This window comes from Podarcis vaucheri (genome assembly GCF_965113315.1).
Source record: "Podarcis vaucheri genome assembly, chromosome: 11".
NCBI classification, from domain to species: Eukaryota; Metazoa; Chordata; class Lepidosauria; order Squamata; family Lacertidae; genus Podarcis; species Podarcis vaucheri.
Genome location: NC_138749.1, coordinates 63,351,712 through 63,640,069, shown reverse-complemented (window position 1 = coordinate 63,640,069; position 288,358 = coordinate 63,351,712). Strand labels below are relative to the sequence as shown.

Genomic DNA, 288,358 nt, shown 5'->3' with positions numbered 1-288,358 from the left:
ATGCAACAATACTCCATACAATGCAACTACACACTCCGTGCACTGCACACCCTCTGTTCAATGCGACAACAAACTCCGTGCAATGCAACTACACCCTCCGTGCAATGCACACACCCTCCGTGCAATGCAACTGCAAATCTCCTAGCAATGCAATGCAATTGCAGCCCGTGCAGCGCCGTGCTCTGCAACGCACGCAAAGGTGCTTTCTCCCAGTTGCATATTGCAAACATGGCGCCCGTTACATCCCTCGCAGTGAGGTAACCACCAAAAGGACTTAAGTGTCCAGGTAGAGCAATAGGGGAGCATGCAGCTGTCCCATACAGGGACCAATCCTGCAACCTAGGCATTACCGGCACTATCCGCTGACCCAGTGAAACCAATTCTTCATGGACCACATGGGGACACTATTGAGGCGGGAAACACTTCCAGGCCATCGAATTCTAGGGCAAAGCCCTAGGGTCACCTGCTAGGCCAGGCATAAATGTTTCCAGTGAAATAGCAGAGTTGAGGTAGCCCACAGCTTGTCCAGGTACCCCTGCTTGCCCTTTTAGAGGGAAGCACCCCTTCAAGAAACCCAAAGTTCTTTTATCACAAATGGGCCGAACTACCCAGCAACAGAATAGCCCATAAGGAGCAGTTTGTTTTGTTTTGTTATAACAATGGCTAAGAGGGGTATATGAACCCTGTCTCCCAGGTCCTAGTCCTACACTTTAGCCACTAATCCACAATGGCGCATCTCTAAAATGGCAGTCGCCACTATCAGGGCAAAACAAACTTAGAGAAAATAAACTTGTTCAGAAACAGCATAGTTCAAGAGCATATACAGAGTGCTCATAGTCCTTGGAGGCACAGGGAGCCATAAAGCCAACCTTTGGGGATACTATAAACGAAAGTGATACCAGCTAAGCTGGGAACAGCCCTGACTAGCCCCACAATTTCAACAAGAGAAATGGGGGAAACCTTTTTGCGAAAGAAAGCCCCTAACGGGGGCTCTCTCACTATTGGGAAAGGCAAGCCACAGATACAGGGAGAATCTTCCTACGGGGCAGGGTAAGGGGTGGGGTGGGAAATTGAACAGGAAAGGGGGGGAATAAAATTATTTAAGGGACTAGAGAGGATTAAGAAGAAGGGGAAAATAAAGAAATAAAGAAATGTAACCAGACAATGAGAAGATTGTCCAAGTGCTCCATGTGATCCGATGCAAAACGGCCAAGAGGCCGTGCCAACGTCTGGCCCCTGTATATATAGACTCTGACCCCTCCTCTGAATTGGCAACAATCAAAACACCCCAGCAACCCAGTTTAACCATTTAAATGGTCGGGATTCAACTAAATTTGCCTAGTCACTGGAGGGTGGCCTGTATCCAACCGCAACACGTGCTCTCTGCTAGGGAGAACACGCTTTAGAGTGATGGGTGAAATCTAAGTACCTAGGAATGGAACTTAAAAAAAAGAAAAGAAAATCTAACCCATAATCCTTCTAACAGATTTGCATGGGCTACTAAAATCCATGGGCCTTACTTAGGAATAAATCCACTCCAGGCCATAGACCTTGTTTCTATCTTCCTTCTCATTATCAAATTGCTTTTTAAAAAATTGTTGCCATTGTTGCTATTGGCAGCAATCAAGTTAGCATTTTGTATGAACCGCAACCCTCTTTACTTAAAATGGTTTTAATTTGTAAGTACATTTTCAGCAACCACAAAATATAAGCAAACGCAAGACGGTCTGAACCAAGAGCATTATGCCTATGCATGTTGAAACCTCTAACACAGAGGCACCAACATAAGTATTCAGCATGCAAGCGGGAAGAAACACCCTTGCATTTTAAAACTGACAAGTTTCAGGGAAAGGAGGGAGTTTTGATATTTTCACTTCAAAGAACAGCAGATTAGCCAGTGTCATTCTGATGTGGTCAATACTGACCATTGGAGTTTGCAAAATATGTACACGTGCAGGGGCATCATAAACACACTTAAATACAGGACAGCTGCATTAAATAATGTGACCTTGCTACCTTTTAATGGTAGCCTTAGAGTGCAAACTTGTTTTAATTAGCAGTCAGCAAGCAGACTGTAACTCCACTGAAGGAGCATTGAAGAATCACTGCCTATTAACAACCCAGCGGTAAGTAAGCCAGCACAAATACTTATAACCAAATAGTGTGCATTTCAGGAGTGGAGAGGATTAGCTATTGGGCACACAACACAGTGGAGGAAATTGCTTTATTCCCTGTACTGCTGGGTACCAGGAGGCAAACACTGTGCCTTCAGCCCATTAACAACATTCAGAGTGTTGCTTCCCATTGAAAGGGTTATTGGCTAACCACTGGGTGACCAATTAAATGCTATGAATAAGTCCCAAACCAAACAGCATGAGGCCTGTTTGTGGCACAGTGGTGTCATTACTAAAGTGAAAAACTTGATGAGAAAGGAACATATTTAATTATAGAACTATACAAATGGCTAATTAGGAACATAAAGTGAAATGAATGACTTTCCAGTGGATTTTTGAATGTTACTGATAACTGCTCAGCTTCTTCAGGGGCCATGAAAGTGATCTACAGCTCTAGCCTGCCTACCGTTGTAATGGGTGGATCTTCATTACCGGAAGCTCGTTTGACCTGATTGCTCAGGTAGCATTCCTTTCGCTGCAAGGGTTCCTCCACTTCAACCCCCTGGTCTGCCATGAGTTCTGCTTGCTTTCATAGTACTTCTTATTGGCTCACAGAGAGCCACCTTATTTTCTACAAGACTCCACCACTATCACTTGGAAGTGAAGTACAAGAGAGTTTTCATTCACTCCTTGGGAGGCTCCCTTTCATGCTCCCTTTCATAAACCCTGGTCTTTAAAATCCCCAATTCAGGAGAAAATTACAGAATTATAATTAAAAAGAAATTATCCTTGCTGTCTCCTCCTCCATTATCCAATATCATTTGCCTTGACTTTTGTGCAGACATCTATTAGGCTGAAGAACAGGTAACCAGACCTTCCAAAGCAGAAGGCAAGGACCCAAGTTCTCCTAGAGAGAGGTGACTGTAAAAAAAGCTTAGTAAAAAATCTAGATGCAGAAACAAATTAAGTAGCATTAAATTAAGCTTTTAAAGAACTAATTTATAGTCAAAGTGTATAGAATGGTCACATTCCTAAAATATATTAACACCTTGAGCGCAAGTATGTATATTTTAGAATCCGAAGTAATGATGTCTAGGATAAAAGCCTAAGGCTGAAATTATAAAGATACTTATTAGGGAACACGCCTCATAGAACATAGCAGGACTTATTTCTGAGTGATCATCCATGGGATTATTTAAATGGTGGGCTTTTGTGTGTTTTATTCTGTTTTGGATATTTCCTTCTGTTCTCTTTCACACACTGTATTACTATACTATTGCACCAATCTCAGTGGTCATATTTAAATATTAATGTTTTTGCTGTTAGTTCTTTGGAAATGCCCATCAACCATCTTCTACTATGCCAGGGAGAAGTCATAACCTCATTATGAGAGCCATTCTTCTCTGTGGAAAAAAGAAGAAGTGGTCACTGACAGCCAAATAATGTTCTACAAGCATGGTTTGTAGAAGCAAGTGATCTGGCTGTTTCCACGGACAGTGCTCTGTTATTCTGCAGGTTAGAGCCAGGGCACATGTTATCCTTCCACTCTCTTAGCAACTTCCCTGGATAAGAGTTGCAAACAGCCACATAAGGTGACAGCATTTTCACATGAGTTTGTTATCCCCAACCAATTCACCCTAACCTTCATTCAGATCCTGGTTTTGGCATGAGCCACAGAGTTCTGACCATTTAGCACTAAAATAAATCTTTGCTGCATCCTCCTTGTGTGTGTGGTTCCCTCCCTTTGGGGAAGATTGGGACCTCCATCCAAGGGAAGAATTTTCAGAGCAATATTTTTGCAACAAGTAGGCAAAGGTGGAAAGTAGAAAATACACTATGTGATGTGAAAATGGAGCACCACACAGCAGGACTCTGCCTCCCTCCAATTCACTTAAATGTCACAATTAGCTCCATGTGCAAAACGTGCTGTCCTGGGACACTAAAGTTGATAAGAAGCCTTTAAGTGTTTGCCTTGGATTTCCTCCTCATTGCAAGGCCTTTGTAGAAATGTTGCCAGGAACGAAGGATCATGATGAACTGGCTAGAGCATAAAGGGATGGGTGGGCGTGTTTGCATTTGATTCAGTTTGCAATTAATGGTGACTCTACCTAACACACACTTCCTGAAATGACAGATAAACCAAAACTCAGTCATTCTTTAAAATATGCACGTCTCTGAATGTTATGATCCAATTCGCCAGCCAAGTAATGTGTACAAAAATGCTTATACAAGGTAAAGAACTTTGCCTCTGTCCTCACCCAAAAGGAAAGTGATGCCCAACCCGGTGATAACAGAACAAATGGTATAAGGAGGGAGCTGCCGCCCAAGATAGGAAAAGAGGAGATAAGGGAACACCTAGATACTTTCAGTACCATTTTTCTAGAAAAAGAGGTGCCGGAAGTCACCATGAACCCTTGTTCTCTTATCATGGCAATGGCACCCACCTGAGAGGGGCCAGAACTCAGTTCTGGCGAGTTCCGGCTGAAAAAAAGCCCTGGCTACTTTAAATGACAAAGTTGCTGAGTTTAGGGGGTGTGCAGGTATACAGAGTGGTGATGAGACGTATTCTCTTTCTGCTGCATCCCTTCAATGGCTCTGCAATGATATCACGGCTCAGGTTTATTTCTATTCATTTCAGGTATTTTCATAAATAACTAAGAAGCTCGTGGCATGTTAAAACTAAAAAACTGGTTGTTTATCACTTTATTTAAATTTTATTTTAAACAACAACAACATCCTTTTGGACCATCTAGCTCCACAGGGCTCTCATTGCAGGAACATAAGAGGAAAGGGAAGTGGCAGCTGAGCCCACTCATAAAAATAGGAGTAGCTGGAATTAGGCTTCGTTTTTCAAGATCCCCTTAGTTAAGTTCAGTAGAATTTCCTTCCTTCCTGTCTTTCTTCCTTCCTGTCTTGTTTCCTTCCTTGCCTGCCTTGGAGTTGATTACTATTCAATTTATTCAAGTACAGTGATACCTCGGGTTACAGATGCTTCAGGTTACAGACTCCACTAACCCAGAAATATTACCTCGGGTTAAGAACTTTGCTTCAGGATGAGAACAGAAATCGTGCTCTGGTGGCGCGGCGGCAGCAGGAGGCCCTATTAGCTAAAGTGGTGCTTCAGGTTAAGAACAGTTTCGGGTTAAGAACGGACCTCCAGAACGAATTAAGTTCTTAACCCGAGGTACCACTGTATATGTATGAAGGAATAAACATACATAGCTATAAACCCCTGCACACATATGAGCTCCATTCTACTCTAGCTAATATGCAAATACTTCGGAGAATATGGCTGCCCTTCCTTGAATCTCAAACACAAGGAAAGAAAGACAAGTGGGTAGGAAGAAACAGTGCTTTTTCTGGGGGGATGCATACCCCTAAACATTTTGCAAATCTAAGTTTGGCATCATTGAGGGGCAGTATTTCAGCATGAGCAGGAAAATGAGAGTACCCCTAAACATTTTTTTAGAAACAAAAACACTGGGAAGAAGTAGCAGGCCCTTATGTGTTCCTGTTAAGAACAATAATAGCAAAAACTTCATGCAGGCAAGTAAAGAAGTTTGGTGTCTCTTCTACTGTAACCATCAAATATCTGGGTTTCTTTCTTTCTCTCTCTCTTTATAATCTGCATCCTGCAAGGTTGTTAAAGCTTGACGTCTGACTACACTTAAAGCTCTGCAATCTTGTTAACCGACTGGTGACAGGCATGAAGCTGCTGCATTCACAAGGTGTACTGCAAGCAGCTATCAACTAGGAAGCCTTGAATTAAATCTCTGCCCCTAGATTCCCACTGATCTCTCAGCCCTCTTGCTCAGGCAGTTTTGCCTACCTTATTCCACACTCGTCCCTTTTGGCACATGTCTTACGAGAGGCGAGGGAGAAATGATTCCCCCCTCCTCCACTCGCTGCCAGGTACTTTATCTCTCTTCAGCTATTGTTTTAATAAGCTCCTTGCCGTTATGTCATAGAGCCTTCATAAATATCAGAATTACAGTCATTTATTTGCAGTCAAATAGCTGACGAGGTGCTTCTCTGTGTTTTGCATGACACCTGGACCATCTTGAATATGATGAATGATAACAAAAGGAAGGTTTGCCTCGGTTTCTGCTGCTCAAAGGCACACCAAAGAATAGTGCCAGGAATACAGGTGGATCACAGTGGTGTGCATTATATTTTCCTTGCTGGTTGCAGCTTTAAAACACTAGTCAAAGGAAATGTTAAGTTTACTTACTTTGCAAAGCATTCATTAGATTTTCTATCTGCTTCTTATAATCACATTTTTATTAATTTGTCTTAAATTAATAAGCAGATTCCTAGCCCTTTTTATTTATTTTATTTATATCAGGGCTTGTCCACCTGGTCCCTATCGCCCGCCAGTGAGTGTTTCAGGATTCTGGGTGGGCAGGAGGGGGTTCTATGGCACAAGCGGAATCCTCCTTCCACCGAGCACTTTGCCTTCAAGAAAGATGCATGAGTGGGTGGCAGGTATAAAAAGATTGACTACCTCTGATTTAAAGAGTCACATTTGTTTTAAAAAATCACAAGGTTGTTTTCACAAGCAACACTGAGAATGCCTTTCAGCCTTCAATATATGCTTTTGGGTTCAGCTTAGCATGTCATGTAACATGTTAAGCAGCTGTTATTGTTTAATTTGGACGATAGCTGCTAGATAGGTGGCTTTCTCTAATTTGAATGCATTTTTCCCATTTCATGAAATGATATATTCACAGCAGTGGCGTAGCGTGGGTTGTCAGCACCCAGGGCAAGGCAAGTAATTTGCGCCCCCTAGCCCATGGATTTGCGCCCCCTAACCCATGGATTTGCACCCCCTAACCCTAACCCCCAGATGTTGCGCCCGGTGCGGCCGGCCCCCCCTGCACCCCCCACGCTACGCCACTGATTCACAGAGATGCACCTTTTCGAGGCTGTTGATTGACACTTTTCTAACACAGACACACACACACACACACACACACACACACACAGAGCACTACAAAATTGTTCTATTTCTAAGAGTTTGCAAACATGCTAAATGCCAGCTTGGTCATGCCATTGAACAGATGTGAATCTTGCAAGCCAGTGGTATTGTTGTATTGAGAACACAGCCTGAGTGAAGATTTCCCACTTGGGGAGACTAACGGCTCTTACTGTGTACTTGTTATATGTGAGGCACATTCATTTTGTTACCAAGGGTCTATGTGGGTCATGACCATGAGGTCAGATTCCACCTTTTCAAGGAATGAAGCCAGGGATTTGGAGTGGGAGAAGGAATTGCATTCAGGGCCAGCCCAAGGTTACAAACTGAAAGGGAGGAACTGGTACAAGAGGAAGACATTGTGTCACTTCCTAAGAACCCAAGAACTCTGGTGAAAGGTGGAATTAGCTACTGAGAGAGAGTTGCAATTCCTAATTAAGGCTCAGTCTGTGGACATATGAAATATCATATGAACTCTGCTCTTCTGGAGACTTGGGCCTGGGCTCAGCATGGAGTTGTCCAGGGTGTTGTGCCCTGCAGTCCTGCACGTCTGAGGTTGACATTCCAAACAGATCAATGAGATTTAGTAGCTAGCATAATGTGGTGGGGGAAAATACTTGTTGGGAATCCTTGTGCAGTCCTTTATTTATTTATTTATTTCTTGTGGCTATAGCCTACCTTCTGCCTGTCTTTCCTCCAAGGAGCTCAGCTTGATACAGGATAGCAACTGATCCAAGAAGTTTTCATTACTGAATGGGGATGTGAACCAGGTGTTCCCCTGCCCTAGTCAGCCACTCACCACAGGACACTCTGACCACACTGTCTTACCGGTGTGGGTTGCTATCTTTTAAGAATCACCTTGATTCTTCTTCTTCTTCTTTGGCAATCACTCGCAGCTGAGTAAGATTATCTTCCATGAACACTGTCCTAACAGTGAGTCCGTAAGTGACAATGGAGGCCAATTCTGGATCCACACGTCCTTCCACAGTGGGGTCATAGGTTTCCGGTTGGGAGTCGATCATGGTGAGGGTTTGCCAAACATGCCTTCCTCTTAGCACATTTCTCCCTTTCATGCTGAGTACGAGCATCTTTGAAGTCTATGATACCTTTGGTAAAGGCTGTTCTCCAATTGGAGTGCTCACAGGCCAGTGTTTCCCAGTTGTCGATGTTTAGATTTGCCTTGAAAGAGTTTTTAAACCTCTTTTGTTGACCACCAGCATTACGCTTTCCATTTTTAAGTCTGGAATAAAGTAGTTGCTTTGGAAGATGGTAATCAGGCATCTGAACAACATGACCAGTTCAATGAAATTCATAGAATCATAGAATCATAGAGTTGGAAGAGACCACAAGGGCCATCGAGTCCAACCCCCTGCCAAGCAGGAAACAAATTGATGTTGAAGAATCATTGCTTTGACACTGGTGATCTTTGCTTCTTCCAGTATATTGGAATTAGCTCACCTGTCTTCCTAAATTATGTGTAAACTTTTTGGAGCCCGGCTTCGGCTGGTGAGGGCGGGATATAAACTTATTATTATTATTATTATTATTATTATTATTATTATTATTATTTCAGCATCAATGTCTGCCCTTGTTGAAAGATGAAGTGATTGACACTTTCCAATGTTACACCATTGAGTTAGATTTGTGGCGCTGCAGAGGGGTTGTTTTGTGCTTGTTGGTACAGCAATTTGGGTTTCTGGATGTTGAATGACAGGCCAAGCTTTTTGTTAAGCTTCTGTGAAGATATTTAGGATGGTTTGGAGGTCATTCTGAGAGGACTTCCACAAATAGGCTTTGACTTTACAAACTCTATTGCCTTCTTTGGTAGCATGCGAGAATATACTGGTAATTTCTTATATTCCTTAGAGCTGGAAGCAGAATGAAGATATACGGTGGGAAAGAATCTTATTCAACCTCCATTTATTATAGGTGGAAGATGTTTAGCTTCTGGGTCCTTAATGAGGCATATTTTGGAAGGAGAGTTGCCAGCTTGACAGCACATCACCTGGCCTCATGAGGAACAGTGGAAACTCTGAAGTCCAGGAGTACATCTTGGCAGAATGCTCAAGACCCTCCTCCCTAAATGACAGAGGCAGGCATCATCAGGGGACAACAGCAACCACACTGCAAGCATTCATAAGATTAAAAACTGTACACAAAATTAGTTAATATGACAGAACACACACACACAAAAGACATTTAAGACAAACAATTTCTGCAATTGTTAGCTGGTGATCTGTTTCAATTTCATAGATATAATTGTTGTAAACTGATTTGATTTTTTAATGAAATTGCAATATGCAAGCAGTTTTATAAATAAAAATAAATAAGAATAAAACATACATACCAAAGCAAAGAATGTTACCTATAATGGTTGAAGAACAATAGACCCATATTATCACTTATAGTTCCTAGGCTGTTCTTTCTTGAAATACACTGTGAGATAGAGTTCTTACATTTCAAAGGACTTATCTTTTATGCTGAAGGATTGTTTATGACCCAGAGATAAGATGTAAGATGAAAATAATATGTTATTTCATGTTAAACACCAGATGGATGTTACTAGTATAGCTGACATGTTAGATTCGAAAGATTTTCTGTCAGATAAACCCAAGAGATGTTCATTAATCTTAAATTGAGCCTTCAAGCTCCTCAAAATTGTGAAGAAATTTTGAAGAAGGAAAAAATGAAGGAAAGGGTGAGGGGGACAAGCAAACCTTTTGGGAAGCATATTTTCAGTCACAAGCCTGAAAATAGTCTGAAGTAGTTGGAAAGGAATATCCTGAAATATAAAGCAAAGTCCCCCTCCCACTCTGCCCCTTTCCTCCCAGTATAAACCAAACCACTGAAAAGATGCACTCAGTAGCTAAACACTTTTTTTCATGAAGTGCAATCTGCTGTCAGACATCAATGAATGTGTTGTATGATTCATCACTGTGTTTGAAAGTCTTATTGTGACGCCCTTTCATAACTTTTGGTTTTGATATATCTGGCTTCCATTTTTGATTTATTATTATTATTAATAGTAATAATACCCCCCCCCCATCTGGCTGGGTTTCCCCAGCCACTCTGGGCGGCTCCCAATCGAATGTTAAAAACACAATACACAACAGAAATACTCATGGACATTGGTAATATGCCATGGTCTGATCACTACGCTCTGAAAGCCAAGATTGACTTCCTGCTCCTCCCCTGCTCGGGTGGCGAGCCTATTTGGGCTCGCCTGTGAAGGCTGATGGATCCTGATAGATTCTATCAGGACTTGCGGGACCCTGCTCCTCCTGGTAACTCATTAGATGACCTTGTCGAGGACTGGAATAACTGGCTTTTGGCAGCCTTCAATGAGATCGCGCCTAAGCACCCTCTGCGACCCCGTCGAAACCAGGCCCCTTGGTTTACTGAAGAGCTCCAGAAAATGAAGCGGGATCTCAGACGGCTAGAGCGAGTATGGTGATGGACTCGTGACGGAGCTTCAAGAACATCTTAAAGGTAAAGGTAAAGGTACCCCTGCCCGTACGGGCCAGTCTTGCCAGACTCTAGGGTTGTGCGCCCATCTCACTCAAGAGGCCGGGGGCCAGCGCTGTCCGAAGACACTTCCGGGTCACGTGGCCAGCGTGACATCGCTGCTCTGGCGAACCAGAGCCGCACACGGAAACGCCGTTTACCTTCCCGCTTGTAAGCGGTCCCTATTTATCTACTTGCACCCGGGGGTGCTTTCGAACTGCTAGGTTGGCAGGCGCTGGGACCGAACGATGGGAGCGCACCCCGCCGCAGGGATTCGAACCGCCGACCTTTCGATCGGCAAGCCCTAGGCGCTGAGGCTTTTACCCACAGCGCCACCTGCGTCCCCAAGAACATCTTATAGGACGCTTATGAAAGCCTATGAGATGGTTATGAAAACTGCTAAGAAATCTTACTTTGCAGCTTCCATTGCATCTGCTAGCTCTCGCCCGGCACAACTCCTTAGAATAATTAGGTCGATAATGTCCTTAGGAGGACAACCAAATTTAAGCTCAAATTCGACCCACAGCTGTGAGGCATTTGCGAGCTTTTTTGCGGAGAAAGTCCTGTTGCTCCGCTTTGACCTCCATGGCCAATTTAAATACAGTGACTGAACTGGAGGCCCCTTGACTGACTTCGGGTCCAGTGTTGGACCATTTCAATCAGATACTCCCTGCTGATGTGGATAGATTCCTCCAAGCTGGTAGGCCCACCACCTGCCTCCTCGATCCGTGCCCATCTTGGCTGATTAGGGGTGTCCAGATGTAACGCAGAACCCTCTGGTTGAAATTATCAATTTGTCCCTTGGCACGGGGACATTCCCAGGGGAACTGAAGGAAGCAGTGGTGTGTCCGCTCTTAAAGAAAACTTTACTAGATCCTTTAAGGTAAAGGTAAAGGTACCCCTGCCCATACGGGCCAGTCGTGTCCGACTCTAGGGTTGTGCGCCCATCTCACTTAAGAGGCCACGGGCTAGCGCTGTCCGCAGACACTTCCGGGTCACATGGCCAGCGTGACAAGCTGCATCTGGCGAGCCAGCGCAGCACACAGAAACGCCGTTTACCTTCCCGCTGGTAAGCGGTCCCTATTTATCTACTTGCACCCGGGGGTGCTTTCTAACTGCTAGGTTGGCAGGCGCTGGGACCGAGCAACGGGAGCGCACCCCGCCGCGGGGATTCGAACCGCCGACCCAATTACCGCCCAGTATCAAATCTTCCATATCTGGGTAAGGTAATTGACAGAGCGGTTGCTGAATAGCTTGGTAGGTTTCTGGAGGAAACATCGGCTTTAGATCCATTTCAGTCTGGGTTCCGTCCTGGTTTTGGAACCGAGACAGCTCTAGTTGCCCTAACAGATTATCTCCGTAGACATCTGGATCGAGGCGAGTCAGGACTGCTGATCCTTTTAGATTTATCAGCAGCCTTTGATATGGTCGATCATGATCTTCTGGACCACCGCCTCGCAGACGTGAGGATACAGGGCAAAGTCCGTAACTGGCTGTGCTCTTTTATCTCTGGTCGTGGACAGAGGGTGGCACTAGGGAGGGAGTTTTCATCGCGCCACCCCTTGGTGTGTGGAGTGCCGCAGGGCGCAATCCTCTCCCTGATGCTTTTTAACATCTTTATGCGCCCCCTTGCCCAGATTGTCCGGAGCTTTGGGCTGGACTGTCACCAATATGCTGATGACACTCAGCTCTATCTGCTGGTGGATGGCCACACCGACTCGGCCCCGGACACACTGACCAGATGCTTGGAAGCTGTGGCTGGATGGTTTCGTGGGAGCCGATTGAAACTAAATCCTTCCGAGACGGAGGTCCTCTGGGTGGGTCAGGATGGTATGGGGATGAGGGACCAACTCCCTTCTCTTGCGGGGGTCCAATAGTGCCATTGCCTTCCGTTAAGAGTTTGGGTGTAATCCTCGACGCCTCCCTTTCCATGGAGATGCAGGTTACAGCAACAGCCAAGGCAACATTTTTCCACCCGCTGCATCAAGCAGTTGGTCCCTTACCTTTCCCGCCCCGACCTGGCCACAGTGATCCATGTGACGGTCACCTCCAGGCTTGACTACTGTAATTCGCTCTACGCGGGGCTGCCCTTGAAGCTGTCCCAGAAACTCCAGCGGGTGCAGAATGCTGCAGCGAAGCTCCTCACAGGGTCTCTGCCATGGGAACATATTCACCCAGTGCTTTTCCAGCTGCACTGGCTCCCGGTGGAGTACAGGGTCAGATTTAAGCTGCTGGTTTTGACCTTTAAAGCCCCTCATGGCCTAGGACGCTTGTACCTACAAGACCGCCTCTCCCTGTATGCCCCACGGAGAGCCTCAAGGTCCATAAATAGCAACACCCTAGAGGTCCCGGGCCCTAAGGAAGTTAGATAATAATAATAATAATAATAAATTTTTATTTATATCCCGCCCTCCCCAGCCGAAGCCGGGCTCAGGGTGGCTAACAACACTAAAAAAGTGCAACAATATAAAAACATCATAAGAATTAATTAAAATCAAAATTAATGGCAACCATAAACTAAAGTATTGTAAAGATTGCTGAAGGAGGGAGTCAGGCTGTGCCCTAACCAAAGGCCTGGTGGAACAGCTCTGTCTTGCAGGCCCTGCGGAAAGATGTCAAGTCCTGCAGGGCCCTTGTCTCTTGTGACAGAGCGTTCCACCAGGTTGGAGCCGCAGCCGAAAAAGCCCTGGCTCTAGTTGAGGCCAGCCTAACCTCTCTGTGGCCTGGGACCTTCAAGATGTTTTTATTAGAGGACCGTAAGTTCCTCTGTGGGGCATACCAGGAGAGGCGGTCCCGTAGATACGAGGGTCCTAGGCCGTATAGGGCTTTAAAGGTTAAAACCAGCACCTTAAACCTGATCCTGTACTCCACTGGGAGCCAGTGCAGCTGGTATAGCACCGGATGAATGTGATCCCGCAGCGAAGACCCCGTAAGGAGTCTCGCTGCGGCATTCTGCACCCGCTGGAGTTTCTGGGTCAGTCTCAAGGGCAGCCCCACGTAGAGCGAGTTACAATAATCCAGTCTGGAGGTGACCGTCGCGTGGATCACAGTGGCTAGGTCAGGGCGAGAGAGGTAAGGGGCCAACTGCTTAGCTTGGCGGAGATGAAAAAATGCCGCCTTTGTTATAGCTGCAATCTGCGCCTCCATAGAGAGGGAGGTATCGAAGATTACACCCAAACTCTTAACGGACGGTGCTGGCACTAATTGCACCCCCGCAAGAGATGGGAGTTGCCCCCTCAATCCCATATCGTCCCGTCCCAGCCAGAGGACCTCTGTCTTCGAAGGATTTAACTTCAACCGGCTCCCACGTAACCATCCAGCCACAGCTTCCAAGCATCTGATCAGTGTGTCTGGGGCCGAGTCAGGATGGCCATCCATCAACAGATAGAGTTGGGTGTCATCGGCATACTGATGGCAGCCCAGCCCAAAACTCCGGACAAGCTGGGCGAGGGGGCGCATAAAGATGTTAAAAAGCATCGGGGAGAGAATCGCACCCTGAGGCACTCCACACACCAAGGAGTGGCGGGATGACAGTTCCCCCCCAAGCGCCACCCTCTGTCCCCGACCAGAGAGAAACGAGCGCAGCCATTGAAGGACTGCGCCCTGGATCCCCATGTCGGCGAGGCGGTGGTCCAAAAGTTCGTGATCGACCATGTCGAAAGCTGCTGACAGATCTAGAAGAATCAGCAGCCCCGACCCGCCTCGATCCAGCTGTCTACGGAGATCATCTGTTAGGGCGACCAGAGCCGTCTCGGTCCCATGACCAGCGCGGAAGCCGGACTGGAATGGATCCAGAGCCGATGTTTCATCCAGAAACCTACCAAGCTGTTCAGCAACCGCTCTCTCAATCACCTTGCCCAGGAATGGAAGATTCGAAACTGGGCGGTAATTGGATAGATCTAAGGGATCTAATGATGTTTTCTTTAAGAGCGGACGCACCACTGCCTCCTTCAGTTCCCCTGGGAATGTCCCGGTGTCAAGGGACAAATTGATGATATCCCCCAGGGGGGCCCGCACCTCGTCTGGACATGCTCTAATCAGCCAAGACGGGCACGGGTCAAGAGGACAGGTGGTGGGCTTTCCAGCTCGGAGGAGTCTGTCCACATCGGCTGGGGATATCCGGTCAAAGTGGTCCAATACTGGACCCGAGGACAGTCGAGGGGCCTCCAGTTCTTTTATTGTATCCAAATTGGCAGGGAGGTCATGGCGGAGCGACAGGACCTTCTCCGCAAAAAAGCTCGCAAATGCCTCACAGCTATGTGTCGAATTGTTATTTAAATTTGGCTGTCCTTCGAGGGACGTTAAAGACCGAATTATACTAAATAATTGTGCCGGGCGAGAGCTAGCGGATGCAATGGAGGCCGAGAAGTAGGACTTCTTGGCGGCCTTCACTGCCATCTCGTAGGTTTTCATAAAAACCCTATAAGATGTTCTTGAGGCTCCGTCACGGGCACCCCGCCATACTCGCTCTAGCCGTCTGAGGTCCCGCTTCATTTTCCGGAGCTCCTCAGTAAACCAGGGAGCCCGGTTTCTGCGGGGTCGCAGAGGGCGCTTAGGTGCGATCTCATTGATGGCTGCCAGGAGCTGGGTATTCCAGCCCTCAACAAGCTCAGTCAATGAGTCGCCAGGGGGAGAAAGGTCCCGCAAGGCTTGACGGAATCTATCAGGGTCCATCAGCCTCCGCGGGCGAGCCCAAATCGGCTCACCACCTAAGCAGGGTGGGGGTGGAACATCAATCCTGGCTTTCAGAGCATAGTGATCAGACCATGGCACCTTCATCGAAGGAGACAGGATCACATCTATACCGACGCCAAAGATCAGATCCAGCGTGTGGCCTGCTTGATGTGTGGGGCCCGAAACAAACTGGGAGAGCCCTAGTGTCGCCATGGAAGACACCAGGTCCAGAGCCTGTGAGGAGGGAGTGGCATCGGCATGGATGTTGAAGTCCCCCAATACCAATAGGTTAGGGAACTCCAAGGCCCAGCCGGCCACCGCCTCCAGCAGGCCTGACAGGGTGGCTGCTGGTGCGCTAGGTGGCCGGTACACCAGCCAGACAGCCAAGCTCACCTCGGAGCCCCACACTAGGCCAACACATTCAATGCCGGGGATCGATGGCGGTGGTAGAGCCCTGAAAGAACAGTCTTCCCGGATTAATAATGCCACCCCTCCCCCCCGGCCCACAGTCCGTGACTGGTGGAGGACGGAGAAACCCGGGGGCGCCATCTCTCGTAAGGTAACAGTTACCCCTTCGCGCACCCAGGTCTCCGTCACACAAGCCAGGTCAACCCCCTGCGAGGTGAAGAAATCTCGCAGGGTAGCAGTTTTGTTGCCTATAGACCTGGCATTGCACAACACCAGTGAAGGAGGTGAGTAATCCTTTCTCACCCTACCCTCGTCTCTCGGGATGGGGCGCAGATTGGAAGGGGTACGAGCATATCCGTATCTCGATCCCCTTCGCCTATGCCATCTGCCCCCACCGCCATACCTCCCTCGCCCCTCCACAGTAGGAATCCCAGGCCTCATACTCGCCTCCATTTACAAAATATAAAAGCAAACAAACAAACAAACAGGAAAACAAAAAACAAAAAAAACAATTACACCAAAGCAAAACCAATCCCCACCCCACTCAACAAACTGTCCCACCCCAACCCAAAATAAAACAAAACAAATAAGAATACATGGATAAAAAACCACCGTTTCTGGTGGTACAACAAAGTAAAAAATAAAAACACTTTTAAAACACTTTAAAATATATAACACGATTAAACATTTGCTGCCACAGCAGCAGTGTCCTTCGAGTTGTGATGGTGGTGAGTCTGGGGCCCACTCCCAGGCCCAAGGTGGAGAATGGGCTTGCAGGGGGAGCGGTCCTCCCCAAGACTCACCGGCAGAGCGGCAGCAGCGATGTCCCGAGGCCTCCTTGGGGCCTTATATGCTGAGGTGGAGTCTGGGGCCCGCCCCCAGGCCCAAGGTGGAGAATGGGCTTGCAGGGGGAGCGGTCCTCCCCAAGACTCACCGGCAGAGTGGCAGCTTCAACCAGAGCCAGGGCCTTTTCAACACTGGCTCCGGCCTGGTGGAACGCTCTGCCTCATGAGACCAGGACCCTGCAGGGTCTGATTTCTTTCCGCAGGGCCTGTAAGACAGAGTTGTTCCACCTGGCCTTTGGCTTGGAGCCAATTTGATTTCCTCCCACGCTTTCTTTTTCTTTTTCCTTTCTCCTCCCGTGATGAGGCTGCATTTTAATATTTTAATGTTTCAATATTTTAATGTTGTATTTAATATTATTTTTAAGTTGTATTCATTCAACTTGTTTTTATTATTGTTTGTTAGTCGCCCTGAGCCCAGCCTTGGCTGGGGAGGGCGGGGTATAAATAAAAATTATTATTATTATTATTATTATTATTATTACAAGAAGCTTTCAGAGAACAGGCCTCTGCTCAATGGAATGTTCAGGGCATTAAAACTGGATCAACCAATAGTCATAATGGAAGAGAAAGACATACGAAACAGACCTGTTTGCCTTTTCACTGTACCTGTTTCATTGGCCCTGTGTCATTCTGTATCATTCTATTATAGCCAAGACTTAACTCAAGATCCAGTCCCCCACCCCAGTTCTCCTCCACCACTTCTGTGTATGCCGTTTCCACATGTAGACTTCCCTCTCCCCTGCCAGCCTCTCTCCTCCATGTGAGAATGGACACATGGGACATGAACTGAACCACTGGTGTCTTCCAGTGACTGGGCACTTAAACAAAAAAAATCATAGGGCATTTAGTTCCTTGTCATCTAATTTAGACCTGTGCAAGGATCAGTGTAAATGTGTTTAGGCTAGAATCCTGAATGCTTAAATTTAGATGCTTAAATTTCATAAGTGCTGGGACAGGGCATTGCCAATATGATTGAATTACCTAAAAATGGATGACAAACTACAGTCCTCCAAGCATTTTCACCCACCCCAAATTTTGAAGTGCAAAGGATGGTGCTTAACATCTTTGCCCTGTCCTGGTCATCAGATGGATCATTTGATGAGCAGGTAGGGGTGATGACGCCTCTCCTCAGCTGATGTGCATGTATGTATTTGTTGTGTGTGTGCATGCGAGGGGGGGCACCCCACTTCTGGCACATCTGCTGGCATGGAACCCCTGAATATGTGTCTTGGTCCAAAGAAGGTTAGCCACCCAATGCCACTGACTGAAATTAATTTTAATAATAAGGATAGTAAAACAACAACAACTTATTATTTATACCCTGCCCATCTGGCTGGGTTTGCCCAGCCACTCTGGGTGGCTACCAACCGAATATTAAAAACACAATACAGCATTAAACATTAAAAACTTCCCAAAACAGGGCTGCCTTCAGATGTCTTTTAAAAGTAAGGCCAATATGTCAACAATTCAAGCTAATAATTGAAAATAAGGTGTATGTGCAGTCATCACATATAACTTTCTGCATATACATGAGATGCATAGTCAATGTTTGAGCTGGTACCATTCATCTTTTCTCACCCTTATATTTTCTTCTATATTCCGCAGAGGTTGGACTGCAAGGTGGAGATTGGATTCAATGGGGCTCCTCAGAAATACACATATGACCCACCTGCAACTAGCAACCTCTTCTCATGGAGAACATGTAAAGGGGTCTCCAGGAGGCACCTCATACCAAGTCAAACTGTTGGTCCACCTAGCTCAGTGTTGTCCAGACTGACTGGGAGCAGCTCTCCAGACAGGGGACATTCCAAGCCCTCCCTGGAGATGCCAGGATGGAAGATGGAACCTTCTCCATGCACGGCAGCTGCTCTGCCACTGAGGCCACAATAAGGGCACAGTTGGCCAGTTCCCCACACCTGCTCTTCCCCTTGTCAGAAAAACCCTTCAAGAGGCTTGGCTTTTAAAATTTTGTTTTTCACTGAAGCTCTATATAAATTTTTAAAAATTGACATGTGCCATGGTGCTGGGGGCTGCCCCAGTAGAATGACGCTCCCCCGTCTCCTCTAGCCTGGTGCCCTTTTCACGTGGATAATGAATGAAGGGGGCTTACCTCTCTCTCCCTTTCTTGTATCTCCCCTCTCTGGCTGCTTCCATGAATGTTGATATATTTTATGCTTGTGTGATGAGGTGTCACAGGAGCACTGGGTTCTGCCCAACATTGGGGCACCATGGGAGGAGGCCTGATGGGGCCTGAGGGGGCCTAGTCACAGCTGCAGGAGGGGCTGACAGGAGACTGCCAACTGTGGAATATTGAGGGGGCCTGCCCCCCTTCGTGAAATTGGGGGGGGCCTTGGCCGCATAGATGGAGCACCTGGGGTATCACAAGCAGAAGAGCTCTATTTCACAAAGCAGCAATAATGCCATAAAAACTTCCTACAATGAAATATATACACATGGGAAAGGAACTTAAGAATCACAGTGCCATCCTTAAAAACAAAGGTGGGAGGGAGCGAGAGAGAGAGAGAGCGCGCCACTTCATTATATAAGCAATATTTCTGTTTTGTGAAACAATATTAGCATTAAATTACACATACTCTTAAAAGTTCAAGTTAGTTCAAGTTATGTGTTACTTATCTGTTATACTAGTGATGATATATTACAGAACATTTCAGGAAAATAATTTTGGCAGATGGCAGTTGATGCTAACAGTAGTTCTCTAGCTACAGCCTTGCTCTAAGAGAATCCAGTTCTGTTGCAACCTTTACCTTCTCTTATGCAGAGAAACAAGCAGCAGATGGTGTGTGGCTATTTTTAAAGTTCATACTTGGGTGTTTCCTGCTGACAATTGTGCAAATGTTGCAAGAGGGCTTTGTTGTGCATTGAAACATTTGGGGATGCCTCTGGTGGTTTTGTTTTGTTTTTAAACCCTGAGTTAAATTTTAAAAATTACACAAACACACAGAAAAATGGAGAGAGAGAAACGGAGAGATTCAGCAATACATTCTCCTTTATTGAAAGCATATGATGCTGAAGTAACATTGCAGAGTTTTGCTATCAGTTTTCTGTGAACAGGACTACCTCCATTGTTTGAGAATATAGTGATCAGTTACCTATCAGTCACTGACAGAAAATAAAAAGTCTCTGAATGACATGCCTTTATATTCTTCACACAGGGTATCATCTAGCTTAAGGAAAGAAATCATTTCCTTTTTTAAAAATATTGGAATAGCAACGTTTTTTCCCTGTAACATGTAGGTAACTGCCCTCAGTCCTTTTTTTTAAATAATAATTCTCTACTTTTCAAATATGAATTCAGGGATTATATATTCACACGAGAATGGGTGTATGATTCTGATTCAATCCAGATTCCTTTATGCCACATGCATAATTGCATTTTTGTGGAATTTTACCTCTGCATTATTAGCTTTGATAAAGTAGACTGAGAGGAACTGAAAGTTGCAGCAAACTGCACACACACTGAAGCTCAGTACAAAATGCTGAAGTTAAAGTACAAAAGAGTGCTCACTTTTTAAAAATTCTTCTTAACTTTCTTTTTCATATTCTAAAAAGCAATGTAACAAACAACCCTCATATACCCACAAAAACATTCAATGCATATGCAATGTAAATAATACAGTAAAACACTAAGTCTGCAAATAGTTTAGCGCTGATGACATCAGTTTAGGTATCTTCTGCTCTCCATCTTGACGAATTGTTCCAGAGTGAGTGACGGGTTGCTGGTGGTGAGAGGACATCACTGCCCTTTCCAGTATACTGGATAAACATGCAGTGATTTGGGGGGGGTGCAGGGGTACACAGCAGTACCCCTAAACATTTTTTGAATCTTTGTACTTTTGTCCATTTACTGTATTTATTTCTCCCAATTTGAACTATAAAATAGTGATTTTCTTGAGTCAAAATGAAAGTATCCCTGAACATTTTTTTAATAGAAAAAAGCACTGTAAACATGTACTGTATGGTTTAAAAATCGTATTTGGTCTTTGAAAAAATCAGAATCGCTCATGCAGCAGTTCTATTTTATAAACAAGAGTGGAGAAGTGGGAGCTCCAAAATTTAGAGGGAGATTTCAGTGGTGGTTGCACTAGAATGGGCTTCACCAGTAATGAAAATGGCTGCTCTGAGTAGACCCTTGAAGTTATCTCACAGAATGCATGGGCTGCTCCAGTGTGATGCATCCAGAGCTACTCTGACAGAAGACCAGTGCAGAAGCAATGACAATGCTTAACACTCAGGCCCAGTTCCTCATTTTGGGTGTCCCTGGGCGAGCACCAACCAGACTGCCCCAGTACTTGCTAGTACTTCCCCACCCTGAAAGTGTTTGTCCTGCAACTGCCAGCTTCCCTCAGGTGAGCAAATTTACTTGACAGCAGGAATAGCTCTGTAATGGGCTAAGAAACATATTGTGGTGGTGGCCAGTTGCTGATTGGAACCTAGCAATCACTCTTCTCCCAGTCCATTGCTGCTCAGGGGTGTGACTGGCTAGCTGGCAGTTACTGTCTTTCCTGGCCCGTCAGCTTCCTCACCCCAGCAGAGACCCCAAGCGGTGACTGAAAGTGGAGCAAACAAAACTAATTATTAAATTTATTAAATTATTATTATTATTATTATTATTATTATTATTATTATTATTATTATTATGTACAGTGGTACCCCGGGTTAAGAACTTAATTCGTTCTGGAGGTCTGTTCTTAACCTGAAACTGTTCTTAACCTGAGGTACCACTTTAGCTAATGGGGCCTCCCACTGCCGCCGAGCGATTTCTGTTTTCATCCTGAAGCAAAGTTCTTAACCTGAGGTACTATTTCTGGGTTAGCAGAGTCTGTAACCTGAAGCATCTGTAACCCGAGGTCCCACTGTACTACTTGTACCCCAGCTACCTGATTGGGCTGCCTGGGTGAAGAGGTCGTGTGCAAGTGCAGGAGCTGGAGCTCTGCCTTCTTCGGTTCTCCTAGTTCTCTGGATGAGAACCAGAGGTTTGTTCACATTCCAGATGTCTTAGTCTTTTAAATATACTAGGAACTGTGAGACCAGGGTTTGAATCTCCACTTGGTCACGAAGCTCATACCAGGTGACCTTGGGCCAGTCACTCACTCTGTGCCCAACGTACCTCACAGGGTTGTCATGAGGGGGGGGGGAGAAGTATGTGCAGCTCCTTGAGCTCCTTGGCGGAAATGTGGGTCATACATACAGTACATACATACATACATACATACATGGAACAATTGGTATTAATTTTGAGAATGGTTCTAAATTTAACAGCTTTATTACACAAACATATTGCTCTGCTTTCCTTTGGACAACATCAGCAAGAGGAGTCTTGTCATCTGGGCAGACGGGGACCTCCACACACACTGCCCAGGTTTGTGCCCCAGGGAGGTCACTTTGGTGCTGCTAACACCTGGGAGGTCCACTCCATGATCTCTCGAGACAGATGGCTGTCAAGAGCAAACGCACATGCACATTTTCCAGGCAGAGTTTGTGTAGGTTTTATATGAACTAATGATGGGATAGGTTTGTATATGTGTGGGGCTTGATGCAATAAAAATCTCAAATAACCATGTTGCAAACTGATTACAGAAGGATGTCTTGGTTTTGGCTGATAAAGATTCATAATTGTGTGCCAGCCAGTTTTCCAGTTTAAATGGTAAACTAAAATGTTCTGTGTCCCTTGAGTATGCTATCTCTCTCTCTCTCTCTCTCTCTCTCTCTCTCTCTCTGTGTGTGTGTGTGTGTGAGAGAGAGAGAGAGAGAGACAGAGAGAGACAGAGAGAGACAGAGAGAGATGCACACACTTATTTTTATTATTAGAAACATTTTTAAACATATTTTTATTAAAGATTTCCTGGTTTACAAAAGTAAACAATGCCTTTTTTTCCAAGTTACATTTTCTACATATCACTTTCATTTGTTGAGACATTAGTGTTACAATAGGAAGAAAAGGGGGAAAGAGCTGGAGGGGGGGTTGGTGAGGGGGGTCGGGGGGCAATGTTTCTATTCTACTTAATGTATGTGTGGGGTTTTGTGTCAGCGTTGCTTGTGCATGAAAGCTGGGAAACCAGGGCTCATCACTGAATTCTTTCCGTCATGCCTGCCTATTGCCTGAATCAGGACCCCAGACAATTTGGATCATGCCTGGACTCTGTAATTGTTGAAACAGGTCTGGCTGGGAACCAGATTGACATCAGCTATTGTCACTTGCAAGGTAATATCAGTTTCCACCTGCTCTCTAAATTTGTATCCTAATTGTAACATAGCCCTTGCAAAGCCTATGTAGCCCCTACAAATTGCAGCCACACCATTAAAAACACTGCAACCATTGTTTTCTTTCAAAGGCAGGGTGTTTAAGGAATAATGTACCATTTCTAGAACCTTACATCAAGCTTACATTTCTTCACATTTCCCTTCAGTGCTTCCTGTCAACTGCTTTGAGAGGTCTCTTAGAGTGCTGTCCTGAAGATGTATTCTTTTTTATTAAAAAAAAGAAGAAGAAGACAAATGAAGGTGGGATATACCCAGTACTGAAGGTGAAAGGCTATGGTTTAATTTGGCAAAGAGGCTTTAAATTAGGCCGAAGAATAGGTTGGCTCCCCATTATTTTGTGCCATTAGCTTGGGCGTTGAGAACAATTTCAAACACCTCCATATCTCCCAGAGCCAGCTGATTGTCTCCTTACCAGAGAAATGAGGAACGCAAAATGTCAAGAAGATCAAGTATTATCTTAACCTTGTACTGCTCTGATCAGAACTCTGGGCCAAGTCACCAATTGCAAAACCCATTCAGAATAGCCTGAGACTGACTCAGTCTCCCCAAAGACTAATCTTCTGATGAAGCAGTGCAGGGAGAATTGATAGGATTAAAGCCACATACAGTCATTAAAGGCTGACCACAAATCCATTCACATGAGCAACCGTGCACATTTAATTACTTTGCTTTATAAATAATTTTAATGTCTAAAATTCAGAAACATTGCTGTCTCCCTTCTTTCCCCTTGCTGTTTAGCTAGGCTGCCCCCCCCCCCCCAAGTTCCATTTACTGTAATGGAACTCGCAATGGAACCGTATTCAATAGCAACAGGAGCAGATTGGCTACATAGGTTCGGATTAGTCATGTGATATCTGTCCTTTTTATTATAACAATAAAATGATCAAATCATCTAAAAACCAGCTTTTTCTATCTTATCACTTCCAACATGTACAAAGAATTACTATTATTTTAATTAAGAAACCACACACACACACACACACACACACACACACACACATATGCAAACCATCCACAGAATCTTATCCATAGAAATTTCATTTTGCATCAGATAGTCCCATGTAAAATTCTGGGTTTTTAAAATTATTTTCATTTTTGAGTTTTACAATCACACTCTTCCCTGCCCCCATTCTTATACAATAGTTCTGTTTGACTTCCTACCCAGCTTTTCATGACAGTTCTTTTTTACATCTTGCTTAGCTGCATATACATTAATTTCTTCACCCAATTTTCCGCACTCATATCTTTCATATTAACAACTGTTGGTCACAAAGTACCCCCTACTTGGAATTTATATTTGAGGTCCAATTTTTGTAAATATTCCCACTCCTTGTCACTTTATCATCTTGATTTCTTATTTTAGATGTCATACTGGCAAGGTCTGCATATTCAATTAGTTTGCATTGCCATTGTTCTTTCCCTGGGATTCCTCGTTGTTTCCAATATCTTGCATATACTATCCTTGCTGCTGTTGTTATGTATAAAAATAGGTTGTGGGCTTTCTTTGGTAATTCATTCCCAAGTACACCTAGAAGAAATAGTTCCTGTTTCTTGGGAAGGTGAATTTAAAGATTTTCTTTAACTCACTGTACACCATCTCCCAAAATTCTTTGACCATTTACATTTCCACCATAAATGAATAAAGGAACCCTATGTTTCCAGACATTTCCAACACATTTTTTAAAATTTCTTTTGTACATTTAAGTCAATTCAGCCAGTGTCAAATTGCATCTATACTACATTTTATGCATATTTTTCTCTTTAGTCTCCCACTCTAGCAGTAGTTTATATATGATTTTTTTATTAGGCTGCAAAATCACTTTTTCAAATTCTGATCCCCCTCTCTTTGTCTTTTTTAAACTTCTCCGTTATTTGGAAGTACTGAAACCAGTCAGATATTGAATTAGACCGTCCCATGTAAAATTTTGTATCTCTCTCTCCTCAGCTATGAGGTCAGTGTGCTCCATGGGCAAGTGGGGATTTTTACCCTGGTCTCCCAGGTCCTAGTCTGACACTCTCACCACTACACTATGCTGGTTACTAAAGCAATTGTTACATTGTAAGTGACCTTTGAGTACATACATTGAATGCATTTGAATAAGCAACATAGCCAAGTTAGGCATGCTTCGATGAGGGGTAGGTGCATCAACTACAGGGGGCCAAAAGCTCTTTGGCCCCCTCAATATCTGGGGCCAATGGGCCAGGCCCCCTGAATGTTGAGGGGGCAGAGGAGGGCAAGCTTGTAGCTGGGCTCTGCACTCGGCCTCCTCCCAGCGGGTGGCCTTCCCAACACATGCTGTGATCATCATCCGGGTTGCGCCAGAGGGCTAGATCCTCGCCAGTCTGGAACAACACTCTGAAAGCCCAGCATGCCAGTGCTGCAGTATGGCATCATGTGCGTGTGACGTCATGCACGTGTGATGTAACGTGATGCCTGATGTTGGGGGCAACTTGGTGCCTCTGATGAGGTGTGTGTGTGTGTATACCTAAGACCTGAGGTATACAAAGCAGCTGCTCTACCATTCAGTCACAATCTCCTTTGGTCACCCAGAATGTGGGTTTTCAAAATCCCCACGAAAAAGGAGCTCAGCATCAGCAAAAAGCCAAACAAACAGAGCAAGAGGGTGGGAAGCACACCCTGCTCCATATTAAGGAAGTTTTAATATGAGTTCTCAGTTTTGACAACAAAAGGGAAAACTAAAAGAGGATTCTGCTCTTTGGTATGCACCTATTTATCATATATATATATATATATATATATATATATATATATATATATATGCATGCAATCAAAGTAAGCATGTGTTGTACAGAATACACAAAGGGAAGAGAGACACTGTGGTGGCATCGAGTACACAGGACACAATCTCTCTCTCTCTCTCTGTATAATTAAGCAACAAGAGCATGAATTATTAATGCGCACTAAAGAATAAAGTCTGACACATAAAATTCACAAAGTCCTGAGTGGCTATAGAGTACTCTAGAAACTAAAATCTCAAGCAAGTTTGAATTTCAAAACAAATCACAAAACTTTTCCCATCAAGTTTGCAGGGGAATTCTTCTGTCAGCACAACAGGTTTCCGATTTGGTTTAATAAATTTTCCTGTGAAGGATCCAGCAAACCTGGCACCTCCTCATATGCTTAACTCCTCCCCCCTCAGGGACTGATCAAAAGCAATCGATAGGACACTCTGAGCACACCCTACATTGGCTGTTCATACCCTATAATTTAAAGCACATTCCAATCCCTCCTCAGAGAATCCTGGGAACTGGCTTGTTAAGGGTGTTGCAAACAGCCCCCTTGATTCTTTGGGGGAGGGAAATTTTGCAATAATGAATCCCCCCCCCCGCCATATGCATTGTTCACAGAGCTGGAAAGTCATTATAATTGGGGTGCAAAAGAAACCAAATTCTCCTTCCTTTCATAACAGTTATTTCTAAATATTACAAATCAAAACAATGAATTCAAATATGTTTGCTTTGTATAAACATGTTTGGCTCATGTGTTTCCTTCATCTTTTCTTTTAAATGTGATAACTGATTCTTTGCAGAATGGCTACAGGAAGTGAAAAGATAGGAAAGGATTGGGTCCATGAGGAGCACCATGTGGCTGTTATAGAAGGATGAAAGTACCTGAATGGTTTAATACTCTTTCTCCTATCAGTTTCCTAGAAACTTTTCTGGATTTAAAATGAACACAGAGTTCCTTAGGAATCAAAATTCTGTGCCAAAAATGAAACATGGGTTTTTGTTTTTGTTTTGTTTTGTTTTTTTGCTATTCTATGAGAGCACAACCATGAAAGCCCAAGGCGTCCCTGTTCATGAATGTGTATGACTTTAGCATACACTACTACAAAGCAGTTGCAATAGATAAGGTAGGGAATATGTTTTTGTTCCTTAGTATAAGAATAAAATATGATTATATACACAACACCTCCAACCACTAGGTTGTAGTGCTCAGATTCATTAGGGCTCAGCTAAAGTGTTGCATCTTTTCTTGTTTTGCTTTGGTGAAGTTGGAGGCCTCTGCTTTTGATTTTGCAAACCAGTTGTGTTCCTTTTTGTGTGTATCCCATAAATAGAGTTAGGAAATGACAAAAGAACTGGCAGGTGCCATACAGGAAATTTTTAGTATACAATTGACACTTGTTTTAAATCTGTGATAGTTTCCACAAGTCATTATTCTGAAGCCTCTGAATTCTGCCTCTGCAGCTCTGCATGTGTTTGTGTTGGAGTGCTGTATATCAACTTTCCCTTTGACTGAATTATTAGTTAAATGTGTAATTGTAACAGCTACTATTGAAGTAAAGTGTTGGCATTATTACCTTCATCAATTAACATTGTGGTAGGCATCTGGGCAAGCATCCAACAAATCCATGCGTGTGTTAATACATTAGCCCTATACATTAGATCTCCGTTTTGTCCTTTAACTGTCTTTGGGAAATGTGCTGTCAGATGAAGACGTGATTGCAAGTTTCGCATCTCTGGCTGTGCATTTATAAATATTTCAGAAGGAGACAGGAACAAGACAGGCACATCCCACTGCCTGATGGTTTGGCAAACTTTGGCATTTCTCCATCTCCAGAAACATTAAATGTGTTGCTTTTATTCTTTTCATAGTCCACACATCGTCCCTTGAGACTCCAATCTGTCATGGGAATGTCATATTTCTTCAGCACTTAAAACCATAATATTTTATTTAAGGATTCTTCCAAATTTCCCTTCCTCCAAATCTGCATTGCATCCTAAACTGGAGAAGAATTTGTGGGGAGGGAAGTGTCATAACTGGAGACCAACATTACAAGTCGCTGAGATCTGGATGCCAAACCAGAAATTGTACAGCTTAACAGCATCAGCTTTCACACATATGTTCATTACTACTACAACATGTTGAAATCTGGGAAAGTTTGTGGTAAGATGCAAAAATGAGTGATATTCAAAGGAGAAAAGTCTAAAGTGAAATGAGGCATTGGTGATGCATTTTGGATCCCCACAAGCCTCTGTTTACTAGCCTTGATTGAATATTGCTTATGACATCACTAATGGTGAATGCTCACCATTTTGAGGCCTTTGATAAAAGTCTCTCTTTCACTTCTGAAGTGGCCACAGCAAGGTCTTAATACAGTGGTACCTCAGGTTAAGTACTTAATTCATTCCGGAGGTCTGTACTTAACCTGAAACTGTTCTTAACCTGAAGCACCACTTTAGCTAATGGGGCCTCCTGCTGCCGCCGCGCCGCCAAATCATGATTTCTGTTCTCATCCTGAAGCAAAGTTCTTAACCTGAAGCACTATTTCTGGGTTAGTGGAGTCTGTAACCTGAAGCGTCTGTAACCTGAAGCGTATGTAACCTGAGGTACCACTGTACCTGGCATTAGAAATGAATGTGCAATTTCAGATCAAAGCACTGTATCAGGAACTATAAGAGCAATTGTTGGTCAGGTTATGTTTGTAACTTAGGTACCCAAGAAGTACATTAAAAGAATGGATTCTGGATCATAATTCCAAGGCTGAAACTTTAAATGTCCAAACTAATTTCTTACAATAGCAGCAGTCCCAAGCGTTGAACTAATGTATGTTGCATTAATGTGATATATAGGAAAAGACAGGAGGTCATACATTTATGATGAATGAAGGGAAATGAAGGCACACCAGGCATGCAACTGGTTACTCTTTCTACAATTTTTGGGGGGGTTGAAGCTCAGAATTCACAAAAGGGTCCATTCTCTCAGTTTATTAGGAGAAAGATGGTATGATGTTGAGAGAACTGAATGATTTTCAGAGAATAACAGTTGTTTAAAGTAGTAGGCGTTTTCCACTAGAATTACTGGAGTTGGCATTCTATATCTAAATAGGAAACTCTGTCCTGTGCATATGCTTAACTTTCCCTACATCTAGAGATGATACATAGATAGATAATCTACCTACCTACCTATCTCCAGTGCTTTTGTGCTTCCCAGAATGGGTGCAAACTGCAAGTCAATGCAGGAGTTAATAAGCACTGAGTCTTTTTACAGTACAATTCATACAACATTTATTTAATGCTCTTTATCCAACAAATATCCCAAAGGATTTGAGATGGCATCAGGAAAGCAGAAGCTAGCTTAGGAAATGCTAAATGAAATTAATGTCTGTTGAGCTTCTAACTCTAAACCATTGTCTCTCACTCCATGGATTCTAACATAAATGCCTTGGGGAAGGAACAGAACAAAAAGCCCCAGAGAAGCAAAATATTAAATTCAGCAATATACCGTAGGATGACAACATCTGGCCTCCTTATTAAAGGCTAGCAAAATACAGAGGGAAAAGGTTAATGAGATCTTTTTTGCAGGCATCAAATTACATCACAGTTAGATGTACTATTCTTTCATGATTATAGTACTACAAACACTTCCCCTTTGGCATACATTTTTAATACAGTGAGCCATAACTGTTTCTTCTGGAAACAGGAGTGGATGTAGGTATAGTTTTAAGTATCTGTGTGATGTGTACTAAATATACGTAGTATAGAAAATAATACAATACTATTAATACTTTAAGTTTCCTATTTTGCCATTATTCAACACTGCTGCCCTCAAATAGCAGATCTTAGGATCATAGGAAAACAATAGCTGTTTCTCCGTCCCTTGGTGTAGATTGTGAGCCCTTGGGCAGTGTCAGTCCTTTTAAAAACTATGTTTACCAGTGAGAGTGCATTTGCTTTGGAAGGGAGGGTTGGGGGCAGAGTGAGGGGGGAGGAAAGGAGGGAAGGTTCTGTATTATTAGCAGAAGTTGTTCTGCTCACAAATGTTGGATACAACCCAATGTGGTGTTTTTGCTGTTAACTAAGAAGTTCTAATATCCACCCATCTCTCTGGAATCACTTGGCACTGCCATGTCAAGGATCCCCCCACCCCCCCATCCCGTCCTTCTGAAGTACTTTGTAGCACAGGGCTAAGCTGAATTTACACATGCACAGCACCAAAAATATTGCCACAGACAGCATGTCTCATGCCACTAAGTTAAGAACTTAATTCATTCTGGAGGTCCGTACTTAACCTGAAACTGTTCTTAGCCTGAGGTACCACTTTGGCTAATGGGACCTCCTGCTGTCGCTGCGCCGCCAGAGCACAATTTCTCCTACTGAAGCAAAGTTCTTAACCCGAGGTACTATTTCTGGGTTAGCAGAGTCTGTAACCTGAAGTGTCTGTAACCTGAAGTGTCTGTAACCCGAGGTAACACTGTATCTGCAGGTGGGAATCAGTCTCTACACTGCTTGCTAGTGGTGACTTTCCTCCTTCCCCCTGATCTTAACTACGCCAGAAGCATTGCCCTCACTCTGTTCTGACTTCATAAAATCTTAACAAGAACAGCCCCCAGCCCATCTAGTCCAGCTTTCCATTCTCACAGTGGCCAGCCAGACATCCCAATGGGAAGCCCAGAGCACTCTTCCCTCCTGTCCGATCCAGCAGCTGGTATTCAGAGGCATGTTCCCTCTGGCCATGACAGGGAGCATAGCCACTGTGACTAGTAGCTCCTGAAGGCCTTGACTTCCACAAATGTATCTAATCCTCTTTCTAAAGCTACCCTGGTTGGTGGCCATCTCTGCCATCTGTGGGAACCAGTTCCATAGTGCTGTGGGAAGAAGGGCTTGCTGGATCAGGCCAATAGCCCATCTTGTGCATAAGAACACAGGAAGCTCCCTTAGACTGAACCAGACCATTGGCCCATCTAGTTCAGGACTTTCTCTATTGACTGATCCACAGCAGCCTTCCAGGGTTCCAGACCAGGATCTCTCCCAGTCCCGCCTGGAGATGCCAAAGACTGAACCAGGGACTTGCTGCATGCAGAGCAGATGCTGTATCCCTGAGCTACAGCCCTTCCCCCCAAACTGACTTTGTTTAGCTTGCATTTGAATTATTACATCAGAAAAATCCACAACAGGTCAAGAAAGCCTGTCCTTGATACACAGGGAGGGTCATCAGTGTAGAATGTGAGAGCAAATCTATTTAAATGCAAGGAAAGATGCAATTACACATCTGGTAATCAGTGTTTGTGCAGGTGTTGCTGGAATAAGATTCAAGCAGATTAATTATTTACACAGATTATGTTGACGATTTGCAATGGATTTAGGGGAGGTTTCCTGGCAAGGATTGGGAGGTGGGATTGTTTGTGATTAACTTAAAAGCAAGGATAAAGCAATGCCATTATTAAGTAAATACTACCGTCTACAGCAGCTTGGTCAGGTCCTGGGCAGTGACTGGCTTTGTCTGGAAAATGAAAGAGCAGTGCTTGATGTGTGTGCTAGAATACCACGTTCCTATTTCCACATGTCCTTCTCTCGCTGGCTTAGTGCGCTGGAGAAAGAGTGGAAATGAATTAGAATTTTCTAAATATTGAGATTCAGTTGCCATAATGTGCTTATGGGCATTATAGTGGAAATGAGTATCTGGAGGCAGATTGAGGGACTTGACCTAATGCCCTTATCTCTCAGCCTTCCAACTCCACACTAATGAACATATACTCATAATTATTTCTCAAATAGTTTCTATCTAATTTTAAAGTGGGTAATTTATAGCACTTGTACAAAAACGCCGCAAGTTTCATTAAAATATTCAGCACAAGGAGAACTTTGAGCAGAATATATTTCTTTACTGTTCCACAAAGTCATACATATTTATAATAAACCCTCTTCAGTTGCTTTAATAATAGCATTCTCTTCCACAGATCTGAATGCTAATGTTAATATTTCTGCCTTAGTAGGATGGTTACTAAAGACCATAGACTGAATGACTTACTATTGGGTGGGTGCATGTAGGCTGTTCATTAATGTTTCCTTTAATTAGGATTTGTTTTGAGACAGGGCGTACATTGTACACAAGGGGGAAATGCTGAGGAAGAGAAATAGTGTCTCATGCTCCTTAAGGTGGCAAATCAGCTTTGTAGGGTGGACACGAGTCTTGCTTAAGATTTGATTCAGTGACCCAGAGATGGACTTAGGGGAGTGTGACTGAACACGGGGTATCAGGAACTGGCTGGATGAGGAAGAATGGTGGAAGCCACCTGCCCAAGACCCCCCCAGGGATGGCACAGAAGAAGATGACTTGGGTCCTGGATCCTGGTTGTGGGACACTGAAGAGCAGTCAGCAAAAGGGATGAGCTTGGAGCTGCTAGAAGCATGGAGTTTGAGCAATCAAGGGGGGTCAGGAGAAGGAGGGTCTTGCAGGACAGGGTTAGAGGCTGAGAGTCACAGTGTGAGTGCAGACACTGGCGGAGGAAGAGGAGTGCGGGGGGAGCACACCGCCCGTGGCAGCTCGATCTTGGTGGGGTGCCATCGCGGCTGCCTCCCCGCCAACGCTGGGTGCCATGCCCCCTCAGGCAGCGCACCATGCCCCCGGGATGCACACCAGCCCTGCCCCCACCTGCTCTCTGCCCCCCCCCCCCTGGTGCCAGAGCATGAAGCTCCGCCACTGAGTGCAGACTCGGACAGAGAGGAACCAGAGTCTGGCCCTGCTGCACAGCAGCAGTGCAGTCCCAGTTCTGCTGGCTGGCCTCCCCCTCTGACACCGCGACTGCATGTTGCTGAGCAATGGGCCAGACAGGCCCAGAGGAGGAGCTTGTCCCTTGACGCAGCCTTCATCTGCTTGGGAGGGAGGATGAATCCCACTAACAGGTGGGAGGGTGAATGCCACCTCCGATAAGTGGGGTAAAAACTTTGCCACATTTTCATCCTTCATACTGATGAAAAGGTTGTTCCACATTACAGCCTGGGAATGGGTTGGTGAAATGGCATTTTGACTCGGATCTCGTTTAATTTAGTTACCTACTCACACTATTATTAGAATTATTTTTTTCACCAGCCTTTGTTGTATGAGAATATAATGTAAAGAAAGGCATTCTGCTGCCTTCAACATAATGTATTTTGTTTTTATGGTTGCTTGGCTCTTTTTTCTAAAGAAAATGAATGAGTGAAAAATGTGCCATTTGCTCCCAATAGAAGCCCTGGCACTGACTCCAGTATCACTTTCCTGAAGGTGGGTGTTCTCCAAGCAGGGGTGGACCTTGGTAATATGCCACCCTCTGCCAGGCCATTTGACGCTTGCTCTCCCCCCAGCCCTCAGGACACCTGGCTTAAGCCGGGCTTTGGGAAGGAGGCAGGAGGCAGGAGCGCTCGCTCTGGCAGGGTCCTAGAGCTCTCCTATCTCCTTCCCAAAGCCCAGCAGTGCAACTACGGCAGCCCAAATGGTATATGCTCAGAAATGGGAGGAAGGCACAGCTCCCACAAAGGAGGAATGGCAGGCGAAATTGGAGAGTGCAGTTAATTAAAACATTAGCAGGATTGGAGTAAATTCAGCAGTATAAAGTAAACTGAGATGATGATGATGATGATGATGATGATAATAATAATAATAATAATAATAATAATAATAATAATAATAATAAAATGATTTGTACCCTGCCCATCTGACTGGGTTGCCCCAGCCACTCTGGGAGGCTTCCAACATATATATAAACATAGTAAAATATCAAACCTTAAAAAGCTTCCCTATACAGGACTGCCTTCAGAGGTTTCCTAAATTACCGTATTTTTCGCCCTATAGGATGCACCGGCCCATAGGACGCACCTAGATTTTGGTGGGAAAATAAAGGGAAAAAATTTATTTCCCCCCCCCCCCCGGCACGGGGCTGGGGCAGGGGAAGCCCGAGTTTCCCCCTCCCCCAGCCCCCAGAACGGGACCCAGAGCCATGTCGAAGCTGCGTGCAGCTTTGGCATCGCTCTGGGAGCTTGCGGGGCTGGGGGAGGGGAAAGCCCTCCGCCAGCCTCCAAACCAGGTCGGGAGACAGCAGGATGGCGTGCTGCGCCTCCCCACTGTCCCCCGAGTTTGCGGGGCTGGCGACGGGGAGGAGCAGGCTTCTCCCTACCGCCAGCCTTCTAACAAAGTCAGGGGACAGCAGGATGGCGGCGTTCCACCTCCCCGCTGTCCCCTGAGCTTGTGGGGCTGGCGGTGGGGCTCTCCAGCCTTCAGCGAAAGCCTGCATTCGCCCCATAGGACGCACACACATTTCCCCTTCATTTTTTTTGGGGGGGAGTGCGTCCTATAGGGCGAAAAATACGGTACTCATCTCCTTAACATCTGATAGGAGGGCATTTCACAGGGTGGGGCCACTACCAAGAAAAAGACAGAAAACTGCAAAAGACAGAACATGGAATATTTAGAATATGCAGCAGTAAAGGGTTAATAAATTGAACCATGAAAGGGGGAAAGGGAAGCTGATGTTGAATGTATTGTTTGTATTTGGGTGAATGTGGAAAATTGGTATAATTGAAAATCATAAATAATAATTATTTTAAGTGCTTGCCCAGCTTTGGGAAGGAGGGCTCAAGGCCGGGCAAGTGCTTACTGGGCTTTGAGAAGGTGCCCTCCTCAGCTGTGCATCTGGTGCAACTGCACCGCTCACACTGCTCCAAGGAGTCAACTCCCTTCTGCCATCTCTTCCACAGACAGTGGCTGCTCTGTGCTTGGGGGGAAAAGAGACAGAAAGATACCAATGAGCGCTGCAGCCATTCCAGGACCAAATGGAACCTAAATAGGAATGCATGGATTGTTTCATTCATGTAAAGGGTAAAGGGACCCGTGACCATTAGGTCCAGTCGTGACCGACTCTGGAGTTGCGGCGCTCATCTCGTTCTATGGGCCGAGGGAGCCAGCGTTTGTCCGCAGACAGCTTCCGGGTCATGTGGCCAGCATGACTAAGCCACTTCTGGCGAACCAGAGCAGCGCACAGAAAGGCCGTGGTACCTATTTATCTACTTGCACTTTGACGGGCTTTCAAACTGCTAGGGTGGCAGGAGGTTTCATTCATGTAAAGGTAAAGGTAAAGGTACCCCTGCCCGAACGGGCCAGTCTTGACAGACTCTGGGGTTTGTGCGCCCATCTCACATCTAGAGGCCGGGGGCCAGCGCTGTCCGGAGACACTTCCGGGTCACGTGGCCAGCGTGACAACGCTGCTCTGGCGAGCCAGAGCCGCACACGGAACGCCGTTTACCTTCCCGCTGGTAAGCGGTCCCTATTTATCTACTTGCCCCCGGGGGTGCTTTCGAACTGCTAGGTTGGCAGGCGCTGGGACCGAGCAGCGGGAGTGCACCCCGCCGCGGGGATTCAAACCGCTGACCTTTCGATCGGCAAGCCCTAGGCGCTGAGGCTTTAGCCCACAGCGCCACCCGCGTCCCATTTCATTCATGTAGCAGTCACTAAACCTATCTTACTTGTTCAAATAATGTCAGATGTCCAAAGAAGTGGTTTATTTAGTTTTATTTGTTTATTTGTGAAAGTTTTAGAATAAATAAACAACAGGTACTAGACACTGCATCTTCCATGAATACAAGTTAGGTAAGTACATCACACCAGAATGAGACCTGGGAGGACAAAGGTTGCAGCACCTCATATTAGCAAATCTTAGAAACAGAAACCATATCTCAGTGAACTTATCCTTTCAGTTTTCTCTTTGCCCTTCTGCACTCCTGTATTCATTTTTCAGCTAGAAAGAACTGCCACACTGGTGTATCAGCTACATATGGACAACTTTTATTCACAAACCTAATGTCAGTGAACGGACTTCTGTGTAGCCATATGTGATGATTCAAATGTATCCACAACAACATGAGAAACAATGGGAAATCAAATCACTATTCTAGCACAGGTCTTCTGAAGATCTGTTTCTGAGGTCAAATTACAATTTGATTTGTCATCCTAGGACTGGGAATGATCTAACCGAGATTAAGCAATTTCGTGTGCATGCACACGAAAGCTCATACCAAGAACTAACTTAGTTGGTCTTTAAGGTGCTACTGGAAGGATTTTTTTTATTTTATTTTGACTATGGCAGACCAACACGGCTACCTATCTGTAACTTGTTTAATTGAGTTGAATAGGAAAAAAGCAAACAAGTGCCTTCATTCCCTCATTTGACTCAAGTCAAAATGTCTTAAGTTAATGTATGTTAACAATTATTAGTTTTGCCCAATTTTGTACCTAATTTGACATGCAGGAAATCACATTCAGATACCCAAGAACAGTAGGTCTTTCTTTGATTATAAAGAGATATCCTCTTTCTATATACTTATTATCTTGTGATTGTCTACAAATTATCCAAATATATTTTTTCTTCTGAAGAAGTCAAAACTAACTGTGAAATGAATTTGTAAATATTTTGATATGTGTGCAAGATGAGTTTTTAAAGTATCTGAAAATAAGGGACTAATTAAGGATTGCATGACTCTGGAGGCAAAGAAATGCTTTGTCACCAAGAAAGTGGCTGAGATAATAATTAACCGAGAGAGAGAGAGAGAGAGAGAGAGAGAGAGAGAAGATAATGGACTGATGAAAATAATGGGATTAGTGTATATCTTGTTCAGATGGAATTTCTTCATGCAAGGGGTTGCTGAATAATGGAACAAATTGTCAAAGGCACTGATAGGAGCAAGTGTGAATTATTCTGACAGATTTCTGGAGGAGAGAATTGGAGGGGATAGTTGCTAGCTAGATTTCCAGGATGATAACTGATGATGTATGAACTGATTTAATTTCAGCCTGTGGAAGTGTTGATGGGAATTGTGGACTAGAGTATTCGGTGAAATGTACAGCATTAAGAATAGTAAGGTTAGTCTGGAAGGTCTTAATGGATCTCTATGTTCTGATGTGAATGAAATTTCAAGTAATTGCAGGACAAATACTATTGCAGGCCATGACTTGTTCACAAATGATTAAAAGTTATCACCATTCAAACATTGTCTTAATTTGATCATTTTTAGGCAAAGGAAGGATCCATTTTTCAAAAATAATGAAACCAAACCTCATAAATGTTTTGTTTCCACAATGCCATGCGTCACATATTCAGCACAGTGAATCTTTTATGTTCTTATAGTTGGCTTTATAAGAGAATTTGACAAATTCATTGAAGAGAGGGCTGTTGAAGGCTCTGCTCTGCCTCCACAGTTAGCGGCAGTGGTGCTTCTGAAAACTAGTTGCTAGAAACCACAGGCGGGAGAGTGCTCCTGCGCTCTGGTTGGCCACTATGCGCACAGGATGCTGAGTAGATTGGCCACTGGCCTGCTCTTTATATGTTCTTAATTTTTAATCTTTTGTTTCTATGCTATTTTCTGACCGATTGTTTAAAAATTGTGTTCTTTTGGTAAAGTGTATGTATACTTTGTTTATAGTTGTCACATTGCCTATCAAAATTAGGTAGTTATTGCTCAGGGGACTGAGGGAACTGTCTCTCATTTACATACACTTTCTGGGATCACCTGTTGTCCAAAATGATGTTGCAGATGCTTCACATGGTGATTCAGATTGAGGGGAAACCTCTGCAGAGATGGGTCAGTGGGACTCCAGGATCCCAAAGATTTCAAGCTGACTTGGGGCAGCCAACTCTAAGCTACCCAGAGACAGAGGGGTTAATATCTGACTGTTCTTCTGAGGTTTGCAGTTCAGACTTTAAAAAAAAAGTAAAATTAGAACCTACCACTCCATCACATTTCCACTCCCCCAAGACTCCTCACTTCTCTGTAAAATCCCTGAGGCCATTCAGAGGTGTTGGCATGTGAGGTTCCAACCCAGGCACTTCCTTTTGGTATTCTTGCAAACTTAAAACTAGAGGCAGAGCTTGAATCCTGTACTACTACTTTGCTATTTGGGTGTTCAGTTAAGCTAAAATCCATGACACAAAAACTTCCATTGTTCCCAAGAGTTTGAGCTGGGAAGTGTCCCAGGCTCATGTCTGGCTAATTTAGCTGCAGGTACTGGAAACCTACTATCTGCTAATCTTCTGGGTTTTCAATCCTGGTAGCATTGCCATCCATTTTATTCTCTCTCTATAGTATTTCTTTGAGCTTGTGCACATCACAGACCCTCCAATTGTTCCTCTTTTCTAGGGACAGTCCCAGGTTTACAAAAGCCATCCTGGTTTCTGATTTCATCCCAGAATGTCCCGCTTTTCCTTGGGACGTCCCTATTTTCATTTGGGGGTGTGGAGTTATGCAACTCCTGAGATATCTTAAGAAGACATCTGATGACAGCCCTGTATAGGGAAGTTTTTAAATGCCCCAGAGTGGCTGGGGCAACCCAGTTAGATGGGCAGGATATAAATAATAAAATTTCAGTTCAGTTGGATTAATTGTGTTTAGCAAGCAGTCATTACACAGAAAATAATTGGAGAAATATTGGAGGGTATGACATCATGGTGAACATGGAAGTGTTTCTTCAATTCACTGCAAGTCTTTTTTAAGTGGTGAGGGTAAAGCAAGTGGAGTGGTATGTCATTCAGTCTGTATGATGAGGCACTGCATATTCATGCAATGACAAATAACATGATGAGATTAAAAATGGCCACTATGTGGTAGCTATACTGCATGCATCAGGTTAGGTCTAATAACCTGGAGGAAGGTGGGTGGTTTGGTAAGTGGTCCCCCAGTTTGGCCAGGAGAAGCAGACAGTGAGTGGTTCAGTCTGTACCTGAGTGACAATTTCCTTGGACTGAGGAGATAGGCCAGAATCAGCAGATTTATAAGGCCAAATGGCTTCTGGTATCAATTGATGCATAGTGGTCTGATAGCAACAATACCACCCACTGGCTATCTGCAGAACTTCAGAGATCAAGCCAGCAAGTCCCTTGGACAGGGAATAAGGTGCCTGAGATCCTCTACCAAATTTTAGATGTTAAGATGGACCCACCCACCTGTCAGAGTTGGCCCATGGGTCATGGGGAGTTTAAGAATTTGGCCCACCATCTGAATTCAATTCCCACAAACCCAGGCCACTACCATGGTCTTAAAAATTCTACATTGGATGCCTGGAGTCAACCAGTCTTTTGAACAGATCAGTACAAAAGGTCCTTTTAGACATCAGTTCCACTTTTTCACATTTGAGGCATATATATAAATTTATGTGTGTGTTTAGAACAATTTTCTAAATATCTGATTTTGATTTCAACAGCTATAGCCTTTCTTTTCCTTCCTTCCTTCCACTTAAATTAAATTAAAGGTTCTCCCACCTTTGAGGTTGATTGGGTTGAAAGTGACTGCCCCAAGGTCATCCAGTGAACTGAATAGGGATCTGAACCCTTGTTTCTTAAGTCCTAATCCAGTACTTTAACCCCTATACCACATTGACTCTCATTCCAGGGAACACTATGAAGAAATCATACTTATTTCTAGAACTCCAGTTTTCTATAGAATCCGTCATCCATCAATGCATCATTGTTTGCACAAGGAAAAGAAAACTTCAGTAAAACTTGGCACTATTCCCCCCTCCCTCAGCAAAGCCCCCTCATACAGGTCTTCACGTTGTGGAATTTATTTCCATATCCCATTGAAACCCATTATCTAGTCATTATTTATCATATCAAACATCCCTTTTTAATTTCTACTTCAATGGAATTTTTTGTTCTTGCTCCCCACCCTCCTCCTCTCCCCTCTCTGCTTTTATAAAGTTGCACAACCTTTGGGGAAAAGGGAACGTTGTTTACAATGTGTAATTATGATACTAAAAAAGAAATCAAATCACAAATTCATTGTGGAGTGTTTGATCCAGAATATTGTTAGAAACATAATTAATAACTGAAAATATTTGAAACAACACTTTTTAACTGAGGGCATATTTAAAAAGCCAGGGAAAAGAACACCTACCTTTTGAACGAACAACACTTTGAATAAGTTGGTGTTTGCTTTCCTTTTCCTAATACGAATAGGTATTTTTTGCTAGTATTCATCCATCATTATTCCATTGCTCTGCATGTGTATTTGGAACACATTTGTTTATAACTGTATAATTTCTCACAAACAAAAATGCAAAATGTAACACTCTTAGAGGCACATTACTAATTGGCCTGTATTCTTCAGCTTGACCCTATAATTGGCCTTCCCCAAAAAATTCAAATGGGACTAAGTTCGTATGGCTTCACGTGCCTTGCTATCAAGGCACATTTTATTCATAAAACTTGTGCAGTATGAACCACATAATGAATGGTTGTAAGCAAAATGAGAACATCTGCACCAACACTGCTGATTTGATCTTTAAAAAAACCATCTAGCCAATGTCAAGATTGGAATTCCCACCCAATTGTTATGGTTAAAGAAAGGAGAGCAACGTATTTCAATACTGGACTCTGGCGGGTTCATAGAACACCAGCCCAGTAAGTAACATGTGTACAACAATGCAGGAGGGTGTTTTTTTCAAAAAAAAAGCATCAATAAGAAGACTACCCTTTTATTTTAATTGAGGAAAGATTTCAACCTTCTTTTGCCAACATTTTTTCTCCTAGCATTTTTCTGTAGCCCTCCCAACAGATGATCTCCTCATCAACACGTCCAAAGAGCTGCACTATTAAATTTGATTTAATTAAATGTCACTTCTAATAAAGAGATAATAGGGCAAGTAGGGGTTTATGTGATATTAAAGTGGGGGGGGGGAGAGAATCTTATCTTTGTGTTTCAGAATAAAAGTTCCTGATAGATATAATTTGATCACTCAGATATCTGGCTCTTTTAAGAATTCTGTTCAAAGCTAAGTCAGAACAGAAGAAAATGCATTCTTGGCTAGTGGTCAAGACTAGAAGGAAAACCTGTTTGCACGCAGTTTGAAATGCTGAAATTTAAGGACCGAGAACAAAGTGCTGCTTTTCTAACTCTGCTGCCATCTTGCCCTTGTGGTAATTGAGACTTATTGAAGTCCAAACTTCTCCAGTGGATTTTGAAGTAGACGAGAGGACTGGAGAAGGTGCAATCATATCTACTAGTTCAGTCATCTTATCAGTGATTATGGGCCAAATATTTTGAACATGTGAGCTGCAAAAAAAAAAAAAAAAAAACCTACCAAATAGGGATGAAATTGCTTCCAGTACTCTGCACCTCGCTTGTACATCTTTTTCAATGCATAAGGTGTTAATCTACCAAATAACGAAACAAGTGCACATTACAGTAAATTGAGGCTGGAGATGTGAAGTCTTCTTTGAACATGAAAACTCAGGCTGTAGCTCATGAATCAATCCCAGACAGTTCAAGACAGAGAGTACCTCCTAGGCCACATGAGTACAAGAGGAATGGTGGAATCTAGGATTTCCCTTTGCTTCAACCTGTCAGATCTAGCTCCTGCCAACTCAAGGAAGTAAGGTACCATATTTTTCCATGTATAAGACTAGGTTTCCCCCCTAAAAATAATGTCGAAAATTAGGGGGTGTCTTATACTCTGGGCCATCTCCCCCCATTTTCTTAAATCTGAGTCCCCCAAAATAGGGGGCGTCTTATACATGGGGGCGTCTTATGGATGGAAAAATATGGTAGGTCCTGGAAATGAGACAAAGTTGACTGTAGTGAGATGATGGCAACACAGGAACAAATGATACCCAGGCAGGAGTGTAACAAGGCAAAGACTTGACCTGGAAGTACTTATAACTGAGGGGATTGATTGCATGCCCCAGCCAACAGTTGTACAAGAGGCAGGAAATCAGTGGCCCCTCAGATGTTGTTGGGGACTCCAACACCCAGCAGTTCCAGCCAGCCTGGCCAATGGTCAGAGATGATAGGGGTTGTTGTCTAGAAACTAGAAGGCCACAAGTTTTCCATCCCTCGCAGAAGTTAAATCTCTGGTTGGTAAAACGGTATCAAATATATGAGAATTATGTAAGTATGATAACTTTTGTTCACCTGCCAACTGTCCCAATTCAGCTGGGACAGCCATCATTTTTATAACTCTGCCCCAAGGAAAATCCCTCCCTCCAACCATTCAGATAACCAAGAAGAATGCATAGTGTTCTTTCTCACAGTACAGATGCCTCTGGTAGTTAATGCTGGTATCAAGGAAGCAGATATGGCAAAGCCTCTAGGTCTCTTGGGGCATTCTTCTTCAGTTTAATACAAGGGGAAGGCATGAGGCTGAGCATGCTAGCGATCCCCCACCCCAGGCCCCCAGCCACTGTTTCCATTACTCTTCACAAGTTGGAGGGCAAGGATCTGAAGCCAGAAGCCTTCTGAAACACAGGGGGCTCTCTCCATACACAGTCAGTGACTTCCCTCCTTCCCCTTCCATGGTTCATTTAGTTCATTCACCATTTCTGCATATTTTGCTATAACCATCTAATTCTGTTCCCCTGTCTTACATCACTCCAATATTTATTACACTGTTGAATTTACCTTAATACTGCCAGTGTTTTCTTTTCCCATTTCCTTTTCTTTAGTACCCTAATTTTCCAGTGTTCTAAAATGTGAGAAACTGAGGGAATCCACTCATTCTGACTCATAACAACTACACAATACCAACTCTGTAAATTGTATACTTAAGAATAATAATTGTAAGGTGTAATAGGAAAAAATAACTTGGTTCCATAAATGGGAAAGAAAGCACAAGGTTCTGGGCAGACATCACTCAAACTTTTATGAATTCACTCGTCCTGCACTTGGTTCACATATTGCATTGGTAATACCTGAAGTTCTATATCTCATAAATTCTCCCTGTGCCATTAGCCAATGAGACTATTGGTGAGATAAATACCATGCAATTTGGGTAACTGTGAAATTCCAGACATTGCCAAAGGGGAGTCCACCATTGAGAGCCTCCACCACATCTCTTTAATGTTTGAAGCAGACCTCAGAGAGGACAATTAATGGGGGCAGAAATGTCTTCCAGATATTAGATGTGTGAAAATTTGCATATATGTCTCTTTGTCTTAGGTTATTTTTTATTTCTTTTTAAACAGATTAATTATTCATTTGCATAGGTGCACACATATTTGTTAACTGCAAGAAGTAGTTGTTTCATATTCCAGCATCACTGAGTGATCAGGCATGAAGTGACAACTGCTCTGTTTCCCTGCAAAGAAGAGTATTTTGAGTAAACAACAAAACCTAAAGGTGATACCTGAAGGATATTACAAAACATGAATTTGGGAGCATGTATAATAAGATAAATACACTTACCAAACTCCACTATGGAGTGGCGCTGAATGACAAAGAGGAAGCAGTGCATTCTATGTCTCTCATTTTGATTTCAAAAACCAATTTGACTTGGTAATCAATAACTGAAGGCAGATGCTTAGTACAAGGCTTCGACAACAGACATCACCTTGTTAATTAAAGCCTTTGTGCTTGAAGTATCATCTTATTTAAACAGCAAGGAATGCAACACCTCATTTAGAAATGGCAATTTCAATCCACAAATGAGGAGCCAAGACACAAGTTCTGCAACAAAAATGGGCCATGGCTTTCATAACAATGGGATATTTGAATGCTCTATTTACAAATATCTAACTCCTATACCCCCACTGTGGGTAAAATACCTCTTGGGGTGATTTGATTCATCCTAGCAGCAATCCCAGTCTAGATCTGAGTCTGAAGCCATTTTAAGTAAAATACAGCCCACACAATTGAATTCCCAGGTCAGGATTCCCACAGCCAGGTGAAGAGCCAACCAGAAATAGGACAAAGGAGTTTGATATTGGGTTGAAATAGGCCATAACTTTATTGATTACAGATGTAAGCAGGTTTTGGCCAAGGCATTGGATATGTATCTGGTATCAAGCAACCTGCCTGATGGTTGATAAGTGGGGTTTGACTCTAACTAAGAGTCGCCCCCAACAAGCACCAAATGTTACCATCCTGCCAGGCCGCCACTGGGAAGGGTGTTATGGCCCACTGGCCCCCATGTGGACACCCAGAAAGAAACACCCATTCCTGGACCCCTTTAATGAGGTACCTGATCCTCTAAGGATCCAACCCAATGCCTTAGCCACCAAAAGGTGTGATGATTGCTATGAGGTAGGCAAAAACATACAGACCACCCAATTTATCTGCAGGAAAAAATTCTCCTCGGCCCCAAATATGGCAACTGAATATACCATAGCTAGGTATTCACACTGCCCTGCCCGCTTACATTTCAGGAACATACAGACTGGTGAATCCAACAGTGATCCAAGGGTGTGTGTGATTCAGATGCAGTCTTCATTTAGAGGGCCACAAGCCCTGCCCCCCGACCCCTGATTGGCCCATGTGAATAGGCCAGGGCTTGCATGGTCAGAGTCACCACCATGACAAGATGAGGAGGCACACTGCAAAGGGTTTCGGTACCATATCCTTCCTCCTGGGAGAAGTAAACCTGAGAGGCTGGCCTATGGATGTTTAAATCTGTCAGTTTCAGTTTCTCTCAGTTTCTAATTTTTCCAGTCATAAGTTTAGTTCTCCACACATTTTTGTAGGCAGTTTTTGCCTAATATACATATTTTTGAAAAGCAATTTCCGCTAATATAATGCATTTTTGTACATTGTTTTTCATGAAAGTATGCTTTCTACCTAATATATGCATTTTTGGACACCCTACATGACTGGAGAACTGAATTGCAACATTCAATGGAGTGAGGATTTTAAAGTATGACTTAGTTTCAGTTCGCAAAATAGTTTCAGGAAGGGTGAATGTATGTGAATTGAATCAAATTCCTCCCCCATCCCTAAGCAGAAGATACTTTAATCTTTTCTAGCCTATAATGCTCCCTACTGCAGAAGTTATCCCTCTCTCATGGAGCATGATGGGAACAGTGACAAGGAGGCAAAGTTAGTGTGCTCATCTTTGCTCTCCTCCTTACGTGTTTAGAAGTAGAATGCTTTAATAGGTTTTCAGTGGAAATCTGTGCAAGGGCCTCCCCAGATTTGCCTGAGAAAATAATTGTTGTGTCCTGCTTTGTTCATGATGGCAAGAAGCCCCAGAGTAATGGAGTCTGGTGATGTACAAATAATTTCCGTATTCACTTTTCCTTCTACAAACTTATAGAAGTTTGTGTCTCAGTAATCATTACCACAACAAATTAAGGTACACTAATGCTACAATTCTAACCCACTGAACTGAGAGTAAACTGCATTGAATTCAATAGGGTTTACTTTTGAGTAGACACAATTAGGCTAGTGCTGCAATTTTGTGGTTCCTGAGAGAATGTCCCAGGACCCATAGGATATTAAAAACTTTCTCTGGCATCAGAGACAGGGCTGTGACATTGGGCCAGGTGAGTCAGTGCCAGAGCCTCAGTTGCTGGAGGTTCTCCCAAAGTACTGGCCTAACTGACATTGGAGCCCTGGCATAAGACAAGTCCAAAGAAAGGTTATTCTAGGAGTTTGCCAGGAAGAAGCTGGGACACTAAGGATCCTGAGCCCTCCCAGTCTCCTGATATGCCCCTCAAATGTGAGAGAATTTAGACATGTTCTGGGGCATGTCTAAACCTTTTCCACCCATTGCTTCTAATAGGAGGGAATATGTGGGGAGGAATTATAAAAAGTCTATACCTTCAGGTCTACCAAGCTGATGAGAGCCTGGTGGGGAGTGGGATCAGGCAGTAGAACACATTCCAGTTTTGCTCGGGATTGAAGTGAAATAGTATTATTATCCCATTGAACACGGAGGTAGCGGTGCAGTACAGAATAATCTTAGCTCAGGGCAACCAATGAGTTTGTGGTGGAGATTCAAACTGAGGAACCTTCAGTCAAAACTTTTAACTGGAGTTGGCTAATGGTAACATCACTTGGTGCAAATGATACAGTCTTCAGGGACCTTTGCCCTCCGTCTCAACAGATGAATACTTCTGCCCATTGTGTACCCCTCTAAAAGTGGGGGCTTTTTATGCTGCCCAAATGCTTGCAATCAGCTCACCCTTTAGGCTCACTCCTCACTTTTCAGTGCAAATGTCTCTTCAACTTTTATCTCAAGCCTAGGAGACATATTAGGCTGAGGGAGTCCACAAGTCTGCAAAGCATCCTTAGGCAACCTATGAGCTTCTTGGCTGTTAAGAGAGTTAACCCCCCCCCCCCGCATATTCCTCCATGTCCAAACAATAGTCTGTTGTCTGGCCTTCATATGCTTTTAGAAAACCTTATGGGTGACAGAATCACCAGGAAAACCAAACTTGTCATTACAGCTTGATGGGTTTTGTGTTACATATTCAAATGAATTTATGCTTGGTTGACTTAGAAGTTCACTAGAGCACCATCAAATATCTGGTCTTTTTATTTTATTTATTTTTAGTAAGAAAGAAAACATGTCACTAAAATATATAGTGTATATATTTTTGTTCACAATTTTGGTGAGGATGGAACATTGTTTCAATTACAGCCAGTAAAAAAAAAAATTCCTCTGTGAAATAGCACAGGAAGCCCTTATTCGACATTTTGCTTTGGCTCTTTCCATTGCTTTGAGTAAATCTGATGCTATAAGCATAACTGACTCTCTGAGGACCTCTTAAATAATTTAAAGATGCTGAGCCTCATATTCTGCAGCCGAAAGATGCTGACATTATTTTAAATTAGGTTTTTAGACTTAAAATGTATTGAAGTGCATTTTGGGGAGATAAAGTTTTGCTACCTGTGCTTTTTTTTCCTCGAGAGTTCCAGTGTACAGTAGTAGTTAGAGAAGCGGCATGAGAATAAAAAAGAATAGCCACCTTTTTTACTTAAGGACATTATATTTTCTGTCAAAGACTAACCTTAAATATCCATTTTACATTCTAGAAATGTGTCAAACTTTCTCTTTTTGTTAGCCATCATTTTGTGCCTAAAAGTCAGAAGTGTTCACCTTTGTAGTTTTTTTGGTGTCTGATTTTTGATGTTTTGACAAAAAAGATGTTCTCTGTGTTTCCCCCCTCATAAAGTGGAAGCAGGATTCCTCCTCACAAACAGAATTAAAACAGTGCAGATGGTCTCCAGAATTTTTTCTTCTGAGATATAACTTGGCTAGCTGGCTTATCTCCTCTTGAGCGGTTTTATCTGCAGTCAGTGCCCTTTTTGGATCAGTCTACTAGGCTATTGACTTGAGCCGATGGCTGCATTTGAGGCAAGGAGTTTGTTTACTGCATTTATACATTGCCTTTCTGCCAAGGCAGTTTACAATTTTGACATACTAAGAGAAAGATGTGATATAAATGCAAAGCTGGGCCTGGGGTGGGGACAGGGAACCATCCACCTGGAGCAGGCTGTGGTGCTGTCTTTTCCTGCCTGCCCCAGTCTCTTTTTATTTCCCACAGGGCAGATGGTTGCCCTGGAACATATTGACTACATAAACGTCATCAAAATTAATGCAAGTATGATGTTCCTGGGGTTCCCTACAAGGACCTGTCCCTGGTTGGTCACAAGGATCTGCCCCTCAGTCACTCCACTGAATCCAGACACACCTGCTGCCACCACCTACTGACTTATGGGTAGAAGTAAGACACTCCCTTTGTATGTTAGCCATGCACATCTGCACCAGACTTCTGAGATATATTCATTGGTGGCCAGTGAGGCACCATGACACATATTCAACCGTTGATTGCTATAATAGTGGCTCCCAGTGTGTAATGAAGATAGTGACCATTTCATAGTGGCAGCCATTTTGAATTATCAAAAATTCAAAAAACATCTACAACATTGCTTTCTGGGGAAAACAAAATAATAAGTTTTTTGAAACTATGCAAACTTACTACTCAGTGTTATGGCAAACTGAGGCTGGCAGATAGTGGAGTTTGTCATCCTGCAGTATAAAGAATACATTTGCTCCTCTAACCTTCATTTTTCCAAGGAGAACCATGAGAACAAAAGCAGGGTGTTTTTTAAAACACACACACACACACACACACACACACACACACACACTTAAAAATGGTGAAATCCCCTGTTCAAGAGTATGAATTGCTGCTGTAAACGAAATCAGACCTTCTCTTTTTCCTTAAAAAAACATTTTCCTTTAAGCAGCTTCACCATAATCTTGAGCACTTTTGTCATGGTGGTTTCAGATGGCATAATTGCTGCCCTTGTGCCTTTTCAAGCCTTTCATTTTATAAAAGAGAAACTTCAATCGGGAGGTTACATTCCCTTGTTTTGATTTCAGAAGAAAAAGTTTGAAATGCTGCAATCTGAAGCAGAGCTGAGTTTTGAAGGCGCAATGGTGTTGACACTGGATCTTCAGATTCTATCTTTAAAGATTCAAGGAAATGAAATGCATTAAGAAGTGAAATCTTCCTCCTTTTTCCTTTTCTTCTCCATGGTTTTCTTTTTCTTTTTTTCAAGTTTGTGCTTTTGTTTTAAGGATTTAGTTTTCATTAATTGAATGTTTCATGCACTGATACCCTCTTTATGTTCTCTAACAGGAGAGAATTTAAATGACTGATACACCACAATCATGCAAATTTCCTGCTTTTCATATTCATAAACCCTACACCTAACATAGCTAACTTCACAGCCTCAATAACACACCTCAAGGGTGTACAGCTTAGAAAGAGGCAGAGTCAGCAACTACTTTACATGACTTTAAAAAAAAAAAACAGAAGAAGAAGAATACTTGGAGAAGTTTCAAAAAATGTAAGAGTGCAAATTATTTCTGCTAAGGGCAGAAACAAAGTTTATAGAAATCTTCACCGTCACTGACAGATACAACTCTGAGTACTTATTTTTCTCTTGCAAAGGGCGGGAAGAATGATTCGGTCTATCCTTTGAAATTTATGTCTGCTCTACAGAAGTAGCAGAATTTACTAACAGAATATACAGGCTTACCTTGGAGATATTGTGGGTTCTGCAATTAAGTGGGAATATTGTGGGAATATTGCAATTAAGTGGGAATATTGTGGGAATATTGCAATTAAGTGAGTCCCACAAACATTTCGGTTTCCCTGTGCTCCAAGCCTACCTGCCCCACCCTCTTCCTTACCACTAGCCCAGGAGGCAGCCCTGGCAGTCTGCTTCCTCCCCCCTAGTCTGATTGGTGGGAGACCCGGGACTAAGAAAAGGAAGGACTTCTTCACACTAACCAGAGTTACATGATGGAATTTGCTCCCACAAGGGATGTAGGGAATGACAAGCAATCAGGATGGCTTTAAAAGTAATTAGAAGGCATAATGAATTGAGACACCGTCCAAGAAATGTGGACCCCTTTCTTTAACTATGTTAATGACCAAAATAAAGACCTTGTTACACCACCCACTGAATATTCTCTTAATGTGGAGAGGGTACATTAAGTAATATATCTGAATGTGTAAGTTTGTGTCTGGAGTCAATGGATAAAACAAACTCCATTAGATGTACTGTTGGATAAGTGTTTAATGGTTTTTGTATTTGTATTTGTATTGCATTGTATTTTATTTTGTATTACCTTTTTTAAAAACAATTTTGTATTTGTTTTTAAGCAGTTGAAGTTGTTAAATTCAGCTAAAACAAGCATTCATAATATTTATAAGGTGTATGGTTGTACATTATCCTATATTTTGTGATTCCAAAACATAAGGAATACCATCCTATACAAACTTTCCTGGAAGTATACAATTGGACACAGAGGAATTTACCTAAATATAAATAGGAGCAAAAGAGGCAGGAGAAATTTTTCTTTATCAAATATTTGCATTTTTCTTGATTAAAGATTAAAGATAAAGGTAATTTTCACTAAGACTAATTTTGTAACAGAGAATGCCTTTTTCTTGTGCATTTTATGAGAAAAAATAAACCGGAACATGAACACTATGAACAATATAATCTGTAAAATATTTCATTTTTTTTCTCCCATGATTGTGGTGTTCTCTTTCTCTTGGCATAATACATACTTTGCACAGATATATAACATTAAGTGATGAGACTCTAATTTTTAATAAATCCATTAACTCCACACCAGAGCAGAACAGTGTCTTCAAAGGCATCCAGGGTACGTGTGTTTTTAATCAAAGGTATAGAGTGAGAAATTTGTTGGAGATCAAATGCATTCAGCTGTATAAAAAGGATTGTGGTAGGAATGTATTAAGAAATTACATTAAGTTAAGAACATGCACACACACAAATCAGAAAAAAATAGACACTGGTGCCGTTTTAACTGTCCAGTGGCAGAAAAATATGTCATGCAGCATGTGATGAAACATTGCCCTAAGAGAGAAAATCAATGTACAACAATGGTGGGGAACTTGTTGTCATCCTGATACTGGTAGACTACAACTCCCAACATCCTTGGCCATTGACCAAGTTGACTACAACTGATGGAATCCAACAGCATCTGAGTATGCATTCATAGGATTGCATTGTTGGAGAATTACAGCTATCCATTTGCAATATTGGGACGCAGGTGGCACTGTGGGTTAAACCACAGAGCCTAGGGCTTGCCAATCAGAAGGTCGGCAGTTTGAATCCCCGCGACAGGGTGAGCTCCCATTGCTCGGTCCCAGCTCCTGCCAACCTAGCAGTTTGAAAGCATGTCAAAGTGCAAGTAGATAAATAGGTACCGCTGTGGCGGGAAGGTAAACAGTGTTTCCGTGCGCTGCTCTGGTTCACCAGAAGTGGCTTAGTCATGCTGGCACATGACCCAGAAGCTGTACCCTTGGCCAATAAAGCGAGATGAGCACCGCAACCCCAGAGTCAGTCACAATTGGACCTAATGGTCAGGGGTCCCTTTACCTTTACCTTATTTGCAATATAGAAATGTTCATAATTCTAGAGATGGCTGTCATTGATAGACTTGAAGTTTTATCTGTGTAAATGCCAGCTGGTGAACGGTGCTTGATTGCAGCTGCAAAACAAAATAGGAAGTCAAGTAACAAGGTTGGGTTAACAACAGATCTTCAGTGGGGACAATGGTGCAGGATACTAGAAACATAGGAGGTTGCCTTATACTGAGTCAGATCATTGGTCCATTCTTCTCACTATTGTCTCCTCTAATTAGCAGGGGCTCTCCGGAGTTTCAGGCAGGCATCTCTCCCAGCCCTACCTAGAGACACCACAGACTTAACCCAGGTCCGTCTGCATGCAAAGCAGATTTTCTACCACTGAGCTACAGCCCTTCTCCATCTGAATATAACAAACTGTGGGTGAGTCAACCCTGCTAAGGGTGAAGGGTAGCATTTCACCAACCCCTTCCCCTAAACCCCATCTTTTAGGCGGGTAGGGAGGCCTTTCTTAGGGCCCCACTGAGATGTTGCAGGTCGGCCTCAAATGCACACCTAATAATTGAAAAAGAAGTGAAAGAGGAGAAAATACTTAAAATAAAGGAATGGATGGAGAAAATGAGAAGCAAAGAACAAATAAGAGAAGCTCTAACAGGAAGTAAAATAACTTAATTTAACTGTATACAACTGGAGGAATGGACAAAGAAGTGGCTAAGGGAGAACAAGAACTGCAAAGAATATACAACATTTGAAAAAAAAAATATAAAAAGGGGAGATAAAGAAGAAAATATAGTGAAATTTATAAAATATTAGTAGAAATGGAGGATCAACAAAATCAATTAAAAGAAGTGCAGGAAAGGGAGACAACCGGGCAGATAAATAGTCAAAGCTGGGGGAAAATATGGGAGAAACACATTTTGAAAATGTCTATAAGGATAAAAGTAAATTATTATAAGTTAGTTTGGAAATGGTATTTAACACCAGTCAGATTAAATCAAATAAACAAGGAATATTCGGTGTTATGTTGGAGGGGATGTGATGCCAGGAAACCAGGACTTATGTTCATATGTGGTGGGGGTGTAAATATGTACAATTTGGGGGGCAAAGGGTGCTTAAGGAGATAACAGAAATCACTGGGTTAAAGCTGACCGAAAGTCTAGAAGTAGCATTATTATCAATTTACAATGGGGTGGAAGTTTCACAGGTTATGAAGGACTTGCTCACAAATTTATTGATAGCTGCACCAGTTACAATATTATAGCTAGGAGGTAGAAGGGGCAAGGTGAATATAAAATGGAAGAATAATATACAGAGGTGTGGGATATAGCTATTAATGTTAAGTTAGCATGTGGGTAAGATGGGGAATATGCAGGAAAAATGATTTTGAGGAGATATGCAAGGTGTTTGTAGAATTTGTACTGTTAAAACAGAAAGAGGTCAAATCATTGCAAGAGGTGCTGAAATTTTGGGAGGTTGGATAGTTACAATTGAATGGTCTCGGGGGAGGGGTGCACATTTTTTCTTATTTGTTTATTATTATTACTTTGTCAAAATAAAATAAAATAAAATAATCTTTTTAAAAAAGGCACTACTAATCATGCCTGCAAGTCCACAGCCCCAAAGGTAAGTCTTAGGACTACACCGTTCATCCTGAAAGATGCAGAAGGCTGCCGCTCACCATTCCTTAACTATATGATAACTTCCCTGAGCTACTCACCATGAGCGTTGAGAAGCGTCAAGGAGGTCATGCTGCAGATCTGACAAAAAGAAATTGTTGCCCAACAATCTGAAAGATGCACACCATCAACCTAAAAAGTTCGCCCCAAGCGTGATGAATTTGAAGATGGGGAATGAATGATGCTGGGGACTTGATAGTCCTATCAGGTATATGAAGACAAGCAGCAAAGTCAGTCCTCAGGGAATGTGCAGGCGACCTTGGAACGGACAGCTCACGGAAGAACCCCTGTTTCGGAGTATTCATCCTGGAGAAGAGTGACTAGTGGGGTGCCACAGGGTTCTGTCTTGGGCCCGGTCTTATTCAACATCTTTATCAACGACTTGGATGATGGACTCAAGGGCATCCTGATCAAATTTGCAGATGACACCAAACTGGGAGGGGTGGCTAACACCCCAGAGGACAGGATCACACTTCAAAATGACCTTGACAGATTAGAGAACTGGGCCAAAACAAACAAGATGAATTTTAACAGGGAGAAATCTAAAGTATTGCACTTGGGGGGGGGGAATAAAAAATGAGAGGCACAAATACAAGATGGGGGACACCTGGCTTGAGAGCAGTACATGTGAAAAGGATCTAGGAGTCTTGGTTGACCACAAACTTGACATGAGCCAACAGTGTGACGCGGCAGCTAAAAAAGCCAATGCAATTGTGGGCTGCATCAATAGGAGTATAGCATCTAGATCAAGGGAAGTAATAGTGCCACTGTATTCTGCTCTGGTCAGACCTCACCTGGAGTACTGTGTCCAGTTCTGGGCACCACAGTTCAAGAAGGACACTGACAAACTGGAACTTGTCCAGAGGAGGGCAACCAAAATGGTCAAAGGCCTGGAAACGATGCCTTATGAGGAACGGCTAAGGGAGCTGGGCATGTTTAGCCTGGAGAAGAGGAGGTTAAGGGGTGATATGATAGCCATGTTCAAATATATAAAAGGATGTCATATAGAGGAGGGAGAAAGGTTGTTTTCTGCTGCTCCAGAGAAGCGGACAAGGAGCAATGGATCCAAACTACAAGAAAGAAGATTCCACCTAAACATTGGGAAGAACTTCCTGACAGTAAGAGCTGTTTGACAGTGGAATTTGCTGCCAAGGAGTGTGGTGGAGTCTCCTACTTTGGAGGTCTTTAAGCAGAGGCTTGACAACCATATGTCAGGAGTGCTCTGATGGTGTTTCCTGCTTGGCAGGGGGTTGGACTCAATGGCCCTTGTGGTCTCTTCCAACTCTATGATTCTATGATTCTATCAGGTCCCTGGATGAGCCCAAAGGGGGAGGGGGACCAAAGTCACAATTCAACCAAACAGATAAAAACAAGTGGCTCTTCACAACCTAAACAGCAGAAGTGATGAAGTTTGTTGAAGTTCAGCTGGTAATGTGTTTCAGAGATGTTGAGCCAATGAGGAAAAGTCTTGTGACAGCAGGTTTCCTGCACTGGCAGAGATTGTAGTAGGGAACCTGTGGCTCTCCCTCTGTCTTTGGATTCCACTTCAACAGGTCCAGATGGAACGGTCAATGAGGATAGGAGTTGTAGTCCAGCAATATACATTCCAATAAACCAATCAACATTCCAACCGCATGACACTTGTCATTGTTGTTCCTTGCCATGTAGGCATTATCAATTAAATACCTGGCTCATGGCCCTTTAAGAGTCACAGCTATGACCCAGGAGGCCAGCTTCTGGACAGCTGACTTAGAGGTGTGGCCTGGCGGTAAGAGCTAGTTACCACTCTGCCAGCAATCAGGCCTCATCAAGAGCAAAGTTTGATTTCCCTGCACCTCAGCTTCTAGCAGGTTCCTACATAAGAACAGAAGACAAGACACTCCTCTTCTTATTAAATGGTACATTTCTTCATCAATCTCATCAGTTTCTTCTGCAACCAAATTTTCTTCTTTCCGTCATCATATCTGGCTGTCATTCAGTGCTGCAAAATATAAAAGTATATTCAAAGTTTTTTTTTTTTAAAAAAACCCTCAAATGAAAACAAATCCTCCCACATCAATATTCAGCTATTAACCAATCTGAATAAAAAGGAAGTGACAGAGCATTTTACCTGGAGTAAGCCAACAGGGTCATTATTCAATTGCCATTGCTCAGTAGACAGTTGTCAATAAAATGACTGGTAAATCATGAATCTAAGCCCATGGGGCAGCATAAACATGCCGTGTAATTGAAGTCTGACCATTTACTGACATTTCTATCAAATCAAAGTGCCTCAACTGGATGTGCTTTAGAGATATATGCATTTGCTTTTAGTTTAGAATAGTGCTTTAATGTATGAACTTCCTAGTCACCTGCCTTGGGAGACCCAGATTCTTTTTCTTATTGAAAATTTCTAAAATGGGGATAGCAACAGGAACCAAAGCTGTGGTCCTGCTAATAAAATGGCTAACACTGAGGATATTTCCTCTTCTGAATCTGATATCTAATAAAACTATGCATTGCTGCTAAGCTAAAGTTAATCAGATCTCATCATCTTTATTCCAAAACTCCAGAAGCTTCAGCCACATACAGTGCTGCTTAATTGAGATGTTAAATTGGGTAGTGGTTATCTGTGTTGGCAAATTAATCCATTATGAACTGCACTTCTCTCCCCCACCCCTTTCTTCCATTGTTGTAATGGATTTTATTAACCCAGTCTTTGCTATGCATGAGACTGGGGTGCAGAGGGAAGATTTATTTTTTGTGGGAGGGGGAGGAAAATCAATGGGTATTGTAAAACATTAAGCTGCATAGAACCTGATGTGCTCAGAAGAACCTTTGCTTCTCAAAGGAAATGCACTAAACATTTTCAGAGGTCTTTATCTTAGCAAAACTGGCCTCTAGTATTCTGATTGAGGCAGGGGTCTTGCCCTTTGCAATCATCACCAGAACATTAATGAGCAAAGCATTAATCTTCTTAAAGAAATTTAGGGGCACTTTTTGAAGCAACTAATAATGTGATTCCAAAATTGCCTTCTATCATTTCACTTGGGTTATTAAATGACAGTTGAGCAACCAAGTTTTTGGGATAACTGTAACAAAAAAATTTGAATATAGGGGATATAACCAGGTTGGAATCTACATAGGAAACATATCAGAGAATGCTATACCATAGCAGAACACCACAATGCAATGGATTCAGCCAGGCTTCACCTTTTTAAACTTTCCATTGTGTACAGTCTGCAATTAATAAGGTAACAGAAGGTGCTTAAAAGCCCAGAAGAAAAAGTTGTGCATTCCCCTCCTAGAGCCCCTTTTTGAAAGGGATGTATCGCAGGTTCATTCCGAGTGTCTCCTTTAATCGAGTACAGCAGAGTTTGGCTAGTACTGGCAGTAGGGTTGCCATACATCCGGAATTTCCTGGACATATCTGGAATACTGCAGTTGGAAGAAGAGTCCGGGCAGAAATCGCCAAAATGGCCAGGAAAATCCGGAAGTTTGGTAACCAATGTCAGCAGTGTCATTTTTGCCGGTTTTCCTTAAAAACAACTCAAAAGCATCAGTTGCTTAAAGGGCAACAACTTTGGGCAAAACTTCCACAACTGGATTTCCACTGTTTGAAATCCTCTACTTGAAATCCTCTAACTGGTAGCAGCAGGACATGGGGGGGGGGGGCAGAGCAGAAGCCGTGACTTCTCACTGCTCGCCAAGGCATGGATTGGTCAGGGTGAGCTTACAGGAAGCTAGTGGTTAGCAGAGGCCAATCCACAGCACCCCGGCCTAACCACTACCTCACCCTGACCTATCCCACTCCCAGTGAGTGGTGGTACCGCGGTTGAGAGGGCACTGCCCCCATACTACCTATGTACCACAGGAGGCTAGTTGTTGCAAGAAGTGAGTGGTATTCAACTATGCTTTACTTAGTAGCTGCTGCGATGCACACCTTGCAAACCCCCACATCATCTCTACAGTTGTTTTTCTTTAGATTGTGAGTCTGTGAGTTGGAATCTCTGTATTCATGTTGTAGATGTTGAACAAATGATTAAATGTCTTTTGTCAGTTGTTGTTTTTCTAAATTTGTGGATGTGAATAGGTTTTGGGGTTTTTTTTAAAATGAAAGGCTCATGCAGCAGTACTGTAAACCTATACAGTAGTACCAAATCTTTAGTAAAACTTTGGAAGCCATATCTTACCATAAACATATTTAAGGGGAGTGGATTATTTTTTGAATGTTTACCACTATCCTGTTGTGCATTTCCTTTAACCCAACTGCTGTTATAACAAGATTCTCAGCAGCAGAATGGCACATTGCTTCAGTTTACCAAGGCTGTTTATGTGAGTAGGGATCAAATTCTTAAATAGCATTTATAACAGTGGTTTGGAAACACTTATCTCAGTTTAGCAGGTACAGAAATAACTTTGCTAGCATGTTCTCTACTTTCTTGTACTTCTGTATTTATGCTAAATGAAATATAGCCACTGCGACAAACTGGGAGTCAGATTTTACAACTGGAGTGTATGTTTGCCAAAAATGCTGCACTGTATTGCATAAAAGATGGTGGCAGATGGCAGTCTGCTGAGTCGGGATGGAGGCGTCATGTTATAATGTAAGGGGAAGGCTTATTATTCATCATGGCTTTATTTAACATATATATCAATGAGCTGGAAGAAGAGATTAATAGTAGGGGTGTGTAGAGACTCCAAGATTCACCTTGTATCTGTATCTGTGCATTTTAAAAAGTTCCAATCTGTTTTTGAGTCGCTCTGTACACTCTCCACTTTGATTTGTAATTCAACTCCTGAGTTGTTCTGTATGAATCAAAATTCTTTTTTCCTCCATTCAATATAACAGGGAATCTAAAAACAGCTACAGGCAGCTCCCTGTCTGCATGGGGCCCCCAATGTTCAAAATAATGTTGCACCAGGTCTGATGAGCCAGTGTAGCTTCAGGGACCCTGGAGGGGAACGAGGTGGGAGTCAGCCCCTGGCCAGTGGCAGAGACAGGAGGAGGAGGAGCCGCTGGCCATTGAAGCCACACTGCCGCCACATTCCTGGCTCCTTCAACCTGATGTTATCTCAAGACACCATGCACGTCACACACACCCCAATCTCCCTCACAAGTTGGTGCCCCTGGCACAGGAATTGTGTTTCAGGTCATTGTATATGTCAGTAATCACATGTAAGTCTGTTCTTCCCCTGCCCTGCCCCACCTGCCCCCTTCAGGGCCAAAAACCACTTTAAAAGGTAAAGGGAGCCCTGACCATTATGTCCAGTCGCGGACGACTCTGGGGTTGTGGCACTCATCTTGCTTTACTGGCTGAGGGAGCCGGCGTACAGCTTCCGGGTCATGTGACCAGCATGACTAAGACGCTTCTGGCAAACCAGAGCAGCACACGGAAACGCCGTTTACCTTCCCGCCAGAGTGGTACCTATTTATCTACTTGCACTTTGACGTGCTTTCAAACTGTCCAATTGTGACCATTTTAGATGTGTTCAATTGATGCATAGTCACAAACATGCAGGTGATTTTGGACACGGAAGAGGGCAGAACAGTGTGGAACAGGGGTGGGGCAGAACGAGCTTATGCATGCTCCACTGACGCACGTGAGGGCTGGGAATGAAACCCCAGCACAAAATGCTCACTGCCTGTATAGCTTTTCCCCTTCTGGACAAAGTAGATTAAATTTATAGTCATGAGAGCCCCTCCAGAATGGATTAAGCCTGCCAAATCTCAGACAAGTGGGCCATGGTTTGTTTGTTTTTGTGGGGGAAGTAAAATGGATTTGCTTTTCTCAATCCATTTTCAGGGGTGGGAAATAGGGGGCACTGTCTCTTGCTTTTTCCCCCCTTCTGGAAAAAGTGGGTTAAATTTATGGTCATGAGAGCCCCTCCACAGTGGATTAGGCCTGACAAATTTTAGACAAATAGGCCTAGGAGCTTTCTGTGGGAAAATTAACAATTAGGTTTTCCCCATAATTCCGTATTGCAGGGCAAGATTTGTTTTTTCCTTATCTTAAAATAATTAAGGGTGGTGTGTATTTTTATTTGTACATTAAAAAAATATATTGCAGCTTCACACAAGCCTTTATTTTCGGTGGTCATTTGTGTCCCCCGATAGGCTTTACAGACCTCCTGATGGGGCTTTACAGGTTTCCAATAGGCCTGGTTCTGCTGAAGCTTGATTCCAAGGCAAGGGAAGCAACATGACCCTTGTCACATTTGTGGGCTCAAACTGAAACCCCTGCAAACTTAACTGGATCTTCACAGTGATTTGGAGACCCCCAAAAATTAAACTTGTGGAACTCATGGTGCATGTACAGTGCTGCTGTTGTGGCAGCAGCAGTCTGAGATGAGCTTGGAACAAGATGCAATGGAGTAAACCAGTTAGTCAGAACCAACAAGGAGGCAGCATCAAGCAGCAAGCCAGAACGTAGATTAAGCCCCAAAGACAAACCACAGAGGCAGGAAGGAGGTTTAAACCAGAAGTTGGAACAGAAGGGCAACCAAAGGACAGAGGAATGTACCAGAACTCAAGAAGAATTTGCTGCTTACACAAGGAACAGGAAACTGGACTTCCAGCTTCCTGCTGTGGGAAATGGCTGCTTCCCACATGAACAGACCCCAGCTGTGCCAGTAATTCAGGGTTGATATGGGGGTAATTAGCCCTGGCAGACTCCCCAGGGTGGGGGAGGACTGTCTCACAGACCCGCAGATCATCTGTGATCTGTCGGCTTGCATCAAGGTGTGGCAGGGACACTGGGTCTAAGAGCACGGTGCGGCTGGCACTCTCCAGAGCCACTCCTATATGCAGGAGATACCTGTTTTACAAAATAATAAGATCTGGGGGGCGGGGACAACAGGCATGTTCCAGATGGAGGAGATAAAGGGGGGGGGACTGCCAAGCTGTACAGTCGTTGGATGCTGAATTTTGGACTTCAAACGGTCTCTCATCTTGAAATGTGGATTAAGGAGGTGAGCGACCGCTATCTTTCCGTACTTGTTATATTACATCACGATTTGGCGAAAAATGTAATTTAGAAAAAAATTAATTATTTAAATGAAACACAAGAGGTGAAAAATTTAATTGAATGTATGGTGCACAGCCCTTAACGGACTCTAATTGGAATCAGAGCTGGCAAAATAAGACCAGATATGGCAGCTCAGGCTGAAGATGGAAACAAAATGGTGATCATTATTGCACAGCTACAAAAAAGGAATTCTTATGGGAAAGAGCAACTTTGGACTTGGGGTGTACTTCGTTCTAAAATACATCTGCTTGGATGGATTATTTTTATGCATGATTGTGGACAGAAATTGTGGAAATTGTGGACAGAAAGACGGAGAGTCCTGAATCTCTGCCAGCTTTTTCAGGACCTGGAGTAGCTGGGGGGGGTTCCTTTTGCTCTTGGGGGAATTTAAATAATTTCCACATAATATAGAGCCGGGAAGCAGCATTATATACAGACGTATACGGACATCAGGTCATTAAGAGACATCAGAGAGAACTTGTTGACTTGCCATTTATAAACTCTGTTTTTGGAACAATGCCTGGTGCCTTTAATGAGAACTTGACGAACAAAGGAGAGATAAGAGGACTGAACACAAAAATAACGACAGAGAATAAGATGGGGACAAAAAATGCCTTCTCTGTGTTAACAATATTAAAACTTTGCTACAGAAGATGTGAGCCACAGAAACGACTGATCAGACTGAGAATAAGGATGGATAATATTACCGTAGTTTTATATTTGAAAAATAGGCAAAAATGCAGAGAAATGAATGAGGATGATTATCTCTAGACATCTGGAACATGGGAAGTCCCAAAGTTTTTATTATTTTTATAATTGGAATATATAATTGGTGGTATTATTATTATAATTTGGATTGATTTGATTTCATTTGTCATTAATTGGAAGATTGTTATTGAAAATGAATTTTAAAAAACCCAAAAAATGGAACAGGAAGTCCTTCTATACTCCTTTCTGTCCAGGAGAAGTCAATGATCAACCTAAGTGAATGGGTTCAGTCCAGGACCTGAGGACACTAAGTAGCCTAGGCAGATGCTACAACACAGCCCAGTGGCTCATCAGCCGCAAACAGATCCAAAAGGTCCTTAGTTTCAGTCATGGCAGCACCTTGCAGCTATTGAACTATGTCTTTGTAGAACCAAACTGGTTCTTTCTCCAATACCCATCTAATTTACTGTAGTATTTCAATCGCTGCAACACCACATGCAACACATGCAACACCAACATCTGAGTGAGGGCAAGTGAACTAAGCTCCTCCACCCTCTATTGTCATCTCCATTGCCCTCCATGAGTGGGTGGGTGAACTTCTGATCAGGCTTTGCTGCTTCTGAGGGCCCCCTGCACACTTTACAACTGGAAAGATAACAGTCCCAAAAATGTAGGGTGCCTCCTTCAAGTCCAGCTTTCGGCTTGTGGAGAATGATGGGAATGGTGACCCGGGTGGAGTTTAGCATGCTCATTCCCACTCTCCTCATTCATGTGTTGCTTTTACAACAGTGTAATTTCTGAAGACGGCATGATTGAATTTATGTATCTATTTCAACCAATCTTGTCTGATTTACAATTCAGTTTTATTTGTAGCTGTGTGCATGTATGTATGTTGTTGTTGTTGTTGTTGTTGTTGTTGTTGTTGTTGTTGCTGTTGTTGTGTGTTACACACAAAAGTTAAGGAGATTTTAAATATCATTTTTGTTTGCTGTTAATACACCCGGCTTTGCTTCTACAATATTTACTGGATCCATATTGATCCTCACTGCGTCAGACTGCAACCCTTACTTATGCTCATATATAGGCTTCAATTTTTGTACCTGCCATTTCATTTGCCTCTCTCTCTCTGACAAATGCAGGATGCACTAGCTGGCCACTTAATTGCCATAATCAATATGAGACCAGCATAGTGACTGTAATTAAAACTGTGTGGTCAATAAACAATGTGAGTCTGAAACACTACAGCTTGCATAATGGAGAGAAGATATGTAATTAAAATGAGCTATGTAGTCTTCATGGGAAATAGGCTAGCCTAATTATAATGAATGGCTGTTTAACTTTAGAAATAGATAAGTAATCTGTAATGAATATTTTCCCCACCCATTGATAAGATATATATTCTCCTCATAACACCTCTGGGTGAAGGGCAGGAAGGGGAGTTCACACTATTCAAAGGCGGAAGAAGCACGGCAAACAACCCACCAGATGGAAGAGAAGACTATGTCGGTGCTTTTTACAGGGCCATTTCTCTTCCAAGAACACTTATCATCCTCCATATTTTGGGTTAGTCATACTCAGATTAGACCCACTGGAATAAAGGAGCCAAAGTTGCTGGTCCATTAATTGCAACAGGTCTACTCTCAGTACGACTTAATTAGATCTCACCAGTTAATAGCAAGCTGGGCGCCTATCCTTACACAGCCAAAACAGTCCCAGCCCTGTACAAGAGGGAGAAGGGTACAATGCAGTGCTTTAAGAATCAGTCTTATATGATCCCATCTTGTTACCCCAAATAAAAAGCTAGCAGCAGCATTCTGCACCAGATGCAGTTTCTGGACTGTCTTTAAGCACTGAAGTATTCAGTCCAGCACAGTGAGTGCTAGTTAACCTGGCTGCTATTTTCCTGAACCAGTTTCAGTTTTCAAACACTCTTCAGAGGCAGCCCTAGGCAAAATGCATTGCAGTAATCCAGTCTGGAGCTTACCAAAGAATGAATGACTATGGCAAGATAATCATTTTTCAGGAGGTGACACAGCTGATACAGGAATAAGTGTTATTAGCCGCAGGATTAACTTAGGCTTTCATTTAGTGATCTCACTTCTGAACTACTCAGTCAGCCCAGAAACAGTGCTAGCAGAGAACCAACAAACACCACCTCTGTGGCCAATATGAATCATATGCTAACATCTGCATTTCCATTTTGCATGGAATAAATTTCAGTTTACCAGCTCTCATTCAGCCCATTGCTGGCTGTAGGAACCTTTCCACAATAATTACTGCTGTAGCTGAATTAGAGAAGGAGAAGAAATAGGACTACCTATCAGCAGCAACCTGATGGTGTTTCTCTCAAGTTATTCTGGAATGTCCACACCTACAGGTTTCAAATATATGGTTAAAAGAATGGAGGACATGGTGTAAATGCTGCAGAGTGCTACAGAAGTTCTCCTGAATTCTATCATATTCTATCTGCAATTTACTTTACTGGTAGAAATGTATCCAGCAGAGTATAGTGCCTCCAGTTCTTCAGGAGATCTAGAAGGTTATCAAAGCTGGAGATAACAGAAAGGTGCAGAGGATTCCGGAAAATAAGCAGGGGCCACCCTCCCCCAGTCTATCGTGCAGCATTACTTATCAACCAAGGCAGTTTCTGTCCCCAAATTAAGCAAAAAGCCAGATTGAAATAGGTTTCATTTAGGAATGATTGGAGATCAAGCCCATGTACAAGGGTAGATTTTGCAATGCAGTCAGATCAAGCATCAGCACCTGGCACACTGAGGCACTTTTTGGGGCCCAGGCATCTCAGCAGCCATGACTGCTTAAAATTAAATGTATAGCGCAGATAGAGCCTTAATTGTTTTAAGGTAAGAAAGACCAAGAGACAAACCTCTGTTCCTCCCAGAGGAATAGCCTCCCTTCCAACCCTCACAATGGATTGTGAAAAGTGAATCCCTTTTACATAACCCTGCAAAAGGCCCTGGTGGGCATAATCCACTCTGGAAGAGTTCTTGTGCCTGTAAATTCCACCCACTTTAGCAAAAAAAAATAGGTTTTCAGATTCCCCATTACAATGAATGGGGAAACAGAGCTTTGTTTTATACAGAGCAGTTCAGAACCTGAGACACAGGTCCAAGTTGAGCAGGCAAAGAGCAGTTGAGGTGCATGGGATCAATATTAACCCCTGGTTCTGAGAGGGCTGTTCAGGGTCATCATGATTAGCCGCCTCATTAGGTCACATCTGGCCTTAATTGAGTTTCTATCATATGTCAGAGTAGTCTTGACTGAAATATTTCCTGAGATTATCAGGCCCAAAGGGTGGTAGCTCTGTGGTTTGTACATGGTTTGCTTCTGGGAGATCTATGTGTTGTTGTTGTTGTTTAGTCATGTCCGACTCTTCGTGACCCCCTGGACCAGAGCATGCCAGGCACTCCTGTCTTCGGAGCTCTGTGTAGGCCTGGGAATCCAAGCCTGAAATCCTAGAGAGCTGCTGCCAGATAGTACAAGGCCAGATGGACCAATGGTCTGATTCCATATCAGGCAGCTGCCTCTGTTCCTATTAAGCATTGCCAGAATGCTGAAAAGATTTCTCCATGGTGCTTCCTCTTCAGAAATTAAAAACCTCTCAAAGAGTATGGATAGCTGTATAAACCTCTCTCTGTGTACATTTTTCTAAGCTTTTTGCTCAGTATTTTCCAGTGTTTCCTAGGAAATATTGCAAAAGGGAGATAATGTTTGACCAGATTTTTTCACCTGTCTACAACTTCACAATTCTGAATGCATCAAGCAGCATATAAGAGTCAAAATAAGGTTGCATTCCTTGCACATCCTCCTCAACTTTGTCACTTTTCTTTGACTTCAGGACTCTGTTTATTAGTAAATGGAGGTTTATCAGTTGCAGCTGTGATTGTTCTGCAATTCAGTGGTGTTCTTTTGGGTGCAATGTAACCAAGGAATGGATGCTTTGGACTGGAGGGAAGGAGTATGTAGACTGGTTACAGTTTGTTTGAATTTATCTACTTAATGTCTAATTCTGCTAGTTTGGGCAATAGGTTGCTGGCGCTGAAAAGGCTGTGGTACACAGGATCTACAGAACTTCATTCAAGCTGTGTCTTGATGAGATGAATTCTAATGACTGCCTCCCCAGTTCACTGAAGCTTAATCCCTATTCAAAGAGGATTAGTATTCAAATTTATCATCAAATCAAGAGTGATTAGTGGCCTAACACATACAGTATGTCACTGAAGAGTCTTTGAAATCCCAAATGGTCAACTCTTGTTTATAAGTGTAGGTTGGGCTCTTGTTATTTTTAAATTTCATAATATATTTGATCACTTAGTCATCTGACCCTTTCAGCATTCTTCTTCTTTTCTTCATAAGAAATGATATTACTGCAATTTTTATTTTTTGTGTGTAGAGGGAGACCAAAGTCTGACTGCATGTCGTCTGCACCACATAGCAGCTGTATGCTAATGACCTGGAAAAGTTCTACATATCCTTGAGAGCATGTGAGGCTTCAGTCCCGGATGTCTAAAGAAGTTGCTAATGGGACACTTCATAGAAAGGACTGGTTTTGAGGAAGGCCTGTGATCACATCATTTCACAGAAGGGGATCGGCTAGTAATTTATCTCTAGGATGAATCTGTCTTAAGAGATGCCCCGTATTGAACAGATTGAATGAGCTTTCCTTCAGAGAAGAAAGAAAGCGATGGCAGAACTGTAGAATTTAACATGCTCCTCAGGTTTGAAATGGGGCTAAAAAAATGTCTGACTTCTTTAAATACAGCAATATTTGAAAATGTACATGATATGAGCACTACTCATTTCCAATCTTTCCAAAGGCAAATGGTGAAAATGCCTTGAAAATGTCTTGGACGCCATCAAATTGTGAAAAATAACCTGAACAAAGGATTAGGAAAATATTGAAAGTTAACTCCTAAAGCCAGTACTTGGGAGCACAGGAATCTACATCTGCTCCTGTATTCTTATGGAGCAAAACCCCCAACACATTTATTTAAAAGTAACCAAACTCAGACATCACACCTCATGTAATTACCATTGTGCACATCCCAGTGTATTATTTTCTAGTCATGCAAATAGGTCTGAGATGAGAGTGGTGATGCCATATTAACATCAACAAGCAGCACACACCGGCAATGACATGGGGGTGGGTGTCTCAAAATAACATTCAAGGTCCAGGCCTACCCAAAGTGTCTTGAGAGAAGGAAGTGGGTGGATGGAATTTCAGGTGAGGGATATTACTTGTGAAGTTGTGTTCTGTACAACAAGCATGAATTTGTACATTTTAAAAATAGTTGCAACATGCATCTCAGTGAAAACTAAGGTTCCTTGAAGCACCACCACATAGTTCTAGGGACCAGCCTATGTTCAGCGTTGATATTTCCTTGAACATGCAACAGTATGTTGGGCAGTGTATCAGTGAGAGTTACCATATTTTTCGCCCCATAGGGCGCACTGGCACATAGGGCACACCTAGTTTTTTTGGGGGGAAATAAAGGGGGGAAAATTATTTTTCCCCAGGTGCAGGGCTGGGGTGGGGGAAGCCCGAGCTTCCCCCGACCCCAGCCCCGAGAACAGCCTGCTATCCGCAAGCCGTGGGAGAGCTGCGGGAAGTCGCGCCGGTCTCCCGAGGGTTGCGCAGAGCTTCCTGAAGCCTGGAACGTGAGAGGGGTCGGTGCGCACCGACCCTCCTAGCTCTCCAGGCTTCAGCAAAAGCCTGCATTTGCCCCATAGGACGCACACACATTTCTCCTTCACTTTTGGAGGGGGGAAAGTGCGTCCTATAGGGCGAAAAATACGGTAATTTGTTCAATAACAACAACAATGGTGTAATAGAAGTCGGAGGTTATTTTTAAAAAAACAATATTTATTAAACAATCAAAAGCTTCAAAATTTAAACATAGAATACAAAAACCAAAAAAAGCTACAAAAATGGGAAAATACAAAACAAAACACATAGAAGTACACAATAAAAAACAGTTAACAGAATAGAAAAAAGAAGAAAAAACATGAAAAAAGAAAACAGAAAAAAGATTAGTATTTTCATATCTTATACCTCATTCACTAGTTTCTTGACCTCCTCACACCTCCCTTTTTGTATTCCAGTTCAGATATTTAGTTCAGCAAGTCCTTACCCTTTATCATTTATCCTTACTCAACATCTTAACCTATAATAAATATATATTTCCCACCATTGTCATCCATATTTACATATTCTTATTAATCTTTTAACTAACACCACTTGTTTTCAATCCAACATCCCTTTAACATTCATTAATTTTACAGTATTTCTGTAGGTAGTCTTTAAATTTTTTCCATTCTTCTTCCACCGCCTCTTCTCCCTGGTCTTGGATTCTGCCAGTCATTTCTGCCAATTCCATGTACTCTATCACCTTCATCTGCCATTCTTCCAGAGTAGGTAAATCTTGTGTCTTCCAATACTTTGCAATAAGTATTCTTGCTGCTGTTGTGGCATACATAAAAAAAGTTCTGTCCTTCTTTGGCATCATTTGGCCGACCATGCCCAGGAGAAGTCGGAGGTTAACTGACACTGAGGGATGGAATGTTGATGGAGAGAGAGAGCGTGTCATTTCCGAAGTCAGAGGTCATCAACCCTGGGTTCCCAGGCCTTGTTGGACTACCACTTCCATGATCATGGGCCGTTGGCAAAGCTGCATGGGGCTGATGGATGGTGAGAGTCCAGCAACATTTGTGCACTGAAAATAGAAGAGACCTGGGTTAGAGTGAGGACAGAGGGACAGTGAGGCAAAGTATGCATTCATGTCACAGACAGCTTCCCTCAGATAATCTTGGGAACTGTAGTTTCCAGTATCAGTAGGTACTGGAAACTGTAACTTTGTGTGGGATACATTATTGGTCCCAAGATTCTCAGATGTCATATGCCTTTGTAGGTGGTGGCAGAGAATACCTCCAGGGGAAGTAAACACTCAGTGGAGTAGCTAATGGCAACATGGGGACAAACCCTTCTGGGAAGACTAGAAATAGGTTTACCCATCTAGGTCACACACATAGGAGACCCATTGCAATCAATTGACTTAAGTATATTGATTTCACCGAGCCTACTCTGACTTAGTTGTATACATCCCAAAAGTTTAAGGGGGGAAAGTTCTATATTACATTGGAAGAAAAGAGAGAGTGGGGGGAACACAACTCAGACGTACGCCACAAGTCGATCTCTGTCCTGCAATCCAGCTTTAAGGTGTCAATGCAGTAGCTATTTGGAGAGAATAGGTCATTTTCCATAGGAAGGAGAGTACACCCAGTTAGAAATTAGCAAAAGTCAAAATCCCTAATCCTCATCCAATCAATTTGGGAAGCTTTCCCCCCTTCCTTAATACTGTTTTCTAATTACAGCTCTGTCTTATGTTCTCAGCAAGTGTCTGCCTGTTTTAAACAGGATGCCAGCCCCTTGTTTAAGTAGTGCAGGCTTACCTTGCAGATGCCTCACATTTAGTCTGCATACATTACTTAAGCCTTGGTTATATTACCGCACCTTGGCTCCGCAGCTGGCTGTGCTATTGCAAGGGGTTGTTATGGATTATACTGCTGCTGTCTCCTGACCAGGTATTAATAGAGTTCTCCTCAGCAGCCCAGTAGTGATTAATGAGATGAGAAGATAAAATACTCCACCTGCTGCAGCAGCCATGAAAACTGAATTAATGAGTGCAAACAAAAAAAAACACAAAAAAATGGGGGAGAAAAGAAAGCAATCTCAAGGCCTTAGTGCATAGTACAAGGCATATCAGCTGCTTATTTACCGCAGCGCCTAATGATGCTATTTACGAATGAGTTAGTGCTTTCTAGATTAGTGTGGTAGGAGGCAGCCAATCCAGGGGAAAATTATACATTACTATAATAATTACTGTGTTCCATAAAAATGCTTATCTATCGTCAAGACTGTAATCTTAGGAGAAACACCTTCTTCTCATTACTCCATTATGGATCTTTTGTAAGTGCAGTAATTTGGCTATGGAAATACACACTGGAGTAAAGGCAGTGATGGGAGCTTTGCACACACCGAGCATAACGAGAGCACACAATTTTTCAGCTTTACTTTGCAACACAGAAAGGGAGAAGAATAGCTTTGCCTAGTGGAGGGTGCTTGCAGCAATGGCATAAGTCATGGGTCTCAGCAAGGATGACCATTCACTATATGAAAGCCGCTTTTAAAAACCAATACATTTGGGAGGTTTTCTGTGCTGTTTAGACTTGCTTTGCACTGCCCTTTCTTTCTGTCCCTCTCCTGCAGTTGGCTTTGTTTCCCCTCATTGTGGTCCTCACCTGACTGGCTGTTTAGTGAAGCAATGTCTTGTTTACATCATGTTCTCTGATTGGCTAGAAACACCCAGGTGACTGAGAACTGGTTTCAAGAACAGAACTGATAGATCAGTTGGGAGGCATATCAATACCATTTTAATATTAATATACTACTGCAACTACTATAATAATTTATTTTTCTCATTCTTCTACTAAAAGTACCCAGAGTGTTATACAACATAATCAGGAAAGGAATTGCAAGAACAACTAAAACAAAATTCTGAAAGCAATAATGAAAACCACTTAAGAACAAATCAAAAGTGTAGAAGCAACAAATGTAAAATATGTTACATTTTAATACAGAGAACAGTCAACTGGGTGTTACACATTAAAAGTCTGTTGAAATAAAAAGTGCCTACAATTTCTGGCAAAAGAGGAAGAAAGGAGGAGTGTGGTGGATCCTGGGGTGGCGAGAGCTCTGAATTCCACCGTCAAAGCGCCACCACTGGAAAGGTCCTGCTTTTCATTCTCACACACTGAACATCCCAAGATGGCATTGAGAGCAAAGCCTCTGATACGGATCTTCAGTTGCAAATTGCTGCAGCCAATCTTAATTTCAAATCTTAAATTGCTTTTTGGATCTATCATATTAAAAAGGGAGATATGAGTCATTTCATTAATTCTGTAGATGTTTACCAACCAGTAAGGGACTGAACATTTCAGAAAACATAAGTGCTGACAATATTATAACTACACAAAGTTTATTTCTGCTGCCTTCCTATGCATCCCAGAATCTTAATAGTCTATTGTTTAATAAGCAGTAAAAAAAACCCCACTTATTCTAAATGTAACCATTATTTAAATGCAGTTTAAAATGCTAAATTCAACTAATGTAAAGGAAATTCTCAACATGATTTTAGTCCATGATGGATAATAAATTCTATATGCCAAATAGTCAGCTATCTAATTTATTAGTAAATAAAAATCTCAAATAATTTATTCATTAAAAAGGCCAATGCTGAAAGGATAAATTATTCATAATGAACAACCCAGCCATCCAAACTCTGTATAGAAAATGCACTTGCTATTTGGCACTCATTTATAATATTTCTTTAAAACTTCCATCCCAGTGGCTTCAGGCAGTTTTCTGCAGTTCAAGTGCACTAGAATCTGGAATAAAATCTGCAATGGCAATGAACTACCCACTCAAAATAACTTAGACTAATTGTCAATCTAGTTTGCCACAAGGGGCTGCATTGAAGAAGTGTCGCTTGTGTGCTTGGACACTGCATGAGCTAGACCTCCTCCAACTGTCCTCCTGGATGCAGGCAACAGGACCCTAGCTCTAGGAAGGTGAAGCAGATACATATCATCTAAGAGACAGTGAGAGGAAAGGGCAAGAGACAGCCCTGCTTTGTGTCAAATGAGCTGGCTGTGCTTAGCAACTGAGCAAGTGTAAGGAGCTCTGATAGGATGTTGCTACACCTCCAGGCTTGCAGTGCATCTTCACTTCTTCTCCATAAGATGCTCTGTGCCTGCTTTCCTGTTAAATGCAGGTGCAATTTCCCTCCCACATAACAGTCCTGCTGGTTTAGACCAAAGGCCGATCTGGTCCAGCATCCTGTTTCCCATCGTGGCCAAGCAGAGGCTCATGGAAAGCCCACAGGTAGGACATGAATGCAGTAGCCCTCTCTCTTGCTGTTGTTTCCCAGGGGATGATATTCAGAGGTCTGCTGCCTCCATTCCTGCAATGGAGCCTTCAGAATGAGGATTAGAACAAAAAACTGCCAGGCAGCTTTTGCAAAAAGATCAGACTACCAGTAAGAAATCTAAACTGTGGAATCATAGTTAGGGAACCTGGATGGGAGTCAGTAGTGGTACTTTTCCTTGATCTGGTGATTAGGAAAGCAAATGATAAGAACTAGAATAATTCTTTATTTAGTGGCCATCACCAAATTCCTTAGAGTCCCGATAACATTTTTCCCCATATCCTGTCTCATCTTGTAGGTATGAAATAGGTTTTCTTGCTTGTTCTGTACAGGCCCATTGAATGAATAATTCTCTCTCTGGGGGAAAAATAAATAAGCTACAGGTGTTGATCAGACTCTGCCACACTTGACCAGCTTCCAGACTCCTACTCTGAACTGTGATCAGGAATTTAATATCAAACCCTTCAGTCCAATTGATGCATTAATTGCTCCAAAAATACCACAGGCATTGGCAAAATTATGTAAAAAGGAAGTAAATATTTTCATGCTGTGCAATAGCCCAAATTCATTAGTGGTCTATCATAAATCTAAACCAGGAGGTTGCTTGGATCTGGATAGAGACACAATGAACACCCTGCCATGATCTATGATTTTGTATATCAGGGGTGGGAAAACCATGGTCCTCCAGATGTTAAACTACTATTCCCATAATCCCTGACAATTGTCCATGCTGGCTGGAATTGATGGGATATGAGGTCCACAAAATCTGGAGGGCCAGTGGTTCACCACCACTGTTGTATATGAACCACAACAAAGAAATACCATCACCTGGTCAAGGATGCTGTCATTGCCCACAGCTATTCTTTTGCATAGAAACAGAAGGGGATGGTTCATGACAGGAAGAAAACATCAAACCATTGCTCTCTACACTACTTTAAAGGCTTTTAATCCATTAAGGATCAATTGTGCTGCAAACCGTAGTAGCTGTCTCACAGTTGAGATGGAAAGGAGATTCAGACCTTGTACAACACAGCAGAAGTGACTGTACAAGCAGGCATCTGAGGCCCAAACTGGAGGAGGCACTATTCCTGCATTAGCAAAGGTCTTTTAAAAAGTAAATAGCAGGCATGGGCATCTGTTCTAGAATGGAACCCTAGTGTGGGGGACATGGACACTTCAATGCTTTGCCCTTCTGCTGAGATCCTACTCTGAGTCCCTTCTTTGAAGTGAACTCATAGGATGAGGAGAAGGGAAAAATCCATTGCAGTTGATGCTTCCTGTCTGTGGAATACTTTCTCCAATGAGGTTCACCTTGCACCTTCCCGGGCATCTTTTCAGTGCCAGGTAAAAGCTTACCTTCCACCACCAACACCCGGCTTTGGATGTACTATGATAATGATGTTTTGCTGTCAGGGTGCTGCCAAAGCTCCCTGGGGCTGCTATGAGGCAGGAGGTGGATGGATGGATGGATGATAGATAATTGTATATGTTTTGTATGCATCTATTAATACTAATATATATATATATATATATATATATATATATATATATATATATATATATATATATGCAGGTTTTGGTGTCTTCGGGTGTCTTCCCGTGTAAGAGTCGGGGTGTCTGTGCGACGTTTCGACGAGGTCTCACTCGTCATCTTCAGGCTGGTGCTTTCGGCTTCTTGTTACTGGAACAGAGCAGAATCTGGTGTTTGAGTTGTTCCTATAAACACCAGATTCTGCTCTGTTCCAGTAACAAGAAGCCGAAAGCACCAGCCTGAAGATGACGAGTGAGACCTCGTCGAAACGTCACACAGACACCCCGACTCTTACACGGGAAGACACCCGAAGACACCAAAACCTGCATTCCTGTACCCGTGAAAATCTACGAAAGCATATATATATATATATATATATATATATATATATATATATATATGTTTTGGTGTCTTCGGGTGTCTTCCCGTGTAAGAGTCGGGGTGTCTGTGCGACGTTTCGACGAGGTCTCACTCGTCATCTTCAGGCTGGTGCTTTCGGCTTCTTGTTACTGGAACAGAGCAGAATCTGATGTTTGAGTTCCTATAAATACTGTTGAGGGGTGTGGTGTATAGCCTCCAACGTTCTGGGCAGAGAGGAAGTTCCTAGATTAGTGTGCCTTTTCTTCTTTTGTTCTTTAATTACTTGAGGGATATCTTGAGTGATTTCATGAGTGATATTCTAAATACCACTGGGTGGGTCATTAAGTGTAGATTAGTTGCTAAAGCTTTTGTGTCTTGACCTCTTGAGACACAAAAGCTTTAGCAACTAATCTACACTTAATGACCCACCCAGTGGTATTTAGAATATCACTCATGAAATCACTCAAGATATCCCTCAAGTAATTAAAGAACAAAAGAAGAAAAGGCACACTAATCTAGGAACTTCCTCTCTGCCCAGAACGTTGGAGGCTATACACCACACCCCTCAACAGTATTTATAGGAACTCAAACATCAGATTCTGCTCTGTTCCAGTAACAAGAAGCCGAAAGCACCAGCCTGAAGATGACGAGTGAGACCTCGTCGAAACGTCGCACAGACACCCCGACTCTTACACGGGAAGACACCCGAAGACACCAAAACCTGCATTCCTGTACCCGTGAAAATCTACGAAAGCAAATATATATATATATATATATATGTTGCAAGTCACTTTGCATGCCAAGCTGCTATGAACTCTGTATTGTTAATAATAGTAATGTCTAAGTCTGGATCAGGGCTTTGCACCTGCTATTTCCATTAAAAGAAAAACTTCCCATTTCACAGCAATTACTTCAAATGCAGAATCTTATACATGCTTACCCGGGAATAAGTTTCATTGATATCAATGGGGCTTACTTCAGAGTAGACCTGTATGGGATTGCATTGCACTTTTTAATAAGAGAGTGTGGCATCCTCAAGATCCACTTGCATAAAAAACAGCCTGAGGTTTTACTTCTACATGAAAGCAAAGGCAAGAACAAAAGTGCATAAATGCCTCTTTCCCCCTCCCCCTCCCCCCAAACCCATCTATTTTCACTCAATGCCAGTGATCGTTTCTCTAATTAGCAAGATCCCTCGTCTACTTTTTACCTTTATGGAGGCGTTAGCATTTCAATGGTAGCTTTACGGTTTTTATAAAATTTTATCAAGTAAGGAGCCGAACCATTTGCTCCGTTTCCCAGAAAAAGTATGCACAAATGCATAATTCCCCCTGTCAGATTGCCTTTTGATGTAAGTTTGTAAGTTTATTGTGGTAGCATTCAAAGGCTGCGCCTGAGAAGTTCTTTAACATATGCCATATATTTAACATGGCTTGTGAATTAAAAATAACAGCCTGCCATCTGCCTTTGTGAGCAGATTTTATCAAAGTCTAAATGAAAAAAAGGCTCAAAGATGTGAATATTGTCAATTAAAATATGAAATACTACAGTGTAAAAGAGGTCAGACTCACCTCACTTGAACTTGAGTCACTAACTAGCTAGCTAAGGTGTTCTGATTTGAATAGACCTTTTTATGCAGGAATACATTGTCGAGCAGATTAACTTTCAAGAATGTCCTTTGTTTTGTCAAATTTCCAACTTCAGACCTTTGCCTGCGCTTGCCATGAAGAACAGAGGGTTGCAGTGCAGCAAGGTGGTAAAAGGAATTAAGAGGGAAATCCTTCTGACTTCCGTGGAAATCAATGTGAACACGATCCTGACTTCATCAGGAACAGAATCTAATGCTAATGGCCAATCTTCAAAGTGCTCCACCCGTAATGAACCTGGACTTTGTACCCTCCACTGGCCTTTAGGGGGGCAATGAATGGGCTCAAATGGAGACGACTGTTTATGCTGTGCTGTAAACAGTGGCCCTTGGAGGAGTCAAGGCAAAGACCCTTAACTCCAGCAGCAGTCTGCAGAAACCTGAGGATTTGTTTACCAATACAGTGGTACCTTGGTTTATGAACTTAATCCATTCCGGCAGTCCATTCTTAAACCAAAGCATTCTTAAACCAAGGCGTGCTTTCCCATGGCAGCGGGGGACTCAATTTACAAATGGAACACACTCAACAGGAAGTGAAACATGTTCTTATTCCAAGGACAAACCAAAACACCTACTTCTGGGTTTGCAGCGTTCTTTATCCAAGTTCTTTATCTGAGAGCCAGTGTGGTGTAGTGGTTAAGAGCAGTAGACTCGGAATCTGGGGAACCGGGTTCGTGTCTCCGCTCCTCCACCTGCAGCTGCCGGGTGACCTTGGGCCAGTCACACTTCTCTGAAGTCTCTTAGCCCCACTCACCTCACAGAGTGTTTGTTGTGGGGGAGGAAGGGAAAGGAGACTGTCAGCCACTTTGAGACTCCTTCGGGTAGTGATAAAGGGGGATATCAAATCCAAACTCTTCTTCTTCTTCTTCAAGTTGTTCATAAACTAAGCTGTTCTTAAACCTAGGTGCCACTGTACTTTGTTCTAAATGTAAGGTGAGCAGCTTGCCTCCCTTCTCCAAAGCCAGGTTAAAAAACTATTCTCAGGCATCTTCTGCTTTCACCATGAGGCCAGAAAAAAATGTATTCATATGTATGGGTCAAAAAATCATTGACTGAGAATAAAGGCTCAGTATTTCTCCATATACGGTAATAACCATTTCAGTGGCCACACATAACACATTTTACATGAGTGTGTAAAATGGGGCCATAACAACTGGTCCCACCCCAACATCCATGCACAGACCATTTCTCCTTAGTGCACATCTTTGCATGCAGTTTTGCCTGATATGCACATTTTTGCAATGCAATGCATTTTTAAATATTTTCCCAGCTATATGCATTTTTAAGCACACCTTACCTCAGAATATGGGACGCGTGTGGCACTGTGGGTTAAACCACAGAGCCTAGGGCTTGCCGATCAGAAGGTCAGCGGTTTGAATCCCCATGACAGGGTGAGCTCCTGTTGCTCAGTCCCTGCTCCTGCCAACCTAGCAGTTCGAAAGCATGTCAAAGTGCAAGTAGATAAATAGGTACCGCTCTGGTGGGAAGGTAAACGGCGTTCCTGTGCGCTGCTCTGGTTCGCCAGAAGCGGCTTAGTCCTGCTGGCCACATGACCCGGAAGCTGTACGCAGGCTCCTTCGGCCAATAAAGCAAGATGAGCGCCGCAACCCCAGAGTCGGTCACAACTGGACCTAATAGTCAGGAGTCCCTTTACCTTTACCTCAGAATATGCCTTTGTATATACAATACTTGGCTGCATTACAAAATTCAGATTTCAAAGGATGGCGGTGTTCACATATCATTTCTGAAAGTGAGAATTCAGTAGTGCAGCTCTGAATGTGAAATGGATGAAATTTCTTTCCCATCCCTAGTTGTGCATGCTCCTTTCTGATGTTCCCCCAAATTCATGAATGTTGGCATGGTGCCAGCAGTTGTGGTTCTCTTTACTCTCCTACTCTTACTCACAGTGTTCACAGGGAGAGGTAAATTTGTGAGCAGATCCTTCATCAAACTATTATTAGTGTATGGGCAGGATTCAACTGACTCCTGACAGCTGAATGATTTTTGCTTGTGCAATGGGTCTTTCAGCTCTCTCTTCCTGCCACGTGCCCTTGTGCCCTCATAAACTGGCTCAAGGGGTGTCAGGAGAACATGTCAGGACATGTAGCTCTGTATATCAAAAGGGACTTGGTCTCTCACACCCCTCCCATGGTACATGGCAAACTGCTTTTGAAAACCATTTGTGGTGTCTGCCATTCACACACCCAAGTCCTTTGGTGCAACTAAAGTAGCTTTGACATTATTTTGACTGGATAGAGGTTTAAGTTAGGAATGGGAGAGACAGCATTTTGAAACAGAGGCAGGCAATGAGCCAGCTGTGGATCACGTTTCAGATTATTATTATCATTATTATTATCATTACAGTGGTACCTCGGGTTACAGATGCTTCAGGTTACACATTTTCAGGTTGCACACTGCGCCAAACCCAGAAGTACCAGAACTTGTTACTTCCAGGTTTCGGCACATGTGCAGAAGTGCCAAATCATGACCCGCACATGCGCAGGCACGGCGCTGCGGATTGTGAATGCTGCAGGTTTTCGAACATGCCTCCCACACAGATCACATTTGCAACCCAAGGTTCCATTGTATTAAAATTTGTATACTGCCCTTCATTCATTTCACGGCAGTTTACAACATAAAAATACAGTATATTAAAAAAAGATACATAATAAAAACAAGAGGAGAAGCAAACCAATAATCCACCTTTCCACAACACAATTGAAAGGGTATCAACCAAAGGCGTGGTTGAAGAGGAATGTTTTTGCCTGGGGCCTAAAGCTCTATAATGAAGGGGCAGCCAAACCGAGTGATTGTGTCAATGGAAAATCCTCCAGAGCCATCTGGAAACCCACTGGATCCATCAGCCTCTGAGGGTGGACCTCACCTCTACAGAGGGGGAAAGATGCTGAAAGCCTAATTCTCAGGAGGTAGTGATCTGGTGTAAATATCCCCCAGATCAACCTCTTCTTGCCCAGTTGAGAAAACAAGGTACAGAGTGTGGCCTGCCACATGCATTGAGCCAGTGACATGTTAGGATGGCCCCATGGCAGCCATGAAGTCCTGAGCCACCCCAGAGCCAGTCTCATCAGCATGGATGTTTAAGTCCCCCAGAACCACCATTCCTCAACACCACCTCTGAAACCATCTCTGGAAGCTCAGGCAGGGAGACTGCTTGGCAGTGAGTAGGGCAGCAAGCCAGCAGGTACCTAAGCTGTTCCAATTGCCCAACACACACTCTAGATTCTATGGAGCACAGCAACTCCCCCTCTGTGACCCTCAAGTCGGCCCTGATGTTGCACCAAGTACTCAGGTGAGCACAACTGGGTGAGACCAATTCTGCCCTGCTCACCCACCTCAGTGATACAGGCCAGATCCACCTCCTCATGCATAATCAGGTCAGGGATGAGGGAGATTGGAAGTGAATGAATCTGCCTCTTCCCTCCTTCAGATTAGGATTCTCATGCTATGTTTCAATTTACGGATACACGGATAGAACAGATTGTTGATCTTTATACAATATCCCCATTTTATTGGCCACAGATCCAGGGCTCTTTCAGAATTCCCATCCCATTCACTTGAATGGGATTGAGTTTGGAAGCAAGCAATACTGATGCTCATTCGGCTTGCCCTGCCATTTTTAACAGGGAAACCTGCTGTTTATTGCTGCATTGGAGCAAATACCAGTCAGGTTTTCTCCAGATTGATGCATGCTCTGATTTGGTGCTAAAAAGTAGGCTTTCTGAGGGAAAGTGGCAGGGCAAATGCAGAACTGTTTGGACCCATGCCTAGAATCCAGAGGCAAGCAGAAAACTGCTCAGACCCAAGTGGAAGTGTAGATGAACCCTAAGTCAGTAGGCCATTCTAAATAAAATTTGCCTCTTGTGTATCCATCTACTAAGTGATTTTTATGTTCTAGAACTCCTTTCTGTAGCGGAAATAAAAGGCAGGTAAGCAATGGTTCATTTGGAATACAAGGTTGTTACAGTCATTCTGAAATGAGTGGCTCATGATGAAGAGGTCAGTTGTTACCAACATTAGCAGATGTTGTTGCCGTTTGTCTGACAAAAGTAAACACTGTCTCCATTAAAAGAAAAATCCAAGTCTATCTTCCCCAGAGGATTAGACCACCATTTAATTTTTATTCTGGCATGTTGCCATTGTATCCTGGGATGCTGTAAGAATGTGCTAGGCAAACAAACAAACCTTCTTATGCAGCAAATGAAAAATGTTTGAGTTTGTCTCTCATATGGGGGGAAGTCTTCTCAGCAAATCTTCTCAACACTGCAAATCTTCTCAACACTGAATGCCTTTGGGTTGGCCAGGTTGTATTGCATTGCTATTTGATGTGTAAATGTCTCACTTGAAAATTTCTGGTTGCAATATAGAATTGGCACTTCCAAATGGGAACCTTAAAACATCGCTATACAGTGGTACCTCTTGTTATGAACTTAATTCGTTCCAGAGGTCCTCTCTTAAGCTGAAACCGTTCTTATCCTGAGGCACACTTTCGCTAATGGGGCCTCCTGCTGCGCATGCCCCTCTAGCGCACGATTTTCTTTTGCATCCTGGGGCAAAGTTCGCAACCAGGAGCAGCTACTTCCGGGTTAGTGGAGCTCGTAACATGAAGCATTGTAACCAGAAGCATTCATAACCAGAGGTAGCACTGTAGTTGCAGTTCAAGATAAAATATAAGACTGAATTGGTTTATCATTCCTCAGTCCAAAGAAAGAGTTACAGTGCAGCCCTGGGGGGGGGGAGGTTGGGGGCTTTGAAGTGGCAGATTGACCATCACATTCAAAGCCCTGCTGGCTCACGTTGGCTAGAGTGGAAGGGGGGGTATTGTCCCCTCCCCCAGCCTGCAATGATCTTCTTTTTCTTTAATTATTTTCCATTGGTCTCAATTGGAAGGGGATTAGACATGCAAGCACAGGCTGGCACAAATGGACAACTGGTTTTGGGGACTGCTGGATATGCGGAAGGAACTTGGTTCCAGGAGCAGGAAGGAAGCATAAATATCCAGGAAAGAAAGTGGAAATGTTGCCCCTCAGCAAAGCCCCTTTTAGTCCAAAGGTTGTTGATAAGTGTGGATTTCTGATGAGCACCCCTCTCAGACCTTGGGGGACACAAAGGCTTGCATAGAGAAAAGGCATAGATCCATGTGATCTGTTCATCTAAAGAAAATATCTTCAGTCATTCCTGTTTCAAGCTCTGGGCTTTTTACTCAGGCAGCTTTGTTTCATTACTCAGAAAAGAAAAGAAAACATCTGTGCATTTTTTGGACAGCCAAGGCCACAGAGCTATTCAGAGGCTTCAAACCTGGTTTGATTTGAGCTTGTTTTTGATTTTATTTTAATTTTAGTGTTCTGTAAACTATCTTTAATGTAAGTCTCAAGGCCATTTACAACCCCTGATATGCTGTGGAAACAGGATATCTAAAAGATCATTTCATCCCCTACATACCTTACCAAACACTCCAGTCTACCTTCATAGGTGAGGGCATCCTGCAGACATTCTACGCAATGTCAGAACCAGCCCTCACTTTGGGAACTCCTTCCCGCTATATCTCACTCAGCGCCTGCTTAAGACGTACTTCCTTAAACAAGCCTTCCAAGTGGAGATTTCTATCCTTGTTGTTATTTATTAAATTCATATACTGCCCTTCACCTGAAGGTCCCAGGGTGGTTCACAAGAGAAAAATACAAAATGAGGCTATAAAATACATAATAAAACAAACCAATGACTCCCCCTCCCACAAATACATTTAAAAAGGGCTGGGAACTCCTGGTTGAAGAGAAACATTTTCACCCGGCACCTAAATGCGCATGATGAAGGTGCCAGCTGAACCCCCCCCGGGGGGGGGCCTTCCAGAAATGGGGAGCCACTGCAGAAAAGGCCTGTTCTTGTGTTGCCATCCTCCAGACCCCATGAAGAAGAGCCTCAGATGAGGATCTCAGGGGCCGGGTAGGTTCTTATGGCAAGAGGCAGTCCTGTATTGGTGTGAGTATTGAATTTCAGTTGATTCTATATATCTGCTGTTCTGTTTTAACCTGTTTTCATATATGCATCATTCTTTTATATATATATATAAAGTTATATATGCAGTTACTTTAACATATATGTGTGTGTGTGTGTTTTATATATGTTTTATTATATTTAACTATTTTATATACGTTTGACTATATTGTAAATCACAACATGATTATTACTATGGGAAATAATAATAAATGTTTACAGACAATTCAAAAACAGTACAAATAAATAATCAATGCAGAGACCCAGTTTTTATTTCATTTGTTCATTTGTTCATCCAGTTGGAAAAGCATGTCAAAAGGGAAACATTTTCAATTATTTCAGGAAAGTACAACTAGTGAGCACCTGTCATATCTCAATGAGGATGCAGTTCCACAAAACAGGGGCAGCCGCCCTGAAAGCCCTAAGTTACTGTGGAGAAGGCTTTGATATTTTAGGAACTTCAGCAAGAGACTCTCCTACAGAACACAGTGATCTACTGGGTACATAAGGTGGTCTCTTGGGTAATTTGGTCCTTGTTAATCTGACAAGAGGGACGCGGGTGGCGCTGTGGGTTAAAGCCTCAGCGCCTAGGGCTTGCCGATCGAAAGGTCGGCGGTTCGAATCCCCGCGGCGGGGTGCGCTCCCGCTGCTCGGTCCCAGCGCCTGCCAACCTAGCAGTTCGAAAGCACCCCCGGGGGCAAGTAGATAAATAGGTACCGCTTACCAGCGGGAAGGTAAACGGCGTTCCGTGTGCGGCTCTGGCTCGCCAGAGCAGCGTTGTCACGCTGGCCACGTGACCCGGAAGTGTCTTCGGACAGCGCTGGCCCCCGGCCAATAGATGTGAGATGGGCGCACAAACCCCAGAGTCTGTCAAGACTGGCCCGTTCGGGCAGGGGTACCTTTACCTTTACCTTTAATCTGACAAGAACCTTCCCTGAATCATCCCATTTCACTCTGCAATTTGAGGTACGCACTCCTAGCAAAGATGCCTTATGAACAGGTTCAGATAGCTTTGTATTTGTATTATTTGTATCATGAGCCCCTACAGGATTAGGGTAGCCATTTTAATATATTTATATCTATATTTTTGAGCTGATGTTTAGTATTATTACTAGTAGTAGTAGTAGATCATCTGAAGATCTCAGAGTGGTTCGCGGCGTAAAATACATAATAAAGCAACTAAGCACATAATAGAAACAAGAACAAACCAAACCAATACCATCCCCCCCCAAAAAAAAATATTCTAGCTGCTTTTAGTAGGAATGCTATTCCATAGAACAGGGGCAGCCACACAAAAAGCCCTGCTCCAAGTAACTGTGATGACGAAGATCAAAATGATGACGAAGATCAAAATATTCCTGTACCACTTTTGTGGCAAGTTCTATGTTTGCAATAACAAAAATACAATTAAAACCAATGCTATGATAATATAGAAACAGGCAAAGAAAACAATAAGGAAAGCAAAAAGGAAATAAAAATTGACCTTACCCCAGAATTTAACTGTACAGCATCAGCTGATATTAATAGTTTGAGTTTTTTGATCTGCTCTGATAAGTTATTGTATTATTTTATTTGTATTGTACATCACCCAAACGACTTAGGTAATAAGAAACAAATTTAAATAATCAACAAACAAATGCAGTGTGCATGAGAGTTGGAATTTGCCTTTGTGTGCGTGTGTTTTGGTGTGTATGAAAGAGAGATCATACACTAATTCATTTTTACTAGTATTGGTGTGACTCATTGCTTTTGTCTTTTTAAATCTACAAATCATATATGTCTTTTAGGGGCAGTTCTCCTCTAACTTGGGTTTCCAAACAAAAATATTTGTTGTTATTAAGATTGGGAGTGGAATATGGAAAATACAAGAAATCCTTTTAAAATAGCCTTTTCTCTCTCTCTTTTTTCTTTTTCTTTTTGCCTTTACAATGCTATACATGTCTACTCAAAAGTAAGGCCCATTGAATTCAATAGGTCTTATTCCCCAGGAAGCCAGCTGTAAGATTGGCATCTTTGTTTTCTCTATAGCCAAGAGCAGGTCTTTGAAATGTGCTGTGAATGTGAATCTCCCAGCCCTCTGCTGAATTCCAGAACTAGACTGATTCCACACGATACGCCAATAAGACAACTCTCACTGGTGGCCTTTTGACTTGGGGAAGATGATTCTGCTCCCCATTTCATGCCTGCTCCCATCTCCTTATGGCTAAGTGTTTCAATTCACCCTTCTCGTGCAACCTGATTATGCCAAGGCATCCAAATAGATTATAACCAATTTATATGGTGTGAGGGGAAATGGGATAGACTCATTAAGATCCCCATATTTTGGCAAGGATTTCCAGTACATTTATTATCTCAATATTAAAGGAACATCATGAAACAGATTCAGCATGAAATGGAAAATTGCTTGCTGGAGCTACATATTTTCTCTAGGTTGCAAAAAGCCTTTCTACTCAAACTAATGAGAACTATTCCCATTGTGAGAAATCTAAGGCCAAATGTTAGGACACTCACAGTGAAGTTCTATACACACACTGGATATAAGAAGTGATAATAAGAATTAATTAATTAATTAATTAATTAATTAATTATCTCTATTTATTTATTTATTTATTTATATTTCTTTTCTTTCTTTGTTTTGTCAAGACTGAAATGTGTTTTTTTTAAATTTTGTATTAGTTAATTCAACAAAACATATTATCTTAAAACATATAATCCTTAATTTTTTCCCTCATTTTCCCTCTCCCCCCCCCCCGACTTCCCTCAGTTCCAATCTCTGGTTTCTCTATAAATGCTATTCTCTGCATGTTACAGAATTGTATAAGTCCTTAATTTATCTAACTAATTATTATCAATAAAAGATTTGTGAGTGTTTATTCAAAGCCTGCCAAGGAGTCATAGAATCATAGAATCATAGAATCATAGAGTTGGAAGAGACCACAAGGGCCATCGAGTCCAACCCCCTGCCAAGCAGGAAACACCATCAGAGCACTCCTGACATATGGTTGTCAAGCCTCTGCTTAAAGACCTCCAAAGTAGGAGACTCCACCACACTCCTTGGCAGCAAATTCCACTGTCGAACAGCTCTTACTGTCAGGAAGTTCTTCCTAATGTTTAGGTGGAATCTTCTTTCTTGTAGTTTGGATCCATTGCTCCGTGTCCGCTTCTCCGGAGCAGCAGAAAACAACCTTTCTCCCTCCTCTATGTGACATCCTTTTATATATTTGAACATGGCTATCATATCACCCCTTAACCTCCTCTTCTCCAGGCTAAACATGCCCAGCTCCCTTAGCCGTTCCTCATAAGGCATCGTTTCCAGGCCTTTGACCATTTTGGTTGCCCTCCTCTGGACACGTTCCAGTTTGTCAGTGTCCTTCTTGAATTGTGGTGCCCAGAACTGGACACAGTACTCCAGGTGTGGTCTGACCAGAGCAGAATACAGTGGCACTATTACTTCCCTTGATCTAGATGCTATACTCCTATTGATGCAGCCCAGAATTGCATTGGCTTTTTTAGCTGCCGCGTCACACTGTTGGCTCATGTCAAGTTTGTGGTCAACCAAGACTCCTAGATCCTTTTCACATGTACTGCTCTCAAGCCAGGTGTCACCCATCTTGTATTTGTGCCTCTCATTTTTTTTGCCCAAGTGCAATACTTTACATTTCTCCCTGTTAAAATTCATCTTGTTTATTTTTGCCCAGTTCTCTAATCTGTCAAGGTCGTTTTGAAGTGTGATCCTGTCCTCTGGGGTGTTAGCCACCCCTCCCAGTTTGGTGTCATCTGCAAATTTGATCAGGATGCCCTTGAGTCCATCATCCAAGTCCAATTCACTTTGTTGCATCTTTAGGTACTTTATAAAAGGTTCCCATTCCTCTTTAAAGTCACAGTTATCCTTGTGTCAATTTTTCCAGTTCTGCATAGTCCATCAGTTTCTCTTGCCTTAATTCTTTAGTTGGGATTTCCTCAGTCTTCCATCCTTGTGCTATTAAAACTCTTGCCACTATTGTCGCATACATGAAGATGTTTTTCAGCTTCTTTGGCGGGTCTTTTCGTACAATTCCTAACAAAAATGCTTCAGGTTTTTAAACAAATGTTAGATGGAACATATTCTTCAATTCATTGTATATCATTTCCCAAAATTTCTTAATTTCATTACAATCCCACCACATATGGTAAAATGTCCCCTCCTTTTTCTTACACTTCCAACATAAATTTGAACTGGTTTTGTACATTTTTTCCTAACTGCACTGGTGTCATATACCATCTATACATCATCTTCATATAATTTTCTTTCAACAAAGAACAATCTGTAAATTTTAAATCAATTTTCCATAACCTTTCCCAATCTTCCATCATAATGTTGTGACCTATATCTTGTGCCCATTTGATCATGACTGATTTTACCTCTTCATCTTTCGTCTCCCATTCTAGCAGTATGCTGTATGCGGCCTTCAATAGTTTCACTTTCCCTTCAATCACTTCTGTTTGAAACCTAGATCTTGTATAGCTGAACCCTTTCTTGCTATCTTCCTTATATGTTTCATATAGTTGTCGATAGTGCAACCAACTCTGAAAGTGATCTTTGATCTCATCATAATCTCTTAATTTCCATTTTCTATCATGGTCCTTTAATAAATCAATATATGTAAGTCATTTCCTTTCTTTCCAAGTGGTTTGAGCAGTAATGCTTCATGTGGTGAAAGCCACCAAGGAGACTTTTGTTCCAATAGATCTTTATATTTCTCCCATACTCTCATTAAAGATTTCCTAATTATATGGTTATAAAAGCTTCTGTGAACCTTTCCTTTCCCATACCAGAGGTATTTATTTATATTTCTATACCACCCATCTGACTGGGTTGCTCTAGCCACTCTGGGTGCCTTCCAGCAAATAAAACAATCAAACACAGTAAAATATCAAGCAATCAAAAACTCGCCTATACAGGGCTGCCTTCAGATAGTTATTTATTTCCTTGACATCTGATGAGAAAGTGTTCCACAGGGTGCCACTACCAAGAAGGCCATCTGCCATCAGAGCTGGATCTCAGTGTCCAGGCTGAATGATGGGGTGGACATGCTCCTTCTAGTTATACAGGGAAGAAGGCATCATTTTATGTTCTGCCCTGCGTTTGTCACATGCAGCACTGTTTCCATTCTGCTGCAATTCATCTGCTAAAATTATGTTATTCATCTCTCTATCCATGGTTGGAATGTTATGTAACTTAGCAATTTACGTAATTAATTTCATATAATATGTAAGTTCCATTGTCATTACATTGTTGTTGTTGTTGTTTAGTCGTTTAGTCGTGTCCGACTCTTCGTGACCCCATGGACCAGAGCACGCCAGGCACTTCTGTCCTCCACTGCCTCCCGCAGTTTGATCAAACTCATGCTAGTAGCTTCAAGAACACCATCCAACCATCTCATTCTCTGTCGTCCCCTTCTCCTTGTGCCCTCCATCTTTCCCAACATCAGGGTCTTTTCCAGGGAGTCCTCTCTTCTCATGAGGTGGCCAAAGTATTGGAGCCTCAGCTTCACGATCTGTCCTTCCAGTGAGCACTCAGGGCTGATTTCCTTCAGAATGGAGAGGTTTGATCTTCTTGCAGTCCATGGGACTGTCAAGAGTCTCCTCCAGCACCATAATTCAAAAGCATCAATTCTTCGGCGATCAGCCTTCTTTATGGTCCAGCTCTCACTTCCATACATCACTACTGGGAAAACCATGGCTTTTACTATACGGACCTTTGTTGGCAAGGTGATGTCTCTGCTTTTTAAGATGTTGTCTAGGTTTGCCATCGCCTTTCTCCCAAGGAGCAGGCGTCTTTTAATTTCGTGACTGCTGTCACCATCTGCACTGATCATGGAGCCCAAGAAAGTAAAATCTCCCACTGCCTCCATTTCTTCCCCATCTATTTGCCAGGAGGTGATGGGCCCAGTGGCCATGATCTTCGTTTTTTTGATGTTGAGCTTCAGACCATATTTTGCGCTCTCCTCTTTCACCCTCATTAAAAGGTTCTTTAATTCCTCTTCACTTTCTGCCATCAAGGTTGTGTCATCTGCATATCTGAGGTTGTTGATATTTCTTCCGGCAATCTTAATTCCGGCTTGGGATTCATCCAGCCCAGCCTTTCGCATGATGAATTCTGCATATAAGTTAAATAAGCAGGGAGACAATATACAGCCTTGCCGTACTCCTTTCCCAATTTGGAACCAATCAGTTGTTCCATATCCAGTTCTAACTGTAGCTTCTTGTCCCACATAGAGATTTCGCAGGAGACAGATGAGGTGATCAGGCACTCCCATTTCTTTAAGAACTTGCCATAGTTTGCTGTGGTCAACACAGTCAAAGGCTTTTGCATAGTCAATGAAGCAGAAGTAGATGTCTTTCTGGAACTCTCTGGCTTTCTCCATAATCCAGCGCATGTTTGCAATTTGGTCTCTGGTTCCTCTGCCTCTTCTAAATCCAGCTTGCACTTCTGGGAGTTCTCGGTCCACATACTGCTTGAGCCTTCCTTGTAGAATTTTAAGCATAACCTTGCTAGCATGTGAAATGAGTGAAATTGTGCGGTAGTTGGAGCATTCTTTGGCACTGCCTTTCTTTGGGATTGGAATGTAGACTGATCTTCTCCAATCCTCTGGCCACTGCTGAGTTTTCCAAACTTGCTGGCATATTGAGTGTAGCACCTTAACAGCATCATCTTTTAAAATTTTAAACAGTTCAGCTGGAATACCATCACTTCCACTGGCCTTGTTATTTGCAGTGCTTTCTAAGGCCCATTTGACTTCACTCTCCAGGATGTCTGGCTCAAGGTCAGCAACCACACTACCTGGGGTGTACGAGACATCCATATCTTTCTGGTATAATTCCTCTGTGTATTCTTGCCACCTCTTCTTGATGTCTTCTGCTTCAGTTAGATCTTTACCACTTTTGTCCTTTATTATGGTAATCTTTGTACGAAATGTTCCTTTCATATTTCCGATTTTCTTGAACAGATCTCTGGTTCTTCCCATTCTGTTGCTTTCCTCTATTTCTTTGCATTGCTCGTTTAAGAAGGCCTTCTTGTCTCTCCTTGCTGTTCTTTGGAAATCTGCATTCAATTTCCTGTATCTTTCACTATCTCCCTCGCATTTTGCTTGCCTTCTCTCCTCCGCTATTTGTAAGGCCTCGTTGGACAGCCACTTTGCTTTCTTGCATTTCTTTTTCATTGGGATGGTTTTAGTTGCTGCCTCCTGTATAATGTTGCGAGCCTCCATCCATAGTTCTTCAGGCACTCTGTCCAGCAAATCTAAATCCTTAAACCTGTTCCTCACTTCCACTGTGTATTCATAAGGGATTTGGTTTAGATTGTATCTTACCTGTCCAGTGGTTTTTCCTACTTTCTTCAGTTTAAGCTTGAATTTTGCTATAAGGAGCTGATGATCTGAGCCACAGTCAGCTCCAGGTCTTGTTTTTGCTGACTGTATAGAGCTTCTCCATCTTTGGCTGCAGAGAATATAATCAATCTGATTTCGATGTTGCCCATCTGGGGATGTCCATGTGTAGAGTCGTCTCTTGTGTTGTTGGAAAAGCGTGTTTGTGATGACCAGCTTGTTCTCTTGACAGAACTCTATTAGCCTTTGCCCTGCTTCGTTTTGATCTCCGAGGCCAAACTTGCCAGTTGTTCCTTTTATCTCTTGATTCCCTACTTTAGCATTCCAATCCCCTATAATGAGCAGAACATCCTTCTTTGGTGTCACTTCGATAAGGTTTTGTAAGTCTTCATAGAACTGGTCAATTTCAGTTTCTTCAGCACCAGTAGTTGGTGCATAAACTTGGATTACTGTGATGTTAAAAGGTCTGCCTTGGATTCGTATCGAGATCATTCTATCATTTTTGAGACTGCATCCTAGTACAGCTTTCGCCACTCTTTTGTTGACTATGAGGGCCACTCCATTTCTCTTACGGGTTTCTTGCCCACAGTAGTAGATATGGTAGTCATCCGAACTGAATTCGCCCATTCCCGTCCATTTTAGCTCACTGATGCCCAGGATGTCAATATTTATTCTTGCCATCTCATTTTTGACCACATCCAACTTACCCAGGTTCATGGTTCTTACATTCCAGGTTCCTATGCAATATTTTTCTTTACAGCATTGGACTTTCCTTTCGCTTCCATGCATATCCACAACTGAGCGTCCTTTCGGCTTTGGCCCAGCCGCTTCATCAGCTCTGGATCTACTTGTACTTGTCCTCCGCTCTTCCCCAGTAGCATGTTGGACACCTTCCGACCTGAGGGGCTCATCTTCCAGTGTCATAACTTTTATATGCCTGTTGTCTTTGTCCATGGAGTTTTCTTGGCAGGGATACTGGAGTGGCTTGCCGATTCCTACTCCAGGTGGATCACGTTTGGTCAAAACTCTCCACTATGACCTGTTCATCTTGTGTGCCCTGCTCGGCGTAGTTCATAGCTTCTCTGAGTTCTTCAAGCCCCTTCGCCACGGCAAGGCAGTGATCCATGAAGGGGTCATTACATTATTCCACCCCATTAATTTTTCAATGCAAAGGAAATGTATTTGTATATGCAGTGGTACCTCAGGTTACGGACGCTTCAGGTTACAAACACTTCAGGTTACAGACTCCGCTAACCCAGAAATAGTACCGCAGGTTAAGAACTTTGCTTCAGGATGAGAACAGAAATCTCGCAGTGGCGGCAGCAGGAGACCCCATTAGCTAAAGTGGTACCTCAGGTTAAGAACAGTGTCAGGTTAAGAACGGACTTCCAGAACAAATTAAGTTCTTAACTCAAGGTGCCACTGTATTTTACAATTTTATATATGGATGTTTTATGATGGCCTATATTTGTTATCCCTAATAAAGTTTTGGTGAAGTAAGTAAAAAGTAAGTAAGCAAAGGAAATGCAATGCAAATGGGGAATTTGTGTATCGTTTCTGGACTGAAAGCAACAACAACAGCAAATACAAATCATATTCACTGGACTGACTTCCATTCTTGACAAATGAGCCAACATGGGTAATGTTGACTCCCATTTCTGCCTTTGGCAGAATTCTCCAACATCCCTTCTCAGAAGTACCATATTTTTCCGTCTATAAGATGCCCCTTATTTTGGGGGCCTAAAAATTTAGAAAATAGGGGGGATTGAGCTTTTGGAGAGTATTATTTGGGGGGTATGCCAAAAATTGCTCACCCGCCGGAATGCAGTACACAACCGCTCATGTCGCAGTTGCCTGATCACCACCATTAGCCCTTGTGTTTGCCGCTGCGGCAGCCAATAGACACCTGCCCTGGTCGCAACAAGCGGGAGCGTGATTGGCGGCCGCTGGCAGCGATCAGGAAGCTGATAGGTGGTTTCTGAGCTGATAGGTGGTGCAAGCCCAAGTTTTTAAGTGGCAGTTGGCCGCTTGATTGTTGGAGGGGGGAGAGAGATGCCGAAAATTGCTCACCCATCAGAACAAAGTGCGAGCCCAAGATTGTAAGTGGCAATTGTAAGTGACGCGAGCAGTTGGGTGCTGCGTTCTGGCAGGCGAGCGATTTTCGGCATCCCTCCCCCCAACAATCAAGCAGCCAATCACCACTTACAATCTCGGGCTTGGGCCAAAAAACCATTCGTGAGTCCTCCCTCAGCACTACCCATGTATAAGACAAGCCTAAATTTTGAACCTCATTTTTAGGTCAAAAAAGCTCGTCTTATACACAGAAAAATACGGTAAGTCGCACGCCTGTGGAAGAGCATTGTGGGAGTACAGGACAAAGCAGATTCTGTATTCCTGTGGCTTTTAGTCCTCACAAATCTTCATGTTGTATGAAATAATAAACTGCTGGAATGGGATGGGATTGGAAAGGGGCCTGGTATGCTCCTATACTGATTGTGTGCACATCCGAATTTGGATTGCCTGCATCCCAATAAACATAATTATTTTGGCTTTCTGCTACTACAATTCCAAGGTCATATCCCTTCTGTGTTCCTCTCTTATGGAAGAAAAGAAGCAGCTGTGCATAGGTCTGTCTAGTGACAACACCTCTTGAGAAGCTCCCAGGTTGATTTCCTTTGATCCCCCCTTCGCCTGACAGAAAGAGCTAAAGGACCATGGCAGAGATTAAAATAGCCCCTCCCTGAAAACTTGGAGAGCCACTGCATGCTAGATTAATCAGTTTCATTCTAGAGTGAATCAGTGGTCTGATTCAAGATGTGGAAAGTCCTTATATACTAAAATAACTCCAGCCTGCTTGGAACTCATGTCCTGAATTCTTATTATATATATCAATGCGCCCTTCAAGGACTTCCTTTGAAAATAGTCTGGAAAGTGCAGCTAGTGCAGAATGCAAGTGTCAGAGCACTGTCTGGTGCTTCTGTGCAATTTCATATAATTCCTACTTTGCAGCATCTATTCTGGCCACCTATATGTTACCAGGCTGGTTTAAGGGGTTGTAACAACTTAGAACCTCAAAATTGTGGTGCTTAACCCCATACCCACCTTAGGTTGCAGGAGACAGGGTCTCATCGTCCCAACAGTAGAGGTAGCTTTTGTGTGGTGATATAGCATAGGACCTTCTCTCTAATGGCACTCCAACTGTGGAATTCCCTCCTCCTGGAGGAGCAGATGGCCACAACATTGCCAGAATATTGTTGCTTGGTTGAGACACATTTGTCACCACGCTCCAGGCTACAGCAGGTTTTTATTAGTGGCTCTGGTTTTGGGGCTTCTTTTGTTTCGTGGAGTTGCTTGTTCATATTACAATTTGAAGCGGGGTGTGGGTGATTGCTTTTCTGAATGTTATGCACTCCACTGCCCACTATGCTTCTCTGCTGTGTGGATGCAGGATCAAGGCTTGCTGGAGAAGAATGGCTAGGAGACAAGCCTGGAGTCAGAGAATACATGTCCTTTCTCCTCCTTGCACTGGGGCCTAATAAAACAGATAAGGAAAACTGGGGAGAGGCAAAGCTGTTGACAGTAAGACCACAACATGTTCTTCGTAACTGAGGGGGAAGGGAAGGAGTGGTGCAGTGAGTGCTTGACTGAGGTTCTAGTTAGACTGAAGCTCAGGGTGAAGGTGCTAGATGGAACTTACAGAGCTGGCAGGTTACAGAGTGGTGGATGAGGCCTCAAACTATACCCAACTGGTGCCCTACTAGGGAACTGCTAGAATGTATTGATAGTATGTGATATAACTCCAAACAATCCAGTGCTTGGGGCTATTTGTGCGCCAAACCTTTTGTTGTACGTATGTCTGTGTAGGCCCTGTACAAATACATAAATGAAATATTATCACTTACACCCCACCTTTCCATGCTAGAAGATGATTAACAACAATAAGCCCACAAAATTACCAATAAAACAAAAAAGTGAATATAAAAGCAGCAGCCAGCTCACACTAATAAGACTAGACTGCAACAGGGGAAAGCAACAATTGTCTCAATAGTCCAAAGTCCATTTGAAACAGGAATGTCTTCACATAGCAGTGAAACGTCATCAAAAAAAAGAGGCCAGGAATTGGGTCTGAATGGTGTACCGTGACTTTTAATTTTTTTGCCTCTAGTGGAGTGCAGTCAGACTACACTTCAGACAACAACATGTCTTGGTCCAGCACGGCCACCCCCTGTAATGTTTCTACATGATTCAGTTTTCCTGTCTTGTTGGGAACAGACACAAAGTTCTGACTCACACAGAGATGCAACTAGCAGTGTAGTTCTGTGTGCATCGGGAGCAAGTGGGTGACCCTCTCATACCCAGCCAAGAAATGTGCCAAAATCACCCCACCACAAGGGTTGCAGGCAATAGATCATGCAGAAATACAACCTGCAGCTTTCTCCATAGGGGAAGGTACTTTGTGCTCATTGGAGGCTTTCATGATTTAATCTGTTCATTTCCCATGTGGCACAGTTTGAGCATTTCTCACTTTAGTGCAAGCCAGGCAGAGATGTGGATGCAGGTCTCTTGTTGCATTGCCAACCAAATGGAACAGTCCTCTCCCAGAGTGGGGGATGCTGGTTAGGAAGGCAGCAGAGTTATTCAAACAATCATATGGCTGCCCAAAATGTGAAAGTCTGAGAAACAGCAAGCATCTCTTTAGCATTCAGCATCAGCTACTCTTGTGCTTCATCTGTGCTGAAAGCTCTAGATCAATGGAGTGTTGTTAGGGAAAACAAATGTCAGGGGTTTTGTTGATGCAGGTTCAAAGCAGCAGTTGCATAACCCCCTGCACTCTCCCCGATGCTTGACTTCAAGTGCCAAAAGAGATGCATAATTGACAAGACAGTTAAATGTAGCAGATTTTAGTCAAATCACAATGAAGAGCTTGATTATCTGAAGAGCAGGGAAGCAATTCCAACAGTACAATGAAACCTGCTCGGCACTTTTATGTATGCTGTTAACATCTGGCAAATAAATGGTCTTGCTGGCATGATGACAGCAGCACTCAAGCGCCTCGCATGGCTGTGGAAGACTCTGGCCTGAAAACAGTGACTTTTGCATTCATGGCCTGCTTGAGGATAGGCAAGAAATGGGAATGGCATCTTTGATAAGTGGGCACATTGATCCAGCTGTGGCGCTTTCTGCATATCTCATTGCCAACCACTTTACAGAAGCCATTGAGAAGCTGCAAGACCTATAGTCTTCTAATCTCCTATTAAATGCTGGGAAATACAGACCTGGAGCAGTTCCACATGATACTGCTAAGAATCTGTCTATATTATTTCTGGCAATAATTCTTTGGGATTTGGAAGGAGGGGCAAGGCGTCCGTGTGGCTCTTAGATCATTTGAGCAGAGCTCTGGGCATGTCCCCCCCCCTGGCCATCTGCTATTGCTACGACTGGCAAGAGTGAGCCCATGGATAGTCCTGTTCTGTGGAGATTTTATGGGCAGCTCCCAACAAAAAATAGGAAAAACAACAACACAACATCATACACTAAAAACTTCCCTGAACAGGGCTGCCTTCAGATGATTGTTTGGTTTTTTCAATTTTTTGTTGGGGGCTGCCCAAAATGGATGACATATAAACAATAAATTATTACGACTACGACGACGACTACTTCTACTACTACTACTACTATTGTTGATTTTAAAAGGCATGGCTCCTAAATATTTGGGTTGTTCCCCATTGTTCATGTAATTCACAAGGATAGTATTCTCCAAAAACAAATAACTATACTGTTGTCTAGCCCAAGTGCTTGGCTGCATCCTCTTGAGTAGACAGGTGGAAACTCTTGTGGTTTTTTTAATTTCTAAAACAGAAAGTGACAGCCAGTAAACTAGTACCTGCATATAATTGGCTATCTCTTTGTTTAGAATTCTCCAAACTCATTAATCCTTGTCTCACTTTCTAAAGTCTAGCAATCTTTAACTGCTGCTGTGGAATATGAAATGCATCCTTTAATTACAGGAAGCCACACATAATGGAATTGTAGACTTGCAAAATGTAGACTTGCTACACTTACCACTTATAGTGGTATAGTGGCAGTTTTTAAGGATTTTATGGCAGGCTACTATACAATGTTGTCAATATTCAACTAGTATTCTGGAATACAGTTTCACCTCTCCCCCCCCCCCCGGCTGTTCTTATACTGCAAAAAAATGCAACTTTTGTGAAAGACCCAGAATGCATCCTCTGTATTTTCATTTGTGTGGCATGTGCACACATATCAACCCAGTGGGCATGATTTGGGAGATATCTGTTTCGTGCCTCTTCCCACTGATTGGTGGGAGCAGTCAGCTTGCGAGCTCAGTTCGGAGGAGATGGCAGATAGTGAGGTTGGTACTGAGTCAAAGTCCTGCCCATGAGAGCAGTCATTCACTGCAGGTGACAATAGCCATCACAATAGCCAGGTTCACCAAATCAGGCAGCCATGTAATTTCTCTTCCAGTCTCTTATACTTCCACAATATTAGAATGCCAAATTCCTAAACTTTAAATACATCCTAAAAATCTACAAAGGGCTATATCCACAGGCAAGCTCCGAACGCTGACATTTCCTAATGGTGGAGCATGAGGGTGCATTTGTGTCCACAGCCACAGACCTTTTCCCAATTCAGGCACAACCCACCATTCGTGACTAAAGGGTCAGTCAGCTCCACCCTCACAGCCATGCCAGGGACCACCAGACCTACTTCACATCCATTCCCAAATTAGTTTGGTGAGAATGTTTAATTAGGGTTAGAAAACCCTAATGAAACACAAAGCCGAGCAGGGGAGGGGATTCATTTATGCAGGGTGCTCCTTCACAAGCAGCAGCTTTGCAGGGCAGCCACTTGCAAGCGAATTCTGTGCCCCATGTAGAATTGATACCTTAGTTTGACCGCTGTTGTGCAATCATGACCCTTGCAGGGTGCAAGTGGTGTTCTTGCAAAAAAGGCACTTGCAAAGCAGCACCCCTCAGGAGCAATGCCTCTGCTCAACAAAAAGGTCCTAAAAATGTTCCTGCTCAACAATGGAATTTCATGGTGGGTAATAACCAGAAGTAATAACAAATTAAAGAGGAGATATAGGTTTCAGGGGCTAAAACTGAGATCCCTGAAAGTTCAGCTGCATGCACCATGGTTAAGATTTTGTCTAGAGCTAGGCATACTTATCTGGAGGTAAATCACATTGAACATTGTTAGGGCTTCTGAGTAAAAACACATAAGATATTACTATAGGTTGTATAAATGAGGAAAGGACAGAGGGAGATCAGGCTGAGTTGCAGTAAATCAGTAAGGATTTCTGACTCCTAAATTGTTTAACAATTACAAGAACTAAAAAAGTTCCAAACCACTACATTAAGCTGCTGAAATGTTAATGCTTGAGGGAAATTAGGAGAGGGATATTGCATGAAAGGACTCTAAGTTCATTTCTGGTACCGAAGACAAATTCTTGGGCTAAATGTTCCTTAATTCTGAATGCATATCTGCCTTCCCTCCAATCAACTATTTTGCTCATGGCTGTAATTAGTGAACTTCAGGATTATAGTAGAAAACATTGCAGATCCCACCAGCCTGAAGTTTTTCCACCCTGGCCTAAATTTTCCCAAAGGACTTAAAAAATAGTGTTCTAATTAGTCTCAGTCAAAATATTAAAACAAGAATACGTGGAAAAAAGAAACTTTAATTGCACATGGATAAATCCAAACAACAGTGACAAGTGAGTGGCAGATTCTGCATGTTGAGAGAGGAACAACAGCAACAGCCCTACTTTCAGCAACTTTCAGTACAATCATACAATTGCACCATGTATTCTTCAGTTCTTCTGGGGCTGCTTTTATGGACTTTTCAACTTATACTTTTCTGTAAATGCTGTAAAGTATAAGAACATCCCCAGAAGAACTGAGGATCATAAACAGAAGCGACCAACCTCTTTTGACAACCTATGTCAAAACTTGTCAAATAAAACCTGAGAAGAAATGGTCCAGGAACATAAGATGATGGGCTGATTCCGCAAAACACTTGGTGATACCAGAGAGTATCCACACTAAATGTGCATCCACTGGCATCTTTTGGTTTCTCAATTTGCAAGGTGGCAAAGTGGTTCTTGGAGCTGCAGCCCTCAAAAATCAAAGCAGCAGTCTATGATTAATGTATTTTAAGCAGGATGCATTTAAAATCAAGTCCATGCCTGAGCACTTTGAAGAACACAAAGCAAAAAACTAACTTCTTGTATCTACATAAATATCCTTGTAGATGGCAAAGAAAGAGGTTAACACTGTTCTGGATTGAAACCAGGCTATCACTTTTATTAAACATTCAGAATAAGCCAGATTAACAGCTTGAGTCGAGAATATGGGGTGGAGGCACTGGAGAATGATCCATCAGGCTGAATGGGGCACTGCCCACCCAACCTCAGTCACTCCTCAACCATCCCCCATCAGGCTGCCTTGTTATTTACATCCAGTCCAGGGGTTGGCATTGACTGACAGCGTCACTTTCCTTAGTCTCTATGTTGCCCTTGTGCAACTCACCAGGGAGGGGGAGGAAGGCAAGTACTGCTGTGATCATGACTTGGCCAAAATGGCCTTGCAGGCCAAATGGTGATGCCCACGGGTTGCAGATTCCCCACCACTGATCTAAACAATGTCTGTTTTTTTGAGGTTGTCAGCTAGTTTGGAGATTTATGCAAGGGAATTGTTATATTGAGAATTGTTTCGTTAGTCTCAAAATAATTATCAGTGAGCTGGAAAAATCCAAGCCTGGAGATTTCAAATGGTAAATGGTTTTGTTCCACCTAACCTCTTCTGTCTTTTGTCACAGAGTTCAGTGTCAGCTTGCTTTATTTTATTCATATCCAGGAGGACTCCTGAACTGCTCCCCACCGTAGTGTAATGTTGTTCTGGGAGTCCATTATAAGAGAGCTCTGCTGGATCAGGCCACAAGCCCATCTTGTCCAGCACCCTGTTCTCACAGTGGCCAAGTAGCTGCCTCTGGGATGCTCTTGTGTACTTTCACTCAGTATGCATGCTAATTGTAGGTATGGCCTACTTATGTATGCATGTGCAGATTTTATGGATGAATCACATTTGAAAATGCAGTCGGCTATAAGTGACAGCATGACTGTGTACCAGAATTTTGCAAGCCAAAAACAGTCATGAAAAGCATAGCTCACTTATGGTTGGCTTGTTGTTTTCTAAAGGAAACGAATGGTCAAGTGTAGTTCCTGACTTAAGGATTGATATATATGAGATAACATGGGCATAATTTACATTTGCACTAGGTTCAAGGCTGGTGGGGCCCTAAGGACTAGAAAATAATGAATAAAATATCATCAACATTGATGAGTTATTCATGATGCTGTTTCTTGCCACAAACCTAAAGCATGCATTTTGCTTTAAAGATCTGAGATACTGGAAGTGGATACTTAGTTCCCTTTCTTTTTCTGCAGCTTTTATTTAAAAATCTATGCAGTTAACTTCCTATCATCCTAAAATATTCATTAAAATAAAAAATGTATCTTACACAACTTCAGGGGAAGGTGCAGAGTTCATCTAGGACACAACATGTGTGGCAGGAAAAAGTCGCTAGCTATAGTCTGGAAAATTGTCACTAAACAAACTGGGTAGGCATGCAAATTGTATATATTCATTTATTTATTCATTATTTATTTAAATTATGTCCCACCTTTTCTCCAAAAAGATCAAGGGGGCCTGCATAGTTCTCCCAGCCCCATATAATCCCCACAACAAGCCTGTGAGGTAGATTAGGCTGAGAGGCAGTCACTGGCCCCCAAGGTCACCCAGGGAGCATGGTCAAGGAGGTAGTCAAACTCTGGTCTCCCAGCTCCTGGCCCAGCGCTCTAACCGCTACACCACACTAGCTCTCATATTCTCAGTGCTTATTTATTTATTTATTTATTTATTTATTTATGGCTATTAGCCCATAAAATATGTACAAACATAAAAGCACAGAGGCATAAGGACCGATATATTCGACCCCAGAGGGTGGACACCACGATGCAAGGGTGGGTCAATGAGCAGAGCCAAATAACAGCTTGGGGCCCAGAGAGCTCCAAGGGACGGATCACAGAAAAAAGAAAAACTGAAGACGAGGTCCGACATGCACTCTCATCATAACTGTCCGATTAGTTTTGGTGTTGTTGTTGTTTTTTGGTTGTTTTTGTGTGTGAGATAACCGCGTTCAGGAATCTCGCCACCTGCAGAGTTACCGAAGGATCTGTATCCTGCAAAAGTAGTGCTGCGTGTGACTCAACAGGCCTGCCCACCAAGTGCAGTAAAGCAGGACCTAGGAATTTAGTCCTGGCTATGCTATGTAGGGGGCAGTTGAACATTATGTGTGGAAGAGATTCAACAGTTTTCCCGTCGCACACGCATAGCGGAGACACCAAACCCTTGGAAAATCTGTGGCTCAGCAGGTTCGATGGAAGGACATTGAACCTTGCACGAATAAATGCAAGTCAGTGTGGTACAGATGAAAGAGATGACATGTATGATGGAAGGCCAAGTGGTGGGGTTATTCCGTGATACCTGGGGGAGCAAACACCCCCACCCCAGGCAAGGTTGTGTTGATTTTCAATGTCTGCTAATATTTGCTCTATAAGGCTTTTGGCTGAGCATAAGTTCATCTTTAGGGAGTCCGCTGGGGAAATTCCGATGCTCAGGAGTTTGGCATGGATTTTTCCTACCCACGGATTGACAAAGTCGTCTCGCCAGAGGCACTGAAAAAGGTAATGGTCGGGAAGCCTATGCCAGCTGGACAGCCAGTAGCCAAAGACTCACTTCCAGATGACGGTCTCCAATGATGCAATCCTTAACTCCAGACGTATGGCTGCGTTGCTCACACACATGGGGGGTTTCAGGAGGCGACGGAGAAACTGATTCTGCAATGTCCCAAGCGATGTTAAATTGGACCCTGGGGCCCAGAGCAGGGCAGCATAACAGAGGGTGGAAACCACTTTTGCGTGGTATACCTTCAAAGCAGAAGGGATGTGGGAGGCTCCGTCGGCTGCAAAAAATTGGAGCAGAGAATAGAGTATTGTTTTCCCTTTGTTTAGTAGATACTGAATCTGTGGCTTCTAGCTTAGGTTGTAGTGAAAAAAGACTCCTAGGTATTTAAATTTGAAAACCTGTTCTAGTTGGACTCCATCTAACTTCCAGCTGTAAGTTTTCCGAGACCTGGTAAAGACCAGGACTTTAGATTTCCCATGAATAATAGTCAGATGGTTAAGTTTGCAGTAAGCCGCAAAAATCTTTAGAGCTCTGCATAGACCGATTCTAGAGTAGGAAAGGAGCGCTGCATCGTCGGCATATAGAAGAGGGCAGCGAAAATCAGCTAGGTGGGGGGCATGGAAGTTGGCTTGAGACTCATTCAGAAAGAGCCTCATATCGCTAATAAACAAGTTAAAGAGGAGTGGGGCCAAAATGCAGCCTTGGCGCACACCTCTATTTATTGGGACCTCGTTGGATAGGTTTCCCGCCAGTGTGAGTCTCACTCTAGCTGACGACCCGTGGTGTAATTGAGTTATAAGCCATAACAGCCTTCTATCTATGCCCCATCTCTCTAATTTCTTCCATAGACAGTTTCTTGGGATACTGTCGAAGGCGGCCTTTAGGTCTATGAAAGCGACACATAGGCGCCCCCGACTCGGGGCAGAATATTTTCTGGCAAGATGATACATAATTACCATATGGTCAGTGGTCGAATAATTGTTCCTAAAGCCCGCTTGCTCGTGGCCAATCAAATTTGAGTCGTTTGCCCAATGGGACAGCTTAGACAGCAAAAATTCAGCTTAGACAGCTTCAAATTTTCTTTGACAGCGCTACATTCATTTCTCCAGGTCCCCGCTCCCCCGCACATATTCAAACAGTTCTTTAAAGAACAGAGTGTTCAGAACAGGATGAATGCTCACCTAAATTGTCTGTTCTGTGAATGGAGGCAACTGTAACAGAAATGATATGCCTTCCACCATAAGCAGACACCCTGGATCTCTTCCTTCTCTCTCCTTCAGTAACATCAGACAAAACAAGATTTTGTTGGCTTCGGTACAAATGGCAGCCAATGAAATGGCACAAGGGATGAAAAAAGTCACCGTGAGATGACGCCGCATCAGATGTCTTGCATTACTAATGGTTACAGGGGAGCTGCAGAAGGGCGTCTCATTCGGAGACACAGCGAGTCATAACACATGGCTACAGCCTCTGTGTTTTTTTTTAAAAAGCATGCTTGCTCTACATTGATAAAGATAATCTTACACGGGTTGTTAGAAAATTGGCAGTTGTAAATGTTTCTCACAACTATTTGTTTACTCCTGCAGGGCACAGGGCAGTAGTACTTAAGCCATTTCAGGTTTCTTGTATAACACTGTGATTTGAATATAAGAAGAGCCCTACCAGATAAGACCAAAAATCCATCTAGGCCGGCGTCCTTTTTATAAAACACACACAAACCAATGATAGCTGATTAGTTAAATCTGGGAAGCCCACATGAGAGCAGTTGTCCTCACCAGCCACTTGGTCCCCAGTAACTGGTATTCAGCACTTTCCTTCCTTTGAAAATTCTATTCAGCAAACATGAGAAATAGCCATGAATTCAATGCCATCAAAGTCAGTAATCCCCACCACATCTTACAGAAGAATGTCATAAGTTAATTACGTATTATGTGAACTACTTTCTTTTGTCTGTCCAGTTATGGCCAAGTTCACAGTTCAGATGTATGAGAAGGCAATGAATGCAACATGTGATGGAGGACAAGCACACAAACTCTACCTTCCATCTCCATCTCTGTTGCTGCTCTGTGAGCTGAAGGCTGCCTGTCTGAAGGGTGGAACGTGCTTTAACTTAAGGAGGCTGGTTTTTCCAGGACTTTGCATTGCCTGGGGAGCCTCCATGAAGACTGGAAACAGAGAGCCAGTGTGGTGTAGTGGTTAAGAGCGGTAGTCACGTAATCTGGGTAACCGGGTTCGCGTCTCCGCTCCTCCACATGCAGCTGCTGGGTGACCTTGGGCCAGTCACACTTCTGTGAAGTCTCTCAGCCCCACTCACCTCACAGAGTGTTTGTTGTGGGGGAGGAAGGGAAAGGAGAATGTTAGCCGCTTTGAGACTCCTGAAGGGGAGTGAAAGGCGGGATATCAAATCCAAACTCTTCTTCTTCTTCTTCTTCAGTGCATGAGGTGGGGAACTGCTGCTGCCCCCACTCTTCTCTCTGCGGTGGGTGTGTAAGGATTGGGCTGGGCAAATAAGGACTGGAATGAGACAAATACACAAACAAGGAGCTTCCAACTAAGATCACCAGAGACAAAGCTAGCCAAAAGTTCAGAGGCACTAAAGAGTAAAGTCTTGGTGGCCCATTTCATCTCAAGGTGAGGAGTGAGGACATAGGCTAAACCTGACAGGGCAGCTTACTCTATGGTTTAAGCCCTTCATGCATTAATTAGATTCAAACATCCCAGAGTTTTGATGCTGGAACCCTACATGCTTTCCATGCAAAAAGTCCCAGATTCAATCCAGGGAAAACTCTTGCCTGAAACCCTGCCAGTGAGTGCTGACAGTACTAAGTTAGGTGGACCAACAGGCTGACTGTATCAGGCAGATTCCTATGTTCCTATGCTTTTAGCAGATATGTATCTTCAGTGGGATTTTCTTTTTTTAATGCATGTATCAACAGAGCACCATAAAGTTCTCTACTTCAGCTGAGAGGACTTCAGACACATCCTGTTGCTTTTTCTTCTATTTGCTGCTTCAAGTTATTGGTTTGGGGGAATTGGTATATAAATGTTGTTCATAAATAAATGTGTTTGATAATGTCCCATCATAATAATGATAGTAACGGACTGTTTCATAGGCACCGAGGGGGGGGGCTGAGGGGCCAACGCCCCCAATATTTCCATTGAAAGGACCAAGCACCCCCAAAGTTCCACAGCAGCTACACGCACACACCACGGGGCATGCTTGTGTCATGTGTGCAAGTCCACACGACACATCAGCATGCCCCAGGGCATGTGTGAGTGACATAGGCACACTGTAAGCAAGCCACGAGGTGTGCTGACATTGCACAACTCCAGAGCCCCTCAATCGCGGGGACAAGGCAACAGCCCTGGACTGTTTGGGTTTTATTTCTATTCCACATTTCCCAAGCTGCCAATTCCTTGCCCCAGAAGCCTTTTAAAGAGCTTAAATTTCAGTCACAATTTTCTCTTCATTCAATAAGTTTTGTGCTTTCCTATTCTGACCACTACACTCTCTCTGTAACACATGTATCCTCACAAGTAGGGATAAAGTGCATTATTTTATTTTATTTTAAGTTACCCACATGAACAATGTAAGAGAGCATCTCAGTCTTAATTGACTTAGGTGTGATATCATTAACCAAGCAGCTGAAAAAGAGTTCAGCAAAAAAAGGGAAAGTATTATTTAAAAAGAAATGGAGATGATATAACCTCTCACTTAAACAGAAGATCTGTGCTGCTGTTGTACGGGCATATTATTTTTTTCCCTCAATTTCTCCCCATAATAGTGAATCCTGGGATTAATTTATATAAGGGTAACTTCTAAGTTGTTGTTCATTTCGGTCTATAGAAGCAAATACAACTGCAGGATAACTCTCTCTCTCTCTCTCTCTCTCTCTCTCTCTGTGTGTGTGTGTGTGTGTGTGTGTGTATAGGCAATTGCCCATCTAGTCCGGAATGCTCTTCTCACAGTGGTGAACCAGATGCCTGTGAGCAGGACCCAAGCGCATGAGCACTCTGTGGTTTCCAGCATGTGGGGTGCAGAAGCCCTACCGCCCTGGACCACAGAGGCCGAGCACAGCTCTCAAGACAAGACTGGATGCAAAACAGTGCAGGCGATTCACCCACACAGGGCACCAAGCCAAGGAGATGCCAAATAATCATCCCCATTATCATCATCCTATGTTAATATGGGTAAATACATTTTTAAACTGTAGCAAAATGAATTATTGTGAAAATAAGAGGGGGGCAAACCCCGGCAGCGTGATCCCCAGGGTGCCATCGTGGATGCCCCCCCCGCCCCGCTGGGCACCCGACCCCTGTAGGCGGCACACCCCGCCCCCAGGACGGCACACCCCGCCCCCGCCTGCTCTCCGCCCCCAGTGCCAGGCATGACGCTCCGCCACTGCTCCCCTGCTCATGACTTGTATCTGGCCATCTAGGCTGGTGGCTCCCTGCCTCCAGTGGGAGTAAGTTCCATTGTTAAACCAAGTGCTGCATGAAGAACTGCTTCCTTTTATCTGTCCTAAATCATCCAACATTTAGCTTCATTCAATATCCATTTCTTCTCGTGTTATGAGAGAGGAGAAAACTTTTCTCGGCCCAATTTCTCAGAAGACCTTTTACAGGGGAAGGGGCTGAAATTCTTCTTTTTCACATCCCCTAAAAACGAAGGCCACTCTGAAAATGTTCTACAAATAGTCTCTATGCTAGGGCTGAAGCATTGTGAAGGATGCAAAATGGTGACCAGGCCACCAACTCAGCAGCAGAAGAAGAATAAAACCTTTTTAAAAAGAGGAAGAAGCTGTCCTATGGCAATCCCCAATGCCAGTAGTAAGGCCCCTCCATGAGAAACTGCTGAAGAATTTCACCTCCCCTAGAGGCATCTAATGAAATAATTTTCTCCCCACCTTCCAACTTCTCTTGCCACCAATATGGTGAAGAATTTTGAGTGCCCACATGCACACAACTCTAGTGTTAGTACATTTCATATTGCAGGGCAGAAAAGAAAACAAATATTGGAACAGCCTCACGTTCTTGCAGGGCTGCCAGACTGACCTGTGGAAACTACATCTGTAACTTTATGCATGCCATAGCAAGGGGAAAGTCTCAGCTTCAGAAACAATGATGGTAACTCACAGGCCCACATCACCAATCACACAAGCAAATCAAGGATCCAATCCTAATCTAAAAATTCAATGTGAACGCTAAACGCAAAATTAAACATACCCACAATGTATTATTATTAGGCAGGGGTGTGTTTGCTGCATTGTTTTGGGCACCTGCTAAAAAAGAAATTGTTTCATCAAGCCTACTAAGGTATGTGAAATTTTAACATGTAATTTGATTGTGTATCCTTTTTTATAAATTGCTGGTTTCATTTACATTTTAATGTTTGGCTTTTTGTAATGAATATTTTCGATTATTCTTTGTAAACTATTAGAGATCTTCTGTCAAGTAAGTGGTCTGTAAATTTTGTTAAATATATACATGAATAAGAATCTATTACTCATGTATAGAGGATAAACATGTGGAAAGTGGGCTTGGGGCTTCATCTTTGGCCCCACACATGTCCGAGTCCCACTCTGCCTCCTGTCTCCATCATGGTTGTTGTCATTTCCAGGCTAATGTCTGTCTGGAGGAGACTTCTCCATGTATGGAGGCTTCCTTCACAGTTTGGATCCCTGGGTGATCAGGTTTCTAAATGTGAGACAAAAGGAAAGGGAGAGCATACAAATTATAAATTAGCACAGCCTAGGATCTAAGAAAAATTATCACAGTAGTTGCTGAAGGAATTGGTTTGTGTCCATGATGCTAAAAAACTCTGCTCCACCAAGTTAATAAAATCCCTCCTGTACTCACACTGTTGTCCTAGTATTGCAACTCAGAAATTTGCTTGCAGAGAAAAAAAATCTCATCTTCAATAAAGCAAATACTATATTTGCCTCTGCCTTTTTGTCTCCCATTTCCACCCGCCCCCTTTTGCAGAGGTCAGGCCAGAGTGTCATGAGATTACAATAAACTCAGAAAGAGCAGAATTAACTCCTCCTCTCTGCCACAAATTGCTGTAATCATTGCTGCCGTAACTTATAGATGCCCTTCTTTGGCTTACAACAAGCACTTAGCTTAACCTTGGTTGCCCTTACATTCATAGGAGTTAAGAGGAGGCTCTTCAGATGCTGATACTAATATACAATCAGAAAAGCACGAGTGTGGGCAATCTTATCATAAAAGGCTGCATGCATTAAAAATTCCTGTTGCTTTCTTTCCAGGCTACTCCAATTGTGACCTGCTGAAATATGGAAGCAGCAAGTATTTGTTCCATGAGATACTATGCTTGCCAGAGCATAATTTTTGTAATTGATCTATTTTATAAACTTCAGTGGACCTATGGTGTGTTTATAATAAAGGAGGTGTGAAAGTAAATGGTGATCTTCCAGAATGAAATAATTTATACGGTATTTAACAGGCTATAGAGGATTGGTACTGAAAAATCTGATATCTAATGGGGAAAATTGTTACTTGCTGAGTGAAAACAAAACTAGAAAAAGAGGGCCATATATTGAGATTCTCTTGTTTAGATCTGTTTTATCTCAATATTTCTCCAGTTCTGAATTCACATTTTCTTCCTGAAAATATATTTATGATCTGGTATATGGATCCTGAAACAAAAGACTTGGGACTCATTTTGAAGAATTTAGGAGTCCTGATATAAACTGAGGGAAAGAGAAGAGGTTATATTTACAAATATGGTTAACCTCAGACCCATAAATAAAAATGACATTACAAATAAATTTTGGTTTTATATCAGGTGTTTGTTTGTTTGTTTGTTTGTTTGTTTACATCAGTTTAACTTTCATGACTTTGTTGACATCAGCACACAGTCCCTTCAAACAGAGCCCACTGCTACTCCAGTGCCTGCCTCAGGACGCCTGCATTGGCCAAATGGGTTGAGGAATCCGCCATTCTAATATCCCCCTTTGGAGTATTGTGGGAAATTCAGGTGGTGCCCTCAAGTTGCCCCACACGGATCACAGCACTGCACTTGGGGCCCACCATTGCCACTAGGGATGGGGGTGCAATGGATTTGAATTTGGTTTGCATTTTAAAACTACTCAATCCACACTTCTCAAAACAACATGTGAACCAAAACATAACTATCCTTTGAACTTTGCTCTGAATCTTACAATACTTTTCCAACCACAAAAATGTGATTATTAGAGGAATGAGTACATTAAAATGCATTTATTAATTTTTAAAACAGCCCATAAAAATGAATTATAGGAATTATGGAAACTGCTTGCAAAAATGTGTATATTAAGCAAAACTGCATTTCTTCTGATGTACAAAATTGTGTGTATCAAGAGAAATGCACACAAGAATGCTGACAAATTTTCATGAGAATTTATTTTGAAAATTCATAAACTGATGCAGAAATTTAGAGAACTGAACTCAAAAAACTGGGATGAAGCAAAATTGCCAGATTGGTCCATTTGTAAATGCCACCAGCACAAAGTATGTCCATCTGTGACTACCAAAGTATTAAGAGGACACACAAGAAAGTATTTTGCCAAGGCCTTTACTCAGTGCTGCCTCAAAGAATCCTGGTAAAGGCAGTTTGGGAAAGGCGTGGTAGTACTTTCAGAGAGCCCTGCAGTACCCAGGATTCCCTGGGAAGATGTTAAACCTGTTTAATGTGCAAGGTAGATGTGCCCTGAGAGAGAATTAAATATCTCAATAGCTGCTACAGACTCTCGATTGTCTCCTCAGATTTCATGTGTGCTGTTCAGCAAGAGGGGCAAATTTAGTTTGACAATCTCATCTGAAATGCTTCAGTTCTCACCTCTTTTTATATACCCAGAGCCTTATAACCCCCCCACCAAAAAAAGTCTTTTCATCTCCTACGTTATGAAGTTTGAAAAATGTAAATAGCTGGCCATATGCTTGCATGGTTTTCATGCCCCAAAGTATATACCAATATACTTCAAACCCTGACAACCTTTTTTTCCCTTTTTCTTTTTTTGCATAATCACAACCCTCCTACTTTCCATGGTTGATATATTTTCACACCAAAAAATCAGCCAGCATACAAGCTTTACAAAAGAACAGAATCTTTTAAAAGGATTCTGTTCTTTAAAGACAGAAAGGAGGAGCCCAGCCAAACCAAATTTCTGCATATAATACCCTGGGAGAAATACAGTAATAATAACCAAACACCTCAAAATTAAAGTGGAGAAAGAAACGCTTATGTGGACAAGACAAGAGTGTAGCCAAAGGACCTGCTGCTATTATAAATGATCTGCAACTTTGCAAAAGAAATTTGTGCTGAAGCATCAATAGCAAGTATATCTAGAAACTCTCAAACTTTTGACAGGCAAGCCTCTCCACAAAAGGAAGTGCAACCGGTTTCATGATCCTCACTATCATTACCTAAGGACCTAATATATAGCAGAGAGAGTGAGATGCAAAGCAGCGCTACTGAGTAGGCTCTGCTGAGAGATCAGCTTCTCCTTCCCTCAACAGTCACTGAGCCTGGAGCGGGAAAGTGTTTAGGGGGGCCATGACCCCTTTGTGGTGATGACACGGAAGAAGAGCTGTGTATCATCAGGATACACAAACATAAGATTGGGAGGGGGGCACCTGGCTTGCCAGTAGTGCATGTGAAAAGGATCTAGGGGTCTTAGTAGACCACAAGCTTAACATGAGTCACCAGTGTGATGCAGCAGCAAAAATATATAAAGACTAATGCGATTCTAGGCTGCCTAAATAGAAGTCTAGTGTCCAGATCAAAGTAATAGTACCACTCTACAGTGGTACCTTGGGTTACATACGCTTCAGGTTACATACGCTTCAGGTTACAGACTCTGTTAAACCAGAAATAGTGCTTCGGGTTAAGAACTTTGCTTCAGGTTGAGAACAGAAATCATGCTCCGGTGGCACGGCGACAGCAGGAGGCCCCATTAGCTAAAGTGGTGCTTCAGGTTAAGAACAGTTTCCGGTTAAGAACGGACCTCCGGAACAAATTAAGTACTTAACCTGAGGTACCACTGTATTCTACTTTGGTCAGACCACAACTGGAATACTGTGTCCAATTCTGGGCACTACAGTTTAAGGATGTTGACAAGCTGGGAGGTGTGCAGAGGAGGGCAACTAGGATGATCCAGGGTTTGGAAACCAAGCCTTGCAAGGAACGACTGAGGGAGCTGGGTATGTTTAGCCTGCAAAAGAGGAGACTGAGAGGAGATATCTAGCCATCTTCAAATTTCTCAAGGGCTGTCACATAAAAGATGGAGCAAACTTGTTTTCTCCAGCCCTAGAGGCTAGGACCCAAACCAATGGCTTCAAGTTACAAGAAAGGAGGCTCTGGCTAAAAATCAAGAAGAACTTTCTGACAGAAAGAGCCGTTTGAGAGTAGAACGGTCTTGCTTGGGAGTTGGTGGACTCTCCTTCCTTGGAGGTTTTTAGGCAGAGGTTGGATGGCCGTCTGTTATGTATGATCTAGTTGAGATTCTTGCACTGCAGGGGGTTGGACTAGATGACCCTTAGGGTCCCTTCCAACTCTGCAATTCTATGATGCTATGATTCTATACTCACCCTATATGGTTCTATGAAAAAGCCCTCGCGGGACTATGAGGTGTTTGAGAACCCCTGCCCGGGTGGCCTAGTGCTTTGCTCTTGCCTGCTTGTCACCACTCACTACTCCTGACATGCAGACACAGAGAGAATAATTTGATAATTAATAAGGCACACTGGGGCAAAGAAATTAAGAACATAATTTTAAAAATCACAGAGACAGAATATAGACTTGCACTACTAAAACAAGCAGAGGGAAAGAGAGAGAGATGAAATTAATAAAATATAATCACTTGAGACAGCCTAAAGAAGGCTACACACAGAATAGCCCCATAACTATTCGGGGGTGGGGGCTATTTATATCAAAATATCACAAACTGGAGCACTGTGGCTCAGTGATGTTTTTATCACAGAAATTATTATTATTTATTGAATTTATATACTGCCCTATAACCAGAGGTCTCAGGGCGGTTCACAGAACAAAATCAAAATATAAAACAACAAAATATATAATCAAAATAAAAACAACAACCCAATAACACCCCCCCCCCGAAGCCCCACATTTTAAAAGGGCATTGGATGTCAATCAAATCAACCAAAGGGAACATTTTTGCCTGACGCCTAAAGATGTGTAATGATGCCAGGCGAACTTCCCTGGAGAGAGCAATTTCACAGACAGGGAGCCACTACTGAGAAAGCCCATTCTCGTGTTGCCCCCCTCCAGACCTCTCAAGGGAGAGGCACACAAAAAAGGGCCTCAGAAGATGACCTCAGAGTCCAGGAAGGTGCATATGAAAAGAGGTGGTTCTAACAAACTCTTACAAAACCCAAAGGTGTTTCAGCTGTGGTCTTCCTCCATGGTCTCTGTGCTTGGCAGAAATGTAATGATAGCTCCACATGCAATAAGCCAAATGGAAATGTAGCACCACCTGCAAATGCAAAATGCAATAATTAAAAGTGGTATTATTCATTTGAAAATTAAGGTTGACATTTTTGTGCTTCTTGATGTTTCATGAGCTACGTTTGTTCAGTTGGGGTGTTTGTCAATATATACTGTTTGTATTCCTTTGCTTTAGGTAGAAATAAATATTTATTTCTACCTAAAGCAAATAAATAATTGAATTCATTAAATTATGTTTTATATATCATATGCATTTATATTAGTTTGTAACTGTTTTGGCTCCAGTCTTTTTATTATGCTTTCAGTTTGTTGGTGTTTAATTTCTTTCTTTCTTTTACCACTCAAACAAAAATGTAACCATAGCAAGATTAAATCCAAAGGATTTTTTTTTAAGGATTGTAATGATTTGGAAGGAAATGGGTTGATTATACATAGGAACCAGGTGGTTAGCAAAAGCTTTCAGCAGAACTCTTATATGTTGCTACTCCCTTGGCTTGTCCAAAGTCACTGCACAGCCTCCTAGTCACAACCTACCACTTGATGATCAATAGTATACAATATGAGATGTGCAGCCATAGAACAACACACAGCATCTTGTACTTGGCTCGCATCTATCTAGGAATTGTAAAGCCCTTCAACACACTGATAATAAAGATAAGCCGCCTTTTGTTCAAAAGAAATCAACATCACATATGAACTGTACTTGAGTCAACTTAGTGTGTTAAACAAGATGACGACGAGATGGTTGGACAGTGTTCTCGAAGCTACAAACATGAGTCTGACGAAACTGTGGGAGGCAGTGGAAGACAGGAGTGCCTGGCATGTTCTGGTCCATGGGGTCACGAAGAGTCGGACACGACTAAACGACTAAACAACAACAACAGTGTGTTAAACATTTTATTCCCAAATACAAAATGTAGGTACAAAATTCATGTACATAGTGTAGTTCATAAATGGGTGTGCGAGTTTCAAATTTCGCTAAAATATTTGAGAATAGCAAGCAGAAAGATGTGGCTTCTTCTCTGTGGTGATTTTTCTAAACAAAGACTGCATTGATAAATTGCATTTTACACATGGGTTTTGTGCTTGTCACTTATCAAGTGCAAAATATTTCATCAAACAACACTTAATTTTCCATGTGTGTTTAGCTTTCTCTTCTCTCTTTTTTTCTGTGTGTGCGTGTATAGAAGAAATGACTGTGGTGCTTCTTGAAAGTCTCCCACTTGCCTGTGCACAACAGTGCTGTCAGTTAAAATATCTTCTACTCTCCCTCCCTCCCCACCCTGCAGTTGGCCCCCCGAGAATTCACACAGAGATGGTTTTCTCCTGAAAGCAAGTACTTGCCTTCTTTAGTGGAAAAACTGGATGTTAGTTGCTGAGCTGTTTTTCTCTAAAAAAGACCAAATCTCCAACAGCATAACTCGCTGGTTGCTTATAACATTTTACTCACTGAGATGAGAACTACTCATCTCTTCTATGAGCTGAATTAAGCTTTTCATGGGTAAACAAACAGCTCATGAAAATTGTCTAGCTAGGGACAAGCAGACAGATCCAAACTGAGCTGTCACCTTATATTAGTTATACCCATGAACCCTTCTGTATAGCAGTGCCTTGATCCCAGGATCACAGAAAACTTGAGGGTTTCTTTTCTTTTTGTAGAATAATTTGTTTTGAGATTAATTGTTTGTATATGCACATATGACCAATTGATTGCATAGGTACAGAAATCTCCAAGATTAAACTTGCCACAGTTTTATCATAGTCATTTGGATAGGAATTCATTGTTATACAATTGAATCTACAGACTAAACAGTCACATTGTTTACCTATTTGCTTCTTTGCCCAGATGCAGCATCTCCCAGACATTCATACATACAGTCCTATATTTCCTATTTCATTCTTGAAATGAGAAAGCAAGAACATTTCAGTTTGCCATTTTGCCTTGCTTTTGTCTAAAATGCAGCTTTCATTCTCTTCAGTTCCTCTCAGAGCATTTTGCGAAATCATTAGGCAGCCATGCTCCTCAAGATACGAGAAGAGACCTTCCCCATGTCCCACCCCCCTTCATCTATTCCATTTTGTTTCATCACAAAGGATGGGGCAAGAAATAATACAGGTATACAGAGGATTGTGCTTTCATAACACCCTATACTCTCTAGCAGATTGAGTAACAAATATGAGGGATAGTTCCTCCCCATCGACTCACAGCCATGTGTGCGCACAGACACACACACACACATCCTTTACTAGCCAAACCAGTGAGTTTAGATTTCATATTTGCTTTGACAGCCTGACAACTGATATTACATGACCATAGCTAGGAGTGCTGCATTACTTTTTAGTGGGAGTTATTTCATTCTGTCTCAGAGCCCTAAGGGTGGGGTGAAGATTTAACTGAAAATTAAATTCCAGCAGGGAATCTTTTAATATAAGGGGAGGGGGGATGGTCAGAAAGAGAGGGGAGAAACGAGAGGGTTTAGGGGGCGGGGAGAGAAAAGGCCACTAGGGAAGTTCCATTTAAAATGAACATGATTATTTTAAAATGCATTGGTCGTGCTTGACAAGAAATATATGGGCAGAGTTAAAAGGCAAGAGGAAATCAGAAAAGTACAAACCACAGCAGAGCAGAGGTGGCAATTTGAATGAATTATATACAGCCCGAGACTTTAACAGGAGTGCTATTCAAGTCAAGACAAAAAGAAAGTTTTACTAACACCCAAACTTCTGATATTTTTATTTTATTTTAAGCAGAAAAAAATTCACATTACTTTGCAGATTTTAAAACCGTATTTTTACTTCATTTACTTCATAGATTTAATTCATGAACACCTGACAGTTTTGTAAATTGTAATGGGGGAAATCAGGATATTACAATATAGATATAGTTTTAGATAGACAGACAAACAGACAAAAGGGGGCTATAGAGTATAATGATTTATAAGACCCATACACCCGGAAGGTAAACTGAACTAAGTGTTGTTTTCTACTTATATTTCATTTGTGAGAACTGTGTCCATACTTATACTATGTTTTTTATATTTAATCTGTTTTATTATTGAACTAGAAGCCAGAAAAATGCCTCCTTAGCTATTGCGGGGGGGGGGTTGTTCACACACATATAGCATTATGCAGGCATTGATATAACATGCAATTATGATTCTTATTTCTAGAATATTTTAAACCCCCACCGTTACTCCAGATGTAACTGCAAAGGCGCTCCTTTGCTTTGTACGATTTGTGCCTTGCTACATTATAGATTTAAGGATTTCTTCATAGGAACTTATCTTGCTCAAGATTTGTTACTTTATTGCTAAGTCAGAAATTAAGAAATTACTTTATTGCTAAATCAGAAATTAAGAAGCATCTCCATCCCCCTCTTCACTCAAAAAGAGAAGGTACAATGTGTCGCAGGAAAATCCTTCTTTGGCAAAGCAGCCTGAATAGTGGAAAAAGCGAATAATATATGAAATCTCGAAGAGTCTGAAAAAAAATCCACTTTTTTTAAGGGGGAGGAGGAGAAAATTTCTACCATAAGTTAAAATATCTATGGCCATTTAGATCGAAGAGTTCCTTCTTATGGTGATGCACTGAATAAAAATCACAACAATATCTGGTCACTTGCATCCATAACTATTGGACAATAATATGAGTTCATTGAAAATGAGGTGGGGTGTTCTGATCTTCACTGGGTGCAAATCACATAATCTCCATAGAATTATGATGGCTTCTACTAGCTGAACTGCTAACATCAGCATCCTTATATAGAATGAAAAATGTGCACTTTCTATTGTAGGAAAATGTTGCTATTGTTGTTTAATTGCAACGGTTTTACAAAAATGGTGTAAATAATGTAAAATTAGTAGCCTCCTGTGCATACAAACAGAATAAAACATTGCCCTAAGTGCCTACTAAATACCTAGCTCTACATTTTGCAGTTTTGCAAGGGGGAGTTGAGGGAGAATTTGATTTTATCTGTCAAACAAGTTAACAGACATTTTACTAAATTTTGCAAAATGAATATCTTCCTTGTTGCTAGTCTCTGAAAATGCATGTTTTGAATGGAAATATTAGCTGAAACTTTATGAATGCACAACTATAAATGTCATACGGGTCCTTTTAAAGTGGGGAGGATACATTTTCTATCATGTTAAAATATCTCTTATGGCCATTTAGATAAAAACCTTTCTTTGCATGGTTGGAATGCTCAGTTGGTATTAACCACAATTGCACCCTACACTTTCCACACAAAAATTAGCAGTGGTGCATGTTCACATTACATTGTATTGTCATTTCAACAATCCAGTGTAGGGTAAACTCATGGACAACAGAACATGGTCATTCTTTCTGATCCCATTGCTGACATCATGCACCAGCCCCACCCTCTGACATCCATGAGTTGAGTGAGGGTGTTTGCAAAGAAGAGTTTTATGCACCTACTGCCCAGCTGGAACCCTGTGTAGTTGAGGTTCCTGGTTGTATGAAGGTGGTGTGTGTACAACTCTATGCATTTTGCATGGAAGTCTAACCCACAGACCACAGAGCGCACCCAACTTTGCAATACGTTTTGGGGGGGGCAATAAAAACTTTATACTTTGAACAGAACTGAGAGGGAAAGGAGTTTTTCTTAACAGGGAACTCTGGAAAAGGCTGACCACTGGATAGCAAGAAAACTCTGGTGCTCTGCTGGAAGATTCTGCTGCAGCTGATCACAGAGCTGTACTCTGCTGATCACACTGGTTGATGTCATACCAGCAACAGATGGTGGACCCAAGTTTAACAGGTTATGTACCAGCTGACTTCTACAAGTCTAATGGTCTATGTGAGTACTGATGCACAAGCCAGGATCTTTAGCATGGAGGAGCTAAGTACATCATTACATTAATTCAGTAGAACCTCAGAAGGTACTTCATATCTAGGTGTGGACAAAAACAAGGTTTTAGAACATTTGATTTTGCCTTTTTTATTGTTCCTTGGCAGGTAATTTTTATCAGTATATATACTGTGGTTAGGGACACAGGTGGCGCTGTGGGTAAAACCTCAGCACCTAGGACTTGCCGATCGCATGGTCGGTGGTTCGAATCCCTGCGGCAAGGTGCGCTCCCGTCATTTGGTCCCAGCGCCTGCCAACCTAGCAGTTCAAAAGCATCCTCGGGTGCAAGTAAATAAATAGGGACCGCTTACCAGCAGGAAGGTAAACGGTGTTCCGTGTGCTGTGCTGGCTCGCCAGACGCAGCTTGTCACACTGGCCACGTGACCTGGAAGTGTCTGCGGACAGCGCTGGCTCCCGGCCTATAGAGTGAGATGAGCGCACAACCCTAAAGTCGGACACGACTGGCCCGTACGGGCAGGGGTACCTTTACCTTTTTATACTGTGGTTAAAAGAAGGATAATGCTTAATTAATGCTGTAAAGGTACATGCTGGTTAGGAACATTCCCGGGAGTCCTGGAGACTATTATCAGAATCTCATTGTAATGTATTACTGGTCTTCTTTTATTTTTGGTAAAATTATTCTATCGGTTGCTCGCCAAATTGCACAGAAGATTGGAGACCAATAAATTCAATAATCACCTCATCAACTAGTAATCAGGTATCCCTTTTGGGTGAGACTGCTTTTAAAAATATCTCATAGTAAGTTCCTTCACTGAGGAAACAGCAAACCCAGATACACATGTACATTGGATATAATTCAAGTATTTAATTGAAATGCAACAGTGGGTAGATTGTTTCATCAATTCCCAACTGGCATTGCAAATGTGTAAAAAGCATGGGCAAAGAACAACCAAGTTTTCAGGGTAAATGGGGACTTTTCCCCACAAGATTGGTGATTTTCTGCAGTATATTATAACATATGCACCACTGAGCAGAATGTGTCTGGAAAGGGGGTTTGCATATTGCAAGGACCAGTGCAGTGAATATATCTCTGCAACTGCAGGCCTCTGTCCATAAGGGCCGGTGTAGATTGCAGTGGGCTGGGTTTAGGATTTGCCCCTTGGCTTGTCCACAGTTCCATTTGCCCTGCTGCTTTCCCAGAAAAATCTACTTTTTAGCCCTAAACGAATCCGAGCGAACATCAGTCTGTGAAAACCCGATTGACATTTGTTTTTGTTTTTTTAATATATTTTATTAAGTTTTATCAATAGAAAAGTTCCGAAAAATACAAAAACAGAAAAATACAAAATTACAAAATACAAAATACAAACATTAAACACAAAAAAGAAGAAACACATATAAAAGAAAACAAAACTCCCTCTTTTTTAATTTCTCATCTTTAGTTAACTTATTTTCCTGACTTCCTCACACCTCCCTTTTTTGTATCCCTTTTAAAAATTGGTTCAGCAAATTCATATCCTATTAGTTTATCTATTATCAATCCCATCTTACATTTTACCTTGTTGCTAGAACCCCTTCAATTCATTTCAATGTCATCAGCATTCAAAAATTTTACAATATTTCTGAAAATAAGTTTTAAATTTCGTCCAATCTTCTTCCACCGACTCTTCTCCCTGGTCTCGGATTCTGCCAGTCATTTCCGCCATCTCCATATAGTCTATTAGTTGCATCTGCCATTCTTCCAAGGTGGGTAAGTCTTGTGTCTTCCAATGCTTTGCAATGAGGATTCTTGCTGCTGCTGTAGCGTACATAAAGAAAGTTCTAGCCTTCTTTAGCACCGATTGGCCAACTATGCCCAGGAGAAAGGCCTCTGGTTTCGTCAGAAAAGTATATTTAAATACCTTTTCCCAGTTCATTATATATCATTTCCCAGAAAGCCTTGATCCTTGGGCACGTCCACCAAAGGTGAAAGAATGTACCTTCAATTTCTTTACATTTCCAACATTTGTTATCGGGCAAATGATATATTTTTGCAAGCTTGACTGGAGTCATGTACCACCTATACATCATTTTCATAATATTCTCTCTTAGGGCATTACATGCCGTAAATTTAATCCCGGTGGTCCACAACTTCTCCCAGTCAGCAAACATAATATTATATCCTATATCTTGTGCCCATTTTATCATTGCAGATTTTACCGTTTCTTCCTCAGTATTCCATTTCAACAGCAGATTGTACATTCTTGATAGTATCTTAGCATTGGGTTCTAACAGTTCTGTTTCTAATTTTGATTTTTCCACCTGGAAACCAATTTTTTATCCAAATTATAAACCTCTCTTATTTGAAGATAATGTAACCAGTCTCGCACCTTCTCTTTAAGTTTCTCATAACTCTGCAATTTCAATTTGTCACCTTCCTGTTCTAAAATTTCCCAGTATTTTGGCCATTTGGCCTCCATGTTAAGTTTTTTCAAAGCTTTCGCTTCCATAGGTGAAAGCCACCTTGGGGTTTTACTCTCCAGAAAGTCTTTATATCTTATCCAGACATTAAACAATGCTTTCCTGACAATATGGTTTTTAAATGCCTTATGTGCTTTTACCTTGCCATACCACAAATATGCATGCCACCCAAATATGTTGTCATAACCTTCAAGATCCAAAACATCTGTATTTTCAAGGAGCAGCCATTCCTTCAGCCAGAAAAAAGCTGCTGATTCATAATAAAGTTTAAGGTCTGGCAGGGCAAACCCCCCTCTGTCTTTGGTATCAGTAAGTATCTTAAATTTTATTCTGGGCTTTTTGCCCTGCCAGACAAATCTAGATATATCTCTTTGCCACTTCTTGAAACAATCCATCTTATCAATGATTTGCAATGATTGAAATAAAAATAACATTCTCGGCAATACATTCATCTTGATAACAGCAATTCGGCCCAGCAAGGAAAGCTTCAAATTCAACCAAATTTCTAAGTCTTTTTTCACTTCTGACCAACATTTCTCATAGTTATCTTTAAATAAATTCACATTCTTAGAGGTCATATTCACCCCCAGGTATTTTACCTTCTTAACCAATGTTAAGTCTGTCTCTTTCTGAAACCCCTCTCTCTCTATCGGCGTCAAATTTTTCTCCAAAACCTTGGTTTTTTATTTATTCAGTTTAAAACCTGCCACCTGCCCAAAATCCTGGATTATTTCCAAAGCCCTCTTGGTACTAGATGTTGGCTCCTGTAATGTCAAAACCAAGTCATCTGCAAAAGCTTTAAGTTTGTATTGTTTAACTCTGACCGAAAACCCAATTGACATTTGACTCAGCAATAAAGATCAGGTTTTCCCAGGGGAAAGTGTCAGGGCAGTTGGGAGTCTGGATGAGTCCACTCTACGGAAACATATTTGGCACCCTGGCCTGAGCTCTCCACCTCTCCTTCCTCCCCCAATCCATTGTCCTGTGCCGCAGCTTTTCTCGGCCAGCTGCCCTCCAGATGCTTTGGTCTCTAAGTTCCATCAGCCTGAGCTGGCATGGCTGGGGTTGATGGGACTTCTAGTCCTAAACTTCTGGAGGGCATCTGGTTGGGGAAGACTGCCTATGCTGGCTTGAAAGGCTCTTCATTCTCCAGAGGCTTCCCCGCCCGCCCAGTGCCATAAATTCCCAGGATTGCCATTTACACCATATGAGGAAAAATCAATTGCTCAACTATGTATTTTTAATGACACACTCCACAAAGCATGATGAACGTTTGAAGCTATAGCGAGGCTATAAATGTGAGGCTCTCATCATAATGTATCACATTATGCCTGTAAAATGTTATTTAAACAGATTGCTTTGGAAGGAAACCACCTTTATTATGACACTAGTTCACTGTAGATTTGCAAAGTGTGGTGACTAACCATGACAGAGGAAAATACTACTTTACTGAAAATAATGTAAAGCTAAACAAGCAGAAATAATAAATATTTTCTTTTTTAAAAAAGAACACCACCACACTACAACAAAAATGATTGTTTTTAATGTATTAATTGCCCGTGGCTTAACCTATTTGGTGGCGATGCTTGTATCATCTCTGTCTACATTCAAATCTGATGTAAATATCTCCAGTCTAAATCAATGTAGTTGTAAAACACAACTATAGACAACACTACTATACATATTTAACAATGATAATGATAGACCTGAGGCATTTCCAGATGATAAAAAGCCTTAGAATTTGCTTTTAGGGCCATGACACTGGGGGGGTGGATCTTACAACAGGACAGTCATGTGTACCACTTTTTTTAAAACAACAACAATAAGGCAATATTTATTCCTTTATATGGTGTTTGTTTAGCACATTTGAATGCAATCCTTTTCCCAAGAAGCTCAGGACAGCCAATGTTGGTCCTTTTATCCTGATAACCATGAGAAGCACATTAGGCTGTGAGATAGTGATGTTGAAGGCCCATCCATTGGTAAGAGCAGAGAAGAAGCTACACAGACTTCATAAAAAATGATTCTGAGGAAGACATACCCTTTCTGATATTCACCATTTTTGTTGTTGTTCAATGGTTTAGATAGGCAGTCTTTTTTTTGGGGGGGGGTTGTAAAAGGAAATATTCAGCTATTAAACACCATCCACCTCATTATCAACTTAAGGGACAAGAGGAAGACTCATGCCTATCACCACCACTGGAACTGCCAAATATGTGTTCATCACATTTCACAAAATCACATTCCACACAATGCTCAGCACTGCAATTGGTAGAAATCATTGAGATGTGGGGTATAGCCCTGTTTCCAGGGACAAAATACTATGTTTAGAAAGCTGGAGAATATCGCAACTCACAACAGAAGCACATGTAGATATCCAATGGGATCCAATTCCAAGGAAATAAGGCTAAGCATTTAAAGGATGTTTAAGTGTGGAGCCAGCTGCCTGCTCTTTGCCTTTCTGCACATTACATTTGCCGGTCCTTTGACCTGAGCCACTGACAGATAATATCCAAGTGAGGTTACTCCTCAAGTTATATCTGGACAAAAGAGTGAGTCACAGACCCATTTGTTGAGAATATTTATATATACCTTTTGCACAGTACAAGTTGGCTTGTGACCATGTTTTGTAAAAGGCCTCTACATGTAGGTCTTTCACCCAAAGCCCAAAGGACAGACTTCCCCTCCCCTTGTGCTGATTTGGGCTCAGGGTCCATCTGTCTCAATCTCAGCAATAGGCAAAGAGTAAGTCCTTCTGGGACGCGGGTGGCGCTGCGGGCTAAAGCCTCAACGCCTAGGGCTTGCCGATCGAAAGGTCGGCGGTTCGAATCCCCGCGGCGGGGTGCGCTCCCGCTGTTCGGTCCCAGCGCCTGCCCACCTAGCAGTTCGAAAGCACCCCCGGGTGCAAGTAGATAAATAGGTACCGCTTACCAGCGGGAAGGTAAACGGCGTTCCGTGTGCGGCTCTGGCTCGCCAGAGCAGCGATGTCACGCTGGCCACGTGACCCGGAAGTGTCCTCGGACAGCGCTGGCCCCCGGCTAATAAATGTGAGATGGGCGCACAAACCCCACAGTCTGTCAAGACTGGCCCGTTCGGGCAGGGGTACCTTTACCTTTAAGTCCTTCTGAGAAGTAGCCTCTGGGAGCAAAGGAGCCAACGCCTAGCGGCTGAGGTCTCTTCGGGCGGCCCATATAATATTTGAGGGGCCCCCAAAGTTGACGGGCATTGATATTCAGGTGGTGAGGTGTGTGCTGTCCTGTGATTTATTACATGGTACAGGGCTTACTGCTCCCCCCTCCCCTTTTATTCAAGTTGGCACCCCTGTCTGGGAGCAAAATCTGGGAGGGCAGCAGGTGGCAAAATCCAGGTCTGGGGGTTGTGCCTGCTCCTGCCCAACAGCTCTTCCATAAGATTTGGTGGCATTTAAAATCCTCAAAGGATGGGGCTTTGTGGCGTTGCCCTCCTCCCTCTCTGGGTCCGTTGCGCAGTGACTAACCATTTGTGTGACAAAAACCATCCCACATCAAGCACCACATACGGAGCTTTCATCTCAGCTCAAGCACAATATGTTTAAATAGAAATTGCTCACACGGATTGCTGCAAGTTATCAAGTGCTGAAACTCCATGTGAAGCGACGAGACGTGGAGTAATGAGCATGCATATGTAAATTAAACTTTAGGAAGAATTATACTTGGAAATAGTCAAAAATGAATCCACTGTGGTTTGTATCCAATACTATCCTTCTGCTGATGGAAAGGTCGCTGGTGCGGCAGATCCTCCATTCAGCAGGAGGCGGCATTTTTCACCTCTTTCACGGGCAGCACCCAGTGGCGTAGCGTGGGTTGTCAGCACCCGGGGCAAGGCAAGTAATTTGCGCCCCCTAACCTGTGGATTTGCGCCCCTAACCCTAACCCCCAGATGTTGCGCCCGGTGCGGCCGGCCCCCCCTGCACCCCCCACGCTACGCCACTGGCAGCACCTGAGCTTTGCAACTTCCTGCCTATAATGCTTAGACACCTGCCAGCTTCTTTCTAAATTACTTTGATTTGTTTTAGAAGTTGTATTGATTTTCTCTTTAGTTTTAATGATGGTGGGTTGGTTTATGCGTATTTGTTTTTCATTGGTTTGTGGATTTTTGCTGTGTTCTACTTTTTATCCGTACACTTTTTGATCAAGAGGTTTATAAGTTTTCTAAATGGCTAAATATTGTGGTCTGCACCCACCTACCCATGTAGGAGCTCCCTGGGCTACCTGGAGGCCCTCTCTTTCCATCATATGGAGCTGATTTACTGCCAGAAGCCTACACAGAATCAAAGAAGGGTGCTCTGTCACTGGAGGCACAGGCGTCGGAGGCAGCTCTCTAGTTCTCTTTGCCAGGGGCGTCTTGCCCATAGAGGCGCCAAGTTCTGGAGGGTGCCAGAGAAGAGGTGGAGGCTGGGCGCAGTGCCTCCCAGCATCAGCTCACTGCCCCCGCCCACCTCGCTGAAGCAGCGCTTTGCCCGGAAGCTCCGCCTCTTCCCCGCCAGAGGAGCCACCCTCCAACCACTGCCCGCCTCCTCCAGCCCTGCAAAGCTGCGGACAGCGCCGTAAAAAGGTCGGCAACTCTGGGAAACCGGGGGGGGCAGAGGGATCTTTGCACCACGGCGCCGGATATACTTCAGAAGGCTCTGCTCTTTGCCCTATCTTGTTATGTTATTGGAAATTCTACACAGTTTCTGTCTAAAAGTGAGGAGAAAGGGAACAGGTGGGTCTCCCTGCCCATTCTCCCACATTCTTTCTTTTCTAATCTCACTTTTTTCCACGTTCTACACCATTTCAGAATGAAAAAACATATTGTTTTCTGTATTAAGCCACCAAGTCTTACACTAAGGAAATACATTTCCCCTCAGTAATATATTATTACACATACCAGGCATTATAGGTACATATTAAACACTAATGGTTTCTCTGGTGTTTATGTTAAGGCCCTCAAAATAAAGTGAAAAATTTCCTGATGTTTGTGCAGGATTGCTAAAAATATCCTAGCAACATAGAAGCAAAGCTGTCAAGAGAGCAAAATTAAGAACCACTGGTTTAAAAAAAGTCTGAGTAGGTTTGCTAAGAAACATTGACATTTATCGTGAATCTCGTTTAGGAAAAAAGGAAAAAGAGAGCGGGAAAGAAGAGTGCTGAGATGACATGGCTTATGTATTTCAAATGGAAAGGGTGAATGAATGTTGCCATTTATGGGTCAGTCCTCCTTTGCCATGCATTCACTGAATGCATTTATGCAGTTGGGATAAATGTTTAACCCATTCAACATTCATCTGAAAATAAGTGCAAAATTGTAGACAGTCAGATTCATACAGGACACATAGAAGGATGAGCAGATTTACTGACATCATTATGTTCCTTTAATTTATTTTCTTTCATAAGATTAATATACCATTTTATTGGATAAAGCCACTTATTGCTGGTTTGCATAAAATGATATGAAATATTTATTTTAAAATACCAATAAAATCAAATGTTAGAAACAAGTTGTCCTAAAAAAATTAAAATGTAAGTAAAATCAGCCTGTTTAACTATTAGGTCTCAAAGCAGTTTACGTAATAAGTACTATATAGATCTTTTTATATAGATTATATATATTAAATTAAAGGTAAAGGGTAAAGGGACCCCTGACCATTCAGTCCAGTTGTGGCTGGGGTTGCGGTGCTCATCTCGCTTTACTGGCCGAGGGAGCCGGTGTACAGCTTCCAGGTCATGTGGCCAGCATGACAAAGCCGCTTCTGGTGAACCAGAGCAGCGCATGGAAACGCCATTTACCTTCCCACTGGAGCGGTACCTATTGATCTACTTGCACTTTGACGTGCTTTTGAACTGCTAGGTTGGCAGGAGCAGGGACCGAGCAACGGGAGCTGACCCCGTCGTGGGGATTCGAACCGCCAACCTTCTGATCGGCACCACCCGCGTCCCATCTCAAATTATTTATGTAATAACAAATGTGTAAAGAATATCCATTATCAGTATAAATAAAATAAGAGAGTACGACAAGACAACATTGTGTAAAATTCAAACAAGCACTCACACAACCGCTGCAATCATTCACTCCCTCAAACACTCTTGCTGATACTTAAACTACCCACAATGAGCAATATTACAAGCCACATACAAAGGAGCACTGCCAAGCAGGCACATATAAGATACTCTCCCCATCTCTGGGTATGATTTAATGCCAATTTCTTAAATTGGGCCCAGAAGTGTAATAGGTATCTAGTTCCTACAAGTGTTTTAGCAGCTGTATTCTGCACAAAGTGCAGTTTCTAGACTACCTTTAAGGGCAGCCCCACCTTTAGCATATTAGCATAATTTCTCCTGGATGTGACCAAAGCACAATATCACTGAAGCAAAGTGTTGTTTCTCTAAATCAGCTGTAAAAAGCTGTAAGAAACTCCTCTGATGCTACCTGTACCTCCATATATAATGCCTAGCCCTAGCCCAAGAGTACTCCCAAACTACATTCCTGACTCTTTAGAGAGTGCAACTCTATCCAGAATCATTTGCACACCACAGCCCAATTTCCAACCCACAATACCTCCATCTTGGCTGTATGCACAACATACACAGAAAGTGCATTGCTTCCCCAAAGAATTATGGGCACTGTAGTTCATCCCTCAGAGAGCAACAGTTCCCAGCACCCTGAACAGACTGCTGTTCCCAGGATTCTTTGGTGGAGGCCATGTTCTTTAAATGTACTGTCTGTACACAGCCCCTCTCTGGTTTCAGATTGCCTTCATCCAGCCCCAAACCACCTCCATACACCTGTTCAGGATTTCAACTGCCTTCTTGGAACAGGGAATGCAAAACAGAGGTAAAACTGTGGGTCATCCACATATTGACAATGTCTTAGCCTAAACCTCTGGATGACTAAGCCCAGGAGCTTCATGCAGATCACAAAAAGCCGGGGGGGGGGGATTAAACCCGGAGATGGATGGAGCAACTAAATTCTGCTTTGCTGTTGTTCAATCATAGATTGTTGCTGCCTCTTTTTGTGCAGGTATTTGAAATAATATGCAGAAAGACCACATTTAAATTGTACACATTTTGTATGCCCCCCCCCTTTTTACGTAAAATAAACATATTTGGTGCGCATCGTAAAATATGGAGAAGTGCATTATCCAACCAGGAGTTTTATTCTGATTCCAAGACCATTTAGAAATTGCAGGGTTGGGTCAATCCACTATGAAAAGTGGACCTAACTAATTCTTCCTCCATCACTAGTGGAAACTTGAAGCCCCACAAAGCCATTGGCCTAGAGGTGGAACAGAAGTCACCCAGCTCTCCCTGCTGCAGGCAACCTGCCAAACAGAACCAGAGCACTGCAATGCCTTATAGTGTTTTTCCAAACTGTACATTTTAGAAAATAGAAAGCACCCCGCAAAAATGTTAAGTGAAAAACATGAATATTTCTTTTATCATACAGGATTTTTTTATTTTTAAAAATGTCTGCAGTAATGAACTGCTAGATTGTACCAAAAGTGGGGGGAAATGAAAGATGGAAAATATCTTCAATGAAGAGTACTTTCCACTGGGGACTCCACTGGCATTCAGCTGTCTCATTTAATTATCAGTTTCCTAATTCAACCATTATTCATGAACTTTGCCTTGTTCTTAAAGAGCTCTGAGCTTTGCTTGCCAATGTTATGGCATATTATGAAGTGTAGCTATGTGGTGGGGGAGGTGAATGGGGTTGGGGAGAATAATGCATCACTTTCCATTGCTGCCATGCGTTTTCTTTGAACTTACTGCCCTCTTGAAGGTAGCAGAGGGGGAAAACCTTTTTTGACATGCCAGATAACCCAAACTCTGTGTGGGTGTCAAATTCAGCATTGTGCAGCACTGGGTTGGCATCAAACCCTCTTGCATTATTTAAGTCAAATACAAGCAGACAAATTTGTGCAGCAAATCAGCAGTAAAAATAATTTGCATGGGGATCTACAGTGGTTTCCATTTGACTGCATTCCTCTCTGAAACCAGGTTGAAATAATTGTGCAAAAAATAAAAATGAAGTTCCTATCAGATGTGTGCAAGAAATGTTGGAGTAGATTCTGCTTAATTTTAATTGGCAATTGGTAATCCATACGTAAGGCAGAAACATGTATATCACTTCTCCAGCTTTTCTCTCTCTTTAAATGAAGGGCCAGGAGTTTGAACTGAAACATTTGAAGGACCAATTGACTCCAGATCTTTTTGCTGTTGCTTAATTAATGACAATGAAACTCACTTGTTGAATACTCATGAGCAAAAAAACTACTTTTGTTAGCCATAATCAGATGTCATCTATTCCCATAAATGACTTTAGTGGTGTGGTTCAAAATTGGAGATGTGAAAAAACGGTACCTCAAAGGAGAGGGTGCACTCATTCACTGTTTTGCCCTGTGTATGTGTGTGTGTGTGTGTGTGTGTGAGAGAGAGAGAGAGAGAGAGAGAAATTTCACAACACATACCTCTCTCTCTCTCTCTCTCTCTCTCTCTCTCTCTCTCTCTCTTTCTGTTTGTGTGTGCTCTACTGACTACCCACCCTGAACCACTAAGCTCTACTTGCTTACCAAACACTGCTAGTCTCTGTTGCTGGCTTTCGCCATTTCTAAAAAAATAAAAATGACAGATTGGCAATCTTCAGCTGATCCTATTTGGTCCTCATGCTGACCCATCTGACTGGGTTGCTGCTTGCACACAGGGGCTCCACATTTGCAGGACATCAACACAACTGGGTGTCCTGGTCATGTGGTGCAGGCTGTTGCTTCTGAGCTGTTGCTTGTGCAAAGGGTTCTTTTTTCAGACATCCATCCTGAATCTGCAAACATCAGGAGAAGGCTAGCCTGGAGACCTGGCATCTGGAGTCAGACTGGTAGTGCAGCTGCCGTCCACCTTCAGCTCATGTGCTCTGCAAACAAATTACAGGAGAACAAGGCCATGATCAGTCTTTGAATTGTGCTTAACCACACTCAACCTGGTAGAGCCCAGCAGAGTCTATCAAAAGTAGCTAGCAGAGATCAGAAGAGTGAGCCTGCAACCCCTGTATCAGGGCCTATGAGGGTGCAGGAAGTTGGCAGGAACAGGGATGAGGGGGCATGTTCTGCCTTGCAACAAGCTATGCAGAACTGGGACTATGTTCGCATTAGGTGTCATGAGAGTTAGAAATGGCATATAAAACTCAATCTCCCCCCCCCATAGTGTCTGCAACACACTGACCTATCTGTTTGGCACAATGGGCTATGTCTGGTCACTCTGTATGGCATATGAAAATGTTGTTTTGCTTTCAGGTTTGTTTGTTTGTTTGTTTGACTAGCTCTGATAAGAGATTGTCAGAGACAAGTAATGCTTCTGAATACCTGTAGCTAGAAGCCGTAGGAGGGAGAATGCTCTTGTGCGCAGATCCTTCTTGTGGGTTTCCACTGTGAGAACAGCGCTAGACTAGATGGGTCATTTGCCTAAGCCAGCAGGCTCATCTTACGTTTCTAATTCATAATCATTTGTTTCCGTGCTCTTTTCTGTCCAATCGTGTTTTCATTGTGTTCCTTCGGTAGAGTGAGATTTACTTTGTACAGTGGTGCCTCGCAAGACGAAATTAATTCGTTCCGCGAGTTTTTTCGTCTAGTGAATTTTTCGTCTTGCGAAGCACGAAATCCCATAGGAATGCATTAAAATTCAATTAATGCGTTCCTATGGTCAAAAAAAGTCCAAACAAAGCCAAATTTGGTACAACAAGAGTTTATTAAGTGCTCTTTAAAGTCACACATACTGTAAAGAGCATTTCAAAAACTGAAGGAACAATAAATTAAGTTTCTAAACATGACAGAAAAACATTTAAAAATCAACAAAGTGTACAGTACATTTTCTAAGACTCTGGGGGACAACTCGAAGAAGGTTCCTCTTCCACTCTTTGCTTCTTGCTGAAGAACCCCCTCCTCAACTGTTCACCCAGCCACCCACCACACAGAAATTCAAATCCAGATTTTTTAAAAAAAAAAAACAGCAGAGTGGCCCAATGGTCACAGAAAATCATAAAAATGCAGGAAAAAAACACACAAGCTTCCAGATTCTTGCAAACCCCTCCCCAACACCAAGTCCTTGAATTCCAAACACCCAAACCCAAAATCCAAAACCCCCCCCAAAAAAAGTTTTAAAAGTTTAAAAGAAGTTTTGGAAAAGCTTCAAAAATCACCAAAGTCTTCAAAAACCTCAAAAAAGGCTACCACACCGCGTTCTATGAATTGCTCCTCGAAGTCAAGTCGCAACTGTATTAACGGTGTTAAGAAAAAGGAAACAAACTTGCAAGACGTTTTCGTTTTTCGTCTTGCGAAGCAAGCCCATAGGGAAATTTGTCTTGCGAAGCAGCTCAAAAAGTGGAAAACCCTTTCATCTAGCGAGTTTTCCGTCTTGCGAGGCATTCGTCTTGCGGGGCACCACTGTATATAATTGTCACAGTACCAAACTCATTTAGGAGGTTGTTGCTCGGGGGGGCATGATATGTTGTTCTTTCAAATGGGGGTGAGCCAGCCTTGCTGTATTTAGGGGTGTCTTTCTCATTCTGCTGAGTGGGACCCTGGATGTCTGCCCCAAAGTCCCATCTTGATGGCATTGCTGCTGGCTATAAACATCTTATATGGAGAGCCAACTTAACATCTGTCCTTCTCATACATTAAACAAGCTACAAAACACTTACCGGTAGTCTCCCTGCTGTTCTCACTATACATTTCAGTGAAGAAATTGGGACTCCACACTGTTCTTAGCTAATGTGGTATGCCAGCATTGGAAACCACCTGCCCATGGGCCTAATTAGGTTCAGCAGAGGTCCTGATTTGGCCATTTCCCCCTAAGATACAAAGGTATAAAGATACAATTGGGACCCTTCAAATGTGGCCTTGTATTAGACACCTTTTCAATTTGGTGCCAAATGTTAACCCCATTGGGATTAGTTCCACTCAGGAGGTATTGATCAAATCCCAGATGTATGCAGGACCTGACTTCAGTGCTAACCAACAGTGGCTCCTAGGATTGGCTGCTCTCTGACATTCCCCAAAAACATTCCTTTGCAGTGAGGTGTATGTTCAATCCAGACTGCAAAGAAAAAATGCGTCACCCAACAGTGTGGTGACATCAGGTGATTTGCAAATGGGCAATCCCAGCCACCTGTCAAAGTGACCCACAGGAGGGAGGCTGTGGGTGCAGACCGCTGGCTGAATTCTGTACCTCACCCTGTTGTATGCCACGGTTCTACCAGAAAGCGACGACTAGTTTAATTTCATGTGTTGGTGCCTGCCTCTTTCTTCTGTCCCTCAGCTAGAATCAGCATTGTCTCCACATTCTTCGTGGGTATCAAGCATACTGATTCAGTGCACTTACACTAAACAAAACAAACAAAATCTTCATCTGGAAGTACCCCTAGAGAAAACTCCAAGCATGTCACAGCTAATTTTCCTTTAAAAAAATGCAAATTATCTTCAAGTCATTGAATTTCATGTATTAACAGCAATAATCCTGAAGAAATTGGCCATTAATGAAGTTAACAACCAGTTTGCCAGAGTGCAAGTTGCTATTGGCATCACCCCAGGTCATTAAGTCAAAAACCATCACTTGTTAATAATGACTGTGTTTTTTTAAAAAAAATAAATAAATCATTGCTTAAACACTAAATTGGCACTTGATAGGCATTTAAATAAGCTGGAGAACACATTTAAGATTAAATTTCTTCTTTTATCAATGCAGGCATCTTACGAAAGCTTGTTAGACGTTTCCCATAAAAAAATAAATGTAGGAATTTACTCAATGCTTTGACATATATTCTCTTCCTATCATCTGTTTTATATTATTATATTAATTAAACTGAGCAGCCCTGTGTTTGTACTACTCTGTGCCCTCCTCAGCCCAAAGCTTTCTGACAAAACTGCCTACCTATTGTAATAAATCTTAGTAGCTTGCAAAAATAATAGGGCCTATGAAAGTAAATTAAGCCATTTTAAAGCCTAATGTGATTGTGTTGAACAAGACCATACTGAACAACCCTGCCCAGGAGAGATTGAAATTGTAATTCAGTGAAATTATTTGGCATCTTTATATGACTCTTACACAACACATTCTGGTACTCTGTGCTTACAAAGCATTGAAATATTAAGGTGCATCCAGATGTGGGGAGATTGCATTAGTTTTCCTGATTATAATGCTATCACTTCTGTCTTGCTTTCTAACATTGCTTCTCCTCCAGTCCTTCTACACATGCTTCCCCATGATTCTCCCATGAAAACAGCAGGAAAAAACAGTATGGAAGTGTGCCGCCACAAATTTCATCACTTTACTTCTGCGGTTTTCCAGATTAAGGGGCAGTTATTCTGGAATCAAATAACTTGGAAATGAACTCAAACATAATGTGGAAATTAGCAGTTGGGAAACGCAGGGGGAATAAAAAACCTGCCATGTGAATGCAGCCTTAATGTTTTGAACATTTGTGCAAAGAGTAGCCTCTCTTTGAAACAGTAGAGCAGGAGAAAGTGGGGGAAGGTTGTTGTTGTTTAGTCGTGTCCGACTCTTTGTGACCCCCTGGAGCAGAGCACGCCAGGCACTTCTGTCTTCCACTGCCTCCCGCAGTTTGGTCAGACTCATGTTTGTAGCTTCGAGAACACTGTCCAACCATCTCGTCCTCTGTCATCCCCTTCTCCTTGTGCCCTCCATCTTTCCCAACATCAGGGTCTTTTCCAGGGAGTCTTTTCTTCTCCTGAGGTGGCCAAAGTCTTGGAGCCTCAGCTCCAATGGGGGAAGGAGAGACCTGCTAAAATACAAGCTAGCAACTACAGCATGCAGAAAAGTTGCTAAGGCTTCCTTCATTACCTGAGTTGGCCCACTACAACATACCTCCCTCTTTCTGAACAAATGTTTGCCGTTCTTCATACCCTGTGCCAGCCTGGAAAATTAACAGCACAAGCATTTAGCAGGAATCTTGAGAAAGGATGTGGAACCTCAGAGGCTGGATATATTTGATGTATCATAGAAAATGTGATATTCAAACCTATGTTTGTTTGTTTTAATGAAATTCCAAAGAAAAAATTAACACTACAATATGCAGGTTCACAAAAAACTGAACATTGTCTTAGAACTTAAAACTCAAATCTCAAATTCAGATTCTGACCTTTCTTTTAATATCTGCATGCACATAATCTCCTTTAAGAAGGGAAAATAAAGAAAATAAAAAGTGTGATGTTTGGTTCTCCATTTTTCATTGTCTGTTAAAACCAGGGTTTGTTTGTTTTCGCAGCAGAAAGTCACCGGAACTCAGTTCTGGCACCTCTCAGGTGGGCACCATTGCCATTCTAAGAGAATGAGGGAGGTGTTCATGGTGAGTTCCGGCACCTCTTTTTCTAGAAAAATAGCATATGTTAAAACAAGCAGCTATAGACACATTCCCCACTCACACATTCTCTAAAGGGTGTGTTCTGGTAGTAAAAATGAAACAGGTGTGGGAAGAGATGTGTATTCTGCAATACTGATGCTGAATTTAGACCTCATGTCAGACCATGGTTCGGAAGTTCAAACTGTGGTTTAGAGCTGTGTGACTTCTTTCCTTTCCATAAAATATTCCCATCTGTAAGAGAAGTAGCCTCCAGAGGTTGTAACTGGTTGTAACTATAGTTTTTCAATTCAGACTTCATGACACTTCAGAGCATGAAACTTAGAAACCCACTTCAGAGCATGGATTTTGAATCTGTCTTCCTGCCTACTCACACACAATTACTTTTTCAATTTGGACACAATACCATGGCATAAGCCATAACCATGATTCAGGATGAAACCAGAATTCATTCTGAAACATCATTAATCTTTTCTGCCTCTGGGCCAAAACTAACAAAATGATTTTCAATGAGGACAAATTTAAGGTTCTACACTTAAGATCTGGGGGATCTTAGTAGACCACAAGCTTAACATGTGATGCAGCAGAAAGAAAGAAAGAAAGAAAGAAAGAAAAGCTAATGCTATTCTAGGTTGCATCAACAGAAGTATAGTGTTCTAATCAAGGGGGCAATAGTTCCACTCTATTCTGCCTTAGTCAAACCACACCTGGAATACTGTGTCTAGTTATGGGCACTACAAGTTAAGGATGATATTGACAAGTTGGAACATGTGTGAAGGGCAACTGATCAAGGGGAAACCAAGAGCAGATTGAGAGGTGATACGATAGCCATCTTCAAATATCTCAAGGGCTGTCATGTGAAGGATGGAGCAAGCTTGTTTTCTTCTGATCTGGAGGCTAGGACCCAAACCAATGGCTTCAAGTTACAAAAAAAGGAGGTTCTGACTAAAATCAGGAACTTTATGACAGTAAAGAGCTATTTGAAAGTGGAACAGTCACCCTCAGGAGGTGGTAGACTCTCCTTCCTTGGGACATTTTAAGCAGATGTTAGATGGCCATCTGTTATGTATGATCTAGTTGAGATTCTTGCATTGCAAGGGGTTAGACTAGATGATCCTTAGGGTCTCTTCCAACTCTACAGTTCTATGATTATAAGCTTTATTTTGTTGTTCTGGTTTTTAAAAAATTAAACCATAGTTCATGAAAATTGTAGGATATAGATCATCATTCATAAATTATAGCTAACTTTGAACATAATTGTACATTTGAAAAAAATTCATAAATATATTTTAATCAATAAATAGTATTTTAACGTACATTTCTTGAAGGCAGTGCAGGAAAAAATTAAGGTTTGAAGTTGCATCTCAGTATTGTAAAATATTGTGAACATTCTAGAGGTACAGTATGATCTTTAGAAAAATTAACACTCTTCATGTTGATTCAATTGGAAGCATAGATAGAATATTAGGACTGGGTTTTTTTACTGTGCTGAGCGAACTATTGAATCTAATAATGCATAAAGACATAAGATTAATAATATTCTTGTGAAATATTTTAAATTATGTAACTGATTATGTAAAGTATTGCTAATTTAACAAGTTTTTCTTGGTGTTTTTAAAACACACCTTGCTATACAAATCAGAAGAAAATGACATGCCCTTCAAGAAAAGGGAAGTATATTAATGCAACCTGACATAAAATGAATGATAAGCTATGCAGGAGTTTGACTAGACATAATGTTTCTCTGTGCATGCCTTATGTATCATTTTAAAGCAGAGAGTAGCAACAAAGAAGCAGGGAAGAGTTACATAATGCAGAAAGTGAGCTCCAGCTACAGCTTCTCAGAGGGAGATGCCTGTGTTCTTGAAGCAGCAGAGACAATTTTCTGCTTCCATGTTTGTAATGCAAATGCTTAAAAGAAAGTTTTCAAGTACTGTATTCAGTGACTTCTGAAAGGTTAGGAATGCCTGGCATTCAAGTTATATTTGCTTCGGGCAGATGCAATTCAAATATTGCACAGTGCCCTATCCTGCTTTTTAATGAAGCACAGAAACAAATAGTGATTCTGGGTCACATAATTCTTTCCCTCCCTAAAACAGAAAGAGGGGTTATTTGAAGGGGGGTGCAGAAGCCATTCAGTAGGTGCAAAAGGCTTAATGACTATGTTTTCTCTCCAGTAATTTTTAATGAAGTAAGTAAATTAGGCATAATGTGGTACGATGTTAATGCAGCTCTGATTGCCGTTGCTTAGTTGTTTAAGAGTAATGAAGTGCTGCGCCCTTTAAGCATAGCCTTAAAATATGTCGCGCGCACAGCTGCAGAAAGGGGCTTCTGTTGCTGACTATTCCGAATGCAACTTCTTTGTTCTGCCTGAAATCCACACATATGAATGATATACCTTTGATAATTCTTTATTTGTTTTCAGCTTGTTAACTAACATATTTGAAACTAAGCGGACGAATTAGACTCAATTTTTTACCAAATAAAATCCAACCCCTGATCCAGCAATTTACATAGGCATCTGATAGCAACCTAGTGCACGGAATGGATATTTTAAGTGTACAGATTTGTAAAGAATCCCGTTCTGTGGTAAGAAAAAGAGATGATCCAGAAATCTCCCTTCTACATGTGCAAGTAAGCACACCACTTGATGTCAGGCAGCTAGATGACACATGCAGATCCAAGGTTGTAAATGTGCCTGCAGATGCACATCATCCTTGGGAATCACCACAGAGCCAGCACAAGGGAGGCAAAAATACAATGCACATGGGAATGTGACTCTTCTTATGTGCTCTTGTTCCCCCCCCCCACTCATTACTAGGCATGCATTACTACTTAGCTAACTCTTATTCAGAGTCATACAGCATAATAAGGAAAAAAATTTAGCATGCCTAAATTGCAATGAATTAGCTCAACAAGAATCGTCGTGTGAATATTTCTAAACTGCAGCGCATACTATTGCTGATACTGCATTGATTAGCACTGAACAGGAAGTGCAGGAAATGCTTCTCACCACATTTGAGGAATAGGAGGAAGAGGGGATTGAATATGGTTGTCCCATTCATTTTGCATCTTGCTTCAAAAATTCTGATGGTCATTCTGAATTCTATGAGACTGAAAGCAATATTCATAAAACTTCAAAAACATTGTTCATTGTCTCAGACCAAAATCCTAGTTTGCAACTTGAATGTGAAATTACCTGAATTTTGCAACTGAATTCTCAACCAAAAAAATACATGCAAAAAAGTGCCTCTTAAGAGGAAGTGTGCACAAGATGCATTTATATGTGCAAAATGTTTTGTATTAGGGGAATTTATTGTAAACATGTGTATATCAGTCAAACCACCAAAGAAAAATGAGTATATATGTTTCCTGCTTAGCAGGGGGTTGGACTCGATGGCCCTTGTGGTCTATTCCAACTCTATGATTCTATACAAGAAATGTGCATGCAATGAATAATAATTTTTGGTGCTGATTTATTTATTTTTAAGTTTGCAAACTGACATGGCAATGGGACAAACTGAATTTAAACCTAAAACAGATGAGGAACTGGTAGAAATAGGTATTAACAGACTTGTCTATCCCTCTCTGATGAGCTCAGACATTCTTCCCTACATTCACTGAACGTGGGGAGGAAAGGACTAGAATCCAATCTGATGCATCCACCCCTGAAATCCGCTAACCAGCTAGCCCCAACCTTGACCTCTACACACACATATGCAGTACAAGGTGCTTCTATATAGACTATGATTGAGAACTCTGATCATGCAACGTTCCTCACACAAGCCTTGTCACACAAAATTGCCTTTCCTGCCTCATGTGCAGGTAGAGTCAACATGCTCAACCCTGCATGGAGAGAACCTATGAAGAGGCCTATTATTGAAGCAGTATCACTGTACAAATGGAAGACTTCAGCAGTTGAACTGGCAGCTGAATTTTCAGTGTATACATTTGGGCAACAGAACTACACAAAGGAATTGCTCCAACATGATTTGCATGTCCTCTGGATGCCACACTTCGGTACCTACCAGACAAGGAGGTAGAAACTTCAATCAAAGCAGGGGCTTTGAAATCCTAGGTTTGGGCAGTCCTGTCTATGCTGAGCTTGCCAGCTATTTTGGAGATCAGTATGGGGGATTCATCACTGCCTTCACAAATTTTGCAGGTGCCTCTTACACTGAATTAGTATGTCTGACATCCAAACAAAAGAAACCCCAGCATCTCCAATCACCCTGAATCCTTAGTAGGAGAGAACATTGTGGCACTTTAAAGTAGGGTTGCAGAAACTATGGCCCTCCAGATGTTGTTGGACTCCAACTCCTATGAGTGCAATGGCCAGGTATCCTGCAACATCTGGAGGCCACAGGTGCTCTGCTTTGAGGTCTCCCTGGCTTTCTCTGGCATGCAACAGCCTCCTGAATCAGAAGCATGGCGTGAGCTTCTTCGGATGTTCTCACAACTCTTTGAAAGAAACAATAAATTATGTGTGTTCCGCGGTTTGCCTCCTTTGGAACATCTTCTGGGTCAGGAAGAGCATCTTCTGGGTCAGGAAGAGAAGAGCAGAGAGAGGGGGGGGAGGTCCACGCGGGACGTTCAAAGGGAGTCCCCGACGGGACAGGGCGCCCCCTCAGCCTGAAGCGGAGCTGGCCCGACGGGGGTGGGGCGCTCGGGCTGCTCAGCCCCGCGATCTGCGCGCCTCTCCTTTGATAATCTCTTCGAGTTCTTCGCGGGGGAGGGACTGGCAGAGGTTGAGGGCGCACATTTCCCGAGGGCGACGTCCTTCCCGGGCCTCCTCGGCTTGGAGAGAGAGCGCAGCTTTTCCCCCACGGCGCCTCGTCCCCCAGCGAGAGGCGCGCCAGCCCAGTCCCGCTCCGCGTCTCCGTGCGCCGGCGCGCCTTCTCCTTGGCCCCGCCCCCCCGCGTCCGCGTCCGAGCCGGAGCTTCTCCCTCCGCCGGGCTCCCACCTCGGGCGCCTTCCGATTGGCCGAGGCGCTGACAGTGGGCGGGGCCTGAAGTGGCCGGCTCCCGCCCGCCCGCCCTCCGCTATAAGCCTCTCGCCAGCTTTCCCTCAGCACCTCTCGCCCTCCGTCTCCCGCGCTCGGCGCGTCCCTGTCCAAAGCGAAGCCGGGGAAAGAAAGCTGCTCCGACGGGCGCGGGGGTCATGTGAGAAACGCACAGGCTCTGCCCTCCCCACGCCCCTGCTCTTTCGGCGTCTTCTTCTTCGAGAAAGAAACTCCCGTCCCGTCCCCCCCCCTCGCGCCCTCCGCCCGCCGTCATTTCTCGCTCCTGCTCCGAAACTGACAAGGCGACCACAGCCCCCTCCCTCCCTGCCTCCCTCCCTGCCTCCCTCGCCCGCCCGCCCGCCCGCCCGCCCGCCCGCCTCTTCCCGCCGCCGCCGCCGCGGCCGGCGCTCCTCACTTCAAGGGATCACAAAAGAAATCTCGGGAGTCGCTCGGGGGCGCCTTGGACGCGGAGAGCCAGCGCGGAGGAGGGGCGGCCCGGGCGCCCAAGCGCCGCCACCCAGAAAGACCCCGGGCGGAGGGCGGAGGCGCTTCTCCGGCCGCGAGAAAGACAAGCGGGCGAGAGGAAGCCCCGGCGAGCGCAGCCTCGGAGGAATGCTCTTCGCCGCCGAGCAGCCTGCGCTCTCGCCGAGAAGGGGATTTTAAAGCTGGGAGCTACATGACTGCGCGGAGCAGGGAAGCGCCAGCATCATGCGAGGTAAGGGCTCCGCGGGGAGAGCGGGGCGTCGGGCGGCCCAAAGGGGGCTTGGCGGGACGGGGGGGGGCGTCTAGAAGGGATCAGAGATGGAGAGGAAATGGGTGCTGACGTTGTCAGAAAGTTCTCACGTTCGTGTCTCTCTTTTTCGGAAGCATGTCTTTTATTATTATTATTATCATCATCATGAAAGGTGTCTCAGGGGGGCCGGAGCGCTTTCTCCGCCTTCTTCTCCTGATACTCCAGCAGAAGTTCCACGAGCCGCATCCTGCGTGACAACTTCTCCTGGAGCGTCTTCTAAGTTTGTGGGTGCGAGTTCAGCACCACACACTTCCTGGGGAGAGAGGCGGACTAGGCGCTTTGGAGGCGCGCTCTTTGGGGAGGCGGGCACAGAGTTTGGAGCGAGTTTCGGAACAGAGCCCCCCCAACTCGGTCTTCTCCCGGTGGGCGCCCACATCCGCTAAGCAGGTGGCCGGTGCTCAGGGATGGAGAAAGGGAGCATCGCTCTTCTTTTCAGAATAAGGGGGGGGGGGGACGTATTTGCGTGGAGAGCCGGAATGTCTTGGTCGGCGCACCGAGTGCAACTTAGCCCAAAGGGGTGCAGGTAAAGACCGGAGGCAGAGCATCCCAAACTTGAGACGCGCCCATTTCTAGGAGGGGCCGCGATCCCTCTGCAGTCCCGGGGGAAGGAGCGGCAGCTGGAGGCTCCCCTTGGCACAGATGGCTCCTCTTCCTGGGCCCCTTGGTGTCTGAGTAGTGGGGCACCTTCGTCCACCTGTGCAGGTGGTCCCCACAGACAGGCATCTCTCTCGTGCTTAGCCTGCTGGCTTCCCATTCTCGTTGACTGTCTTTCTTTGGAACTCACCACTCGTGGCACCGTCGGTCCTTTGGCATCACTGTTCGAGTCCAAGGCTGGCGGTAGGGGTGGGGAGGCGGGGTTGGAAGGGGGGGTGAGCTGAAATGTTTGAAGGACAGGGGACTGAGCTGCCTGCGGCGGTGGATCCTGCCTCTTGGAAGGACTGCCGGGGTGTCCCTCGGCCAGGAGAGTCCCCCGAGGTGCGGTTAGGTAATTCTAGGCTCCGGACTCCATGGCCTTACGTGCGGGAGGAGCGGCTCTCTCTTTAGATGGTAACGTGGATTCCTTCAACTACTTCAAAATGTGACGAGCTCCCCTCCCCCCCCCAGCTTATTCTGCTGAGTGGACTTTTCTGAAGTCTCCCCGCATGTTGACTCGACTCGTTTTTAATTTCCGAGGAGTTCCTTGAACCAACACCTGCTTTTACCTCTCTCTCTCTCTCCTCCCCCAAAGAGACCCGAGCCATCATTCCCAACCTCCATTTCCCAAGCACATCGCACCACTCCACGAGTCCACTCTCAACTGTTATTGCGGCCACACGCGGATCCTAGCATTCCAAGTTATCAGCCTCGTATTCCCTAAAGCCAGTGAAACTCGAGTTTGCTGCCGTGGGCCCTCTCCGGCCTGATCCTTATATTGATGTTGTTATTCCAAGTGCTTTTATACCGCGCTTTCCGTCAGAAAAGATCGCAAAGCTGTTTAGAAAGGTTCCCAAAGCCTTGGATGGAGAGGGTGGGGGGGCGCAGGGAGTGGAGTCCAAAAAACCCCCAGCCCAACGTTTATTATTATTATTATTATTATTATTATTATTATTATTATTAAAATGTGTATACCGCCTTTCACCCAATTCATGTCCTTCTTACATCACTCCTTCCGTGCAAAAGTGTCTTTCAAATGATAGACTTACAGCTCAATCCTAATCATGTCTGTTCCATTGAAGTCAATTGTGCTTACTCCTAGGTAAGTGGGGTTAGGATTGCCACCTAAAACCCAAAAAAAGGGGGGTAGAGGAATGCATATTACTCTCCCATCCAGCGCGTTTTCCGCTGGACCAGAAGCCTTCGGCCGCGCCGGTGGCGCTGCTCCATCTTTCTGTCTTGCGCGCCTAACGGAGCTTGCGGTCAGCTTTCTCGCTGGTCTTCTGACCAGCGCTCTTGGCCCAACGGGCTTCCCGCCCCTTCACTCAGCAGTGGATCGGCCGGTGCCTTTGAACAGGGTAAGGCCACTACTCTCTAGCAGGTAGCTTAGAAGAGGCACCCTTGTTTCTTCGCTACCCAAGCACGCAAACTTCAGGATGGCGCATGGCTCTGTTTCGCTCGCTCTTACTGGGCCGCTCAGAAGTCTGGTGTGACGGGCGCTTGCGCGTTTCCTCGCTCCCAATATCTAACCCACTCCCTACTTAACCCGGGTCCCTTTTAAGGAGACTTCGGTAAAGCTGGGAAAGGGGCGGGAGAGTCTCACAAACTCAACTCACGCTGGCTGCTGGATGTGTATTTGCTGAGTGAACTTTTCTGTCTCTGCTGTCTCTCTCCCGCAAACGAGTAGGAGACGGGGAAGGCAAAAGCGGAGATAAAAATTGACAGCGCCCTCCAATTGTATGTTAACTTGGTATGATGGGGAAGCAAAAAAACCCCTCTCTGTGTGCGCGCCCTCGGTAACCGTCTCACTCCCCTCTAGATCCCTGGAGACAGGCCGTGCGCAAAGGAAAATAATTTGGGGTTGGGTTTTTGAGGGTGGTTGGGTGGGGGTGTCGAGGGGTTCAGTTTTAACTTGCTGATCTAAGGAGAGACTCAGGGCTCATCCAGACTTCCTTTTGTGCAGTGTTTCTAGGCAAAGGTACGAGTGCGGTGTCGGAGCGAAATTCCCGATTCCTACTAAATAATACTAATACCAATACTAATACTAATAATACCAGAAGCGGGGGGTGAGATCCCTAGGTGTTGATGTGAAAGGGGCAGTTTCCTTCATGCCTGTAAGGATTGTGGCTGTGGGGAAGAGGTGCTGTGCGTTGCGGGATGACTTTGAGCCTAGGGACAAAAAGGCGGGTGATGATTCCCCGGGAGCGGAGGTCAGTCAGGGGTGCTCGCAGCTGAAAGCAGGCCGGCCCGTAGAGGGGCGCGCGCAGTCGGAACGACCCTGCTGGAGCGGCGGCCTGTGCTCTGTGGAGGGCCGGAGAAGGCCGGACAGCAGGAAGTGCCGTGGGCGCTTCCTTGCCATTGCTGGGCCTCGGAGAGTGGAGGAAGAAGGAGCAGCACTTTGGGCGGGGGGGGGGGGGGAGTAAAGAAAAGCTGGGAAGAAGCCGGGAGTTTCATATCCCCTCCATTGACGCAGATGTATATCTTTTTGTATGGAAAGGTTCCTGGGGTGAGGCTGGCCTGTTGGCTTTCTGACCTCGCAGCTCAGAAATGCACTCTGCACGCGCTCAAAGCCATTCTCAGCTTCGATTCTCACTTTAGATGAACTGGGTTTCAGAGGCTCGGCTGCGGAAATCTGGGGTTGTTTCCTTCCGGCCTTCTCTTGAGTCCTGTTTTTCTGATGGAATGGGACCACGGGGTGGGAAGTTCGAAGTAAGATCGAGGACACGCCACACATGCTGGGGGGGGGGGGGACCCAGACGGATGACCCGGCTTATGTAGGAAGTGGAGCTACTGCAGCATTGTAGAGTTGCTATATTTTGAAGAGCAAAATGACGGCCATTCAAAGCAAATAAATGCAATTTGTCTCAAATTTTGCCCCCGAGAAAGAGGACGTGTCCTAGAAAAAGAGGACACATGACAACCCCATTAGAATCTAACAGTCTTTTATGCCGTGCATGTTTCCTCGGAAGTAATCCTTGCTGTGTTCAATGGGGCTTACTCTCAGGTAGGTGTGCACAGCGAGTGCTAAGCACACTTATTAGGGAGTAAGCCGCTTTGAGATGAGTGGGATTTCTTTCGGGGGTGGGGGAGGGCATGCTCCGGCTTGAGTTGCGTGGTCGGACTGAGTTCCATGGGACTTCCAAGTAGACATCGCTGAATCGACATTTTTGTGTTGGGATATTTGGAGGACCAGATCCTGTTGGGTCATATGAAGAGGTGACAAGCATGACCAGTGGAAAACCAAGCGAACCACCAGATGTGCAGAAATGCGCTGCCAAAATAGAAGGCGCCGCTCTTGGTTTTGGGGAAAGCGCCTTCTGGACTCGGATAAGGCACTTCTCTGATTCGGAAACCTCGCGTACTTCTGCGGCGGCCTCCCATTTCCCTTGGCCAGGGAAGGCTCTCCTTCACCCGAGTAATGTAAACCTTCGAAGAGCGTTGTTGGCGAGCGATGACCTGGCTATGCGACTTGAATGGTCCTGCAGGTCGACCAACCTCGGACATTTCTACCTGGGGAAGCAAACCCTATAGCTACCAACTGAGCTTACTTTCGAGTAAGCAAGCAATAGGATCGGGACCATGCACGTCCAGTAACTGGGTTGCTGAGCACAAAAAGGGGCAGGCAGGGATCTAGAAGGTGTAGCTGACTTGAGGCTCAATAAAGGGCCTGTGTCAGACCGACCAGCCACTGTCTGGTCTGAAACCCAACTGTTTTGCTTTTACCTAAGCTATGAATCCGGCAGCATCTGCTGTCTTTTCTCCGTCTGTCTGTCTCTTTTGTATGTTTCTGTGCTGGAGCCGGGGCTTGTCATGTGCTCCACTGACCCACTTCTTTCGGCTGAGAAAACAAGTCCAGAGACCAGGGCAGGATCCCCTCCGCCCAGTCTCCAGCGCCTGACAGGCAGAGATTACTCAGCGAAAGCTATCCAGATTTTCCAAGCGCTTTTCTTTCATAAATATTTTTATAGGTTCTATATATCACAGGACACCACACACACACACACATCTTGCCGACGTCTTCCTTAACATATGCGTGAACGGCAGTTCCATTTGGACTGTAGGTTCCTTGCACGTAGAATCGACCTGAAAATAAATTTGCAGGACTGACACATGGTTTTCCAATTACTCCACAGACAGATGCAAACGAAGCTTCGGTGGGAAAATATAGAAAGGCTGAGTTAATAGTCCCTTCCCACCGAAAAATTGCGGGGTTCGTTTGTATATGTCTGCTTTCCTCTCCACCCGCAATGTGCTGCTTTTACAATATCTGCTGTTCCCCACCCACCAGTCCGGTTCTGTTCACCCTTACGCAGAATGAAGTCCCATTAAACTCAGTGCGACTTATTTCCAAGGACACTTGGGGTGCAAGTTTGCTCTCATCTAGTTTTAAAAACGGCCTTTGCACCATGTCATCAAATCTGCCTGAATAAAACGCGAAGAAAGAGGTGCCCCCCGTGGTTTCCCGAAGGATGCGAAATTCACATCCGCTCCAAAACTCCGATGGACCTTCCTGGATTCGTGGACTTTACCCCTTCCTAAGTAAAATTGGTTTGGCAGCCCTAACCTTTACCGGAAGGAGCTAAGGCCCAAGAAGTCAGCGGCATTTACTTCCAAGTAAGTGCCTTCCCACCGCGCTCCGCGGCTGCACGAGGGCACATGGAACTGCTGGCTTTGAAATCAATGCCACGGATGAGGCCCCGAAGGGGAGCGCCGGGGCTGCTTCCGTTTCTGCCGGCCCACAATCTCTCTGCCTCTGCATCTTCTCGCTCGTGTCCCGCACGACCAAAGGCACCTCCTTGCCCCCTTCGCCTTCTCCCCCCGCCCCGTGCAGGTGACGGGGCCCCGCCACCCAGACCACTTTCTCCCGGCAAGGCCCGCCCCCGCGTCCCCAGAAGCCGAAAGTTCGGCCGAGGGCGGGCAGGGCGGCAAGAGAGCCAATCAGAAGGGCCTTCTCGTGACCAGGACAGGGCAGGAATCCCTCCCGCTCGCCGTTTTGAACGTTTTGTTGTGACGGGGGTGAAATCGGGGCCGACTCGAGGGCCTCGCCGTCGGGAAACAGTCCGGGGAAACTCTCTTCCCCCCCCCCGCCCCCTTTCCTGGTGTCCCGCGTCCCCTCCCCGACGTCCGCCACCAGCTTTGCAAGCTCGGGGGGATCTTGAAGGCTGCGGCCCCCGCGGCAAAGAGCCCATCCAAACCCTATTTGCGCGGATGCAGAACCTGCGGATCTCTGGGCCTTCTTCCCAGGCGGCGGCTGCATTTCAGACGGGCAGCCGAGGTGGGCAGCTGGCCTTTGGATCCCGCCCCAAGGACTTGCGCCTCGCGCTCGCTCCCGGCCCCTTCCACCACAAAGCAAGGAGCGAATGGCGTCCACCAGCCTGGAAATCTACGGGGCGGGAGAAGAGTCAGCCCCGAGCCAGGCTACAGCGAAGGCGGCTGGCTCCTGTGTTGGTTGCCGGCATAGGCCCTTCTTGCAATAGGGGTGCAAGCTTGACTGGGGGCGCATAGGTTGGGTATAGCGATACGTGAAACATCGAGGCGTCTTGTAGCACCTTAAAACCCAACAAATATCTCATGGCCCACGCGCATTCCTGGATTAGAGAGTTCATTTCCGACCAAGTGGACTCCAGTCCGAAAAAGCTAAGTTGCTAAGTTAAACCTAGTAGGCTTTAAGGTGCAACAAGACTCTCCTCTTCTCTCCCCCGCGCTGACCCTCTACCAGCTCTGCCGTCATCCACCGCTGTAGGCGGAGGCTTCGTCCCATGTTAGGGGTCCACAATGGCGGATGCAACTTTGTCTGGATCTGACCACAAATCCTAAATAAATCTGGGTGTACTGAGCAATTTGCTTGCATTTATGAGTAACGGGCCTTTGTTACCACGGAAGAGCAATGAAATGAAACGTTGGCACGAAGCGCAGATAGAATAAATCGACCTAGTAAGTCAACATGACAGACTTCTAATAGTTTAAAGCTGCGCTCCAAGCCCGCATCGCGCAGCCCGATCCTATGCACGCTTCCTCGGAAGCAAGTCTCACCGTCCTCTGTACGGTTTAAGCCCAAGTCAGTATGGTTAGGCTGACATCCTCAGGCCCAGTGCACTTGGTGGGGCTTCATGGCGAGGAAAGATGGTTCGCACCGGTGCTCAGATTGAAGCTGGACTCAAAACGCCTCTCCCTTGGACATCTCCTTCTGCTGGGACAATGGTGCCAAATGAACCCCGATATGTCTTTTGTTTCATTTAAAGCAACAACAGCGAGTATCCCAAACGCCGCCGGGTTCATCTAGGATCCTCCAGCCCACAATCCTAGAGAAGGTCTAGTACAATACTGTAGGGGCGATTCGTTCGATTTAGGACCGGAGTTGTTTGTTAATGGAATATTAATCACACCGCATTTTCAGTTCTGTCCCTGAAGGGGAAGAGGACACGGGAATCAATAGATTTATTGGCATTCAGCAAAATCAAAGCACGTTAACCTTGCGAGGCTGAACACGCGGTTATAGCAGAGGAGGCGATAAAGGTCTTATTTAGCGGCGATATATATACATCTCACCATCTCCACTTTCGAAAGATCCCGCATTTTTTCGCTCCTCTCCTCCTCTCCATCTCCGCCCCTTCTGGTTGGTTGAACTTCAAACTTCAAGTCAAAGTAGGCGAAAGGGCGGCAGAAATGAATTGTTGATCTGCCAAAGTAACGTCTGAAGCGTGGGTAGATGAGGAGGGGGTTCGGTCTGATTTTAAAATCCCGAGGGGTGCTGTATCCCTGCCCTGACCAGAATTCGATGAGTTGCAGTGTTTTTTCAGATCCCAGAATGAGGCTCTCTGTATTAAGGCGATTCTCTCGTGTCTTGTGCAACAAAATTTCACAGGAGCCTGGGAAGAGCCAAGTTAACGTTTTCCTGTAATTCAAGAATTCTCTGCTATTGCCACTGTGTAACGGAACCACAGAAGTGTATTTAGCATCTGGTTTGATGCACGCTTCTTGGTGCGTTTCCCACATTGGTCTTGCCCTCTTCAACTAATCGCTGTAGTTTGCGATTAAAAGATCTCTGACTCGCAGAATTGTTCGTGGTTGTGAGGACGGAGGAGCTGACAGAAAAAAAAATAACTAAAGAATTCATATGCAATTGTTAAAATGCCCATTTGAGCTGGAAATTTAAAAGGCACTGCCTGATTCTTCCAAAAAGAAAAGAAATGCAACATCTCTTGAACACCTTTTCACATTAAAATACATACTTATAGAATCGGTGGGTAGTCCTGATTTAAAAGAACAAACACATCTAAATTGTGGCTTTCCCATGCAAAAAACCCCCATGGATTTTGATGCTCTGTGGGATACTTAAAATGTCGAGGGTTTTGATACTTCTTAGTGTTGCTGGGTCTGTAACCAAAATGGTAGAGAAGTGACAAGGTTAACTGAAGCTGATGATATCCTAAGCATGCCTTATCACTAATAAGTATCGACAACCCATCATTTATTGTAAAGATGTGTTAAGCCAATACATCGCAAATTGTTTTCAAATCTGTACTTTTAAAACTTTACAGTGGCAACAATGCATTCAATCTCAGCTTCACAAATCTGGCATTCAGGTGTGTGCGTGTGTATTCTTTTTAGCCTCAGAATAGGCCCCTAGGAAGTAGAATGGTTCCCCCAACAATTTGGAGGTTTTGGGGATTATCAAAAAAATGCATAAAACTCAATCTTCATGACTCAAAATATATAATTTGTCTGACAGTGAAATGTAGGTAATTTTGCAAGATTATTAACATAAATAAATTTCTCATTTAATTATCAATAATTGCGTGTTACTGAAACATGATGATTAATTCTGAATGCCATCCTAATGAATGATTTTTTTTATTCTTAATTGATTTGGTGCAATATCTGTGAAACAGTCAACAGCTATCCATAATACATTAGCCAGAATTGATACTTTTATTTGAGTTGGTCACCACTGGGGTTCAGTTTTTATTGATGTGAGCAATGAAAAAGATTCAGGGAACCATTGACCATTAAATATGCTATTTATATGTGGCATAAATAGATACGACCAGGCTTATTAAAGGAATGGTGAGTAGAAAGGCCTTCAATGACCATAAGACACAAGCCAACTTTGCAGCAATACTTAACAAATCTAGGGGACATGCAATACTGTATGATACTGCTGAGTAACCTGGACACCTTGGTTTCATTTTGCATGGACTGATACCTTTCCACTCATATTACATAAATCTAGCCTGAAATTGAAAATGTCATGATCTTTTTGAAACTCTTTCCATAGATTAGTATTTTTTTCTGATAATGATGCTTTTCTCACTTTTTTAAAAATTAAATAACATATTGAAAGGTTTTACTTTAGTAAAGTGCTTACAAATAAATATAAGAACAATTAAAAAAAATATTTAGCCACATTTGAAGCACTTTTAGTAATAACAATTCTTCCTTGGCCATATGTTTGACCCCTTTTAGATTTTTAAACATTATATTCTGTTAGACGCAGCCCCTTCAGTCTAGAATATTATAAGAAACAAATAAATTGATATGAAATTATCAGGGGGGGAATTCAACAATGAAACCAAAATAATTCTAGTAATAAGCATATGGTCCAAACATATAGAACTTACTTTTGAATTGTCCATGTTAATCTAAACAGTATTGGGATTTTTTTCCATTTAAAATTAGATATTAGTATTGAAACATATTCCTATTTTCAAAGGAAGGCCAAGAAACTTTAGGAAATGAAGAATTAATTTATAGTTAATTTACAGAAATATCTCACATTATAAAGCACATACCCCTTTTAATCCAAATGCATTTGGAATCAAATGAAATATTCTGTGACTTCCTAGGTAAAGCAAGGGTAAAATTAATGCTATGAATATATTGTACCAGTAACAGCCACTTGCAATATTTTTGTAATGGTTATGTAGGGCAAGAAAGCAATATCAGAAGGGAAAACCCCCAAGAAGCCATCAAGCTGTGTTATTGCTTTACACAATGGAGTCAGAGGAAAATGCCTTGGCGTCTGTGAAACTGAAGGATGTCTGCTCTTGTAACTGAAGACAAAGGAAGCACACAGGAATTAATATTGATTGAAGTAATCATCAGATGAATGGAAATTATATTTACCAGTGTACCAATACAATATACATGAGTCAGCCCTTTCATAGTCCATGTTGTGTCTTCAGTGCATGACCCTGCCCATTCATACCTTTACAAGACAACCCACGGGTATTTTAATGACAATCATACTAATTACTAGAAGTGTAAGCAACTATCAGTAATTACACAGAACTCATAGTGAGCTAGATAGAGAGTGCAAAGAAATTCATAAAACATTAAATAAGAGCATCCTGAAGAATACAGAGACCTCAGTGACTCATGGAGTCATATACTGTTTGCATATTAATAACTCATTTTTGGGTAAGAATACCATTTAAATCATTTTTCTATGGTTTCTATGAAAACTGATTGTACAAGATCCTGGTAAGGTTACAGTGAACAGGGACAGTCTATTTTATATGTCTTTTTGAATGACTACAATGTGTTATTTGCCTTTTCCAGTTCAAATATAATGCAGTCTACCTTAGTTGGAATGTGAGTTTCATTTTAGAATTAAACTAAAATTAAGTAATTTCCTGCAGTAATAACATTTACGCCTGTACACCCAATACAATAAGGGCTATAAATTGCTATCTGTGCTATGTCTGAAAATGCCCTTTGATTCAAAGGGTTTCTTAGTGTTTACTTGGTTACCAAATTTCTTACCAATATCTAATGTTGGTTCCTTCAAATTCGTATACCGTACTTCTCTCATTTTTCATCGGACTTACCTTTTTTAGGTCTAAACTACAATTACACACCTTGTGCATGATCAAGCCAACTCAGTCAGTGGCTCCCTACTGATTTCAAAGGAACATCTAAGCAAATGCTTAATTTCCCACTGAAAGGAAAGGAAAATCCACATGCTTAATCTTTGTTTGGATCATGTCCATTGTGTTGCACCTTTCCAAAACACATAGTGCTGAGAATTTACTTTGAGAAGTGTTTGCAATTTATCTCAACATGCAAAGTACACTGAGTGTACTTTTTATGGTGTTATTATCAAACTATTCTGATGGACTATAATTGTTTCAAGAACTAGCATGAGGCTGTATAATAAAATACCTAAGGTTTTTTTTTTTTAAGACAATGCTAGATTATCTCTGGATTAAAAGCTCTGTAAACAAAGTATTCTTTCAAGGAAAAAAAAAGGTCAAGCATTGGTGGTGGATACTCATGAGATGAACTCATTATTTGAGAGATTATTTCATAGTCTACAGGGAAATTTTGCTATCCTGAGGCTATTCACATGAACAAGAAAAATCAGATTAGAATCTGTGTACTGTATGCCCATGTGAAATCTGGTGGCTTGAAGTTTTATGAAATGCAAAAGATTAAACATTGCCTGAGATAATCAAAACTATAAAACCATTTAGCATTTTAGAAAGGGTGCAGTCCTGGTCTCACTGAAGTCAGTAGTAAAACTCCAGTTGATTTTAACGGATTTCTGCCAAGCTTTGTTGCCACAGAACTGTACAGTCTCCAAACTCCTCTTGAAGGTATGAATATGAAACTATTTTATTGTAAATTTTAAAACACCCAGTTGAATGGATGTTGTCAAGGTAGGATTCAGAGGAACTTCTTCCTCTGGATGAAGAAGATGCTCCTTCTAATGAAAGAAGGTTTACTCTGCTGTAGGAAGTTCCTCTGGATTTAGCCAATAGTAAGGAAGCGGGGAAATCTCAAATTTACAAAGTACTCGGAAGTAAGCTCAGTGGGACTTTGAGTTCAGTTGAGTTTATTCTCCAGTTAGTATGGTTCAGATTGTAGCCTTGCTGCCTTAATTCTACATACCCAGTTGACTAACAACACAACCCTACGTTTATTCAGAAATACTGTATTTTTTGCACCATAACACTCACTTTTTTCCTCCTAGAAAGTAAGGGGAAATGTCTGTGTGTGTTATGGAGCGAATGGCTATGAATGGTGGGGGGGATCTGCTGCAGTTGTGAGCAGAGGATCCATGGTTCCCCTTACTTTCCTCCTCCGTGGCTCACTTTGAAACAGCAAAGCGGGAGAAGAGCCGCTGAGTGGGGAGGAGAGAGGGACAGAGAGCCTGCTTGCTTTAAAGGAGCAAAGCGGGAGAGGAGAGGAGCCGCTTACACGAGTGTAAGCGGCTCCTATCCGGTTGGCTCCTTTAAAGCAAGCAGGCTCTCTGTCCCTCTCTCCTCCCCACACAGCTGGCTATATAGCAGCAAAGTTTTTCAGTGAGCCAGGGAGGAGGGAGAGAAGCAGAGCCTCTTCTGCATTATTAGCAGCATCCTTCTCCACCCACCCCACGCGTGCTCCTTGTCCCTTGAGTGCCTTTCCTTCCCTCCCCACTTAAAACGTGGTTACAAAGCACGGATCCACATGGATCCTCAGGGTTTTTGCACTGGGTCACCCCAAATTCACCATCAGATCACATAGCATGTCCATGGCTACAGCTTGCACCAAAAAAAATTACGCACCCACTGTTGCCTGAGGCCGCAGTGGTGCAAAAACGTGGTTACAAAGCATGGGTCCACATGGATCCTCAGGATTTTTGCATTGGGCTACCCCAAACTCACTGTCAGATCACATGTCTGTGGCCACAGCATGAACCACAAAAATCACACATCCACTGTTTCATTTAGAATTTTTTTTTCTTGTTTTCCTCCTCTATAAACTATGTGTGTGTTATGGTCGGGTGCGTGTTATAGAGCGAAAAATACAGTAAGTTCCATGGTGTCTAATGTGTCTTGCTAGCAAGTGTCCTTAGGACTGCAGCCTTAATAAGTAACACGGTTGGCTACCCAAAACTCAATAAACCCCTAGTTCCCAGAGTGTTGGATAATTCTCAGTTTGTCTTGCAGGAATAACTAAAGTAGCTTTATATTGTCTTATTAGACATTTTGTTAATGTTGTTTGGTAAAAGGGTTTAGAGAAGACTGGGAAACTTGATCAAAAGGAAATTGACAAATATATAATTGGACCATTTTAACATGTAGCACTTCAGCCGGGTTTTGCAGTTCCTTAATCTGAAATTTGAATGTAAAATATATACAGTACAAGGCTTTAAAATTCATTTTTGTTTTCTGTCCTGCTTATTCATACTTGCAGTCAAACAGCACGATAGAGGCTGTCCAAAAAGACAATACTAGCATTGTATGTAGAGAAAACCCCATAGCTGTGTTCATTTCTTCCAGTTCTATTTTATGGCTGTTTGCATGATTTTATATTAAAGAAAGGACTTTGGCTGGATCTTTTATAATCTAAAAAGTATTAGTCTTTAATTCTATGCACAATTTTCCTCAGGTGTATAGGCTTCATGTAATTCTACCTATGCAATGTCACTGAGAAAAATAAAAGAAAATATGTGTTCAGCTGATCAATGCACAATCATTGTTTTATAATTCCTTTATTAATTCCCATTTTGTAATTAACAAATTGCATGACCATATTATGACATACTGTGCTATATTCCAGAAGGTGTTGGGATTTAATATTTTGTTGCATCTGCACAGTAATTGCCTGCAGAGAGATTTGTGAGTGATCATAGACTTCTGTGGGTGATATCCAAAGCTGTTGCTCCACTTGCACAGCAAACTTCTGCATGCACAATTGAACTACCTCCTTCCCCTGCAACCTCTGCAGTCCCCTAAAAGTCCCAAAGGACCCTCCAGAGCAAATTATGGGGAGGCACAAGAACAAGGGGAGGTCGGGTTGCATGGACAGAAGTCTGTGTGCACAGCGTTGGATACTCCCATATTTGTGTTGATGCAAGAAAACAGGGAAAGAGTTGTGATAAGAATTGAGTTGTTTCAGTTAGAAAGCTTCTAGGTGGCCTGCAGACAGTAATAGATTCTGTTTCAAACAAATCTATAAGAAAAGATGGTGCTTGTATAATGGGGTAAACTATTTTACCAATAATATTCACTGCTGAACTGTTGTTGTGACAACTTTATTGTTCAAATGATGTGTTACTTTGCATGATCATTTGCTAGCTGCCCTGGAAGGGGAGAATATAATAATCTTGAATGAATGAGTGAAGTAATCCAGTACACACTAAAGAGTAATACAATTTTGCAACAGTATTGAGGGGTCATATTGGTAGCTAAGTAGGTTCTTGGAACGGAATAATTCAAAGAATGCCATCTGTGCTGGAAGAAACACATGAATTTATGCTGCTCTGCTGTTTCTGGGCTGACTAGTTCCCTGTGTAAACTGAGAGTGCATTTCAAATGATTTGTGATATCATGGGGAGTATTCTTCAATGCATTCCAAGGGATACTTTCTATACTGCGTTTCTTTTGTAAATTTTTATACCTGAGTTGTTTTTTTAAAGAAACCATTCAAAAACGTAGGGTATGAATGTGACCAACAGGAATCTGGGAATGCACATACTTATGGGTGCACTTGGGGTGAGAGTGACTGCGCTCCCTTGTCAAGTGAACCTTTCATGATTGTGTAATGCTTTCTTCGCTTTGTGAAGTTCTTGGACCTATTCTTACCATGTACTACTCTCTGCAGGTAAGCAAAACCCACTGATCTGGTTCTGGGATGGGCAAAGAACCTGTATTAAAAATTACAGACACCAGAAAATTGTGCCTAGGCCACTTCAGCAGAGTTATGTGGCTTGAGATGGATTTTTACTGTGAAATGCTTACTGTTTACAAGAAGCTAAATGACAAAAATAGCAGCCATATCTTTGGTGCTGAATATATGCACATATCCTGCCCCCAAATACACCATCACATATTCAAAAGCATAATAATAATAATAATAATAATAATAATAATAATAATAATGCATTTTATTTATACCCCACCCCTCCCCTGCCAGAGCCGGGCTCAGGGTGGCTAACACCAGTAAAATTACAGTAAAAACTTAATTGGGGGGGGGGACCCAATTTAAAATACAGGTTAAAATGCAATTAAAAATGCAGCATTTGTGCATTTTATGTGACTAGATTTTAATTGATTGATTTTTATTCTTATTTATTTATTACATTTACACTTCATATTTCGTCCATGATGCAACTGAAAGCAGCATACAAAGAATTTTCAGGCAGTTTCCCATCCAATCACAGTTCAGATCCAGACCTGTTTTGCTCCAGCAAGGTGGTTGCTCCTGCCTTCAGAGTACCAGAGAAGAGCTTTGCTCAAAGGCACAGGCTACAGCTAACTGAAAAGCACAGGGAATCAGAATGTTTTATTACAAATGATCTTTCCAGACAGGCCAATCTGAGTTGAAGTGCAAATAAGTAAAGGCAAATTTAGCGTCAATTGTGATTTCAGAGGACTTAGGATTGGCTTAACTAGTATAAAGATGTTACATATTAAATGGAAGCAAGTTTGGCACCTGTGACTGATGAAGAAAATGATATAGTCTACAGATATCAGTTTGATCCTAGTAGGGCTTTTTCCGCACACCAGTTCTATGTATCTGCACCTGAATAATCCAAAAGAACTACACTTTTAAGATTTACCTTTTGTATTGACATTCCCAACTTATCTTTCAAAATTGCTTCTTCATTGACAAATATCTAAGTTTAAACAATGCATTGTGCTAAGTCTGAAGCAGAAATATAATGGAGTGGCAATATTAAACTCTAAATGAAATCATCTGCTCCTTGCTTAAACCAATTTTATGAATTGCACCTTAAAGTTTACATTTTCAAGAAACAAAATACTGTTACTTCTGGATAGAAGCTCCCCACTTCAAAAGCCATTCCTGGTCATCCCTTAAATAATTATTAGTGTGCAATACTATGCATGTTTACTCAGGAGCAAGCCCCACTAAGTTCAAAGGGGCTTAGTCCTAGATAAGTGTGCACAGGATTGCAGCCTTAATAAACATTCCAGATAGATGCATAATAAACTCCGCAAACTACAAAATATTTATTTGTACATAGAACTATTACAGATCTAAAATGATACACTGCTCTCATCCAGGGAATCCTGTGCATGGTGGAAGTCTGTGTGTAATTGCTTCAGTGCTTGTGACTCCTTAAATCTGTTGCATAGAAATCAGAATGGGGAGAAACATATGGTTCCATGTGCATTATTGCCAACCATAGCTCTGAAACAGTTGTCGTCTTGCTTGACCTCCTCAGCCTTTTGTGTGCTTGCTACAGCTGGCATGCCCAGGAGAAACTGTGTGGATCACTCGACTGGATTAGGATGTCTATCTGATTTTTAAATTATTCACAATCAGTGGCATGCTTGCTTACTCAGAAATAAAGACCCATTGAATTTAAACAGCCTAATCCAGGATTACAGCTTTATTGATTTTGATGGTCCATAGGATTACAACTTTATTGATTTTGATGGGGGCATCCTGCTTAAAATCAAGCTGTGATTTTGCTGATCTGTATTTCCGTTATGCAAATATACATGTTTTCTAATAACGTCTGAAGGGCAAAAGGATGGGGTCAGATCTTGCTGTGAAAATAATCTAATGATAGACTATGATGGGCTCCCTCTGCCATTGCTTCTTAGTGGCATATTATTTATATCTATAGCTGTCTTCCTAATTTATTCAGTAATTGCCATTGGCAAAGAAAAGGGAAGCACTACAGTTTGCAGGTAGCTGCCTTCATTTCTGCATGTGGCTTTGCATCCAATACAGGAAATAGGCATTCATCTCCCCCCACCCCACCCACCGCTCTCCCTTTCCTTTTCTCCTCTCCTTCCATCCTTGTTTACCTACTGTTGTGTTTACAGGGCAAATGGTGCAATTATGCTGTTCACTTCAACATTTGTATAAATGTCAGGCCTTCTCCCCTGGCTAACTTTTCAGCTCTGCAATATTGGAACATGCAAAGCATGCAAACGGCATGAAAAATGTTCCTCATTTCAATTGCTAAAATTAAGAATGATCAATATCAAATAATGCAAATCACATGTTTGGTTCAGTTAAAGGGTTAATGGGTTTTGTCTCAGTGACAGAAACAGAATCTGTAAAACAGAAATTCACCAGTCCAGCAGGAGAGTGACTGTTTTTGAATCTCCAATTTTTACTCAATATATAGATAAACAAAGCAATTGTTTCTGTTCAGTTACAACTTTGAAAATGTTCACTTATTAAGGAAGCATTTATTTAATTTGCCTTCACTGTGGTCAAAAGTGGTTGCGTAGTATATTTACACCATCCTATTTACAAAATGATCCCAACCAAACAGGTTGGGTCTGGGATGATCGGTGTGGCTTATTGAGTAAATATTGCCTCTCTCTGAACTGGCTTAGTTTAGCCTCCGTGATGTCATCACATAGCCAGATCCAATTTGGTACATAGTGCTGAGTTATCACCCTGGTTACTCTGTAATTAGTGATTAGTTGGGCTCAACTATGTGATAAATTCTGAAAGAAGGGACAGTAATTTGATGGGAGACAGAGTGCAAGGTAGCAGCATATAGGGAGAAAATGATAGTGAACAATATCAAAGTTAATATAATATTCTATGACATCAGAATTTGGGGAGGTTTCTAAGAAAAACACTACTTTTGCCTCATAAATTGAAATGGAAATATGTTCAGTCCATTCATAGTATTTAGAAACATTCTTTGCATGTTTATTCAGAAGTAAGTTCCAATGAGTTACTTGCCAGTAAATGTCCCTACAGAATTGCAACCATTAGACCTTGAACCAGAGCTCAGTGAGTTCATGTGTGTACGGATTTCCCTATTCATTTTTCAAAAGTCTCATTCATGTCTTTCTCTGCCTCTCATTGAGTGTCTGAAGCCGCATCTTCCTTCACAGTGAATCGGGAAATATTGGTGAGCTTTGTGTGTATAAGGATGCCATCCACAACTACCAGGTAGCGCTGGCAGGGCCAGTCTAGCCATCTGGCAGAGTGAAGCAGCCGTCTTGGGTGGTGGAATCCCACAGGGTGGCACACTAGTGGTCTCCCCGCCCACCCCTGCCGCCACCACCAGGGTCAGAGGAAGCCTCCACAGCTGCATGACCCTGGTGAGTGAGGCTTCGTGGGGAGGAGTAGCAGGGGCAATACCTTCCTGTTTGCCTGTTTGGCTGCCCCTGATCACTGGATTAATTAGACACAAATGTGGGTGAGTGTATTAAATGCTTCCTACTATATTTAAAATCATGAATGAAGAGCAGATGTTTTTGATAATACTTCAGCTGAACAACATTCACATTCTGGTAACACTGCAGTTTGTTTCCAAAGTCACCAATTCTGAAAATGGCCTATAGATATGTTTTCTAAGGAAATGTGTCCCCCAGTTTTACTTATAAATAAATTTAAAGTGGCTTATAAAAATGTTCATGTAATGCATAAAATAGTCCTGGACCCCGAGACTTATGATAACTACTGCTTAATCACCAATATATCTTATTGGGAGCAGAGCATCAAGAGGTGGCAGCCGGTTTTCTGCGCCCTTGGATGGAACTTGTTATTTTGACCCCTTTCACTTGGCTTCAGGCCTAGCTCTGGGACGGAACTGGCCAAGTTGTTTCTCCTGGATCACTCAGTGGCTGTTGCTACTGTTAACCACAGTCTCCTCTTAGACCATCTCCATGAGTTGTGAGTTGGGGGCTCTGTTTTATGGTTGTTTCACTCCTACTTGGAGGGCCGGTTTCAGACAGATTGCTGTGCCTTAGTCTCCTGGCAGTTGATCTGAGGGGTGTGACAGGGCACAATCTTGACCCCCATGTTATGTAATATCCTATGGTCACTTCATATGATCACTGGAATGTCTGGTTCTAAAATTATATGCAGTGCTGATATAGGCATCAACTCTTGGGGGCCCTGGGGGCCTCAGCACCCACAAAATTTCCACCGTGGGTGCCCAAGCACATCTGTGGCCACAGTGGGCCCCAACAGAGGCCACGTGGCAGAAACCCTGGCCCAGTTGCCACTGCTGCAGTGCTGGAGAGCCAGTGGAGGCAAGGCAGCGGGCAGCAGCGGTGGCCAGAGGCCAAGCAGCATGCAATGTGATGTCATGAAATGACAACATGCGCACGTGATGGTGCAAGTGATGTTGTGATGTCACAGCCGGGCACCCACAATCTGGGGCCCAAGTCAGCACCACTGCGTGCTGATTTGTTTGGTGTCTCAGAGAATGCTAAGACTGCCTTGTTATAGACTTCTTTGTCACCTGAAAGCCAGCTAAGGGTCCAAGGGTTTGGGAATTGTTAACAGCTCACTTCTCTCTGTTAGGGGTCTGTTAGGACAAAAAAATTTCATCTGCATAATTTTCACATTGAATAGTCTCAAAATTACGACTGGCTATGCCTCAGAAAATCTCAACAGAGGGATCATATTTAATATAGGTAGGAAAAAGGCAGAAGAGGGAAATAAAAATAAATAACTTGTATATTCCTCTGCATCTTTTGGGCTATAATATCTTAATCGTGTTGCATAGGGCATTGAGATCAGAACCACAAATAAAACACTGTGTGTGGACTGTAGAATCTCATACCACTGGTGCCAGAAAAATTAGCATAAATTAAATGACTGATTGGTTTATGGAATCAGAATTATCATTTATCACGATTATTTTCATAGCACTTTGCAGTCTATGAGCTGTTTTACAATTGTTATCTCATTTCACTAAGCAAACTAAAGCTGTGTGGTAGGTTATTCACAGAGGAAGAAAGCAGAGTGCCATGCCATAGTTATTTATTTATTTAATATCTAAACCATGTCACTCTTACCTTTCTTCAACGGAGCTCAAAATGGTCAACAGCAATTGATTAAAACTATGGATTATGAACTGGGATTTATTTATTTGTTTGTTTAATGGGTATATGGATTTCAACCTGAATGTCCCACGTATAAATCCAACACATTTAGACTCATGTACTGTAGTTCTGTAAGATTTTCCCTGCTGTTTGGAAGTGACCAGTCATTGCGCTAATAACATGATGTCTATTTGCAAGGGCTTTGTTAAATAAGTTGGTGGTCTCCATCTAGTTCTTAATGAACTTTCTCCACAAGACCCAAAAACAGAGCAAAGGGTGGGGGAATGTGAAATCCTGCACTGCAGTTAGCACTAATTGAAATTCCTGGTAGCAATCTCAGCAGTTAAGGCCAGGGCTTGAATGGACTGGCAAGGGGGTGGTTTCTCCCCCCTTCTTCTTCCTCCTTTCTTCCCTGGCTTTGGCGGACACAATAGTGGAATGGCATGAGAGACACTTGTGCTGCAGCTCCTTAGAGTCCCTCCATCCCCCCCCCCCAAAGATTTCATTATATTAATTTGACATGGCATCAAGTTTTCTGGTATTAGAGTGCATGTCAGAAAAAATGTAAACATGCTAAGATGTAGCACAAAGTATTATACAAAAACAGAGGCAGCTACCCTGGCTGCAGTCCTGCATTTCAACAAGTTAGAGGCTTAACTCTGTGTATATTTGCTCATTTCCTCCCGCTCTACACACAACATGTCCTTTTCACAGCCCTTCACATCCTTTCCCCCCAAATATATTTATAAGAAGTCTCACTATTTTTTAGCTATACCATCCATGATTGCACTTGATCTATCTCTTAGGATCTTCCTCCTAAATAAATTTATTTAAAAGTGAGACCCATTGCTGCTTTTAAAATGGAGCTTGAAAAGGTTCAGAGAAGGGCAACCAAAATTCAGGACAGACAAAAGACAGCACTTCTTCACACAGCACTTATGGAATTCACTCCCAGAGGAGACAATGATAGACACCAACTTAGTTGGCTTTAAAAGAGGATCAGACAAATACATGGAGGAGGATATGGCTATCAATGGCTATTACCCAGGATGGCTCTGCTCTGCCTCCATGGTCAGAATGGCTTCTGAATGCCAGTTGCTGGAAATGGCAGGAGGGTAGATTGCCCTTGCGCTCAACTCCTGCTTGCAGGCTACCACAGGCATCTGGCTGGCTTTTCAGGAACAGGATGCTGGAGTAGATAGGCCTTTAGCCTGATCTAGCAGACTGTTATGTTCTTATGAGGGGGCCGTCCTGCTTCTGTTGCACTGTAGCGCATTAATGCCCTTCATGATGGCAATAACATAGTAACACTGGGAAAGCATCCCAAACCAACTACAGTGGTGCCTCGCAAGACGAAATTGATTAATTCCTTCCGCGAGTCTTTTCGTCTTGCGATGTTTTTCATCTTGCGAAGCACGGTCCGTCGCAACTGCGCCTCTTCAAGCGGCTTTAAGAAAAAAGTGAACAAACTCGCAAGACGTTTTCATCTTGTGAAGCAAGCCCATAGGGAAAATCGTCTAGCGAAGCAACACAAAAAAACGAAAAACCCTTTCGTCTAGCGAGTTTTTTGTCTTGCGAGGCATTCGTCTTGCGGGGCACCACTGTATAGGGGCTTTGGGTGTCTGAGCACCCACAAAAATTCCTGACACAACATCCGGAGCCTTGTGAAACACTGGAAGTCACATCTGAGGCCTCACAAGACCTTGGAGATGCTTCCCTGTCCCAAAGCAACTGATAAAGCAGAATTTGTTTGGACAGTCCACCACCAATGCACTATTATTGCATAAATGACATTTTGTCCAACACACCTGCAGAAAAAGAAAAAGAAAAATACCAGTCTAGAGGAGTCTGCACCCTCAGTCCAATTTCATAATGCAGAATGAGAGATGTGTCTTTATTCTTCTTGGTTTATTTTCTGCAATTACTTTGGCCTTCAGAATTTGAGTTCTCAGAGTTATGAATGCTAATCAGTAAGATAAAGCCCACATGAATATTGTCTTTTCTGATGATAAAGTAAATTGATTTTATCAAAGGGACTGCAATAGAAAATAGTTTTTAAAAGAAATGCATTTGGAGAGAAATAGAGAAAACAGCAAAAGCAGTTGTATTTGAGAGATAAGACAAAATCCTTGGCTTGGAGAGGAGGATAGAAGTTGATCACAGTGTCTGATTATTCATTTCCCTTTTATCTCATTGTTACTTTCAAAGGAAAAGTTTCAGCAACATAACAAGTAGCATAATGATTTTTTGCTTCTACAATTATGGATTTCTAATTTAGAAATAAAATATTTATCTATCATCTATCTATATATCTATCATCTATCTATCAACACTATAACTTTGCCTTCTTGGAAAGTGATGTAAATAACATGCCAAACTAATACCTGTAAGACTGATTTGGAATATTAATCAAATACTGTTCCCAGTGAGCTTCTTTTTACTTCATTGAGATGTTCATGGTGTAACAATACCTGTCTCAACATTCCATATACCTGAAGCTAAAAAAAGCAAACATTCCCCTCTTGAGAGCGTGCAAAATGCTAATGAGGGAGAAGCTCCACTATGAAGCCTTCAAGAGCCTACACAGCATTAATGTTAAAAGATCATTGGCTGAAGAAAGACCACCGCTTAGTGGTGCAGAAACTGCTTTTTGCATGCAGAAGGTCCCATGTTCAATCTCTGGGTTATTCGGAGAGGGCTGGGAACATACTGTGCCTGAAACCCTGGAAAACGGCTGCTGATCAGTGTGAACAATACTGAGATAGATGGATTTAGGGTCTGACATGCTGTAAGGCAGCTTCCCATATTCTTCAGGGCTGCAACTAGCAAATGGTGCTGTGTATCAAATATGAAGCATCCAGTACTGTTAAAGGTAAAGGTAAAGGTACCCCTGCCCGAACGGGCCAGTCTTGACAGACTGTGGGGTTTGTGCGCCCATCTCACATCTATTGGCCGGGGGCCAGCGCTGTCCGGGGACACTTCCGGGTCACGTGGCCAGCGTGACATCGCTGCTCTGGCGAGCCAGAGCCGCACACGGAACGCCGTTTACCTTCCCGCTGGTAAGCGGTACCTATTTATCTACTTGCACCCGGGGGTGCTTTCGAACTGCTAGGTGGGCAGGCGCTGGGACCGAACAGCGGGAGCGCACCCCGCCGCGGGGATTCGAACCGCCGACCTTTCGATCGGCAAGCCCTAGGCGTTGAGGCTTTAGCCCACAGCGCCACCCGCGTCCCTATCCAGTACTGTTAGCTGCCAAATATAAAACAGCATAAAATATCTGTGATAGACTGACATTTATAACCAGGGGCTTGGAATGCTAGGCTGAGGAGTTCCTTGCAGTTTGTAACAGGCTTGACTTCATGCCTTCCAAACCTACCCTTGCAGTGGACTGAGACATCATAAGGAATTGAAAGCTACACTTCACAGGCTTCTCAGTATTTTTCCTAATATAATACACAGTATTTGTGTGCATTTTTGCCTGATATACACATTTCAGCAAGCAATTTTCCTAAATATAATTTCTGCATTTTATACACATTATAGTAAACATTAGTTGATGGAAAACTGCACCACCAAATTATGAGTGGTGCAAATGTGTTTTGGTTTGCATATTTTTTCCAGAAAGTGCAAATTAGTCATATATTAGTAGTCATATATTAAGGTAATCAAATACTCTCAGATGCCTACTGATAATATACTATGAAATATTGAATATGTTATGGATGGTTCACCAGAGAATTCCTAGTAAATATATTTGTGGAGCCTGAAGGGCAGTGGTGGGGAACTTTTGCATCAGCTTTGTTTTTACCCCAAATTATGAAGCAAGTCCTTACATTTCTAAATCAGATAGAGCCATTAACAATATATTTCAATTTGGATCAGGGATTCCCTAAGCATCCAAATTGTTCTGTGCTGTTTGCTGTCCATGAACCAGATGGCCATTTCCCCACCCCCTAAGAAATGAAGTGAAGCTGACCAGGGAAATGCTCAGAGTGGGAGGGGGGAGGTGGTGGTGTTTTGACAGACAGGTCTAGCTTTTAGGCACAGTGTATTATTTCCCAGGGCACTCCAATTATGGTGATTTCAGGGAGGCATTAAAAACTGCATTTGTTATAGACTTTTTAAAAATTATTTTTAAAAAACAAACTATAAAGGTGCCATGGTTTAAAAAACAAAACCCCAGATGGGTCTGCCTACAATTTGACTGGCTCAATTCACATTGAAGGGGCTGCTGTTCCTGTGAATTTCATCCACTTTTGTGAAAAGGGGGGAAGTTACCACTGTGCTTATATTTCCCATTGTAATGAAGAGGGAAGCAGAGCCCCAGTAATGAGTTGAATTGGAAAGACACTGGATGCCTCCAAAACCCATTGGGCTGCTACCCCAAAATATAAAAAAATATATACAAGGTGGCTCTCGTGTCTGGTGTGCACATCCTTACTTGTGACCCTCCAGTTTTTTCTGGATTCCATCTCCCATCAGCCTCCGCCCAACATCTTAGCATTGGCCTAAGGGACCTGTGGAACATTTTTCAACTCAAAGGCTGTATTCCTGCATGGAATCTCCCAGGGACCACATCCCAATGGTGGTTGGGGCCACCCACATAAGTTGACAAAGCAAGCTATGTGACTTAGCTTTTGACAGCAAGTGTCATTCACCTTTGTACAGCAGACTATGAGTCAAAGACAGAACTTCCTACACCCAGACCTGTCCATCTAGGCCAGGAAGCCTTGTCACAGTTCAGGGACACATTCCAGCCAGGCAAAAGAACTTGAGGAGGGTGCAGAGCAGGACCAAGAAGGGGTGTAGCCTGGAGAGAGTCCCAAAGGTTGAACATAGAGATCTAGAAGGCTGTATTTGCCCTCCAGGCGCAAGGTCCTCCACTCCTGCATTGTACTGACCATCTGTATCACAACTGAGAATACAGTGGTACCTCAGCTTAAGAACTTAATTTGTTCTGGAGGTCCGTTCTTAACCTGAAACTGTTCTTAACCTGAAGCACCACTTTAGCTAATGGGGCTGCCGCTGCGCAATTTCTGTTCTCATCCTGAAGCAAAGTTCTTAACCCAAAGGTACTATTTCTGGGTTAACAAGTTCCTAAAACAATGAACATGTGAAAACACTCACATCCCCTTTTCTGCTTTAGCCTGCCTCTTTATTGCTACTCTCCTAGTGCAACATGGTAGCTTTACCTCTCTTCACTCTTTAGGACTGAGAGGCTGAAAAATCAAATTGAAGAAAGCAGAAAAATTATGATCATGATACTTGATCATTGATAGTTGATAGTTATTGATAGTTTTTAATTTATTTGCTTGGGGAAATTTCCAGCCTGGTACTGTAAATTATCGTAATGCAATGTTGCAGCTGTGCAGAAGAGCGTTTCCTTTTCCCAACCCTGTTTTGCAGGGAGGGTGAAGCAAGTGGGTTTAAATATTGGAAAACTAGGGGAGACACTTTAGCCTCTCCTTCAAGTACATCTCCCTCCAGAGTACATTTACTTCCATCACAATGGACTAGAAGAGATCCTTGTTTAGTGTGGCAGTGCCCCTGAGACCTAATTTAGCTTTTATAGGAAATTCAAAGAGACAGAGTGAGCAAGACAGAGCAGAACAAAGATGTGAGTTTGCACAGGGAATATTGATACTTGCCGTTTGCTTCTCTAAATCCTTAAAAAGATTCTGCTGGGGCGGGGGGAGTGCTGACTTGGACTTTTTCTGAAAATGGACAGCTGAGCTTAAGTGCTGCGTGTTAACATTCCATTATGTATGTTCTGTAGCCAAGAGGTCCTATCACCTCGATACAACTATTTTGTCACTTTCTAAAATATATCATATCATACTGTTTAGAAACAAACAAGTCTTTTTTAAAAAACAAAATACTGCTGGTGAATGTTAGTGTGAATAAAATCAAGGCCTCTTTTTAAAAAACAAATACCTCCAAACTAGATGAGAACCACGCTTTTAATAAAACACACTTTCAAATGAACAAGCCTGTGTTTTCCCCACTGCCAAGCCCTACAAATGGATCCCGACAGGCCTTTTTCATGTGTAACCCACATGAATCGTATCCAGCAGAGTTTGCTCAGTTTTTGTCCTGATTACCCATCCCCTGTTGTACCCATTACATAAGCTCCCCTCGGATCCTGAGTAGCGCTACTCTAAAAACACAACATGAAGCTATTGTGTGCATTTGGAGAATTTTTAGTGGGAATCAGTCAATTAAATTGCTGTGAAAGGAAGTAGCTGCGGTGCATTGTGTCATTCTGATCTCAGTCACAGCACATGAGTGATTCTTTAATGTGCTGCTGGCACTATTATGAAACACATTTTTCATTAGTTAAAAAAAAACAGGTAAACTATCCTTCAGATGATGATGATATTTGTAAGCAATTGTGTGTATGAATTTGTGTTTGATTGTTTTTCCCTTTTTACACTTTTCCTCATATTAAACACACATGCTAAGGGTTTCAGCCATTAGATTTCCCAATTTCATAGAATCATAGAATCATAGAATCATAGAGTTGGAAGAGACCACAAGGGCCATCGAGTCCAACCCCCTGCCAAGCATTTAAATGTTCCTATTTTGTGAGGATCAGCTACCTGGATCTGATTCTTCCTGATATTACAAACATTTGAATATTTAAAACATTTTTTCCATATTCTTATATAGTGTGTGTATATATAATATATATATATATATTCTGTTCATCCAGATGTGGCTTTCATTTTTTTTAAAGACCTGTATAAACTCTGATCTTCTGCCACCATATGGAAAATTAAACAGAACCAAAAGGTTTCTAATAATATAAATATCTATGTTTATTTAATCAGTTTATTCAAGCTGAGTCCCTTTGCCATTTCCTTCTGTTCAATAATACAAAGTATCTGATAGACTTCCTACAGAAACCCACACCAAGAGAACTAGTTTGTTCCATAGTTTGTATCATATTGCTCAGCTGAAAACTATTGTTGCTGTTGTTGCTAAGCAGCTAGATTTATAGACACTGATAGAATTATGCAGTTTATCCAGCCAAGTTCAAATAAAAGGTCAGCCATCTACATCAACACAGCCGTAGAGCCAAATGAAGTAAAATAAAAAGCCATATTCTTAAATATTATTGCTTTTCGTAATACAGATAGCACAGGTGTATTGCAACATGATTATGTAACTGAACTACACATCTTTGGTTCTGCCTTCAGCTAATTTGATTACCAGTAATAGGTCCATCCAAATCTATTTTGTTCAATTTCTTTTATTATATGCTCTGAAAGCACATATGATGGTCGGGGAGTGGGGGGAGAGAAGATGATCACTGGAAAAAATAAAAAGTTTTAAATTTTACAACATAGTATCTAATTTTTTTTAGGGGTTTTGGTTTCATTGTAGACCTTAGAAGCAGCTACAAGATGCCTCTCTGCACAGTAAAGTCTATTAGTGACACACCTGAAGATAAGCAGTGATACAGTGGATTCCGTGGTTTGTCCCCCAAACATAGGAAGCTGCCTTATACAGAGTCAGACTACTGAACCATCGAGCTCAGTGTTTTCTACACTGACTGGCAGCTGCTCCCCAGGTTTCAGGCAGGGGCCATTAAGTTTATTGCAGTCTGACTTGCAACCTTAATGAGGTTCAGGGAGAGCCCTCGCCCTTTCCCAGGCAAACTTCATAATGTGAAGAGAGGGAACCAGCAGTGTGGCAGAGACCCTGCTGACTCCACCCTTAAGGCCTTACTGCCCCTGTGGATACTTCTGGACATCTATTTTCATTGGAATGCATGGGAATGGTAGCACTTTCCAGAGGAAGCTGGGAGGCATTGGAAACAACATCTCCTAAGCATCCCAGTGACAACAGGTGCTTCTGAGTAAGTCTGAGCACATCCAATATGTCTGCCTTGGTAATCTTCTCTTCTGATCCTGCAAGGCCATGTTTGCTTGGGAAAGAGGAGGAATGTGGAGGACTGTCCAGAAGCTCACTTGAGCCTCAGCTTTCTAAACTTTCTTGGATTACTGTTTGAGAAAAACTGGAAAAACCAAGCAAATTGCAAGGTGAGCCAGGGGGAACTCACCCATCCTTAAAGCAAGACTGGCTTGTCTGGTAGGTCTCATACTGTATAGCAAAATCAGGATTTGCCTCCCTTTTCATTTTGTTTTGTTTCGTGTGACTCAGTGAGCTTAGTACAAGTGCCGCCATTCTATCAGAGGGAAATGGAAAATTGTTTTACCATGAAAATTATGTTTGCAATCTTCAGATAAGAAAATAATAATTCTCCAGTAGAGAGATTCCAGCTTGTGAATGAGATGGAGGGGGGCACCACCATGCCTGTCACATCATGTCCAGATGTTGTGCCTGGTTGAGGATCCAGGAACAAGGCAGCAGCAGGGCATTAATGGCCAGTGGCTCCTCCTGCTGCTGCGGCTGCCGCGGGCCAGGGACTGTTTTCCCTCTCCTTCCCCAGACACAGATAGGAGTCTTTCCCCCCTCCTTCTTTCAGGCAAGGTGGGGCAGCATAGCTGAGAAGAAATGAAGTGGGTCAACAATTCCCTCAGCTCCAAAGAACGTCACACAAGAGTGGAAGCAGGTCGGCTACTGGGCCTCAAGGAGCCCCCCCCATCACACTTCACCCCATGGCCCATGCAGGGCTCCACAAAGCCAAGGGAAGATGTGGGTAGGTTGGGCAAGGGCAGGATGCAGGTGCTGGCAAGAGGAGAAGTTCCCGAGCCACAAGGGCTCAAAAGATGCACCGGTGCTCTGCTTCTTGGGGATGCTGCTGTGTTCCTAGCACTTCTGACCTGACATGGTGAACATTGAGTCGTCCCCCCCCGGTAAACAAATGGGGGGGGTGTTTTGTCCCCAAGGATTCGGCATCCCTGCTTCAGTACATCAAAATCAGAGGAAAGCACGTAATTCAGTGTTTGTGTGTTTAAAGTAAAAAGACCGAAGGACATAAACAAGATGTGCTTAGTCTGTCCTTAATACCTACTGTGCATTATTAAACTCTTGGCAATGTAAAATGAAGACATCATAACAAGTTGGGAGAGTATATTGATTTTTTTTTCATTATTAGCTAAAGGTTTGCAAGCAGGAGAAACCCTATTCAAACACCATGGCAGCAAGCAGTCATATTTCCAAGATTCTTTTGTAGAATACAGCAGGAGACCAAAGAGCATTTTGCTTTAGTTAAGTCAGTTGTGTGGTTTGATTTCTTTTTAAAGAACTAGGAGGCTAAGGTTCTTTTTCTTTCTTAGTGATGACAGTTGTGTGTCAATAAAGCAAAAGTCTCTTTAGCATGGGTTTGCCTCTTCCTCTACTGCTGCAGCAGATAAAATCAGGGACATGATCCAGCTGCTGCTCAGTTGCATGAAGGGAGTGGAGTAAGGATCAATGGCTCCCTCTGATCTCCATCCAGCACCCATGACTAGTCCTAGCACTCAGTTAGTTTGATGACCATGGCTCTGGGAAGGAGACTTTGAGCAAAGTCAGGAGAATCTAGGGATGTTGTATAAATGTGCCTCAATCAATTCTAAAAATTCATTCACACTTTCATCTTGTATTTGTCATTCAGCTGCAATTGGTTTATTTTGCCCAAGTCTTTCTTCCATTTCATTGGCCACTGATGTGGAAATGTAAGAATTTTTACTTTTATGTATATCATAGAGCACAATATCTCAACCTCCAGTAGATATTTACAGATAAAGTACCTTTCCTTGGCACTACTTTTCAAAGGTAATGAATTTCCAGGGAGGTAGCCCTGTTAGATTTCTGCTGCAAAAACAACTAACAGTCTTGTAGCATCTTAAAGACAGAGTTAATAAGGTGACTAATGGTCCATCACAAAGCTATCTATGACTGCAATTCAGCCATTGAATATACCCATTGAATCCAGTAAAAGGTAAAGGTAAACTACCCCTGGATGGTTAAGTCCAGTCAAAGGCGACTATGGGATGTGGTGCTCTTCTTGCTTTCAGGCCAAGGAAGCCGGCGTTTGTCCACAGACAGCTTTCTGGGTCATGTGGCCAGCATTACTAAACTGCTTCTGGCACAACAGAACACCGTGACACAAGCCAGAGTGCAGCAAACACCATTTACCTTTCTGTTTACTTATTTATCTACTTGCACTGGTATGCTTTCAAACTGCTGGGTTGGCAGGAGCTGGGACAGAGCAAGGGGAGCTTACCCTGTTGTGGGGATTTGAACCACCGACCTTCCGATCGGCAAGCCCAAGAGGCTTGGTGGTTTAGACTACAGCACCACCCATGTCCCTATTGAATCCAGTATACCCATTGAATCCAGTGACCCATAGACCAATATAAACATAGTGTTCTATCTTTTTTCCATCACTCAGGCATCACAGATGAAAGGTTTAACATCCTGTTGATATTTTGCTCTTTCTGTGTCTAGATTGTATGAATTACTCTTCACTCAGCTTAATGCCAACTTTCTTTTTAATTGCAACATTTTATTTCTTAAATACATATTTTAGTCAGAAAATGGTTGTTCATGTGTGCCTGTTGAAACATGATGCTCAAGGTAATTTGTTTGGAATGTTTGTTTTATGTTTGAGCACTATAAGTTCTTTCTCCTACCATGTAAAAAAGAACTTTAATAAAGAATGGAAATGGAACAAGGACACTTTTAAAGCAAAGGGGACAGGTGGATGGGATGGCTTTTCTCACCTTGGGAAAGAGGCTCAAACTTTAACTCACTGAGGAATGCAGATGAAGTCTACAGTAGCAAAACAGTTCACATCTTTCCATGTGAAAAGAGCAATAAATAGTGGCATTCCGCTGGTTTTAAAAATCCCCAGTAGGAAGGAGATTGGCACTGCACTCTAACCCCCTTGGCCCCATTGAGTGCAGCGGGTCTTACTTTTGGGTGGAGATGCTTAAGCTCCTAGCTTTAGTGCATGGTGGCTGCTGCCTCCAGCAGTGAAGAACTTGAACGCTTAAAAATAAAAGCAATAAGGCAACTACTGAGACAGCACCACCAGTTATACAAAAATGAATATGTAAGTAATGCACACTGTAGAGTAACTTACGTATCTATCTTCATATAACGTGTGGATGTTTTGTTGTACAAATCTGAGATAAAAATCGCTCATAGCAAGGGTCCATGGCATGTTGGGAGATGAACAGGTGGGCAGAAGGAAATCTGCTTGATGGTTTCTTTCCTCCAACACGCCTAGCAAAACCTAGTTTTTCTCTTTCCAATGAACATTTCTACAGAACTCTGTCTGCACCCTGCACCCCTGGTTCCTTTTGTTTCCTGAGCTGAAAAAGCCTAATGGGAGGAATTGCTTCCTGGTGACTTTTCCTGGACATTAACTGAAGCACTGGAAGGCTAGCTGATTTTGTTGTTATCTTTTTTCATTTAAACTGGTTTTTCTTAAATGTAACAAAAATTAACAATGAAAAGATGTTAGGGACATGGTGGGTAGGCTCTCTGGCTTACTGTGTTACAAGGAAGCCTGGGTAAGGCCACCACGTGGTTTTCAAAAAGCCCAGACACTTTCGAAGACTGCAGACTGCAGAGCCCCACAGGAAGGATTTGTATCAGGAAAGAAAGGACACCCTCAAAACCTTCCAGTCATCTTGAAAGTCAGGTAAGTGTAATGAAACCTGCACATCCCACCCAGTAACAATTTCCTTGATTGTTTTCCCCCTTTCCTCTTTGATAGTTTTTGAATGAAAATACTTTTTCTTGTTAATTGATGGAGATAGGTCAAAAAATGCAGGAGACATTTTCAGCCCAGTACCAGATTACAACTAGTGGTTTTGTTGGCAGCAGTGAGTCAGTCATATAATCTTACCTGGCTTCTAGGTTCACTGAGACATATTATAAATTTTTAAAAATCTATTAAGCATTAATTTTTTGATGATAATTTTGACAGTTATGCTCCATGATGTACTTTCTAGAAAGCAAAACACATAAAGTTATGGTGCTGAAATAAAAAATGGTAGTTTACCAGCATTTTGAAAGTATTGGTAAAACACCATGAACAAGTTTCTTTCAGCAGAGGAACTGTGACAATATCTTCCCTTAATCAGCTTTTTCTCTTCATTCCCAACCGTGTTCCCCTTACTTGTTACTCAGACCTGTTTGTTCCTGCTGAATGGAGCAAATCCTTCTTAGCGCTACATATGCATGAACAGTTTGTACTATAAAGAAAACAGCTTTCTGTTTGACCACACTGAACAACAGCAGGACACTTAAGCCATCTGGGAAATAAGATTTGATCAGAATTGTATAAAAACAAGTACAACAAATTTAGGAGAAGGATTGTGGCTGAGGGGCAGAGCAGCTGCTTGGCATGCAGAAAGCTCCAGGTGTGGCTGGAAATGCCTCCTGCCTGAAACCAGGGAGAGCTTCTGCCAATAAGTGTTGACAGTGCTGAGCGAGATGGAACAGTGGTCTGACTTAGTACAAGGCAGCCTCTTGTGTTCTGGAAATGATAACAGAGAGGTGAATAGCTTACATCGCTGCCCCTGTGAATCAGCCCACTCAAATCTTCTGAAGAGATTGCCAAAAGAAGAAGTATATGCTTGGTGGCAGCTCCACAAGGGCATCCTTGTGGAGTATCATATTAGCAGTGACAATGTGGAGGTTGTGCATACGGTCAAGCCAATCCATGCGCTAGACAGTTTGCATGGAGACACTGTCAATGAAATGAACGGCGGTTTTTGTATGTGCCTTTCACAACACAAATTGAACTTACTTATTTTTCTGCTGTGTTGTGCCACCATGAAATATTCAGGTACATATATGCAGCTGATTTTGACTCCGCTGTTACAGCAAATGAATCTCAAGGGGTGTCCAGAACACTATCTAGTCCTGTTCTGTTGAATGAGTTTCAGTTAGTAAGGCTCAAGGTGATTGTATCAATCAGGGCAACCATGTGTGTTTTGGACCCTTTCCCCTCTTGGATGATAAAAAACTATCAGAAAGGGGACATCAGGCTGGGCCAGGGAGATGATTAATGCCTTCTTGCATAGGTGCCGACTCCATGGGGCTTGAGGGGGCTTGAGCCCCCTCAAAAAAATTTTTTGGGGGGCTCAGCCCCCCCAATAATCTCGGGCGCCGCCGCCGTCCCCCGCCTCCTCCCCACCTGCTCCCTCGCCAGCCAGCCAGCCAGCCGCGCGCCCTAGCCAGAGAGCCCCGGCCGTCCCCCGCGAGATTAGGGAATCCCCGGGGGCGGGGGCTCCAGCCTCTAGCCCCAGGTTTCCCGCCTATCAGCTGTTCCGGAGCTGATTAATAGGCAGCAGCACGCTCTCCCCTATTCGCTCACGAGGGGGCGGCGCCACTTTATTTGCATATTCATGAGCTTATTTGCATATTCATGAGCTTATTTACATTTCACGAGCTTTCCCGGGCCCCCCCAATATTTTTTATAAGTCCGCGTCCCTGCCTTCTTGTGAGATGGGGTGGTCCCTGCCTGCTTGAAGGAGGCATTGGTAATACCACTCCTCAGGAAACCCTCTCTGGATTCAGAAAATCTTACTACAGGCCTGTTGCCAAACTCCCCTTCTTGGGCAAGGTTCTTGAGAAGGTGGTACTGGCCCAGATCCAGGAGTTCTTGGAGGAAACTGATTTTCTAGATCCATTTCAGTTGGGGTTTAGGCCCAGTTTTGGCACAGAAACTGCTTAGGTCACCCTGTATGTTGACAAACCACATTAACTTGATCAATTGGAAAGAGACCCATCTCAAGTTGGCATTAAATGCTGACCTGTAATGTTCTGTTGTGTGTGTTCTTACTGTTTGCATCCTTTTAGGAACATAAGTAACTGCTTTCCATCAAGTCAGACCATTAGCCTGTCTAGATCAGTATTGTCTACACTCATACCTTCCAATGTTTCTCAGATGAAAATAGGGACATTTTCATCTGAGGAATGTTGGAGGATATGCTGCCCCTTCAGTGTCAGTGTTTCTGCCACTGCTCCCACCCCAGGAGTTCTCATCCCCCCACAACTGACCTTCATCGATTCCCCCATTTTCAGTCCCCTTGAACTGTCCCTGGAAAATTGGGACACTTGGGGGATATGTATGCTGACCAGCAGTGAGACTCTAGGCTCTCAGACAGGCATATCGGTGATTGAACCCGGGCCTTTGCCTGCAATGCAGATATTCCACCACCATTCCCCTTACATCTTACAGATATAAGGTCTGTGGATCCAAGCAGAGATTGCCTTGTATGTTATATATACAATGCTTTCAGAATACGATACTGTTACTCACACATATTAAGCCCAAGGGTGGAGGGGTTGGATTCAGTAGATCCTACAGAACACCACAGAGCCTGAGAATGAGAAGGTTATTTCTGCCTGAAGCAGACACTTTCATACTAAATAGATCAAAAGAAGAGTGTGTGCCTATTTGTGTCCTGGTGTTTTGCTCTGAAATGCTCTTTTTATACATACACTGCCATGAAATGGGAAAGATGATGTAATGGCACTGGGGCCCTCATGGCTGACTTGGAAGGCGATGGCTGCTCAGAGTATTTTGACACAATAATAAGACATTACTTCTATGGTTATTGCATCATAAAGTTGTTGCATCAGGATAGCATTGCTTCCTTCCCCTCCCCCATCCATTTTCTTAACTACAAAACTAAGTTCAGAATTTGATTTGGCAGCTGCTGAGGCTCCTTAATATAGCAGCAGATGAACCCAGGCAAGGAACAGATCTATCACTGTATCTGACTGATCTTTCTGCTTATGCACAGTGACAAATTCTCACCTCTCCATATAGATCAGCAGACACTGTAACCAGCCAGTCACGCATAAGTTATGACAGCACATCACATGCTTGGCAATTTGGAGCCCTGGGGAACAAGGTGAAGCATGTATTTATTTTATATGGAAACAGCAGCCTTTTGCACAGCGATTGGTTGGGTTCCCGTGCATCCTAATGCAAAAAGGCATAGATGCTCCCCTCACTAATTCCAAAATAGGTACAAAAATGTATCAATAAGGGAGAGAGGCAAAATGCTTTAAACCTACCTTCCTTCCTTCCTTCCTTCCTTCCTTCCTTCCTTCCTTCCTTCCTTCCTTCCTGGAGTCAATAGTTATGAATGGAATTAAATTAATGAGTCAAAGGTTATGAATCTAATTAATTAATTTAAATTAAATTAGCAAAAGAATAACAATCTGCGAGAGTGTTCTTTTTTACACACATCCCCTTCACATACATTCACAAACATACACACATGTTCTGGATGCCAGCTTTCCAAATTTGCAAAATAATAGTAAATGAGGGGTGGGGAATCATCAGCTATATCTTTCTATATCCACTTACATACCTGCTCTATGGCTTTGCGCCTACCAGTGGGCTAAGGCTTTTTCCACCTGGCTCATCTAAAAACCTGGTACAAAACTGGGACTCTTTGAAAGCAAGTTGCTACCTATTAGATTCATTTTTTAGGATAAAAGCACTGAAACAGCTTTAGGTTTTCATACATTTTATCCATTTTCATATCCAGGTATCATGTTTGAGAGGGAACAAGGGGGGTGGGAGGCAGTCCTTTGAGGTGCAGGAAAGAACAGCGACTCTTAGATTACACAGAACCCCCTAAGGTTTTATTATCTACTTACAATACCTTAAAACTCTAAAAAACCTCCCATCCCATAATATGGATAAATTCCATTAGACAGTCCTTTATAGATGACAGAGCCTTTTTACACATGGAGAGATAGCCAAGGACAAAGCAGGTTTAAAACTCTGGACTAGTCCATCATTCTAATCTGAAAGGAATTTCATAATCATCTAGTATCACTTTAAAGCACAGTCGCAGTCCCCAAACTTTTTGATGAAAGAATATCTTCTGAAGCACTAGAAAAGTAACTTGCTACAAATTCTCCCTGTCACTCTTTGGAATTTGCCTGATAAGAAACAAAGTTGTTTGATATTATAGATGGATGAACTCACTCAAAATAATTCCATGGAAAAAGTCTACTCTACTCGGTCCATGGAATTTGGAAGATCTTGCACAGCGGAGACTTGTCAAAGTCCATCACCCAAGACCATTGCTTGTCCAAATTAATTTCTGCACTTGAAATTGGATTTAAAATGGGGGTCCAATACTTTGACCATTGACATATTTGATTACTAGTAAGAGGAGAAAATGCTGGTGGATCTTCTGAAAAGTATGTTATTAAGCAGAGACATTGTCCCATTAAAAGACTCCTAGAGTCAAGGTACATATTATGTCCAAGCAGGGATGGGGAAGGAATTATTTTTCAGTTAGCATTAAAAGGCAACTCTACCTAATTTGCACCTTCCAAAGCAATGCATGAACTGAAACACTGCCATCCTTTGAAATTCACATGTTTCTGAATTTTCCAATGTTCACATTAGACAAGTAATGTGTACAAAAATGTATATACTAGAGTAAAGTGTACATAAAAATGGAAATATTAGTAAAACTAACATAGAAAAAATGTGTTATATTCAGGAACGTAATCTGTACATTAGGCAAAATTGCATACAAACATTAGGAGAAACTTGCACCCAAAACCAGATGAATTTTCACGAGGACTTAAAAAAAGAAGAAGCAAACAGAAGCGGAAATCTGGAGAACTGAACTTAAGATAAAGACACCAAGACAAAGTGAAATGGACAGATTCTCTCATCCCTATATTTAAGCTAGGATGCACCTTTTTTCTTACTCAAAAGTAATTGCGGGGAGCCAATCCAGATAAGGCACCACAAGGACAGGAGGTTTAAATATTCCCACCGGAGCTGCAATCTGCAATCTCCCAAGACTCCTTCACACACAGTTCAGTGTGACAGCCAGTTTAAAGCAGCTGCAGCTAACTTGTGGCAGATGTTGTTGGACCTCAGAGGCCATCACCCCTGATGACTGGTGATGCTGGCTGGTTCTGATGGGAGGTGGACTCCACCAACATATGGAGAGTCACAAGTTCCCCATGACATTTTAAAGAAGAAATAATCTGACATTTGTGCACAGCTGTCTTCCTAAAACTGGTCACATGAATTACAGTTAAGAAGTGAAATTTCTCCTCAAGCATTCCCTTGTGAGTGAGTGAATGATAATGCTTCTCTTCATCAAATAGATTTTTGTGTGCTGCTGTTTGGATCTAAGAGTACACAGCATAGGTGAGTGCATCATGTTATGAATTTTGAATTTTCTTCTTTAATTTCTGTAGCTTTCATAGAAAGTTTTGGTAATTCATTCTGGCTACCTTTAGAAACGGCGTTTCCATGCGCTGCTCTGGTTTTGCCAGAAGCGGCTTAGTCATGCTGGCCACATGACCCAGAAAAACTGTCTGCGGAAGCAGACAAACACTGGCTCCCTCAGCCAGTAAAGAAAGATGAGCACTGCAACCCCAGAGTCATTCGTGACTGGACCTAATTGTGAGGGGTACCTTTACCTTTACCTGTGAACCTCCTTCTTGTCACAGTTGTTTCCTGTGGTTCCAGAGAGGGAAATCCAGATCAAGCAAATTGGAGAAGTTCCCTCTGAACTTTTGTTGTTTCTTCTCTGAGGCATTTGGGACCTAAAAACTCAGCTCTATATGTGTTGATGTTAAAATCAGTCTGATTGTGTTCAATGGAAGGTAATTCTAGAGAAGGGGGCATATATACCGGTGTGCGTGTGTGTGTGTGTGTGTGTGTGTGTGTGTACACACACACACACACACATTTATAGCCACACCCTCTCCTCCAGAAGGCTACATGTTATCGTTCACCCCCCCACACACATTTAATTTCACAATAATAATTCTGGAATACCATTGTTCCATCTAGTTCAATATTGCATATATTGACTGGTCGTGGTTCTCTTGGATTCCAGATAGAAATCTCACGCAGCCTCAAGGGAGGATGCCAGGAAGGGAACCTGGGTCCTTTATTTTTTTATTTAGCCCATTCAATCTCAATTACATCACACCATCCTGCCACACTCAAGGTGGTCTACATGGTTCTCCCCTTCCCTCATTTTACCCTCAGAACAACTCTGTGAGGCTGGTTAGGCTACAGTGGTCTTCCTAGCTGAGTGGTGATTTGAACCTTGGCCTCCCAGGCCCTAGTCTGACCTTCTAGCCACTGTGCCACCCTCAGTCTCCAAAGGGCTTCCACTCTCCACAGAGACTGGTAATTTAGGAAGCTGCCTTATACGGATACTAACACCGTATGCTATGCTGCCTTATCCCACCCACATCATACATTTAAAGCACTCCTATATCACTTACACCACTCTTATACAGGATGAGTCTTTTAAAAGAGGCTACGTGGAACATGTGTACTGTGTACCCACGGGGCCTCTTTTAAAGGACTCACCCTGTACCATCTAGCTCAGTATTGTCAACACTGACTGGAGCAGATCTCCAGGGTTTCTGACAGAAGTCTTAGCCCAGCCCCACCTAGAGACTGAACCGGGGAGATTTTGCATGCAGTGTAAATGGCCTTCCCCAAAGGGAGGTTCAGTGGAATGATGGGTGCCAAATTACCCAGTGTGTTTCATAGCTGAGTGGGGATCTGAATCTGCATGCGCTTGCAGCTTAAATCTTGTTGCAAGTTCCAGCTTGTGTAAGGAAATTATTATTATTATTATTATTATTATTAGGTGCTTATTTGAGTCTCTCTCTTTTTTTAAAGTGTCGTTTTCATTGCTAGCTGTTTTTTCTTTTGGCATGTTATTAATGCTGGTGCTTTGTTTTGGCTGAATAATTAAAAAGTGGCAATCTCCAGTGTATCATGAAGTAAACCTGAGAAGACAAGTCAAGGGCTACCTGGGGTTTCAGTTTCTGCAGAAGTCCAGTTTGAATATTTCTCTCCTCTCTCTCTGTTTTTTTTTTTTTTAAGAGTGAAAGGCTGGTGTCTTATTTCATTCATCACTTATCTGATTGCTGCTTTGAGACAAGCCAGTTTTTGTTGCAGAACGAGTTAATACAAAGGGGGCCGATGGAGAATGGGGGTGGGGGTGGGGAGGATTGGAAACAGTAGCCTCAAAAATTCTGACGGCCACAAGGAATATGTGGGAGGCACCCGCCACTTTCACTGACTCTCCTCTGCTCACCTCTTTCCTCTCTTTCCTTTCCTTTCCTTTCTTTTCCATCAAAATTGCATATCTAACCACAGGCAGCCCCAGGGTGCCTAAAATGGAAATGGTGTCATGTTGTCATTCTAGTATTGTATATAGCATCTCGGTTTCGAGAGGGAAAGAAAGCACAAACAGGCTCAAGCTAAAACTTGGGAATGCAGTGTATCATAAACCACTAATTAAAGCAAGTGGTACCCTGCCTCCCAGATTGCTTCGCCACCTCCCTTTGCTTTCCTGACAGCTACTATGAGGCCTAAGTTCAAAGATGTCTGCAGTTTGCTCCACTCCGTCGCAGAGGTGCTGTATTTTGCTCCATTCATGAAAGCTTTTCGGCACTGTATAGCATATGACTCTAAATCTTATTTTTCTGTAAACTACAGTAGAGACCTTTGTCCCTACTGTGATTTAGCTTCTTTTATTAGACCGTGACGGGGCTCGTATCCAAGAAATGAGCGGATTTACTAATCTTGGGACAAGTGAAAAGCAGGAACTTTAAAAAAAGCTATTATATTTTGTGAAAACCGCAAATCAGATCCAGCTTATACTTTTTATTTGATTATGTTCTATAATTGCAAAAGCAAACTTTTTGAGGGAGGGGGAATTACGGTTTATTGTCATGGCAAGATTCCAGTTTGGCATTAAAACTGAAAAAGAGTAAGTTACTTGACTGGAAGAAGGAAACCAATTCCAGTGTCCAGGCTTTAGGGAGGGCTGCTGTTCCAACTAGATCTATTTGGAGCCCAAATAGATCATTAACAGGTTAATCTTGCATTTGTCTACTCAGACGCAAGCCCCACTGATGGCAGTAAGATTACGACTGTGTACATGCTACAGTGTTACAGCATGGTGAACTCATCAAAGCCTTCAGCTGATTTGCCCGTGGGGGGTACAATAGTCACCATGGCTAAAAGGAAAGATGATCTCCTTGCAAGATCTTGAGGGAGGGAGTTACATGCCATGTAGTCCAATCAGATCTCATAGATGGTCAGAGTAGAGGCTCCCTTTAAAACAGGCGTCGGCAAGGTTTTCTGGCCATGGGCCGGATCACTCCCATGGAGATCGTCCGTGGGCTGGACTGGCACAGCGCAAGGCCAGAAATTGTGCTGTGCATGTCAGAGGCTCTGTAAATTGCTTCTGCACATGCCCAGATGCTGAAAATCATGCCTCCATAGAAGTGATTTTCTGGACATGCGCAGATGCGATTTTTGGTATCTGCGCATGTGCAGACGTGATTTCCAGCACTGCTTGACAAGTCCCCGTACTGCACTGCAGTGGTTTGGCGCAGTGCGTGGGGGACTCGCCGAGCGGGTGGCTCGGTTCAGGGGCAGCTTGTGGGCCGGTAAAATGGGCTTTGTGGGCTGCATCCAGCCCATGGGCCACACGTTGCCAACCCCTGCTTTAGAAGGACTGACTGCCATCTCACCCAGCTCCTTCATCCTTTTCCTCATGTAGAGGAAACCTTTGATGTGATCTGGCACTGGGACAGAGACCAAGGTTGCTGTGGCAAGAAGGCCCGTACTGGATGGCACAACTGGGATGGTTTACATGTTGGTGGCCCCCTACCAGTTTGCAGGCCGAATGGGGTGCGAAGAAGAGTGTTAATGTACACGTGGGTCACACAGACCTGATAATCCCATGTGCGTTTTTGTGCATGTTTGTCCACACATGATCACTTTCAACTGAACTCTGTCTCAACATTTCCTGTCCAAACTAACAAGCAGTGCTTGATGAGACATATTTGCACTGCATTGCTGTCCCCTCACCTCAATTAGCACCTCCCCACCCCCCTCTCTGCACACCAGAAACCCAAAGTCCATTGTGAGCATGCATGCAGGGATTTGTCTACCTGAGCATGGGACCATTTTAAAATTATTTTTGAGACACAAGTTTTCTGATATACAAAACAGCAGGGGGGTTTTAAACAACAACAACAACAACACATATGTTTCACTACTGGCCCACCAGCAGTTTAGCAATGAGCATATTTCCAATAGAAGTTAGGGCACAGTGATAGATGGCACCCATGTGTAGGAAAAACAACCTGCCCACACAATTGTGCTTCAATATGCCCAGTTTATTAACATGCAGTTTTGTGCTGGATTTTATTTTCCTTACTGTATTATCTGCAGATGAGAAAAAATCAAATGAAAGGAGGGGGAGGTCAGGCTGTCACTTAAAAGCAGGGCTGGCCCACTCATGAGGCCGGGTGAGGCAGCTGCCTTGGGTGGCGCAAGCCCAAGAGGCAGCGCTGTGTGGGTGCCATGCCCACCGCATTCTCTCTGACACTGGCAGAGAAGTCGTGCTGGCAGCAGCACCAGTTTCTGGCGAGATCTCACAAGATTTGGCTGGAACCTGGCATTGTTTCTACTGCTTTGTGGGTACCGCTCTGCAACCCAGGCTTCGGCAGTGGGGTAGGGCAGCATGTTCCCATTTTACCTCAGGCAGCAAAACAGGGCACACTTCCTCTACCTGAATGAAGACAATGTCACATGGATGATGCAGAAAACAGGCACATGTGGCATGTATTGACTCCACTATAAACTGCTGTGTGTACACAGCCTAAATACCAAACAAGAGGGTTTAGGATTGAGGTCTGTATACACCTCAGTAAATCTCACAAAACTCAGTGGAGCTTACTTCTGCGTGCAAAAGTATAGGACTGTCATATTAAACAGTCAAAATGTAAAAATGTTTGGGGCCTTCACGGAATTGGCAGGAGGTTACCTAGGCTTGAAAACAGTCCTTTGCCTGGTCACCTGTGTTGATTAAGAAATATTTTTAGGGGACTCGACAGAAGTGCTTTATAAAAGTTAGACTGACAGAAGTATGTTTGCGCAGTTTATGTGGAAATAAACCACTGAGCCTAGGGCTTGCCGATCAGAAGGTCCACGGTTTGAATCCCCGCAACAGGGTGAGCTCCTATTGCTCAGTCCCTGCTCCTGCCCACCTAGCAGTTCGAAAACATGTCAAAGTGCAAGTAGATAAATAGGTACTGCTCCGGTGGGAAGGTAAACAGCATTTCTGTGCGCTGCTCTGGTTAGTCAAGCTGTATGCCGGCTCCCTTGGCCAGTAAAGTGAGATGAGCGCCGCAACCCCAGAGTTGTTCACGACCGGACCTAATGGTCAGGGGTCCCTTTACCTTTACCTTTACTTGAAAGGTTGGATAAACAACATGGGTTTCGATAATGCTTCTGCTGTCAGAATGCTGTATGGATTATGCAGTACATTGCCAACATCAGCATAAGCTTGCATGGGACTGTTTCACATGACACCTCCCATCATTCTTAGCCATTGGCTGGGTCTGAAATTTGAGAGCCCAAAGAGTGATTAAAGTTTCAGGTAGGTGCTAACATTACTGCTTTCTGCTGCTTCCAAATGTAGGAGTTGACAGGGCAGTTTGTGTACAAAATCAGTATGGAAGAACGGAGGAGGAATAACCAGGAATAAGCCTAGCAGAGGATAAATGACATGCATCAAGCTCCTACTGTTGAATGCACTATTTTGACACTTTAAGAGTACTTATCTTTAAGCTCTTAAAAATCCCATCACTTGTAGATGACTTGCCAAGCTTCTATTCAGCTTCTTTAAAAGTCATACAGTGTATAACATTATCTGTTCTCTTCTGCATATATTTCTTCTCAGATTTCAGAGTAAAGCATGCATATTTCTTTAGAGATCAGAGCAGCAGCAGCATTAACACATCCAATGTTAGGGTTGCCATATTTCAAACAGTAACAGTGAAAATCTGGACAGAAAAGTTGTTCAGCTGACATGGATTGCCATACATCCGGATTTTCCCAGACATTTTTAGCGATTTCCACCCGGACACTGCTTCCGACTGCAGGATTATCTGCTATCATCTGCAGGATCACCCTCTGCTATTCCTCTTTGCCCTTACCTGAGCAGTTCCCCAGGGATCCCTGAAATAATGTTTTACAGCAACCCACACTCCGTGTCCTGAACTGGCCCAAGTCTGCTGAACTTTATAGATGGACCTCTAAGTTATTATTGTTCAAGCAACCTCTTCACGGATTCATGACTCACAGCATTCCTGGCTTGGATGCTGATGATCACACTATAAGAATTTCCGTTGTAATGGCTTCAGCACCAGTGTAGTCTACACATCCCCTTCATTTTCAGACTTCACCCTCCATTCACACTTGTTTTGATTAGGGCTTTTAACTTGGATTCACTAGCTCTGCATCCACAGTGGTCCTGTATGAAGGCTGACATCCCTTATTAGCTATGGATTCTGCAAGCACTGCTTCAGAAATCAACGAAAATGAAGTCCAGGTATCGGCAGGATGACACTGTTTGCCACTGTTACTTATTATAGTTAAATATGAGACCTATAAGCACACACAAACAGGAATGCCATCACCAGCTTTTGCATGTGCACACAGAGTTAATTCTCCACAACAATTGGCAATGCAAAAGACACACCAGTGTATTCAGGGCTAACGTATGCAACTATTATCATTATGTAGTGGGGAAGGTCCACTGCTTTTTAAGAGAACTCACTTTATGTCTTAAGCTTAGGATTCCAGTATTTTTGTAACTCAGGCAGTGCAATCCTTATACATGCTTACTTAGATGTGAACTCCGCTGAGTTCAGTAGGACTTACTCCTGGTCTGTGTTCATCGGACTGCTGTCTAAATAATATTAACAATGCTTTTCAAAAGGTTTTGATATCATTGAAGTTCACTTCTGGGCTACCACCTGTTTCCTTGGCCCATATTACCTATAATAAAGCCTTTGGTAATTTTGTAACGTGTACTACTCAATTAAACATCATTTTGAAGCATTCTAATTGCCACTGCTAATTATATGATGAAATTATAATCAGCTAGTCATCATGAAATTGTGACCTAACTATTTAATCCCAGAATGCTTAGAGAAAGGTATAATATTTTTGAATTAAATTAAGATAGTAGAGGTGTGTGTGGAGGTGGGGGAGGGGTTAATTTTAAAAGGAGACCAAAGGCAAGGTAATGGGTTTGTGCATTTTTGAAATTCAATTTTATTTAATTGAAAAGCTATTACAGGTTTAAGCACAGAAAAAGTAAAAGAGAGAAGGAAGGTAAAAAAAAAAAGCCTAGGATTTATTTATTTTAAGATGCAGAAGTTTGACGAGCTGTAAATACTACACGATAGATTGGCTACAGTTAATCTTTCTTTTAAGATTACTGCTTCCTGCTTCCTAACATATTTAACAGAGGAAGGACCATAGCTCAGTGGCAGAACATCTGCTTTGAGTGCAGAGGATCCCAGCTTCAGTCTCCAGCATCTTTGGGTATGGCTGGGAAATTGACTGGCAGCCAGTGTAGACAATGCTATGCCAGGTGGACACCTGGTTCTGCCATTGCCCTGACCCCCTTCCCTCCCCATAGCTTCCCATCCTACCCAAGGGGGGGAATGGTTTACCAGTGGAGAGGGGTTCCCTTTGGTACAGGAGGGCAGTGCTTGAAATGCTTTTAAAGATGAAAGAGTATCAGTTCCCTCTGGGCTGGAAGAAAGGAAGCAGCAGGGCAGGGGATCCAGTGTTGCTCAGACATCCTTCTAGAACTGGATCAAGCCTTTGGTAATGTCCTCACTCCACAGGAGACGCTCACAAGGCAGGGCTTGGTGGGCCATAAGAAGAGCCCGGCTGAATGAGGCCAAAGGCCTGTCTGGTCCAGCGCTATGTTCTCACAGTGGCCAACTGGACACTTATGGGAAGCCTGGAAGCAGGACGTGAGACCAAAACACTCTCCCCTCTGGTGTTCTCCAGAAACTGGTCCTCAGGGGTGCACCACCTCTGATACTGGAAACAGAACATAGCCACTGATAGCCTTTTCCTTCACAATTTTGTCTAACTCTCTTTTAAAGTCATCCAAGCTGGTAGCTGCCTTTCCGGACATCTTCAGGGGAAGAGAAGGCTAAGGAACAAACCCTATACAAATCCAGAGTGGAGTCCCTAAAACAACAGAATTGGAATTATTATTGTGCTTCAATAATCCAAAAGATCTAACATGCTAAGATAGTGACAAACGGAAATGTAGGATTTGCTACTGATCTATAGTTTGATTTGCTCTTTTGGGGGTTTGTTTTATTTATCCCTTTAAACAATTTACGAAGGGGAAAATGGAATAAAAACGAAATAGAAAAATGAATATGGCTGACTATGCCTATGACATTCTAACTATATACAGTAAGCTTTCGCCATGGGAATAATTTATCTCTTTTTTGTTTCTCAGGGTTTTTTATTTGTAAAAGATGACATTTTCTCTTCTGTGTGCATGTGTGTATTCGGTATTGTTAATGTTTTCTTCAGATGGTTAATTGCTAAGATGTAAATAAACTCCATTCCTCTTCACGAATCTCTAAATGGAATCTCTAGGGGAACAAGAGAGAAATAATAGACCCTTTTCCTTGCTCATCATAAAGTTTTACAACTTGATCCATAAACTAGTTACTCCAGAGCGCTTGATGCTAAAGCAGCAAAGCATTATATTCCACTTGTATTTCCCCATTACTCTTACTTTTTGTTCTTTTAAATGCTTTATTAAAGGTGAGGTTTAATAACTGTTAACATATCTTCTCTTAAATTAATAAAATTTCAATTAGGCAAGACAATTTTTCTGTGTGACCCTGAATGCAACAAGGCGTTGTGCTACCATTCTTCTCCTCCCTCTTAAGTCTAAGGCTGTTCAGCTCAGTAGCAGAGCAGCTGCTTTGCATCCTGACTGTCCCAGATTCAATCTCCAGCTTTCCCAGGTAGGACTAGACCTTCACCTGAAGCCCCAGACAGCTGCTATCAGTCAGTGCATAGAAACACCCAATGAGCTCTATGAGACAATGACCCTTGTCTGTATGATGCACCTTCAGAATACTATATTCTCTTTCGAAGGGTCTAAGATTCCCCACCACAAGCACAAAAGGAAGAAATACAGAAATAAAGACCATGATCTAGAAATGCATACAGTGCACCAAAGTTATTCAATAAGATTTCCTATGACCATCTCTCTGCACCAGCACTCTACTTTTTAAACTGTCCCATTCGCAGGAGAACTCTAGGGGTGGGCTGGGGTGGTGCTCAGATCAACAGTGTGTGATAACTAGGGACTGTTTCCTACTTCAGTGGATGTTTGGAATTTGGAGGTTGATAGAGAAAAATGAAATAATGGATTCTAGAGGTGTAGTCATGTTAATTCTCTTTCAGCTGGTCCTGGGGGAGAAATTAGATTCAGTTTTCATTTAAAGGCAAACCACCTAGGAGCACAGGAGGTTGCCAAATGCTGAGTCAAACCATTGGGCCCATCTAGCTCAGCAGTGTCTGCACCAACTGGCAGCAGCTCTCCAGGATTATCAGTCAGGGAGTGTCTCCCAGCGCTACTTTAAGATGCTGGGGATTGAACCTAGGATGCATGCAAAGCAAATGCTTCACCAGAAAGCTATGTCCTGTTCCCAAAGTAACTCACTTGCATTTTCAAAATAGTACAAGAATAAAAATTCAGCCCACCTTTGGAACTTAATCTTCTCTGAATTTTGCAATGCAGTTCTCCAGCTGAGTGACACATACAAAAATGCATAAACTGGAGTAAAGTGTGCATAAAAATGGATTGTTTTAGGTGAGAATAACATACAAAAATGCATTTTTTTAAGGGAAATTGCTTTGCAAAAATATGTTTATTGCTCAGAATTGCATACAAATATGCAATTAGTATAAATTTGCTCCAAAATGCTAATGAATCTTCATGAGGACTTTAAAAGGAAAAGTGTAAACTGATGTGGAAATGTGGAGAACTGGAATGAACATATGCTTTCCCAGAGAGAGAAAGTTCTACCATTGGGAAATCATCACATAGAAAGCCCAGTCCTATGTCATTGAAGGTTCTAGAATTGAATTGCCCAATTAATTGCAGTTCAAAGATTTCATGCTACAGTTTCCCTGAAAACTGTCTTTGTCCAAGGATGGACTTGCCTGTAGTTTGGCTATGAGGATAAATGTATGGAGTGTTACGCAAAGCTATCTCACTCTTCTGGTGGGATATGCAGGGCTTTTTGTGCATCTCATGCAATGAACATTTTCAGTGAGTGGGTGAGGACCCAAGGAAGAAACATTGAAGGAACAGTTCTGTCCTGTAGAGTCTGAATGGTGCTTGTGTACGAAGAAGACAACCTGCTTTCTATGCAGCAACCAGTTGGTCAGTCACAAGGGAAAGCAGCTAGCTGTGACGGCTATGCTATGTCTCTGAACACCCAATTCTGGGAATCCCAAGTGGGAAGAGTGGGTTTTGTTTTTGTGGGGTTTTTTGCTCAGGTCCTGCTTCTGGGCTTCCTGTGGGCAGATATCTGGGTGGCCCCTGTGAGAACAGGACACAGGGCTAGATGGGCACTGGCCTGATCCAGAAGGGTTCCCTGTATGTTCTTATGGAAATACCTTGCCACAGAGAAAATGCTAAGGGAAGCTGTTGCCACTTACATATTTTGTGTGCAAATGTTGCTTCTTTGCCTCCTGGCAAAAAGCCTTTTTGTTAGCATGGTGTACCTTCCTTTACTTTTACTATACCAGATGCCTTTACCAAGTGTAACAGAATTTAAGGAGGCAGATGCATTGAATGAGCATCTGTAGTGAGCATGGTGTAATAAGCCAGCACGGTGTAATGCTTTGGAGTGTCTCAGGTACCAGGATGGAGGCGATCCAGCTTCAAATAGCTACTCAGCTGCGAAAGCCCCCGGATGACTGGTGCTAATTGCCCCTTCTCAGTCTGATGTGCCTCACTGATGTGCCTTGCATATCACCCTGAGCTTAAGAATGACGTGAGTTCTTCTATCACAGCCCAACCACGGAGAGCGCTGTTAGTTCCCCCCTAACTGGCCTCTGCTAAAAGCTGGGCACTGGGTGTCACTGGTCCCATTACTGTACTTACTGCTGTACACTGCCATGTTATATTGTATGAGCTGGTGGCACTTAAAGAAAATGAAGAACGTAAGAAGAGTCAGCTGAAGCAGGTCAGGGCCCATGTAGTCCATCATCTTCTTCTCACAGAGGGGTCAACCAGGTGCCAACGGGAAGCCTGCAAGTGGGACATGAACACAACAACATTCTGCTCACCTAGTGTTAAAATAATAATGAATAAATATAAATATCTCCTACACCAATCACTGGGGAACAACAGCAGGGAAGGGCTATTTTGCCCAGGTTCTGCTTCTGAGATTCCCAGAGGCTTCCCAAAGGTCTGGCTGCCTCCAATGGAAAACAGGATATTACTAGGCAGCCGTTAAGCGCTCTTTCTGCCGTGCGGGTCTCTGTTGCGCGCCGGGTGCTCTGCCGCCGAGCTCCCTTTTTCGCCGCCCCCGCCGCTCCTTTTGAAAAAGCCATCTGCTCCCCTGTTCTCCAGCAAGCAACCTTGCCACTAACAAAAAGATAGCCATGGATGATGATATCACTGCCCTCGTGGTTGACAACGGCTCCAGAATGTGCAAAGCCGGTTTTGCCGGGGACGACGCCCCTCGCGCAGTGTTCTCCTCCATCGTTGGTCGCCCCAGACACCAGGGCGTGATGGTTGGCATGGGCCAGAAGGACAGCTATGTTGGTGACGAGGCACAGAGTAAAAGAGGCATCCTGACCCTGAAGTACCCCATTGAACACGGCATTGTCACCAACTGGGATGACATGGAGAAGATCTGGCCCCACACCTTCTACAATGAGCTGAGAGTCGCCCCAGAAGAGCATCGTGTGTTGCTGACAGAAGCTCCCCTGAACCCCAAAGCCAACAGAGAAAAGATGACACAGATCATGTTCAAGACTTTCAACACCCCAGCCATGTACGTAGCCATCCAGGCTGTGCTGTCCCTGTACGCCTCTGGCCGCACGACAGGCATTGTGATGGACTCTGGCGACGGCGTCACCCACACTGTGCCCATCTATGAAGGCTACGCCCTGCCCCACGCCATCCTCCGTCTGGACCTGGCGGGCCGCGACTTGACCGACTACCTCATGAAGATCTTGACCGAGAGAGGCTACAGCTTCACCACCACGGCCGAGAGGGAAATTGTGCGCGACATCAAAGAGAAGCTCTGCTACGTTGCGCTGGACTTCGAGCAGGAGATGGCGACCGCGGCGTCCAGTTCCTCCCTGGAGAAGAGCTATGAGCTTCCTGACGGCCAAGTGATCACCATCGGCAACGAGAGGTTCAGATGCCCAGAAGCCCTCTTCCAGCCCTCTTTCCTGGGTATGGAATCCTGCGGCATCCACGAAACCACCTTCAACTCCATCATGAAGTGCGACATGGACATCCGTAAAGACCTGTATGCCAACACCGTCCTGTCTGGCGGCACCACCATGTACCCAGGCATCGCTGACAGAATGCAGAAGGAGATCACAGCCCTGGTACCCAGCACAATGAAAATCAAGATCATTGCCCCACCAGAGCACAAATACTCTGTCTGGATTGGCGGTTCCATCCTTGCCTCCCTGTCGACCTTCCAGCAGATGTGGATCAGCAAGCAGGAGTACGACGAATCTGGGCCCTCCATCGTCCACCGCAAATGCTTCTAAAACAGGACTTAGTTACCATGATAACAATTACCCCCCTTTTTTTGACAAAAAAATCCCATTACTGCGCGTTTAAAAAAAGTGAGAGTTGAGATTGGCATGGCTTTCTTTGTTTTGGCGCTTGACTCAGGATATAAAACTGGAACGATGAAAAGTTGACGGCAACAGTCTTTTAGAAAAATAATAATTGTGTTGGAGCGAACACCCCCCCCCAAGTTCTGCAATGCATCTGAGGACTTTGATTGTACATTTGTGTTCTTCCTCTTCCTTCCTTTTTTTTAAATAGTCATTCCAAATAGTACCATGCATTGAGAGGAAGTTAAACTGGCCTCTGTGGAGGCAGCAGCCCAGCTTTTGAAGGAGCAGGAGTACTTTCTGGTGTTGCAGGAAAGTATTGCTTGTACTTAGAAACCTCCCCCCTCCCAAATGTAATCCAACAAGTGTCTTTTCTGTATCTTGCACCTTAAAACGAAAAAAACACTTGGTCCTCTTCCAATTTTTGTTTACTTTTGGCCATGCAAAAAACCAATAATGAAATAGAAACGGGCTGTGTAGGTTTATCTTCTTCCCAATCTCTAGATGTGAAGGTTTACAGTGTACCCCCTTTCCCCCTCCCAGAGCTGGGGGAGCCCTTACCCAAATTTGGTGCCAGTATGTATACGGGGATACGGTGGGGGTGAAAACTGTACACTGACTTTAAAATAAACAGTTCCAATAAAGATGCACATGATATTACTAAATAGGACTGGACCCAATAGGACTGAACTAGGTGAGACTGTCTAGGCAAACCTAGACAGCATATTAAAAAGCAGAGACGTCACCTTGCCAACAAAGGTCCATATAGTTAAAGCCATGGTTTTCCCAGTAGTAATGTATGGAGGTGAGAGCTGGACCATCAAGAAGGCTGATCGCCGAAGAATTGATGCTTTTGAATTATGGTACTGGAGGAGACTCTTGAGAGTCCCATGGACTGCAAGAAGATCAAACACACCCATTCTTAAGGAAATTAGCCCTGGGTGCTCACTGGAAGGACAGATTGTGAAGCTGAGGCTCCAAAACTTTGGCCACCTCATGAGAAGAGAAGACTCCCTTGAAAAGACCCTGATGTTGGGAAAGATGGAGGGCACAAGGAGAAGGGGACGACAGAGGACGAGATGGTTGGACAGTGTTCTTGAAGCGACAAACATGAGTCTGACCAAGCTGCGGGAAGCAGTGGAAGACAGGGGTGCCTGGTGTGCTCTGGTCCATGGGGTCACAAAGAGTCGGACACGACTAAACGACTAAACAACAACAACAAGGTGAGACTGATAGGAATGGACTAGACAGGCCCTTGGCTTGATCCAGCAGGGATCTTCTTAGGTTCTTAGCTCTGACTTTCAGCCTTGTAAGGGTGCCCAAGATATTTCACAATATCCAAGGTGGTTAAAAATAAATGATAGCATTCGCTGAATTTGAAACAGCTTAATTTTAAACAACAAAAGGGGGAAAAAGCACTGGACAGCACTTTCTGACAGCCAAGTAATTCATTTTTGTATTTGCCTGCTGTGTGCATTTACATTAATTTTTCAGAATTGAAAGTCAATGTAATTATGATTCATATTATTCAAGTTCCTGTTTTGTCTAGTGAGACAGCAAAATGACAGAAGTATACTGGCATGAGAACAGACTTGCCAGTTCCTTCTGCACACCAGAACTCCCCACCCCCACCTCTGCCCAGAATAAATATTCTGTAGGTTTTCAGCCCATATCAGAGGACAACAGAAATGCCAGACCCAGTTAAAGCCACATTTAAAGGAACAGGACCTTAATAAGTACAGGACCGTTGCTGCTTACTGATCAAAATAAAGCCACCCACGTCTGTATTTAAGAGATTCAAATATTTGCAGTGCATGCTGTACATTTACAACCATGAAAGTAGGCAGTCACAACCTTGCACATTCAGTGCTGAAGTGTTCAGGAAAAACCCCTTACATTACAGGATTACCCATTGCTTGTATGTCACAGTAATCTACAGTGCCCTGCAAAAATGGTGTGTGTGTTTTTTTAAAGGAATGTGCAAATAGCAAGGTTATTACACAGCAGTCAGAGCCAGTTAGGGAATCAGCCCAAAATAGCTGATATGCAGTGCATATTTGACTGTATCAGAATCACAATAGGATTAGACAAATAGTTGTGATTCAACCACTTTGAAGGGAGAGTAGCAAATCACGTGTATTTAACTTCTGCTTACCTAAGATTCTTTTAATCCAAAAGCAATGGAAGGTGGAAAAAAGACTGTGGACAAAATATACATTGCATTAGAGCTGCACAGAAGACGTGCCAGTCTTGAATCAGCTGTTTTGCATTATTTTTTTCTATTCTCTCTCACATGTGAGCTTACCTTTTTTTAAGGCCACCAAAGAGCTGATTCTCAAAGTATTTCGGCGGCCCCAAGAGAAATGTCTTTGAACCCTTTCCTCCCCTGTCACTTAATAGCTGTTTTGATATTCAGTGATCTGGATTTCAGGATAGCGCAAATCTCCTCCCCCCATTCTCTTTCTGCTGTCAGCAGCTTAGTTTCCAAGCCATTCAAGAAATCATCAGTCATGCACTGCCAAGTTTTACTAGAAGACTCACATCTTAGCAAGAGAGAACTCTATATTCTGTCAGCCAGCATTGTGTGCACATGAGGAGCAAGTGGAAGGAAAGTTTCTTCTCTCACCCTCTTCAGAGAGATGCAGTTAGTGAAAGAGGAAACCTACACTTCCCTTTCCAGTTCCAGCACAATCATGGCAACTGAAGCTTCCTTGCTTGACTATGCATTTGACAAGGTGGGTTCTGGCCCATGTAAGCATATGCCACAATATGTTTGCTAATATTTAAGGTGCCATGAACTTCTTTGTTGATATTATCATTAATATCATTGCAATGTTTATCTCACCCTTCTTCATCAAGGAGCCCAGGACAGCAAACAACAAAACTATAAAATAATACTTTAAAAAGATTATAATATAATAATAATTATTTGCCTCAACAGGCTAAAATGACTATACACCTGACTTTCTATACAGATGTGCATACATGGAAAGATGCCTCCAATTTTATTTATTTATTTAGTGAGTTCAAGGTGTTTACATAATTCTCCCTCCTCTCATTTAGTCCCCCCAGCAACCCTGTGAGGTCGGGTAGGCGGAGGGGAAGTGGGTGGCCCAAGGTCACCCAGGGAACTCCATGGCCGAGTGTAGATTTGGACCCTGGTCTCCTAGGCTTAGTCCAAAACTCTAACTGCTACACCACATTGGCTCAATATGATTTGAGTGGTTCTTCTATGTATACACAACTGTATGGAAAAGTCATTGAGCTTGAGACAGCCTTGGAAGGTAAGGTTGTTTATCCATCTAAACCTGTGCTGGAAAGCACAACTTCTGTTTTCCAATAACTTTATAAAGTAAGAGTTAGATTTCTCTATAGCCTGTGAATGAATTTCCATTTCCTTAAGGAAATACAGTATGCTTTAATGCAGGGATGGGGAACGTCTGGCCCTGCAGATGTGGTTGGGTTCCAACTCCTATTGTCATCCCTTGGTCATGCTGCCTGGGGCTCCTAGCAACATCTGGAGAGTCACAGATCCCCCCCTCCACTTTAATATTGCACAGAATGGCTGCAAGTGCATGAAGAAAGAGAAGAGGCATCCCCCCCCCTTTGTGACTGACTGACTGACACACACACACACACACACACTTACAAAAAAGAGAAAAAGATACAAAAACAAAACCCTAACTCATTCCCCCCTCCCCACTTCAGGATGGATCAATCTAGTTAAGGTTGCCCAAGTCCAATCTGTGATATCGGTAGTTGCCATTCTTCAATTTTAGCATTTTTAGAAAGGATGCCATAGTTCAACAAAATCATCTTCATCATTTGTATTATTTAATGCGTGTAATCTGTTTGTTAATTTTTCTAATAAAGCAATACACCACACATTCTGCTTCCATGGGAGATACACAGATGTTCCAATCCTTTCCTATTCTGTGCCACTAGTAGGCATGCTGCTACTAAGAGAAAAGTAATTAGTTTTTTATAATAAAGGTTAGATTGAGAAGAAGCATTTCTGCAATAACTTTGATGCCTTGTTAATTTTAGCAGCTGGGCAGAGCTCTGCTTTCTTCAGTCTCAGAATGAGCCCAAGGAAAGAGGGCTGGTATCTGGGCTGGCCAGGTGGTGCCAGGGCTCACCAGCGGTGAGTCCTCACAATTTAAAGGAAAACCCTCAGGACAAGAGGAAGTTGGTTGGCCTACAGATATAAATGATCGCTGCCCCCTCGGTCTAAACACCAAAGTGCTAATTAGAATGTCAATATAATATATTCAATGTTAATGTAAAGGATGTTCTGGTGTGTTTTGCATCTCAGTTTCTCAAGAAATCTTTTTGTCAAAGCAAAAGCTTTACAAATAAGCCAAGTGCTTTATGTGGAGATGTGCTTCTCCATCAGGAAATGGATGCAACAGTTCTAAGTATCTTCATGCCAATTGAATCTGTCACAGCATCTTTCATTAGGTGGTAATAACTTATACAATTAAGAAGCTTGCACCATTTAACTCAGAAAAATGACACCCATGGGACAAACCATTCATGACATTGCTGTGCCTTCAGGAACATAACACAGAGTAAAGAACAAGAAGCACCACACAATTTTTTTGCAAAGAAATATCAGACATACATGCGTGCTATGAAATGAAAATGCACAAAGACTGGACCAAGAGTCACAATTTTGTTAAATTAACATAGATGACTTGCAATGCAATTAACTGATGAAATGCCATACTTCTCTATTATGCAATGCAGAAACAGAGAGCAAGGAAAGAACAGATGTTATCAACTGAGCTTATCAGATGATGCCCACCTTCACTCAAAGCATCAGATTAGTAAAACAACAACAACAACAGTTAACTTCTCTTTGCTGCTCATGCACATAGCCATCAACTGTTCCCCTGGGACTCATCCCATACTAGTGAGACTTGTGGCCATGAGGCCAGCAGAGGTGCTCTCTGTCTAGGGATGGGGGATAAATGCAATCCAGTTTGCATGTAAAGGCAAACCTACCTAATTTGCACCTTTCCAAATAGCTTGTGAACTGAAACGTGGACATCCTTCCAAAGTCACAGTTTCCAAAGTCTGATTTTGCAGTGCAGTTCTCCAGCCAAATAATGTGTACATAAAACACAATAAAGTGTGTCTAAAATGCATGTGTTAGAGATAATAACACAGAGAAATGCATTAGGGAAAATGTGAATATATGGGGTTTTACAAAAATGGGTATACTGGGCAAAATTTCATAAAATGTGTATATTATGAGAAATCCACACTAAAATACTAATGGACTTGGGGGGGGGTATGAAAACTGATGTGGAAATTGGAAAACTAAACTTAAAATAGGGGGGGAGAGAATCCCTATCCCTGTTCCATGTTCTATTGAACTAGTAATGTGCCTCATCTTGCTATTTCCAGTGCCTCATAGTCTGCATCCTTCCCCTTTCTTTTATTTTTCCCTGTTCAATTTTTATATTAATGACATGGTTAAAGAACTGGAGGGCCTACAGTTTGCCCCTGTCACAATTCTCGACCAAAAACTCTCAGTTTTAATGTATGCTGATGACCTAGTGCTTTTCTCTAGAACCCAGGTGGGCCTGAGACGGCTGCTTGCAAAATTAAGTTCATATTGCATGAGGAATGCTTTATCTATAAACTATGATAAGACGCAGGTCATTGTATTTGGGAAGCGTTCTAAAAAGCATGTTTGGCACCTGGATGAACACATCATAAACCAAGTAAATACGTTTAAATATCTGGGATTGATTTATTCAGAAACGGCATCTTGGAATACACAACTATCCAATATTAAATTGCAAGCCTTTAAATCAGCAAAAGCCATTCTGAAATTCGCTGCATGTAAAGGTGGAAATCTGGTCAACCCAGCTCTATCAGTGTATAAAGCAAAAACAATGGCCCAGATTTTATATGGTGCAGAGGTTTGGGGTACCTCAAAGGTCTCCGGTCTGGAATCCCCACAGAATTATTTTTTAAGAGTTCTTTTAGGTTTACCCAAAGACGTGCAATCTGCCATGGTCAGGTTGGAAACTCACATGTTGAGCATAGAGAGCCAAATAGATAAAAGAATTCTCTGTTACTGGTTTAGAGTTCAACAGATGGACAACACTAGGCTACCAAAGAAATGCCTGATTGAGCTCTCAAATGGATTACCCTTTAAAAACTGGGTACATCATGCTGCCCAACTGATGGGCAAATATGACCTCTCAGTGACTGAGATTAAAGAACTCCCCTTATATTCACAGAAAAATATTTTTAAACGAACCATAAGGGCAGTGGCAACTAAAAACGATCTAAACTCTATGTGCACATCTACATGCGCCCCATTGTATTTTAAACTTAGAGAGGTCAATGAACACATATCTTATTTTAATGAATTGACTTTTGCACAGCTTCGAAAAGCTTTTACAGAGCTACGACTAAATACAATAAGCTCTGCTTATAGAGATGGGAGACATTGAGGCATACCAAAAAACGAACGTGTTTGCATTAGGGGATGTTCTGAAGTAGAGGACCTTATGCATTATATCTTGCACTGTCCGTTATATAATGATGCAAGAAAAAGATTTTTGGTACCTATAATGACAGGGTCCCCTGGCCAGAACCCCCTTGATATGATGTTATATCTCCTTGCAGACACAGATAAGTATGTGACCTGGCGGGTAGCACTTTATGCAACTGCTGCTAGGAAAATTAGAGCAAATTATATAGCCAAGGTAGCCATTAACTGTAAAGGAGATGAATTTATTTGATCCTATCTATCTACCTCAGGCTATGCTCTATCTTTGTCACCAAACTCTGAGTATAAATTGCACACTGTATTAATTGATATTGTTTTTAACATTAGTGACCATGTGATGATTTTAGCTTATGAATTTTATCGTTTAATGTTTTTATTTGTACATTGGGGTACTTTTATAACTTTGTTTAGAGTATGTAATGTTTTAATAATATAAATGTTTTAAGTCTTTTTTTACCAATTCAGTATATTTTCTTTTAATTGTCAAATAATTCTGTGTACATTGCGGCAGCCTTTGGCTATGTGCAATAAAACTGACTGAGACTGACTGAGACATTTTTAGTTTGTACAGTCCTGCCTTGGTTCTCGGACAGAATGTGTTCCGGGAGTCCATTCAGCTCTTGGAACTGTTCGTCCTGCAGCCAATCAGAAGCTGTGCCGGATGTTCGGCTTTCAAAAATCGTTTGGAAACCAGAACACTCACTTCCAGGTTTCGATCATTCGGAAGCCGATTTGTTTGGGAGTCAAGGTGTATGAGATCCAAGGTGCCTGCGCCTCAGGGCTGATACCTGTTCTCTTATAGTGTCATGTAAAGTGCCATGTATATGGATGGTGCCCTATAAATTGACTTCTCAGCCTGTCAGCTAGCCCTGCAAGATTAAGTGGCAGGGTGGGCTGATGAAGATTAGGCTACTGAGTTGGGGGGGGGACTAGTCCTGTTCCTACTGGCCTCCAGTTAGATGTACTGGACAACCCTGGATAACCAAGCTGCTGCTTTGCCCTAAACCTTTAATTCTACTCTTTCCCAGGAATAAAGGCAAAGGCTGGAACAGTAAAGGCAAAGGCTAAACCCCACATTCCATGGGCTCATAGGCTGCAGAGTATTGTTCCACTGCGAAAGTAGTTCTGGGGTTGGGGGTACATATATTCCAAAAAGTCCTTGCTGGGTTTTTGGGGACGTGGGCAGCTGTTTACACCCCTGATCAGCTTTTGCACCATTTTAAAAGAATCCTTCATGCTGAATATTGAGTCCAGCAATTTCAGATCATATCCCATGATGATTATATGGCAATGCTGTGTAGCCTCTCAGATCTGTCTGCATGACATCCAAAAACCAAGTCAGGCTAAGTGAGGGTGGGAATCATAGTCCTCACTTACCCATGGAAAAGTACCTGGAGTGCCGGCAATGTTTTTTTACAGCTTATGAAAAAGTGCCCATGCCCAAAGAGCAGCTTCCCCAAATGGCATGACATGTTGCTTTTAAACTCTTGGGTAATTTCAGCCTTAAATTGCAACAGGATAGAGGATGCTGATGAGTGGATTAAAAAAAAAAATCCCATTATGAATGCAGGTCTTGTGCTTAGGCTTCTTTGGGACTCTGGTGATAACTACAATAATTGAGCCTTATGAAAAAATCAATAGATTGAAGAGTGTTGAGATATCTTCATGCTGTTTTTAAATAGAAGCATTTTGCTATAGCTAGGGTACCTAGTCATTTAAATTTGTGCCTATGCTTTATTTTCAAAAGATCAGATACCCAAGAATAGTCAAGAGCAGTGTTTTGTGCATGCCATATTTGCTGCCTTCAGTTTAGAATGTAGATGGGCATTGTAATGCAGAGTTCCTGTGAGCTTGATCTGACAACCTTCAGCACAAAGGCAAGGCTCCTGTTGTTCGACAACCAGACTTAATGATCACAGCAAGTAGGACTGAAATTTTATTGGCGCTCTTCAGTGTGACTGTGATAGTGTTGACACTAAATCAAATTCAATTAGCAAGGGCTTGCTAATGAGTTACACAACTTTGCGAAGGAGAAAGGACAAAGCAGTTTGCCATCACCAGAATGGAGACTAGTTACTAAATTGGGGTTAACGGAGCAATAGCACAATAGAGCTGTGAGATTTTCTCCGGAGGCCACTGTGAAGAGAGAGAGAGAGAGAAAAGCTTTTCTAATTAATATTTTAACAAACATGTTGTCTTGGAGAATATGGCAATGGGAAGGAACATGCATGAAGCTTTGTAGTAATCAAGAGCATTTCCAATTATTTTTAAACAGTGATGCCATTAAACAACTCTTAGGTCTGGGAGAACTGGAAATATAGAGGCTCAATATCCTAATGGGGAAGTCTACCCATCAACTTTTTTTATCAGCTGCTTGAGCCCCGTTCACACTTAGCAGCTGAACTGGGGTTTAGTGATTGGGAGTATGGTGTGACCTTCACCACCTCTTTGTGCAATGATGCACACACATACACCCTTTATCTGTTTAGGAGTTGCCCAGGACCATTCCCAATTCAGTGTAAATGGAAATCATTCATTGTCCTAGGTCACAGAGTATGGTGTGAAGGGGCCCTGCTGAAAAGTGAGCAGGTCTCGGTGTGGAGGGAGGGAGGGATACTAGGAAGGGAGGCTGCCTAGGAAGCTTATGTAGATTGTCTTGAGCCCCTTGATGGAAGAAAGCTGGAATGTATACATGGAATGTATAAATGGGAAATAAACTCACCATGGAACACTGATTAATTTCAATTTTCAAAGTGAGTTCAAGAGATAGCCAAAACTGAGCACAGGAGCCAGGGGGAGTTCACACCTGAGAGGGGCCAGGCAAGAAGGGGGCATATGCAGTCCCACAGCCACTCTCATCCCCAAGTTCTTGACCAATTCAGATCTCCTTCTCCCTTGTGTCCCTGGTTGGGAAGAAGTGGGAATCAGCTGAATGAAGCTTCAGTGTGAAGGCTGGAAGGCTTCATGAAGAAGTATTTTTGAAGTGTTTGGTTAGGTTAGACATTTTAAATCTCAGTCCTAGAAATGAATAAATGTTAGGCTTCAGTCTCTCTTCCTTTAATAAATCCAAACAAACACCATTCAATCCTATTGAATTAAAATCCACCACAGAAGTTTTAAAATAAATATGTACATTTTTAATAAAGATAATAAAAAAACCTACTTCCCGCATGACGACCAACCAAGTTAAGCCCATTTGAGCACTATAGGAGGGCTGAGTAATGACAATTTTGACACTGATGTTTCCATTGTCCACTGTTATATAAAGCTTTTGTAATGCTTGTGAATCTGAGCTTTTATTTATACAGGAACTTTCCCATCCCCTCCACCTTGCAGTACAAAAGTGTGTTTTTTCCACTGAGGGAATTTCAAGGATATAATGTTACATTAAATAGGCTCTCTACTGTTAAGAAGATTCTTCTAGGTGACTAAATGGCAGCAGTGTAACGGGAGCAGTTTGATCTTTAATCGTAGTGTTCTATCGCCTTTTTCATATTGTTTCTGCAGTTGATAATGAAGTTGACATTTTATATTTATATTGAGAGTGGGTATTTTTTTAAAGACTTTGCACACCATTCTGTAAAAGAGTTTTTGTAGTGGTTAGAAAAATTGTTGCTCATCCATTTCTATAGATTTTCATGCCTTTTATCTAAGGACTTCACTTTGTTTCACAGCTTTTAGGAAAGTATCACAATTCTTCCGAAGGGCAGATAAGCATTTCCTTTAGAATTGTTGAATTGGGAATGTAGGGAATTGAACTCAAATGGTTCTGTATTGCAACCCACAACATACGGTACATGTGACTGATTTTCCTGTACTCATGCATTCCTAACAAATCAGACCACAGATCAAAAGGCAAACTAGATCATATGAGATCTAGTGCAACACATGCAGAAAGCTGAAATGAGAAAAAGGAGTCCACCTGACAATGAAAAATTTTAGCAGAACACTCTGACTTGGCTCATAAATGTCCAAAGTGGACTGTCAACCATCCCAAGGTAGACTGATAATCTTGCAAGCACCAAACAGAATGTCTGGAATGATGGAATATTGACAAGGATTGTGAATTAATTTTCCTTTTTTAAAAAAATTGTCACATTTGAATATATGTTTTGCAAGAAAATGGGTTTATGCTCACTGGTCTGTCTCAGTATTTGGGGACCTCAACATATGTAATGGATTATTGACATCTGCTTGTGACTTCCAACATTCACTGCAATCTGAATATTCACTGTAGCAGTCATTCACACACACTTATTTGTTTCAATACTTCCCTGGTTAAAAGGTTGGAACAGGTAATGACAGAGTCATGACAAAAAATATAGAAAAAGTAGTCTCAACCTGGTCACCTGCTAAACATACCCTGTCAGTCTCCCTAGGTTTGTATTTATAGTCAGAAGCAATAATGGGACATTTAAAGGTAAAGGTAAAGGTACCCCTGCCCGTACGGGCCAGTCTTGCCAGACTCTAGGGTTGTGCGCTCATCTCACTCTATAGGCCGGGAACCAGCGCTGTCCGCAGACACTTCCGGGTCACGTGGCCAGCATGACAAGCTGCATCTGGCGAGCCAGCGCAGCACACGGAAACACCGTTTACCTTCCCGCTGGTAAGCGCTCCCTATTTATCTACTTGCACCCGGAGGTGCTTTCGAACTGCTAGGTTGGCAGGCGCTGGGACCGAACGATGGGAGCGCACCCCGCCGTGGGGATTCGAACCTCCGACCTGACGATCGGCAAGTCCTAGGCGCTGAGGTTTTACCCACAGCACCACCCGCGTCCCCTGAATGGGACATTTAAAGAGAAATAATTCTATGGAACCCTCCAAAGTTCAAACTGCTGAAACAGCAGTGTCAGAAACTGAAACTGTACTTCAGGGTCCCTGTTCTAGGAACTCGAAGGAATTAAGCATGGAGAGTTGTGATGGGTGAAGCCAGATTTAAGTGTAATGAAGGAACTATATTAGCAATCCATATTTCATGTGAGTTGGTTTAAATTATTGTATTATGTGTGCCTTACTTTATTTTGTTGTACACTGTCCTGTGACTGTAATGGTGAAGAGCAATACAGAAATACTTAGATAAATAAAACCTGGCTCTATACCAGGGCTCAGCAAACATTTTGAGCAGGAGGCCGGTCCACTATCCCTCAGACCTTGTGGGGGGGCTGGACTATATTTTGGAAAAAAAATATGAACGAATTCCTATGCCCCACAAATAACCCAGAGATGCATTTTAAATAAAAGGGCACATTCTACTCATGTAAAAACACGCTGATTCCCAGACCATCTGCGGTCCGGATTGAGAAGGTGATTGGGCCAGATCCTGGGCCTTAGTTTGCCCACCCAGGCTCTATACAGTCATACCTCATGTTGCATTTCCTTCAGGTTACATCTTTTCAAGTTGCGTCCCGCAGCAACCCAGAAGTACCAGAACTGTTACTTCTGGGTCTCACCGCTCACGCATGCGCAGTAGCACTAAATTGCTTTGTGTGCGTGCGCAGACGTGGCACTTCTGGATGAGAAAGCTTCGAGTTGTGGATATACCTCCGGGACGGATTACGTCTGCAACTCGAGGTTCCACTGTACTAGTTTATTGATTAATGTTGTCGTCCTGTATGTTGTTTTGCTTAATTTTCATTTCTTTAAATTCTTTTGTAGAGGACATGCCTTCCAAACCCATTTGCCTTTTGTCAGTGAAATCATGGTGGGCCTATTATACACTGTTTCTTTCATTGTAGCACCCTGCTTGTGGTTAACGCTTAGCTGGAATGAAATATTCAACGCAGCAATAGAGAATTTAAAATAATAATTTATTTGTCAGACAAATAAATGAGAGGCACAGTGGTATATGGTTACCAAGCTCTGGCCTGGCCTCCTGCCATTATGGCCAGCACTTATATTCCCTTAATCCAGCCCCCTTTGCTCCTCCTTTGGCTGCCTCTGTCCAATCAGCCTGGTTGAATTTCCTATTGGCTGATTGCTATAACCAATCCTAAAAGATACACCCATATCCTCCTGTCCTTATATGGAACACAAAGAGCTATATATTGTTACATCTATAAATGACAAATAAGTAGTAATATATCTTACATGTGTCTCAACAAGGAATCTTAATTACCAGCTCACCTCTTGCCCTCCTTGCCCTATTGCCTTCTAAAACAAATGGTTAATCTTAAATTTTTATCTTAAACATATGTCAAGGATCTTGAGTTCACATCAACATTGAAAGATCTCCTTCATTTGAAGGTTTCTAAACAATGGCCTGACACCCATATATCAGGACTGCTTGGATGGCGTCTCCTTTCTGGCAGGGGGGCTAGGCTGGTGGCTGACTTAATTTCAGGATAAATACAACTCTTACAACTATATGAAATAAGAATCTAGCATTTCTTAAATCCTTTGCATAATTACATTTAAGCCAATATATTTAATACATAACATAGGTAGCCTTTTAAAAGGAATAAGGCCTTTGTAAAGTAAAAAAGGAACTTAGTAGAAAACAGCTTCAAAAGAAGCCTCTTCAGTTTACACCCCCCTTCAGCCAGCTGCTTTTCCCATTAGCTCTTCCCAACATTTATTGCCCTTTAACTCTCTCAGTTTAAGAAAGAAACAGCTTTAAAAAGACTTCCCAAAAATGCTCTCTTTCTGCCAGCTAGATGCTTCTCCATTGCTCTTGGCCTTTTAACCTTAGAAGATCTGGCTCATTTTACTGGGAGGCACATTGGTATTATTTTACTATTTACTCATTCCTAATTATGTTTATCTCTGCCTTTTTTATCTTCTGTAACATGTAGGGTCAGTGTCCTCACTCTCAGCCTGTAATTCCCCCTTTTTACGACTTTGAGAATTGTTTTCTGCTATAAATCAAGGGGCCCCTTGTCTAGGAGGAAAACATTGCCAAGGTTCTCTAAGCAGCTGGTCTTCTGCCTGGCATGAAACTTTTGAAAATCTAAGCCCATTTAATTTAGGAACCTGATCAAGATATAAGCCAATATAAGCCTTGATTAAAAATGCAGTCTATATTCAGATGCCACATCATGAGTTAGCATGCCCAGGTGAGGAAAGAGATACTTAAGTATTTTTTGCACCATCCCAGAACCACCTTAAGCCATCCAAGCCTTCCTCTAGGCCCCTTTGCCTGTGGACTAGGATCACTTTCCCAAAGGCGTAAAGACTCTTGCAATGCTGATGCAGCCTTGGCACTGCCTTCCCAGAGACGCCAGGCTTCCCGGCCCAGGGGAGCTCAGTGCTATGCACCTGGAGAGGCGGAGCTGGGCCAGAAGCCAGGAGCTGGGGGGACCGAGGCAGGGAGGTGGTGGTTGTGTTCACATTCCCCACCTCTCTCTAAGTGCTCCACTGCACACACACACACACTGCCACCCCCACCCTGCACACTTGGCTAGCGATGGCCTCGCTATCGGCAGGAAAGGAAGCAACCGCTGGCTTCTGACCACTTGCTTCTGCTTCCACAGTACAGCTTTTTGTGCTCCCAGAGCTCTGGGCTTTGGGGCATTTTTTAAAAATCCCCCCTGGACATATGGCAACCCTAGATGCACATTGCAGCATGTTAAAGCCAGACGTTTTGGCCTTAGGGCTCACCCACACTGCCACTTGTCCCATGCCTAGAAAGCATGGGTCTGAACAAGTTTCTGCTTGTCCCGTGCTTTCTACGCATGGCTCCAAGCAATTTTGCTTTGCCCTCCTGGAAAAACCGCTCTTTAGTGCTGAATCTGAACAAAGGGCAATGCATGGAAAATTCAGCGCTAAAGATTGCGTTTCCCCATGGAAAACCAGCCGGGCAAGTGGAGGTCTGGATAAGCCCTTAAACAACCACATGGCTTTGTTCTGAAGTTGGATTGCCTTAGATTGGCTTTTAATTGAGTGACAATTCATACTTGTCATGTAAATATTTAGTGGACTAAATAATTGGCGGACTAGCAAGTTAATACAATTATGTAATTGTGACCAAGCAGCAGAAAACCAGGAGAAGCGTTCCGTGTAAAAGCTGTTTCGCCATAGGTTTGGCCTGTGCTCTAGAATAAGATTTTAAATAGCCAGTTTGGCTGCTAAAGTTTCCAGATTCTTATTCTATTCATTTTACCTCTCTGCACTGCAAGCTATATTTTAGTCAGGATCAATAACACTTTTGAAGAAATAGTACTACAGATTCTGGAAATCTGGCAGCATTAAAATTTATCAGGCAGAAGGGTTGGCTTTTTCTTTCCCTGTTCCTCAGGGCCAACATGTAAAATGTACAGCTAATGACTACACCCTCCCCACTTAGGAATCTCACAGATTAATACTCGTCTTTGGTTTCTCTTCATAGACTTGAAGATCAACACTGGCCACTTGAAACAGATACCAAGTTGTTCCTCTGACTTTTACAATAGTTTTCATAATAGTGGTGCTGGTAGTAGTAGCAATAGTAATTGAATTATTATCATTATCATTATCATTATCATTATTTTATTTATACCCCACCCATCTGGCTGGGTAGAATACAGTAGAATTGTAAATAATACTAATACTACTACTAATAATAATAAATAGAGCAATCAGGTCCATCTTCTACGCATGTCATTACATTAGACATACAGGAGTGTTGCCACTGAGGAGAGAAGATATTGGAAAGGAATTTCCAAGTGCAGAGAACTCGGATGTGCCTAGTACATCCACCATTCCCCCCCCCCCCCGATAGCTCAAACTGTTAAGCAGAGATCAAGTGTGTTTGTTTATAAAGTTATGTGAGAAGGTCTCTATGTGATTGCCCTACCTAGATCTGATTCCCATTTCTGCTTAAACTTTCTTTCTGTGTTATCTTACATTTGTAATTAGAGCTATAAATTGCCCTTAAAACTCTTTTAGAATCTATAGTATGTATCTTATAAATGTTTAATTGTAGTGAAGGCCTTCTCCCATGATTCTGGAGGGAGATATACAGGATAGGGGAAAACCTAAAGGCTAGTTCAGGTATTTAAAATGTTTTTCCAACAGTGAAACCTGGCCTTCCTTGGAGACACTTCCACAGCATGACATACTGAGAATCAGACTATGCAGCAGTTTCTGCCACCACAGCATCACATTTGGAATTGCTGCCAGAGAATGGAAGATGCATTTACAGTTGGCTCAAGTCGCATTCTGGCGTGGCTGGTCCCCTTGTGGGCCTTTGCATGCAAAATGAACTGTAGACTCCTGACTTTTATGACTAAAAGATGACCTCAAAGCTACTCAGTGATGCTTTCAACTGTGGATGATGAAGTATTCATTTGACCTCAGGGATGTGCTAGGGAAATACCTGAGGGTTACCAGTACACTTTCTAGGCAGCCATTGGCAGAATGTGGAAGTGGTGAACTGGAGAAAGAAGTTTTGGCCCACACTCGATCCATTGTTGTGGGTCTTGTAGCATCAGGTGCAAAAGCTGCAAGGAATCTGGGTGAACCATACACTGTATAAGGCTGTAGTGAAGAAGGGTAGCTTGGAAATATTCCTCAGATGGAGAGTGCCAGATGTTTGGGCGAGTGCAGCATGAGAGCTGGTCAAGGCAGATCATTCGTGAGGGAGAATGGACAGATCATTCCAAACCATATGCAGTGGGATACTCTTTCCTACATCCATGCTGGATACCAGGAATATCACAAAGTGCTGGTCACAAGAACAATAATCAGCATGGTAGCCTTGGATCTCAGCTGAAATAGAAGAAATACCCTCTCCCAGGTGCCTCTGCCCAGGTAGAGGTTGAGTTTAAGTAAGAAAAAAATATGGAATGTATGAAGTGGCCTAGAATTGTGTGGTTTTTAAAAAAATAAAAATAAATAAAGTTTACCAGCTAAAGAACATTAGCTGTAAAGCATTCACTTTGTGTGTACTTCTATCTTTTCATTTGCTAGGGTTTATCCCCTGCCTTTTACTGTCTAGAGTTAGGCACAGGCGAGGAAATGGTCCCTTTTTGTCCTCCTTCGTTTAACTAGCCAGGTTGCCAGAATTGTGCTCAACACATTTCTATTGTGGGAGAGAGAGAGAGACATCTGGACTTTTCATTGGCAGCCTACATAATAAACCTCACATGAAAGAGAGCTCCATGACCCAGTGGTTTCCCCCCCTTTTTTAAAAATGATCTGTGTAGGTGTGAGTCTTTTCTGTCCAAGTGATAGAGGAGACATTGAGTTTTAAAGGGATATGGCTTATGTACTTTCCTAGGTTTTTAATTGGATTTTATGACCTGCGAAAGACAGCCCCGGTTTTTGTCTGCGTGTGTATTTTAGTCCTCTTCTTAGACCACTGCTATTCTGTTTCTAGAAGCGTAAGCTGACCTGGCTTTTAAGTTGCTTGGATACTTTTTTAAAAAAATAATAATATTCTTGCATAATTTTCTGCTGAGGCTAGATGTGACATCAATCACATTACGTGTCTGTAGCTTCATCCACAGCTATAGTCTACTCTAGCAAGTAGTGGGATCCTAAGAAACATGGTGGGTTTTCCTATCTGGGCACTAATATTATGGTGGTGGTTGTTGCTGCTGCTGCTGTTCACAACAGCATTTATATCTATTAAAGAACTGGGGGGGGGTGTCCTGAGTTTTGGTTCTGAGCCTTGTAGAGGAAGCAGGAACAACCTAAATTAAAGTTTCTTTTAACTCATCAATTTAGGTGTAAATGTGTCATTTTCTTGAAGTGTAAATAGAGTCAATTGGGATAAAGACCCGTTGCTCTTTCCCGCAGTCCTGGTCTGGACCTTAGCCTCTATGCCTGCTATTTGCACTGAAAGGAAAGGGCTAATTTATGCCAAACAGTGCAAGTAGCAGGTCTGGTGGTGGGGTTAAAGCTGCTTCCCTGCCTCACCAGTATCTCAGTCTTGATCCCCCTGCTGTGCCTGCTATTTGCACTCAAAATTCCATTGACGCAACTGACAACTGAATGAGAATGAGGTCACATTTCATTTGTCCCTTATGCTATTAAGTTATGCAATGTGCTAGCAGGTGGTTTGAGATGTTCCTTAGTAGTATTGACATAGAGAGGTTACCAGGTGAAGGCTACACCCACTGATGTCTTTGTCCTGCCTGCTTGCACAACTGCCTGCATCCTTGAAAGGATCTCTCATGTTTAGTCCTATCCCTGCTTATGGACGGAAGAAAGTTTTGAATCCTAGAGATAGATGTGGCCTTTTGAATCCTAGAGATGATGATTCTGCCTATAGTACTCAAGCTGGCAGGGATGGGTGGGAAAGAAATTTGAATCAGTACACATTTTTAAAAAGCTAATATACCTAATTTGCACTTTCCAAAACAATATGCAAACCAAAACTCCTTAAAATGTGCACTTCTTCAGCTAAATAGTAGTTACAGAAATGCATATACTATGGTAAAGTGTGCATAAAGTGCATGTAATTAGTGAAGATAGCATGCAAAAATGCATTCTATTAGGGGTGGGGGTTTTTTCAAGAAATGTGAATTAGGTAAAATTGCATACAAGACTTGCAAGGCTTGTGAGAGTGGACTTCCTCCTCCTCCTCCTCACTTTCTGTGGGGCCCTGAGATGCCTTCCCAGGGACCACATGATGCGCCTCTTCCCCATTATTTTGCTATAATTAGAGGTGTTTGGAAACTGTTTTGCATGTAGTTACATTTGCGCAAGAGAGGCAACCTTAAGTCCTGGCCTTGGAAAAAAGCCCAAGTTGACCCCTGAAGAGCTGATGGGAGAATCCATTGCAACTTTCCCACAGCAGTGTCATCAAGGAAGGACTTGGGGGCAGAGGTCCAGGGCCCTGAAGCAGATCAACTCATTTTGTGACCTGAAGACAATGAGTGATCTGACGAAATGCACATTGCCATCTACAGAAGTGGAGGTGTAAAACCTTCAGTCCATAGTGTGCTGTGTAAGCCTACGCCTGCTAACTCAGCAGTAAGTCCCATTGCGTTAAATGGAACTTATTCCCAAATTAATGGGTATAGGATTGTATCTTAAAATTACCTAACCGCACCACTCCTTTGTTGTATTAAGTTCTTGTGGGACAGGGCAAAAAAGATTGCCAGAAATAGGAGGTGAACTATTTTAAGTGAGAACTATTTTTATATTTTCCATCTAAAATGTAAGGAGCCCAAATTGACACTTTGTCTACAAGCTGCAGTTGCTGAAACTGGCCATGAGGAAAACAAAATCCCATCTCTCTTGTAAAGTAGATTCAACACAGCTGATACGATTTGACAGAGAGGCCAGAAATACGAAATCCTGCAGTGCTATTTTTAAAGATTCCACTTCTAGAAAGTACAATTCCTTGTTGGTAAAGTTTTATATATTGATATTGGAAGCAGCACCCAATTCCCTCCCCCTTATTTATTTGCTCTATGTAGAATATTTGTAAAGTAAAAAAGCTGAGATTTATTCACATTTAGACTACTATAGGAAAAAATGACCCACAAGTATTTAGAAATCACTACCTTTCGTGGGTGGCGCTGTGGGTTAAACCACAGAGCCTAGGACTTGCCAATCAGAAGGTCAACAGTTTGAATCCCCACAATGGGGTGAGCTCCTGTTGTTCGGTCCCTGCTCCTGCCCACCTAGCAGTTCGAAAGCACATCAAAGTGCAAGTAGATAAATAGGTACTGCTTCAGCAGGAAGGTAAACAGCATTTCTGTGTGCTGCTTTGGTTCGCCAGAACCAATGCTGGCCACATGACCTGGAAGCTGTCTGCAGACAAACGCCGGCTCCCTCAGCCTATAGAGCGAGATAAGCGCACAACTCCAGAGTCGTCCACGACTGGACCTAAAGGTCAGGGGTACCTTTACCTTTCAAAGCTAATATCTCTTTGACAAACTAAAGTGCTAATTGGAAAGTTTCATGTTATTTGTTTCTGCATTCATTTAATCAATCTATTTCTTAAATTTGTATTTACTGCTTCCATAGAGAACAAATAGGAGAACAAATTTTCAAAATCTTTAACAAGGACAAATAAGACAAATTAAAACAGTATTGTAGATGGCTGTTATATCCTAAAAAAAACACACACAAAAAACCACAGCAGCCAGTTTGATCAAAGTGATCTGTTTTCTAAAAGAGAACTGAGAGGAAAACTAACAGACAATCCCCCACACACACACACCTTAAGAAGTTTCATAATTTGGGTGCCTCTACCCAGACAGCTCCAGGTTTTATACCCATCAGATATCAAGGCAGCATCAGTAAAACAGTCTCCAAATGTATCAGTGTGCAAGTTTGGTGCAGGAGAGGGGATATATGGGTAAATCCAAAAATGGCAATAATGTGGGTGGGAGTAGGAATTCCTTGTGACAGAATTGGATGAAGTGGCACAGCATCTCCTCCAGAATGAATTAATCCTGCCAAGTTACAGCTGAGTAGGTCCATGGAGGTTGTGTTGAACACATTGGTGGTGAGGAATTAAGGAACCTTCTATGACTTTTTTATTTTAAAAGTGGTAGAAATTTATGAAATTTGCAGGTTGTTAGCCTATTCTGAGCGGCTGAATCCTGTCAAATCTCAGAAGGATAGCTGAAGTGTTTTTTTCTGCAAGAACAGCCTTTATAGTTTTGGTGGGGCTAAAAAATATCCACTTAATCCCCCCTATTGTTTTATGGTTATTTTATGTAATGATGGCTTACATAAATGAGGTTACTCTAGGCTTTAAAATAAACCTGACAAATTATGGAAAATTAGCTTGGGGGCGTGGCTTGTGCGTGTTAGGCATTTTCCAAGCAAGCACCACTTGCAGAACTATCAAAAGCACAGAACATCTGCTCCCCGAAGCACTGTGATGGAAGAGCCACCTCCTGGATTAGAAGCTATACCTGTCAATCACAAAAAGAATTCTCCGTCCTCTGTCATTTTTCTTATTTGGCAATATTAGAGAGAAATTTTGCAGGCATGTTGTCTGCACAGTTGTTTTTCAACATCAAAATCTCTGAACTACCCCAAATCATTTTAGGGATCCCCTCTTCTGTTCTAGGTGTTTGGAGAAGTCCTCTTTCAGCTTTGCAGAACTGTCTGAAATGGCCCACTTCAATTCTTGATTTGGCATTAATTAACCTCAATAAGCATGACACAATTAATTTCAATGGGTCTACTCTGAGTAGAACATAGTTGACTGCAACCAATATAAATTAAAGGAAGATTATGGAGGGAAATAGAGGAATTATTGCCAGAAAAGAGGCCCAAAGAAACATGGTTATTTACAGCAGAAAGAGGCAATTGTGGGTTTCATTTCTCTCACGTCTTCTTTTTCTGATCTTTTCTCTCTGAGAAGGAGAGACTTTTCTATTATTAAGCAACATTTCACAGACACTATTGCAGAATAGCCTCTGTGTTATTTCCTTCAAATTCACACCTCAAACTAAAAGTGCAATATTTCCACCTGCCTGGGAAGGAGTGATGGCTTATATTGAGTGAAAATGTGTGAAGTGAAAATAATTCAGACGACAAACAGAGCAGGTGTTGCGCATCTTTTTCCGGGTCTTTGGTAGAGGCGTGTCCCTTGGTGCAGAGCCTTGGCAGGAGATTTGGCTTGCCTTAGCTATTCAGTAGTCTTATGCTTGATTCAGTGAGTGAAAAATTACCACTCATTTGTACCTGATCTCAGTAAGTGTCTGGCCCTATCATATGCCTGTTTACCCAGAAGTAAATCACATGGAGCTCAAGGGGGCTTTCTACCAAGTAAGTGAACACTGGAGTGCCACCTGTGATTCTCTTATGAGCATTCTGTTCCACCAGTTTTTCAGTACGCGAGAGCTTTTAAGACAGAGAGAAGTGTATTCTGCAACACATTTATTTGCAGCACAACTTCTGTAGTTTGAGAGTGGTTTTCTCTCCCCCCCCCCCCAATAATGTTCAGATGCAGTGGCATCATTTAGATATTTTGAACTATTTCTTTTTGCTTCTGTTTCCAAATAAACATGGTGAATTGTTATATCTTTGCCTCAGCAAATTGTGGTTAATCTTAACTAGGGTTTAGTAAAGAAAAACTAGATTACAGTCCTAGTTTGTTCCCCTAAACCATAGTTAAGCTTGACCATGATTTGGTGTTCAGATATGACAATAAACCATAGTTTATTGAGGGTGGATATATAAACTTTTGGTCTCTTCATGGCTGCCCTGGAGAAAGGAGGAGTGCCCAGGTGTTCTTTCTGGATCTGGAGCCAATAAGCACACCAGACAGAAGTCACACACAATCTCCCCTTTGAAGTCTCTCAGCCCCACTCACCTCACACAGTGTTTGTTTTGGGGGAAGAAGGGAAAAGGAGAATGTTAGCCGCTTTGAGACTCCTTCGGGTAGTGATAAAGTGGGATATCGAATCCAAACTCTTCTCTTCTTCTTCATCTGGAGGAGGCTGAATGCTCTGGAGGGACAGGCTGCTGACGCTGCAGTGACCTCGCACGTGTGGGGCACTCAGCTGGCCCCCTCAACATTCAGGGACCCAGGGGCCCTTTCCAACAAATATGGAGAAATGAATGGTGTGCCTTAAATATAAGGTGTGAACAAGACATTACATGGATTGACAGTGTGTGATAATATATGAATGGTATATAATCACATATATATTGTCACACTATTGTGATGCTATTGGCATGCTAGGCATATACTTTGTTCTGGCCATCAGTCAGGGCCATCAGCAGAAGCAGCTGAGTGAGAAGTAACTGCACATGTAGGATTTGCTAACCCTCTGTCTGTGTTGCTGTGCATCAGTCTGGCCCCTGAAGTCCCGTGGCTTCATCCAGTTCCTCACAACTTCACCAAGTGGGGAGCCTTTTCTATTCATGTAGTCTCCCCATGCAGTTTAGAATCCTTTTGTTCCTGCACTATATTTCAGAAATGAGGAGAAACATGTGACCTCAGGGGTGCAGCTAAATACAGGGCCTGGCAGATCCTTTGTATCCGCATTCCCCCTTCTTGTGAGTATGCATGGCTTGCGCTGAATATCTGCACACCTATACAAATGCTCAGTTTCACCTGTTTGCAGGGGCATGCTAAACTTTGTTTTTCCTCGCACTCCACTTTTCATCAGGAAAAGCAAGCAGCTCTCATGCATCGGGTGCAGCAGTGACGTCTATGGTGAGGGGGAGCCACCCTTCGAACACTGGCATGTCTGCGGCTTACCTGAAGGGAGCAGGGGCAGAGCAGGCCAGGGTGTGCCTGGGCCACTAGATTGACTCCACTAAGACACCTGCACAGCCCTAGCCTCCCAGCCATCCTGTCCCAATGCAGCCGTGTCTGGCTGCCCCAATGCTGGTGTTGGGAGAAGAAGAAGGGGAGTTTGGATTTGATATCCCGCCTTTCACTCCCCTTCAGGAGTCTCAAAGCGGCTAACGTTCTCCTTTCCCTTCCTCCCCCACAACAAACACTCTGTGAGGTGAGTGGGGCTGAGAGACTTCAGAGAAGTGTGACTGGCCCAAGGTCACCCAGCAGCTGCATGCGGAGGAGCGGAGACACGAACCCGGTTCCCCAGATTATGAGTCCATCCTTCTTAACCACTACACCACGCTGGCAGATCTGCCCGCTATTTGGGCTTTTTCTGCTAGGCTTGTCTTTTACAAGGCTACATAAATCTGCTTTGGTTCCTTTGTAACCACCATTGATTGTGGATTTTGTAGGAGCATTGCCAGGTAGATTTTTCCGGTGCCAGCACCTTATATCAGAAACCTGTATGGTACATGTGAAGCATCCTATATATTTCTTTAATATTTACAAGCTACATGCTTCCAACAGTGCAGGAAGCTCTAGCCAGCATCCACTGCATTAGAATTTAGAACTGCAGCATGAACTTAAAAGGCCTATGATTGCTAATGCGATCAGAACGTGACTTTCCCCAAATGCCATGAAACCTGAGCTCTAGCAAATCTTGTACAGAGACTCGCAGGAGATTCTAAATACTGCCATTCTGCTCCCTCATATTTTATATAAGCAATGCTTATTCAGGGTGATAGCCTGTATTCAGGGTTCCAAATGAATTTTTAGAGGCTGGGCTAAAAGTTAATTTCAGTCTTTCTGGCATTATATTTGCATAGTTATCACATAAAGACTGTTATCCATTTTATATCTGTCAGTGATGATAAACTACATATGGATGAGTATAAGCCATTGATTCGTTTGTGGAGCCTAAGTTGCTTAGAAGAGAGTGTCAGACATCTACATGGCATTTCAGAGCAATGTATTCTTATATCTGGATATCAGGTGAGCTGAAAAATATGTACAATTCTGTGTCAACTGGCAGGTCCCTATTAAGAATGCATTTGAGAGAGTAAGTACAGAGGCAATACAGTGATACCTCGGTTTAAGAACAGTCTGGTTTAAGAATGATTTGGTTTACAAACTCCACAAAACTGGAAATAGTGTCTTGGTTTGGGAACCTCAGTCTAAGAATGGAATCCGAATGGTGGAAGGGCACCTGGGGCGGGAACAGGGCCGTCTTAAGCATATCCGATGCCGTGGTGCAAAGATCCCTCCAGCGCCCCCTCCCTTTCCCAGAATTTAGAACTCGGGGTCCAACTCGCGGAGCACCCCGGGAGCCGCCGCCCACAGAAGACGCCACTGATGTGGTGGATGTGGTGTGGCTGGCCAGACTGCGGGAACCCCACACCCACTTGCCAGGCTCCGGAGCACCTCTTCCTCCTCTGCTGCCTGACAACGACAGCCCACTGCCGGCGTTCTCGCTGCTGCCCAGCAGCCTGAGGAGCAGGAGGCGGTTGCCACGCCGCCGCCTGTGCCCTGGGGATTGGGGGGGTGCGGCAGGCATCGGTGGGGCGGAGGAGGCCCCTTGGGAGCCACTCCCACTGCTTCCTCGGACAATGATGACAGTGGCTCGGCGGCCACTGCCTCAGAGTCAAGGAGCGGCTCCTCGTCTGCTGCTGCCACGGAGCGCTTGTGGGAGCAGCACAAGCAGCAGCAGCATCGCCAAAGTGCCCTCCAGAAGAGGGGGGTGGGCAGAGGAGGGTAGGAAGGAAAGATGGTTGGCATGCAGGGAAAGGAGAGGCTGCCGGCAAAGCTGTGCAGCTCCCCCACTTGCTGGGGGCCCCCGAGAGGCCGGTGCCCGGGCGCAACGAGCCACTAAGCCCTATGGGAAAGATGGCTCTGGGCAGGAGACCTCATTAGGGAAAGCGCGCCTCGGTTTAGGAACGGTTTTGGTTTAAGAACGGACTTCCGGAACGAATTGAGTTCGTAAACCGAGGTACCACTATATAACACTTCAAAATCTGCTAGTGACTGACACACTAATTTATAAAGACAGTATAGGTGTTGTTTGTTTAATTATAGGCACTGCTAACATATCTGTTGCAATTTGCATGTAATAGTGTGTATGGAGAATGGATCTGTAGTGAGATAGCTATAAATATAGCAATAAATTATAGATCAGATTAGATATATTCTCATGCATGGGGATATTAGATGCAGAGTGCTAAAAACAGCAAAATGTAATGAAAACCTATTTGGCAGGCAGTGTCTATCCAATCATTGTAATGTATTTGTGTTAAGATCATATGGTATTCCATTTCAATAATGAGGAGGATAAAATGAACAAAACAACTCTAGGACTGTTGAGCAAGTTAATAAGAAGTTTCATGTGTGCATATTTATTATTTATTTATTATTTGTAAATATTTCTTCCCTGTAATAATAATTTGTTCTGAGATTATACCATCAATGAACTGTGAATTTGTATAAGAGATGAAGTATAAGAAAACTGGTAATATTTTACTGGCTCGACTTCTCTCAGTGTAGGATTGTGCAACCTTGTACAATATATAGAGTTTACCATTAGATAGGACAGTTGTTTAAAGATGAGGGGGGTGATATGGCCCCTTCCCTGTGTTCCATCCATTGGCTGCAGGTTCTGGCAAATCTTATAATTGGGTTGTTCATTAGTAAAGAAAATATGACGTAAACAATTAAAATTGAACACTCCAGAAAATCCAGATTGAACTGTGTCTTACCAGGTGGACTGAGATGGCGGGGAGCCCTGGGGTGGAGGACAAATTCTTACACGACGGTATCCTGCTTCACAGAATGTGGGTCAAGACCATCCTAATCCATAATCCATGCTTCTGGTGGGATTAGGACTTGGCAGAGTTGTCCCTTCCCCAGACTCCACTTATGGGAAGCTCTGGTACTGCAGAGGCCCCACAGTGTCTCCCCAAAGACCAACAGAGCATACACCACCCCTGAGTGGGGTCAGAGCAGGGTCAGTGATGAATCCACTGGATCAAAAGACAATTCAGTTCCTGGGCCTCTGTGCTGCAGCTGCCTGGAGTTGGCAAAGCAGAAGAGTTGGGAAATGCTCCCCTGCACATCTTCGCCTTCCTCACTTGCCAGCATGAGCCACTTCCCCTCTCCCTTGCCCCCCCCCCCCGGCACCATCAGCTACCATATATGGTTTCATGTGAAAAAGATTGTTTTAAGATTGAGGCCTATGCCCATTTCCTGGGCGTAAGCCTCATTGAAACCAGTGGGACTTACTTCAAAGTAATCTATTTTAGGATTGTACTGTTAGGCTGCAATCCTAGACATAGCATATTTTTCCATTTATAAGACTATATTTTTCCCTAAATTTTTGAAGTTTAAAATAAGGGGTCATCTTATACACGGATAGTGCACAGTGCATTTTCTTAATTTTGGGTTTAAAAAAATAGGGGTCGTCTTATACAGGGGGGCGTCTCATAAACGGAAAAATACGGTACTTCCCTAGGAGTAGTTCCCATTGAATTATAGGGGACTTATTTCTGAGTGGACAAGTAACTAAAAAGACAGTAAGTCCAGTGATGTAGCTTACACCTTAAATAATCTTAATGCCCAATTAGGGAATTGAAGCGCTGCAAAAGCAAAACATTAGTAAACTCTCTTTGGGATATAAAAGGTGAAAAACTCAAATGTAATGAGAATTTATGTTGTGAACAGTCACTGACACTGAACTTGAACTATGCTTTTATATCTTAATTTCAGCTCTATTTATTTTCTGTTAGGGTCATTTCTCTTAAACTAAAATGGCCAGTAAAATTTGGTCAAGCGCTCATTTTGTAGTAATGCCATTGCTGCCATGCTTGGAAGTCAATGAGTCTGAAAAAGAGTATCTGAAGGTCTAATTTGTCACGTAGAATAAATACGATAGTGACTTTCTTCTTCCCAAAGCTTTCTGAATATAATCAAGAGCTTAAAAATATCCATTCTGGCATGCTTCCACTTCCAGATTCCATGCAATCTAGACCTGTAGGATGAAATGATGATGTTTCACTTTTTATTTCCCACCATATGTTAGATCTGAAGTTGCTGGCATTATGTTGTTAATATTCTCACATACTTTCCTTCCCAGCACCCCTTGTTTTGGAAGGAACTATGGGATCTGGGATCAAACAAGTGTGGGAAGGCTTCTTTATTTATCTTTAGATTTATATCCCATATTTCCTTCAAAGAGCTCAAGTTGGCATGCATGGCTCTCCTCCTCTCCATCCTCACAACAATCCTGTGAGACAGGATAGGCTGAGTGACTGGCCCAAGGTCACCCAGTGAATCATAGAATCCTAGAGTTGGAAGAGACCACAAGGGCCATCGAGTCCAACCCCCTGCCAAGCAGGAAACACCATCAGAGCACTCCTGACATATGGTTGTCAAGCCTCTGCTTAAAGACCTCCAAAGTAGGAGACTCCACCACACTCCTTGGAAGCAAATTCCACTGTCAAACAGCTCTTACTGTCAGGAAGTTCTTCCTAATGTTTAGGTGGAATCTTCTTTCTTGTAGTTTGGATCCATTGCTCCGTGTCCGCTTCTCTGGAGCAGCAGAAAACAACCTTTCTCCCTCCTCTATGTGACATCCTTTTATATATTTGAACATGGCTATCATATCACCCCTTAACCTCCTCTTCTCCAGGCTAAACATGCCCAGCTCCCTTAGCCGTTCCTCATAAGGCATCGTTTCCAGGCCTTTGACCATTTTGGTTGCCCTCCTCTGGACACGTTCCAGTTTGTCAGTGTCCTTCTTGAATTGTGGTGCCCAGAACTGGACACAGTACTCCAGGTGAGGTCTGACCAGAGCAGAATACAGTGGCACTATTACTTCCCTTGATCTAGATGCTATACTCCTATTGATGCAGCCCAGAATTGCATTGGCTTTTTTAGCTGCCGCGTCACACTGTTGGCTCATGTCAAGTTTGTGGTCAACCAAGACTCCTAGATCCTTTTCACATGTACTGCTCTCAAGCCAGGTGTCACCCATCTTGTATTTGTGCCTCTCATTTTTTTTGCCCAAGTGCAATACTTTACATTTCTCCCTGTTAAAATTCATCTTGTTTGTTTTGGCCCAGTTCTCTAATCTGTCAAGGTCGTTTTGAAGTGTGATCCTGTCCTCTGGGGTGTTAGCCACCCCTCCCAGTTTGGTGTCATCTGCAAATTTGATCAGGATGCCCTTGAGTCCATCATCCAAGTCGTTGATAAAGATGTTGAATAAGACCGGGCCCAAGACAGAACCTTGTGGCACACCACTAGTCACTCTTCTCCAGGATGAAGAGGAACCATTGATGAGCACCCTTTGGGTTCAGTCAGTCAGCCAGTTACAAATCCACTGAGTGGTAGCATAGTCAAGACCGCATTTTACCAGCTTCTTTAAAATAATATCATGGGGCACCTTGTCAAATGCCTTGCTGAAATCAAGGTAGGCTACATCCACTGTGTTCCCTTTATCTACCAGGCTTGTAATTCTGTCAAAAAACGAGATCAGGTCAGTCTGACATGACTTATTTTTCAGAAATCCATGCTGACTATTGGTGATCACAGCATTCCTTTCTAGGTGCTCACAGACTGTTTGCTTAATGATCTGCTCCAGAATCTTCCCTGGTATTGATGTCAGACTGACTGGGCGGTAATTATTTGGGTCCTCTCTTTTCCCCTTTTTGAAAGTAGGGACAACATTTGCCCTCCTCCAGTCTGCCGGGACTTGGCCTGTTCTCCAGGAATTCTCAAAGATGACTGCCAGTGGTTCTGAGATCACATCTGCCAGTTCTTTTAATACTCTTGGATGCAGTTCATCTGGCCCTGGAGACTTGAATACATCTAAACTAGCCAAGTATTCTTGTACTATCTCCTTAGTTATTCTGGGCTGTATCTAAAATGGCTGTTCCTCTTGTTGCTTCTCCCACTTTCTGGACAATGAAGTTGTCTGCAAGGCCAGTGAGGAATCTGTTTGACCTTATGCTCTTGGCTGAGTTTGACATCCAACAAATATCCGGGTAATTGAAGTCCCCCATTACTACTATCTCCCTTCCTTTTTCATGCTTGGCCATCTGTTCCAGGAAGGCATCATCTATGTCCTCCGTTTGGCTTGGGGATCTATAGTAAACTCCCACAATGAGGTCACTGTTATTCTTCTCTCCCTTAATTTTGACCCAAATGCTCTCACTTTGGCTTTGAGGTTCTAAATCTTGGATCTCTTCACAGGTATACACATCCCTGACATATAACGCCACTCCTCCTCCTTTCTTGTCTGGTCTGTTTCTCTGAAATAGATTGTATCCCCCCATTATTACATTCCAATCGTGGGACTTATCCCACCAGGTTTCAGTGATGCCTATTATGTCATATTTAGTTTGCTGTACTAAGAGCTCAAGCTCACCTTGTTTATTTCCCATGCTTTGCGCATTAGTGTACAGACATTGAAGTCCATTAATCATTCCCCCGTGTCTCTTATTTAAGGATTTTTTCCTCCCACCACTAGGTCTGCGTGCTGTTTGCTCCATTTGATCTATGACATTTGGATGATCATCTTCATCAATTGATAGACTCCTACCTTCAGGAGCACTGTCTCCCTCCCCCACATTAGTCAGTTTAAAGCCCTCCTGATGAGGTTTCTGAGATTTTTGGCAACTTCATGGCTGAGTGGGGGTTTGAACCCTGGTCTGATACTCTAACCACTGCACTACACCAGCTCCTGTTTTAAACTTTAAAATTTTCAAGAATTATTTGAGAATAAGAAGGGGTTCATTACAGTACCTGATTCATTCTGAGGAGGGAAAGAAGAAAAGCTTATTTTATTATTATTATTATTCATTATCATTATCATATTTATGCCCCACCTTGTTCACACCCCAGGACTCAAGGTGGATTAGGAAAAGGCTTTATGGACAAGGCCAAATGCAATTGGTTTCTCATGCAAGCACATCCCAGGACTCCATGGAATGGCGATACAAAGAGAGAGAACAAAACAATCCAGTAGTATAGGAGTATGAGCCAAAAGGTGTGACCTTCTCTCTGACAGTCATTCCCAGATCCCTGAGACTAGGAGCCATTCCGCAGAGGTGATCTATGCTTTGCCGCTGAGGATCCACTCAGCAGGGAGCTGTGGTCAGTCACAAGTTCCTGGCAGGTGTAATTAGCAAATAATGGCATGTAATTAAGCAAATAATGCGTGTTCTGTGTCATAGTAGTGCAGAAAATCTAGTGACCCGAGACATGAGCTAAAAGTGTGCAAAACATTCCCTTTATTTCTGTAGAGATTTCCACTAAGAGTTTGATCACCACCTCCAATCAAAATTAAATCTGGTATAATCAGACATCAGGGCTGTGCAGGATTGCACCAGGAAAATGCTAATATCCATATCAGAGATTGCATCTAGTAGATTACCAGGACATCCCTATCCTGAGCCAGTAAAAGCTTTTTCTTTATCTTCTGAAGGGTCTCCAAAGAAATCATGTGCCAGCTTACAAAATTGCCACAAAATGCCCATTTCAATGTATCTTTCTCATTTTGCTTCTTTTTTTTCTTCATTTTTCATACTCATACTTCTGTTTTCTCATAGTTACAGGAGCTGAAATTCTTATTTCAAACACAAACCATTTCCCAATCCAATCAGTGAGGACCATCTTAGCACCTCTGGTTGTTGACACTTCAAAGTGATGGGAGGACGGGAAATCTTTAAATATACACAAACTAATGGCGTTAGCAGCTGCATTTGAGACACATTTCAGCTAAAAGCCTGCTGTTACATGTAATAATCCCCTTTCCTTACTGAGGAAAAAGCATCTGAGTCACCTGAAGAAATGGGATTCATATTTTCTCCCAGACATGTCCTTTTTTGTGCATGCTGTTTAAAGACTAAACTGTATAAAACAGAATTGACATGATGTAATTACTTGCCTCTTACACTGTGCTAACTTAATTTGCTTTTCATTCCCAGGTATTTAAAAGACCATTATTTTCGCATCAGACATTACTGACTGCCAATTAAAGCATTAGATCGATGAAGTAGAGAGAGAAGCAGAGAGAATTTTGTTATAAAGATTTCCAGGTAGATCGACTGGTAGAGGAAAGAAAGGGAAAGAGTGTTTTACACACATACACACACGCAAATACTTAACTACCATATATATTAATGAAGCTCCCTGCCCTTTAGCATCGCCAAAGAAAAATATATCAGTTGGGAAGGGGAGGAGAACTCTTTGTTATCCAGCAGATACTAGTGGAAAAGTAATAGGAACTGAACCAAGCGGTTGCTGGGGTGTATGTGCATGTATGTGGGGGTTTCAAGTTCCCTTTCTTCTCTTGGAGATATCAACTAAAGTTGTAACCAATAAGAGTGCCTTATCAGAGACTGTCAAAGTGCCATAGTTTGGCACCTGTTTGCTGGTATTATTATGTTTCTGCTGTCTGGATGCTTCTTACTAAGCCTAGTATTACAGCTTCCCTTGGATCTTTTCAACTGAATGATAAGAAATCATTATGTCCAGTGAAATGTGAAGCTAGGAATGGGTAATAAGGAAGGTATAACCACCCAAAATGAAAATGCAAGTGCAGTCTCTTGTTACTCACTATCATTTTAAGCAATAAGAGATATAGTACTAAGATCTGTCTGTCATGTACAGTACTTTGAATTCAGGATGTTTTTCTCCCCTCTGCAGTTATAGAAAATGTTAGTACTTTGGAGGTGCAGAAAGTCATTGTAATTGCATTATGCATAAGAATGGTGCAGAAAGAGAATCTGGTTTAAAGGACTATATTTTCCCTCCTCTAAATGAGCATTAAAATATGGCATGAAAGGTCATTATGAGCTCACCATTAAGACATTTTAATAAAGATGCTATTTCTCACAACGGTAATGTGATTATAATTTAAGGATTTAAGAATATTATAGAAAGTAGCTTAGTGTTTTACCATGGCCATACACAATCTACTGGTTAGAGAAAAGAAAAGAGGAAAAATATTTTGATTGTTCCAAAGTTCTTTTAAAAAAAATATTGTCTAGGAAATTAAGTTTTTCCTCACTAGGAAGCAGGAATGATTTGTACATTGTCTGTCAGAGAATCACACACTTGTTAGAATTAGATACCTAGAGGATGTTATTATGATTCTCATTATACTTTCCTCACTGGATTATTTGATTAACTACCAACTTGTGAGAACCTGTAGTTTATTATCTAGAATCATCAGACTGAATCCAATACTATTCTAACTCAGAGTAGACCCATTGAAATTAATAGGCATGACTAACAGAGGTGCATTTCATTTCAGTTGATTCAGAGAGTTGATACATGTATGAGAAGCTCTGTGTTTACATATGTGTGTGTAGCGGACAGAGAGAGAGAGTCCCCAAGAGTCATGAAAACGCTTTAGCCTGTCTTCAAAGAACTGCACAACTAGTTCCCAATTTCCAATGGAGCTCTTTTCAAAGAGCATCTCCTTGTGCTCATTAACTTCTTTTAAAAGTTTGGATACATGGATGGACGAGGGTGTGGGTTCTGCCCTCTAAAGGGGGAAATAGCTCTTTGGATCCTGGCCTTCAGATACTGCCTGACCTGAGACATAGAAGACTTTCAGTTATCTTCAGTGCCTCATCTTATTTTCTCCCCCACCCCTCTTTTTTTTTTTTGTATTGCACTTCTGATCCATTCCGCTAATCAAATCGACTATAATTATAACCTGTGGTAATAATTATTACAATCCCTATTGTTTTAGGGGTGATTTGAGCATTGACTCTCATTTATCACACACATAAATGCATCAAGTCCTTTGCAAAGTTTAGGGCTACTTGAAAGCATTCTATAAATGAAAAGTATTGCCATTACTGCTAATGTACAATTTAGAGCTTTTCTTTGATTTTTCACAATGCCGCGAGTCACCCTTGGCAACTGATTAGTTCCTTAAGATTTTGATGGGATAAACCATTCTCAGACTTCCTCCTGGAGAGCTCCCAGTGTGATTTCTGTGTGATTATCATGAACATCAGGCAGAATGTATGTTTGGCTTTGGTGAGCCTCCACTAAGAGGTCTCACTTTCTACAATGGTAGGACCCATCCAGCAAGATGAATCCAGATTTTTCCACAATGTTTAGGAGACCGATCAGCCTCTTCCTCTCATTTCACAAGACTCCTTCTGTTCCCTCAGGTTGGGAACTACAAGTGAGCCATCTCCACATAAGATTTTGCCGGGAAGTCAAACCTCCGCAGTGAAGGAAAAAAATACCCCTAGGAGACAGATAGATATTATAGACAAAGTACCAGGATCCACCTTGACATTGCATTTTCCAAACCTCCCTTCATGATTGCTGGCTGGGTGACTTTCAGGAGAAGAATCCCAGCCCAGTTTAATTAATCTTATTTCTAAGGTTTTACAACCGTATTTAATTAACCTCATTTCTAAAAATGTTGCAGTGAAGAGTGGCTCCCTTCACTGTCCTGTCTCCCTCACCACACTCTGAATTTAGTCCTTGAGCTAACATGAGTATCATGAGCCAAATCATCCCTTTTATATCCTGTGTTAGGACTTGTGTGCTACTCCTTATACAGCTAGAACAGCATCACTCAAAAACAATAGAAGGATATCAGCAGACTTCAGGTAACTCCAAAGTTTGTAGAAGTATGAATAATGTTTTGGGGAGGGGGCTGAGAGGGAGGGGGAAAACCAATAGCCAAATAACGGCAGTGTGCATTTAGTGGCTACAGAATATTGACTTGCTGTTGTGGGAGGGTGAATGAAGTGGAATGGAGTACTGTACCGTTGGGGAGGGCATGGCTGACTGGCTGACTGAAACAGTGAACAAGAATACTCCATTACATGTCCCTTATGTACATGGGGATATTTATTCCCCCTCCACTTATGGAGCATGGTTAAGTGAACTGGCTCAAGGTCACCCAAGAGGTGATCTATGTCCATGTGGGGACATGATCCCAGTCTTCCTTAGGGGTCTGTTCCCCCCCCCAATTGTTTATTGCTTCCCATAAAACATCCCAAAGTGATTTAGCAATAAAAAAATCAATAAATGTGTGTGTTTTGCTACTGCACTGTGCATAATGATGGCTTTGAAAAGCAGAGAAAATAGAAAGTTGTCCTCTTGATTCATTTATTTTGATAGCTCAGTGATTCCCAGACTGAGTGTCAACAGGACACACTGATGTGCCTTGAGTCATGAGTAGAGGTGGAAGGAGGAACTGATTTTCATCTCATACTGTGTTCTTCACAATCTGCACTGTTTCCATTCCACCACATTTCGGTTTCCACTAAAGCCTTTCTTATTCATATCTATCTCCTATAGCTGAAACATAATTAATTACTTAATTTCAATGCATTTCAATGGTAGGAAAATGTAAAAAAAAAATGCAGAAAATAACACAATTATTTACATAACATTTGCAGACAAAAACAAACAAACAAATGCCATTCATATTTGCTTGCCTAATTTCCATTCTGACTTCAGAACATGCAAATTCTATCAGTTTCCACTTCCATTTCTGGTTCCAACAGAATTTTCAGATACCCTACTTGTGAGTAGGGCAGAAGTGTGCCTTGGAAGATTACTGTGATGTTGGGTCCATCCACCACTCAAATGATGCTTAGAGTAGGGAATCATTGCAGCATTGACCCTAAACAGAGGGTGACAGTATCTTCCTGAGAGGAGTAAGAAGGATATCCAAAGATTTCTTGATGAAGTGGATGTTACATATGGGAGAAACCCTAAAACCCTGTCTGATCCCTGGGACATGACTAACATTGGAAAATAGCAGCATAAAAATAGCAACAAATAAAACCACCCAACTTGGGCTGATAAAATCATTAAAATGAACAGAATGATTCCATACTAGCTCTTTTTGGAAACTGCTTAAATATTTTATTGCAATTAAGCAGTGTGGAAAGGTTGTGTAATAAATTAAGAACAGTGAAATATACTTCTAAAGAAAAAAAAACCATTTGGAACATTTAGGTCTCTAGCACCCCTTTGAAGGCTTGCAGTTATGAAGCCATACAAACTCAGCTGGAGCAGAGTTACATCAACATAGGGCCACTGCTACAAAGGCCATCTCCTCACCCCCGTTAGCCTAATTGCTTGCACCTGCAGGTACATAACTTGGGCCTCCCTCCAAAGGCTTTCTTGAAGCCTAATCTGCTTTTACTCCAGGAGTGATTTTAAATGGACAATATACATTTAGACTAGGAGGAATCTTAAAAAATGTGCAAGCAATAATACACATCACTTGTCTACCTCTTAATTACTTTAAAGTAAGAAAGAGACAGTTCCCCCACTCCTCCCATCATAAGGGAGTATAGGGAAAAGGAAATTCCCTTTTTCTCCCTGTCCCCTAGCTCCTAAACTCATTTGACTGCAATTTGGTAGACTTAATTCACTCTGAAAAGGCCCATTTGCCAGTAAGTTTCATCCACTTTGTCCAAAAAGGGAAAGTTATAGCTCTTTTTGATTCTTCTCTATAGTGACTGAGAGAACACAGAGCTTTGTTTTATATGGAGTGACTTTGAACCTGAAACAAAGACAGCAGTGGCAAGTGTACAGAGTGATTTGGACACTCCAAACTTTAAAAAATGCACAGATACAAGTTAAATCGTCGGTCCCATGCATTTTCCTACCATATACTGCAAAAAACCCCACAACTTCACCATTTAATGAAACCAGGGTGTGGGTGTGGGTGTGCGTGTGTGCGTGTGTGCGCCTATGTGCACTCTGAGAGATCATAGCTTGAGAAAGCTGCAAAATACAATTACCTTTATTGTTACATCTCCCCAATTAAGTTTATTTCCCAGACCACAGCAGTGACCTTTCAGTCAGCTAAAATCTCTTCCTTCCCTCCTTACATTAACAAAAGTTGGCCTTCGCATGCATTATTCACTGGCTGCACTTCGAAACAGAAGCCTTTGGTGTGTTTAGAAGAATGACTTAAAAAATGGATGCACTCTTTTTGTCGCCGAGCGCAGTCTTGGTCTCTGGGAGCGCAAACAAGAAGTGCTGACAGAGTGATTAAAGTGAAGTTCTTGGCTTCTTCTTTTAGAAAGGTTTGATGTTGTATTTTGTATTATTAATGAGCACAAGACTCAAGATTAGAAACCCAGCAGTGATGCTTTCTTTTGCAGCTGACCTTGCAATCTGGCAGCCAGGGTGCCTTTCTTTTCCCTCCAATGCTCACTTCAGTCAGAAAGTATCCCCCAAATCAGCTGTAATCATGTGGCTTCCACTCCTATCCACATCACTGTAAATGACAACTCAGATAAGGAAATGCGCAGGTAACTGGTGGGGACAATTTCCTCTGGTTCTGTTGCTTATTTGGATTGCATGTCCACACAGCACATACATTACTTCAGGTGTATCTGCTAGAGGCTTGCCATGATAGCCATCTTCAGATATCTAAAGGGCTATCACATGGAGCAAGCTTGTTTTCTCCTGCCCCGGTGGGGGGCAAGGAGGGGTAGGACCCAAACCAATGGCTTTAAGTTACAAGAAAGGAGATTCTGACTAACCATCCGGAAGGAATTTTCTAACAGTAAGAACAGTGGAAGAGACTCCCATAGAATCATAGAATCATAGAGTTGGAAGAGACCACAAGGGCCATCGAGTCCAACCCCCTGCCAAGCAGGAAACACCATCAGAGCACTCCTGACATATGGTTGTCAAGCCTCTGCTTAAAGACCTCCAAAGTAGGAGACTCCACCACACTCCTTGGCAGCAAATTCCACCGTCGAACAGCTCTTACTGTCAGGAAGTTCTTCCTAATGTTTAGGTGGAATCTTCTTTCTTGTAGTTTGGCTCCATTGCTCCGTGTCCGCTTCTCTGGAGCAGCAGAAAACAACCTTTCTCCCTCCTCTATGTGACATCCTTTTATATATTTGAACATGGCTATCATATCACCCCTTAACCTCCTCTTCTCCAGGCTAAACATGCCCAGCTCCCTTAGCCGTTCCTCATAAGGCATCGTTTCCAGGCCTTTGACCATTTTGGTTGCCCTCCTCTGGACACGTTCCAGTTTGTCAGTGTCCTTCTTGAATTGTGGTGCCCAGAACTGGACACAGTACTCCAGGTGTGGTCTGACCAGAGCAGAATACAGTGGCACTATTACTTCCCTTGATCTAGATGCTATACTCCTATTGATGCAGCCCAGAATTGCCCCATGAGAGATGGGCAACTCTCCTTCCTTGGAGTTTTTCAGCAGAGGTCGGCTGTCCATCTGTTATGGGCTCTTTAATGGAGATCCCTGCACTGCAGGGGGTTGGACTAGATGACTCTACAGTTCTATGATTCTGTGTCATCACAAAGAGCTTCCAGTGTGGCAGTAGGCATGCATCTAATCTGTGCTTCCCATAGTTTCAGTTTCTGAAATACATTGATGTGATGGGTACAGCAGCATCAGTTCTCTGGTTGGCTCAAGTTTCCAAAGGGGAAGAAGTCTGGGCCGAAATCAATGGTCTTTTTTCTATTTAAAGGACCCCAAGCCCAGTATTCTCTTTCCAACACTGAGGTTCCAGATTCTTCTGGAACCTCAAAAGTGGTGCATGATCGCCACTCTGTCATAGTCTGCCTCCAACATCTTGTTCTGGAAGGCGTGCCATCAGTGAACACTGGGATATGCAAATCTGCCTATTTCCAGTGCATGTCACTTTTTCACATTTCTACCCATAACTCCATTCCATTCTGACTCTACATTAATCTGTGAAGTTTCAAGTATACCCACCCACTAAAAATGCATATTTACATTGTATCTTCTTTAAAAATGCATATTTAAAGATGGAGCAGTTCCATGCCAGTTCTGCATTAATTTGTGAATTTAATTTTCTCTCTCTCAAAATACATATTTACACATGTACTGCCCCTCAAAATACATAGAACCACATTTAAATGTGTATTTCCCCCTCAAAATACATATTTTAATGCATGATTTGATCCACTTAAACTGCTGAGAACTGTATTGCAACATTCGGAGGGGTGTGAAATCCAGTGGATAGCTGAGTTCCAATCTGCACATTAGTCATTTCTTCAGGAATTCATAAAGACTGACTTCTTCAAGCATCCCTAACTGAACACTATATTGCCAATTAGCTATCTTCACTAATAGCCACCAGGAGAGCTAGCCTCCATGTCCCCATGTGAAAATCTGAATGGATGATATGTATTAAATTAGCATAATCACTTACCTTGCTGGATTTACTCCTCCCATTGAGATTGCAGGAGTGTGAATGATGCCATTTGGTTTTAGACTTAGTCAAATCTTCCACAGACACACTCAAAATTCTTTGGGGAAACTCCTGTGTGTATTGCATGTTTGTGTGTCTGTCTTTGACTCTACAACCATGTGAATGATAAAGAATTGCCCAAGTACCAGTCAATTCATTAACGTACAGTTTGCCTATACAACAAGCTTGTGTTGTGTGGTTGATTCTGTTCTACAGTAGTAAACCAGAGATCGGGGGAACCGTGTCTGAAAGGAGTGACTATAGTAGAAAGGTATGAGTTTGTCACACTGACTCTGTTCTTTGCTCTAGCAAATGTTTGCATGGAGGCTGGCCATTCCTGAGTGCCTCTGCAAGTGTCAGACCTACTGACTCAGAGTAGAAGGCATGCCAAGACAAAATATGGCAGTCACTAGGACACTTGTGGAACCAGATGCTATCATGCAGCCTAGTAACAGGAGACAAGCAATGCTGTAGCCAGATTTTATGGATTTGTGAAGAAAATAATTTTTAGAAGTCTAAGGGAGTCCATGTATTTAATTGCTACCTTCATATGCTACTTGCCCTCCAAGGAGTCCGCAGCAACATGGTGGTTCTCCACAACCATCCATTTATCCCTACTTTTTAAAAATGCAGGGAAGGCATTTGAATCTCCCGTTAATGATCAGTAGTGCAGCTAGAGTGCAACTTTAACCAGTAGTGCAACTTTGGGGCAGGACCCACAGCCCAGGAGGCTCCTAAATGGCCCCCAGGGGTGGAGCCAGGGGGGACGCTGAACACAGCAGCATCAGGGCTTCAGTGGCCAGAGGCTCCTCTTCCACGGGCTCCTGCTGCTGCCACTGGCAGGGGGCCGACCCTCCTTCCCCTCCACAACAGTAGAAGGAGCTGGCCACTGAAGCCATGCTGCACTTGGCTCTGCACTCAGCCTCCTCTGTCCCCTGATTTTTTGGACATGGCAGTAGCCCCCTCCCCAAAATATTGGAGGGCCCTAAAAGAGCTCAGTCCCCAGGAATTGACACCCCTGGCAGCAGGGAAGTCCGTGTGGCCCCAAAGGTTGGGTCACCAGATTAGATTTGCTGATGTACCATCACAGCCCTGACCTTCAACCAAGACCTTAAGGATCAGGTGGTTATTTATCAACAAAATGCCTTCCCTCTTCCCACAACAATATGGATAATTTTAGAAGGCCATTTTTGCTCAGCTGCACCATTCATAGGATTCAGGAAAGACATGCTGCCTTGCTTGTTCCTTGGCTGCCAGATGTAATTCCTCAGCATTGACAGAGATCATGCCATAGGCATATTGGTATAGAATTTCATCTAAGCCAGGAGGTAATGTCTCATTTGCTACAACTTAACCTCCTACAAAGACTGAACCTGACTCGCTTTGCTCAAATGTCCCAAGAGCTGCAGCAACTTAGATGTCACAATTACAAGACTTGCACCCGAAACTATTCTTTGCACTTATACTTACAAGGAAGACAGTAAAAAAAGGACACTTAGAAGGTTTGTTGGAGTTTGCATGGCTGAAGTAATACAAAACAGCAAGAGATCCAGAGAGAGCAAGTCCACAAGTTCATCTGATGACATTCCCTAAGGATAATGCTTGCTTCCCACAATGAAAGCACTTCTCTTTTAAAATTGCACAAGGTTTCTAGACATTGCTACTGAATTTCCTTTGGCATACTAAAGTCAGTCAAGGAATGTGCACCCTTCAAGAAAAGTTCTGTAGGTCTTTTTTGAAAGAAAGAAAGAGAGAGAGAGAGAGAGAGAGAGAGAGAGAGAGAGAGACGAGGAAGCAAAGGCCAGTTTCGGGTGAAATTAGCACCATTTTCTCATCTTAAGTAGAGCTATGTTAAATTTTACATAGAATTCACTCTGGCCTATGCGGTCCCCTTTAAAGCTTTACTCCGACAGAGATGGGTGCATTGCCTTTAAAACAGAAGCCTGCAAAAGTCACTCAACTACAGGGAGAACAGATTGGATGTACAGAATTCAGCTAGATCCATGTCCTGCATTGTCTATATAGAAATGGCTGCAAGGTGCCCTTTTATCTGGTGGGTTACTTTTGACGAACTATGATTATCAATATATGTGTATTTAAAATTATTTTTATTCTATGACAACAAAAATGTCTGCTGCCCTTTTATTAAAGATGGGCAATGACCCACTGGTTCATGTCAGGACTGAGGTAGAAATAGGCAAAGCCTTTTTCCTCACAAAAGAGAAATTGCTCATTTTATTTCTGAGTCAATATAAATTCACTCTGATCTTGGTAGACCAGCAGTGGTGCTCTGGCCATGGAGAAAGGGAAAGAGGGAGATCTCCCCCCCCCCATGTGGCACACCAGTAGTGCACCAGAACAAAACTACATTTCCCAAGGGCCTCTGGGCCTAGCATCCTGGAGCACCACCAGCATGCTAAAGAAGGAAAGCCTTATATGGCTTTCCTAGCCATATAAGGACTGCTTAAAGAAACTGGGGATTTGGAGGATGGGGTATAAGTGGTGAATTCATCTCCAGTGTAGATTTTTAACATTATAGCACCCAAGTCTGAGCTTTGCTAGAATTTCTGGTGTATTCTGTGGCATTCTAGCTGGCATCTTATGATTTTATTCATCAAGTTTGATGGTTTTGTTCCCCTTGGTTTATGTTCTTTTTGAACTTTGATGGAATAGATTCCATTATCGGATTTCTCTCTCTTTCTGCCTTGTCCAGAAAAGATGCTTATGCTGAGAGCCATAGCAATTCAGATTGCTAAAGTCTTCCTTGAGGATATCACATTCATATATTTATATTTATTCATCCAATTTATATCCTGCTCTTCCTCCCAAAGGACACCATGATGTGAGTTGTGTTTATTTTGACTCGTGCTGAGAACCTAGAATCATAGAATCATAGAGTTGGAAGAGACCACAAGGGCCATCGAGTCCAACCCCCTGCCAAGCAGGAAACACCATCAGAGCATATGGTTGTCAAGCCTCTGCTTAAAGACCTCCAAAGTAGGAGACTCCACCACACTCCTTGGCAGCAAATTCCACTGTCGAACAGCTCTTACTGTCAGGAAGTTCTTCCTAATGTTTAGGTGGAATCTTCTTTCTTGTAGTTTGGATCCATTGCTCCGTGTCCGCTTCTCTGGAGCAGCAGAAAACAACCTTTCTCCCTCCTCTATGTGACATCCTTTTATATATTTGAACATGGCTATCATATCACCCCTTAACCTCCTCTTCTCCAGGCTAAACATGCCCAGCTCCCTTAGCCGTTCCTCATAAGGCATCGTTTCCAGGCCTTTGACCATTTTGGTTGCCCTCCTCTGGACACGGTCCAGTTTGTCAGTGTCCTTCTTGAACTGTGGTGCCCAGAACTGGACACAGTACTCCAGGTGAGGTCTGACCAGAGCAGAATACAGTGGCACTATTACTTCCCTTGATCTAGATGCTATACTCCTATTGATGCAGCCCAGAATTGCTGGAAACCTGCTGGAAACCCGCTGGAAAACTGCCCAGAAACCTGCTGGAAATTGGGGCTTCCTTCTATACACAGAGCAAAGAGATATGTGTGTCAGGAGTGCCAACTTGAATAAAATATTGGGGGGCCCAGGTAAGCCCTGTCCCACATAATCGATCACATGACGCAGTGCACACACACCATTTGAATGGAAATGCACATCGACTTGGGGAGAGGGACAGTGCCATCAGATATTTTATTGGACCTCAGCCCCTAGGAGTTGGTTTCTATGATGTATGTGCTTGCCACACATGCTAATTTTCACACAAGGTAAAAGATTTGCAGGAAATTGCCATGGATATTGTCCACCCATGGTTGTGAAGCCATTTTGCCTCATTCATGGGAGTTGTCTACTCAGCTGGTAAATGTAAGAGGTGAATGAGAGATAGGTGAACTCTTTTTGGATCAATTTGGAATTTTGCTTGGCTCATTGAGGTACAGACTAAAATGGCTCAGGTTATCTCAGATTCCAACATTTGGGGCCCACATGGTCAAATTCCAAATACTGTAACACCATCTGGATTATTTTGTTATATTTATCCTCTTACTCTGGCAGATCCATATTTTAAAGCTGCACACCAGAATGGCAAGGCAATTCACTAGGTTTCGAATTTATTTTGGCTATTACTTTGATCAGAGTTTTTGTTTTCTGCTAGTGTAAAAGTACAAGATGAGACCGTGAACATTAAGGGTTTTTCCCCCTCCTGTGATCAGAATGAAATGTTGCAACAGAAGGAAATTAAACACCAATTATTTTTCAAGTCAGGGAAAATTATGGCCCACAATATCAAAGACTTGTGTTTTGTGAAATAAAAGGGCTATGGCTAGCTCTATTCTTTGGCATGCAACTCTTCATAGGGAGCTTTTCTTATTAATCAGAAATATAGGATGCCTAGGACTGTAGAATAGGAAATGGAGTTTATGATTCTTTGGAAGTTACTCATCTTGAGTTGGAAACATTGCTCTGTAGTCTAAACTTAGGCAACAAAGCTATATATATGAGAAACCTGCAAGATTTTCAAAATAAATAAATAAATCTGCTTTAATGATTAATTTTAATTGATCTTATCCGCTGTATGTTTTACTCATCCACACTTCCTTAGGTGCTGTCCTTCCCAGGCACCAGTCCATGCTTTAAAGCTCGATAGCCAAGCATTGTTGTTTTCCTGGGAAAGTGTCAGGACAAACAACACCAACACAGAGCTTTAAAGCCTAGAACTCTGCGTATGCAACAACAGCAGCAAGAATACTTATCGCGAAATATTGGAAGACACAAGATTTACCCACCCGGGAAGAATGGCAGATGAAGTTGATGGAGTACATGGAATTGGCGGAAATGACTGGCAGAATCCGAGACCAGGGAGAAGAGTCGGTGGAAGAAGACTGGAAAAAGTTTAAAGACTATTTACAGAAATACTGTAAAATTCATGAATGTTAGAAAAACGTTGGAATGAAGTTCTATGGCTTTAGTAGAAACGCTATAAGGAACTAAGTAAAAATGGAAAAGGGGGGAAACCACCAAATGGAAAAGGGGGGAAACCACCAAAGAGGAATTCAAACAAATAGCCAGCACGTGTAGACACAAAGTCAGAAAAGCTAAAGCACAGAATGAACTCAGGCTTGCTAGAGAGGTTAAAAGCAACAAAAAAGGCTTTTATGGGTATGTTCGTAGCAAAAGGAAGAACAAAGAAACAGTGGGGTCACTCAGAGGAGAAGATGGTGAAATGCAAACAGGGGACACAGAAAGGGCTGAACTCCTCAATGCCTTCTTTGCCTCAGTCTTCTCCGATAAAGAAAACAATGCCCGACCTGAAGAATTTGGAGCAAATGATTCAGCAAAGGAAACACAGCCCAGAATAACTAAGGAGATAGTACAAGAATATTTGGCTAGTTTAGATGTATTCAAGTCTCCAGGGCCAGATGAACTGCATCCAAGAGTATTAAAAGAACTGGCAGATGTGATCTCAGAACCACTGGCAGTCATCTTTGAGAATTCCTGGAGAACAGGCGAAGTCCCGGCAGACTGGAGGAGGGCAAATGTTGTCCCTATTTTCAAAAAGGGGAAAAGAGAGGACCCAAATAATTACCGCCCAGTCAGTCTGACATCAATAGCAGGGAAGATTCTGGAGCAGATCATTAAGCAAACAGTCTGTGAGCACCTAGAAAGGAATGCTGTGATCACCAATAGTCAGCATGGATTTCTGAAAAATAAGTCATGTCAGACTAACCTGATCTCGTTTTTTGACAGAATTACAAGCCTGGTAGATGAAGGGAACGCAGTAGATGTAGCCTACCTTGATTTCAGCAAGGCATTTGACAAGGTGCCCCATGATATTCTTGTAAAGAAGCTGGTAAAATGTGGTCTTGACTATGCTACCACTCAGTGGATTTGTAACTGGCTGACTGACCGAACCCAAAGGGTGCTCATCAATGGTTCCTCTTCATCCTGGAGAAGAGTGACTAGTGGGGTGCCACAGGGTTCTGTCTTGGGCCCGGTCTTATTCAACATCTTTATCAACGACTTGGATGATGGACTCAAGGGCATCCTGATCAAATTTGCAGATGACACCAAACTGGGAGGGGTGGCTAACACCCCAGAGGACAGGATCACACTTCAAAATGACCTTGACAGATTAGAGAACTGGGCAAAAACAAACAAGATGAATTTTAACAGGGAGAAATGTAAAGTATTGCACTTGAGCAAAAAAAATGAGAGGCACAAATACAAGATGGGGGACACCTGGCTTGAGAGCAGTACATGTGAAAAGGATCTAGGAGTCTTGGTTGACCACAAACTTGACATGAGCCAACAGTGTGACGCGGCAGCTAAAAAAGCCAATGCAATTCTGGGCTGCATCAATAGGAGTATAGCATCTAGATCAAGGGAAGTAATAGTGCCACTGTATTCTGCTCTGGTCAGACCACACCTGGAGTACTGTGTCCAGTTCTGGGCACCACAGTTCAGGAAGGACACTGACAAACTGGAACGTGTCCAGAGGAGGGCAACCAAAATGGTCAAAGGCCTGGAAACGATGCCTTATGAGGAACGGCTAAGGGAGCTGGGCATGTTTAGCCTGGAGAAGAGGAGGTTAAGGGGTGATATGATAGCCATGTTCAAATATATAAAAGGATGTCACATAGAGGAGGGAGAAAGGTTGTTTTCTGCTGCTCCAGAGAAGCGGACACGGAGCAATGGATCCAAACTACAAGAAAGAAGATTCCACCTAAACATTAGGAAGAACTTCCTGACAGTAAGAGCTGTTCGACAGTGGAATTTGCTGCCAAGGAGTGTGGTGGAGTCTCCTACTTTGGAGGTCTTTAAGCAGAGGCTTGACAACCATATGTCAGGAGTGCTCTGATGGTGTTTCCTGCTTGGCAGGGGGTTGGACTCGATGGCCCTTGTGGTCTCTTCCAACTCTATGATTCTATGATTCTATGATTCTATGATTCTAAGTATAAATAGATTAACAGAGCTTTAAAGGGGAGAATAAGGTTAGAATGTGTTAAGACAATTATAGGATAGAAAACAGAGAAAGATGGGAAGGAATTGCTGAAACAATTAACAGAAGTGGAATACAAAAAGGGAGGCGTGAGGAGGTCGAGGAAATAAGGGAAAGAAAGACAAGATGTTGAAATTGGATTGTGTTTTAAATGGTTTTTGTTTTGTTTTGTTTTGCTTTGTTTTTTTATTTTTGTATTGTATTGTATGTTTTTTTCTTTATGGTTTTTTGGAGTGTTGTGCTGAATTTGTTGGAAAACTAATAAATATTATTATTATTTTTTTTAAAAAGCCTAGGACTCTGCATAAAAACATGGTGCAAAATGAAGTTTGGATGAACCCTGGGTGGCGTTCTATGTAGTAAGAATACAGTGGTACCTCGGGTTAAGTACTTAATTTGTTCTAGAGGTCCGTTCTTAACCTGAAACTGTTCTTAACCTGAAGCACCACTTTAGCTAATGGGGCCTCCCGCTGCCGCTGTACCACTCTTCTCATCCTGAAGCAAAGTTCTTAACCCAAGGTACTATTTCTGGGTTAGCGGAGTGTGTAACCTGAAGCGGATGTAACCTGAAGCATATGTAATCCGAGGTACCACTGTACTGTCAGTCTTCCTATCCGCAATCTGGAAACTATCAGTAGTGTAGATCCAGAATTTAAAAGGTGAAATACAGGAGTTTCAAGATTTTCTTCACAGTTCATACTCGTACCCTGACTCCCTGCTTGTTTGAGCTAGTGGTAATATCCAGAATGACCATAATTCCTCTGTCATAAATTTGATTGCATTGTCAGTGACAAGTCCACCTGATATGCCAAAGCAAACAAATTTAGATGTCCACTATTGATACTCTTTGGTTGTTATGGGTTGTGGTACAACAATAGTTTCCTTTTGTTATTAGGCCTTCCGATTCATTGTCATCAAAATACTTACAGCCATCCCTGAAGCATTGCTAAGACATTCAAGCCATTCTAATCTGATACAGTAAAAGACTTCTTGAACTTCTGGATCTGATTGAATACAGTGTACCTCGGGTTACAGACGATTCAGGTTACAGACTTCACTAACCCAGAAATAGTACCTCGGGTTAAGAACTTTGCTTCAGGATGAGAACAGAAATCGTTCTCTGGCGATGTGGCAGCAGCAGGAGGCCCCATTAGCTAAAGTGGTGCATCAGGTTAAGAACAGTTTCAGGTTAAGAATGGACCTCCAGAACGAATTAAGTTCTTAAGCCGAGGTACCACTGTAGCTTTTTTCATCTTATTATGCTGATTTTCAAATGCTGGTAGAGAAACAATGCCATATTAGGTTAAGGGCTGGTTAACTACCAAAATATTTTTTCTCTTTTTTGTAATGGTATATAATTTGCTTTTTTGTTGTTCTGTTTTGTTTTCTACATGGGTATTATTGTTGGTTTTTTTTGTGTCTTATCTTACTCTGTGCACTCGTAATTATGTAGTTTTTATTTTTCAATAAAAAATAAAAAGAGTAACATCACACAGTATAAATAGAAGCCTTGACATCCTACTCTAACGAGTAACCATCAATTGCATTGTGGGGCTTAGGACAAGGTATCTGCCATGACCAATTTTTTTCATAGAACATACTTGACTACCGGGGTGAATCTCATTATTAGATGTTCACATTGTAATGGTACTTGACTCAAATCTTTTCTTCTGCTTAAGGTCACTGAAGATTTATGGTCTGTGAGGAAATAAGTTGGACCACATCGGTATCTGTAAAAGCTGTAGTAACACTCAGACTAGTTCATAGCTGCTTGTATCAGCACTAACCATTGTGGGCTTGTTGACATCACAGAACTTTATTGGAGATCAAGTCCATTTTTCATGAAGGTAGCCTCATGTTCTAATCCTCAAACCCAGGACATGTTGGGTTTCAGTAACAGGCTTATTGCCTCTATTGAACTGTCTTGCAAATATCAACCTATATAGATCACCATTCTGAGAGAGAGCACCTCATTTCTGTAATGTTAGGTTAATTGATATTTTTGGGTCCCTTATGACTTGGAGCTTTTCTGAGAGTGGTTTTATTGCATGTTGTGTGATCACTCTATTTCACCATGGTAAGAAATTAATTTCTCCTTGTTTCACTTGTGTCCAGATTCATAGAGCATATTCAAGATGACAGATAGTGTTTTGTCATGGTATTTCATTGATGTGCCATGAAAACAGTGGCTCCTTTTATGCCTCCAAGGAGTTCTGCCATTTTTCTGTGAAAAATCTCAAGAGCATTGTGATTCCAAATGATAAACAACGATAACAAGAGGTCCCAAAAAGTGTGAGAAAGATAGTCAGTTTAGTGCTTTGCTTTGCTTGCCAAAGGTGTTCACTACAAACTACTTGAGGCATCAACTTTGGAAAGTTCTTCAGCTCCTGTTGCTTTTGGGAGAAAGTCCTTCAGTATGGAAAGTGCATATTTTTCTCTAATAACCTATAAAAATCAGATGCTGATGACTGGAACAACTGGTGCAAACCACGAGGTAGGTTAGGCAAGTTCCTTAATTATGTCAAACTCCTTCATCTTTTCTAGTTCCATTTCCACATGGTGGGGTAACAGAATGGTGTGTTTCTAGTAGTATTCTGCATAGTTTGGTACTAAGTCTTGAAACAATGTACACCTTTAGGTCACTGTCTCCAAATTTAACATCTCCTATTTTTCAAAAGTCCCATTCTGAGAGCTAATCTTCAACTGAGATTATATTGCAAACATGATGAACACTAACTGCTCCTCTTTATAGATTGTTTCTGTGTTATAGCATCAAAAAGCAGTGTAGGGCATCCCCTGGGCTGTGTAAAATGGTTTGTGCCTTGTTAATATCTGGAATGCTGTGAAATAACTGTGACAACACCTCCTCAATTCATCTTGAAATTAATGACAGTCCCACAAATAGTTAGGTTTGTTCTTCATGGAGAGTAAATAACAAAATAATGACATCTAAGAAGAAATTGGCATTAATTGCAAGCTGTACCGTTTGGACATGATACATGATAGCAAAAAAAATTTTTGAACCGCCCTGAGACCTCCAGGTATAGGGCAGTATAATAATAATAAAACTCCCTTTTTTGAACATTTCCTGCACATTGTGAACATATTCCACTTGCAAAGGATGAGTCTTTTCCCATCATACTACTTTTAAAATAGTCAGATTGTTTTCTGGGCTTTCTTTTGTGCAGCGTTTGCAGATGTTTGAGCAAAGAATTTGCCCTTTACAAGATATGTGCTCCTTCCAGTGTTATCTCTGCCATGTCATTCCCAAGTTCTATTTGTTCCCTGAGCTGTCTGGTAATCAGCCCTGATTGCCTTCCCACCTCGATGGCTTTGTGAAGGGATGATTCTTGGGGGAAAGGTATTGGGTTGGCCCTGTGGGTTGGGGATAGATGTATCTTGTCTGTAAAGCACATTAATATAAACATGTTTACAAGCACAAAAGCAGCGCACAACTTGCTATATCACTCCAGCTACTTTGGTGTATTTTGAATGGTAGAAACATATTGTCAGACAATTTTCCATATATATTTAACCAAAAGAACAAACAGTGTGTTGGCTTTTATGTAAATGGAGAAGCAAGCTGTTGCAGAATAAATGACTACAACATATAGCAAACACATAGCAAAGTCTCCAGGTGTGTGTGTGTGTGTTTTGCTGGGAGTTGTGGGCGTTATCCCTATTTTGAAACTTGGAGGGAAATGTGTCACTAGGAAATTTTAGTACGCCAAGAGATCATTGTATTAAACAAATTTGGGAAGAAAATTTATATATAGAAGACAGCAAATAATTTGGTTTGTAAATAGAAATGTCACATCGCATACTTTTTATTAAGATTGCAGGTACCTAGAAATATATGGAACACTTTTTGGAGGGGAGGAGGGACAAGGAGTAAAATGTAATGTCTACACAACCCCCTCCTCCTTATGTCCTGAAAAGTGTGGCCCTTACTACTTTACTGTGTGGTCATCATTACTACTTAGAGACAGCCATTCCCTGGGCAGCTTTATATAACACCAGCTAAAGCTGCTGGAGATTATGTGCAGAACATTGAATCTGATGAGCTCAAATATGAGATGGCCTGCACTAGCATAATATTTGGGATTACAGTCGTAATCTCTTTAGGGAAAGTGTGCTGTATCAGGGAAATGGTATCTTGAATCTCTGAGGCCTAGTGGGTTTGAAGAACAAATAATCTTATGTTTATTTTGCAGCAATGTCTTCTGTCACTGTAGCCATTCTAAACTCGCATTTCTTACTCCCCATTCTCTTTTGTTAAGGGTTCAGAACATAGCTCCCATCATTTCATTCAGTAAACATGTTTAGCCCTGAAACTCAAAAGTAAATGCAGTTTTAGGGATGCAGCTATTTATTACTTAATATATAAAGTAAAAACTAAGGGCCAAAATTTTAAAAAAGGAAAGCTGTGAAGCTAGGTCATGAACCCAGCAGGGATTCAGTTTTTTCCCTGGACAGCAACCTTCCAGTGCCACATGGCAAACTGCTTTTAAAAGGGATTTCCCAAGCTGATTTATGATAGGGGTTTGGCATCAAAAAAACTCCACTGGGCAATGGTTGGGGGTGTAAGAAGGCATAGGTTTTCATTCCTGACCCATGTTTGTCAGGACATTTATTACTGCAAAGAACAATGGCAAATACTGATTTATTTGTTGGAACTAGCACGTTCTAGTCCCATTTCCATTCCCGTCCACTGTGGCTGCTTCCTGTGTGAGACTATGCATAATGGTACATTTTTTAAAAAGCTGGCTGTCATCTGTAGTGTTCCAGTGAGGCTTTCTTCTCTTACACCCATTGTTGGCTGAGATGCTGTGACATCCTGAAAATGCTTGCAATACTTGGCTACAGTTATGTTGAATATACCAAGTGGCTTTGGGTTTGTTAAAAAATCACCTTGTTGCGCAGTTCTCTTTACAATTTCATGAATCACTTTTTATAGAAACAATCTTCACCATGGCTAGTTGCAAGAGGCACCAGCAGTGGCTGGATGTCAAACAATTTCAAAGCCTCCATACAGGGGTGCCAACTTGAATAAAATATTGGGGGAGCCCAGGTAAGCCCCACCCCACATAATCAATCACACGACAGGGCACACACACACAACCCATTTGAATGGCAATTCCCCTCAATGGGGGGGGGCATCCCCCTTAAGTATATTATTGGGGTGTGTGTGCAAAGGGACCTTGACCTCTAACACTTGGCACCTTATGCCTCCATAGGTACCAAACACTAATTACCTGGTTTTGTGGATTCTGGCAGTGGTAACTGATAAAAGGGAAATAATTGGTCCTGGTCAAAATAGGTTCCAGCCAGTCCTTACCAAGACAGGCTGTTGACCACATGTTCCTAACAGGTCTCTTTTTTTTCATTTTTGTGAACATCTTAGCTCAAGGAGTAGCAAGTTACAAAGGGACTTGAATAGAGGTTGCATGAATGAAAGAGCCATAGAAAGAGCAACAATAAGCTTTTCCAGATTCTGAGCTTACAACTTTAGATCCCCCCTCATGTGGGGAGAGTCTTTGCACACAAACAAGCTGTAGGTATTTAGCCCTTCTCTATACAGTATCTGTGACTTGTATCTCCCCTCGCCCTGACTGTTTAGGGCAGCCTTCTCCAACTACAGCTCCCATCCTGGCCTGCCTGGGGCTCGTGGGAGGTGGAGTCCAAAACATCTGGGGGGCACCAGGGGTGGGGAAGGCTTGTGTAAAGAGATACCATGTGAGGTTTGTAGGCGGTGTGCAGAAATGTGGATGAATACACGAACGAGGTGAAGGGTGAGGCCAGTGGCCAGCACTGCCAGCCTCACCCGCACGTTGCTTGTCTCTGCTCATGTCATCTGTGCAGGGCTCGAGCATTTTATTAATGATCAATAGGGATATGTCCTCAGAACAGGGCTTAATTATTGAATAAAAGAGCAGTCAGATATATTTATATATGTTATATTTGCAAGTATTTTTCTAACAACATTGTCACAACAGATGACAGAGGTGGAAATATATCTTCCACACAGACAAGTCCACAGAATCAAGATCACAAGCAGAAGTTAAGAAGGCAGATCACACCAATATTTATAGCAAATTTTCATATTTCAGTGTGGCATTAGAATGGCACAGACCTGCAAAACATGACTGAAACTTTATATGTGGCAAACCTGGTAAGGGAAACTCATTTTTTGACCACCCTGGAAAGAAAGATCCACAGGCTGTATTATTTTGTCAGTTATTTGACTGCCTGCATGAGGAAGTGTGGCAAGCATTGAAAAAAGAGGGGGAAACCTAGTTCTAGATTGTCGAACAAAGCTGCAATGTGAACAAGGTGTAGGAGCTGCTGACAATCATTAAATCTGCAAAGGAAACCTGGTACACTGGGTGTTAATTACAGTAATTCAAGATGTTTCTGAGAATACACAAGCTTCTTTTTCTTCAGGCCTGTACAATTAATTGATTTGAGTTTTCTGTTACAAGTCCTTAAACTGTCCTGCTGTCTGTTAGACAAAAGAGGAGTGCCTACGAGAACGCCATCAAGTCTGCATTTCCCAACATCTTTAAATCTCTTTTCTCTAGGCTAGTGAGGATGCCTGTTTCGTGAGCTATCACAGTCATCAAGTATGTTTCCCCCTCTTTTTTATTAGTAATGGAAGGAATCCGGAGCCATTTGTCCTGCACAGCATTAGGTACGTCCAAGTGGCTTTAACTGGAAGGATGAGAAATGCAACTGTTCCAGCATTTCCAGTTAACTGCTGTCGGAGCTGTGTAGGAGGGAGCATCAGCCAAGCCTTGTCCCTCAGTTCACATGGTTGGTGTGGTGTTTGGCACATACATAGCCACTAGAGGGCGGTGGGTAGGGAGACCTGACTGTTCAGGCAAGAGAAGGAACTCCAGCTCTTGTTACAGTTCATCACAAAACCCAAGTGGCTCAACCTTAGAAGTGAGAGAATGGGGGCAAAGGCAGATGGAAGCACATAAACTTCATTGGCAGCTTTCCTGCAGCAATGCGCATTCTGCTAGAGCACTTGGCTGTGCACCATAATACTTGACAAGCACTGTAAGATGTTGACATCTAGAAAGGCTGCTTCTCTTACACTTTCACCTGATATACCCTTCCTTAAAAAGGATCACAAGTGGCATTACCATCAATTTCCTTCTCTTCTGTTTGCTGTCTTTGAGTTCACTCAGGGTGTATTTAGACATTAGGAAAACTTCATTATTTTTCCTGATTATAATGCTAGTGCACCTGTCACAGTTTCCTTCCACACTGCAGTACCTTTTGTGTTATGGAACTGTGCTTTTTTGACCAATATGACCGTGTCCTGCTAAATTTCATTCACACCAGGGGCATGGTGTGAAACAACTGACATATTGGGCAATGTCACTAATTTCCCTTGCTTTCTGCGCATGCTTCTTCTGTCCCCCCATGATTCCCCAATGAAAACAGAAGGAAAGAACTGGATTCCAGTCTATTGCCCAAAATTTTGTCACTTACTCCCGCAATTTTCAAGGTTAAGGGAGCTGTAAACCAATATTTTAATGGAATCAAAAAACATGAAGATGAGTGCAAACATGCACTATTGTAATTCATTTTCTGATAGCGGCTTTTGCGTCACGTGAAAGCTTAAATATCATGCAGACATTAAGGAAACTCTAAGGAAAGAAATGGAATAAACTGCCATGTGAATGCAGCCTCAGTCCCACATTCACGTGGAGATAGTATTTGAGCAGGAAGCAAGAATGCACACAGCAAACATAGTGCAGTGAGTCCTGCAATCCTAACAAGCACTTGGAAGGAATTTAGCAGTTCTGTCCAGTATGCAAACCAGTCCTGAGGAGCTTTTAAAAAAATACAGTGGTACCTCTGGTTACAAACTTAATTTGTTCCTGAGGTCCATTCTTAACCTGAAACTGCTCTTAACCTGAGGTACCACTTTAGCTTATGGGGCCTCCCTCTGCTGCCATGCAATTTCTGTTCTCATCCTGAGGTAAAACTTTTTAACCCGGGGTACTACTTCCGGGTTAGCGGAGTCTGTAACCTGAAGTGTTTGTAACCTGAGGTGTTTGTAACCTGAGGTACCACTGTATGTGCATGTTTCATATTGCATGGTCAGTTTCTGTTTCCTTTTACAGAATTAGTCAAAGTGATAAACCTATCTCACAGACTGGGGAGGAGAGTAGTACGGCTTCAGTATAGCCATGATACTGTGTTATTCATTCTTTTTTTAAAATGAAAAGCTGCGGAAGAATTGTGGCTAGAGGTCAGAGCAGGAATGTAGAAGTGCCCATTCAGTGTCTGGTTTATTTTTAAAAAAGATAAACATAGAAAATCTTCACAAAATGGCGATGTGTTGTGATTGGAGTAGGTAGCATTTGTCATTCATTCTTTTTTAAAAAAACAAACAAACCCATGCATTGGTACTCCTATGTTAGTGCTGTGTAGTGGAGATAATCTGGACAGATTAAAGCAATACAGAATAAATTACTGCAATCCAAAATTTTGATAATTTATTTAAGTACACCCAAGGGTTTGGCCGCACCCAGAGATATGTTTGATTCTCTGTCCTCTGGTCATCAGCCTTCACCTTCCTATTTCCCAAAAGCCAGATCACAACCTGCTTTTGAAAGTTCTGCCATTGCCAAAGCTGCTTGTGATATCACAAGTGAGGCTGCTACGTAAGAAACGTGAGCCTAACACTCCCTTGCAAGCATTAACCTACTTGTACCGTTCTTTGCATCTCAACATGATACTCTCAGCAGGCATATGAACAAATGTTCTGGGTTTGTGTGCTTAAAAAATAAATAAATTGTAAGCGTTTTACAAAAATTACATGTTTTTCAGAAATTCTCAGCTCAGCTCCCCAAAGTAGCAGTTCTTGAAACATATCATATATCATGTTATCAGGCATTTTTGGTGTCTCAATCCATGCATGGTGCAGTTTGAAAAGCACGTTCCAAGAGCTCTTGCAGAAGCTGCTGGACCACAGAGATTACCAGGGCTCCATTCTGTATCCACACACTTCCCTCTGTTGCTTCTCTGGAGGAAACAGAATTTCTGCTCCTAGATGCAGTGTGCTAGAGCTTGTTCTACCCATTTGCGCAATACTCTACAAATGCTGCATCGCAAGAGTATTTCTGATGCCTGGAACATGTGTTGCATGAACAAGTGAAAAAGCTGCTTGTTTCCCAAGGAATCTGTGAATAGCTGTCTTCTGGAAACCAGCTTGTAATTCATTTGTTTGTAGTGAAATTGTTCATTTCTATACATCTTCATATAAATCATTTGTGGCTGTGGCATATTGAATAGCCCCAAAGTAATCACTGCTAAATAATTTTACTTAGTCATAAACTCTCATCATACATCATGCTTAAATTGTGATGTATTTTGTAAAACATAATTAGCTTTTTTATGTGCACTTTTTGTAGAACAGCCAGTTTGCTTGACTGTAAAGCAGGGCATCTTGAGATTTCTTTCTTATATGCAGAAGGGTTCTTGATCCATATCTCTGAATGTGTTCAACTGACAGTCCTTAGAGCTGACATGTATATAACTTATTGGCATGGTGAAATCTGTACGTGGTGAGCCTTTTCACCTCACTGCATATTTTCCCCCACCCAAAAATCTGAAGACAGTTCCATACATTCACAACTTCCCTTCAAATCTGTGGCCCACTGGAAGTTGCAGGACCAACTCCCATCACCCTCAGCTAGTATGACCAGTGGTTTGGGGTGGGGGGTGGGGCTGTAGTTCAGTTTCTCCACCCATGGTTTTAATTGTCCCTTACTTTATAGAGATACTTCCTGTTTTACTCTCTTAGTAAAAACTATGTTCACCATAAATACTGGTAATTGGCTGAAATAAGTTCACCATAGCTGTGTGGTTCACATGAATTACTTTATGGCCAGATATATAACATTCACTATGTGATTATGTGGTAAAATGAGCCGTTTACCACATTGAAAACCAGTATGTGATCTGGTACTTATTGAGAGATAAAGGATGGGGGAAATGGGATCTCCCTAGCTTTCAAAATGCAGTCAGTCTTGCTGTTTGGATGCACCAATCTGTATATGCTTATGGAAACAATGAATTCCTTGTTGCCTCTATCAGTCATATGGAGTTTCTTGAAAATTTTAGATAACTACGGCTTGTATTTGTGATCATATGATATGAACTGCACCGTGTCAAGAGCAATTGAGGACTTGTTATTACACAGTGCATTATCCAAGGGTGTGGGAGAGGTCAAGATCACTGCCTGCAAAATTATTAGAAGGCTGATGAGAAGCGAAAGACTAATTTGTAGAGGAGAAGAATGGATTTTCATGATGTATAATTAACAAAAGGAGAAGTCTGACTTAATGTCATGATAAGTAAATTCAGGGTGAAATCTGTGGAGCACTCTCTCAAGGGGAATGGGAGTAGCTTGATAATGTGAGCTCATTAAAACCAAACTATATGAAAGGTTTGAGAACTTACATCAGTGTAGGACACAATTTCACAGTCACTTGTTATGGCTAGGCAGGGAAAGGGCTTGTCCATCTGTCTCTTCCATGATGCAAAATTAAGGAAGAAAGAGAGAAAATTGTATTGTCAAGCATGCACTAATTCTTTGTTTCTTTTCTAGCACAAATTGAAGTGATACCATGCAAAATTTGTGGTGACAAGTCTTCTGGAATACACTATGGAGTCATCACATGTGAAGGCTGCAAGGTATGAGACGTGTGTGTGTGTGTGTGTGTGAGAGAGAGAGAGAGAGAGAGAGAGAGAGAGAGAGAGATCTGTATTCTGTGCTAGTTTTCGTCATTTCTATAATTATAAGCTGTCATATATGCTTTCAATAAGGACCAATATTTTGTACAAAATATCGCCTTCTTGACGTTGCCTTCTTGACTTAGCAATGAAATTATACTCTAAATGCTGCTGTGTTTGAATTTTGGAATTATCTGTACTAGCAACTATTTGAACTAAACACTGATAGTTCAGTATAGAACTTTCCTAATTAAAAATGTTTTAAATTTACGTGGATCTTCCACTTTTTCCTAGTTAACGTGAAATAAATTCTGTCAGGGAACTTCCAGGTTGCAGGTTGTCATGAGGAGAGAGCTTAATCACAAAACCAAATCTGGAGACATGCTCAGCTCATACCCTCCAACACTTCTCCGATGAAAATAGAGACATCCTAAGGAAAAGTAGGACATTCTGGAATCAAATAAGAAACTGGGACAACTTCTCAAAATCAGAGACTTTTCCCTGGAAAATAGGGACACAGAGGGTCTGTCAGCTCAGTGGCTTAGCTCAGCACAGTATTGGAGCAAAAGGAACTGGGGAAGATTTTGTGAGCTCTTCTCTGGGAGTCCACACAATCAAAGTCTGGTTTACCACGTCGTGTGAACCAGGCCTTTATATGAATAAGTGGAGGAAGCAGCAGGTTCCACATTAAGAGTCCCTGTACAGCTAGCTATATGCACTTCCTCACAATTAGCCCAAAGAGGTATGTGAAAAACATTTTTAAAATACCGGTATGTAAGGCTTTATTAATGATCATTAGTGATGTCAAAAAATTCTGATGAAAACAGAAAAGACATCGGAAGCTGTCAATGTTTGCTTATTCATCCAATGTCCAGAATAGAAATCAATCCAGCATATATGATTGGTATTTTCTGCAACTGTTTGTGTCTGCAAATGCTACATAATGATATATACCTGAGGACATTTTTTCCAATTTGCATTGTGGAATATCCAATTTTCATTCACTGAAACGAATGGTGTGGAGTCATATAATAATAAACTGATTAATTGTGCAACTAATTATGTAAATGTCACCATAGTAAATAGTGAGACAAATAATATGTTTTCTGTCAGACACCCTGCAGAATAGAAGCTGTGCAGCCTGGGACGGACACAGGGCAGGCGGGGCCTCCTCACCTCCCTAGGGATCATATGGAGAAAGAAAATATGTTTAGGTACATCAAAAAGGATTTCAGTACCATCCAGCTCAAGCTTAGAACAGAGACTTAGGCTGCCGTCTTAGACACCCTCCAGGAATTCTGGACTGCAGCTCCCAGCTATGGACCATTGCCCAAGCCCACTGGGGCTCATGGCAGTCGTGGCCCAAAACATCCGGAGATCATCCGGAGATCCGGAGGCTGCTGTCTGCACTTGCCTGAGACTTCCTTTGCCTAGGATTGCATTGCTAAGCAAGAGTTTCCAGTCTGTCCAACTATTATGATAAATATATGGATTCACTCTCTTTGAAAACGATAACATTATTTTCTAGCCAAACCCCCAAAACGCTTTGAATAAAGGTGTCTTATATTGACCAGTGATCCATGGAAGTTGCCTGGCAGCCATTCTCAAGTATCCTGGCCAAACAACATTTCTCATCCTCACTGGAGATGCTGAGGAGGACAGACCATGCACGAAACATGCCCTTCCTTTAAAATGTACATTTGGCCATCTGCCAGCACCATCAGAACTGAAACAATTCCCATCCTGATGCTGCTGTGATTTATGATGGTCATAGCGCTGGATTAGCCTGATTGATACAATCATTTAAAACCCAGCATAAAGACGATCAGGAGCAAATCTGGCTTTGAGCAGAAAGGGAGTTCTTGGCCTTCAGATGCAATTGAACCAGCCAGTGCTGCTCCAAGGCTCAGTCCTGTTTAGATGTGATTAGCATTAATGGCTACCTTTGTGTGTGCCTTGTGGGCTGATGATCCCCCTCAGCCCTGCTGCATGGAGACAGCTCGTGGAGATAAGGAGAAGCTCTCCCACTTCAAGCAGGTTTAACCCTATTGTTTTTGAACTGGTTTTAAAAGTATCAGATCAATTAGCCTAATCTCTTCTGCTGCAACCCTGATGGGATGGGGAGGGGAGGGGGCAAAGTACCAGCTTTCATTTCAATTGTAATTATTGATATGTTTTGAACAGATTTTATATATGTATATATATTTAAATCTATTGATGTTTAATTGTATTTTAATTATTATTTTTTCCTGTTTTTAGTGTTCTTGTTTTTATCTGCAAGCTGCCTTGAGTCTAGTCAGGGGAAAAGGCAGGGTATGTTGGTTGCACTGTGGTGCTGATCATGCCAAGGTTGCAGGTTCGATCCCTGAATGGAACAGCTGCAGATTCATGCATTGCAGGGGGTGGACTAGATGATCCTCAGGACCCCTTCCAACTCTACAATCCTATGAAATTGATGGTGGTGGTGGTGATATTACAGAGGGAACTATTTCAGGGTTCCTCCCTAACTTTTACTTTGATTGGGTATGGAGTTCCCTCTATGGCACATGACCTTCCTGACCCACTATTAGTCTCTTCCGCTCAATCCGCTGGAACCTTTCTTTGCATGCAGGGGAAGTCTCTAACTCACTGAGGGTTTGAGAAATTAATATAAAATAAATAGATACCACACTGGCTCTAGAGGTTAGTATGCAAAGAGAATCTCATGATGATTTTCATTATCTTTATGACTTTTCTTGCACATCGCAAAAGCAGCATTTAGAAAGTACGTTACACAATGTCATTGAATCAAGCTCTCTCTCTCTCTCTCTCCCGCCCCCCCCCCCAGGGATTCTTTAGGAGGAGTCAACAGAACAATGCCTCATACTCCTGCCCAAGGCAAAGAAACTGCTTAATTGACAGAACCAACAGAAACCGTTGCCAACACTGCCGACTGCAGAAGTGTCTTGCCCTAGGAATGTCTCGAGATGGTAAAGAGCTTGCTTCCTGCTTCCACAGATCAATCCTTTGAAACTCATTGCGCTCTGCTTTTCACTCCCGACAGAGAGGCATCTTGCTGCTCTGTAACAGAGACCGTGGCTGTTCCCAAAACCTAAGGCATTTTGATGTTTGGTGAGGTGTCTATTGGAGAAAAGACTACCATGAAGGGTGATAAAATGGTTTGATATTGCTAGTGGACAATTTGCAAAAGAATAAAGAATAAGTATTGGGTCACAATTCTGTAAAGAGTCGGTGGGTGGAGGAGAGTCTGCATAGCTTGAGGCATCTGTCCCTCAGCCACCCTACAGCTGAGGGGGAGGCAGAGGCGAGGCTCGATGTAGTCCGCCCTGCCTCGGCTTGCCCCACCCGATAGGTGGCTTGCCCCACCCCAGGCGGAGGGCTCATGCAATGCTCCAGGCTCCTGGGTGGCTAGCCACACCTCTGGCCAAGAGCAGCCGTATAACTGACTGCCTCAGTTTGGACATATCAAGGGCTGAAATAGCATCACATACCTGTGGTGTCACACATGCATATGAAGCCAGGAGGAGGCTAGGACCCAAGCCCAGCCCACCAAGCTTGGTGGAAGACCAGGTGAGCTTCCTGCCAGCCGGGCTGTGGCTGGAGTGGGAGCTGCCAATACATCTGCCACAGCAGCTGCAGTTGGTGGTCGTGGAAGGGGAAAACAGTGGCAGCAACGGAGCACTGCAGCAGAGCACCCTGGCTGTAGGAGGGCTGGCCACTTGCAGATCCACCTGAACTGTGATTGCCACAGTCACTTCTCTCAAGAGCCCCACAGTTGTGGTGGGAGGAGAAGGCAGCAGCAGCGGGGTGGCGCAAGGCAGCACTCCACTCGGCCTCCTCCACCCCTCAGTATTTCAGAGGAGGGTGAACCCCCTGTTAAACAACATAGAGAGGGCTGATGACACCTCAGCCCATAGGAGTTGGAACCTATGTGTGGCAGGATGGAGGATAATGAGGGCACATTTGTAGGTCCCACTGAGCGCCTGACAAGCCACCACAATTTGGGGCTGTGTGTCTGTAGCATGGAAGATCCTTGAGTACACTCAGCTCCCGGCTGCAGACATCCATCCCCTCAACATGCAGCTGCAAGGATGTTGGTGGGAACAGGTCTCTGGGGGGCTTCCAGCAAAATATAAAAACACCATAAAGCATCAAATATTAAAAACTTCCCTATACAGAGCTGCCTTCAAATGTCTTCTAAAAGCCATAGACATCTGTTGGACATCTAATGGGAGGGCGTTCCACAGGGTGGGTGCCACTACCGAGAAGGCTCTCTGCCTAAACAGCGCCATGGAGAAACAGTGTTTGTTACTGCTCTTAAAATATTACATGTAAGCTTTTAGATTACAGGTGTAGGTGTTGAAAGCAATAGTGATAAAATGGAATTTGTGTTATTACATGTTCAGATTGGGTATTCCTTAGATGAATCTGATGCAATTAAAAAAAGAGAGAAAACCAAACACGGTAGTAAAGAATCCTAGCTCAGAGGCCTTGCATTTCACAGGCCCAGTAGAGATATGGGAGGGAGGGCAGGATATGCTATGGGTTGAAACAGTGCTTTCTTCTTGGGGGACACAGGATACCCCTAAACATTTTGTGAATAAGTGTACTTTTGTCCATTTACTGTATTTATTTTTCCCGATTTGAACTATAAAATGGTGATTTTCTTGAGTCAAAATGAGAGTACCCCTAAACATTTTTTTAAGAAGAAAAAAAGAGCACTGGGTTGAAATATAATAAAAAGGGCACGCTCCTCTCGCTGGTGCCTTTCATTTTTCTTGCAAGGCAGATCTGGCACAGTGAACACATTGAATGTTCATGATTTTGTTTCTGACTTGTTGAGCTGCACAACTCCACCAGGGCTGTAGGATTCAAGCACCAGTAGCAAGTAAGGCAGAATTATTTCGCTGTTGCCTCATTTCCCATTCTCGGATGCGACATCCCTTTAGAATCTTTCAGCCATGCTTTTATCCCATCACTTTCCCTCACCTCTAGACAACAAAAGGTTTTTTTAGTTAGTGTAAAATAAAATGATCCTTTGAATAGCTTAGAATGAGATAAGTGGTTTATGTTTACTTTAAAGTTAGATTTTTAAAATATGTTTAGCACATGGTATTTTACTGGCCAAGTGGTTTTGTTATGGTTATGGTAATTCATTGTGAATTCATGAAAATTCGTGGCAAAACAAGCACAGGAAGGTTAATGAAGTTTGTCTTCTAAAATCAGTGCAACTTCTTGGATGTTAAAGTTCAGTGATCTTCTTTCATAAGCCCTCATTTTTGCTGAAAGGTTATTGAAATTGTGTTAAAAGTATTGGCATTAAAGGAGTATCTCTTCTCGGCCCTTCAGGGTTTTGATGTCGGCTCATACAGGTCTTCGAATACAGCTGCTAGTACTGTGCCCTTGACCTGTCCAAAAGCTTCCAAAAGTTTGAAAGCCTTTTCTATTATTTAGTCAGGAAGGCAGAATTGCTCACCCCACGATACTTGTCAATCTTTGTAGCCTTTATAGTTTAGCCATTCATATGGAGACAATGAAATGGAAAGTTCCAGAGGATTTAAAATAGTCTTCTCCTGAGATTTTGTGTTTTGCCAAAAGGAAATGTGGAACCGTTTTACCTCAGTAGTTTATCATACTTGATGCTGATAGTAGTCCTGTTCAGAGGTGCCAGCAGGGCAGAACTTCAGAGATGGAGTCCAGGGCCCACTCAGCAGAAGAACAGGAGAAGGGCCAAAGCTCAGGGGCAAAGCAAATGCCGTGCAGGCGGAAATCCCTGGATCAATGTCTGCCCCCTGCAGGCAGCAGTGGCGCTAGCTGCTCAGGTGCCTGGTGTGGGGGCATGTCCTGCAGCCGGGGCGGGGCAATCCGTGCCCATGGGGGCGGGGCCATCCACCTGTGGGGGCAGGGCGAGCCTCTCCGCCACCTCCCTCTCAGCTGTAGGGCGGCTGAGGGAGAGGTAGTTGGCAGACAGAAGTCCCAAGCTGCAGTTTTAGGCAGCACGGAACCTGCAGGCGCCTAAGCCACCACATCACTCCTAAAAAGTGAGCCCGCTTTTTTTAAGCTCATTTTGTCACCCCCCTCAGTGATGGCACCTGGGGCAAACTGCACACACACCCCGCACCCCCTTCCTCCACCACTGTCGGCAGGTAGGGCTACCTGAAATCCTGGGAAGCTGCTGCCAGTCCATGTAGACAGTAGTGAGCAAGATGGAGCCATGGTCTCTGACCTAAGTCCATTTCCCCCGTTCCTAGGAGGGGCCCCAGTGCAGCAGGGCTGCCTTGCCACATTTCAATGTGAATTAATACACATTTTCATCCAAAAGGGATCGAGACCTCCAGAGGTCCATGAAGTCCAAAGTTAAACATCACGTAATTGCACCACTTGTCCTATTAAAAATGTACAAAGAGAAAAAGTAAAAAAATAAAATAAAAGCCATCCATACTTTTATCTGTCTACATTCTTTACAGGTGATGAGTCCCACCCAAAACTAACTAAGTTTTGCTCAAAGTAGTCCTATTGAAATTAATGCTCCTAACTTCTTTGATTTCAATGGATCTGCTCTGAGTAAAATTTGACTGACTGCCACCCATATTACCTAAGTGCCCTATTGTATGGTTGGTCCAGAATACCATAGGTAGCACCTTTTCCATTTGGTACCACTATGGGTGTTTTGATTAACTGCTCAGCACTTGCTTCAATATGTGTTCCATGAATTATATAAATTGTCTGTGCACATCTGGAGCTGAGCCTTTACTGTTGTTAATCACAGATTCTGGAACCTCTTCCAAAGATAGGTCTACTATACCACATTACATAGCAGCATCCTTTGCTACATTTTTAGGAGTAATTTCAGAAGCAGCAGTTGTTACGGCGATTTGTGACAATTCTTTTGCTTGATGAAGTGGGTGGTTTTATATGGCATTTTTTGTTATTTTAAGCTGCTTTGAGACTTGGGAGCAGAGACGAAAGATATAAATATATTTGAGCTCACTGCTTGACAGTCACATGCGGTATTTAAATTGTTAGAATACTTTCTGATGAGCTACAAACCATGTAGCCCATAATGTTTATATTACAGGACACTCACCGTATTTCTCACTCTATAGGACGCACTTTTTCCCCTTCAAAAATTAAGGGGAAATGTGTGTGCACCAGGCAGAGGTGGCTTCTGATTCCCACATGGCCGGTGGGAGGCGTCATGTCCTCCCTCACCAGCTGTGGGGGCTGACAGGGCCTACCTGTGACTCGTCCAACCTGAGGGGTGGGACCTAGGTAGTGGACCTAAAGGCAGACTTCCCCATTGGACTTCAACCAGGTCTGTTCCCCAGGTTTAAAATGGGGCCACAGTTGTCCGCAGTGGCTCAGTCAGGGTTGGATCTCCCACCCTCCCACCCCTTACAGCATGTTTTCCCCTGCACAAAGTTGAGAGGGCAGGTCATGCTTAGGGCCTTGCTATGAAAACTTTCCTCCGGACAAATTGGCCCTTTCTGGGGGGGGTTTCTTCCTCATAGCAATTGTCACAACTTGCTAGTAGATAAGGGTTGGATCCTTAGTCAAGAGGGAGAGAGTCACACCCCTCCAAAATATGGGGTACCCCATTAATGGGGTCCAGGGGTGGTTCATTTGTCTGGATGTCCAGACTGGGGGCCGATGGGCCATAGCACCTGCCTGAGGTGGTGAACTTGGAGGGGTCACCTTGATTTGATGCATGTCATAGGGCAACACCTAACTCAGGATCGACCCTGCCAAGCCATCAACCAGCAGTGGCTTGGATGATTCAGGATACACGCCTAATGCCCACACCAAAACCTACGGCCATCTGAAGTCAATAAAACTGTGGCCTGTTTTGATCTCAATATTCTGGTCTTGTGTTTATTACAACCTCCAAGCCCAGCCAGCACCAGGCTTCTTTGTCCATTTTAGGCCTTGGGAACTTTCAGTTGCAGCAAAGAATGCCGCGCTCTTCAGGTGCAGCCCTCACCTGTCCTGCCAATGCAGAGGGTTCCAGACCATGTGCCCTACTCTACAGAGCACAGCTGTCAAGGGTGCATCAAACTAGAAAAAAGGGCCATGAAAACCTTACTCTTGCTTTGCCTTTTGCAAAAAAAAACAAAAAAAACCCAACCACTTAGCAATAATTGGATTAACTTCATTGGCCACTGTACAATGGTCTCTTTGCCTTTTGCAAATGATGGAGACATGCCTTTGAATTATGACATTGACTTATTCCGATGGAAACACAATTTCTTCTTCTTTCATCTCAGGAGGAATGAACACATTTAGCACTTTAAGATTATATGTTGCAAATGTATATCTGGAAAGTAATCCATGAATATGTTGCTTCTTTGGAAGAAATGCCATTCCTATAGAGTGTTTACCTTCAAGTCTGTTATTTCCCCCTAGGCCTTAACTGTAACCTGTAACATTCTCTCTCTTTTTCCCTTCAAAATAAGTGTGTGAAGATAACAGCCACGTTGACAGGTTGTGATAATAGGGCTTTAGGGCTTGTTATCTTCAGAAGGTACTAATCCTGTTAGTGCACAGATTAAAGGTTTGGGGAAAATTGATAAATCACACAGGATACAAATCTGAAGGCTGTACATTTTTATAGAGCACTGGTTTGCTCTTTGGTGAACATGGAGAGATGAAAAAGAAATAGCAGGCCTGCTCATTATTCACAGCAGGATGTTGGCTGCTTGGCACATTTACTTGGAAACAGGTCCTATTGGTTTCAGCGGGACTTACTTTGGTGTAAGTGACTGGGGTAAGGATCACAGGCTACACCCTAAGGCTTTTGTCTGTCAAAAATGTAGCAGCAGGTGCACATGTAAGAGAACAACGGGTTGCCATTTTGTGATGACGGTATCATATGGTTCAACTGCCCCCATGAGATCAAAGCAGATCTTACCATATCGAGTCTCCTCCATCATTTCAGAAATGAAAATAGAGATAGACAAATGTGTGTGTTTTTTAAAATTGTATTCTACCTTTCGTCACCAGAGCTAACAAAAATATATTTAAATGAAAGAGCACAATTCTGTCTTTTAAAGCAGAAGATAACCTGCTGCAGTGTAAACAGAAACATAAATATTTTGAAATATTTCCAGTAGCAGTTCAAAACACATATGATTTAGTAAAAGGAGCATCTTCAGATACTCTGAACACAGAGCCTTTAGGGTTTTGAAGCAAAGTGGGAAGCTCTTTAAGGACCAGCCTGTGAAAGCCTCACTCCCCCCACCCCACCCCCAGCTAGGAGGGTGGGTGCTGCATTCTGGCCCAATTGTAGGTTCTGGTTGCTCTTCAAAGGAGGCTCCACAGAGAGCTTAATACTGGATACTAGTTATGTAACGTAATCAGCCAAACTAGAGTCTTCTGAAAGTCATATAGTTGCTTATCTCTTTGACATCTGCGGGGGGCATTCCACAGGGCTGGCGTGACTACCGAGAAGGCCCTCTGCCTGGTTCTCTGTAATCTCACTTCTCACAGTGAGGGAACTGCCAGAAGGCCCTCGGAGCTGGACTTCAGTGTCTGGGCAGAACAGTGGGGGTGGAGACGCTCCTTCAAGTATACTGGGCCGAGGCCGTTTAGGGCTTTCAAGGTCAGCACCACCACCAGTAATGCCTGGGTTTTTTTGGTTGATTTGTTTCAGCTGTAAAGTTTGGAAGAATGTCCAAAAAGCAGAGGGACAGCTTGTACGCAGAGGTACAGAAGCATCAACAGCGACTGCAGGAGCAACGGCAGCAGCAAAGTGGCGAGGCTGAAGCCTTGGCCCGAGTCTACAGCAACAGCATCACCAATGGCTTGAGCAACCTAAACAATGAAACTGGTGGCACTTATTCAAACGGGCACGTCATTGACCTGCCAAAGTCCGAAGGCTATTACAATGTGGATTCTGCCCAGCCCTCCCCAGACCAGTCTGGCTTAGACATGACTGGAATCAAACAGATCAAGCAGGAACCTATCTATGACCTCACTTCAGTACCAAACTTGTTTACCTATAGCTCTTGCAACAATGGGCAATTAGCTCCTGGGATAACCGTGGCAGAAATAGGTAAGAAAAGTCTACCTTTAACCTCTCATAATGACTCTGTGTGCTTGTATTTCTAACCATGCAGTTTCCTTTGGAATGGATTGGTCCTGAGGCATATGTATGACTGGGTTTGTTGTGGATTCAGTTAACAGAATTCTAAAATGTTTACATTGCGTAAATAGAGCAATTCATGATCTGTTTATGAAGCTGAAACACCAGAGCCACTGATGAATCAATCAAGTGATAATTACTAAATAGGGAGCTTGTATCAAACGAGCTCATTATCAGGAGGGCTTTAATGATCTTTTTGACAACTATACACATTCTTGTCAACAAAGAGCTCTGAAGGTGGATCATTAATAGAACTCACTCTTAAATTAATTACAATGCACAACATCATTGTTTGATCTTGCACTGAACACTCTGGATTTATACCAGTAAAACTGCATTCCGGATCTCGAATAGATGGATTCATACTGTCTTTGTAAACTCTTTGGAAGATGTGGTTTCATGTGTTAGGGTATCATTTATCCAACTTTGATGGTGATGATTGATAACCTTGTTGTTAGGTGTCTTGCATAGCAAGAAAAGTGATGTTTTCCTGGTGAGCAATGTTTGGTTCATACCCATAAGAAGTGTTTTAATTACAGAAACCAACCAGTTGTTTATCTTGCTTTCAGGTGATGCATATTGTACTGATATCTATGACAGAGTTTCTCTTGTATTTTTAAAACTTATCCTCCCTTAAAGTCCCTTTAATTTAAGGGTAATGCATACAAACCAGCGGCCACAGAAGAGCTGCTTGAACTTGCTGTTCATTGAAATGTCCAAGACACCAATGCAACAGCTGAAATATTTAGATCTTCAGCACCTTACCTTTCCTTAAAAGGCTGAAAGCAGTGTAAAGGTAAAGGTAGGGGCCAGTCATGACCGACTCTAGGGTTGCGCGCTCATCTCGCTCAAGAGGCCGGGAGCCGGCGCCGTCCACAGACACTTCCGGGTCACTGCAACTGGTGAGCCAGCACTAGTGCCGCACACGGAAACGCCGTTTACCTTCCCGCTATAAAGCGGTACCTATTTATCTACTTGCACTTAGGAGTGCTTTCAAACTGCTAGGTGGGCAGGAGCTGGGACCGAACGACAGGAGCTCACCCTGCCGCGGGGATTCGAACCGCCGACCTTACGATCAGCAAGTCCTAGGCCCTGAGGTTTTACCCACAGCGCCACCCGCGTCCCTGAAAGCAGTGTACATATAATTAAATATATATATTAAAAGTGTACATATATTAAAAAGCCAAAAGAACCTAAATATTCCACTCCCAAAAGTGCGAAGAAACTGAAGGAACGAGAAGTCTTGACCTGGCCATAGAACTTGTATAAAGGTGCTGACAGGCAAGTCCACCAGGGAAGAAAAACTGTACAACCAGTATGGATTGCCACAGACAAAACCATGCAGTGCGCAACCATGGAAAAGGAGATTTAATTAGTTTGTACTTTAAAATATAATACGTTGAGGGAAGAGGAAGACCATGTTTTATGGGCTGTGGCGTTGGTGATGCAGCCCATGAACCAGCTTCTTTCCTTTAGAGGGAGAAAAAAGGGTTAGAAAGCACTGTAAATGAATTCAGGTTTGGTTTAGCCAGTCCTTCTGTGGATCTTGTGTCTTTCCTGTTCCCTGCAATGCAGTCCAGTTTCTGAGCTCTTTCCTACAGAGATAAGGGTCAGTAAGGTACTAAGAAGGGACGCGGGTGGCGCTGTGGGTTAAACCACAGAGCCTAGGACTTGCCAATCAGAAGGTCGGCGTTTCAAATCCCCACGACGGGGTGAGCTCCCGTTGCTCCTGCCAACCTAGCAGTTCGAAAGCACATCAAAGTGCAAGTAGATAAATAGGTAAACAGCATTTCCATGCACTGCTCTGGTTCGCCAGAAGCGGCTTACTTATGCTGGCCACATGACCCGGAAGCTGTACGCCGGCTCCCTTGGCCAATAAAGCGAGATGAGCGCCGCAACCCCAGAGTCGTCCATGACTGGACCTGATGGTCAGGGGTCCCTTTACCTTTAAGGTACTAAGAAGACAGCGATTTCCATGTTGACCTGTGTTTGTTGCAATCAGTGCTGTTTCTGTCATGCTGCAGTTCACTTTCTGCCAAATACTAAGTTATTGATCTCCCTGTCCATTATTTAATGTAACAACTATTTATGTAACTTATGTAACTCACATTCATTTCAACAGGAAACTGAAACAATGTAAAAAATAATTGCCTATTTCATTCGCTTGACTAATTTGCATTCCTGACCACAGACAAACATTCAAACTGAAGCAATGTCTGCTTCCTTTTCCACTTTCATCCATATTCTCCAACACCCCTAGGAGGAGGTACAGAAGCTAAAGATTAATTATTCACTCAGATGTACCCCTGTTCTCCTTTGCATCTGGTAAGACTTCCAGGTCACCAGGCATGTCTTCTAAACAACCTCCTCAGTACCTCCCTTCCTAGAAATTGACCATGAACAGGAGAGGTTGCCACCATTTTTCTGTCTTTGCTTTTGTGCCATTAACAGCAGCCTGGTATGCAGAAATTTAAGCAAGACATTGCCTGGCATGAAGATAAATAAAAATGTACAAATAAAAATATGGTATCAATTGGAGGGAGCCCCCCTGGAAATGGCAGACTTGGTCCTAATCCAACCAAAGCATGTAATAATTGCAACATTTTAAAAATGGAAATGTGATATTAAAATCTGTTTGATCTAGTTGCATTAGTGATAAACAGAGTATGAGTCAGTGATTGGGAGGGGGTGGAGAGTACAATAGCTACCCTGTTAGGTCCCAGGACATCCCACGAGAAAGCGTGATTGAGGGTTGAAAAGGTTCTAACCACATTTTCCAGATTGGGATCATAGCGCTTAGCTCCTTGCAAAACTGAACAATGCTTCCTTTTGCTTTAAAGCTGCATAAAAGCCTTGAATGCTCAGCACTCTATGCAGATTACTTGTGCTGCCTTTAAAGGAAGTCTGCCAATCCAAGCTTGTTCTAGTATTGCCAGGGCCTGAGCAAATGGGGAATCCTGTGCCTTGGCTTGACAAAGAAAAGGTTAGCAGGTGTGCTGCTAAAAAGCTGCACCCCATAGATGCCAAGTTACTCCTTGCTCTGTTGTCTTTAAAAACTCACTGGGACTCTTGTAGAACAGGAATTGGAAATCCTAGTGTGAGTTTTACACAACACAATTTGTTTTCCAAAGATACCACACATTCATCTAAGTGGAAAAGTTCCCCAGATGTATTAAACAGGGCTCAGGGTGGCATATACTTCTATACTGAAACATACCTTGTCTTTGTTTTCACTGAAACACCCCAATTTCTTATGCTGATTTGAAATGGTATGGAAACTTTTTGCCTACAAGGAAGCTTGAGAATTTTTGCTAAAAGGCTATATTAGAGATCCCTAGCCTGTTCCCCGGGCTGGATGCCCTGTGGGGGTTTAAGCCAGTTTATGCTTGCAGTTTAGAGGTGCTTGTTGGGTGCTATGCAAATGTCACTGCTTCGGACTCTGCTGAATTTACCCAAGGCAGTAGCTCGTCCCATATTTGAATGTGTTTACTAGACATTGATAAATTAGCTACAGAATACACCCCCTTTTATGCAATTTCTTTCAACCCAGATTTCTTCGTTGCACACAAACTGATTCATCTAGGGACTCCTTGTGCTACTGTTCCTTTTATCTTTCTTCCCCACAACTACTTTTTAAGATCCCACATAGAAAATCATTTTTAATTACTCTACTCTTCCTTTAAAGATCCTGTGTATGCCTCTCAACTATATTTATATGGATCAATATTGCCATCTAGTGAGTAATTTAACTACTACTATAGCAAGAGCCTTGGCAGATGCAATTGAGATGCAATCAAATAACAGGGTATCTATTTAAAAGTTCTAATCATATTCAATAATTATTTTGACACCATGCCTAGACAAATTCAAAGGGTGCCATCCCCCCCCCCCCGTAAACTATATTACTGCCTATGCTAAACTGTGCTTAGACCATTTATTCAGAAGTGGTTCTCACTTAGTATCAAAGGAATTATTCCCAAGTAAAGCATGTATATGATTACAGTCTTAAGTGCTCTCAACAATCCTTGGAATGAAGCCTTGTAAATTACAATACAAAAAATTACTTGATTCCCTCTGCATTTCTAAAACAAAATTTAAAGTCAAATAAAGCAATGTTAAATGAAGTTCTCCCACAGTATCTACCATCTACTAATTTCTACCATCTCAGAAATTACTGTTAAACATTATTAAATGTTCACTCCTGAAAACGGCACATATTTCCCACTTTTCTAAACTCCCCTAAGTTTAAATGGTTAGGGTTTGGGGGTTTTGTCTGAAAAGTCCTACAAAAGGCACTCACTTTAAAAAGTGCGTATGCAATACTGTTCTCACTCAACAGCTTCTCTTGTACTGCTCCGTCGGCATGATGCACAAATCAAACCCTAAATCTAGCCCTTTCTCTGTTTATGCTTTTTTCACAGTATTACATTCACTTCACCACATTTCCATGTTGATTTGTGATTTCTTTAAAAAGTCCTCATGAAAATTCATCAGCATTTTATTGCAGCTTTCTCTTTGACGTACACATTTTTGTATGCAGCTTTGTGTAATGTTTGCAATGAATTTCCCTAATGCCATTTTGTATGTTAATTTCATCAATATAAGCGTTGTTATGCACAGTTTCCCCATATATTCATTTTTATAAACAGTTTCGGGTTAGGGAACCGCTTCGCAAAATTCAGAAAACTCCAAATTTTGAAGGTTAGATGAGTTTCAGTTCATATATTGTTTGGGGAAGTGTTGATTAGGCGGGTTTTGCATTTTAAAAGTTAGCATTGTGGCTTCACTGCTTCTGGTTGGTTGTGTTAAAATAGGGGAAAGACTCCATCCCATCCCCTGTGTTGCTCCTACTCTGAATTTGGGGGTGTACAGTGGAGATCACCATGCTGTGGCCAACTGTGCTGCACAGCCTAGTCATGTCCAACATTATTTCTCTGGTGTGTATTGAAGGCGGTTTATGCTGGGAGGGTGAAAGTCATTTATGTTCAGATGTTGAAGGCTGTTTATGTTATTGCCACCAAAGTCAGCATGCTGAAAAACTGTGGGATGGAGAAAGAGTAAAGGTGGCTGGTGCTCATTGGACTGGTAAGGAGGAAGGCAGAGATGTCAACAAGCGGCGGAGCAGAGCTAACAACAGGCAGAGCCAACTAATTCTATATTTGCCCCGTCCTCTCCGTGACAAGTTCTACAGAGGAGCAAGAAGCTGTCAGGCAGCGCACCCCCCCCCCCAGGCTGGGTGTAAGTAAGTAAGAAGGCAATTGGGGCTGGCTGAGAGCAGGCAGCAATTGGTAGGGCAGTGCCCCATTTGCTCTAGCAGACAAGCCTCCACTGGCAGTGAGGTGCAGAGAGAAAAATAGAGACATGTGTGCTATCTCAGGAATAGCTGAGAGTAATGAGGCTGCAAAGAAATCCATGGGAAAAGGAAAGAAAAAAGAGGAATCATAGAAGTGGAGCTGCAGCTTTCTGGGGTGGTAGAAGGAAAGGAGAATGTGATGAGCTACAAAAGGGAAAATGAGGCTGTAGAGAGACCTGGAGGTAAAGGGAAAGCGAAAGAGAGAGAAGCTCAGAGAGGGTTGCAGACATGTCTGGTGGTGCAGAGAGAAAGCGAGAGGCGAGTGGACTGGGCTGGGCTGTGATACAACAGAGCACAGGATGAAGTAGAGGGGGGGGAGGAAGGAAGGAAGGTGAACAGAATTTTTTTTAAAAAATGTGTGTTTTGGAGTGAAGAGAGAAAAAGCAAAGGGTACCAGTATAGAATGGATTAAAAAGAGCACAGTGATAAAATTGAAAAAAGAGAAAAAGAAAAAAACTTTTGTAGTTAACATAGCCATGCTATTCTTGGGTGAGAAAAGGGTTCCTAGTAAACAGTAGAGTGATTTACGCTGTGCATCCCTGCTATAAATTAATCCAGTTCATCATATGTTCTGGGCCATCTAATAAGGTCACTATAAAATTGACAAATGATGGCCCTTGGCAGTGTTCCTAATTGAGGTTTAATCAATTTACACTAGTGCCAAAGCCTTTCAAATATCCTCCTTTTTGTTTAGAACGGCAGTGAGTGTTCCAAGTGGGAGTGGAAGACACCATCTGCCTGCAGTGAGCTGGAGCCCCCCCCCCCTTCATGTTTTGTTTATGCCACATCATTTTGAGGGCAAAAGATTGGGAAGGAGAGGGGGTAATTTTCTCATAAAAATGTTTCTGTGAAGCAGCCAGGATAATTAGTCCTGCTCCAGTGTGATGCATCACTGCTACTATAATAAAACACACACACACAAATAGATTAAAAATGTCAAAATGTTTAGCTCAACATATTCAGCAGTATTTTATTATGTTGCGAACTACCCTGTGATCTTTGGATGAAGGGCGGTACAGTGGTACCTCGGGTTAAGTACTTAATTCATTCTGGAGGTCCATACTTAACCTGAAACAGTTCTTAACCTGAAGCACCACTTTAGTGGCAGCTCCTGCTGCCGCTGCGCCACCAGAGCATGATATCTGTTCTCATCTTGAAGCAAAGTTCTTAACCTGAAGCTCTATTTCTGGGTTAGCGGAATCTGTAACCTGAAGCGTCTGTAACCGGAAGTGTCTGTAACCCGAGGTACCACTGTATACAAATATCATCATCATCATCATCATCATTACAAAGGAGTGTATATGCAAGCACACTCACCTTGTTTTTAGAGGTGTTTAAAAAGAAAGACAAAAAACAGCCGCACAGAACTCCCCAGCTGTTCTATCAACTCTGAGGAATCTCCTAGGATTGGCACACGAGATCACTGGGACATGGGTACATTTACCTTTTACAATGGCTTGGAGCCAAAGGTATTTTAAAATTGGCAGACTACATTATTTGATTTTTGACCCTTAGAGCTTTACATAAGACGGTTTGATATTTACTTACTTGCATATTTTCTAAAATGTATTATATGCTGATATTGAGTTACTGATATCAAATTAATGGACCTTGGTTTATAGAAGGATAAAAAATGGTTATAGAAGTGAAAGATTATAGAAGGGAAGGAGGGAGGGTTGGAGAGAGAGAGAGAGAGAGAGAGAGAGAGAGAGAGAGAGAGAGAGAGAGAAGTGAATCCCATATTGAAGCTTGGTGATAGCAGTGGGCCCCAGGTCTGAAGAAGTTGGGCTGCTTGTCCCATCAGCTCCTAAAATGAAGTTGTAGTTCATCATGGAGGGCACCATTTTGATTAGGGCCATTTCAGAAGTGATATTGTCCTGCTCATTTTTGAAAGTAGTTAGAAAATGGGCATATTTTATGTGAATCACAGGTACAGAATTTTCCAAAACACATGTCCAATATCTGCATTTGACTCTCCCATTATTGCTGAGACATACATATTTCTTTGCTTTGCTAAAGTATGGGAAATATGTTGCACAGGTTTCTTGTACCATATGTTAACTAGAAAATCTGTGTATATTTTACAAGTCATTATTTTCCACCACTGAAAGTTGCATCTATTTTTGTTTCATGTTGGTGTGACCACAGCAGCCTGACTTTAGTCAGCTCTGCCTGCTTACAATCTGTCCAGGGAAGGGCACAGCTTGTCACCTTCGTCTTCCTTACTCAGAGGCCACAACCGGACCGTGAAGCCCTATCATGTCACTTGAAGCAGTTACGTCTCTCGTAAGAACTCTGGGAACTGTAGTTTGCTAAGGGTGCTGAAAGTTGTTAGAAGACCCCCTTTTCCCTCACAGAGCTACAACCCCCAGGTTTGCCTGGGAAGAGGGACTAATTGTTGAACCACTTGGGGAATGGTAGCTCTGTGAGGGAAAAGGGGGTCTCCTAACAACTCTCGGCACCCAAAACAAACTACAACTTGCAGGGTCCTTTGGGGGAGCCATGACTATTACAGTCATATAATGGTGCTTTAAATGTATGATGCGAATGTGGCCTCAGTTATTCCTTTGTGCAGCTCAGCAGGAAAGAAGATGGGGAGAAAACTAGAAAAAGTTGGCTCTGCCAATCATTGCCCACTGAGAAACTACCTAATCTGCACCTCTCAAACCAATATGTGAACTGAAATCCAGGTATCCTTCAAAATTTGTACTTTTCTGCATTTTGCAATGCGGTTCTTCAAGCATATCATGTGTACAGAAATGCATCTATCAGAAAAGTCTGCACTGAAATGCATAATGTTAGAGGAAATTAGTCAAAACTGCCTACAACAATGTGCTTATTAGGGGAAATTCACACTAAATTGCACTCTATTTTTCTTGAGGGTCTTTTAAAAAATCACAAAATGCTGCAAAAATATGGACATATGAATTTAAAATTAGAAAAATGAGAAACAGAGAGAAACCAAAGCTGACAGATCTGTCCATCCCAAATTCTTATGTTGCAGAAAATAATTGTTTACAATGTTTGAGGCATCGTTGAAATAAAAATTGTTGCTAGAAGAATTTGCAAACAAGAGGAGGAGGAGGCTCGGGAGGGGGCTTCTTCTAATAATCACCCGAGGCATCCCTTTTCCAGAGAAATGAAAGAATTTCCCTAATCATAAATTCATGCTTGAGATTCTAAAGAAACTCTGACTGCAAGAGAACTTGCTATCCAGAGAGAACTAACTGAAGAAAACCCACCACTCATAGCAGAAGGGAAAAGAGAATATGAGCTAGAAACGGGTAACTGAACAGAAAATGGAAAGCACCAAACATTCCCTCTATGGTTATAGGAAGACATTGTTCTGGACAATCAAGGGGAATGGGCAATCCTTCCACAGTCATTATGGAAGTCTTTAGCAGGGCTTACCCCACAAGATGGCAAAGGATAGAATTTGGAGAGGTGTCTGTATAAACCTGTGCACATTCATGTTGGGAGGGTTTGAGCCCCATCCAGGCCCTGCCTGCACCATCCAACACAGGCTCTCCATATTTCCCAGTTCACCAGGTTTCACCGGGGTCTATCCAAACCAGCCAGTGCCTCTTTAGACCATTACCTGGGCTGAATTCCTTGCTTTCATTTACAAAACAACAAGCTTTTGTCCCTGGTGGAAGCCAAGAGACAAAATGTGTGTTCTTCCCATGGGCTTCATGAGAAGCAAGCCCTTTCTCATTTTTCAGTATTTGTAGGCAATAAGTAACACAAAAGCTACAATTGACATTTGTGGCAACACATTTTTTCATCCAAGAAAGAGTGGAAGCAGAGAAAGAAAGAATGAGGGCTGCCAGCCAGTTGCCTGTGAGAAGCTGAGCCTGTGCCATTTAGCCCGTGAAGGCAGAAGTAACAGAGAAGTGGGCAGGTGATAGTGTGCCAAGCATGCATGTGGCAACGGAGTGTGGTGTAGTGGTTAGAGTGTTGGACCAGGATCTGGGAGACCAGGGTTCAAATCCTCACATGACGCTCACTGGCTGACCTTGGGCCAGTCACTGCCTCTCAGCCTAGCCTCCTTCACAGGGATTAAATAAGGAGGGAACCATGTACACCACCTTGAGTTCCTTGGGTGAAAAGGTGGGATATAAATACAATAATATTTTATTTAATGTGGGAAGCAAGCAACAAGCCTATAATTTCTGTGGTCACCACTTTAAAAATAACTACTAAGGGACAAGAGGATAAGGTCTGAGTCCACATTGAGAGCACAACTTGTGTGTGAGAGAGAGATTGGAATCATTTCAAGATCCCCCTGTCGGGGGAACATTTTGATGCTGACATGCCCCATCCCATATATATTCTCCAGTATATTTATGGTTTCTTTTTCCAAGTCTTAGTGTCCTGCTCCTCTTGTCTAACATTTGGGGTGCATTGGGTGGGTTGTTATTGCTGCTGTTTTCTCCCGCATTTGTGGCAGTAAATAAGAACTTGGTGGTACAGAAAGGGAGTGTGCAAATAAAAATGTTTTTGATACAGGCTTGATATGACTTTCTTTTTATAATATTCCTGAAATATTAAGCTGGGGGAGCCTGCAAGTGTGAGAGGGAGAATGTTTCCAAGAACATAACGAAAATTATCCAAAGTAGCATTTGCTGTTTCAGAATGGTGTTTTCCTTATTGGACATAATATTTGGGATTAGAATCTGTTTCATCTGCTGCATATACTAGGAAGTGCAATGTTGGCCACTTACGTAAATGATGTGCAAATAAATTCCAGAAGGGGATGTGTGTTACATCTCTTGCAGCAAAAATGAAACAGACCTGTGGCAACTTTAAGGATGCAATCCTAACCCAATTTAGAATCATAGAATCATAGAATCATAGAGTTGGAAGAGACCACAAGGGCCATCGAGTCCAACCCCTTGCCAAGCAGGAAACACCATCAGAGCACTCCTGACATATGGTTGTCAAGCCTCTGCTTAAAGACCTCCAAAGTAGGAGACTCCACCACACTCCTTGGCAGCAAATTCCACTGTCGAACAGCTCTTACTGTCAGGAAGTTCTTCCTAATGTTTAGGTGGAATCTTCTTTCTTGTAGTTTATCCGAGTAAGCAGCAATGAATTCAATAGGACTTACTTCTGAAAAAACATGAATTGTGCTATAAAAGATTTATTACGCTAAAGCTTTGGTGGACACCATTCTACTTCATCAATGCATGAAATATTATTCTCAATCTGTAGGGTGTGAGAGTGCAAATAATAGCAGAACAAGGTGAAAGCAGTAAGGAAACAATACAACTTTCCCATTGGATTGGAAATCAACGTGTTTTGCTTGGGTAGTGCAATAATTTCCTTAGTTTTCATGAGGATCCGAGTAATTTTTTTAAATGGTTAAGGTGCATGCTACTGTTAAGTGGATTTCATTCTTCAGATGCTTGACCATAAAAAAATCCAGAAGCTACTTCTCCATTTTTATTTTGTAAAAGCACTTCTGTCCAGATCAAGAGTAGGAAGAGGCAAAACAAAAAAGCCAAAATTCTCCCTCCTATCACCTCCTCTTCCCCCAACAGATATTATGCTATTCAATATACAGTGGAACCTCTACTTACAACCATAATCCGTTCCGGAGGTCCGATCCTAACTAGAAACATACGTAAGTAGAGGTGCACTTTTCCATAGAAAGTAATGGAAAAGTGAATTGATCCATTCTAGACAATGAAAAACACCCCCTAAAACAGCAATTTAACACGGATTTTACTGTCTAATGAGACCATAGATCCATAAAATGAAGGCAATAATCAATGTACTGTACTATAAAATAAATAAGACAGTATTGTAGATGAAAAAAAAATCAACATTTATGTTTTTTCTTACGGGCACTGATGATACAGTAGTCATTGTTTGGATGGGGGAGAGGGGGCTTTTATCCATTTATGCAGTCACACAATCAACCAGTAGCTGAAGTGGGTGCCAGACAGTCACAAAAACAAGTGCTCCGCAGCCGGCGGACTGAGCTCCTGCAAACCAGAGGCCTCTCTCCGGCCGCGGAGGCCCCAGGGCAAGCTCCGGGCTGCCAGCAAGGCCTCTGTTCGTATCTAGAGGAAAGTTCATAAGTCGAAGCACCTACTGAAGGTTGCAACTGGAATTGTATGTAAGTAGAGCCGTACATAAATCGAGGTTCCACTGTACTCTGAAAAGCAACTTGAGCTCTGAAGTTCCCACTGAAATCAAACAGGCACATGCAATCCTTATATTCCATTGCCTACCAAAAACCTACCGTATTTTTTGCTCTATAAGACGCACCAGACCACAAGACGCACCTAGTTTTTGGAGGAGAAAAACAAGGAAAAAAATATTCTGAATCTCAGAAGCCAGAACAGCAAGAGGGATCGCTGCGCAGTGAAAGCAGCAATCCCTCTTGCTGTTCTGGCTTCTGGGAAAGCTGCACAGCCTGCATTCGCTCCATAAGACGCACACGCATTTCCCCTTACTTTTTAGGAGGGAAAAAGTGAGTCTCATAGAGCAAAAAATACGGTATTTGTTTTGCCAAGCATTTTTAGAGAATTTGCTTCAGTGCTGGTCATTTGTTCTGCATTTTGAAAATTTAATAGTTTAAAGATTTAAAAGTTTTAAAGTTTTAATGATTTTGATGCTTGTTAAGAGTTGGAGTTTACAAAGATCCGTTAAAATGAAATAAAAAAAAACCCCTACAAACATAACTTACTGCTTTTCAAAAAATTAAGACTGCTTAAAAAGCAGCTCACAAGCAGAGAGCTAAACTAGTTTAACAGGGAGGACAGGCTATAACTGTTCTGTGCCTTCTCAGCATTTTCTGAAAGAAAAGCCGCTTCTGCCCCAAAATGTGTCTGTGATGGCTCTGCAAGCTTCTGTGTGTTCCCTTTTGGGTGCCTCTACACAGGCAATTCCTTCTTGTGAGTAGTGGCTGGTGCCCAATGGGGCTGGCTGGGAAAAAGGCAAGAAGACCAACAGTAGGTGGAGCAAGAGCGCATGACAAGCAAGACAGACTCCTCCTAGTTTTGTATCCATCCTCCTCCCTGGAGTTCTGCAAGAGCTACAGTTAGACTAAGGAAGAGGCAACTAACAAGCAGTGCCACCTACTGGCGTGGCTGTAAGAAGGCAGGCAAGGGAGAGCCGGGTGAAGGCAGGCCGAGGGCGGTGGGCATGTGCCCCTCTCCTCTTAAGAGACCAGCCTCCACGGCTATCCACTCGGGCTAAGCAACTCCCTCTATGCCAAAGTTCAACCATTCTGATCTCTATCAGTTTCACATCTGCTATCTGTTTGTTTGTTTGTTTGTTTATACATACCCCGCCCATCTGGCTGGGTTTCCCCTGCCACTCTGGGCAGCTCCCAACAGAATTAAAAGCACAACAGAACATCAGATATTAAAAACATTAAAAACACTATCCATAAATCTTTTCTGTCATGTTTCAAGCTTAATCTTCATTTTTAAAAATAAAAGTTGTGTTTAAGTACATGTTTAAATGCTATTTAAAAACAACAACACCATATTTAAATATGCATTTTGGAGCCTCACTCTTGCATCACAATATTCAGAGGAGTATGAAATCCAAGTGATGAGGTGCAGATCAGATGTGTTTTAATTGCAATTGACAGAATCAAATTACAGCATCCTTACTACCCAAGGAGCAGCAAAAAGGTGGTACAGTCAGTTTTTAGGTCCTCAAAACCAGCTTCGCCCTGTAGTTAGCCTTGACTGCAGCCGTGGAAAAGGCATCCCTGTCACTGAAAAACATTACAAAATGCATCTGTAGCTTTGCTATAATGTTTGAAAAGAGCAGGAGAGGAACACTTTGCTTGCCAGTAAAATCATCTTATTGTGAACTTCACTGGCTCAAGAGTTGCTGCTTATCTGAAGAAGTGTGCATGCACACGAAAGCTCATACCAAGAACTAACTTAGTTGGTCTTTAAGGTGCTACTGGAAGGAATTTTTTTATTTTGACTATGGCAGACCAACACGGCTACCTATCTACTACTGCTTACCTTGCAGTACTTTTCATGCCTTTTCACAAATTGTTGTGATTCTACCTTTAAGCTTTGCTTTGTTTCTTTTTAAATGAAAGGCAGTACAGTATAGGAATATTTTAAATAAATCAATAAGTCATGAGAAATGAAAAGCAAACCATCATGAGACTAGGGCTAGCCCCTTCCATTTGTCCACAGGTGGGGATCCTCTGGCCTGCCCGGCTTCAGAGCCTGTTTTGGGCAAAACCAGGCCTGATGTGAGATATAATAATAATAATAATAATAATAATAATAATAATAATTTTTATTTATATCCCACCCTCCCCAGCCGAAGCCGGGCTCAGGGCGGCTAACAACAATAAACGTCAGCAAGCAAGGGGTGGGTGAGTCAAAAGCACCAGGGAAACAACTGCAATGATTGCCCTCAACAAGAAATGTTCATCCTGTTGTATTTACAGCCCGTGAGTGTTTTCCTTAAAACTACTGATATGTTCACATGAGAATAAGTGTTAATGGATGACCCAAAATGAAGATCCTGAATGTCCCTGTTTAGAAACCTGAATTTGAGCTAATCAAATCCTGTTGTTGGTGTCTCTTAAACATCAGCGGAGAATCCTGTAGCAAAGCTCATCTGTAGCTTAATCTCTGTTGCTGTAAATTCCATTTATAAAACTAATGCAACTAATTGCCTCTGGTTCACTGACTTTTCTCCTGGTGCAGTCCCTCTCTTAGCTCCTCCAGAAAAATATATACCAGTCTTTTGGACAGGGGTTCAGAAGCATGCCATTTATCACGAACGACCTAGCAGTACTGAAGCGTTGGGGCCAGAAATATTAGTTCTAGTTAAGAAAGAGAATGTGTGATAAAATGATACAAATAAATACTTCCAAGCACCAGAGTAAAGCCATGGAGCCAATACAGCATTAATTCAAAATGGATCCCTAAGAGAACTCAAGTCAGTGTATAAGCTGAAATGAGCTCTTAGCTACTCAGCTGTATCCTAAGGGTAAGTAGCAAATTAAAATTCATTATTCATTTTAATTGAGGATGATTATCAGTATTTTAGGAGACATACTTCAAAGTTCTGTTATTCCCTGTGCATAAGAAGTGGATCCTAAGAAAGCAGGGCTCTCTCAAGAGAGAAGAGGAACAAATGAAAGAAAGAAGGTGCTTCGGAGACACACGGAGCACGCTGGGCTCTGAGCAGTTTATTCTTGGGCCAGGCAGAAAAGACCTAAATAAAAAGACAGGAGGGCCGGATGCTGAATCACATTATGGGGCCAGAGACGTGCCTGACCTTTATGCCACATTAAGGATCTCTCTATAATACTGTTAGTAGCATAGGAAATGGGGGAGGCACAGGGGGTGTAGGGCATCACAGGGGTTGCTGGGCAGCTCAACAACTTTGGGAGATCTCTTTTAAAAAGCTCTGCCCCAGACACCAGCAGGGGGTGCTCTTAGCCTTCCACCAACATTCCTATTGGTCAATTGCCTGACTGACACCAACATGTGATAAATAAGTCAAGGGTGTGCTGCAGTTTTAAGCAGATTCCATTCTTTCTGCTGAGTAGTGAAGCTTCAAAGGAAACTGGCTTTTTGTGAGGAGAGCCACAAATTGTGAAATTTTCAGACTTTCAGAAATCTCAAACCTTGGAAAGGTTTGAACTTTTTCTTTCATTTATTTTTAAGCATCTTTTTTGTTTCCTGGGTACTTTTATTCTGATCATCTATTTATAAAAATGATCCCACCAAGATTGAAGGATATCAAAGTGAAAGGTTGTGAAGGGTCAGCACTGCAGGGGAAAGAGGGGGAGCCTTGAAAGCACGCCAGTGCGTGTAGATAAATAGGCACCACTGTGGCAGGAAGGTAAACGGCATTTCCGTGCGCTCTGGCACTCGTCACAGTGTCCCGTTGTGCCAGAAGCAGTTTAGTCCTGCTGGCCACATGACCCAGAAAACTGTCTGCGGACAAACGCCGGCTCATTTGGCCCGAAAAATGAGATGAGCGCCGCACCCCATAGTCACCTTTGAGTGGACTTAACCATCCAGGGCTCCTTTACCTTTTTGCCTAATCAGTGCTCACCCCCACCCATTTCCTGCCCTTTCTCAATAGATTTCACTGCAAGATATTAGGAGCTCTAACTACAATTCCCTTCTTGTTTCAGATTTTTGCACATTCAAATTTTAAACAGAAAATGCCATCTCCTAAAACAGACTGAATTAAATTGTCCTAAGTAAATAATTAATAAGAATCAGGAAATTAAGCAAAAAGGTCAAAGTCAAAAAAGGATCTTAGGTATTCATTTCCAAGTGTATTTATTTACTTTATCCAGGAAAGCGCTTTACTGCTTTTGAGCTTGTGCTCCTAAATTTAGTGTACAGCTTCCTATAAAACAAAGAAATGTTAAACTCTCATTTAAAAATACCACAAACTATGCAACAAAATACCATGCTTGCTTGCTAAAAGAACATAGGGAAGAAATGGCATAGACTTCCTTTGAAATAACAAGTCCCATCTATAGGCCTCATTTGTTTGGCATCCTCCTTCTGGCACAAGGCATCTCTGAGAAGGAGGCGCTGTTCCTGTGAACAGTCTGAGCAGCACAGGACCCAAGGTCAGTCTAGGCAGGCTGCTAGTGGGGTCAGAGAGAGGGAAGAGGGAGGTAAAGGTAAAGGTACCCCTGCCGGTACGGGCCAGTCGTGACCGACTCTGGTGTTGCGTGCTCATCTCACTCTAGAGGCCGGGAGCCAGCGCTGTCCGCAGACACTTCCGGGTCACGTGGCCAGCATGACAAGCTGCATCTGGCGAGCCAACGCAGCACACGGAACGCCGTTTACCTTCCCGCTAGTAAGCGGTCCCTATTTATCTACTTGCACCCGGGGGTGCTTTCGAACTGCTAGGTGGGCAGGCGCTGGGACCGAACAACAGGAGCGCACCCCGCTGCGGGGATTCGAACCGCCGACCTGACGATCGGCAAGTCCTAGGCGCTGAGGTTTTACCCACAGCGAGAGGCAGCTTAATCCTTTCCCCTCTGGTCATTTTCAGATGGAGAGAATTTTTAAGGCAATAATCAGTCTGCAGTCTAATAAGCCAGAAGTTGCTTAACCCTTTTCTCTCTGGCCCTTTTCCAACTCATAAACACTCCCCCACAATGTTTCTTCATCTTGATCCCCACTTTTTCGCCATATCTTTAACCTCCCAGTACAGTTTGGAATGATTATGAGCTGAAAAATAACCAGCAGAGAGAAAAGGGTTTTGTAGCCTCTGTCCATTCATCCTTCTTCTGCCCAATCTTAAAACCTGGGTAATTTTTTACTCTGAGGTAAAATAATGATCTCAGTGTGAAATGTTGTTTGAGCCTATATCTGTGTGATCATGCTCATTCCCCAACTCTGAACTGGGCTCCAAATTCCATGGTTTTAGGCAAATGACATTTAACACTCACAGAGAAAAGCAAATCAGTTTATTTCTTGGGCTTGTAGGAGGCAACCTATCTTTGGCAAAAAGCCTTCACACTTTCCAAGAGTTATAGAGATGAAGTTGAGAAGTATGAGCAGCTGGTACTTCACAAAGCCAATAAGATTTAAGAAACAGAAATAAAAGATGGGCTGTAGCATGAAGTGTAAATCCAGTATATAATAAATTGATGCTTTCTTACTAAAGTAAATAACTATCATTTTTAACAGCATCTTAAGATCTAACTGATAATGCTCCTTTTCTGTACATGTCCATGTTGCTGATATTTTATTTAAGCCTTCAGTGAAACTCACATCTTAGCTATAAGTAACCTTTGAAGATACTCTTCTGCGGAAAAGTCTGCTGTAGTCTAAAAATAAGGGACTATGGTGTCAGGAAGAGAATCTACTGAAATCAGAAATAGAAAAGGTCAGTTGCTATTTTGAAAGCTGTGTACTATATAACTCCAGTTTTGACATGAGCACTCTGTGCCACACACTGTCATTTTCCTGCACCATTGCATTATACAATCCCTATGGAACTCAGAGCGGGTGGAGGGTCACTTTTCAATCATCTAGGAGTCACTTCCATGGCACAGATTGCAACACTGGAAGAATGTATACCACATCTACCTGCAATTCAAATAGCAACCCAGCAACCTAAGTCTGAGGCATGTTGAGCTGAGAACAATTGAAATAGCTTCCATTTATACCTGGTGTGGTCATGATATGGAGAACTGTCAATATGTACTTCCACATCATGTGTGAACTGACCATGCTGTCACTGACTTGGGACATTTCCACACAATGCAGAAGCGCTTGTTGACTCTGTACATGAGTGCAGCGACTAAACTAAGGCATTACTCTAGCCCATTTTAAGCATTGCCTGTATAGCATATAGAGAGTCCAGACTTATGAGTAGATAAAGTAAAGGGTAAAGGTACCCCTGACCGTTAAGTCCAGTCATGGATGACTCTGGCGTTGCGGCGCTCATCTTGCTTTATTGGCCGAGAGAGCCGGCGTTCAGCTTCCAGGTAATATGGCCAGCATGACTAAGCCGCTTCTGGCGAACCAGAGCAGCGCACAAAAACGCTATTTACCTTCCCATGGCAGCAGTACCTATTTATCTACTTGCACTTTGACGTGCTTTTGAACTGCTAGGTTGGCAGGAGCTGGGACCGAGCAACGGGAGCTCACCCCGTCATGGGGATTCGAGCTGCCGACCTTCTGATCGGCAAGCCCAAGAGGCTCAGTGGTTTAGACCACAGCGCCACCCACGCCCCTTATGAGTAGATACAGGTATACTATAAATCCTTAGTACTTTATATTTCACGGGTATGATTTTGGATAAAAATTGAAATGCAAGAATTGGTGTGTATGAAAAATGTGAACCCAGGTCACTTTTTACTGAATGCCACAAAGGAGAGTCATAGATTGTTTCTCTGCTGAATATAATGTAAAATCCCTTCCTTCCCCAAATGGCAACATAGGCTGGATCTACACTGACCTATTTAATGTTATTAGAACCATATTAGATATATTGTTCTAAAATGTCACTTGTAAAATAAAGCATTTATTACCTTTGTTTTTTTCACCAAAATGCTGTCTCCCTACTGCTGGCTGCACTGCACCACCCTCTTGTGTCACATTTTAATAACACATTATGAATGTTAAAAGTAAGATGTTATGTGTCCATATATGTTATCCAAACCATTCCTTAACCCTTCCTGAACATTAAAAACCTTAAGTGTAGATCCATCCTTAATTTCTGATATTAGCACAGTGACCCATGAGATGAAATTAATGCAAAATGAAACAACTAGTGTACGAGAACAATAGAATAAAATTTGAGAGGATTGTGGTGGGAGGGGGAGAGAAATAAGGACAGAGACTGGTTAAGTTTGATCACACATGAAAAATGCAGAAAACTGGAGATGCCTGACGCTCTGCTTGATGAAGAGATCGGTGTTCCCGTACTTAACCGGGATGAGCTGGCCCCACCAAACCCCATATTTTGGGCTCGCTGGGGCAGGGAGTGCCCCATCAAGAGGCAGCGGACTGGATGATCTTTAAGATCCCTCCCCACACTTCTTGTCCACTTTGCCTCTGCAGCACTGGAAGAGACGTTTCCTGTTTCCTTTCTCAGCATTTCCATTTCTCCTCACTAGCTCTGTTTGGGAAAGAGTTACTCTTCTCCAAGAAGGAAAGGGAAAATAATAATTTGATTAGTGAAGACTCATCCAAATGATCTGAAAAAAATAATTTGAGTGTTACCTGCTGTAGCTCTACATAAAGAAAGTAATTCTAACCAGTGAACAAGAAGTTTTGTGGTGAGTATGCTCCATGGCCAACATAACGTGGGGATTCTGAATAGCAGGAAATATGGATCATGGAGACTTTATTGGTTGAGGCACCAGGCCTCTTGATGGGATAGAAAGTTGCAATTCATTCTGAAGTGTCTGGGTAAAAACAGATCTCTGCTCCTCTTACCCGCCCACCCACTTTAACTGGCCTGTGTTCTGTTGTTGGCTAGTCTATGAAAAAGCTCGCATTAACTTGGACTCTTCATCTCTAGCTTTTTTGTGGCTTTTTCAAAAGACCTTTCAGCCCACTGTCTTCCATTCGAAGACTAATCCCTTTCTCTCTTTCATCAATGCCAACTAAGCAAGCAAGCAAGCAGCCTCCGATGCTTATGTAACTCTAATCAGCCCACAGAATGAGCTGTCAGACTCGGGTCCCCTGAGTCCAAGCACAGCCTTTCTTTGATACATTCCAGCTCCGCTGGCCTGCGGCACAAGAATCTCAAGTCTGCCTTTGCACCTGGCTTGCTTTCAGATGCCAGCACACAGAGCCTTGCTGGCAGCGGCTGCTTCTGCTGCCCACCCTAAGGCGGCTTTGCACACCTAGGTGGAGGTTTGCCATCATCCTGAGGAACAAGGGGCACGTGCACAGAAAGCTATGATGTGGCGCGGCAGAGGACTTCAACTTCAAAAGCTGCTGAACCAACTTCTTTCAAGATAACTAACATTTATGAGACAAAATAGTTTAAGAGCAGCAGTGCTTCAAAGGTGAAAATATTAGCTATGCCAATCAATAATAGTGCAAGGTGGTTGTTAAGTGGTTTTGGCTACTTTGTGGAGGTTGCTTGGAATTCTCCACATGATTTCTGTTATTGCTTGGAAAGCTGTTTGTGTGCAGTGGCTCAATGGCCAGGATTTTGGAGGTTTGATTGGAATTTCAACATCTTGCCCTGTTACCAAAAATTGAGATTATTTTAATTTAAAAAATACTATCAGTGCAGATCCATTTGAGACTGGCTGCATGTGTAGCAAGGTGTGCATATGCGCACTGTGAATGTGAACCTGTGCCTACATTGCTGCCATAGGGAAATCTGTCCTTTTACAAGAAGCATGTGAAGTGACTGGGATCACTTCGCAGGATGCATTGGGTGAAACTAGAATGGCACTTGGTCTCACAGTGACCACAGATCCTAAAATATGTGTCTATACTTTACAGTCTTTATCGGACACAAACCTGCCTATACAGGGGGCTGGGCCTTGGCGGCCCAGGTGTCCTCAGGGGCATTGAGTGCCTCTTGCCTGCCATCTACATGGGTTGCCTGGGACAGTGATCCCTGCTCTGGGGACCTCCCAGCTGGATTTCTGTACTGTCTTGTATAGTGTATTCTCATTAAAAGAGAGCACGTGTTGCGGGGGGACCAGCCAAGCCACCCCTCTATTGCCAGGTGGGTTGGGATAATTGGTCTCTGGCAGGGATTGGTAGTTTGAGCTGCTGGGGTAATTTTGATGTTGCTAATTTGGGGGAGGGAACAGAGGTTTTTAAAGCAGTGCACACAGCATTCAGCTTTCTCTTTCGCTGCGTGCACCGGATCACCCACCCTCCCTCCCTTATTTTATGTCTTGTGCGTTGACCTTGCTATGCCTGTCATGGGGTTGTCTGCTTTGAGGCAGGGGCCTGGTAGGAATTTTGTCCATTTGGCTGATTGGCCGGTGCCATTTGGTTTTTGCCTACTGCGTAGCAAATCGTCACAACTTGTAAGGTTGCAGTTAGGCATTGGTTAAAAATTGGTTGGAGGAGGGGTAAGGATTGGCTGTCCCTGCCCCTCCAATGCTGCTCCTGCAAGGGAATTCCATTAAAGGAATTCAGGGGCTTGCCATGCTTTCGTTCAAATCCCTGGAATCGAGTTTGGTCCACGTGAACCCCTGGGAACATGCGGGGAGAAGGTGAGGGCCCGTGGCACAGCTCCAGTTTCTCCCCAATATTGTTTCCCCTTACCGACTTTCGCTGGAATCCAGAAGTCAGTTCTGTCCCCAGGCAGGGGGACAGATAGTCCTAACCAATGCCTAAGCAACCACTCACATCCATGTATGTTAATAAAGTTGTGGCCAAAATTATGCCAAAAACCTTAAACAAAAATTCTATGTGATGTGTGTGGGGGTTTTTTTTGGGGGGGGGAGTATCTTGGGGACCTTGATACGCAAGTGGTGTTGTCCCTGAAGATGACTTGAAGTAAAACTTGGCTTACAAAATTCTGGCTGGTTTAGCCAAGTAGATTTGGATTACACAATTTATTGGAAGAACTGCATTGTCTGCCTGTTCACCTCAAAGCCAAATCCAGGAGCTGGCACCTACCACTGAATTCATAAATGGCTTGGGACCCAAATGCCTAATGGAACAACTCTTCCCATAACAGTCTGCCCATGTCTTCAAAGTCTTCATTTGAGGTTCTTCTCTGAGTGCCTTCTTTAGTGGAAGTATGTTATACAAGCTGATCTTTGGTGCCATAATTAAAATCTTTTCAGTGCTAAGCCAAGTCACCCTTTATTTGTCATGGAATTTTTAATGTTTATTCTGCTTCATTGTGCCTTATAGTTTTTGCTGCTTCTCCATACACATGTTGTACTTAGTATTAATAATTTTTATTTATTTCTCTTTTATACTGCTATGCATATTTGGATCATGAATATTTTAAATAAATGGATTAATTAAATAATGCATACTTCCAGATCCATGAGCTGAGCTGAGCTGCTTCTCTGCTCAAAATGGCAAAACGAGTGCCATTTTGAGCAGAGAAGCAGCTCAGCTCAGCTCAGCTCATATTGAGTGTCCTTGTTGTGTCTTACTGGCTTTTTCAGCAGTTGTGCAATATGGTAGAATATAGCTATTGTACTATATTGCAGAATGTCTCATTCCCTGTTTTCCAGGGCTCCTGCAGACAACCTATATATTGAGCATTCATCCTGTTTTGCTTGTAGAAGTTAGAGTATATCAATTTTTTTTTGAGCATTCATTCTTATTGATTTGCAAGGAGCAAGCTTCCTGAATTTATCCTGATTTCCTTTTGGGGTGTTTATAAGCCATTCATTCATTCCACCCTTTTCAAAAATGCATTTCCCCATTACTTTCCTGATCACAAAAGAGTCTGTTACTTTTTAAAAGTGGATTTGTTGCATGGTGGGGATAAAGCAGTTTCGTCCACTTTAAATGCACAACTCTACATTCCCCAATATGGGCTTCCACTTCAATTTTGCCGCACTTGCATTCCACATGTACTTACTGTTAGTTGCTGTTTTGCCATCACCTTATGGCCACAGGAGTGATGTTCAAGCAAGATGTACAACCAAAGATTTGTGTTTGTTGTTGGCTGATTATCGGATTATGTTATTTGACTCTTGCAAAGACAAATTAGAAAATAGAAAGTGCAAGTAATAAATTGCTGCTTCTACATTACTCTGAATTGTTTATTCAGTATTCCCCAAAATGTGATCCTGGCAGTGGAGTACAGTACAACTAAAGAAAAGTGCCCAGTGTGTTGTAGCAATGGGGGAAGTGTTCTTGAGACTATTGTTCAGCTGCCAGCTCATAGTATGGTCACTGCAGTAAAGGATTGGCTGTCGTTACCCTCATCTTTACTATTATCCTAGTATTACTAGATAACATTATTATTTAATTCTGTCCTGCCTTCTTAGCAAAAGAAAACATGATTAGAGTAATGTAAAACAAAGTATATTTAAAATAATAATGATTGTGAAGCAGAGTTTCTTCCTTTTTGTTCCTCTTTCTTAGACCGAATTGCACAGAATATCATTAAGTCCCATTTGGAGACATGTCAGTACACAATAGAGGAACTACACCAGCTGGCCTGGCAAACCCACACATATGAAGAAGTCAAAGAATACCAGAGCAAGGTACCAAAAACACAACGCACTTCTATATTCTTGTCAGGTGGACAGCATACATATTATTATTATTATTATTATTATTATTATTATTATTATTATTGTTATTACTCATTCCCTAATCACTGTTGTTAGTGCATTATTTCTGCCAATTAATTGCTGGATAACACACTTGAGGACAGCACTTTTGAAAAATGGCATTTTAAAACAGGAGCAAAGTCTTAGGGAGGAATTCAGTGGAGCACTATTGCAAACATCAACACACACATCCAATAAACAAATAAAATAACAGACCGTCCAAGTGCCCATATTTTCCAGGGACAGCCCCAGGTTTACAAAAGTCTTCCCGGTTACTGGTTTGATACTGGAATGTCCCACTTTTCCTTAGGACATCCCTGTTTTCACTGGAGAAATGTTGGAGGGTATGGCATTTATGTGACACCCCCTTCCCCAAGCCAATGAGATGCAACCTTTAGAAGACATCAGAAGGCAGCCCTGGATAGGGAAGTTTTTTAATGATAATGTTTTATTATGTTTTTATATAAGTTGGAGGCTGCCCAGAGCAACCCAGTCTGATGGGTGGGGAATAAATAATAAATTGTTGTTGTTGTTGAATAGGACATCCCTTACCCAGTACCAGCAGGGTCCCTTTTCCTTTTAGAATAAAGTTTTAGCAGCCAGCTGGAAGGCTGGCTCAATGGATGCCAAGGGGTGAGTCTGAGGACTCCAGAGCATGAGGAACCCAGTCATAAACAGGCACTGGAGCAAGAAGATGCTCCGTGTGTTAGAACAAGCCTTGCTCAAGCAGGTTACATCAGCCACTATTGGGGCTTTGCTCCTTGTCCTCTTCAGCTCTGTGAGGGAACATGGCAGAAAAGACATGGGAACTGAGTCCCATTGGTGGATTTGTGTTGTTCCCTAAAATTAGCAGTTCCCACATGTGTCAGGGCCTTTTTATGAGATATTGGTGTGGATCCTCCTCCACTCAGATAAGAAAGCATACAAGGGATTGATGGACTCAGATGTCCCTCGATCTGCTGGTGGAAGTTCAGGGGCTTACTGGACAAAAAGTCTGAATAAACCTAATGGGAAGGAAAAAGCACATTCTCCAGAAACCAGGTGAGACATGCACATCTCTACCTTAGAGCAGGGGTGGGAAACTGGATCCAACATTTAGACTGCTTTGACAGGTGTGTGCGGCCGTTTACATTGGGTGAAGCATTTTCATTTACTCCCAGTTGTTCTTTGGCAAGTGATGCTGTCAGTGCCAATGAGCAGAACAGCACTGACATCACGCTGCTTTGGGCAGGGAGTGGTTGCACTATGGAGTTCCTCAGAGGAGGTCAATTCCTCAGAGGAGGTCAATTCAGCAGTGAGTACACCCTGAAATTTGCACCCTGGACTTACATGAATGTTTTTGTGTTTAACACCACAAAACAGTCCTATTAAACAGTCTTATTTTTTCTTGCTATTTTAATTTATGCACTTAGTAATTATCATAGTAGGTTAAAGCATCTGCACAATGGGTGATATTCAACTAAGTTTTTCTGAGAAGACCTATTAAAATACTTAAGTCATGTCACACATTTCAGTGGGTCTACTTGAAGTAAAGCTTAGTTGAATACCACCTATTGCTTCGGTAACCATAGGATCTGCACCTATCACATGAGTAATTGTCATCAATATATTATTGATCATGTGACTGAACAGCATACATTCATTTCATGTCTGAAGGATCAACTTGCTTTATGATTACTATCTGCTCTCCTTTTGCACGCACATTTCTTCTGGAAGTCAAGAGAAGCATTATGGCAGCAGTGTGCAATCCAGATCACACATGCCATTCAGTACGTGGTGGAATTTGCAAAGCGGATAACAGGCTTCATGGAGCTCTGTCAAAATGATCAAATTCTACTTCTCAAATCAGGTGAGTAAACAGGGATGGTGTCAGTGTTTCCATTAGGCTTCATGACCAAGGGCCCTCCAGGTGTTTTAAACAACAACAGCTGGCTGGGGCTCATGGGAGTTGTAGCTCAACTTCTGGAGGGGATCAGGTTGGGGAAGTTAGTTTACTAACAGCAGTATTTGAGGAACAGAATTACCAAAGCTTACAGAAACATTGATAAATAAGCTTCAGGATTCAAACAGGGTATCAGACGGGACATCATGCTATGTCACTGAAAAAGCTGGAGTGTTAAACAATGCCTAAAATTTGACTTTGACCTAAATGTACAGAGGATATCTCGTTGTACCCCCTTACACCTGAGTAGAAGTGAGAGTTTTAAAATGCTCGTACCCTTTGAACTCAGTGGGACTTACTTCTGAAAAGACATGGATAGGGTTGCCCTGCAAATAATGTTGAGCTGGAAAAAGGACAAAAAAGACTGATAAAATCAACTTCACTACAGAACTGCATTATCATCATTTCAGCCAAGCAGCTATCTTCTAATGCTGTTTTTTTTCTTCCAATGCCTATCAAAAATAAATAAATAAATGCAATGAAAGTGTTTAGAGAACACAATATTTTACATATATTTTGTTGGTTTAAAATTATATTCAATTGTTCTTTTTTCTCTTAATGAGATGGGGAGGGGGGGATTTTTGGAGCAAAGCATGCTGGACTGTTTTACTTTTGCAGGACAACCTCAACTCCAAAACAGGCAAAGCCAGGGCTTGGTGGTCCACAATACATTCTCACAATTGAGTCGTCCAATACTGTTTCCATGCATATTCAGCCAGCACTATTATGATTAAATTAGAGTAATTCTGTGACTTCTCCCTTCTGTGACAGGGGAGAAGCAGCTCATCCGCTCATTCACTACCTTTTTCACAGAACATTACCTAAATCCCACAATTGCAAAAGAAGAGCTGCAGGCTGGCTTGCACTAGCCATTGCATCTAGCTGTGGAGATCAGGAATAAAAATTTGTTTGTGAATACCTTCTGCTTCCAGCAAATGGTTGAATGCAAATATCTCATCATGATATATCTGTACAGTAACTTTTGCTGTCTTTCCAGGCTGCTTGGAAGTGGTTTTAGTCAGAATGTGCCGTGCCTTCAATCCACTCAACAACACTGTTCTGTTTGAAGGAAAATATGGAGGGATGCAAATGTTCAAGGCTTTGGGTAGGGTGGTTTCTTCATTGTTTACTCAAGCCATAAAATTGTGGTGTGATCTGGGTATATAACGGTGGCACCTGCAGCCATATATTATCAAATAAGTATCAGCTCATCACCATTGAAGATATTTGAAATAGATTCCACTGTTAGATTCCACTGTTATTCCCCAGGCACTGCATGTTTCCATATAAGTGAGCTCATAGGTTAATAACACTCTCATTAATCTGAACCCCTGATTGTGTAATCATCATTTTAGATGCTTCTTCTCCAGCCCTTTGGGTAAACAGAGCTGGGAGAAACCTTAACGCCATATTAAGATTTGGGAAAAGGGCAAAAGAGAAAGAATGTAAATTAGGGCTTGGATCCGCTTAAGTTTTTTATTTACTGTATAAGGTATAAAAATGATGCTAACGTACACTGAAGGTGGAAAACCTGAACTGATGTTTACTCTGAGTACTAAACACCAAGTATTCACAGGGAAGCTCAGGGCAAGAAAAAAATGCATGGACACAGAGCTTTAAAGCACAGGTCTGTGCCTGGAAAGAGCGAGGCAGAGGTAAGTGTGGATAAGCCCTTAATTGCACCACCCTTGATTAATAATAATAATAATAATAACTGTGCCCCACCCATCTGGCTGGGTTTTCCCCAGCCACTCTGGGTGGCTTACAGCACATATAAAACATAAGAAAATATCAAACATTAAAAACTTCCTAATAAATGGCTGCATCCAGCTGTCTTCTAAAAGTTGTGTATTTCTTTATCTCCTTGACATCTGAAGGAATGGCGTTCATCTGAAAGGAGGGTGCCACTGCTGAGAAGGCCCTCTGCCTGGTTCCCTGTAACTTCATTTCTTGCAGGGAGGGAACCACCAGAAGGCCCTCAGAGGTGTCTGGGCTGAACAATGGGGGGGGGTGATTCTCCTTCAGGTCTACTGGGCCAATATGCTGCTTTCCCATTTGTACTGTTGTATTTCACTGCTTTATATCATTTTGTGAGCCTCCTTTATATTACTATTGTATGGCAGAAACAAAATCAATGCTCAAATATAAACTGTGAGAGTAATCAGAGTAAAATTATAATAATCGTGAAGTGATCAAGAACAAAAGGTAAAGCTGATTCATGAAAAGGGATTATATTAGTATCCACTTATAAGTGTACCTTCATAAGTGTGCCAAATAAATTTAAGCCACAATACAAGGCACAGGTGTATACATTAAACTCCGGTGGAAATGAGTTGGAATTATTTCTTATCTCTGAACTTTGTCAGCCACTCTGGAGTCTCGTCGTCTTCTTTTAAAGACTGGAGTAAAAGTGCTTTAAACGAGTAAATAAGCACATACAACTATATATTTGACTGGAACCTCATATCACATGTTCTATGTTATGTTATGTTTCAATTGGGTTTGTGGGAGGAGTTCTTTTCTGACTATTGAATTGGCAACAACTGATAACCTACTGTAAAACTATAACTCATCACACAGAAAGATTAGAAAAGTAACTGAAAACATACCTAGCCTTCTTTGTAGCATTCAGCACAATAGTTGGTTCTTTTTCTTTTTGAGTTTTCCACGAGGTTGGATCCAGTGCTTTTTTTCTGGCATACTCAAGGGTACTGACTGGATCCAGAGTTACCTCTAAAGATGGAACTTGTGAAAGAGCATGAGATTCAGCTAAGGTTCCCACTGAATAAAGATGATTTTTACCAGTTCCCCCTTAAGCCTCCCCTCCAACCTACTATGTTCATCAGAGTATGATGCTCTTTAGCAGTTATTTCAGAGGTTGCAGATGGAAAGGAGGAATCAACAAAATAAAACCAACTTCTTCCAGTAGGAACTTCCCATGACTGGAGTTTCACTCACAGGAACTCTGGATTCAAAATGTTGTATCTTTAGGATATATATGAGGCAAGTTGTATAAGGCCTCAAATAAATCGCCCAAAGGCAATACGTAGTTTAGTTAGCTTCTCATTTGCACAAGAAATGGGCCTAGCTATAAGAAAAATAACAAGTGGTCTGTTGTCCTGTCACTGAAGTACGATAGCAGTGAAAGCCATGCTTGCTGAACATCCCTTACAGACCCCAGAGAAAATCTCCTCAGTTCTCATGTACTCATGCTAATGTTCTGATCTCAATCAGCAGCTCTTCAGGGAAGATTGAAACTACTTTTCCTCATAACTATCTCTAAGCACCAAGAATGTATGTGTTGTTAGTGTAGGAAATTGACTGGTTCTTCTGCATGATATATATGTTTCACTGCCTGGATGTAAGGGAAATGGAAGAGAACTGATGCCCATTCATTATGGACACATGCATGCATTTGATCACAATAATATTCCTGGGAAAACATTACACGTGAAGCAATATGATTTTATGTTGACTTTGTTTTCTGCACACAGGTTCTGATGACCTCGTGAATGAAGCATTTGACTTTGCAAAGAATTTATGTTCCTTGCAGCTGACTGAGGAGGAAATTGCCTTGTTTTCATCTGCTGTTCTGATATCACCAGGTAATTATCTTCAACAAATTATACTTTCCCACCTGCGTCCCATAGAAACTTCACTATTTCCAGTTCTTTTCAGCCTATGCTGATTACTGTTGTTCTTCACATAAGTGCGTACATTAAATTACTGAATGGGTTTGATCTGTCTTGCATTTTGCCTGTAATTCAATAAAAATTACAACTGAAGATGTTAAGCATTGAAGCTGGGCTACATGATCCCTGACGTTTACAGGAACAAACTTGGGTAAATATGTGCTAGAGCAGGAATGAGCAATGGTCGGCCAGATGGTGATGGATGGTGCCATCACGCCAAACCGTTGGCATGCTAGCTGGAGACTGACCACACTGTCCTACGGCATGGCTTGGACTTTACCAAAGTGTATTATATTGCAGTGCTTCTGCATAGTGGGTACGTTTATCCTGATTCATGTGGCAGGTTTTTTAAAGTGCTTCACAGCAGCACATAACCTGGTGACTCTTCCTTTTTCACATGGCAGAGAGCAGCGGCTGAACAACCAGTGTAGGTTGTTGTTGTTGTGGTCAGGTTACAACAATTAAAACACAATGTTGAAAACAACCTGAAATCACAGAGATGATGTGGTTCCTAAAAGATATACATCTCAGGTGCCAACAGCCAGCATAAAGAGCTACATCTGTTGAAGAAAGAGGTTTGGAAGATATTTTTTACTCTCTCATAGCTACCAGGCACATTAAAACTTGGTCAGATTTAAATCTCACCTCATCAACCTTTAAACAAACAATCTGCATGAAAATACTAGAATAAATCAGACATTTAGTTTTCCAAATAATTGAAGAGGTTACTCAGAGTTTCAGGAGTTACAGCAAAAAAAGTCTCCACCCACAGGCAGGAAAGCAAAGAAGAAAAAAAGGATCCAAATGACTTAAAAGAAAAGAACTTGGTTTCATCACAAAAGGATTGTGCAAGCTTTAGGAAAGCTGCAGGGTGTAAAATCTATTTTAGAGAGATTCATTCACTTGATTTTTCTTTGTCAGGGAGCCATTCCACATGACTCCTTTCTTCCAGGAAGACAGCACAGAGAGAGGAAAGGGGGGGATCAAAAGTTGCTGGGAGCCCACTAAACTCCACCCATTGGCAGCTTGAGCTCAGGGCCCAAGTTAACCCTTTCGGGCATGCAAGTGTGAGTCAGTAACTGTATACTGTATTGCAACAGCATCTTCAGTATTTGCCAAAAGCTGCATAAAGAAGATGCCAGATGTATCTCTGTGGGGAGAGAGTTACACAACTGCCAGAGAGAATGCCAACCACTTTTAAGATGCTGAGGACAATGGAACTACCAAAAGAAACCTCTCTGCAGGGAAGGAGGTGGACTTTCAGGCAGTGGCAATTTGCACAGCTAAACCTGAAGGGTGGAATGGCCAGGCATGCCAAACTGTAAAATAGTATTAGTGGAGAAGGAGAAGAATTGATGTTACAAGTTACAACTGCTGCTGTGTGCATGTTTGAATACAGAAGAGGTATGGCATACGGACTATATAGCCATATAACTCTGGATATCGTACAGCAAAGTTTCCATTGCACTTTAATTCAATTCCATTACTAAACTTGCAGACGATTTCCTGGCAGTTATTTGATATTCCAAGGATAGAACTGAAGTATTATTTTGTTGCCCCTGTTACATGCAGCATTATCTTGATGGAATTCACCAACAGGATAATAAAAAGAAAAAATGAAAATTGCAGGAAAGCAGCTAAACCAGGACTGCTCTGGCCACTGCCAAATATCTCCACATATGAGAAAATAAGAGGTTCAGAACTACAGCAGAAAAGATGCCATTTCTAGTCCAAGAACCAGAAAGCACCAATCTTCAGTCAGAGCAGGAACTAGGAGAGGACATTCAGCATATTGGTTCAAACCATATTGCTTGCAATGGAAACAAACATTCTTGTTTTCAGTGGAATGTCCTTTAAAGTTATATGGTTTCAAGTTTCAGAAATTAGTGTTCCAATCATAGACTTACACAGTGGTCTGCTAGATTGTGTGGTAAGATTCCAAAACATCCTCAGAACCTGCCTAGTACAGCTGTGATATGTGAGCATCTTGCAGGGGCTGGGAAAGCCATAGGGCAAGGGTAGAGAGGAATGCCTTGCTACCTGCACCTAAAGTGAAAGCTAATATCAGATAAACCCAAGTACTAAAAACTTAGCTCTTTTGAGATGGGGAGCTAAAATATTGCACTTCCTCCTGATGGTGGGGTTACAATGGCTACTTACCCTATTCAGGTGGAAGGCAGTTGTGGCCTGTCGTGGCAGCCAGGACTTGTGGGCATGGCCGGACACACTGCAGGATGGGATTGCCCACCAAATCCTGGGCCCCTGAGGGAGCAGAGCCTCACTTATGGACTGGGAAGCAGATGCTTCTTCTCCAGTCCACCAGGGATGCTTTAAAGCCGACTGAGCCTGGCACCTTCATCACAGCTGGCAGAAGAGCAATCCGTCCCTACCTCCTTGTCATGCTTTTGTCATGTGTCTTGTTTAACCTTATTTTGCATTCCAAGTCACTTGTTTTTTACTATTCCTTGTTTTACCATATTTTCATTGTAGTTGCTTGTTTTAATCATGTTTACCTCCTTGTAATACCTGACCTTGCTCTGGTTGCTAATGGTTGCCATATTTGGAGCCAGGAAGAAATGCAAACAGTTTTGCCTTTCCCATAGCAAAATGAGCAACTTTCCCCATAGCAACTTTGGGCAGGTAAGGCGTTGGGTGGAATCCTAGTTATCAAGGTCCCAGTTGAATTGGTGCATCACCCTGACCAAAGATCAGGTGTCTACTCAGGGTATCCTGTTAGAGGGGCCTTGGTGGAAGTCTCTGTCCAGAAGCCAAGTGTGGGGCAGGTGGGAATGGCCACCTTGGTAGTTTGGTGTCTTGGGGACACCATAAACCTTGGCACAACTCTGTCAAAGTTTCAGCCCTCTAGCAGGAGGCTGGAATGGATATACACCCAATGCCTGAGCAAAAGTCCGCCTGCATCTGGAATCAATAAAGTTGTGTCCATTTCTAATCCAGATTGTAGTCTGATTGAGTTTGTTCCTTTATGCCTTAGCTGTAGCTTCTGCGCAACGAGGGGTGGCTCTGCAACTGGGACCACAACACGATTAACACCTATTGCTACAAGTCATCTTTCCATCTTTCTGGCTTTAGTTTATGCCTTCATTTGAATTTATTTTATTTCTTTTGGCCAGATCGGGCTTGGCTGTTGGAACCAAGGAAAGTCCAGAAGCTTCAGGAAAAGATTTATTTTGCACTTCAGCATGTGATCCAGAAGAATCATCTTGACGATGAGACTTTGGCAAAGGTAGCTCTTCAGTACACAAACTGACACTCCTACATAAAAAGTGTGCAGTTAATTAATATTGATTTTAATTCCCCCTTTTTCTGATTGGCTATTAGTGATTCCAGTGTTCCTGCCCCCAAAGGCTTTCTTGTTTGAATCAAATAGTTCTTCTCGCTCCTGCCCAGGAATTTTCCTTGTACATCAGAACTCACCATGTGAGCTTCAAACATTGCTATGGCTTCTATTCCACACACATGCTAGAATCTACCCCAGAATTTAAAATCTGCTGCATCCAGTGTGTGAAGGGATTTGCATGCAGAGCAATAGCATGTGCGCTTGGAGCTGTGTTGATGGAGTCTCCCTGCCCTGCAGTTTCCCCCACCCATAGGCAAGGGAAGAATGCATGCCCAGCTAGAAAGCATGCCTTTTCGCTCTAGCTGATCTGCTGATCACAGGCTAATTGGCACAATGCAACTGCAAGTCAAGCTTGCTGATGTTAGCCACCAATTTAAAACATCAGTCAAGATACATTATAAAAACTCAAAAGAAAAATAATTCAGTTTCAATCCCCATGCTCTGATAATTTGTATTACAATTAATTTATTTTATTTTTAAAAAAATTATTAGGCTCTAATTAAATTTTACAGCAGAGACCTGTCCCACCGCCTTCATGATGAATTGTTGTATTCTGCTCTTAGTTTTATTGTGTGAATTTGAATGCAGTTATCTGAACTGTTTTCACTGTAATTGGAACTGTTTTATGATGTTTCATGCTTATTATTATTATTATTATTATTAGTTGCTTTGGGTTTATTTTATAAAGAAAAATAACCTCATAAACATAAAGCAGCTGGGCTGATTTGGATAAGGTCTTTGGTATGGCGAAGGGAATTCCAACACTTCTCCTCCATCAGGAGCAGCCAGCGGATGAGGCCGCAGTGCCCCAGAGGTGCTCTCCCAACATGGGGAAGCCAAGCCGGTGCTTCCATCACTGAGCGTGTGCAGTGTTCCTGACCTTGCCACCTCCCTGCCGCACCCCATATCATTTGATGAGCATCAGCAACACTAGTGCCAGAAGGGCAGCTGCCAGCCACCCCAGCCATACACACACCAGGGGCTTCTGCTTCCTGTATGCTATGGTCCAAGTCTTTCCCATGCAGCTGCTATTAGCCATGGAAAAGGAAAATATACAGGCATAGAATGTGTGCCTCCATATATTTCCCTCCATTGCTCATAGTCTGCTCCTGTGCCCCAAGGGCACTCATAGGAATGTCACAACACAAGAAAGAGGAAATCAGAAAGCAAAATCCACACATTAAAAACACCAGTATAAATAAAACTAAAAAGCAGGCATATAAAGCTACTGGAGAGAAACATCAGCAGTAAAGTTTTAAACATTACAAATCTCTCAAATGAAAAGTGTTCTCTGTAAAAACTGGCCAGAGATGGAGCCTATATTCCAGAGCTGTAGTGCCACCACTGGAAAAGGATTAACTCTTGTCCTTACATACCTAGTGGCCTAACACATAAAACAAGCCCTCTGAAGTTGATCTTAAGATCCAGCAGGTGGATCTGTACAGCGGGTGGTGCTCCTTCAGGTAGCCAGAAAATAGCAGCTCCAGCAATGTGAGGATGTAGAACCCCACTTTCCACTCAGAAGCCCCAACCCAAATCACATGCACACACCTCTCTGTGTCATTTTCATGCACAGCTGCTGCTTTTAGAAGAAAATTGCCAATCAGTTTAGAAATCAGGATTTCATGAGACAATTTCTTTAAGAATAAACTTTCTCTCAATTTGCTTCCTTGTCTGTCTTATAGTTAGTAGCCAAGATACCAACTATCACTGCACTTTGCAACTTGCACGGAGAAAAACTGCAGGTATTTAAACAATCTCATCCCGATATAGTGAATACACTGTTTCCTCCGTTATACAAGGAACTGTTCAATCCAGACTCTGCCACTGGCTGCAAGTGAAGGCAAAGCTAGAATATTTCATGGAATGCATCACTCTTCAGACAAAAGAATTGTTTTCATGGAGACTTTCTTAAATATGTCACTACTGCAACACTAGGAATGTCCTGCACTTAATAGAATTATTTTTCACCGCTACAGTATGAAGAATGTAAATATGCACCTCTGAGTGGGGCCTGTTTTTGTTTCTCTTCTTTTTCCCTTTATGTTAATTTTCCCCTTCTTTTTGTTTTGTTTTGTTTATTTTTAACTTACCAGAAATTTGCAAATATAGAACACTGGGTGTTACCTTTATTTTTTATTTTATTTTATTGGGGGCTTTGTTTTTGGGAGACAAACTGTTTATAGAAGTTTATTGTAGATATAAATGAAAACAGAGGAGTACTTTGCGGTATTACTCTTGCTGTTTATTGTTCAAATATAATTTAAGAAATTTCCACTAAACTAGGCTTACCTATTTCTATGTTTTTAGCTAGTTAAATGCATGTGGCAATATGTGGCTGTCTTGGAAATAGGTGTGTGTAGGTGTATATATATATATATGGGCATGAGCCTTTCCTGCCTGGGTGCCGTGTGCGTGCATGGAGGATAACTCAGGGGGCTTAAAAGAGCTCTGTTTCAACCCTCTCCTCAGCCAGTGTTCCTGGCGCTGTGCATGCACCATTCTAGGGGAATCTGGGCAATGGGTGGTCTCTATGTGCCTCCCATACCCCCAGCTGAGCTTACATGAACGAGCTTTAGGGACTTCCCATTCTCTGTAAATTTCCATTATGCTCTGCACAAACTGAGAGGAATAAGTGAAAACAGGCCTCCCTTATGCCCTTTGGGGATCTTTTAACACATGGGCAAGGATCATGTCCTGTGTGTATACATACATGGATAGTATATACCAGGGATGGATGGCTTTGGCATTCTCTATCCTTAAAACAGCAGTCAGGTGCCAGACGTCTATTTTGCTGCACACCTCTACTTCACCATGCTGGGCGGCTAAGCTCCAATATGCCCAAGAGAGATGAAGTATTTAAAAAGCATTCATACATTAACACACATAAAATCAACATTTCCTTTCCTCCAAATAAAACACTAGGCAAAGTTTAACCACAACTTGATTCAAATTTGGTAGCAACCCCAGACTCAGGATGAAATTGGTTGATGAATCACCGGATAGCCATCCCTGCTATATACCAATATAGTACATATATACACACACATATATGGAATACGCAAACACTTGCTGTAGCTTAAAAAATGCCTATTTTCTAGGGACGCTCTTCTGCATTTTTAACTCTTCATGTAATGTGCTAGTTTTATGTTGGGCAATTAGGATTTTGCTCTGCCATCCACCCATGTATAATGACAAGATGGTACCTTTTCTGATCAGTTTGTATATAATGTGAATGCAGTACGCAGTCAGTGAATGAAAAGTCAGGTTAGTATTATGGTGCCAAAGCCTTGTCTGGATAATTCAAATGGACAGAGAAAAAGTTATTGGGAGATTCCCCCGCCCCCGCCCCCATGATAAAACATATATTAAACCTAATATTATAGGACACAATGCCAATAGAGTATTTAAACCACAGAGTAAAATGTAGACTTGTCCAAAACAGTTTTTTTGTGAATCAGAAAGAGTTTATTTTATTAACACTATGTCAAACAAAAATCATCACTATTGCTCTGATATTCCCCAAGGGTGATGGAGCAGCCCAGTGATGTAACTCTGAAGGAGTCAAGTAAAAGCTACAAGAGCAAACAACCTGTTATCATCCACTAAGGTATTATTGTGAGGCTGTGAGGTGAAAGTGGAGGCTTTCCATCTGCATACCCATTGTTGAATGCAATTTTAATATCCCAGTGTCTGGATCAACAGCTGTTTTCACTAGTTCATTTCAAATCCAGGGCTTTCATTGCTCAACTGGTATGTCTAAACAATACAGGAGTGCTAGTTCAACCCATTGAAGCACCTAACATTAATACCCCTGATCTCTGAACCATGAATCTTCAAGCCACAGAGCTTCTACATAACATTCCATTAGCATCTAAGAGATTTCACATGAAACCTATCCCCTACTCCCCAACCCCTACGGTTGTAGATGTGTTAAGAATTGCAAGGGCAGAGCCATTCCAAGAGCAGATTTCTCCCAACTGTAGACTGGATCCAATCTCTCTTAGCAGTCTTCTTCAAAGTTGCATCTTAGATGCCTTGGGCATGTGTTGTCCTTCAACAGCTATCCAAGGATGGTTATAGAAGATGCTAGTCAGGACGCAAGAATCCATGTATAAACCTTGCCATCTCTGCAACATATTTGTGGTCTTCTAAAACTGCCCCGGCCCACCTTCCAAACCTCCTGGAAGCCTGCTAGATACTATAGCATGTGTCCTCTCTTGCCTTTCTTCTGCAACCCATTATGTTCCACCTTCTACTGCCTCTTTTCTATGACACAAATACATTCTTTATACCCTCTGACAACAATGGCCCATAGCAATCACATCAGACTTGGGATAAGCTTTTTTAAAGTCCGTACTGTACTATATGCAGCTCCTAATTTTATTGAAATCTGTTCTCTGCATTCCAGACTTTCGTTTGGAAAAGCACAGCTGTAAAAAAAAAAAAAAAAAAAAGTAGAATGAGTTTTTTGGTGGTGGTGATTTACGCCAGTACCCCATTTTCCAAAATAGCAACACATTAACTGACATATGCACATTCACTTTCATTTCCTAAATTAATTTGCTGTGCCACCTAGAGATTCCAACGTAATTTACAAATGTTTGTCCTTTGCTGTAAATGAGAACAAAATCATTAAATGCCTGACCTACATTAGAACTAGTGAAGATCTTGCACTCTATTTCATGGAATCATAGAACTGTAAAGTTGGAAGGGACCCCCTGGGTCATCTAGTCCAACCCCCTGCAGTGCATGAATCTCAGCTAAAGCATGCATGACTGATGGCCATCCAACCTCGGCTTAAAAACCTCCAAGGAAGGAGAGTCCACAACACTCCAGTGGAGACTTCCAGCTCATACTGTCAGAAAGTTCTTCCTAATGTTTAGTCAGAATCTCCTTTCTTGTAACTTGAACCCACTGGTTAAGGGCCTGGGCTCCAGAGCAGGAGAAAACAAGCTTGCTCCATCTTCCATGTGACGGCCCTTGAGATATTTGAAGATGATGTTTCCACTCAGTCTCCTCTTTACCAGACTAAACATACCCAACTCCCTCAATCATTCCTCATAGGAATTGGTTTCCAGACCCTTAAAGCATCTTGGTCGCCCTTCTCTGCACACTTCCCAGTGTCCTTATTAAATTGTGTTCTGACCAAGGCAGAATAGAGTGGTACTATTACTTCCCTTGATCTGGACACTATACTTCTGTTGATGTAGCCTAGAACAGTGTTTCCCAACCTTTTTTGGGCAAAGGCACACTTGTTTCATGAAAAAAAATCTCGAGGCACACCACCATTACAGCCCCGTGACGTCAGCGCGCAGCGTCACGCCGGGAGGGACATGAATTGCTAGCAAATTACATAATCACCTCCTTGAGGGCTGGCTCATCTTCTCCGAAGGCAGAACCCCATTAATTAACAGCACAGACTCACACCATAGCCAAGACGAGGGGGGAAAACCTCAGTCATGCACAGTCATGCACATGTGGGGGCTAAATGAGGACGAAGACCGGGCAGAGAGCAGGGTTCAAATCACCCCACCTGGCCAGGACAATCCCTGGGTGCTCCCTTGGGCCACTCGCCTGACCCACCACGCAGGGCTGTTGTTGCGAGGATAACACGGTGAGAACCACGCGCGCCCCCGGGAGCTCCTTGGAGGAGAAAGCGGGCGATGAATGCAATGCATGAAATATATGAGAGGCGACCAGGTTTTGCAGGTGAGGGGCCCCCGCCAGCCTCCGCTTCCAACACCCGGCGCAACGACGCCGAAGTTTCCCCCCGGGCTCGGCTCGGGGAGCAGCGCTGCTCCCCCCGGCTCCCCTTTGCCCTCCCGGCTCTCTCTGCTGCCCACTGGGGACCCCCCTCACCTGCCAAGTCTGGAGCGCCGGTGGAAGTTGCATGCATGCATGCAGGGCGCCGCGTTGCCATTGCATTGCACTGCACTCCATGCAACGCCTGCACGCATGCATTGCCTTGCACGCCCGCCAAGGGGTCTCCCCGCGGTCCGATGCATCCCCTCCGGCGCCGATGCAGCATTGCAAAAATAAAAAAACCCCGACGCAGCCCTACCTGGGGGGCAGCCTCCGCCTCCGCCGCTCCGCCTCCGCGGGGATCCCCGGGCTCCATCCTGCCGCCCGATCTCCGCGGGGGCGCAGGCAGGCTGCGCGGGGTCTGCGCGGAAGAGCCCCTGCCCGCCCGGCCGCCGCCGCCACGCTCATTCCATGGCCGGGAGAAGAGCGCTTCAAACAAAACGCCCGGCCCGCCAGGCCACGCTGGGAAACGTAGTTCGCACACCCCGCGCGGGCGCGGAGCCCAAGGGCGAGGGGACTACGGATCCCGGCAGCCCCCGCGCCGGGGATGGAGGGGGAGAGGCCGGGTGCAGGGATGGAGGGACGGGTGGGCGAGCGAGTGAGTGAGTGGCAGCCGCCAAGCCTTGGCCGAGAGCCAGGAAGGGCCTCCCCGGAGGAGGAGGAGGAGGAGGAGGGAGGCGCAGAGCGGGAGGAAGGGAGGGAACCCCAGGGGTCATCTAGTGACGGCGCCCCAATCGAAAATTTGACTTTAAAAAAAATATCTTTCGAATTTTTTAATTTTTCCCGCGGCACACCAGGCAACATCTCGCGGCACACTAGTGTGCCACAGAACAGTGGTTGGGAAACACTGGCCTAGAATAGCATTGGCTATTTTTGCAGCTGCATCACACTATTGACTCATGTTCAACTAAGACCCCTAAATCCTTTTCACATGTACTACTAGCACACCAGGTCCGTCCCCCGTCCCCCGGTGTAACTGTAGAACCTTTCATTTGTCCCTATTGAAATTTATTTTGTTAGTTTGGGCCCAGTTCTCCAATCTGTTAATGTCATCTTGAATTCTGATTCTGTCTTCTGTGGCATTGCCACCCCTCCCAGTTTGGATGAATACCTTCATCCAAGTTGTTTATAGAGATGTTGAACAACAATGGTCTCAGGACAGAGCCCTGCAGCACCCCATTTGTCAGGTTTTTTTTCCAGGATGATGAGGAACTGTTAGTAAGTACTCTAGGTCTATTCAGTCAACCAGCTACAAATTCACCTAACAATTAACTCCCATATTTTACCAGCTTCACCACAAGAATATCAAGGGGGACTTTGTCAAAACCTTACAGAAATCAAGATACACTA

The 288,358-nt window shown here is 42.8% G+C and overlaps 1 protein-coding gene and 1 pseudogene across 2 annotated transcripts; both read left to right on the top strand.

Annotated features, from left to right (window-relative positions):
• The first annotated feature begins 133,983 nt into the window (after nucleotides 1–133,983).
• RORB (RAR related orphan receptor B) lies at nucleotides 133,984–283,425 on the top strand. Its single transcript, XM_082241608.1, has 10 exons — nucleotides 133,984–134,144; nucleotides 238,880–238,965; nucleotides 241,832–241,973; nucleotides 248,654–249,055; nucleotides 272,021–272,142; nucleotides 273,928–274,060; nucleotides 275,151–275,258; nucleotides 277,648–277,758; nucleotides 280,977–281,089; nucleotides 282,889–283,425. Exons 1-10 carry the CDS (start codon nucleotides 134,138–134,140, stop codon nucleotides 283,042–283,044), a joined length of 1,380 nt encoding a protein of 459 aa, XP_082097734.1. The 5' UTR covers nucleotides 133,984–134,137; the 3' UTR covers nucleotides 283,045–283,425.
• LOC309542715 (actin, cytoplasmic 1 pseudogene) lies at nucleotides 181,936–183,947 on the top strand (annotated as a pseudogene). The gene has a single exon. The product of its transcript is annotated as an actin, cytoplasmic 1 pseudogene (transcript).
• Nucleotides 283,426–288,358: the final 4,933 nt, after the last annotated feature.

Bases quoted from the DNA above. Each gene is read 5' to 3' on its own strand.
- RORB (XM_082241608.1), top strand. The intron at 274,061-275,150 runs GTGAGTAAACAG...CTGTCTTTCCAG, and splicing joins AATTCTACTTCTCAAATCAG to GCTGCTTGGAAGTGGTTTTA. The intron at 281,090-282,888 runs GTAGCTCTTCAG...TCTGTCTTATAG, and splicing joins ACGATGAGACTTTGGCAAAG to TTAGTAGCCAAGATACCAAC.